Below are 272,394 nucleotides of genomic sequence, written 5' to 3' on the forward strand. Positions count from 1 at the left end.
AGCATTCTGTTCCTTATGTATTCTAATGTTTGCTATTTTGACTGCAGTTGCACATTGAGCAGTGGTCTTCTTTTGACCATTGAGCAGTGGTCTTCTACAATGACGCCAAGGTCCCTTTCCTCAGTTAACAGTGTTAATCTAGGATCCTATAAATTCGTAAGTAGTTCAATTTTTTTCCCTTCCAATGTGCATTACTTCGTATTTATCAACAGTGAATTTCACCCACCACTCTTTGGCCTACTCGACTAACATGAGTAAGCTCATTTACATTCCTTAGTCTTCTCTGCACTTGACTAATGTAAATACTCTTGTTACCTGCAAATTTTGCCACCTCTCTGCTCTTTTCTAGATCATTATTGAATACATTAGCCAGCACCAGTTCTAATGCAGAACCTTGAGGTATTCTACTATTAAACATTTGTCATGATGCAAACTGGCCATTTATTTCTATTTTTTGTCTCCTACCAGTGTTTGCTCCATGTCAATGTTTTGCCTCTCACTTCATGGTTACTTGGTTTCTTTAGTAGTCCCTTGTGAAGGACCTCATCAAAAGCCTTTTGAAAGTCTAAATAAATTATGTCAATCCACTACTTTGTTGACACACTTAAAAAATTCTATTAGGAAGACTTGATTTTTCCTTTGCTGAATCCCTACTGGCTAGACTCTATCAGACCATATATAGCATTGTGCAGGTATTTATTTGTAATTATCATTTCAAGCAATTAATCAGGTACACTTGTATGACTCACTGTTCTGTAAATCCTGAATCATCCCAGAGCCTTTTTAAAATATTGGTACAATTACTACCCTTGAATTTACCATTACAGAAGCTTTTTTTAAATGAGAGATTGCATACTTCAGCTAGCACTTCATACTTAAAACTCCTTCAAAACTCTTGGATTGTATATCAGCTGGGCTTGGTACCCTGCTACTTTTAATTATCAATTTGCTCCAGCACCTCAAACTCTGATAGCAAAGGTGTGGCATAAGTATCTCCCCCAACATCCTCTGTGGTGAAGACTGAGGCAAAGAAATCATCTAGCATCTCAGCAATATGCTTATCTTCTAAATTCCTTCTGTTAATGTTTGCTTGATCCTGCAAGCCCCTCAGCCAATCTCTCCAGGGCTTCCTCCTTTTGATGTCCTTAAAAGATTTCTTGCAGTTTGCTTTTCTACTTTTTCACTATTTCCTCTTCAAACCCCATCACAGCCCAGCCAGCTCCTACCCTGCTGCTTTAGGAGGCCCAGCGTTGCCAACTATAGTTGCTAGCGGGAGTCTGGTGTGCGGGTCGAGGGGCAGGTCCCTAAAAGCCCCAGCACCGGGAGTCCCGTGATTAGGTGGGACCCTCACATTTCCCTTACTCTCGTCCTGGCGGGGAAGAGCCAGGCCTGGGGCCGAGCCACGCCCAGCCATCTCCTGCCCCAGGTCGGGCTCGAGCCCCCGTCATTTGAGCCACACCCGTGACGTGGGGCTCCCCCGTCCCTGCCCTTCACACGCTGGCTCCCGGCTGAGCCGCGGGGCGGGGAGTCCAGGACCCGCGCGCTCTGGGGAACGTGGGCGGGTGGGGAGAAGAAAGAGGGAGGAGGAGGATATGGCGGCGCATGCGCGGGAGGCAGCCGCGCCTCCCCAACGCTCTGGGCGGTGGGCGGGTCCGAGCGTTTCCGGCGCGGAACTGTGACGCGCTCACTCGGCGCCCGAGGTGGGGTGGGGGGGGTGTACTGTGTCCGTCCGGCGGTCGGTCGGTGGGAGATGGCGGAGTATCTGGCCTCCATCTTCGGCACAGAGAAGGACAAGTGAGTGCCCCGTGCCGCGCCACCGGCTCAGCGCTCCGGGTACCCTGCAGGGGAGGATGGCGGGGGCGGGCTCGGGCTCATGCGGCCCGTTCATATAATGGGTTTAAATGCGGAGTCTCCCCTCCCCCTCTCCCTCCAGGCCCGCCGGGTTCTCGCGCCATTAGGCGCGCGTGCGTGCGCGCGCGCCCAGCCCTCTCGCCGCCGCGGCAGTTACTGCTTCCCGTTCTCTGGCCTGGGGCGGCCGGAGCGGCCTTGGCGATTGGAACGTGGCGGCGCGCGCTCCCGTCTGTGGGTAGGGGAGGAAACAGGGCGGCGCGCGCGCGCTGCCACCCAGAGACCAGGCCCGCGCGCGGCGGTTAGACTCCGCCGGCGATTTAATCACCTTGGTCTCTGGTGGGGGCGCGCGCGGAGGGTAATCGCCCTGTGGGGGAGGGGAGACACCGTTCCCGCTCCGGGCGCGCTGCAGGCGGCAGAGTTTTTCCACGCGCCTATCTCCGCCCGCCCGCCGGGTGCTTGAGGCCGCGGCGGGGCTTATTCGCTCATCCCCGCGGGGAGCCGGCCTGCACGCCCCTGTGTTCGGGGGAGGGGACGGCAGACACTTTGTGCGCGCGGGACGCCGCCGCCGCCGCACGTGCTCTCTGGCGCTGGCGGGGCCTCGGGCCCGGCTCTCACCCGTCGCGCTCCTCCTGGCGGTGGGAGTCTGCCATGCTACGGGCACGCGCCTCCCTGGCGTCCCGGGTTAGAGCCGTGAAGAATCAGGGAAGGGGCCCGGCGCCCCGCCGAGGGCTGTTTTCAGCGCCGCCCCGCCCCCTCGATAGAGCCTCCGCTCTGCGACCTCCTCTGCACCCGGTAGCTGAGTAGATCCAGGTCCTGCTGCTGCTGCTGCGGGTCTCTCTCATCAGATCGGTGCTGCCTGTAGAGCTCTGGGTTGCAATAGCAAAAGCGACACCGCTCTGCTGCTGTTTGCTGCTCGGGGAAGCGCTGACCAGCAAAGGCCCTGGCGCTGTTGGTGTGCGGCGCATTCAGGAGCAATGGTGTGTGGCCTCTTCACCTTTTGTTTTATGTCTGGAAGATTCATTTTTGCAAATACGAAGGCCAGTAGGTTTTTTTTGGTTTTTTTTTTTTTAAGCATAAGTTCTGTAGAAATTGAATATGGCATTGATTCTTTCATTGCCCGAGTAGATTTTTGGTGGCTCATGATCATCCTTCTGCCCAAAAAGGAGGGTTATGTGGCTTTTTAATTTTGTTAATGTTGCTGTCTATTTGACAGAATTCGGGCAAACATTTTTGAACCCTTTAGGGACTGAGGGTGAACTTCCCTCCGACCCCATTCCCCGCATCAGTCCCATTCATTCTCAATGAGGAGATTTGAAAATGAAATTTTGAAATTGTCTTTGAAACTGTCACTGAGCTGAAATTGTTGGGGTTATTAGAGATTTTGTAGTTAGGTTTTATCTTTGGGTTTAGAGTGAACTCAATACTCTGGTTTTTGGAGACAAGCATCTGAAGGTATATCTACACTACAAGAGCTGCTATAGTGTAGATACATACTACAGCAATGGAAGGGGGTTTTCCATCGCTGTAGTACATGCATCTCTGAGGGCTTGTCTGCAGTTAAAATGCTGCAGTGGCACAGCTGCACAAATGCCTTTGTAGCACTTCAATGAAAACTCACAAGGGGGAGGACCTCTCCTGTTGGTGTAGGTAATCCAATTCCCTGAGAGGCGATAGCTATGTCAGTGGGAAATGCCCTCCCATCAACATAGTGCATAGGGAGTTAGGTTAATATAACTGCATTGCTCAAGCATGTTGCTTTTCTACACCCCCGAGTCACGTAGTTATACCAACATAAATTGCTAGTGTAGACCAAGCCTGAGAGGCAGCAGCAACTAGGTCAATGAAAGAACTCTTCAGTCGACCTAAGGCGACTGCAGGGGGGTTAGGTCAACCTAACTACATCACACAGAGTTTAAAACTTCACAACCCTGAGTGAGGTACCTAGGTCAACCTAAATTCTAGGTGTAGGCCAAGTCTGAATTAGAATATAATCTCTTATGTGTGTGGAATGTTTTATGCTGTGATCTGGTGATAAAAATTGCTTCCTAGAAGCCCAAATATACACTTCAGTTGCCCTTCAGATTACTTCCATGTCTGTGATGGTGACTGTTAAGTGGAATTTATTAAAATCATTGGTGTCAACTTACAACATGTGTTATGCACAGCCCATTAGAATTAAGTGCTCCTTCCTCCATTCCTCTGTTTGCTCTTTGCAATTGAAGCTACAAAGTTAAATTTACTAATTATTTAAAGTAAGTTCTGCTTTTTAGTCACTGTAGTGAATATACCACAGTTAAGGTGGAGGGATAGGAGGGACATAGCTAGTAAATAAGTTTCCTTTTCATCTAGATAAAAGGAAATGTGGAAGGAATTGTTGTAAATTGTGAGTGTAGAGATAAGGAAAAGTAATCTTGCTTTTGTCTGAATTTATATATGTTATGTGTATGCAAATAACCCATACTGGCAGTTTTCATCTTCCCGGTTCCACACTATCTAGTGTCTGTGCTTACTTTTCATAACCAAGGTAGATAAGTCCTTTAAATAGAAGAATGAAGGCCTATCATCATTAGTTTGTGGGCAGATTATGCTAATGTGGTACAAATTATCTGTTGATTCTAAAGGGAAATAGTCAAGTTTAGCAGTTGTTTGCACTTGTGAAAGTACCAATACTACCTGTTCACGTTGTATGTTTCATTAGGAGCTAGCAGGGCATTGAACTGTGTGTTGGGGGGAGCAGGAGAGAGGGGAGCTGAGCTGAGCTGATGGCATCTGTCTTCCTATGCTGGAAATCACATCTCCCAGCTGCAGAGTAGACATATCCTTAAGTGTCAACTATTTAACTGTTGACTGTTTTAGCTGGTGGGATGGGAAGACATATGGAGTGAAGCTGGCTGAGAGGAGGAGGGACATGGGGCTTGCCTGGGTGAAGAGAGAGAGAGACAGGAAAGAAGGAGAAAAATGAAAAGATGGGGAAGGAGGAGAAACAAATGGGAAATATAGTGATTATCCTACAGGTGAGAATATTTTCACACTGACTGATGCTGAATGTAACAACGAGGTATTGAACAAGTACACTTTAGTACTTTAGGTTGCAGTTGATCGGTATGCTCTTGACTGCTGTGGAGTTCGGCTGATCTCTCAGGTCATGTATGAGGGAGAATCAGTATAAACTAACCAGTCCTATACTGTCCTGGACTTTATTAACTTATGTAATTGTGCATTAATGTTGTTGATAGATAAATACTAATTGCATATTAATATCCTGTTTCCATAACTAATTATTTCTTGTTTTTTACTTGCAGAGTCAACTGTTCATTTTATTTCAAAATTGGAGCTTGCCGTCATGGGGACAGATGTTCTCGATTGCACAATAAACCAACATTTAGCCAGGTTTGTTTCTTCTTGAAGAATTTATGTACATATATTATAAATGTAGATTCTAAGAACTTCAAATTAATAATTACCATATTCCAAAATTAACTGGTGCCAAAACACTAACTTTTTTAATGGGTTTTTTGTTTCTGGGGAGGGAGTGTTCCCATTTTCTTTTCCCAGCATTTCTAATTTTCTACTGTCACCGTAATGGCTGCAGGGAGTGATGCTATCCTAAGTTTTTGTCTATAGTAGAGAACAAACAGTGCTAACTTTAAGGCATGTGCCTTCTCAGTGATGTTTAGGCACTTAAGCTATCCCAGTTGGATTATATCACAGACAGGTGGCAGCATGTTTTACCCATCCCAAATGGGAGAACTTCCAAACCTTTTTTAACAAATTTGCTTCCTTATCTGACATGGTCAAAAGAGAGTGTTAGAGGTCACTTGCTTAGCCCATTGGGTGTGGAAGGATTGCTTCTTAACCTGTCTTGTTGCTTAAGAATCTACGATTGGCTCTACATATTATTCAGTCTGTGGCTGGATAAATGTTACCTATGAAATGAGGAGTGGATTGAGTGGATATATGCTAAAAAGAGAGGGGTGTGTATTTTTTATTTATTAGCACTACAGTTCTCTCAAAGAACCTCTTCCACACTCCTGGAAAATTTCCACATTTAAACTCCAACTTACGTTTACTTTGTTTTCTATCATTGCTGATTGTCAAGAAATGCAGGTAAAGAGATGATTTTTCATTTATTAAATGATTTTTAGTGGTTATGAAAGTTGTTGCATTTACAGCTATTTTGCCCCAGAAATACAATATATGCAACAGTGGAAGTGCCTTGCTAATATGCCTCAATCATGACCTGGAGAGACCACTTCTAGTATCTCATCTACAATAGAGTTCTCCCATTTTAGGCAGCTGCTTTAGAATTTCTCTTGCAAACATAGCTATGCTAATGACAGTGATCAGAGAATAACCATGTATTTTTAAAAGCTGTTTTAATATGACAGTGTAGAATCCTAGAAATGTAGGGCTGGAAGAAGTCAAGTCCAGCTCCTCGTGTTGAGCGAGGACCACATAAACCTTAGACCAGCGGTTCTCAACCAGTGGTACTTCGCAGAAGGCTGGGTGGTACGCGAGCCGTACCATGCCGCCGGAAGTGCCCACCCACCCACCCCTTGGAAACCCTGCCGCCGAAAAGGGGCAAACGGCAGAAGGGTTTCGGTGGAGGGCATTGTTCCCCGCATGTAACCCGCCGCCACGAAACCCCCCGCTGCCGAAAGTCCCCCCCCCCCCCTTTTTTTCCCCGAGTGGTACTCAGGGGAAAAAAGGTTGAGAACCGCTGCCTTAGACCATCCCTGACGTGTTTGTCCAGGCTGTTCGTAAAAACATTCAATGAGGGGGATTCCACAACCTCTTGGAAGCTTATTCCAGAGTTTAATTACCCTTATAGTTAGAAAGTATTTCCTAATACCTAAACTAAATCTCCCTTGCTGCAGATTAAACCTATTACTTCTTGTCCTACCGGGTGCATGGAGAAAAATTGATCATATTCCACTTTATAACAGCCCTTAACATATTTGAAGACTATTTTCAGGTCCTCCTTTGATCTTCTTTTCTCAAGACTAAACATACCCATTGTTTCTTGACCCCTTTCCTCATATCAGCTTCCTAGAACTTTTATCACTTTTGTTGCTTACCTCTGGACTCTCTCCAGTTTGTACGTTTCCTATAGTGTGGTGCCCAGAGCTGGCCACAGTGTCCCAGTTGAGGCCTCAACAATGCCAAGTAGAATGGGATAGTTACCGCCCATGTCTTACATATGACACTCATATTTATACACCCCAGCATGATATTAGTCTTTTTTGCAACTCCATCACAAGGTTCAGTTTGTGATCCACTATAGCCCCTAACTTTCTCAGCAACACTACCGCCTACCCAGTTATTCCCCATGTTGTAGTTGAGCATTTGATTTTTCCTTCCAAAGTGAAGTACTTTGCACTTGTCTTTGAATTTCCTCTGAATTCAGACCAGTTCTCCAATTTGTCCAGGTTTTTTAATTCTAATCCTGTCCACCAAAATGCTTGCAACTCCCCCAACCTTAATGTCATCTGCAAACTTTAAAGCATATGCTCCACTCCATTATCCAAGCCATTAATGAAAAATATTAAATAGTACTGGACCCAGGACTAACCCCTGCGGGATCCCACTGAATACACCCTCCCAGTTGACAGCAAACCGCTGATAACTACTCTTTGAGTATGGTCTTTCAACGAATATTATCTTATAGTAATTTCATCCAAGCCACATTTCCCATTTTTGCTTATGAGACTGTCATGTGGAACTGTATCAAAAACTTTAGTAAAATCAAGATATATCACAGCTATTGTTTCCACTCATCCACAAGTCCAGTAAGCCTGTCAAAGAAGAAAATTAGGTCGGTTTGGCATGGTTTTTGACAAATCCATGCTGGCTATTCCATATAACCCTATTATCCTTTAGGTGATTTCAAATTGATTGTTTAGTATATGTGGGTTATCACAAGCCTAGTTGTATGGAGAACTGGGTTCCTAATTTTATCACTGGCTTCCTGTTACAACACATCTAATGGATATTTAATTGTTTCTTAATGTGGCCCAGCAATTTTCTCTCTGGCAATTTAGTCCTTGGTTTTGCCGCTGAGATTGGCAGTGTAACGAATGCCAGTTGAAGTGAACTGCTGGGCTTGTCAGGGTCATGTTGTGAAGTCATAGTCTACTGTTTGTGGCATTGGATTTGACACACAGGCTGGATTGTGATGTCACTAATGAATCTGACAGGTGTAATAGGTTGATTATGGAAGTCTGTTTTTATGCAAATATTGGTAATCAGCTCTGATGGAAAATCAAGAAACGGATCTTATTATAAGGGAGTTGTTGCTATGGTTATGTTTTATTGTGTTGCCACCAATATTTGCTTTGGTTTCTGTGTTAGTCAAATCAGTATGTGATTTAAATGTGACTGAACAAATTCTAATCTCTTGGTGGTATTAAAAATAATGTTACAGGTGAGCAGCAACATTAGACCTGTCACCTGGAAGGCATATAGTAGTCATTCAGTAAACATTCTTATATATGCTTGCCTTCAACTTAACTAGGTATTACAATGCTGGTTCTGTTTAATTTTTTTTAAGCTGTAAACTTAATGTGATTTTTTTTTTAAATATAAAAGTTAAATTAAATTGGGGATGAAAGTTCATGCAAACTAACATTAAATTTGTATATTAAGTAATTAAATCTAAATCTCTTTGAGATGATTACAGTGATATGGACGTTGGAATTTTATGTAATGTTAGTTTACTAACTTAAACATGGTTTGTTTTTTCAGACAACTTGATTTTAAGAAGAACGGTACAAATGTAAGGTTTCAAGTCTGCCTGGTCTAACTCTTCAAGTAAAAAGCAGAAGGGCTAGAAGGATATTGTTCTTAATTGAAGGATCGGAAAACGTGAACAGTTAAAACTATTATATTATTTAAACAGAAATTCCACCAAGAAAATGCTTACTGAGACCGTATGAGGTATCTAGTTGGTTTGAAAAACTTGATATCTGAGGCAACATTTTGAAGACTTTACAGCATCGCATGCTATGTGCTGCGCACTGACAGAGAATGTAGCTTTTCTAGGCTCACAATAACGAAGTTGGTTTAAATTATGATAAATTTGGAAATATGCATAACATTGAGAAGCTTGAAGTGCAGGGTGATACTGTACTTCTAACACAAGATGTCATCACTTATCCACACATAAACAGTTTCAGTAAATATACTTGGGACAGTTCACTAGGGAAACCAAACACAGCTCTTTCTTGGTGGTTAATTTAAAACTGTTTTCATAATATGATGGTTTGGATGCAGTTTCAGAAGATACTCTGCAAATACAAAAGGAAATATCTTATGAATAGTTGTCTCTTTGCAATTGTCTATTATATGCACAGCAGCCAGTAGAATTCCCCTTTTTATTTTTTTTCCCCGCAGACCATCTTGATTCAAAACATCTATCGTAATCCCCAAAACAGTGCACAGACGGCTGACGGCTCACACTGTAAGTCCCAGAGTTGGAGAAATTTTTTTAAAGAATGGTGTTAAAGAGCCCACTCCTAATTATGAGAAAATAATGTTGGCTTCTGAGCTGCTGACATAAAGCTGTTGCAAACAGGACAAGTGATGGAACTCATCTTGCGCATATATCAAGAACTTGGTAAATGTACACGTTTATAAAGTGCAGAAAGTGACTTTTCAAAAAGGATAAACTAATCGGGCTTCCTTGATTCAAAATCATTTACACAGTTTACATCCTGTAACTGTTAAAACCTGTCACTTATTGTTGCATTCATTTTTTTAAATGATTAAATTGCAGGCATTTATCAAATTCTTGATATAATATGAAAACTTAGGTTTATTTATGATATACGGTAAGTTGACCAAAACTGTGCATTTTATTTCACCTTTTCTTTTTTTAGGAAATGGGGATTTCATGTTATACCATGATTACTGTGTTATACATAACAGCCTATGCTGTTTTTTATACGTTTTGAGGGGTTGTTTTATTAACTAATTGTTCAGTAAGGCCATATTCAAACATCTGAGTATGTTGATACCCTTACATGTTACAACTATTACTATGACACTTGGATACCATTCATTGTATTGGAAACTTTTTTTTTTTTTGACTGACCCCATGTAAACTCCTCTGTTGTAATGGAGGTGAGCAAAGTAACTATTAAAATAAAAATACAGTAATCGAGTATCATGAGATCTCTATTGATTTACAGTGTTAAATTGGTTCAGAAAGGTCACCAGCTAAGTGAAAACTTCCCCTCTTGGGAAAAAAAAATAACTACCTCTCTTTCAGCACTGAGACTCGGCTAAAGCGATCACCAAAAGGAAACCAGTTTCGTGTTAAATTTCTTTTCCATAATATAAAGTTGTTGCGTTTTGTATTTCAGACCATTGCCCTCTTGAACATTTACCGTAACCCTCAAAACTCTTCCCAGTCTGCTGACGGTTTGCGCTGTAAGTTCATACAAGTTCCTTCACTGGTTCCCTGGGCTTCATTGTCAGAGCTCAGTGTCGACTTAAGCTGGTCTACCATTTTAGCTTAAAGGATCAAACTGACCACACTTTCATAAAATGTCAACAATTTTTTGTCCTTCTCACCTCCTCTCTCCCCATAAGAATTTGTTTCTTAGGAGAATTTGGGTACTTGTCCATTAAATCAAAAAGTGGTTGAACTGGTACCCCCTGTAAAGCAGTTTTGATCCACTGCTATCTCCTTTTCCCCTTCTTTCTCCCTGCCACTTGCCTGCATCCTAGAAATATATTTTTGCTGTATATTTTAAAGGTATGCATTAGACTTCACTGCTCAAAAAGCAGGACAGCTACACATTAACTTAATCCATAACATGTTTCCCACCATTATGTTAATGTTAAGAGCACTCAGATTTGGAACTTTCAGACTGCTTGCAAAAATATTTGTCCTAGGCTAATGATGCAGCTCCCATTTAGTGACTATTTTGGAAGATTAATATACACTGACTAATGCTACTCTCATGCACCTGTCCTTTTGCATAAGTGCATGTTTAAAATTCTTCCTTGCTTTGAAAATTCAAATTCCAGAACTAAGTTACATATTTTCGTAGTAGGAAATAATTTTAAAAGTACACTCGGGGAAACAAAGTAGTTTGGATATTGTTATGAACTAATTTCTTAACTCTTCTATAGTTAGGAAGTGGGCAAAAAGTCTCGTACTGTGCATCATGACAGAAGTCAAATGACGGAAATTGTCAGTCTGTGACTACTGATCTGTCATTACGATTGAACTAATGACACTAGTAGAATAAGATGTAAGGGGTTAGAACTAAAAAGATGGGTTTATTTTTCTAATATCTTGTAACAAATTGAACATTGAGCATGGTAGTAAAGTTTTGTGCAGCTGTTCCTTTTTTAACCACTGGGTCATAGACTAGTTCAGATTAGTTACCAGCATTTAATTAGACATTATATTTTATTAAATCAAAGATGAATTTCAGAGTGAAGTGAAACAATGTAGGATAACATAAACAGCATATTTTTCTTTTAACAAAACTAATGCCCCTGATTAAATCAACTTGACACTTTTTTAATATAAATTATCAAGCTGGGGTTTTTTTTTAGAAATAGAATGTTGCTTATGAAGTTTGTCTAGGTTTCTGAAGTTCCATTGACCTGTAGGCTTTTTGTAATAGATGTTTACAGTGCTACTGCTATCTGTGTATTGCAAAAAATATGCAGTTGGCTATTGGTACTTCCTACATATCAACTAAATTCTCATGAGCTGGTAACTAATTTGTACAGAATTAAAGTTGCTTGGTTTGCTGTGCAGCTGTTTAGATTTTAATTTTCCAGAGCCTCCTGGAGTTGTACAGTTGCAAGAGCCTTTACATAGGTAGACAGATTCTCCAAGCTAGTATTTAAATATTAACATCAAACGTTAGTGTATTTATGTCGATATGTGGGTAATTGTATAACAGAGCCTAACTGTACTGATATGGTGTAGTTACAGCTCTATTTTATCAATGGGTTTGCTGAAACCCTCCCTGTATCTTTTCAGCTTTGTCCCTATTTAAATACTGCATGTATTCTTAATGGGTAGCTATTTAATGCTATTGTTGCTATACTGTTTTCCTCTCCATTGTTGTCATAGAGGATTAACATTAGTTTTGACCAGTAAAAGTCTTGATTTTATCTAGTTGTTGGGCTTCTCAAGGTTCAGAGACTGATAGCCCTTGAACTTGAATGTTTGTGAAGTCTCTTTATGATGCCCATCCTTTCCAATTTAGAGGGACACTCTCAAGTACTTCTAATTTCTTTACTTTTTATGATCTTAGTTTGACAATGAAATGTCCTTAACAGTTTTCAACACTTTCCCATTTGGTAAACTTTTATCATGCCCCTTTCTTCCTATGGAGCCCAAACTGATGTTTTTTTAAAAATCACTTAGATGTTAGTGTGCTGTCATAGTTGATGTGGCACAACCCTGGGAATATGGTTCGTTATTAAACTGTCTCTCTCTAGTGCATGTTGACTCAATGTTTGGGGCGTTCTTTAAAATTGCTATATAGCCAAGGGTCTCTTGAAAAGCAAATGTGTTGAATCTAAAAAGTCAAGTATCTTGGCCTAGTCTATTTGACCAGTGACCCTTTAATCTTATAGAGGAAAATTGTCCATAGTCCCATGAAGATTAGGTAGCTTGATTGGTTAATATTAATCATCTCAGTAAAGATGAAAAGCTGTTCTAAATGGCATGATTTGCAGTGTAATCCAGAAATGACTGGGTTCAGAGCACCTGTTTTTGCACAGCGACTGAGTCAAATAAACATATTTATTGGCCCATCTTCCTGCCATATTGCAGGGTTTGCTCAGTAAAGCAATGGTGTTGCATTTTAAAGGTTAAAACATTGTTCTTCCATGAAGTGCCAGATCTTTTTTAAAGCTACGCTACTTGATCGTAATAAAGCCACTTATCTGATGACTTAATCAATCTGGCTTTACTGTATATGACTTATTAAATAAAATGTATGGTTAAATGGTGTAAAACTGGAAATATCTACTGTAATTTCTTTTGCTATACTTAATACTTTGAAAAATGAGCAAAATTTTAATTGCATTAGTTTTTTAGCAGCAGGCAAGCAGCACTCACCTGCAAAGGCCAGCTAGGAGAATGAAAATGATCTAACATGAATATATATGGCCAGTCTCTCGCATTAAAAAAAACATTCTGCAGTATTACAGAAAGATACATTGGCATTAAAAATGAAATGGAGAAATGCTTTCTACTGCAAAGCCCCATAGTTTCCCTCTTTACTGAGGGAACAAGAAAAGCGTATCTCGTATTCTGAACTAATTCAATGTATCATGATGAGTTGTGGTTTTAATGACACCAGTGATTTCTCAAACTAGTGTATCTGTACTGGAGGAATGAACATCTTAAAATGAAGCTTTGCCTTTAGGAAGAGAAATCTTAATTAAAATCATGCTTTAAAATAATTAATGTGACAAAATACTTGCCTTCTGTTCAGGTAAACCATTGGCAGACAGAAGGTGGGGTTCTACATTTAATCAGTCACATTTCAAAGTAAATCCTGTCCCCTTAAATTCAGAGTGTACCATTTGGATGCTGATTAAAACTTGTCTTGATTTGACCATATTAGTATCACTTACTGAGATATTCCTTTCTTTTGGGACTCAGATCTGCTCACAATTATTTTTAATACTCATAATGGTTAGCTATGTGGCATCTCTTATGCTTCAGTAGACTTCTGTTGTTTTCTAAAATATGTTTTGTAGTATGTTCAGAGTCTTGTCATTGTTCAAATATTGATTCTAATCAGTATGACTCTTGGAATTTGCAGGTGCTGTGAGTGATGTTGAGATGCAAGAACATTATGATGAATTCTTTGAGGTATGTTGAAATTCACTGTTTAAAATACATTATACTCTTCAAACATTTTTAGTTTTGCATAGGCAAACAAAAAGTTTAGTTGGTGGCAATGAAAAATTACACAAATAAACTCTCCAGCTAATCCCTGATGGGACCAAAAAGGGAAGACTATCATTCTTTCATATATACCACTTCTAATTCTGCTATTGCTTAAAATAATATTTATAAATAGTACCTTAAGTGCAGGTGACACTTCACATAACAAGAAATGTTTCCTGCCTCAAAGATAAATGATGATGAGATCAGCTGCTGGAAGAGATCAGAGGTGGAGAGGGGAAAACCCCCCCCACAAATTAGACATTTGGTTGCTTGAGTGACATTTATCCTATTAGTGTCTAAATATTTCTGTATAACCTCTGTTCTACATATTAAACATATAATTCCTGCTATAGTCTAATTTGCCTATAACTCTATTATTTATACTAAACCTTGGATTAAGTTTCAAAACAAAATACTATATGGTCTGTTGCACACAATTCCCATCCCACTTCCTCACACAGTGGAGCTAAAAAGTATACTTCCACATTAGCAAATAATTAATAAATTTGGAAGTGTAGTGGACCAAAAGATTGGCTTTTATTTCCAAAAGGGGTGACTTTAGTGTCTTGTATATCTCGTTTTCTAAATACAGAAAAATTACCTTTTTGTTTTGTAGTTAATTATTTTATCCTTGTTTTACGCACAATGTGTTAGATATTGTCCATGTACATAGGCTGACACAGTATCTGCCCATAAATTTACAGACTAGGACCAGAAATGTATGAAGGAAGAACTGTGTTCATGCTTAGTACGGGTTGATTGTCTTGTAGGTATTTTTAATCTATCTGATTTACACAATGTGTTTTTAATACATTTCTCCATTTAGGAGGTCTTCACGGAAATGGAAGAAAAATATGGTGAAGTTGAGGAGATGAATGTTTGTGATAACCTTGGAGATCATCTAGTTGGAAATGTATACGTAAAGGTAAGATACAAAAGCATTTGTGCAACAAAGAAAAATTGTATTTATGATGTAATATACACAATTAACATTCACAGAATCTTTATGAAAGTAAATACCGGTACAGTGGAATAGTTATACATATGTTAGAATTAAAATCCAAACCAGGGAGAGTGGAAATACATCCCCTTACTGTTGAATCTATCATGTTTTCATAAAGTTTAATCTCACCTTTTTAATTGTGAAGATATTTACCATAGATGAGCTGTTGTCGGGTTTACATTTGGACATTTATAGTTTACAGCTCTGAATTTCAAACTGTTAACTTTAAAGTGTGATTGTGACATGCTTGATTAAATGTTAAGTACTTCATTGTTGGACAAAGGCCCAGTTGTGTTCAGCAAATACAATTGAGAGGAGTTTCCATTGACATTGAATGTCTTGCATGCCTCTGAAGCTTCTCAGGACAGAAACACCAGGTGGTTTTAAGGAGAAGATGAGAATAGTTGGGTTCAGTTATGACTTTAGTGGACTGAGCTGATCCTGGTCACAATTAGAGTAAAAAAATACTGAACTGTCTTTACTGTGTATTGATTTCTCTGTCAACTGATTAACCTACAATACAAATAGATTTTTAAATAAAATTCCAATCAGTTTTTTTCAGATGTTGCAAGACTATTAGATTGTTTTAATACTTTCCCTAGTGAAACCTAATAAATAGAGTATTTAATATTGTAATGCACAGCACAGTGTAAAATTTAAAATTAGAAGTACAGTACACTTAAAGGGTCAATCAGATGAAAATCATACTTTAACAATTCTTGCCCATCTTGCTAGCTGTTGAATTTATTAGCACTTTAATAACTTGCCTACCCTTTGTGCCTTGCTCAGCTTGAACATTGAGGCTAGACCTTTTTTTCTAATGGTGATGAGATCACTACTCAAACTGGAATAGGTATACAAAAAGATTAAATTAAATAGTGGTATAAGCCTAGTCATAAAAAAAAACAAAAAAATCCCCAAAAGAATAAGCATTTGCAATAACTGTTAAGATGTGTACAGCCACCTTAAATGTTACCAGATTTAACCTGCCACCCCTCTTAACCCTAATACTAGCTTGTTGCATGCCTCCTTTCATTGCCCACTCAGACTTCTGACCATCCTCCCAGAATGTTGATGAATTTGAAAAGTTTTTATCATATGCTTATTTTCCAGTCAGTTTTCCTTTTTGGTTCTTATGTACTTAGCACTCTGTATTGTTTTGGATTGTAAACACTGAGAGGTGGGAATGTCTGTTTAAATCTCCCAAAACCTTTTTATTGCTTACAATTGTGTTTATCAGACCTTCTTAGAGTACATAAATTTATGGTCTAAAATACTTAGCAGCCTCTTTAAATCTAATTGCCCAATAAATAGTAAGTTTGATAGAGATTTTGTATTCATCAATCTGAAATACTTGCAAGTAATGTTATCTAATTCATATTTCTCACAAATGCCTGCAAGACCAGTTAGTCTTTTAAACAGGGAATGTTAATGTTCAACATAATTCTGTAGTGTGGAGAAAAACCATTGCGTCCTCTCCACATTGCCTGTTCGTGTTTAAAATGTTACTGTTTAATAATAAACCAATTGTGTCCACATGTCTTTTATAAGACACCACTTAAAAGTAAGGACAAATAGAACATAAAATGGAGAAATATCAAGACTTTCCAGACTCAATCTTTGAACCATAATTGACTGGTAAAAAGCCACATTGTGCTTATTGCTAGCCTGTTGAAGCAAGTGTATCCTTAAAATTAAAAAATAAATTTCTAGTTTTATTGCTGGCCCTGAGCACCTGTTAAATATCCAGTAGTGAATTAAATGGTAATGTTTGACCTATATTATGTAACATTTTGAGAATGTTAATTTTACTTTCTTCTCAGTTTCGTCGTGAAGAAGATGCAGAAAAGGCTGTGATTGATCTGAACAATCGTTGGTTTAATGGTCAGCCAATTCATGCTGAGCTTTCACCTGTGACTGACTTCAGAGAAGCTTGTTGCCGTCAATATGAAATGGGGTAATGAAATTATTTTTGCTACTGCTCACTTATAATAGTTTAGAGATACACTTATGAAAAGCTTAACTTGGAGTTAAGGTTTTTCAAGGGCATTTCCAAATGATGCATTCAGTAAAAGTACAAGCAAATACACTTAGTGTAGCTTTAACTTCTAGATTCTAGAGCAACTTCAATTCAAATGCCTTAGCACCCACTTGCACTCCATCTCTTCATCTGCACAAAAAATTTCTTTTCATTTTCGGACATTTGTGGACCAGGCACATAGATAATTCCAGTAAATCATCCTCAGGCGTAACTCTAATTCCAGGGCAATTAAGATATTTTACCACGAGTCATATGTCTCAATTTTAAATGCTACATTAAAATATCAGAGATCAGTAACTTAACCACTCAGGTTTATATAGAACAAAAGGTAACAATATAAAGTGGAAATGCTTTCTTTGTAGTAATTTTCTTCTACTCCACAGAGAGTGTACGCGAGGAGGTTTCTGTAACTTTATGCATTTGAAGCCCATTTCTCGAGAATTGCGACGTGAATTGTATGGACGTCGTCGTAAGAAGTGAGCATTTGTATTTTTAATTTAAACCCAATTTATGCAAATACTTTAGGGATTTTTTTTCTAAACTTTTTGAAGATGTAAAGAATTTGATCTGACTTTGGGGAAAGTTGTTTAAATCATTTTTTCCTCTCCCAATCCAGTGCTATCATGGAATCACAGTCTGACAATTGTTGAGATTCAAGACTTAATCTAGCTCTTTACTACTTTATGGCAAATTTTAAAAATAATCAAAAATGGAGGGTGGCAGACATAGTCAGTAATGTGAAATGGAGTGTTTACCCTCTAGGTTATCAGTTGTATCCATTCCATGTTGAGAAAGTGAAAGGAATGTCTGGTTGTTGCATGTGTCAGATGAGTTGGTGATCTTGGTTCCTTTCTTAGTGGACAGTTGCCAACATCACAAAACTCTTATAACAGTTGATGCTGGTGGGCAATAGACAGAGTTGTACTCAGTGGCATGAAGGTTTCTGTTAATCTTAGTTCAGGAACATTGATGAATATGGCATTGCTGCTATTGGTATGAAACATGTTTTGTTGATAGGACTTCACTTTCCAGTATTATCAGTTTTAGACACTTCCACATATACAAAAAGTCATGTAAAAATGCTGTTAAATTGTCTTGCAATCTTTTTGGGAACTGGAGAGGTAAACTTCATTTTGAAAAGATCATATTGCATTGTTTACTGCTTTCCCAAGAAATTAAATATTAATTAATTTTTAAATTGAAAGTGTCAGGGACACATTTGTTTGCATTATTTATGCTAAGATCATCACAGTATTGTCAAAAACATGCTGCTGATTTAAGAGCAATATGGTCACTTTTCTAGCTCCTGACCTCTTTTCCCTTAATCAGAAACACTTGAGCTTGGCATCTCCTCCTGAAAATCCTTCCTCATTCTTTCTTGTGAGATTGTGAATATTGATTTTCAAGAATGGATAATGTATATGTAAAAGTGACCCGCAGGTAGTGTAACCAAAATGAGACTTGTGCCAAATGTCCCAAATTACAAGGGGCAAAGTAGGCGTTCAGCACAAATGATCTTACTTTTTCATATTTTCCCTTCCACACACACTTTTACCCTATCTCAAAATGAAGCAGCACCCAGTTCTGCTGTGACACACCTGAATGTATCATTCTTTCGTGTCCTAAGATCACCAAGCTCCCCTGAAATACGAAGTTGGCGTATTCACAAGTTGGGGCAAACACAGATGCTCGGTTCCACTTGGAGCTCCATAGCAATGCCTATAAATATAAAAACCGTATAGTTCATATTTAATAGCATAACTTTGAAAAGATTTAAATGTGTAATTTTCCATTTGGTAATAAAACTGACTTTCTAAAGCTTTTCAAAATCCTTCTTAAATATTTTTGTGACCTGGACATCCTCCCCAAGAGGCTGGCTCTGGAGCTCTGTAGTAGCTGTGACATCCGAGATGCGGGGGCTCTTACTCCTCACTAACCGGACTTTGAGTGGATGAAAAAGAAGGGGGAGACTAAAGAAGAGAAAAATGCTTTGATCTCGTGCTACTTGGGAAATTCAGTACAGAAAATCCTGATTTGTTTGGGAGTTTTTTATAAAGCAGTCCCTATGGGTTGTAGACTTGCAGTGTACCGTTAAATGTGTAAATGGCTGCAAAAGACTTCTTCTGGTGGTTGTATAATAGTGCAGTAGAGGGCTACTTACAGGGAACTGACCCTGCAGTTAACAGGTCACTATACTATACATGCTGACCCTACACTGTCTAAAACAGCAGAATTCTATAATTATGGCCTTGCAGGTTTGAAAGTGCTGGGCTCTTGGTTGTGGAAGTACCTAATCACTACTACTACTTTATTTCCAACTCTGCTCCCTTTTTTGTGGTGTTTTCATTTGAACAATTTATATCTGGGTATTCTAAAATATTGCTGTATTGCTTCTCCCATATTTAAGAACTACAATCTTAACTTTTTTGCAGGCATAGATCCAGGTCAAGGTCCCGTGAACGTCGTTCTAGATCCAGAGATCGTGGTCGTGGAGGTGGAGGAGGTGGCGGTGGTGGTGGTGGTGGAGGAGGAGGAGGAGGAGGAGGAGGAGGACGGGAACGTGATAGGAGGCGGTCAAGAGATCGTGAAAGATCTGGTCGATTCTGAGCCATGCCATTTTTACTATGTTTCTGGTAGAAAGTGTTGTAGTCAATTGACCAAACAAGTTCCTAATGAGATTTTTTTTTAAAAAAAAAAAGATGGGCTTCTGAATAAAAATTTGTAGTGATACAGTATTCTTTGTGTAACTTGTTTCTTGTGGGGGAAGTTTTTTTTAACTGTCATTCCTCTGTTTTAACAAATAGCTGGATTAACTATGCTTGCGGTAAAGGTGGCAAATGTAATGGAGGTGTGGAAGTTTTTACATTCAGATATGAATTAAACTGTTAAGGAAAATGTGCATGCCTGTGTATATAATATAAAATAATATATTATATACATGGATAAAATGCTATACTGCTTCAGAGACAGTTACAACTTAAGTTTCCCTTTTCTGTTATGCTGTCTGCTTATTTAGGTTAGTTTAGGCACATTTAAAGGAAGACTGTGCAAAGTGCATTTATTTACTCGGTAGAAATGCTAAGTTACAAAAATATGTATGTTAACAGAAGTCTGTGCACTGTCTATCACTGTGACTGTGGCATTTACAATAAACCCAATTCATTGGTGTAAAATCTAAAGCCTATTCTCTAAGCCGTCTAGAGTAGTTCAGTTGCTACTCCTGGCTGTGCCAGAATTCATAGTTAAGTTTTTTTGATTCTTCTCTCTCACTCACACACACACACACACACACACACACACACACACACACACACAAACACACACACAGCTACCTGCCTCAGGTGATTTCTTAGAAGGACAGTGTATCTAGTGCAGTATTAAGGCTAATGTTATGAATGCAATGTCTTACAGCAGGCCATCAACTTGTTGAGTAAAAGTTCATGCTCAGTGCAGCAGGGTAAGTTCTATGTAAAAATATCTAAGTATCAGATCCACCTTCATGGAAGATATTTTTTACTTGATGTTCCATTGGCTGTCCTTTAACTGAAAGCATCATATCAGTATTCAGGATAAGCAGTAAGTTGGGTGCTAGTGAAAAGTACACTGTACCTTCTCTAGCTGTCATCTGCTCACTTCCAAGATAAGATCTGAACTGTGGTTAAAAGGATCTTTTCCTACATAAGGCACTCGCATAGCAGAGCTGATGGACAGGAGCCTTTTTATTACATGTTTAAAGTTGATATTTTTAGGCTTACTCTATCTACATTCTTCATTTTAGTTGTGAATCATAGCTGTACTTCATAAAGCATGCAAAATACGTTATATGGGATTCAGTGCCTCTTATAGCTCCAAAGCCTCTAACTGAAGTGTTGCTGGAACATCTTAAGTGCTATTTAACTTATACAGTAGTTGACTTTACAAGATGTCTAGTCAGACTTAGATCCCTGTGTGCTTATCAGTTCACGAAGTAGCATAAAGGTTTGTAGAAAGTGTGTATCAGTTACAACTTCCTGTACATCAGGAAATAACCAATTTAATTTAGCTTTCAGAAAGGGAGGAAACTTACTAATGCTACTAGTGTTTTCAAAAGCTTGTAATAATGAGAACTTGACAAAAACAGCTGTTTAAAATGGTTGAAGAATAGCTCTGTCTAAATGCAATGGTTATCCACATTTTGTGGCCAGTTTTTATCCTTTTATCCCCAAAATATAAACATAAGAAAAGACAGCACTCACTGGCATTTGAAATTGGCAAAAAGCGATTAATAATAAATATTGAAGGATGGAAGCAGAAAACCTTACACATCTTACCTCTTTAAGGTAAACTTTTGGGTCAAAATAAAAACCAAGTTAACCCCAAATGTATGCAGAATACTTTCACTAATCAGACTGTGGGGAAATCCACACATACAGGAACTTGTTTTTAAAGGATAATGGCAAAGCAAAAAAAAGCTTCTCTTACTGTACCTTTATGATGTGTAAAAATGGGTTTGATATTCTAAGATTCAATACACTAGAAGTCAGGTCCTGGCTTTTTCTCACCTGAAGGACTTCAGCAATGTTTGGAGGACCTTGGGTGGCAATATCATAATAAACTGAAACCTGGGGTGCCCCTGCCACCAATTGAGAGATTGAGATTAACTCTTAGCCCTGCAATTCACCTCAGTGTATTAATATTTACTCATTTTCTCTTCAGTGACATTCCATGTTACTTAATACTTTTTCTAGTTAGATTGTAAGATAGGGACAATATTCATGTGCATTTAGACAATGCCTAGCATAGTGTGGGCACTACTGAAATACAAATACATCAGGGATTATTTTCTTACGTTTCCTTGGCAGACATCATGTGTAAGACCTTGTCTACACCACAAAGTCCTGATGCTAACTAGCTAAACTGCTATAAGCCTGGTTTGTACAAGTTTATTTAAATTATTTTAGTCTGGTAAGCTTTTGTTTGTAAACAAGGCCTAAATTTGTACACATCACAAATGAATCGCAAAGAGCACAATTTCTCTTGCTTTGCTTTATTTTACTTCAAAATTTTTCTTCCTCATTGAAATCCACTAAATGCATCATTTTGTGGCCTTGTAGATTAATAATTTAACTGAAACATGCATTCAGGGGCACTGATAGCAAACAAGGGGATGTCACTGAATTTTACAAGGAAGAAAAGCTTTTAGAGTATGTACATTTCCACAGTCTGACTAGTGAGAGCAGAGAGCACAAATTTAGCACAAACTCAATCTTTGTAGCCTTGCCCTTCACCTGTAAAACTGCATACTACATCAGTGAAATTGTTGAGTGCGAAATTTTAAAAGGATTTGGCACAAATTTTGTCATTTCCACAAAGCCATCTAAAACTGCTAATTCAGTTTATTAATGAAAATAGAGAAACTTCACTTTATTATCCTAATGTCTCCTCCCCCCTGCCCTTTCCACATACATAACATGTAGAACAAGAACTTTTTTTGAAAGGTACCTACTCTTGACTATATCCAAATGTCAAGATTTCTTCTGCTGAACATCACTTTTAACTCATGGAATTTCTTGATCTCAAGTAAATGACAGCATATGGCACCTTCTGATGTCTGGATACACTTAATTTTAAATAAACTCATAATTCCAAGTGATTTTCTCTTTATTTGTATTAATCTCAAATCTGATTCTTCTGTAAAATACTGCTTGTCCATGAATATGATGTATGTTAAGACTGTAAAAACAAATGGAAAATTTGTTCAAAATAAAGCTTTTTTTGATACATAATCCTGCACGTGATAGATACATAACCCATCTTCTTTTAAACCAGACACTTTTTTTTTAAAACTGCCAGCAAGTTTGTGAGGTACTACAAAAATTTTAAATACCCCACCAGTCAACTAAACTATTATTTTCATTAAGAGACAAACCTCTTTTAAAAAAAAAAAAAAGATTCTAAGCAACCTTTAATCAGGCCTGGTCTACACTGATAAGGTAGGTCAACGGAATGTGACTTCCGTCAACCACATAATGTATGCGTCTCCGCTGGCAGGTCAGTTCCACCAACCTAAATCGTGGGAAAATTTGACTTAATAAAACCACCTCCACAAGAGGTGTAGTGCTGAAGTTGAACTGTATGGGTTGAATAAGCGGCAGTGTAGGCAGAGCGCAATGTAAATCAACATCGTTGGCCTTCAGGAAGTATCCCATAATGCTCTGCTCTGACTGTCTGGGCATTTGTACTTTGTTGCACTGTGGCCATGTAGGCAGGAAACAGCCCCTCCCCTCAAGCCCTGGGAAACTTAGAATTCCCATTTCCTCTTTGCTCAGTGTGGAGAGAGCTTGCCAGCAGAACTGATCATGCCCCAAACGCGCTCCAACCTGGAGTCAACCTGAGGTCTTGGATCTCATTCATCTGTGGGGCAAAGAGTCTGTTCTGGCTCACCTCCAAGCCAGCAAAAGAAATTTGGATATCTATGAGATGAGATCACATGGCATGTTGGAGAAGGGCACAATGGACGTGCAGCAGTGCTGCATTAAAATCAAAGAGCTGAGGCAGGTGTATCAGAAAACTAGGGAGGCTTACAATCACTCTGGCTCATCACCAAAGACATGCTGCTTTTATAAGGAGCTGCACGCAATTCTCAGCAGTGATCCCACCACTATACCACCATGCAGCGTACACACCTGAGGGGAATCTGAGGCCAGGATAAATGAGGACGACTCTGGATGAGGAGGAGGATGAGAATGGGACAGGCGAGTGGGGTGTCCCTTCTCCCTGAAATCCAGGAGTAGTTTGCTATACAGGAACAGCCCAGCAGGATGCAGGAAAGTGTGACTGACTGAGACGTTGGGGAAGGCACATTTGATGAGAATCTACTGCAAATCTCACTTCTGTGCTTATATCCCCAGTCCAGCTTCTTGTAACTGAAAAAAAAATAGCATGTGGTGGTGGGGATGGACTGCCACGTAGTTGATGTGCTTAAGCATAGGATTCACCCGGAAAAGTTTATTTATGTGCACAGAGATGCTCTGAGAATCCTTCATGGATATCTCCAGGAAACTTTCGTGTAGGTACTCTGCAATCCTTTGCAGAAGGTTTCTTGGGAGGGCAGCCTTATTTCTTCCCCTGTGATAGGACACTTTCCCCTAGCACTCTGTTGTTAATTGTGCAGGCATCATAGTGGAACACAGCATAGCAGCACATCCTCCCTTTCCACCTGTGTGACCCTCAGCAGACTGATATCACTCATGGTCACCTGGTGCACATTTACAGTATCTGCCCAATACATTTTTTTAAGTGTTTGGTATTCCGCAGCCATTGATGGTTTCATGGTTGAAACGCATGGTTTCAAGTTCCTAGACAGGAACTTGTTGCTATGGGTCTCAGGGATCCGCAAACAGGTACCCATATTTTTTCCCCAGGGACACTACCCTTACCCACCCCACGCCCTTTGGACTGCCAACTCAAAAACGCTTTTTGGGAGGACTATCCCCACAATCCTTCTGCGCAGGGGGGCATGCACTTGTGCTGCATGTGCAATGGAATTTTCCCCACAAAAGATGCACCAGCCCCTTACTTACCATGGCTGGAACGGCACTCCAACCCGTGCAATAGTTAGAGACTGGTATGCAGGTCTACCATTCCCTTGGGAATATGGAGGGGAGTTCTTTCTACATTGTAACATTGCTTTTCATCCATGGGATCAGCTAACAATGCATACCTTGTGCTTTGCTTGCCTTTCAGTGGACAGCATGGCCTTCAGCGCAGTCTCTACTACTCCTGCCTGTTGCAAATAAGAAGGCAAAAAAACCCAAAACCCTCAGATGACATGTTCAATGAGATAATGAACGCCTCTGCAGTTGCTGACACAGAGCTAAGAGAATGGAGGATTTCAATATCAGACAAACTCATCATGGAGATGGACAATAGGAAGACAGCCCAGGCATATGAGCATACAACACAGGAGGAGATGATGCATATAATGAGGGATCAGTCAGACATGTTGAGGCATCTGGTTGAGCTTCAGGAAGCTCAGCAGCAGAAGAGACCCCCCTCTGCTGCCTCTACAAAACTCTGAACTAGCACTCTCTTTCCTAGCCCCCAACCCCCAAGCAGTGTAGGAAGAGGTTGAGCACAGTGCAGTACGTGCTCCACTCGTTGCTGGTTGAGGGGAGCAGGGACTGGTAATGTGTGTGTGTTGCTGTTTGCACAGTCAGGCTTGGTTCTGTATACCCCCTGACAATGCATGTGAAATGTTAAATTACCTTCCTTCCCCTCCACTGTATGGACAATACAAATGTTCTGCTTTACAATTCATCACTCTTTATTTCTTGAGAGCAGCAGGGGGGAATGGGAAGGGAAAGCACAGCACAGGTAAGTGGTGCACATTACTGTCTCATTGCAAAAATGGGTTTCAATGCTTTCCTGAGGCATGGCGCTCCACAACTTTCATAACATCCATAAGCCAGTCGGAGAGCACTTCAATCTCCCAGGACACATCTGTAGCTGACTTGAAAGTTGCCATACTTCTCCAAAAAAACTTCAAAAACAGACTTCAGCGAGAAGCTGCAGAGCTGGAACTCCTATGCGCAAACTTGACACAATCAAACTGGGTCTGAATAGGGACTTGGAAAGAAATAATTGTCACTGTTCACACATTCTCACCCTCTAATCAACCATTGTGAATAGGCCTCATCTACTCTAACTGAATTAACTTTGTTAGCACTTGCCTCCCCATTGTTGTTTCTTACCCTTGGATGTATATATATACACCTCCTATCTGTGATTTCCACTTCATGCATCTGACGAAGTGGGCTGCAGCCCACGGAAGCTTATGCCCACAGAAACTTGTTAATCTTTAAGGTGCTACGGGACTCTCGTTGTTTTTGCTGTATACAGACTAATACCGCTACCCCTCAGGATCTGTTTTGTATTTGATTGTAGAAATCAATCTTGGATAATATCACATCACTTTTATTTAAGAACATCACAGAATGAGTTGCACAATTTAGGAAATAAGTAACTAGTGCCTTAAAAGCCCAATAAACTCTTTCTCCTTGTCATTGTACAACACACAACTTGGTAAATCAGTGTCAGTCAAGAGTTAGTGATTGTTGCTGGTTCCTCTGCTGATATAGTCACTACATTTCAAGCTATTTGCACAAACAGTTTAAATCTGAATTTCCTGTCCTTTTTTCCTACATTTGTATAATCTCAGCCTACAGAGTAGAAACTACTTTAAATGCCTGCAGTGCCTAAGAGCTGCATCTTTGAATGTTTTAAAGGGAGCTAAATGTAGGGCTGTGATACGAGGCAATAAACCTCTGTTCTAGATAGTAGTGATTTTTGCAAGTAGAATTCCTAAATTGGTTCTATTTAAACATACTCATCGTAACTGTAGAAATACTAAATGTCTATTTCTCTTTTCTGACTGAATTGATATACCACAAACTTAGAACTGTTTATTACATATATACATAAATATCTTTGACCACTAGTCAGCAAGGCTTTTTTTTGTTCAGTGGAGTCTCTGCTTTTCCACAGTTGCTGTTTATTTTAACAATTGCTTACAATGGTGTGATCCGTCCAGACCTAGGGTAGCCCACCTGAAAATACCAAGGTCAGGACAGGCTGCAAAAGGAGAGCAGATTCTCCCAAACTGGTGGCTAATACTGCATTTAGATTCACCAACCAGTCACAAACAATGCTTCTGATTCTCACACTGGTTAATAGGAAGCTAAAACAAGAAGTTACACAGCCCCCAATATTACATGTCAGTGTCTGGCTCCCAATTAGCAACTAGGTCCAATAAAGAGATAAGTTATTTAAAACTCCATTCCCTTGACCAAAATGTTCCGATCCCCAAAGGGTCAGCCACATTATCAGAGCAATATAAGTTTGGATCTTACCCAAAATACCACACTGCCAGCCAATCCTTTAGTAACTAAAACTAAAGGTTATTATAAAAGGAAAGAAACAAATAAGACGAGAGATGTTAAATGATTAAAGCAATCAGATACATACACGCAACTTTAAAGTCCATATATATCAAATTCCCTGCAGAATTGTGGAGTTTGCAGGCTCATACAGTTCTGGAGTACATCCAATACCTGGATGGGTCTCAGTCCTTTGTTTCACAGCTTCAGTTGTAGATGAGTTGATCCAGAGATAGGAAACAGGAATGAAGACAAGATGGAGATGGTGCAGCTTTTTACAGTTTCTGCCATGAAGCTTGTGCTGTATGGCTGTGTTTGGGACAAGAGAAGTACATGGCATGGAAAAGCCTCAGAGTTCCGTGTCCATGGGCATGTTCCTACATGTCCTGGTGACTCATAAGGTATAGAGCCTGGATTCATGACTCTTTCATTGGATTCATTGTACGTTTGAGTTCCCTTGATGGACCATTAAGCAGGCTTAGTGCTGCCACCATCTCATATGGGGGTGTCACGCAGAAACACAGCACAAGTTTGAAATACAACTATACCAGACATATTTAGGACTCATAATACAAAATTAATACATGCATAGAAACCATATTATTATACTTAGCAAACTACAACCTTTCCAATGGCACCCGACACAGCACACCCTGCAAGATTAATTGTAATTTTGCAATATTGGTATCAATATTATAAATGATGACTTATATTTTAGACAGCATCACATATAGTAACAGTCATGTATATGGAAATCAGTAAAACCCATGTCTCCTGATTCCCTACCTGTATGTGTGAATCACAGGTCCAATGTTTGTCCTCGATGTTAGTAGTGTACCCCCTGTAATACATGATCTACCACACTTATTGTCTTTAACCGTTTATCTGTAATCTGTATACTTTGCCCTTTTTGTCCTGGATAATTTTAAAATCTGTGTTAAAATATTTTGATATGTCAAATACATTCACTGCAGTTTGCACTAATTAGCACCCAGATCCAAGGGCAGCAGAGAGGCTTAAGCTTTGTCTGCACATACGCTGGTTTAACTTAAATCAGTGTACAACCCTGTATAGCTGCTCTTTTAGTGGCTTATATCATAGAATCATAGAGTTGGAAGGGACCTCAGGAGGTCATCTAGTCCAACCCCCTGTTCAAAGCAGGACTAACCAGGACTAACCTCAGCTAAATAATCCCAGCCAGGGCTCTGTCAAGCTGCAGCTTAAAAACCTCTTAAGATGGAGATTCCACCACCTCTCTAGGTAACCCATTCCAGTGCTTCACCACCCTCCTAGTGAAAAACTTTTTCCTAATGTCCAACCTAGACCTCCCGCCCTGCAACTTGAGACCGTTGCTCCTTGTTCTGTCATCTGCCACCACTGAGAACAGCCTATCTCCATCCTTCCTGGCACCCCCTTTCAGGTAGTTAAAGGCTGCTATCAAATCCCCTCTCATTCTTCTCTTCTGCAGAATTAACAAGCCTAGTTCCCTCAGCCTCTCCTCATAAGTCTTGTGCTCCAGTCCTCTAATCATTATTGTTGCCCTCCGCTGGACTCTCTCCAACTTCTCCACATCCTTTTTGTAGTGGGGGGCCCAAAACTGGACAATACTCCAAATGTGGCCTCACCAATGCTGAATAGAGGGGAAAAATCACTTCCCGCAATCTGCTGGCAATGCTCCTACTAATGCAGCCCAATATGTTATTAGCCTTCTTGGCAACCAGGGCACACTGCTGACTCATATCCAGCTTCTTATCCACTGTTACCCCCAGGTCCTTTTCTGCAGAACTGCTGCCTAGTTCATCGGTCCCCAGTCTGTAGCTGTGCATGGGATTCTTCCGTCCTAAGTGCAGGACTCTGCACTTGTCCTTGTTGAACCTCATCAGATTTCTTTTGGCCCAATCCTCCAGTTTGTTTAGGTCCTTCTGTATCCTATCCCTACCTTCCAGGGTATCTACTACACCTCCTAGCTTAGTGTCATCTGCAAACTTGATGAGGGTGCAATCTACCCCATCCTCCAGATCATTAATGAAGATGTTGAACAAAACCGGCCCCAGGACTGACCTCTGGGGCACTCCGCTTGTGACTGGCTGCCAGGCTAGACATGGAGCCATTGATCACTACTCGTTGAGCCCTATGCTCTTGCCATTTCTCCATCCATTTTATAGTCCATTCATCCAACCCATACTTCTTTAACTTGCTGATAAGAATACTGTGAGAGACCGTATCAAAAGCTTTGCTAAAGTCAAGGTATATCACGTCCACTGCTTTCCCCACATCCACAGAGCCAGTCACCTCTTCATAGAAAGCAATTAGGTTGGTCAGGCATGACTTTCCCTTGGTGAATCCATGTTGACTGTTCCTGATCACCTTCCTCTCTTCTAAGTGCCTTAAAATGGATTCCTTGAGGACTTGCTCCATGATTTTTTCAGGGATTGAGGTGAGGCTGACCAGTCTGTAGTTCCCTGGATCCTCTTTCCTCCCTTTCTTGAAGATGGGCGCTATATTTGCTTTTTTCCAGTCATCAGGGACCTCCCACAATTGCCACGAGCTTTCAAAGATAATAGCTAATGGCTCTGAAATCACAACAGCCAACTCCCTCAGCACCCTTGGGTGCATTGCATCTGGCCCCATGGACTTGTGTATGTCCAATATTTCTAAATAGTCTTGGACCTGTTCCTTCAGCACTGTGGGATGTTCACCTCCTTCCCATTCTGTGCCGCCCAGTGCAGTAGTCTGGGAGCTGACCTTGTCTGTGAAGACAGAGGCAAAAAAGGCATTGAGTACCTCAGCTTTCTCCACATCCTCTGTCATTAGGTTGCCTCCCCCATTCTGTAAGGGGCCCACACTTTCCCTAATCTTCCTCTTGTTGGTAACATACCTGTAGAAACCCTTCTTGTTCCCCTTCACACCCCTTGCTAGTTGCAACTCCAATTGTGCTTTGGCCTTCCTGATTTCATTCCTGCATGTTCGAGCAGTATTTTTATGCTCCTCCCTAGTCATCTGACCAAGCTTCCACGTCTTGTAAGCTTCTTTTTTGTGTTTAAGTTCACCAAAGACTTCTTTGTTAAGCCAAACTGGACGCCTACCATATTTGCTATTCTTTCTGCACATCGGGATGGTTTGTTCCTGTGCACTCAATAAGGTTTCTTTAAAATACAGCCAGCTCTCTTGGATTCCTTTCCCTCTCATATTAGCCTCCCAGGAGATCCTGCCCATCTGCTCCCTGAGGGAGTCAAAGTCTGCTTTTTTGAAGTCCATGGTCCATATCCTGCTGTTCTCCTTTCTTCCTTTTGTCAGGATCCTGAACTCGACCATCTCATGGTCACTGCTGCCTAGGTTGCCACCCACTTCTACTTCCCCTACCAAATCTTCCCTGTTTGTGAGCAGCAGGTCAAGAGAAGCACGGGTCCTAGTTGGTTGCTCCAGCACTCGCACCAGGAAGTTGTCTGCGACACTATCCAAAAACTTCCTGGATTGTTTGTGCTCTGCTGTATTGCTCTTCCAGCAGATGTCAGGGTGATTGAAGTCTCCCATGAGAATCAGGTCCTGTGAACTGGAAACTTTCCCTAGTTGACTGAAGAAAGCCTCATCTATCTTGTCCTCCTGGTCTAGTGGTCTATAACAGACACCCACCATGACATCACCCTTATTGTTCTTGCTTCTAAGCTTAACCCAGAGACTCTCAACTGGCTTATCTCCAGTTTCATACTTGAGCTCAGAGCAATCATAGAGCTCTCTTACATACAGTACAACTCCTCCACCCTTTCGCCCCTGCCTGTCCTTCCTGAACAGTTTATACCCATCCATGACAGCGCTCCAATCGTGCGAGTTACTCCACCAAGTCTCAGTTATTCCAATCATGTCATAGTTTCTTGACTGTGCTAGGACTTCCAATTCCTCCTGCTTGTTTCCCAGGCTTCTTGCATTTGTGTACAGGCACTTGAGATAAGTAGCCGACTGGCCTACTTTCTCAGTATGAATCAGGAGGCCTCCTCTGCTGCATCCTCCTCCTTCTGCTTCCTTGTGGTGTCCCACTTCCCCACTTGCCTTCGGGCTTAGGTCTCCGTCCCCCATCGAACCTAGTTTAAAGCCCTCCTCACTAGGTTAGCCAGCCTGTCTGCGAAGATACTCTTCCCTGTCTTCGTTAGGTGAATCCCATCGCTTCCTAGTAATCCTTCTTCCTGGAACAACATCCCATGATCAAAGAATCCAAAGCCCTCTCTCCGACACCACCTGCATAACCACCCATTTACTTCTGCAATGCGACGGTCCCTACCTGGGCCTTTTCCTTCAACAGGGAGGATGGATGAGAACACCACTTGCGCTTCAAACTCCTTTATCTTTCTTCCCAGAGCCACATAGTCCACAGTGATCCGCTCAAGATCATTCTTGGCAGTGTCGTTGGTGCCCATGTGGAGAAGTAGGAAGGGGTAGCGGTCTGAGGACTTGATGAGTCTTGGCAGTCTCTCCATCACATCCTGAATCCTAGCTCCAGGCAAGCAGCACACTTCTCTAGTTTCCCGGTCCAGACAGCAGATAGATGACTCCGTCCCCCTTAGGAGGGAGTCCCCGACTACCATCACCCTTCTCTTCCTCTTGGGAGTGGTGGTTGTGGAACCCCCATCCCTAGGACAATGCATCCCTTGCCTTCCGATCAACAGTTTCTCCTTCTGATCCATTCCCTCAGATGAGTCTTTCAAATCGTTCTCTGCCGTAGTACCTGTGCAGAGAGCCTGAAAACAATTCCTTACCTCTATCTGCATGGTGGGCATGTAGGTTCTCTTTCTTCGGGAGGTCTCATGCTGCCAATTTTCTTCCCCTTTCTTCAGTTTCCCCTGCACTGCCCTCTCTGAATCTTCCTCACACTGCGTGCCTGCAGTAGCAAATCATGTCTTCGATCAAGGAAGACTTCATTTTCTTTAATGCAACGCAGGGTTGATATTTGGGTCTCTAGTCCTTTAACCTTCTCTTCCAATATGGAAACCAGCCTGCACTTTGTACAGATGAAGTCGGCTCTATCCTGTGAGAAAAAGACAAACATAGCACATCCAGTGCAGGTGACAACAGCAGATCGCTCACTTTCCATATCTTTCTTCTGAGAGCCTCTTCAGATGCTGTATTTACTGCTCAGCAAAGTCTGAAAGGCAAAAACCCTCTGTGGGCTCTCCCCCCAGGCGAACTCCAGGCAAACTCCTTTTGCTTGCCTCTCCTCTGTTCGCAGCTCACATATGAGTTTAACTACAACCTGTTTCTAATCAATATAAATTAAACTGCTATAAGACAGGTTTATATTTATTTAAGAGTGCTCAAACAGCCTTTTTGTACCAATATAGCTATTTGAAATTGCACTTCTAATTAAACCAGTACAGCTTTGTGTGAAGATAAGCCCTAATACCATTCACAGAAATAAAGTGAGCAGGATCTGGCCACTCACCGAACAGTCAAAATTGGGGAATTCTCCTGTACTGCACCTCCGATGTGTGTCTTGCCTGTTCTTGCAGACCACTCTGTATGGGAGAGGCCATGCTTTTTTTTTCTTTTTTTTTTTTTTGGGGGGGGGGGGGGAGAGGGGGGAAGGAAAGAGAGGCTTTTAGTTCTTGGTGGTTCTGCCCACTGGTAAGTTTCTAGCCCTCATGTTGCAGAGAAAGAATTGAATCAATGATATTTCCTAACAATCGCTAGTTTATGCTTCTCATCCACCTCCCTCCTCCCAAGCCATCCAGAACTAGTTTTTGGGGCCTATGAAACGTAAGGCCATTGGGGGCCCTTAAAATTCTACAGATGAAGAAAATGTATGGCTATGAGGTCCTAGGGCTGCTCATCATCTGAGAAGCTGAGTTGGTGCCTCTGCTGAGCAGCTAATAGTCACCTTTGGCAATGAGGAGTTAATAATGAAGAAGCATCACCTGAACTAAGTGCAGGATGGCTTCTAGTTGGGGCTCAAATTGACTCCCTCTCTGGCCTTAACCATTTTTAGCTTCAGTATTTGCAAAATGGGGATGATACTTAATCACCTTATAGTGTTTTGTAATGATTAATTAGTCACTGATTATAAAACCCTATATAAATGCTAAATATGATTGCCCCTTCCCCCCTTTGGCCTGAGCAGTTAACCACTATTTAGGGCTTTGCAGGATTGTTTCTGTTAGGAGGCAAACTGGATGAGTCAGGTATATACTTTGATGCAATCCTGTATATTGCCTTAATCTGTGCTGTTCTATGAAAGTTTTAAATTGCTCGTTTCCCTCCAAAGTAATTGGTGCATCATGTGGCACAACATCTTATTAAACCTCTAGACAAAAACTGCTGGCAATGTTATGAAGAGCTATGCCTGCCTTGAAATTCCTTGTTTGATTATCCTTGGCTGAGAGGGTAAGCAGGATGCTCCCTTTGGAGTATTCAAACTCCTTTTCAACTTGAAGTAGCTACCACCACTGGAGTGGGATGCCTACCTCAATGTGAGTGGAAGGGGTGAGATCAAACTTAGATTGGATGAAAATGCTACCCCTGCAATAATAGGGTCCTGCCAGCCTAGTATCTCCATATTACATTTAAAACATCAGTTACAAATTCACTGCTTAAGAGAATTGCTTACCTCACGAGGCTACTGTGGCAGCATGCTTGTAGGTTGGAGACTGAGGCACAGATCCTCAGAGATACTTAGGTGCCTAACTCCCATTGAAATCAATGGAAGTTAGGTGTCTAAATAGCTTTGAGGATCTGGACCTGCATCCTTAAAGAGCTGCAACTGGAAGACTTCCTTCAGCTAAGCACTGAATGTTTTAGCTCCAGATGCAGTTTCACTGGTTCCCAACCTTTTCAAATGAAAGCCCCACTAGTTAGCACTAGTTAAAATTGAAAGAGTTAAAAGTCTAAAAGAAATAAAATAGTTGTAGGTATAGAAAAGTAGTATTTTTGCTATATGCATGTATTAACTTAGAAGTTACGTAATCAGCTTTAAGCTTGAGAAAGAAAGGAGAAAAGGGGGAGGGGGGGGGGCTAATAGATGAAGAAGAAGTTGAAGGCCAAGCAGACGTCAAGTGCCTGGATACAGATAAAGGGTAAACCATAAGATGAAGAAACTAAGGTCTACCCCCTTCCTGCTTTTGCTAAGGTTATGTGCCAACTTAGCTAATTAACGGGCCCAGTAGTTGGGAGTTGCCTTCCTTGAAAGAAAAACCCCTGATTAAACAATCCCGTTAGAAGAAGGTCAAAAAGGCACCTTAAAAGACGCATGCGTAATGAGGTGTTAGAATATTATCGCACACCCTGCATAGAAAATTGGTTCATTAGCATGAACATGGAATGACGTTTGTATGAAAAAGACAATGTATGTAGTAGGCGGTCGTGAAAGGTGTAAACCTTTTAGTACCCAGCCAATGGGGAACGAAGGGAGGGATTCTTTCGGCCGGGATAGGAAATATATACTGCTGAATAAGAAAGGAGGGGCGCGCTCCTTTCAGATTTTTATTCTGGAGTTGTGCCCAGCTTTGCAAACCTGTTAAAGAAATAAAAAGTAGTTTTCTTTTTACTCTTTACCTGTATCCGATGTTCTTTATTAAAACCTTTTTAGTCAAAGGTATTTCTTACAAAATGCACACATACCCTGTCCCCCCACCATAAACACATATAACCCCTATAAACACATATAATGATAATAATAACACTAAATTGTATAAATAATAAATTACTCTTACCTGAGTAAAAAGCTACGCCTTCCCTGGCATAGCTGTCACCACGTGCCGCGTGTGGCCCCTCCTCTTCCCGTCCCTCATGGATGGAGGATAATGGAGGCAGCAGGCACTTGCAAGCAGGCCAGGGCTGCTCTGCTCCAGCTGGGCACCGGGCTGGCAGGGGAGCTTTGCCTCCACTCCTGCTGGCATGCAGCTTGCGGCTGCTGTTTCCTCGGGGGAGCTACTTCTTAGTTCCAACCTGGCATCCTGCCTGTGTGGAGCTTGGGGCAGCTGCACCCAGCCAGCACAGGGCAATGACATCTGTGTGGACACAGAGGTCTGCCTCAACAGGTCAAGTTGCAGGATTGAGGCATATATTGCTAGTTAGGTCCCTGGATTGGTAGAAAAAATACATTGCAATACTTCTATCTTTGTTATTTTTAATCCTGATTTCTTCAAGTTATCACATGAACTTCTATTGATGACAGAGAACCTACAGCAAATTCTGAAATCCTGCCATTTTCAAGTTACTGTGAGAAGCATTCAATGATCTTTCTGTCTTGGTTGTATTGCACATAACAACAAAATCTACCATGGGTTTACAACAAGAATAAATGTTTTAAATCAAAAGCATTTTTCCCTGAAAAATTAAACACCTGAAAATTGAGACTGAGATTGAAAGTGCATTCTAGCTCTCTAGTCTCATCTGTGGCCTTGATTCTACAAAGATTTACACAGGTGCTTAAGTACTGTGAATAGTTCTATTGAAGTCAATGGGCTTATTCACAATGACTGAAATGAAGCATGGATGTAAAACTTGAATGGGTGGAGGGGTCTCTGTTCCTAATGGCCAATCAGAATAGCTCTAACACATACACGATTTTTCCATAAAGGAACTTGAATACAAATCACCCATCTTGAATACAAATACCCATCTGTATTTTAGCCCTTTCCTTCTAAATTCTTCCTCCGTTCTTGATGATGGCACTTATACAAAATGCACACTGTGCATGGGATGGGCTAGAGGGAGATGCATCTGTGATTTGCCCTGTCACTATCATTATTGTCATTTTATAGATGGGGAAACTGAAGCAGAGAGCAGGGAAGTGACTTGGTGACAAGGTCAGGCTAATGGCAGAGGCTATAAAGAACCCAGATCTCCAGAGTCCCGCTCACCGCACTATCCACTAGACCACCTGGTGATTTGCCCTGTCGCCCTGGGAATGCCGAACGGGGCTGGCCGAATGGCCGGGTCCGACCCAAGGGTCCGGCGGCCACTCCCCCCCCCCCGCGCTAAACACACACACCAGCCAGGAGAGAAGAGAACGTGCGCAGCAGGAGCGATTCTCCGCCTGGCTATTGGTGGGGCGTGTCCCCCTCCGCCCTCGGCCCAGCCAATCAGCGCGCGTTCCGTCTCCCAAAGCCAGAGAGGGGCAGGGGGGCGATTTCCTTCGCCCAGGCGCGCGCGCATGAGAAATCGCTGGCCCGCGCCTGGGGACGGTGCGTCACGCGCGGTGGGACTTCGACTGCTGCTGCTGCTGCTGCTGCTGCTGCTGGTCTCGTTCTCCCCATCAGTAAGTGCAAGTGGCAAAGCTGCCGCTGAATGCGGACGTGAGAGCTCGGCCGGGGGTAGCGGGCTGAGGGAGACGGAGACGGGGACTGGGCAGGCGCCAGAGCTGCACCTCGCTACCGGGCTGTCGCTGGTGTTGCCTCTTTCCGGTTGCATCAGCTTAGGTGCTTGTGCAGCTGCAGCCTGGCGCAGCCGGTGGATGCTAGGGTGACCCGCCTTCTTGCAATCCCGAGTGGTCGTGCCCGTGGCTGCGTTCACCTCCCTCCTGATTGGGAGGTTTCTCGCATGGGGGTGAAGGCATTCATTGTGTGTGTCCTGGCCCCTCTGCCCTGCCACGCCCCTGCCATCGTTACTTGCATCATTAGATTTCCCTCCCTCCCCAAAAGGCAGCCAGGCACTGGTGGAGATGGGCTTCAGCAGCCTCTTCTGCGGGATGATGCAGACACTAGTGAGCCTTGGGAAGCAAACTAAGCCTTCCACGACTTTTTACTTTGGCCTCCGGTCTTTGGGAAATCAACTGCATGGCAGTAAATCGCTTGTGCTGGTTGAAATCTGGAGAATCTGTTATTCTGGCGAAGGAGAGTCTGACAAATTCTCTTGAGTGATATGCGTATGACTGTACTAGACGAACACTTTAACACATACAGATACCACGGTGCCAAGCTCCAGGCATCTCCCTTTGTTCCAAGTCTTGCCGAAATCCTTGTGGCTCGTAATCTGCTGCACTAGAAATAGGATCCACTTTAGGCACCTAGTGAAAACTCCAGTTATAAGTGGCTTTTGCAGCCAGGCTGAGTGGATGGTTTTCTTCAGTTGCATTTCAGAGAGTAATAGTGTTGGATCTGATTCTGTTCTGGCAAAATTCCAGTATATTAGACTCTAGTGTTTTAAGATTGCATTATATTTCATTTAGCTTTACTAATCTGTGGGACAATATGGGGGAAAAAATTCTGGGTGGAAAATCTTATGATGATGATCTGTAGTGAACCAATTTATCAAAAATCTTATTTGTTGTAAAAACCACGAGAGTCCTGTAGCACTTTAAAGACTAACAAATTGTATCTTAATAATACCTGTCCTGGTAAAACAAGGATAGGGGATGGAAAGACAATATTTACTAAGAACCGGGCCTGTGTCTGTGTATCTTTTTAAAATGTATTTGGAAGTTTTTATTTCTTGGGGTGAGCAGAAGGAGAAGGCTGGGTGAGGGCTGAGCCTGAATAACTACAACTATGCAATATTGAATTTTTAAAAATAATCTCTAAAGATGAATGGTTTGCAAGTAATATCAATTAATGGAAGGTTTATGATGCCCAGGGGTTAGCATTTCTGTGGGGAGCCACTGGAAATGTAAAGAAACTAAGAAAGCACAAATTTGGAGGGGAAAGGCTGCAAGTTTACTACTGGGATGCCTACATGTGCTGTTGAGGGAGTCTCTTTTGCCAGTTTGATAGCATAGGCCATATATGGTTGCTTTGTCCTGTTGGTGTTCCAGTTTCTCTCCCTGCCCCTTTACAGGCTTAGTACTGGTTCCTTGTCTGACCCTCCTGGGCATCCCTATGCCAAAAACCTGAGAACTCTGGCATGTCTTTCTTACATTTTTGGCAATGCTTGTGTAGCTTGTTAAAGCTGGGGAATATGTTGTGGGTTTTATATAGCCACAGTGTGGCGCTCAATATGATTGGGGCCCCTGAGTGCTACCACAGTAAAAATGATGTAGTAATGCCAATAAAATATTATTGAATTGGCCAGTAATATATCTGATTTTTTTTTTTGTCTTTAAATACAGTACCTAATTTCTCTGTATATCCTATATGTTTCTCAGGGCTTGGGGCTGCAAGGTCCTGAGCACACTGGCCTTAATTCAGATAAATAACTAAGTATGTGGTCAGCTTCAGTGCTTAATTTGCAATGAAAAAGGTGCTGGGACTTGAGCAATTTTTGTTACATTCATAACTGATGCCGCAGGCTCGGAGGTGCTGGGGCTATGAATTGCCAACCCTAGAATTGCCGGGACTCAGCCCTGGCAAACCCTGGCACTGATTAAGCACTGGTTAGCTTTTAAATAAGTAATTGTTTTATTTAAGTTAGTGGAACTCTGATGTATTGGGGTCAGAGTGCTATGCACCATGTAGGACTGAGCACTAAGGGGAAGGAAATTCCTGAGTAGTAAGGGGAGCAAATCAAGAGGCTGGAGACTTCATATATCATAGGAATAATGGCAGAGGGTGAGATGGAGAGAAATTGGGATGTGGCAACAAACATGTGCTGCCAGGTGAAAGTGTTTCTTCTAAAACTCAGATTTGCTTAGTCTAGTAATTCTGGGAGTAAGAAACCACCCCAAGGACAAAGTTTAATGAGATCATTGCATGCTGTTGCTTGAACAAGTTTATATGCTTTAATCCGAATGCTTGGCGGATTCAGTTATGATTCTAACTTCTTGAGTGTGACTCAGCAACTCTTAAATCTGTAATTTACCACATACTGTTATGTGTGGGTTTGGAAAAGGAGGTGTGGAACTCAAAGATCTTGGTGATGGAACAGCACTGCTCTAAAAATAAAATGAGACCATCCTGGGTTTTTTTGTTTTAATATATAGGTATGAAGTTATTACAGTGGATTTATGATGTATTTTTGTTTTTTGGTGAGCTAGCTTCAGTATTGTCTCTCTGTCAAGGAGACAAACGATTATTTCCTTAATGTGCTAAGCGTAACACAGACCAAGCTGTGTTTAAAATTGTAACTTGAGGGTGTTACAGTGTTAAGTAGCGCCTGATAATTTTAATCTCTTGACGTGTTAGATTACAAGAAATGTCTCCATGCCATATGACTTGGTAAGGGGAGCCTCTAGAGATGGTTTGCTCTGATTATTTTTTTTTTAAATATAAAAACAGTGCTGCTGAGTTAAATTAATTTTCTGGCTAGTCCACTCATTACCTCTAATCTAAACTGTTTCATTAGAAGCACAATAACCTGTTTCTCAGCGTTTACATCAGGCTTACTGTAGCTGAGGCTTTCTCTATGCAAACTTAAAACAGGTTTAACTAAAAGTGTCATTGTTTTGTTTTTGACTCACTTAGTTAAACTGGTATGAGTTTGTGGATGCACTTAATTTGATTTTTAAACCTTGAGAGACAGGTATAAACAGAGATGTATATCCAACTAGAAGTTTCCACTGGTTTAACTAAATCACACCTTTAGTTAAACCAGCTCAAGTTTGTGTGCAGTGCAGGCCTGAGAGTGCCTTACTTTTAGTCTCTTCTAGAAGAAACTAGCAGCTCTGGATGACCAACTTCACCTCTACTCAGTGGGGACAGGTGCCCCTTTCCACCAGCATTCATCACAAATATTGCCCAAGTAAGAGATGTAGCATATGAAAGACCTTGGAACAGCAGCTGTTGTTTAGAACTGTGGACCTAGGAATTGAAATCAGAATTCAATTTCCTGTTCTCTGTAACATTGGGTGAGTCACTTTATTTCCTCTGTGCCTCAGTTTCTCCACTTGTACAATGGAAGGAATAATGCTTCCCTCCCTGTCCTTTGTAAAGTACTCTGAGATCTATAAATTAAGAGCATGGTAGTAGTGCAGAATATCTCTACATATTTATGCTCTAGGGAGGAAAGGTCAGATCTGCTTTCAGCATAAATAAAAGTAGTCCACTCAAATACAGAATTGGATAATGAAAGTTATCTTCTCCAACCACTAGAGATTAGGGACAAGAACTTTCCAGTCTCCTTTCTCTAATGCTCTCTTGCTTTATTTGTGCTTGTATTTGCTTTATTATCATGCAGAATAGCTGTCGGACTGTTTTTTTTTTTTTTTTTTTTTAAAAAAAAAAAAAAAAGATAGGTCAGTAAGGTGATCTGACTCCCTAAAATTTCATGAGACGTCTACTACTCAGTACACTTGTCTTTCCAGCTCCAGATCCATATGCAGGCAGTCGTCTTCTCTGTGCGCAGTGTTAACATGGGACATCTTGTTGTGGCACTTGCTCTGGCTAGTGTTGCGTCTGACGTTCTCCGTTAGTTTGCCATTAATCATAGTTTTAACCTCATAGTCACATTAAAGGGGAAGGGAAAACAATAGATTTTATTTCAAGCCACAGAGGAGAACTTGGATGTATCAGTTCGGCACTGAGGAAGAATTATACTTATGCAGGGAAACACCTGTGCGTTGTCTTCATCTATAGAATCTCACTTGAGAAAGAATTGAACTGAACAGGTTTGAACTAGGGATTGTCCAAAAGCACATCTATACCCCTCTTGAGATGTACCTCTTCCACCAAGCCATAGTGTAATATTAGTGAGGTCCCACTCCAGCAAAGCACATGAGTAGGCCCATTGGCTTCAACCGGGCTACTTGCTTAAGGTTAAGCATGTGCTTAAGTATTTTGCTGAATCATGGCTCTAGAGTCCTTCCTGAATCTGTCTCTTGTGGCTATTTATAAGTCACCAGTTGCTAAGATATCAGAGTTCCAGAATCTTTAGAATCTTTTCTACAGTTCTTGTTTTTATTCTTGGAAAGCCAACGTTCTATGATAGCTTAATAAGACCATAGATTCTTCTTTTCTGCTTCACTACCCACAGTACAATCAGGCCATCTCTTGTGTCATGAGGCATTGATTGGCTGTGGTCTGGGATATAACAGGACATTCTCTTCCAGTCTCTGGGAGAAGGGTGAGTACAAGATCAAATGAATTAACTGAATTCTCAGTGCTTTGTTTCTAGAATGTGACTTTCAGAAGTACTGCGTTGGCCTAACTCTGCGCCCACTGAAATCAATTAAAGTTTTCTCATTGATTTCAGTGAGAGCAGTTAGGCCAGCTCTCAGTGCGTTTGAGAATCCCACCTCGAACACTCCCTTAACAAAGGGATTAAGAATTGCGGTGTGTATCAGCAGTATGTGTGACTACTTCTAAAGGCCGTGCTAACTGATCTGACTTAAGTGTTTGGAGTCATTCGATACGGACATCAAATTTCTCTTTCCATCTCATACCTCTTTCTGTAGCAAACTCTATTCGAGAACTAGGATAAGAGGTAGAGAAATGTAGTCCTGTTCTCCAGATGAGGCATAATGGAGTCCTGCACCCCCAACTTCTATTTGACATTCAGCCCTTAGTGCTGCAGACTGATCCATCAGATGTTGATGTAAGCCTTTTTTTTTTTTTTTTGGACAACTTCAGTTTCAGGTGTGACTGGAATCAATTAGGTCCCATGTATGTATTTTAATTTTGTGAATGTTTAAAGCGCACTCGTGTCAGATAAATAGTCTCGGAAACTGACTTCTTGTACAACAGGGAAAAAATACAGTACAGGCAGTGTCAGGAACAACTTTCTATGCCGGTCTTGAACCTTGCTTTGCAGGGACATTCTTTAGGGACAGGAAGGCAGTGGAGTTTTTCATTCAATTCGAACTACCTGTGGAGGTGCTAGTTGGGATGTGGATGGCTGTCACACTGGTGAGCTCAGTCTAGATCCCAGTGATCACACAGTGACAACTACTTTTAGCCACTGCTAGCCTGGCTTGGATTCCAGCTGGTGTTCTAGAGATCTCCCCAGCAATCTCATGAGCCACCCAATGGTCTGGTTGGCATTGATATATGGAAAACAAAGCTCAGAGCAGGCTGCTAGCTGAAGAAAATTCCAAGTAAAGGAGTGAGCAGAAGATCTATTTTTAGAAATGTTCTCCCTCTCCCCAAGTTTAGAGGTCTGGATACAATGAATGAATAGAATGCACTTGCTCTAGGAAGCAGTGATTTCAAATATGGACAAAATGCTTTTCTACAGTTCTTGTTTTTATACGTTTCTATAAAACACACCAAACAAAAAACTGGAAAGCTATTTGGGTGTATAGTGGAAGAGCTTGCATGGGCTTTTTAGTTACCTTTGACTCAGCCAAACTGGTAAGGGGGTGTAACTTTTTTACATGCACTCTGTGCCAGCCTAAGGCCTGGTCTACACATACCTGGAAATTCGCTGGCAGTCAACGCGAATTATGCAAGCTACGCAGAGTAGCTTGCGTAACTCCCATCGACTGCTGTGCTTCCCTTCTGTGCGCTGTCCTTACTGCACTGCCCCGACGCAGTGCTACACCACTTGAGGGGGTGGATTAACAGTGTCGGCTTCTGCATTGATTGAATGGGTCTTCTCTGACCACTCAGTCGATCCAAATCGGTCGATCTGATGGCGGCGACTTTGCTGCTGTCAGTATAGACATACCCTAAATGTCTGTGTCTTTGGGGATTTGCCCCAAAAGAAGGAAGTGCTGCTGCTGCTGTTCTCCATGTTGCTTCTCCCTCTGCTTTCTGCTGAAGTTGCACTCAGATTTCCTTAGCAGAGGCTGCTTAGGGGGTGCACTAAATTAGTGCATCACTTGCTGATCTGTCCATGCCTCTCCTTTGCCAGTCCTGCCAACTGTTCAAGGGTACCCTGGTGGAACTGCAGCTTTCCACTCCTGTAACTTTGCCTCAAAATACTTCCCACTAACCAGGGCCTCTGGCTAAAAGCTGATACAGGCTGGGCAAGAGGCCCTAAACCTGTCCTACCCTATGTTTCGCTGAATTTGCATGTCACAATTAGCCCTGAGCTCGTCTGAGTGTAAATTCAGTGTCTTGTCGGTATTTAGCGTTTAGGCTCATTAATGTAATTGATGGGCTTACGAGGAACTGGTCCTAGTTTTTTGGCTTTGCTGGGTAAAGAGTACAAGCCAAGCTGGCCTCTTACTCCCCATAGGATGTTTATACATCCACAGCAAGTCTAGCTACGGCTGGTTAATGTTCTCCCGTATCCATTGATGACTCTATGAAGAAGTTGTTCCCCTTTTAGTATAAGGGGCTCTTGCACAATCTCCTCAAGAGTGTCTCACCCTGGAGAAGTTTATTCTCGGAGCATTAAATGGCTGGGCTGTGCAGTAGCAGAAATTGATCTTCTGTTCTGGTGATCAAGACTTCTGTGTCCATGTGGACTGTGCAGTAATACACAGAGTGGGTGCATTTTTTTAAAAAAAGAAACATGCATTAACTTTTTAGAACCATGCCCTGTAAATATTAAATCCTTAGGGGGTTTTTGGTGTCTTTACTGAGGACCAGCACTGCTTCCTTTTTTGTGAAGGGTTTTTTAGAGACAATATTATGTTCCAGGATAAACATTTTGGCAGCTAGGATAGTTAACTCTACTTTCTACCTCTGCATTCTTCCCTTTAAAAAAGTCCCACTTTTAAAATGGCCTCCTTTATCGCCGGGGTGTGGGGGAGAAGCTCAAAATTTGGCTGTTCCCCAACAAATATAGCTCTTCCTATTGAAATTTTGTTGCATCTGGTTAAAAAGAGTCTCAGCCCTACTGACCAGGGCTGCTGGTGGTAGATGTGTGGGGTCTACTGGTCAGTAGACTAGTGAGGAAATGAAGCAGAACTTTCTGATTCTTCAGCAAAGAAGATGATGGGCATTCATAGGGGTATCTGATGGGTCTGGAGAGGAAGTGTACGTTTGGTAGGTAGTTTGGTAGGTGTCATGGGGGGGAGGAATGTAGAGGGGGAGATCCTTTTGAGGGAGAGGGTAATGGATATCTCAGTGAGCAGGGCATGTCTCTGAGAGAGCAGGTTTCCTCACAACCCTGTTTCAATGAGGGCCGCAGGCTGCTATATACTTTTTCTCCAGCACATAGATCCATACAAACTCTTCTGTGGCAAATACTCAAGCATATCTCTTTTTATGCACCTGGAAGGCATGTTGCTACAAGGCTTAAGCTTTATGTGCAGACTGAATAATCTGAAGAGGTCCAGAGTTCCTGCTAAGACTAGTCTACTGCCTTGCCCTTGCACAGCTGTTGCTCAAGAGGCCTTTGCAAAAGCAAAGCCTAATGATGGAAGCCATCTCTTTGCTGCTTATTGCTACAATGTACCTACCACCTTTCTGTTCTTTGCCTCCTGCAGCCAGCCAAATGGTATTACTTTTTTCAATCTTGTGCACACAGAGAAAGTTATTGTGTGTCTTTAGGAGAGTCTGTCAAAACACTTTTTCTTTTTGTTTCAGGAGAACAAACTTGTATTGGAGACTCATGAAGCAAGAAGTTTAAGGCGGCAGTGGTAAGTATCAGGTTCATAATCGACCCTTTTACAGAAGCATGTGATATTATCACTAATAAAATAACCAAATCCCTTCCCTTTGGCAAAACTCTGCCTGCCTTCTTCCTTGTTTGAGTATATCAAAGGTACTGGCTGTGCCAGAGCTCAGAGTTTTCACAGGGTGTGCTTCGTAAACACACACAGGATACCAACTTTAATTCTGTGAACATACAATCTTTGTGTGTACATAGGCACCATCAGTTTTATCGATCATATAGAATCATAGAGTTGGAAGGGACCTCAGGAGGTCATCTAGTCCAACCCCCTGCTCAGAGCAGGACTAACCTCAGCTAAATAATCCCAGCGAGGGTTTTGTCAAGCTGCAGCTTAAAAACCTCTTAAGATGGAGATTCTACCACCTCCCTAGGTAACCCATTCCGGTGCTTCACCACCCTCCTAGTGAAAAACTTTTTCCTAATGTCCAACCTAGACCTCCCCCCTGCAACTTGAGACCATTGCTCCTTGTTCTGTCATCTGCCACTACTGAACAGCCTATCTCCATCCTCCCTGGAACCCCCTTTCAGATAGTTAAAGGCTGCTATCAAATCCCTCCCTCATTCTTCTCTTCTGTAGACTGAACAAGCCTAATTCCTTCAGCCTCTCCTCATAAGTCTTGTGCTCCAGCCCCCTAATCATTTTTGTTGCCCTCTGCTGGACTCTCTCTAACTTCTCCACATCCTTGTTGTAGTGGGGGGCCCAAAACTGGACCCAGTACTCCAAATGCGGCCTCACCAATGCCGAATAGAGGGGAATGATCACTTCCCGTGATCTGTTGGCAATGCTCCTACTAATGCAGCCCAATATGCTATTAGCCTTCTTGGCAACCAGGGCACACTGCTGACTCATATCCAGCTTCTTATCCACTGTTACCCCCAGGTCCTTTTCTGCAGAACTGCTGCCTGTATACCTGTATGTGCTGCTGAGGAAGTCATAAAAACATAAAGTTTTACTATACCAACAATGTCATTATTTTATGACTTGGTATCGTAGGGCTTTCTAGGAATAGAACTGAGTGCTAAATCCCACTGGGTAGCTAGAAAAGGTCCCACTTCCCAGTAATATAAAATTCCTGCCTCTAACCCTGTATGGTTATCAAATATTAGACTTCATACTGGTACATATCACTGGTCTGGAACGGAACATGGCCTGTCTTGGGTTTAGATATGTGTGATCTTTTCAATTTTTGTTTTGTGGGGGGCAGGCAGGGGGTATTTCACATTCAGGAGAAATAAAAAAACACTTTGGAGTGTGGGTAGAGAACTTAATGGGTAACTGCTTAAAACGTCTTAAAGGTTTTGACTGTTAGAATTAGCTCCAGGGTGAAGTGATTTAAATCACTAAGAATTATTGATTTAAATCAAGTTTCCCACTGATACTATTTCACACATTTCTTACACAATGGTGCAAATCTGTTCGCTAAAACATGTTAACTTACAACTCAGTACAGCATTTTACAACATCTAGGAGGGTATACTTCGTGTAATTTTTTTAGATAACTTGATTTGTATTAATTCAGGGAAGAATACATAATACTTTACCTGTGTCAAGTTGCAGATGCAGCAGCAGTGCATTAAGAATGGTAGGAACTAAATCACACACGCACAAACACAATAGCACTTGTATTTTATTAAACTAAATCTTAAATGTTACATAAATGTTTCACATTTGCAGTTGCAGCAGTCTCCTGAGTTGTCAGCTGATGGCTGTTCTTAAACTTTTTTCAGTTTTCAAATTTTAACTCTAACAGACAAGTCAAGTCATTACAACACTAAACATACGCTGTCCTTTAAACTTCTACAGCTAGCTCTCCTCTTCTCCACTCCCTTTGTCATTTTTATTCATAGACTGAAACAGAAATACGAGTTTTCCTGCTTTTTCAACTCCCATTCGATTTCTTAGCTTTGAGTGAATAATACCAAACAATGAAAATATTCTCTGTGCCTGCAGAGGAAGCTACTGCTGTGAAAAGTTGGCTTAGCAGCTGAAGGAACTCTGTTTTAAGGTGCCTGGCTAATGATTTCCACCAATTCAGGGGAGTGACTTGTTCAAAACTTCATCAGTAAACATGTACTGTTTTAATGGTTCTGCTCCAACCCTGAAATTTATTATGACTGGCATAACTGAGGAGTGATTTTGAGATGCCTGTGCCATGGCAGCAGCATCTTCTGCAGAAGTTAAGACATCTACCTTTATATCTGGGGTCGGGAATGTTTGCAAGAAAATGAGGTGGAGTTAGTGCTTGATCCATTTGCTTCTTTATTGCCTGCAGTTTAACTTTCTGGTGAGGTATTTCTTTCTTCAGTGTCTCTTGAAGTGCCTTCCAAATTTTGACAGCATCAGCAATGCAGCAACAATTTCTCTGAAATCTAAGGCTATGGATATAGGCTTCAGTATACTGAACATATCCTCTACATTCCTCTTTAATCCAGTGTTAGATACTTTGGATGAGATACTTTCATCTATTTTATCATGGTTTTCTTCACAAAGTTTCATGAGAATAGGCCAGTTCTTCATAAATCGTTCAAAATGATCAACCACAGAATTCCATTGAACATCTTGAGGGAGAATTAGTTTGGATCCTCCCGCTCTCTTCAGTGAAGCTGAAGCAAAATGGTTGTTACAGAAGTATTTTGTGACTTCAACAACATTTTTTTAATTCGTGGAGAAGACGTACTTAAGTCTTTCGCTTAAAGATGCATTAAATGGGCAGTGTAGCCATATGTTATTAAGGAGCATCCTTCTATTTCTTCTAAGTATCTTCTCATCTTTGCTGCGTTTGCAGCATTGTCTGACAAAACCGTGCATGTGACAGTTGAATTTTTGTTCATAATTTATTACAGCTTTCACTGCTACTTTTAAATATTCTTGTGTGAGCATTTCCCAATGTATCTATTGTCTGAAAGATATGCAACCCCATCTTCTGTTGTCACACAGGCACATGTTACTGGATCATTGTGTACATTTCTCCACCCATCAAGGTTTAAACTGGCAAATTTCCCATCAGTATTTCTTGCACACTGTTCAAGTTCCTTCTCATACACTGTATCTAACAACCTTCCCCCAATGTCTGCTCTAGCAGAGGGAGAGTAGCCTCATCGTAAGGATGCAACCATGTCAATGAAGTATTTATTAACAATTTGAAAAGGGGAATTTGTGGCATAAATGAACCGAGCAATCTTTTCATCTATGGCGTCTTATTGGTGTTTGCTGGTCCTTACTACAAACCCATCCCTGGTGGTGGTTTTACTGGATGATTGAAATCTTTTGCTTGCTGTGGATACTTTGTTGACTGAAATATGTTTAGTTGCAGCACTGCTGCTTAAAGTACCAACAGATGACTCTGAAGTTGTTGCAGATAGTCAGTCTCCTATGCTTAAATGGGATCCTGAAACAAAATTCAAAAGATTTTGAATAGTTGTTCTTCTCACTCTATTTTTCAGCTAATCGCTTACATTTTTTTCAGCAAGGATGCAGATCTGATTCCAAATTACCAAAAAAGCTAAGACTTACTGCACTTAATTTTGGAGTAAGCCCCATAGGAACTCACTGGTAGGTCTGTTTTTTGAGAAAACAAGTATAGGATGGGGTTCCCTTGGGAAAGCTGAGTTATGCTGAAGTAAAATACAGAATAGATTTATGGTATCACCATTATGGTCTGTGGCCATGATGTTCCAAAATATGGAGCATGTGTTATGTAATATAAAATAAGTAAATGACACCCAGTGGCAACTGGCAACTCCAGATTTCTTGTACTGCAGCTTTCTGTACCGTATATTTGGGTCATAGATTCTAAACCTAGTTAGCTAATCGTTATGGCTTGTTTAATTAGTTAAGCTAAACATTTTTTCTAGCAACATCCAACATAGCAAACAGCTTGGGAATTTACTTGTTAAATCACACTTACACTAAAAGGCATAGAGAGCACCTTGCAGAATGATGTATTGCAAGGTGAATTATTTAAGTGACTAACCAGTTGATCCACATTGTTCTTCAGACATATCCACATCATTTTCTCCCAATAAGCAATTTTCATTATGTTGTTTCATTCTTGCATCTAGGCCCTGCATCTCCTTCTTGCACTGCTTACACTTGACATGTTTTCCTTTTTTTAACTAGGGAAGAAATTTCTTCAAAATATTCCCAAATAGGGACTCTTACGCCCAGAAGCCATGACAGTTTTTCTGTGACAAAAGTGTGGGGGGAATATAGGAAGCTGTGTGTGTACTGAATAATGTCTTCCCGTTTTCTTCCCAGTCCACTCCACTGTTCCTTTCTATTCTCCCTCCATCCTTTGTGTCTGTCTTTAAGACAGTGTCTTAACTAACCCCTCTGCCTTGCTTGGCCCAGCTCCACCACCACATAAGCACAGGAACAACAATCCTATGCAGCCTGTGTCTTTCTTTGCATATCTGACTTTAGTCTGCTGAGAGACAGAAACTGAAAGCCCAGAACTTTCAAGAAGCAAGAGCTGGTAGTTAGGCTGAAGAGACTAGAGCCATTAATTCATTTTTATGGGACTAAGTGTAGGTTTAGCATGTTTGTGATGAGATTTAATTGTAACTTCTTTTGAACGTGAGAAATCTAGTATTTTATTGATTTTTTAAAAAAAAATTAAAAAAAAAAAATCATTGACTTTTATCCACCCCGATTAGCTCTAAGGAGAGGGATTAGAGGGCTGAAGGCAGGGTTTCATCAGTGGTGCATGGTAAATAAAATTTAGCATACAATTTTAGAATAATCACATGGTTGCACTCTGTTTCATGGCTCTCCAATTTATCCATGAATATCCCCTCCAGATACATAGCAGGTGTCTGTTTGACATAATTATATTATAGTGGCAGCCAGAGACCTTGATCAGGCTTGGGGCCCCATTGTGCTTAGATGCTGCACAAACACGGAAGTAGTTGTAAAAATAGTCAGATCAGAAAAAGCATGGACACTTTCAAAGACTTGAGCCAGATACTTTTTCTAGCTGCCAAATGTACAGTTATAAAGGCATGGAAAAATCCCATCATGGCCTCAAACAGTTGGTTGGCCTTTGAGACGTTAACTTATTACTTCATATAAATGCTTAGACTAGTTTTTAAAGCATGGAGTCCCTTTTCAGACTTTGCCTTCTAACACCTGAGACATTCATTTTGTATACATGCAGGCAGCACTAACTTACAACTGAGAAGAACTCTCAACAGATCTCTTCCATAACATAGTTAGGCTTGATTGCTCCTTCCCCAAGGGAGGGGCCAAAAAGGGAACATTTCTGCTAGCTTTTGCTTTCCCTTGGGGAGTCTTCTCCTAAATTGCTCCACTGGAGGAGAAGTTTGTAGGGCTGCTCAGTGCTGTGCTTCTTGGAACACCTACATTTGGTAGACCTGTCAGTATCTCTAGCGGGACTGCAGCATCTCCTTGAGGCTACTGGGGTAAGGAACTAAAGATAGTAAGTCTGTCTGTCTTCCTCTGCTCGCATTACTGGGGCCTGGCTCTGTGCTACAAAGTTTTGCAGGCATAAGCTGCGTCATCCTAGTTGTGCATATATTTACACCAACATTTGTCTCCTACCAATGTAAGCACGTTGTTACAGCGACACAATAACTGTGTGTGACCACTTTTGTTGGATGGAAATAGGGGGAAAACCACATGAAAAATAAGGGACATCACTTTATTTTATAGCATGTTTTAGGGAAATATCATTTCCTTTAGCTCATTGTGTATTTTCTCCCTGAAGTGTTCATTTCTGTTGCCCTCAAGTATACAATATCATTATCACAAGCTGCAATTTAAAGTTTAAAACAGTACTTATTAGTTTTAATACATTTCAACACATCTGTTTTCAAATCAGGTCATAAAACCGTTTCAGTTGCACATGTACAAACTTTAATTTGAAGCTCAACATTGCAGAAACCTCCTAAATATCGATTCTGTTAATCTGTCCAGATCTGTTTACACATGGAAAAGAATCTTTCCACTGCTGCATTTGAGATAGGAATGGGTGGAATTTATTACATCCAATTCCTAAGTTTTAAGAAACCGCGATGAGGAGGAGTTGATTTACCATGTTTTAAAGCCCACCTCTTCCCCTGCACATGCTAATCTCTGAACCTTCTTTGCAGTAAAACATCTTTGTGCCCATATGTGGCGAGCTTTTGCTCTTTATTTAGCCATTAATGACCCTTTTCCCTTCCAGAAGCTTTCTCAGTTCTCTCTGGCATCTCCTTACCTGTGTTACAAGTGCAAAAACAGGCCTGCGGGGGGGGGGAGATGGGGGAGCTTCTGAATATTGACCATGTTTTAATGGGCAAAGTCTCAAACAAGAAGCTATAGCCATGATTTTTATTACAGATGTGCAATTCATTGCAGTCTTAGGACAACACAAAAGGAGAAACTTTTTTAGCTTGTAGTTAGCTTGTTGAAGAGCTAGGCTTCTTCAGCCCAAATTCTACACCGAAAACTAGGTTTAATCAACAATTATGTTGCTTGGTGCTGCTCTTCAGAGGTTTGATTTGGCCTTCCCTTACTCATGCAACAAATCAATGAAATTAAAGGAGTCAAGGGATGGGATGGTCACCCTAACAACACCAACTCCCTGACTGACACAGCCATGGTCAACCTATTTAGGCTGATTCAGTGTGAGTGTAGACACTGTGTATTTCCTTTGTTGACCCAGTCCTCCAGCAGCTGTCACACTAGCCCTGTTCCTGCAACAGTGGTTGTTCTGGTCTGTTTTTAACTCCATTGGCCCAGGGGTCACAGAGACTGAAAACCTGCCCTTCCCCTCCCCCAAGCCCCTTTTGGTTTTTGAAATGCCTTTTCCTGATTGCCCATCTTGGCAAGCACAGCTACCAGCGCACCCTTGTGTGCATCCAGCCATGCAGAGCTACTTCGCTGCTGGAGCTGGCAAAACATCATGGATCTCCTTGGACTGTGGGAAGAAGAGGCTGTGTAATCACAGCTATGAAACCACCACAGAAATATTGATTGCTACATGCAGATTGTGCAGGGGATGCTGAAACAAGGATGAACAGCAGGGCCGCATGAAAGCAAAGGACTTAATCCTGAATACCAGAAGGCGAGAGAGGGCATCAAGAAATCTGGTGCTGTCCTGCACTCCAGCTGCATCTCCAAAGAACTGCTATAGTAAAGTGCTATACATGGCAGTGACCCCACCAGCACCTTGAAGACCACTGGGGTCACTTTGCAGGAGCCCAAGCTGAAGGCTCCTGTCATGAAGAGGAAGTGGATGGGTGCAGGCATAAAGACGTAACAGTGGTGGACACAAACCATGCTGCAAGCCAGGAACTGTGTGAAACTCATCCGGGGTCAAGCCAGCCCCTCCAGGCGAGTGTAGATGAGCCACTGACTGAAGGGGAAGGGAGTTTGGTAAGTGTGTACATGTGCTTTTTCCTTTCATTTTCATTGTTTGCTTTTCATTGCCTGAAACCATATCTCCATCCCTCTCATGCCATTCGTCTCCATTTCAAAATTGCTCCCATCTGCAAGCTTAGAACAAAGGCACTGACTTTTGATGGCTTATTTTACTAATCGAGTAGGAACAGGGAATAAATTAAAGATGATTATGGCAGTCTGATAACCAGTCCCCATCGGGTCAGCGTCCTGTGCTTGGAGAGGTAGAACAAACAGAGGTAGATGGCATCTGCTTTTTAATTTTTTTGCTTGTTGAGCTAGGCAGGGGGCCCAGGCAGAGTACTTTGTTTATCTAAATAGGGTTGTCCATTTTAGTCTCTTGAGAGATCCTTTACAAACCTTTCCCAAAGATGTCTAGGAATGGCAGCCTCGTTTCTTCTGTTGTGATAGGAGACACGCTCATGCCACTCTGTAACGAGTACTGCGGTGGTCCCAGATGAGAACAGGCTTGGAGTCCATGAGTGTAGGTGGCTTTGGGATGCTGCTTGCAAGCTGGGTTCTCTGCCTTCATGCCTCATGAGGCAATATCAGCCAAAATTGCCTCTGCCTGTGAACATACTGCCCATATTCACAGCATTTTCCTATACCCTTACCCAGGTAGGGGAGCCCAATGTGTATTGCTTCCACGCAACAGAACATGCACCCTCCCGCCTGCTAGGCCATACTGACTGTGGTTGGAGCTGCAGAACGGTGCTGTAGCAATCAGCTCTGAAGCAGAAGTGACGATTAGCGTTTCTTATTAAAGGTATTTATGGGAGTAAGGAAAAGGAGTTCTGAAACCTCTTTCCCTTTCCGTTGTGGCTGCACATTGAATGGTGCATTTGTCTGTTTTAATCAGCAGCTTGAGGCGTGGGGACCTTGAGGGGTGCCCCTCCACACCTGCTGGATGTCTGACCCTGAACAGGTGTTGTAAGAAAAGGACTGGGAGGATATGTTCTGTGGGATCCTCCAATTCTCTATGGCCTCAGACAGTGAATGCAGGAGAGGCCCCATGGACATGTGACCATGGAGAAGGTCTGGGAATGGAGAGAGTGATTACTACAGGAGAAGTAAAAGGACCAAGAGTCTCATGCATTGGGAAATGCACTAGGATACAGTGGGTTTGCTCAGGCAACATCCTCCGATGTTGCAGCAGATTCTTCACTTTCATGCCCTCAGCAGCCTTTCCAGTCCCCTGAGAACTCCATGGTCACTGCTTCTTACACTTTCAACATACCAGGTGGCAGCATGGTGTACCTCCTTACCCCTACCACTCCACACCGGACAATAGAGAGCAATAGCTACAAATATATCGAGCTGTGAAAACAACAGATCGGAGCACATGTTGCCATAACTTACTACACTGTACTAGCTTTTGCATGCATGGACATCAGTGTTTACTTTTTAATTCCATTTTTACTTTTGATTTTAAAGTACAATTCACTCTAGTTAGTGTTGGTAAAAGGTTTTTAATCTTGTGTGTATTTGTACTTTTGGTTTTGTTGCCTGTTTGTTTGCACACAATAAAGCTGTATTTTTGGAAACTCTGTATCTTTCTTGCTTTACCCCAAGCATTACAGAATACATAACAGGAGGTGAAAACCCACCCATAGTCAGTACAAGCAAATAAGTACACCCAAAATACGCAATAAGCATCAGATAACACTATTGTGGCTGACTTAAAATGGCCTTTTAAGCCCTCCCTCAGCTGTATAGCTCCATGGTTGGCTCTTCTAATAGCGCTTGTGTCTCTCTTCAAATTCAGCAGATTTCCTGCCGGAGTGGAAGTGGACAGCCACTTTCCTAGCTTCACCTCACAGCTATTATGCTGTACATAACATGGAGCTACAACCATTGGGATGTACTCTCACTAGATTGGAGCTCTGGTGGTAAACAGCAGCCCTTCAATCTACCAAAAGCACATTAAACAGTCATTCGGCACCTGCTGTGCCGATAGTTGAATCTTTCTTTGGTGCTGTCCAGGTGGTCAGTGTGTGGCTTCAGGAGCCAGGGAAGCAAAGGGTAGACTGGGTCCCTCACAATCACTATGGGCCTTTCCACATCACCAGGGGTAATGCACCAGTTAGGGAAGAATGTCCATGCTTGCTGTTTTTTGGAAAAATGCGGTTTGATGGGAGCATCATGCCCCTTCCCTGACTAGCCCACATTGATATCAGTGAGGTGCATCTTGTGGAGCGTAACCATGGGAAAAGTATCCCTTTCTGTTTGTGTATTCCAGGGCAAGATGGGGTGGTGCCAAAACAGGGATATGGGTACTATTTCTTGTCCCACTGCAGTTCAAGAACCCCATTGTTGCAAATCCGTCCGCTATTTCCTGTATGTTATGGACAGTCCTGTGTGGCAGCTGCTGCTTAATGACCTTACTCACTCAGTTGACAACGTCCCCCCACTCTGGATTTTTCCAGCTCCAAACTGATTGCCCACTGACCCGAAAGCAGTTCAGTATTGTGGGCTTCCACAGTCTGATCCTCCCCTTGCTTCTCCACTGTCAATGCAACATTCATTTTGGGATCCCTGCGTTGGAGATCTGGGGTGAGCTCAGCAGGCAGAGCCATTAATGTGGCCTCTTGGATCTGGAAGTTCTTCAGCCACTGCTTGTTGTCCCAAACCTACATTATAATGCAGTCCCACCAGTCAGTGCTTGCTTGTTGGGCCCAGATGTGGAGCTCCACCATTTGGAGCAGTACTGTGAAGGCCAGCAGCATCTAGCATTTTTTTTACGATGTCCATCAGCATCTGGTTATTGTGTTCGACTGTCTCCCATCTTCCTCTTAGCAATCCTGTTGTTGTAGCACTTGTCCATGTTCTGCGAATTGTACCTCCTGTATTAGCAATGCTCGTGAGACTTGTACTGAGTTGCCCAGGGTCCATGCTTCTGCCAGAGATGTGGTAAAGGGTGAAAAGCTGTTGGGGAGGCCCTGGAGTTTTTAAAAAGGTGCAAAAAAATATGGGATGTGGAAAGCAGTATGGGATGGAGACAGTAGCCTGGTGGGAACTTGATCCCTAGCTCTCAGAGATCCTTGAGTGATTGCTGGTATCTCACAGAGCATTGAGCTGGAAAGTAGGATGGGGCTCTCTAAGAAACCAACACGTGGTGCAACACATTCTACATCAACACAAGCACTTATGGTGAGAATGTGTAACTCTGACACAAGCACCTGCTCGTGCATGTGCCTGAGCGGTATAAAGTCAGGCTGTATGATGATGTAACTTGAGTCAACCAAACTTTGTAGTGTAGACTTGGCCTGGATCCAAGCGAGCTTTAAGCAGTTGGTGGAGAAGGGAAGAGGCCGGGGTAGCCAGCTTCCCCAATACCCTATCAGCAAGGACAGTGTGGCAGTGTTCTAGCAAGCAATAATACAAGAAGGTGCCATTTGTTCTTCCATGTTAGGGAATCTTTCAACCTCTGACAATTGCCAGATTTTTGTGATAGCCCTAGCATACAATTGTTACTAATCATATTTACCAGTCGTCTCCACTTTGTTTTGGAGTATCTTATCCCCAGTACAGAAGGTACCATGAGGGGATATTAACCCCTGTGCCCTGGAGCCCAACAGAAAAAAATTCCACTCTGATCAAATAAGAGATTCCTGGAGGGAATCAAATTTCTCTTGGATCAAATCTATGCTTGGAAACATGGCAAACTGGGAGGCTTCCATTTTAAGCTATAGTCCCATAAAGATACAATGAGCTTCTGAGAAATGAAGCGGGAGAGCTTTTAATCTTAGGCATAATAGCAGCAGAAGATTTAGCAACCTTGGTAAAGTCTAAAATCCCATTGAAGTTGTAAACAAAATAAAATAAACAGCAGAAAATGAATAAAGGTGTCTGAACAGCAGTTTGTGTGTACATCGCACCTCGTAGATGCTGCTATTTAGTATAATTTTTGAAAGGGCCAGATTCTGCCCTGCCTTGAAATTAGTGGGGCTTCCTGGTTTGGCAGGACCTAATTTGGCCTAAATGCATAATTAGAATGTCTTCCTCATGACTGAGAATGTGTTCATGAGCACAGATTTTATTTTCAGGATGCATATCCTGTTTGCCTGCACTTCAGACAGATGAATGGATCTGAGGGGTAGAATGAGGGTGTGTCTGGAAGTCAGGTGCTAGAGCCAGGCATATTATGGCCAGCTGTTGTCCAGTCTTTCCTTCATTGCTCTACCACTGAAGTCAGTCAAAGTGCATCACCTTGGCTCCCAAGTGCAGGGCCCCTCCAGAGCAGAGCCTTCAGTGGTTTTATGACATCACCAAACACACTGGCCAAAATTCTCTAAGGGATTAATGGATTTTGGGTGGCCAATTTGAGATAACTTAAAGGGACTGTTTTAGAAGGCTGGGTGCTCAGTACTTCCTGACAATCTCACCTTTTTAAGGTGTCTCAAAATGGGCACCCAAAAATGTCACTTTTCAGAATCTTGGCCACTTACTGGGGTGTGAGTGATTTTTATTTGGGGTTTGAGCCTGTCTCAGTAGAAGTGAAAAATGTGTGTGTCAGAATGCCCCATGAAGCTTTTCCAACAATTTTGTTTGCTGCCAGTATTCTGCCACTGCAGATGCAGAATGCATTATGGTAAAGGTGGTAAGCAGTGAATGAAGTTAAGACAACAATTCTTGAAGAGCATACTGATTGACTCTTCTGAGTCATTTACCTTCCATGCTGAATGACACCCTAATACAGATGAATGCCCTGTCAGATGTTGTCTTTATAGGTTTAGCCTGGGCAGAGAGATTTGGGTGTGGGTCTAGAGGGAAATAATGAAGATAAATGAGGAAATGCTTGGATCCAGTTTAGGTTTAGGATGGTGTTCAAATTCAAGGCTGAATCAGGGCCAGATTTTAGATTTCCAAAGTATCACAAGATTGGCTGCTGTTGTGAGAGTCCTGCCATCATGAGCTGCAGTATCTCCAGAATGGTTTTCTCAAGAGTTTATCTGCATCCTAATCAGTGCTGGAAAATAATCACCATCTGGTTGAAAATCTGGACCTGGCAATTGGGATTTCAGATTCTCTTCATTCTCCAGAAATTTAAAAAGGGTTGAGTGTCTGTCTTCAGCATGTCTCCAGAGAATAATGTCCAGAGCAAAAGGCAAATCTGTCATATCTGTTAAATGTAGTGGGTTTATAATCCTTTTAAAATCTATATATTCAAGGGGTTCTTTATGTCCCCTCCCATGAGAATGCATTTGGAAAAGACACAAGTTAAGCTTTCCCTCTTCCCTACTCCACCCCCCCCCCCCCCAAGCCAGGTCATGGTGGGGGTTTTTTTTTGTAGACACACGACCTAAAATAAGATCTGTTTGTTTTAACTAGCTGCATGGAATCGGCTCCCTATTCCTCATTGGTGAGAGTGAATCTCACAGGAAATCTAGTCAGTTATAAACAGTCATAAAACTGTCCGTGACAGCCTACCACGGTTTCCTGTGCAGCTCAGGGTGTTGGAAGCAGTTCAGCTCTAGGCTTTGTTTTTCTTTGTGGATTTTGTTAACTTTTCTCCCCATGTCCAGATTAGTTTCCCTTATTGCCTTACTACGGATAGGGCATGTGCCTAGTCCACTGCCACCACCAGAGGCAGAGTTTTCAGGGGTGTTTCTGGGTTTTTGCCAGACCACTTTTACTATGACAACTCCCTCACTTTCTCCCAACCTTTGAGGATCTCTTCTGCCTACTGGTGGAAAAAACTACCTCTCTGACATGACCGTTCCCCGCCCCCTTCACCTCTGCCCGCAGCACAGCCACTTACGTGGTTGGGAGGATAAATGCAACTTCTAGAGTCAGTCAGCACTGCTGTCTGATCATGGGGGTGTATACCTGCCACCCATCTGTTTGGGATGTGGAGATCTTAGCTCTGGGGAGGGGGGAGGAGGGGTAGAAGGCGTGGAAGGTCATTTGTCTTGTATTGTGGGGGAGGCAGCTGGGGGAAGGCTGCTGCTTCATCAGTCTCGTCTTTTGATCTTTGGAGGCTGCCTACGGTAAACTGTGGCCATCTTATAATTTATACCAGCCTGTCTTCATGGTAACACTTGCCATCTTCACAGCTCTGCACAAACCCTGGCCAACCTTTAAAACACCCGTGCATGCTTTTTTTTTCCTACATAGGGAAACTAAGGCTCTTTTGCTAAGTGATTTGTGGCACCGACACACACACACACCCCCTGGGTACCATAGAGAGCAGCAGAGCCATTATTAGATCTCTGCAGTTCCTGGCTCCAGCTGCATGTTTAGTTTGCTAGGCTGTACTGTTTCAGTGGAACTTGATACCAGCACAGCAGGAGGCTGAACCCCTCCTCTGATGGACTGAACAGATGGGGGAAGCAGGAGCTTCCAGGAGACTTCAGCTTTGTGTCTCACAATGCAGTCAAGACGGTAGCAGTACATGGTGTAAGCCTCCATCGTAATCTCTAACATCGTGACACATTGGGGTTTAAGTAATCTACTACACATGTGAAGTGGCTTTGATTTAGTCCTTTTTGCTTCTCAGAGGATGCTCAAAGTGAGTCTAAATGGCAGGTTCTTCTCTCCTTTTCAAAGGACACGATGCCTTCAGTTCCTCCTGATGCAGAGATGGACGCCAGCGCCTGCCCTCACTTCTCTGCCAATTGCCTGTTGAATGGAGGGCTGGAGAAGGAGCCCTGTAACATCAGTGAGGAGAGAAAGTGGATCCGACCTGACGCTCCTAGCAAATGTACCTGGGAGCTGGGGAAACCACCCTCTGAATCACCTCATTTTCACACCCCTTTGTAAGTGAAACCTTTCTTTCTTTGTGGCCTTTCAGTGTGAGCCAAGACCTCGTCCCCTCAAAGCATTGCACGGGTTTAAGTAAAGGTGTGGAATTTTTTTAGCTGTATAAGTTAAATTGGCATGATTTTGCATACAGACACTTTTGTATCTGATACCTGTAATTTACAGACGCGAGCTGCTCAATGGATATGTTTAAACCTAGCTTACGTTATACAAGAGGCAAACTCCCACTGACTTTAATGGGGTCAAGATGTCACCCTGTGTGTTCACCTTAAAAGAGACAGTTCTTTTTGCTTTTTCATATTTACACATTTGCTTTCATCTTTCCTAAATGGTGTTTTTTAACCCACCCCTACCCCCAAAAATGCAGGCAAGAAATGAATACATTCACCAGAAATTTGGGCACACCTAGCTGTAATTGTGGCATTAATCTGTGCTCAACATGTCTTATAGCCAGAAAGGACCATTAGATCATCTAGTCCAGAGGTTTTCAAACGTTTTTCATTTGCAGACCCCTAAAAAATTTCAAATGGATGTGTGATCCCCTTCGGAAATCCTAGACAGTCTGCAGACCCCCAGGAGTCTGCAGACCATGGGTTGAAAAACAATTGTTCTCTGGTAATGACAATCTTTTGTGGACCTCTTAGACGTAGTCAGTGAACTGCGAGGGGTCCATTGACCACAGGCTGAAAATCACTGATCTAGTTTGACCATTTCCAGTCTGGTTTTGTTGGTTTGGAGCTGTCATGATATTGATAGAGATTACATATGCACACACAGCAGAGATGACTGAAGCATTCATTTTCCCTGGTAGGGCTGAAATTTAGGCTAACCTGTTTCAGATGGTGAGAACATAGCAGGCTGTGATCACAGCTTTGTAGCTCATGCCTTTGACCTGGGAGTCATGTTTATCTCCCTCCCCCCATGTATCTGTCCCTTTAAAAGGCTTTTGATTGTAGCCCCTGTCTGCTAGAAAGAGAAAATGTCTGAAATCTTACAAATTCCCTCCCTATCCCCACCCAATTACTAATTTGAGATGCAGAGAACTCCTTTTCACTTCTTTCCTTAAAATTAACAATACCCCTTCCGAGTTAGAACAGCCTTTTCTTGATTTTTAATAAATAAGATTTCCAACAACTCTTCTAAACAAAGTTTTTTTTATGCATAAAAATTCCTAACAATGTACAAACATTCCCTTTCCATTAGCCTTTTGCTCAGAGAAGCTGATGTGAAGCTGCATGAGCCAGTTAACTCATATTAAGTAACCTATTAAGCAGTTGCCCTGATCAGGTGAATGATTAAATTAAGTGGTTGGTAATGATGATAAACTACATGATGCCTGATGTAAATGCATGTACCTTATGCCAGCCACACCATTTCACTGATGTCTGATTACTCCAAAAGTTTTGGTTCAGTGTTTTGCCATCTTATAAAGTCCTTCCTGTTGTGAACTTGTATATGTTTGAAAAGAACATCCAGAATAAACATGTGACTTGCCAATGTCACCACCAAGAACTGATTGATGTGTCTGTGCATGTGTGCATTAGGTCAAAGTCTCCAAACATCCTGCCAAACATTCTGAAGAAAATTGGTGATACTCCTATGGTGCGAATCAACAGGATTGGAAAGTTATTTGGACTTAAGTGTGAACTCTGTGAGTACCCGCTGTAGACAGAACTGTTAAGTTAGAGACATATATCTTCAGAAATCTGGATCACGCTATTTAAAAGCGTTCATGAGAGCTGATGGGGAAATGCTTGTTGTTCCTGCGGAAAAGTTAACAAAAATGAAAGTTTTTCAGTTTTGGTTGCCAAAAAAATGAAAATTCTTCATTTTTTTGGGTGTCCATGTTTTGACTATTTCTACTTCCCCTTTACCCCACCACCTGTGCTCGTGCATGTAAAAAACAAAACAAAAAACTACACACCCCACGCATCATAAATGGACATCTTCTGATGAAGTTTCCCTTTTGATTAAAAAGCCATTTTGGGTCAAGAAAGTTTCAAATTAAATTTTCAACCAGCTCTCGGTGTTGCCCCTTGTGCCCTTCAGAATGAGGCTGCAGAATGTTTACCAGAGAGCCTTGCAAATGATGAAAGGGTTGAAGCGACTGACTTTTTAGGAAAGAACCAACTACTCTGTGTAGCTTGGCTAAACAATGACTGCTGCGTGGTAAGTGTAAAAGTACGTGGAGGGCATCATCACTGAAGATGGCGAAGAGCCGCTGTTTACTGTTTTCCAAGGGGCTGAAACTCAGTGAAATAAGATGAAAATGAAGGGCGGGCTTCTTAACTATTAGATCAAACCCCCGAGAGGTGGAAAATGCAGTGTAGGGAACAATCCTTCATTGGCAAGAAAATGGCTTTTTTTTTTTTCTTTTCTTTTAAATGTCCATCTGGTGCGGGTAGAACACCCTAACCTGTCCTCTCTCCCCCGCTCCTGATTTGAGCTATGCCTGGGTTTTTGATCCTCTGCCTTAATGTAACAAGCAGAGAAAAGGACAAAAGGAGAGATCCACTGGTTAAGATGAAACTGACATACTGTGGGGCTTCTTGTTCCTGTGGCCAACTGTGAAATGTGCCAAAACTTTATCTATCAAATTGGCCAAAGACACTGGAAGTGTTGGCTTCTCCATTGTACTGTGAGCTGCCTCTCCTTCTATTTTGTGAGGAATGGGAGGTGTTTAACTGGACAGAAAGGATCTTAGCTGGAGTGCTTTTGGATCTTAGTAAGGAGTCAGAATTCCTCTGGTGAACGCTGTAGTGCCTCTTTTTAAAACAAAACAAAACCCAACACATTTGTTTGACTGTTCTGTTTCCAGTGGCAAAGTGTGAGTACTTCAATGCTGGGGGGAGCGTGAAGGATCGAATCAGCCTGAGGATGGTGGAGGATGCAGAAAGAGCTGGAATTTTGAAATCTGGGGACACTATCATTGAGCCAACGTCAGGAAACACAGGTAGGAATTTGTAGCTGACAGTCAGATTGCTAAGCAAGTGTGGGGAAATGCCCTGAAGGCTTCCATGGAACAGGTAGGAGAGCAATGGGAGCACAGAATGATTAGAGCTCCAGTCATTCAAAAGAGAAAATGCATCTTTGCCTGACAGGAGGAGGAAACCTCACAGACCTTCTGTTCCCAGCTCAGGGTCCGAGGAAGGAAAACACCATGCTTGCTGCTGCTTAGAGTGGGTGGAAAGTAATGTTAAAGTTACAGGAGCAACTACTTGATTTTATGTTTATAGGAGTTAGTGCCTGAGCACCTCACAGTTATTAGTGGATTTCTTTGTCAGGTAAGGAAGTATTCTCTCCATTGTGCAGCGTAGGTTGTAAGTGACTTTCCCAAAGTCACATGAGTCTGAGGCTCAGCTGGGAATCAAACTCAGGCCTACTAAATATCAGTCCAGCGTCCTAACCACTAGACCTTCTTTCTTACCCCTTACTCTGCAGAGTCCAGCAGCCTGTCTCAGATAGTGGCTGGTGTTTGATGCTTCAGAGGAAGGTGTACTCTCCATGCTATTCAGTAACTGAGAGGGGAGCAGAATAGTTGATGAGAACAGTCTGGAATTCATTTTCCACTCCTGCTCTGAAGCACAAGGGTTGCTAGCTCATGTACGTTTATTCTACGGTCTTGCATCCAGCTGAAGTTGTGAGCAGATGCAGGGGGCGGGATGAATGGGCTCCTAGCCCAGGAGTGGGGCTTTGTTGACACTACTGTAACACGTAATGGAGGACTCAGAGCTGGGATTTGCCTAGGACATCATGGTTGCACTTGTGGAAAGAGCCATGTGAGTCCAAGTGCTGAAGAGCTTAGCTGTGAAATTAGCCTGCAGGACAGTGCTTCGGGTAGTACAGGGCATTATTCTGAGGCACCAGTACTGCACTGAGCTGCTTGAATAGCCAACACCACGTCTCGAAACACATAGCTCTTCTTCAGAAGTGTCCCATCCAAGTGCTGCTGACACAGCTGGATCCTGCTTAGCTTGCAAGATCTTTTGTTGGCTCAGCACAAGGTAATTTCGTACAGCTCTGCAGTGCAAGCAGGAGTGAGATTTGGAAAGGAGGAAGAAAAGTAGCCTCAAGTTAGATCATTTGGTACATACACGACCTCCTAGCAGGAAACCCTGGGTGACTATCTATCTATAGCTCTGCTTTCAGCACTCACCCTTTGAAAGCTGGAACTGCAATCTGAATCCCACTTTTGAGACTTAGGAATTTGGGTCTGTATTTTGCATCCCTCCGACTCCTTACGTGTGGTGACACTGCTGGCTGTAGCTGATGTGTTCTGTGACACTAATAGGCCTGTGTTTCATAAATCAGATTGTCCCTCTTGCCATAGGATCTGTGGGGTAGAATGGCAGAGACAGTGAGGAAAGTGCAAGGTAAAGGACTTCTCCCTGTGAAGACTGTTTTGTTTCACTACAGGTAATGATGAAAAAATGCAAGGCCCAGGGTAGGCGGCTGTGATGCTCCTCAGGGATACCCAGGGTTGTGAGGCACATCACCACCACCTGCCCTTAGAGTGAGGGAGCCTTGTCAGGGCCTGCTGAGGATCAGCTCCCTGAAACCAGCAACCTGTGGCAGCACAAGCACTGCCTTCCAGGCCTTGCTCTGTCTGTACAGGTAAGCAGTAGGCACACACCAACTCCCAAGCCCTCTGCGAGCACTCTGTATAGTGTCCAGCCCCTTGTCAACTGAACAGTTACAGAAATACCAGATCTGCTGTCCCCAAAAGAACAGCACACGCCAGCTTGTAAGATTCAGCTCAGGACCAGCGCTTTGCTTAACACCACAGTACTGAGACATATTTGTAGTGAAAACAAGAATAAGTTTATCACCAAAGTCTAGAGATTGGAAATAAATGGTTTCTTATAAATCAAAATCATAATACACTTTCGAGAGACTAAACTTACCTAACAGGTTAACTTCCGGTCTAAAGAAGTTTTTCACCTAAAGTTCTGTGCTGTGTTTTTAATTAAGCCTGGTTGAGACCCCTTTTTCATGCAAAAGCACTGTTCTCTTAGTTCCTCAGTGAAGGGTGTCTGGGTGTCTCAATGTCCTCCCCAGATATAGCCAATAAATCTTTGGTATCCACCTCCAGGTAAGGTTCTTTGCCCATGCTGTTTTTCTCTTATTAGTTCTTTTTTTACAATCCTTCTTTTGCATCCAGTTCTGTCTGGTGATAGGGGAACCATTGTGGATGAGACAATACGCAGTTTGTGTGACTAGACAGATAAGCTGCCTTTCAACTTTGCTGGGGACTAATACCATGATGCAAAGTTTCAGAACATATTTACAGTATACATAGATAGTATCTGTACATGCATTTCAGTGATACTGGTGATCAGCGTGACACCGACTTTCATTTGAGACCGACCTCACGTGACATTCTTTGGTGAACCAGAATGTGCATCCCAGAATCAGGAGATTCCTGTAGCTTCTTTGCACCCCATTGGCAGTTGGCATCAAGAGGGTTCTTTGGTCAGAGCAGCACAGGGAATTGTCATTCACTCTTGGCCTCTGCCCAGAGCTACTAAGCTAATTTTTCTAAGAAGGGGATAGGATTTCTCCTCTTCCCTGCATCTCGCTTCCCCTGCAGCTGGCTCCCTTGTTTGACATTTGCAGCACTTTCATGTTAATAAAGTGTAGCCTAATAGAGTTTGGGTTTTAGAATATCTTCCTGGATGTCAGTGTTGGTCAGGCAGTTTTACCTCAGTATTAAAATATTGAGTCCATGGCTGAAATACAGTGTCCTGTTCTAGTGTCATCACTTCAAAAATGGATGTTGACTCTGGAGCTGGTTGGGAATTTTTCAGTGAAATATCTTTTAATCAGAAAACTTGATTGCTCAAAACCAAACTTTTTTGAAGTGTGTGTCTCCACGAAACCCTCCTCAGGATACATAATGGCTCAAAGGCTATGGATTCAGAGAAGGGACATGAACCTGGGTCTCCCACATCCCAGGTGAGTGTTCTAACCACCAGGCTCTTGCTGACACAAATAATATTCAATTATTTATACAAAATGGAGCAAGAAGACTTCCAAGTTGAGTGCTCTAACCCCTGGGCAATTGGCTGTTGCGATGTGGCTCTTTTTAATGGAGGGCGAGGGGGTGGGAAATTCAAAAAGTCTTGGGTTTGTTCTGGTATGGAATGAAAACAAATTCCAAAACCTTGATTTTCTTCATGAAATGGAGTTCTAATTTTCTGGCCAGCCCTAGCTAATATGTTTGAAAGGGTTCAGAAGAGAGCTACAGGAAAATGATTCAAGGACTGGAAAACATGCCTTAAAATGAAAGAGAGAAGCTAATAGGTTGAGCATCTTTTATCTAACAGAAGGTTGAGAGGTGACTTGATCCCAGTCTCCAAATACCTACATGGGGAAGAGATTTGTGAACAGCTTGAGCAGAAAAGGGCATAATAAATAAGGTCCAATGGTTGGAAGTTGAAGGTAGACAAATTCAGCCTAGAAATAAAGTGAAAATTGTTAAGTGAGAGTAATACAAAGAGAAGTTATGGGCTTGATGCAGAAATTATTGGGTGAGGTTTTACGGCCTGTGTGATGCAGGAGGTAGGACTAGATTATTTTAATGGTCCCTTCTGGGATTAATCTATGAATTTCTATTCACTCCCAAACTACACCTGTAACGCTTGGGTGGAGGCGGGGCAGAGGAAAAACTAGGCTGGGAAACCCAGCAACATGAACTTGCAAATTTCCTGCTCTTTGCTCACTTTGTTGTTGGCTCTGGTCAAGGGTTGAGCCAACAGGTGCTTTTAAAGCAGACAGTCTTGCTCTGCAGCTATCTTGGAGAGTAGCAACCTTTACCTTTTTAGTCTCTGCGCTGATCCCTATTCAGACCTGGTGAGAATGTCTCTTAAAACTGGGAGATGCAGCAGCTAGCATTGTGATTTTGGTTCTGTTGCAACATACTCTGTCTGTATTTTCCCGCTTCCAGGAATCGGGCTGGCCCTGGCTGCTGCAGTGAAAGGCTATCGATGCATCATTGTGATGCCAGAGAAAATGAGCATGGAGAAGGTCAGAACTACTTGTATTTCAAATCATTAAAAATAAATTTGTCTGAATATGTTTAGATCCTGATGAGAGGAGGATTCCATCTTTTGGCTGTGAAATTAGATACTGATGCACTGCCAACCAGTTTACCATATGTCAGATATTTTTAAATAATTGGTCAGAGTATATGTTTAAACTTCTTGAGGCCGGGTTGGGGGCAAAGGAGGTTGCTATCAATGTTGAAGGAGAATATTGGTAGGCCAGTTGCAATGCAAAAAGGTGTTATAAGGTTAATCTGAATCTTTACTTAAGGACCCCATTTTTCCCCTCAGGCCCTCCACCCTATTTCTAATCACCACCTGTTTCTAATCACGGGGGAGGAATTACTAATCACACAGGGTAAAAAGGTGCAAAGAGATATAACAATTTATTTATCAAAGGTAGACTGCAAACAAAATAGCTCATAGGTTAACTCAGAGAAAGGCTTAAAGCCAAGGCCCTTACCATTAACACAAACCCATGGGTACATTAAAACAATAGTATAAATCGGTACATTACCCATCCGTCACAGAAAAGGACCAGGTAGGTAAGTGACCAGGGAACAGTGGACCAGCGGTCTGGAACACCTGGGAATGGAACTAGAGAGCAGGAATGACTGAAGAGAAGTAGCATCATGAACAGATCTTCTTTCTTGATCTGGAGATCTTCGGACATGTTCAGTTGCATGGCTGCCACACAGAAGGACAGCCCCTTGTTACTGCGGCCCAAAATCTTAAATACTGTCATTCTGTCCAGTAGGCGGCTCCATTTTCCCACCTTAGTGAACACAGCACCTCAGTCTCTGCCCCTGGCACTACAAATCTAGGGCACACATGCCCAAAGTTTTGCACTTGGTACACAGGTTTTTTGCACACGACACTATGCCATTGTTTTTTACCTTTTGGGGCGGAGGAGGGGGAATTCCAATTTTGATTTTTTACCATTAACCAAGAGTAGGCCCAGTTCAGAGGGACCATAAAAAGATATCTCCAACGAAGGTAGAAATTATAGAGGTGAAGGTGCCAGTAGCTGTAGCACCACTGAATGTAGGGATTTTTAAAGTATTCCTGACAAGAAACGCTTTAGATGTGAGCAGAAAATTGAAGTGATACTTACTCTAAGGAAGGACTACCACTGAATGGAGAGTCTGAAGGAAGCCAGTGGAGACAGCTGAAGAACTGGGTGTTCTAACATCACGTGCTATGTAGAGTGGTGAGAGAGGGTGCTACATTTAAATATATTGCTTTGGGTCGGAAATGTTGGCAAGTGGCTAAAAACCAGAAATGTTCTTTCCTTAGCGTCAGGAAACGCCGATCCATGTGTGCTGAGGCTGCTTTAATGACAAAGGGAAAGGGAAATAAATTGATTTATTTCCATCAGTAGTAGAAATAAAGAAGTTTCTAGCCTTCATATCTTCACTTCATATCTGCGCTTGAGTCCAATCTTGCACCGCTTGCTTGGGTAGAACTCCTCCTGAAGTCAGAAGGAGGGTGACCTAAGTGAGGATGGCAGGACCGAGCCTCTGTTTCTTTGATTTCAGTTGTTGGGTATCCAGTGAGTGCGACATGCATCGTTAAGTTGGAAGAGAAAATTCAGAGCAGCACGTTACCTCACCTTTGAAATAAGACTATCTTGGTCCAGATATTTGCCTTACACCAATGCTAGGCTGAATGGCAAAGAAAACAACATTGAGTATTCATGGTTATGCAACAGGCACTGAGTACGTGCTTCTTAATGGGGTTTTTTATTTTTGTTTTTACAGTCTGTTTTTCACTTTTTGAACCAAGGAGCATTTTGGCCCTCCTGCCTGGAGGCAGTAGGTTAAGCGTTGGCACAGCTGTTTTAAGAATCTTCCAGTCCCAAGTCTTGGGTGTGTGAAATCCTTGCAGCTGTTGAGTCCATGCAGGCCTAGTGGTACAAAACCATCACATAATCAGAAGAGGTATCTGAAAATGTGACAACTGATGTATTTAAATAGTGCCTTTAACACAGAGATCCCTAGACAAACTGGAGGATTGGGCCAAAAGAAATCCGATGAGGTTCAACAAGAACAGCTGCGGAGTCCTGCACTTAGGACGAAAGAATCCCATGCACTGCTACAGACTGGGAACCGACTGGCAGCAGTTCTGCAGAAAAGGACCTGGGGGTTTCAGTGGGCAAGAAGCTGGATATGAATCAACTTTGTGCCCTTGTTGCTAAGAAAGGCATTGGCTAACTGTGACCATTGGTCTTCCACATCAGCATAGCTGCTTACACAGGATCTGGACAAACATTTGTGACACATATTGATGCCAAATGCAAATTTGGTCTTTTCTGTGATTTTCCACAGTCTAGTGATATGAGGCCTTGCTCTCAGATTCTAGCATTCAGGCTCACCAAACTTGTCCATTGTGATACTGTATAGTGATTCAGCATCGTCCCAGCAGGAAGGATGTGGACAAATTGGAGGGAGTCCAGCAGAGGGCAACGAAAATGATTAGGAAGCTGGAGCACATGACTTAGGAGGAGAGGTTGAAGGAACTGGTCTTATTTAGTCTGCAGAAGAGAAGAGTGAGGGATAATTTGATAGCGGCCTTCAACTACCTGAAGGAGGGTTCCAGGGCAGATGGAGCCAGGCTGTTCTCAGTGGTGGCAGATGACAGAACTAGGAGCAATGGTCTCAAATTGCAGTGGGGGAGGTCTAAGTTGGATATTAGGAAAAACTTTTTCACTAGGAGGGTGGTGAAGCACTGGAATGGGTTATCTAGGGAGGTGGTGGAATCTCCATCCTTAGAGGCTTTTAAGGCCTGACTTGACAAAGCCCTGGCTGGGATGATTTAGTTGGGGTTGCTCCTGCTTTGAGCAGGGGTTGGACTAGATGACCTCCTGAGGTCCCTTCCAACCCTAATCTTCTGTGATTCTATGAAGCGCCCAACCAACTTTACAGATACAACAATGGGGAAAACAGTTCTTAATTCAGCCACCTCAGGGGTTGGGGATTTTGTAAGTTGCTTAAAATCTGCCTATATTTTACAACAGTTGAGAAACAAGTGAAGGAAAAAATTGGTTCACCTGAAACTACAATAACTCTCAGAAGGCAAAATCAAAATGGAACTAAGCCAGCACATTGGAACTAACATCACTGCTCTTGATGAAAATGACATGAGACTTCTAATGACCACAAATGATTAGGACTTCTGTTTTAAATGTCATCTGAAAAGACAGCAACTCTAGCAGTAGTGCCCTCTGGTACTCTGCTGGCACACTGGCAAAGTTCTGACAAGAAAAGACGAGGGCTGCATACAGAATTGTCCACAAAATCCTGCAGCACCACGTCTGCTCTAGAGGCCTGTTGCTCCAACACTGACTACACCCAACCCATCTTAGCTGATGACTTATTCACATGGTATGACTGCAAGCATAAGGAGATGTTTATGTTAAAGGATCTACCACCTTGCTATATAAGACATCGTCTACACTACACAGTGAAGTTAACTATGTTAGGGCAACGTAGAGCCACCGTATATCCACACTTCTGCCAGTGGTGTGCATCCTCACCAGGAGTGCTTGCACCAACTCACGTGGGGCAGTGTGGGGCACTGACAGCCCGGGCTGTCAGCTCCATGTAGAGTCCTCAGCTAGGAGCCCAAGCTGTCAGCACCCAGCACCAGGGCTCACAGCTGTGAGTTCTGCCCAGAGCTGACAGGTGATGTAAGTAATGCGGAGCCTACACGGACACTGTTGCCCTAATTAGATCGACTGAAGTGCTACGCCTCTCGTGGAAAGACAGATATAAAGGCAAAGGTGGTGGAGTAGCATTGTATATCAACAATGAGGTATACTGTAAAGAAATTAGAAGTGATGGAATTGATAAGACAGTATGTCTGGGTAAAAATCACATTGGGGAAGAAAACTACTAGTGTTTGGGGTGTGCTACAGACCACCAGGATCTGATTTGGACATGGATAGAGACTTCTTTAATGAAGTAAATACTGCTGGGAACTGTGTGATTATGGGAGACTTTAACTTCCGAGATATAGACTGGAGGACAAGTACTAGTAGTAGTAATAGGGCCCAGATTTTCCTGGATGTGATAGCTGACAGGTTCCTGCACCAAATAGTTACTGAATCAATAAGAGGAGATGCTATTTTAGGTTTGGTATTAGTGAGTAGTGAGGACCTCATAGAAGAACTGGTTGTAGGGGGTAACCTTGGTTCAAGCGTCCATGAGTTAATTCAGTTCAAACCAAATGGAAGGATACACAACAATAGAGCTGTGACTAGGGTCTTCAACTTCAAAAGGACTAACTTAAAAAAATTAAGGGGATTAGTTGGGGAAGTGGACTGGACTGAAGGATCTAAAGGTGGAGGAGGCTTGGAATTACTTCAAGTCAAAGTTGCAGGAACTATCTGAAGCCTGCATCCCAAGGAAGGGGAAAAAATTCATAGACATGAGTTGAGTTGTAGATCAAGCTGGATCAATAAGCATTTCAGACAGGTGATTAAGAGAAAGCAGAAAGCCTACAAGGAGTGGAAGATGGGAGGGATCAACAAGGAAAGCTACCTCTTGGAGGTCAGAATATGTAGAGATAAAGTGAGAAAGGCCAAAAGCCAAGTAGAGTTGGACCTTGCAAAGCGAATTAAAACCAATAGTAAAAAGTTCTGTAACCATATAAATGGGAAGAAAACCAAGAAAAGTGGGACCGCTAGGCACTGAGGATGGGGTGGAGGGTAAGGATAATCCAGGCATAGCTGAATATCTAAATAGATACTTTTCCTCTGTTTTTAATGAGGCTGATGATGATCTTGGGGATAGTGGTAGAGAGGCTAATGGGAATGAGGATATGGAGGTAGAAATTACCACATCCAAGGTAGAAGTCAAACTTGAACAGCTTAATGGGACTAAATTGGGGGGGCTGGATAATTTTCATCCAAGAATATTAAAGGAACTAGCACCTGAAATTGCAAGCCCATTAGCAAGGATTTTTAATGAATCTGTAAACGTGGGGGCTGTACCGTATGACTGGAGAATTGCTAACATAGTTCCTATTTTTAAGAAAGGGAAAAAAGGTGGTCCGGGTAACTACAGGCCTATTAGTTTGACCTCAATAGTATGCAAGATCTTGGAAAATTTTTTGAAACAGAAAGTAGTTAAGGACATTGAGGTTAATGGTAATTGGGATTAAATACAACATGGCTTTACAAAAGGTAGATTGTTACAGACTGACTTCTTCTCCTTTTTTGAGAAGATAACAGATTTTTTAGACAAAGGGAATGCAGTGGATCTAATTTACCTAGATTTCAGTAAGACATTTGATATGGTTCCATATGGGGAATTATTAGTTTACATTGGAAAAGATGGGGATTAATATGAAAATTGAAAGGTGGATAAAGAACTGGTTAAAGGGGAGACTACAATGAGTCATACTGAAAGGTGAACTGTCAGGCTGGAGAGAGGTTACTAGTGGAGTTCCTCAGGGACCAGTCTTGGGACCAGTCTTATTTAACCTTTTTATTACTGACCTTGGCACAAAAAGTGGGAATGTGATAATAAAGTTTGCAGATGACACAAAGTTGGGAGGTACTGCCAATACAGACAAGGATCGGGATATCATACAGGAACACCTGGATGACGTAAACTGGAGTAATAGAAATAGGATGAAATTTAATAGTGTAAAGTGCAAGGTCATGCATTTAGGGACTAAGAATTTCTGCTATAAGCTGGGGAAGTGACGGAGGAGAAGGACCTGGGCATATTGGTTGATCACAGGATGACTATGTGCTGCCAATGTGATGTGGCCGTGAAAAAGCTAATGTGGTCCTTGGATGTATCAGACGAGGTATTTCCAGTAGAGATAGGAAGGTGTTAGTACCGTTATACAGGGCGCTGATGAGACCTCATCTGCAATACTGTGTGCAGTTCTGGTCCCCCATGTTTAAGAAAGATGAATTCAAAGTGGAACAGGTGCAGAGAAGGGCTACTAAGATGATCTGCTGAATGGAAAACCTGCCTCATGAGAGGAGATTCCAAGTGCTTGGCTTGTTTAGTCTAACCAAAAGAAGGTTGAGGGGAGATAAAATTGCTCTCTAAATAAGTCAGAGGGATAAATACAGGGAGGGAGAGGAATTATTTAAGTTCAGTGCCAATGTAGACACAAGAACTAATGGATATAAACTAGCCATCCAGCAGTTGAGCATTCCAAGGGGAGCAGTGGGGGCAAAAACCTAGCTGGTTTCAAAACTGAGCTTGATAAATTTATAAAGGGGATGGTAGGATGGGACAGCCTAGTTTGGCAATTGACTGATCTTTGACTACTAGGTGGTGAATATGCCAGTGGCCTGTGATGGGATGTTTGATGTGGTGGGTTCTGAGGTATCACAGAGAATTCTTTCTTGGGTGTCTGGCTGGTGAGTCTCGCCCATATGCTCAGGGTTTACCTGATTGCCATATTTGGGGTGGGAAGGAATTTTTCCCCAGGGCAGATTGGCAAAGGCTCTGGGGTTTTTTCGCTTTCCTCTGTAGCATGGGGGACAGCTCACTGGCTGGTGGATTCTCTGTACCTTAAAGTCTTTAAACCATGATTTGAGGACTTTAATAACTCAGTCATAGGTTAGAGGTTTATTACGGGGGTGGGTGGGTGAGGTTCTGTGGCCTGCATTGTGCAGGAGGTCAGACTAGAAACTAGATGATCATATTGGTCCCTTCTCACCTTAGAGTCTGAGGTGAAGTCATTAGGTGGTAGTGTACGGAAGAGTTTGCAAAAGGCACACTTTTTTGTTATATAAAGTTTATAGTTGACCTTTCTCCATCCTCTTGCATACCAGTAGGATCTCTGTACCTATGGAGATTTTTGACTTGACTGTTTGATTCAGGTGGATGTTCTGAGAGCTCTTGGTGCTGAGATTGTGAGGACTCCAACTACTGCCAGGTTTGACTCGCCTGAATCTCATGTGGGAGTAGCCTGGCGACTGAAAAATGAAATCCCCAATTCCCATATACTAGACCAGGTAAGGTCCTGAACAATAGAGATGCATGTTTGGGGGAGAAAGAAACATTGGTAACGTCCTATTCCTGCTCTCCACACATAAGTCTAACAGCCCTGGATAGGGGTATGTGGAGTTTGAACCTGGCATCTCTGGATCTCAGGTTCCTTAGCTCAGCAAAAGTAGCAGATGACAAATATCTATGTGTGGTTTAGCCACTAGAGTGGGACAAAAAGCCCAGGGTGTACTGACTTTTCAAGTTGAAGTGATTTAAATCACCAATTTTAATCATGATATAAATCAGCAAGCAGTAAATACTGATTTAAATAATTAGTTTGAATCTTGTTTTGTAGTTGCACTTGAGTTATTTTCTTAAAGAAAAATGGATACTCACTGATTGGTAGCCATTAAAATATGTTGACTTACAATTTAAATATAGTACACTAAACATGAGACTAAACTTTTTGCTTATCAGGACAATATACTGTAATTGTTTAAATAATTAACATACTTTCATTCAGATGCTTCATTTTTATGTTTTGTTTATTATGTTACAAAGTGATGAATGATGCATTTCTTATTTACTAGATTAACTCTTGTGATTTGTGTCAAGTTTTGTTTGGATGGAAATTGGAATTAAATTAAAAATTTGTAAAAATTTATTACTTTAATAGAACTTTCTTAAATGTTCTGGATAGATAAGAAAAAAAGTCAAAACATGGTTTGCATTTACAATGAAATGATTTATTAAACAAGGGGGAAGCGTCTGTAGTTAGTGAATTTAACTGATTGTTTCTGTTCACCATGTCCTTCGTTGTTTTAGAAGTAGTAGATCTCATCTTCTCACACCTAGCTTTTATTCATGAATTAGAAGAGGGAAAAAAAACTGTTCTGCTTTTTCAGCTCCCAGTCAGTTTCTTAACTTTAAATGAATTAGTTATTTAACTGAACTAGTTGAATAAACCGAAATGAAGGAAATACTTTTTGCACCTGCAGAAGAGGCTATTGCTGTCAAAAGCTGATTTAGCACTTCAAACTCTGCATCCTGGTGCTTGGCAAGTGACTTCACTAGTTCAATGGTTTGACTTTCTTTAAAACTTTGATTGCAAGCACGTCCTGCTTAATATTCTATTTAATTTAAGTGATATTGATATATTATAGTAAATTTAGGCCTTAACATAGGTTGCTGTAATTTCAAATGTTTGGGTTTTTTAAAAAAGATATAATTTAAATCAGATTTGAAATAAAAATATACATATATATATTTAAATTATCTATTTTTATCCATCTTGAAAGAACTGCCCTATGTTAGCACAGGTTACAGAAAGACCAAGATAATGTTCTCTGCTAGATTGGCGATTCTGCATATCAGAGCTGTGGGAAGTTCAAACTTCTACAGAAAATCATCCCACAAGCAGATTGCCCTTGGCTTTAAGGGATGTTGGGACCTTAGAAGTGCTTTGGCACAAAAATACTACTTGCTTAAATTGGGGCAGTTGCAGGAATCTCTTCCAGGCCAAGATAGAAAGTATTGGTAAATGGCTGGTCAATTTAGAAACTGATGAGAGCCTGTAGTGTCATTGTGGGGCTTGAACAACATGGGTCATTTTTCGACCTGCTCTTCAGGCTGTGATTTTTATGAGCTGTTTCATGGTTCCTTATGTTTTCCATTGTATTTCAATGTAGTATCGCAACGCTAGTAACCCCTTGGCACACTATGACACTACAGCGGAGGAGATCCTGCAGCAGTGTGAAGGTATGCTAATTCTTCTGCTAGCACTCTTCTGAATTAGCCTCTAGAGTGCTCTTGTTTAATCACATCCACCTGTGGCTGTCTGGGGTATAGAATTGCATCGGCTCTGAGACAGTCTATGTAAAGTTCACATAATTGAAATGAGACACTCTTCTGATTAGAAGTGTGGGATTTTTCAAAATTATTTTTTTAAACGAGCCTTTTGTTTTACCTTTCTGTGACTGTGACCAGCCAGGCAAAGGGGTGACCCCTAGGTAAAGAAGTCTGCATGACTTATTGGAGTTGAAGAGCTAGGGAGTTTGAGTGTTCATGAATAGGAAGTGGTTTTTAAAATGTCTTGGCTCTGAGCTCTTAGTCTAAACTGTGCATGTGGGTTTTTATTTATCTTCTTTTATTTATTTTTAATTTAAATGGCTATCTAGTGCAGAGTTTTAATTCCACTCCATCAGATGTTGTGTAAGGTCCACTTATCCCATACAGGACTTCCCTCAATTCATGCTGTCCTCAGGAATACACGTGGTTTAGGAACCAAGCTTATTAGTAAGGATATGATTATGTCACAATGGTCACCACTGTCATGGAACCATGAATGTTGTCATTTATATGGACCCTGTTGCTGTGCATTAACAATTCATTAGTTCTCTTTGATCTGGTCCCATTTCAAAGAGGACTAAATCAAAACAAACTGACACACTGTTAATGCGCAGCAGCGGGGTCCACAAGGTTGCCATGACCATAGCGTGAAATTATCTTTTTATTTTTACTGTGACACTGCCATGAATTATGCATAATTTTACCATGGCACAATCGTATCCATACTTACTAGTAAGTTACTTTTGAAGCCAGCAGGGGGAGCTTGCACATCAAGTTTCTTGGTCTGTCCCATAAAACCTCATGTTCAGCTTCTCAGTGGGATTTCTGGATTTAAGGTAACAGAGCTGTATGTTAAATGTTGATAGTGACAATGACCTGCACGTAAAGTGCAGCTATTTTCTGAAAAGTAACAGTAAAAATAGCATAATGAATTTTGTCTGTCAGACTTCCTCAGTTTACATGTGTAAAGGTGGTTTTACTTAACTACCATCACAGCTCACTCATTCCTATCTCAGAATGCCTCTGGACTCTCAAAGTCTGTCTTGTGTAGGCTCTGGGCCTTATTCTAATCTCACTTTCAGAGGGGTAAATCTGGGGTCATTGCATCAGTCAATGAAATTACACCTGTGTGAGATCAGACCTATTTCTTGGGATGTTTTCAATTTATGAGCTTGACTTTTTGTATAGTGTCTGGGAGTTAGCGAAGTGCTTTTAAAATAAATTATTACCAGAAACAAAAGATAATGAGAGAACAAAATAATTGTTCCCCAAGCCCTGATTGTTCTGTTAATGCGCAAAAAGAGCTAGAATAAATTACAGAGCAACTTTCCGTTCCATAGCTGCATTGTCTCTGCCATGCTATGAAGAGCAAAATGCAGCAAGAACTTATATTTGTCATGAAAATATTAACTTCAATTTATAAAAGCCTCAGTGTGTGCCCACCCCATGCTCTGGGCACCCACTGAATAAATTAACATATATAATATAATGGATTGTTTATCCCCTTTCGAAGGGCGGATTAACATCCACCACCAAACATAATAAAACAAATTCACAGATGACAAATATACACCCCTTAGCCTGTCCCCAAAGCTTCCAAATCATGGGTGATGCAGCATGCCAAAAGGCTGTCAGAAAGCTGGGCCTTGTTGGACTAGGTGAGGGGTGGGGAGGAGGAAACAGTGTCTGAAGTTAGGTCTCTGAATACATCTACTATGAGGTAAAGGGCTACTTTGCATTGTCACCTTTCTGACATTAACTGTGCTTCCATTGGAGAGAGTAATGCATCTTGTCCATTCCTGGTCTGCAGTAGGATTTTTATCTATAATGCCAATGGATGTTTTTAAGGTGGTATTTGATTTCTTGCACTTAAAATAGGAAAAATAGACATGGTGGTGGTGGGAGCTGGCACAGGAGGCACCATCACTGGCATTGCCAGAAAGCTGAAAGAGAAGTGCCCGGATTGCAAAGTAAGTGAAACTAATGCATCTTGGTAAATCGCTTGCAAAGTTCCTTGTGGAAATAAATCCCATTTCTCATCTCTGCCTGTGCACCTTAATCCTCGCCTGTGACAAGTCTGTTTGTACTGAGCTGGGTGGCAGTTTTGAGATGTTCACAAGAAGCGTATGAAGCCACCTCATTCTCTTTTTACTTGTGACCCAAATCAGGATTTGATCCTGAAAATTAATCCCCACATTCCACATGTTTGAAAAATGTTGCTCTCCCTACTGTGTATGTTCTGGACACCTGTTTGTATCCAAACGATGTTTCTGCTTTCCCATCACTGACTTTACAGGAGGTAATTCTCTTCTGAATTTCTGGCCAAATGAAACTTGCCGCGTGACATGGACATCTGGATGTGCCTCAATAGGCACATGTTGTTCCTGTCTCTGTTACCTTCTGATTCTTGGTGGTTGCTTTCCATTTCCCAGTAGAAACAGAATACCAGCTTTTAACACTAGTGCCTTGTTACACGACGCTCTGCTTGCTCCTGGTACAGAATAGTAGACATCTTACTTCTGAGTGGGATCAGGGCAAACACCCTCCATTGAGCTAAACAAAATCGCACAGAATGAGCTGTGCCTTTCCCATACAATGTCCCACAGCCTGATGAAGTAGGCTGAGTTGCTCCGGGGCAGGAGCAGCAAGAGAATTTGCAGACGGGAACTTGCCAAAGGACAGTTTGGGAGGGACGGATGTATTTCCGTGACCACAGCCTGTATCTGTATGGCCAGCGTGACAGTTTTGTGAGGTAACTGTCCTAACATAACACTTCGATTTAATGGCGGTGTGTTGAAAAAACAGCGTGATGATAGCCAAATCTGCATCTCTTCTCCAGATTGTTGGCGTTGATCCTGAAGGCTCCATTCTTGCTGAGCCTGAAGAACTGAATAAGACTGACAAGACGACATACGAGGTGGAGGGGATTGGATATGATTTTGTCCCTACCGTGCTGGACCGATCGGTAAGTCAAGCTCCTCAGTTAACCCCTCTTTGCCATCTGCTCTGAGGTGGGAGGAAAAGGAATTTGGAAATAGCCTGGCAACTACAGTGAGACACACAGAGCGTCCTTTGAGATTAAAGGGGTTAGGGAGATGCAACAAAATCTTCCCACTCTAGCCCAGCAGATAAAGCAGCCCCGGGTGAGCTTCTGAGCTAGACACATTTGTCTCCCTCTTTCATAATACTGTGTGAAAACACGCTGTGCAGATAGCTTTCCCCCCAGAACTACCCTTTAAAAAAACAAAAAAATACCACAACCCACAACGTGATCCTGCTCAGGGACATCGGGTGCCCAATAGGACTCACTTTCCTGGCAAGTCAGTTGGAAAGGGAGGAGAGTAACCATTTCTCCTTGTAACTTTTCCCACTCTCACCTTATTTAAAAGGCAGGGTACTTGCTGCTAGTGTAGGGAAAACTACTTGTACCACAGTAATGTTAATTAGGCGCACACACAAAGCAATTACGGGATGCGAACCCGTATAAGTATATAATTTGAAGCAGCTGAACAGCATCTCCTTAGAGAGGGAAAAGATCAGCTATGTTTTTTTGTCTCCTTTCCCCTGCCATTCTTTTAGGTGGTGGACAAGTGGTACAAGTGCCATGATGAGGAGTCTTTTGCTTTGGCGCGCATGTTAATCAGAGAGGAAGGATTACTGTGCGGTAAGAGCTGATACTTATCCTCTAAAGTTTCCTGTGAATTAGATGTGGAGATTGTGGCCATGTGTAAAAATCACTTTACACACTCAAAGGGAAAACCTTGTCAAAGTAGGGATTAGAGCTCCGGAGTTTTTTCTCCAGCCTTGAGCTGACACTTACCCACTTATCTCGGATCTTATCCTCCTGTTTCGCAAGTGGCTTCCATGTGTGGTGGTCTTGACTGTGTGATCTGGGTTTTGACAGGTGGCAGCTCCGGCAGTGCAATGTCCATTGCTGTGAAGGCTGCCAAGGATCTGACAGAGGGTCAGCGCTGTGTTGTTATCTTACCCGATTCTGTCAGGAACTACATGTAAGAAACTGTTCCATTCTCTTTCTGCTTTATGCCTGCTGCCTTCTCTGAGTGGGGCATTCAGACATAGTTTAACCAAGCTTTTCCACCATGTCTAGTGATTTTTTTGGGTGCCCAACTTGAGGCCTCTGACAGGAGCATGGTTTACAGAAGGTGGGAATTCAGCACTTTCTGAAAATATGGTATCTCAAATTGGATATCCAAAAGTCACTTGTCACTTCAGAAAAGTTAGAATCCTCAGTTTCTTTAATCATTTTAATTGGGATCTCTGCTGGGACTTTTCAAGGAATGAAATAATACTTAATGGTGTCCTCTACTCCATAGTTTCTCAACCTGTGGTACACGTACCCCTGGGGGCACGCGAGACATAGGCAGGGGGTATGCAGCAAAAAACCCAGTGAAGGGAGGCGGGCGGCAGCCGCCGACTTCCATGGAAGCCAGATGACAGCCTCCCACTTCCCTCGCAGTCCCAACTCCCAGCTGGGAGGCAGGCAGCAGCTGCCGGCTTCCCACCCAGTCCCACCTCCTAGCTGGGAGGTAGACAGTAGGCGCTCCAGTTGCGGGAAACTGGGTGTCAGCTGCCCTTGTCCCACCCAGTCTCAGCTCCCAAGTGGGAGCCCGGCAGCAGCCCCCTGTACCCTGCAAGTTGAGTGGCTGCCACTCGTCCCCCAGCTCTGAGCCAAGAGACAGCCTCTCACGCCCTGGCTTGAAGATGGGCAGCAGCTGCCTGCCACCTGCCCACATCCCCGGGTCCCAGCCTGCACGGAAGCCTCCTCTGCCTCAGCTTGGAGCAGGTGGCAGTCGCACACCTCCCGGCCTGGCAGCCAGGCGGCAGCAACCTGCAACTTGCCCAGGTGGTAGCTCCCCTCCCCAGCTCAAAGCCCAGTGCCCGGAAAGCCAGGCAGAGAGCCCAGCGGCTTGCCCAGTCCTGGAGCCCGGCTTTACCCGCAGACTTACTTGTCAATTTCACTGTTCTAGCTGAGCAGTGAGATTGACAACTATGACAGCCCCCGATTTTACCAGTATAAAAATCTTAAGGGGGGCCCACACAGTATGATTTGCCCCAGGCCCGCACCCCCCTAGGGATGGCAGTGGGGAGCTCTGCTATCCACTCTGGGCTGCTAGTGCCTGCTCATACCTCACAAGTTCCCACCTGTGTGAGGAGAACACCACGTGACCCCGCCATCCAGCCATAGTGATTAGCTGGCCTTGACCTTTGCTCCTATAGGGAGGAAGGGGAGGAGGAAGAAGGGGAGAAACAACAGGGGGTTTTGTGATCTGCCACAACCACACAGCACTGCAGAACTCAGAACTCTCCTGCTTTACGAGAGATACAGTTGTCCAGTGGTAAAGGGAAAAATATTGTATTTCTCAGATTGGAAAATTGAGTGTTGGGTACGTATTAAAATGTTCAGAAGTTAGGGGGTACTTGCTACTTAAAAGGTTGAGAAACACTGCTCTACTCTCTCTGCCTTGTGCTGTGAATTGAAGAGAATACTACTGTAGTAACAGCTAATGCCGGAGGGGTGGGGAGCACAGTGACACACTTTCTCGAAGTCTTGTGGCTAAATTCTCCTGATGCCACACTTAAGATACAGCTTTATGTTCTCTCTTCAATAGTGCTCATTGCCACTTTTCAGTTCTCCATTTTGCTGTCTGGGATCACAAAACTGTTAATATATTTAATACCTTCTGGCATTTCTCCATTACAAGCTGTCTCATTGCTCAATTTGCTTGCTGCTTTTTACAAATATTCTACCCACATATACCTTTGCCATAGAGACTAGCTGGCTGAATGCTACTATATGTTTGTAATACACCTTTATCTGTGCTGGCCATGCAATAGGAGATGTAACTATGCTGTATTGTGTGTATTATCCACCTAATTGTAACCTGCCACAGAGCTCATGACTTCTTTGCTTTCTTGATGGTTTCCAGGTCCAAGTTTTTGAATGACAAATGGATGACCCAGAAAGGGTTCATGAAAGAAGAAGATGACATCAATAACAAACCTTGGTAAAGCTGTCATCTTCATCTGAGCTTTGTGAGCCTTTTGCAGTGTGGTGGTCCTCTTTAAATTTCACTATAGCTTGCAGTGTTTCCTTGTCTATTTTAATTGATCCCCTGTAAAGTTGGGGATATAGTGAAGCCTATTTAAATCAGTAAACATCTTTTTAGTTATTCTCTTTGATAAAGATTTGATACTTTTGACTTGGTGACCACTACAAATCTTAAATGAATGAAAACTTTTTAAACTCCTCCCCCAGCCCATTTATTCCCAGTTAATGCCTCATTGATGTTTATGGTGTCATCTATTCTTAATTAGGTAGGTTGAGCCACATATTAGCTCTTTGGGGGCAGGGACTGTCTTTCTTGTGTTTGTGCAGCACCTTGCACTGTCAGGCCCTGGTCTATGACTGGCGCTCTTTGTCACTACAGTGACATAAATAATAATTTTTTGTCAAGTACTGTGAAATGGGCATTGTCAACTTGACATCTAGTCAGTATCAAAAGGAGTTAAAAGAAGTTTGGGGTACTTCACTGTCCCCATGTCCCTGCTAGACTTCATGATTTTATGATCCCTCTTTCCTATCTTTAAACAAATCCCTACCTGTGTCTCTCCTGTGTTACTGCTGGGAGACCCACACACAAACACCAGAGCAAAAGTTTGCTGTCTGTACTGAGAACACTGACTGGACACAGGGTGGAGCAAACTGGAAAAATACCTTCTGATGTCTTTATTTGTATTGTGGTAATGTCCAGAGACTCCAGGTAGGACTGGCACTCTCTGTATTACATGCTGTACCAACAGAGTAAGAGATAGTCCCTGCCCAAATTGCTAACCATCTAAATAACTAAAAACCAAGCTCTTTGGAGCAGGGACTCTCTCTTATGATGTATATGCGAAGTGCCTGGTACAGTAGGGCTCTGACTTTGACTGGGGCCTCTAGGCATTACAAATAATTGATGCTTAGTTTTGAGCCAAGATGCAAAACATGGTTGTACCAAACAATTGGATGAAATGGAGGCTGAGGGTAATGCTGATGGGAGCACATGGCTCCACAAACTATCTAGGTGTCTAGCTAAATGGCTTCAAGTAAATTAAAATGTTCTTTTCCTTTTTGTAAATCTAGATCTCAATAACCAAACCTGAGGTGTCTGTAATCTCTGCTGGCCAGCTGCCATGCAAGAATGGGAATGAAATAAGGTGGAAAAGGGACAGTTTTAATCATTTTCCTTCCTGAGTCCTGAGAACCCAAGTGAGGTGGGCGAGGGGGAAATCCTGAAAGGTATTTTAGGCCATGGCATTTTCAGCATAATCTGACTAGTTGCCTGTTTTGTCCACAGGTGGTGGCACCTCAAAGTTCAGGAATTAAGTCTTTCTGCTCCCCTGACAGTGCTTCCAAGTGTCACCTGTGAAAAGACCATTGAAATCCTCCGAGAGAAGGGATTTGACCAGGCACCAGTTGTTGATGAATCTGGGTATGTTCAGATATCAATATATTCCTTCCTTCCTTCTGTCCCCCTCCAAAACAAACCTATAGTTCAAGTTTCTTTGGGACTTCTGTTTACACGCAGCAAATAAGCAGTGTGCCTTCTGTCACTTAATTCTCCAGCATCTCCTGCAGATTCAGCAAGGCTTCGGAAATGTCATGTTACATACCACACAGCTTTCAGATTTAAAATGCTGTCATGTCAGGACTATCCTGCTCTTGATTTAATAGGTCTCTAGTTACTATGACCTTAGGTTTTAAATGTCTGTCTATAATGATGAAGTCCCTCCACTTTGTCTGGGGGACTGCTGTGGACTGCTGGTGAGGAATAGATCAAAGTGAAACTCTCATTTAGTAAACAAAACTGGAGGTTTTGTTCTGGGTTTTCTCCACAGATTCTTCAAAACATTTTGCTGCAGTGGAAACTGGAAAGCGGTCAATGACCTGCACCTAAAGAAATTTTTAAAATCTCAAATCTTGGGGCTACGTCTTTTTTTTTCCCTCTGCCTCCATCAGTGAGCCTGCTGAATGGTAGAAATGGTCTGTAGTGGGCTAATGGTGACCTTGGCCTTATCTCAGGGTTCTTATTGAGGCCGGCAGTGACTATTTAGAGCTGCAGATTCATTTAAATTGTACACCAGTCATGGTCAGGGTCAGGCAACTGAGTGACTGGATAGATGGAACAGAAAACCACTAGTTCACATAAATCTCCCCTTACTAGGTAGGAGCTTCTGAGTCATTGCCACAGTGTCCACCAGCCTTGTAATTTGGAAACCCCATGAATTTAGCATGTGCCAGCACATGCAACAATTCAGTTGGGAGGACCCATAACATTTAGCCCCACTTTTGTTTTTGCTCTAGGAGTTGTGCACAACCAGGTCGGAGGGAGGTCAGTAAAATGACTATTTATATCAAAATTCAGGAGAATTCCCATTTTAAATGTACTCCAGCCAGGATATTCACACCCAAACTCAAGACTTTGCCAGCAAACTGGCATGTCTGATTACCCAAGTTTTGAGTCTCCTTGCAGAGCAGTTAATTAACAGACAGCCCAAGGCAGCGAGCCTCCCAGCCTGGGTGGACAGACTCGGGTCGGGCTTGTGCTTCTGCACTAAAAATAGCTATGGAGATGCTGGAGCTTGGGCTATGAAGCCCACACCCTTTCCTAAGCTTCAGAGCTCGAGCTGCAGCATCTACACAGTATTTTTAGTGCAGAAGCGCAGGCCTGAGGCTGTCGACCTGGGCTCGGAGGCTTGCTGCTGCAGGCTGACACTCACTCTGTAGACCCTGGGGTCCCCAAACTTTTAATGGGGTCTGCGCCGACCCGGGGCTGGGAGTGGGCTCATGGCTGGGGGTGGGTCTGAGGCCTGGAGTAGGGCCAAAAGTGGAACCGGATGTGGAGCCGGGGCCGAGGGCTGCAGCTGTGGCCGGGTGCAGAACCGGGGCCCGAGGGTGGGGCTGGAGCCAAGCCTGGGGGCAGGGCCAAGGCTGCAGCCAGGAGTGGAACTATGGGTGGGAGTGAGGCCAAAGCAGAGCGGGGTGGGTGACACGCCCTCCTTGCCCCCTGTGGGGGCTGGCCCCAGCTTGCCGTGGCCCCTCGAATGTTCCTCCAAGCCCCCGCTAGGGGGGGCGCACGTGCCACAGTTCGGCAACCTCTGGTGTAGGCACACCCTTGGTGGCTCTGTCTGCAGTGACCAAGACAAGGGAGAGCGGCACCGTCTGTTCCCCCACAGTGTTTCAGTCAAAACTTGCTAACTGGAAAAGATTTAAGAACAATGGCCAGAGAGCAAAATTGTGTCCTTGGGCGTTCAGCAAGGCAGAGCGGGGCTTATACAAGGCCTGCGATTTAAAAAGCATTCGCTGATTGTGAGTGACCTGCCTGAGAGGCAAGGGAACCTGATTTCAGTTTGAGCTGCGGGTTCCCAACACATGTGAAAACCAGATTCAAGATGTCTCCAGTTGGACACTACCAGTATGTCCACACTTCAGCAAAAGGCCCCCGGTGCCGAGTTTCACAGCTCAGGTCAATTGGCTCAGGCTGCTAGGCTAAAAATAGCAGTGTAGATGTTCCCGCTCAGGCTGGAGCCCGGCCTCTGAAACCCGGCAAGGAGGATAAGGTTTCAGAGCCCAGGCTGTAGCCCCAGCCGGAATAATTGCACTGCTGTTTTTAGCCCCATAAGCCTAATTCACTTGAGCCAGACTCTGAGACTCAGGGCTGACGGTTTTTCTTTGCGGTATAGACCTACCCCCGGAATCTGAGAACACCTCTGAAAACGTTGATCTACAGTACACCACTAAGCCAGTTCAGCTGATTTTTGGGCATCCCATTGAGGAAAGCCTGCTGCAAATGCAGTTCACTTGTCTCTAGGAAACCCTGAGTGTCTGACATTGTTTGACCATGCCTCCTCTTTTCAGTGTGATTTTGGGAATGGTTACCCTTGGGAACATGCTTTCTTCGCTACTTGCTGGGAAAGTTCAGCCATCGGATCATGTCAGCAAAGTAATCTACAAGCAATTCAGACAGGTAAACATGCTCTGTGTCTACTTTACTTTTACAGTATTAGTGTAGGTAACCCAGCTTTACAGTGGCATCGGCGAAGGTAAAATTTGAATTGGGGCCGCAAAGAATCTTCTCTCAGAGAATGTGCAACCATGCAAACCTGGGGTTGGATCTCACTTCAGACTCTAAACCGCTGCTCTAAACTCAGCCAAGGATCATTGAAAGGCTCCCAGACTTGAGTTGGTTTATGGTGCTGCATCAGACCATTGATCCCTGATAAGGTTTGGTGTGGATTTTTTTCTTGTCATTGGGGTTTCTTTTAGTGTGGTTTTTTTTTCCCTTTCCCCCAAACGTGAATGTAAAACTGAGTGGTGTGAGCCACCCTGGGAAAAAATAATGGAACTTCAAACAGTTCTTTTGTGCAAGTGCTCGCTTTGCAACAAATACTGCATTGTCACAGGCTAAGGGCTGATTAATTCTGACTGCCATCACAGTGCATGAAGCACTATGGCAGGCAAGTCTACTTGGCGGTTCAGATGTGCCATATTTACCATACAGTAAATGGGAGTAATGATACTGACCTCCTTTGTAAAGCAGTTGGCAATCTACTGGTGAAAAGCACTATGAGAGCTAGGTGGTATTATTATTAATGGGGACGCTTATGACACACTTAAAATAAATAGTGGAAGAGTTGTGACATAGCTTTCTTCAGGCTTTAGATTCAGTATTACATTTACTAGTAAATAATTAAGTCCATAATGGATCTTAATTATTAATATTTAAAATTCTGGGGAGGGAACTTTATTCAACTATATCTAATTATATTTTTATGTATAATCATTTCACTGGCTGCTTGTTTTATGGCTTGGGAAAAGAAGACGCGCTGGTGCTTTGTAGATTAAAATTAAAGAAAAATATTTTTTCTCCCTAGACATCAAATCAAACATCAGGTGAAACTCTGGTTTGTAACAAAGCTATATAGTTCCTGTCATCCCTTGTTTTGATAGTCTATATCAGGGGTGTCAAACTCGCTTATGGTGACGGGCCAAATTCTCATAAACTGCACTTCACAGGGGCCATGCAATACCCTCCACCGAAAAATTCAGGCCATCATCCCCTTTTTGGCAGCACGACATCAACCCTTTTCGGCGGTGGGATTTCACAGGGCACCATGTTGCCAGACTGAGTGCATTGCCGCTTTAAGGGATTTCTCTGCGTCCGGCATCGACGCTTTAAGACATTTCACGGACTCTTAAACCAGCAATGACATAGGCAGAGAAATCTCTTTAAGTGCCAGTGCCCTCACTTTGGGTGGCAGCATGTCTCAAAAAAACTGGCCAGACGCGGGCCGGATCAAAAAGGTTCGCGGGCTGGATGTGGCTCATGGGCCATATGTTTGACACCCCTGGTCTATATGTTGCTGGTGCTGTACGGTGTATTCATTGTTGTAGCTATAGTAGCCCGTTCTTTGTGCCTCTCCTTCTATTTTGTCCTGAAGTACTCTGATTGAACATCCCTCTTGTCCCCAGCTCCATCTCCTGGTACCTGCCACTGCTAATGTGCTGGCAAAAATATAATTCTCTGTTAAATAATAGCAATTCCGATTTTTTTTTAAATTATTTGTATTAGTGTAATGCCTAGGAGCCCTAGTTGTGGACTAGGACCCCATTGTGCTAGGTGCTGTGCAGATACATACCAAAAATAGTTCCTGCCCCGAGGAGCTTGCAATCTAGGAATATCAAAGAAAAAGAATCATAGGTGCTTGCTTTTTTGCCCTTTTGTTTACCCTTTCCCCCAAACTGATTTGGAACCTCTGCTAATGACATTGGGAAAAAATGAAGAGTCCTCATTGTCCCAAAGATGATATAAAGTATTGTTTGAAGGAAAAGATCTTTGGTAAGGCACACTTCAAATAAAATGGATATGTTTGGTATGACTGGAAGGCAAGCCTTGTGAATTAAGGAAAACTACTTCAAGTATGGCAGCCAGAACAGTTTTCTTACCAGATGGTCACTCTAGATTTGAAGAAGAATAATTACTGTTACGATTTTAAATGACCAAATATGCACTTATTCTCCTAAAGCCACTAAGCATTAGTCACCAAATGACCTATTCAAAAACAGGTACTGCAGATTAACAAATAGAGGGGATGGGCCGTCCTTGTGAGAAAGGCACAAGACTGAGTCAGGGAGTCTCAGTGTTGTGACTGGGGTTAACAGCAGGTCCCAAAGTATGCTGGATGTTACGCAGATTTATCGGAAAAGACAGCTCCCTTGAAGCATCACTGTGTCTGTTTTGGTCCGTTTAACTCAAACAGTGGGGAAAGTGAGAATTGACAATCAGAGCAGTCATTTGTGATTGGCTGCCTGTTTCTAGTTTTTCTTCCATTTTGGAGTAGAAATGGGATGAGGGGGAATGTCAGGATCAGATGTTAGCAGGAACAGTAAAAATGTCATAGGGTGAGTGAAGGTGGCAGCGGAGGGACTCTGATGGAGAGAAGAGGCCAGAGCAATAACCATCTTCCCGAATGACCTTGAGCAGGTTGCTTAGCATCTCCTGAGTCTTGAGTTTCCCCATCTGTAAAATAGGTGAATAATAGTCCTTCCTCACAGTAATAGTGTCCAGCTAAATTCCTGAATGTCTGTAAAGCGTTTGGAGAACTTCACGTTGCTAGTAGCCCGAAGTATTAAATATGTGTAGGAAATAGATAATAAGAGATGTTAAACCTGAACAATTTCCTTTAATATATTTTGAAAATCAGCCTCTAGTTGGGCACCCAAGGTTTTGCATTGGCAATTTTGGGTGCTCAAGAATTTGTATGTTCTCAGGCTCATTTTTGCTTGCACAGATCTGGCTGCTAGACATCTTACCTGATTTGTGTGGTTCATGTTCAACATACACAATCTGTTTTAGCCTGAGAAGCCTATTGGAAAAAGCTTTTATTTTGCTGTAAAATCTTTTCCATAAAGAAAACTTTCCTAACTGATTGAAAGTAACAATGAATCTGTAATTATCATGGCCCGGTAGCTGTATCCTGGGGAATAATTGATGTCCTTATGTATTTCCTTGTGTCACTAATATCAGCTGGTCATTAATCCCTGAAAAATTTCCTACATTGATACAGTAGTTGCTCTGTGAACTGAGAAGGGGAGAAATAAGAATTTTTAGTGGGAGATGCATTTTCTATTTGTAGGGACACAGCATTAGAGCTGGTTGGGAACTGGAATTTCCATTTGGCAGGCAATTCCACAATTTCCAAATTGGTTTTCATTCCAAATCAAAGTGAAAACACCAGTCTTTAAAATTCCCACAAAACAAAAATTTTGAAAAAATGTAGTTTGGGGTCAATCAAAACATTTTGTTTGGATTTTGACTTTTAAGCTTATTATATTTTTAATCTAATTTTTTTATTTTTATCTTATCACTTTCATTTTGTAGTATGATGTCAGAACAAAAAGTCATTTAGAAATGAAGAAAACAATGTTTTGCTTGGATTTTTTTCTAAATGGAACTCTGTCAACTTTCAAGTGCCTCTTCCCCTTCCTTTTTTTTTTTGGTCCAGCTTTTTTCAAAAAGCGCAGCATTAAACAAATTCCATTAATTCAGTGGGATACGGATTCATTAAATAGTAGTTGCACTGTACAGCACTTTGAACATGAACAACATTATACAAATGCTAATTATGATCATTTTAATGGTCTCTAAGATGGCGGGGGGAGAAGGGGTCTGTCGAACTTTTACGTTATTGCAGAACACTTTGCTTTTAAGTTTGGTAACTTTATCTTTTTAGATTCATCTGAAAGACAGCTTGGGGAAACTTTCTCATATCCTGGAAATAGACCACTTTGCGCTAGTCATACATGAACAGATTCAGTGTGAGTATAACGTAACACCCTTTGTAAAAGGTAGTCTATAGGGTATATATAAACGGTACCAAATGACAAGGTGAGCTGTTATGTATGAGGCATTGGATGTTGTGTGGCATGGGTTGGGTAAACCAAAGGCCTCAACCACCTTACTTGTGTAGGTATTCCTGTATAATACCACTGCTAACTCTGGACTAGACTCTGCTATTCTCACTCATCTGAAGTAATACTTTATTCCATGAGTTGCCCCATAAACTTCAATGATACTACTTGTGGAGCAGGGTACTGCAGAAGAAGAGTAGGAGTGGCAGAATCTGTCCAGCATGGTATTGCTTTGCTACGTTAGTCTACTACTTTATTTGTAGCTGTTGACTAATATATAACTTTTTGTATGCCAGTCATTCCTCCTCTTACAGTGCCCATAATATAACATCCAGTACTCTTATGGCAATGAGCTCTACAGTTTAAATATACACTGACTTAAATGAAAAAAACCAAAACGGTCTTGCCTTTTAACTTCATTGGGTGTCCTTTTCTATCATGAGGTAAATAAGAGCGTTCAATTGACCCTCTTTAAAACATGCAATATTTCATATTCTTTTTTGTCTTTTCTCATATGAGGAGTTAGAAAGTCTTTCCACTTCTAAGGGTACGTCTGCACTACAATAAGAGAGCATAGCACAGCCAAGGCTGGCACATGTTAGCTGACTCAGCCTCGTGGGTCTTGGGCTGAGGGGCATGAGCTCCCAATACAATGCTGCAGCCAAAAGGACTGATGCGATCCTTGGAGGAATAAAGAGGGGAATATCGAGTAGGAGTGGGGAAGGCTATGATACTTCTATATCTGGCGCTTGTGCAACCACTGCTGGAATTCTGTGTCCAGCTGTGGTCTCAACAATTCAAGAAGAATGTTGAGAACTTGGTCAGTGTTCAGAGAATAGCCACGAGAATGACTAGAAACATGCTTTATAGTGAGACTTAAGGAGCTCAGACTGCTTAGTTTTACAAAAAGTAAGTTAAGGGGTAACTTGATCACAATCTAGAAGTATCCACATGGGAAATAGAAATTTGATGAGAGGGCTCTTTCATCTAGTAGACAAAGGTATAACAAGTTCCACTAGCTGGAAATTGAAGCTAGACAAATTCAGACTAGGGAAAAAAAGTGCAAATTTATAACAGGGAGGGTAATTAACCATTTGAACAACTTACCAAGAGTTGTGGTGGAACTCATGTCACTGGAAATTCTTAAATCAAGATTGGATGTATTCCTAGAAGATATGTTCTAGTCTAGTTCAAGCAGGAATTAATTCAAGGAAGTCCAATGTCTTTGTTATACAGGCGGTCAGACTACATGATCACAATGAATGGTCCCTTCTGGCTTTATAGTCTAAGGATCTAAGTATTGTGGCAAGACACCACTTCGCATTGAGAAAATGTTTTTCTGATATGCCTACCTTTTTTGTGGGTGCTTAACATTAATTTAAAATATATCATAGCATCAGTAATTCAAATTGTTTTTTCCATTGTGCATTACCATGCATTTTTCTACAGAAGTTTTCATCTGTTAGTGTGTTATCCATTTGTTTGATTTGTTAGGTCCCTCTGAAGTGACTCATGAGCCTCTCTAGACTTCACTAACCTAAATAGTTGTCTTCTGCAAATGTTGTCTCTTCACTGTTCTCTCATTTCCAGATCATTAAAAAAATGCTAAATAATAAGTCCTAGTATGACAGTTTGAGGCACAACACTGCTAACTTCTTCCATGTTGGAAACACAATTTATTCCAAATTTTTAATCTCTCAACTAGTTCCTAATCCATGACAGAAATTTACCTCTTTTCCGATGACTGACTGTTTAGTTTCTTTTGCAACCTTATGAGGAAATTTAGCAAAGGCTTTCATTTCAGTAATTCCTAGAGGGCTTTCAACCAGAATGGCAGCTCATTTGCATCTGAATGTACAATAGGTTGGTTTAACTCAACCTGTGGGCCTCTGGCATTTTGGAGTCATAGTTGGCTTCTAGTTTTAGAAAGCAGTGGTATAAAAATTGAGCATGTGTGTTTGGTTTGGGCCTCACAAAGATAGGAAAAAATCTTGTTTTTTTTCTTTAGATCACAGTGACGGCTCATCCAGTAAGAGACAGATGGTGTTTGGCGTTGTTACAGCCATTGACTTGCTTAACTTTGTGACTGTGCGGGAGCGAGAACGAAGGAACCCCTAATCTCAAGGAGCACTCTCTTTGCAACATCTTCAATAGCATTTTGCAATCTCTAGAAAGAATCAGGTCTCTCTTTTCCTTTAGTAAAATTGTTCTGTCTCATGTTTTGTTTTTACCATTCTAAAAATAAACACAGTTGGCCATCCTGACTGCTTTGATGTAACAGCACATCTAAATGTTGCAAAGCTTTTCAGGATTGTTGGCTCTCAACCTCCTGACATTGGCTGATCTGGCTAGAGTTTATATAAAAAACCCTAAATACATACTTACTGATTGTGTCTAAATTCTAGTTCTCAAAAACACTGTTAAAACTTAATTGAAAGTAATAAAGTGAACAGCCAAGCTATTGTGTTGGACCCTGAGGCCAGGGCAATCTAGGAAGACTGCTTATGAGGCTGTATGTTGCTCATTGACATTAGAATAAGTCAAAGACTGTGGATTTGGTGACAATATGGCATGTCTTCCCTAATAAAACGTGTGTATCTTTTCACAATGAGCTCATTAACCTGAAACGGGGTTGAGGTAAATCCTGGAGTCCAGCTATTGGGTTTACCTCCAGCAGCTGTTTTGAATCAGAACTGTCACTTGCCTAGTCTTGACTGCAATATTGTAATAAGATAGCAAACACAAGAGAGGTCTTACTGTGAAAGACACACCTTTTTATTAGCGAAGACACAGCTTCTATCATTTATTTATATACCTAGATGAATAAGCACAGGCGTAAACAACAAATCAAAATCAGATCAAGCTCTCTAAAGAGCAAATGGTTACCAGTTGTGGCATGTTTCATGCACTACAAGAAGGCAGCATCTTTCCCCTGAAAACTTTTATCTAAGACTGACCTCTTTCGACTTTGAACTGAAGTTCTTGTACCTACACCTAGGTCATATAACAGAATTCTCTCCAGTCAGGACCTGGGCCATGCCCCTGTAAGATCCTTTCAAAGCAGGCCCCTGGCTTCTCAAATGCTTCTGAACTCTAGATATCGCTGCAGGGAAGAGACACTAGCTTCTGTGATGTATAACAAAACATAAACACATCTAGGACAAAATCCTACCCTTGCTTAGACTTCCCCCAACTGTACTCCCCGCTTCTGTGTGACGTCAGAATGGTAGCATCCAGCGGTTTAAATATGGAAAGCTTAACCAGTTTTAGTAGCTGTGCCAGTATATGTGTGTGACACTGCTTTCAAAATCAGAATAAAACAGCATGCTGCCTGGGAGGAAGCAAAGATGGATAGCCATGTCTGACTTCACCGCTGTTCTCTATGGTAGTGAAGTATTTGTCAGACCATTTTTAAGACTATTTGCCTAGAAGGGCTTTAATTACAGAATTAATAGCTTGGACGCAAAACATGAGCCCTGGCATTAAACATGGTTAATGTCCTCATTGTGGTTTATACCTGCGATTGTAGATAGTTGGGGTGCATGGACAGTTAGATGGTCACCATGAGACGTATTCAGCCAGGCGTGTAATCTAAACAAATCTATCTCTTCTCTTTCCACCCGAGTAACTTGTAAATACTGTTCTTTGACCTCACAGACACATTTTCACTCCCGTTGTCAATTCAGAGGGTGGGTGGGTAGATTGCCTGCTTTGATCACTTTCATTTTCACCACTTCTCCTGATTCCCATTCTCAAAAGGGAGCTTGCCCTACTTCACAAGATACCATTGGGTGAGGTTTTGGTTGCCATAGCAGTTTTCCTGTAGGTCATGATAAATCCTGCTATTGAGAATCTGCTTTACTTGCCCTAATCAGAATTCCTTATGTTTTCAAGCAATCCGCTTTCCTTCCTTTTGTCCTGGTAAATCCCACTGATGTCCCAAGCAATAAAATGAAATACTGAATTTGGATCCGTGAAAGACAGATGGGTAACTTCACCAGTTACAAAGGGATGATTAAGAGTTTAACCAGCACTAGGATTGACATATGCTTTGTCCCATTCTTAAATGAGCCACCTTAGTGGTTGTTGCTAAAAGAGTGGGTTGATTAGGAACTGGGAGGGGTGAGCGAAGAAATGAGAATAATGCAATCTGAAAAAATACCCTCAATTTATATACAATGTAGAAATGCAAAGCAATGAACAGTTTTGGTAAATACTGGGGTGATGGGAATATATCAGATTGCACAGGAAAGCAATGATGGTTGCTATCAACTCTTAATCAGAGTAGCAACCCTGATTTTTGCCCAAAGGAATCTGGGGACATCGGGACCTTGTATATGATCAGAGGACTTTCCAGATATCTTAACCCCAGCATGCAACACTTCAGGAACATGATCACCCTCTGGCTATCCAGGAATTTTGATTAACCTGGGTTTGGTTAATAGGTGTAGCCCTGTATTGATTGCCTAAAAATCTCTCTATATATTATGAAGACCAAATAAGGCGGGATGTGTGTGTGTTTAACTCAAGTCTTAAGTCCAAAGCTTGAATAGAAATGTGTTTTACTGAAGTGTGTCTCTTAAAGCTAGATAATAGAGGATTTAGTAAGCAGATGCTGGCCACTTTACTTAAAACTACTTTGCACATGGATATTTGCTGAAATGTTACACTGCATTTGTATGGTGTTTCTTTTTAAATTTCAAACTTTTTAGTTTACTGGTGACTGTAAAACACTTGAATTTTCTTTTACGAAGGCAATTTTTCAACTAAATCTGTGTAACTCATCTTTGCAAGGTTTCCCAGTACTTCACAGTTTTCAGATAAGGATCTAGAGAGAACTTCAAAGTCTTTGACCAATATATATATTTTTTCCAGTCATACCCAATATCTGTGACTGACTTCAGAATTCCATGTATGTAGTGTAGTAGTAGCCATAGATATCAGAGACACACGGTGGGTAAGATAATACCTTTTGTTTGGACCAATGTCTGTTGGTGAGAGAGAGACGTTTTTTGAACACAGACTTCCCTGAGGCTTGAAAGCTTGTCTCTCTCTCTTTCCAGCAGATGTTGGTCCAATAAAAGATATTACCTCACCCACCTGATCTCTCCAGAATTCCATGTAACTGAATTGCTCTTTTTTGACAGACTTAATCTAATTCGCGCACATAGTTCACTACAGAGTGCCGTCTTAAACTATAGATTGCAATACTGAGCTTCATGCAGCAAGTAATGCATGCTGGTGTAACTGGCATTTGTCATTGCTGACTTCATTCAATGCTCTTTCTTACTGTTTAATGTCAACACTTAAGCCACTTTGCAGTGATAAAGGGAAAGCTTTTTATATTTTAATGGGGGAAAAACTCATTGAATACAACGTGCTGTATTACACAAAAGTTCAATGTGTATTATAAAGAGTCCAATAAAAGCTATTTGAGTGACTTAATATGATTGGGTTTATTTTTTCTGTTGACAGTCCAAGTTGAATGTACCTTTGTCCATAGACCTGTTGTGGGAAATTTCCATCAAGAACAAGGCAACTCCCAATTCCAAATGACTGGCTGTACCTTTATCTGCTCTTTTTCATATCTCTGGAAGGAGCTGAGGATATGTTAGGATGCTGGTAGAGAGCCATGTCATGTCTGCCTTCTGTTTCAAAACAAAACACATGCAACAGTTATGATGGAAACTTATGCATAAAAAATGGCCAGAAAACAACTTTTACTTGCTCACATTGCAGACCTGTATTGATTACAAATTAGACTGATATTTGCATACATAAATCATAGAATCATAGAATATTAGAGTTGGAAGGGACCTCAGGAGGTCATCTAGTCCAACCCCCTGCTCAAAGCAGGACTAACCTCAGCTATATCATCCCAACCAGGGCTTTGTCAAGCCTCACCTTAAAAACCTCTAAGGATGGAGATTCCACCACCTCCCTAGGTAACCCATTCCAGTGCTTCACCACCCTCCTAGTGAAAAACTTTTTCCTAATGTCCAACTTAGACCTCCCGCCCTGCAACTTGAGACCGTTGCTCCTTGTTCGGTCATCTGCCACCACCGAGAACAGCCTAGCCCCATCCTCCCTGGAACCCCCTTTCAGGTAGTTAAAGGCCGCTATCAAATCCCCCCTCACTCTTCTCTTTTGCAGACTAAACAAGCCCAGTTCCCTCAGCCTCTCCTCATAAGTCCTGTGCTCCAGCCCCCTAATCATTTTGGTTGCCCTCCGCTGCACTCTCTCCAACTTGTCCACATCCTTTTTGTAGTGGGGGGCCCAAAACTGGACACAATATTCTAAATGCGGCCTCACCAATGCCGAATAGAGGGGAATAATCACTTCCCGTGACCTGCTGGCAATGCCCCTCCTAATGCAGCCCAATATGCCATTAGCCTTCTTGACAACCAGGGCACACTGCTGACTCATATCCAGCTTTTTATCCACCGTTACCCCCAGGTCCTTTTCTGCAGAACTGCTGCCTAGCTCGTCGGTCGCCAGTCTATAGCTGTGCATGGGATTCTTCCTTCCTAAGTGGAGGACTCTGCACTTTTCTTTGTTGAACCTCATTAGATTTCTTTTGGCCCAATCCTCCAGTTTGTTTAGGTCACTCTGTATCCTAGTCCTACCTTCCAGGGTATAAATAAATAGGAGCAGTACGAATCAGCATTGCTATGAGAACTTGGTGTCTGTTTTTGGTTGTACAATAAACTCACAGTATTAATGGTACATTAACTAAACTTTAGTTTTTCGTCTTCTTTCTTTTTTTAAAATAAGCTGCCAGAGGAGAGGAAATATGCTAGCTGCATTGTTATGAAACTTTTTGTTTGTGTTTTGCACAGTTACATGGTGTCTCAATTAATTGCTCATCTTAAACCAGAGTAGAGAGAGTTTATTTGCCATGCACGAAAGTAAAAACTTTTTCTAGGCAATTAAATAAAGTTATAACTTGCATGGCAACTGCTCTTCACTGTGGACTAGTTACATGTGAAGTCTGAAAACTCAACAATTTTAGATCTCTATGTGAAGATCTTCATTTTGTTTTAAAGCAGAAAAACTATATACAGAATGCACCCCCGCTTATAATAGAGATCACAGTGTAACATCTGTTCTAATGTTTTGTGACTTAATGGGGTTTTTTTAAGTCTTATCTTTTGAAGTGTTGATCAGTGATCCAGTCTAAGTCCTGGAGGTCCTGGATTGATCAGTGGATAGGTAATAAAACATGAAGGACTCCTTCATACCTCCTAGATAAGTGGTTTTCAACCAGGGATACACACGGGTACGCAGAGGTCTTCCAGGGGGTATATCAACTCATCCAGATATTTGTCTAGTTTTACAACAGGCTTCATAAAAAGCACTAGCGAAGTCAGTACAGACTAAAATGTCATACAATGACTTGTTTATACTGCTCTTTAGTCTATTCACTGAAATGTAAGTACAACAGTTATATTCCAATTGATTTATTTTATAATATATGGTAAAAATAAGAAAGTCAGCAATTCTTCAATAATAGTGTGCTGTGACACTTAACGTATTTTTGTCTCATTTTGTAAGCAAGTTGTATTTAAGTGAGGTGAAATTTGGGGTATGCAAGACAAATCAGCCTCCTGAAAGGGATACAGTAATCTGGAAAGGTTGAGAGCTAGTGTCCTAGATTACTGGTTGAAATATAGCCCACCTAGGTAGTGCTTGCAAGTCACGTCCATCAAATATTTTGTTAGCCTATAGAAAATGAATTCTGATCATTTCGGTCCAATATCTAGTGGACAGATGTTGCTCCCAAACTCACAATTGCAATGATGCATCTTTAGTGGTGGCCTCAGCAGAGAAAGCAAGGGCTAACTGGGCTTGGAGAACAGGCCAGTCTTAGCCATAGGCTAAAGCGATCTGCCTAGTAAGCCATTTTCAGTGAAGCAGCAAAATGGTGTCTCTGATCACTCCCTTGGGTTCATTCCCAAACTCCTGTTCAGCCTGCAGGGTCAGTTGCTTCCTCTGCCCACTCCAAAAGGGTTTCCTGTCTCTGCTCACTCGTGTGTAGCAGTTCCTAGCCATAGCCCCAAATCCTTTTGTAAGCTGGCTGCGGATGCGCTGCAGCGAGAGTGAAGGACTCGAGGGTTACGCTTCAGTTCTAAAGGCAGCGGCTGTGGATGACTGAGCAGAAACGGGAACCCTTTTGGTAGGAGGAAGTACCAAGGAGATCTACTGGAAGAGGGGAGGGTACCTTGCTTTGCCAAACAGGCAGATACACCTGGGGTTGATAAATGGTTGAACCCTCCTTACCCCTAGAGGTGCTCTTCCTGAATAAGGGTGGGACAGTGCTTGGAAGCTTACATGAGTACAGTCTCTATTGACCCTGTTCTGTAGATAGAGGACTTCTGACCGCAAAACGGCCTTTCCTAAGCAATAAATTTCCTTGAAGAAAAAAGCCCTGTTGCTCCTGGAGGTATCTGCCTCTTTCGCCTCTGGATGGTAAAAGCTGAAAGATTTAATGTTTTGTTTCATGGAAATTCCACAAGCATTTTCTACTAATTAACAGTGGCGAGAAGTGTGATTCTGAACAGGAAAATGGCTCTGAAATGGCATTGGGAGGGATTCCAGGTTTATCATTTCCCAGTGACTTGGATCCCATTCACCACTGACCAGGGAAGAAGTGGATTCTTCACTTCAGCCATGAGCCATACATGTCATACCTCAGGAGTTCAGAGGGAAGCATTTCTACTCCTGCTTCCTTTTCTCCAAAAGAAAAGGGGAATGTATACTATCCTCGTTCTGAGGTGACTAAACAAATGTATATTTCAGCTTTGGTTCAGAAGACAGGATTGCCTGGATAGAACAAAGCCATTTTGAAAATCCCCCTGTTTATTTGTGGCACTGGGAAAAACCATGCAGGGTCAACCCAACTCTTCTCAGAGAGTCGTGAGTGTGGGAGGGTGCTACAGTCTATGCCACCCTTCAGGAAGTACGGCCTACTCAGCTAGAGGTCAGGCAACTTCTTCAACTTGTCTAAGGAATATTTCTTATATTAGAAGTCTGCAAAGCAGTCACATGAAGCTCAGCTCAGCTATTTCTACAAAATGTTACGCCCTGGATATGGCCCATTGGTCATATGCAAGTTTCGGAAGAGCAGTTCTACAATCCTTATTGGTGGAGCTAAGCAAGGCCCAGTTACTCTCAACTTGATGCTACGTCTCCGGTTGGCGGTCTGTAACACGATAACTGCGCCTCAGGAGAGCATGGGGCAGGGCCCCGTCAAGCTCAAGTTATGCACAGCCAGTTGGAACGGGATACAGAATAAAGCTATTTCTTGCAAGTACGCTATGGCCAGCTCGCACTGTGTTTTCAGGAGTGACTGGATTTCAGAGGGTTTTGGAGCTCATCTCATAATGACATGAGAAGCTCCAGCCCCCTCGTGAAGTTCATCCCTGCAGGAAGCCAGCGGAGTCTTACCCTTCCGCTCGCTGGACTCATGGGAAGGAGGGAACAAAGAGCCCAGCATCTCAATGCAGCTCTGCTCCCTCCTCCCACTGTGAGAGAAACAGAGAGGACAGTGCCTCTCATCCTCCCCAGACCCCTGCAGCACCTGGCTGGGGAAGGGGCAGATGGGTGGGAAGAGTCCCTAGAGCTGCCCCTAAAGCCTGGCAGGGAGAGCAAGGGGCCCCAGGAAAAGCAGAGATGAGGCTGGGGACAGGAGGGTGAACGGAGGGGTGGGCTGGGTGGGGACAGAACTGGGGGATGGGATTAATGGCTGAGAAGGGGACATGCAGATGTGCTGGTGAGAGCTCCTGCAGCAGGGGCCAAAATCCCCAGGGACGGTGAGCAACCCTAATTGTCACACAGACACACTGGGGGTGGGCAGGGGGAGCTCAAATCAAGACACTCCCAAAAAATCCACAATATTGTCTTTTTTTTTTTTTTTTTTTTAAACTCATTTTTGGGGTCTGACTCGTGATTTTTGAACATGCGGGTTTGGCAATACTGGTATTCATGAGGAAAGTGAGGCAATAGGCGCTGCTCTGCCCTATGTGCCCTCAATTTGGGGGAACACCAGGACATACAGACTGCAGGCACAGCCCCCTAGGCAAAGATCTTGATCTCACAGGCATGGCGCACAGGTGCGCACAAGCATGCTCCGCCTGGATGAGACATCTCTAAGACTCACACCAGGTAAGGTAAGTCACCATTCTCTCCGCACTCAGGTAAATCAGTGCAAGTGTCTTAGCTGTAAATACAGTTGCATGGGTGCAAGTGAGGGCTTGTTTTAAATGCACTAATTATTTATGGCACTTAATCCTGTTAGTGAATCAACGACATGACACTAAAATCCCTTAGGACACTCGGATAGAATTGTTTAGATTCAGTAATGCAGGGACTGCCAAGGTAATGACTCAAATATGGGAAGCACTAAGGCAGCAGTTCTCAAACTTCATTGCACCATGGCCCCCTTTGGACAACAAAAATCACTACATGATCCCGGGAGGGGGGACTGAAGCCCAATCCCTGCCTCCCACTTCCTCCCCCAGGTGGGGTGTGGGGCAAAGCCACAGCCTGAGGGCTGACTGTAACCTGAACCCCACTGCCCAGGGCTAAAGCCCTCGGGTTTTGGCTTCAGCCTCAGGTCCCAGCTCTGGCGACCCCATTAAAATGGGGTCGCCACCCACAGTTTGAGAACCGCAGCACTGAGAGCTAGATCCCCAAAGGGACTTGGGTGCCAAAGTTCAACATTTAGGCACCACTGTGATCTTCACAACCCCTCCTCGGTTACCATCTAAACTTGTAGGTGCCTAAATTCCCCAGCTGCCTAGATCTCTGCCGGTGAAGTCCCCATAGCTCCCACAGGTATGTGCAAAACCGCTTAAGCCCAGATACTGCCAAGCTGCTAGGTGCCCTTGCTCTCACCTAAGCCCCAATGGGCGTCACAAACTAGATGTCTTTCCACCTATCTCACCTGCGGGGCTGATCTGCTAGGTGTGCTCGGAGCACGCCGACTGATCGGGTCTCACACAAAAGACAGCTGAGGGCAACTTGTGTGTGTGCATGTGCTGCTTAGTCCACTGGTTAGAGCAATCCCCTGGCACGTGGGAGATCTGGTTTCAAATCTTTGCTCTGCCTTATCTCGAGTGGGGACTTTGTAACCTGATTTTGGGTGTTTGTAGTAATTTATAAGCTACAACTTGAACTTGGCTATTTCATATCCCAGGGGAGTGTCTGTATTCACTGGGCCAAAGCAGCACTCACCTGGGAGGCTGCAGATGAGAATCTGGTCCCTGAGCCAAAATGGTTGTACAAAATGGAACAGCTCCCACAGGAGGGCTTGAGAAAAAACCCCGGTATAGCCTAATGGGTAGGGCACTCGGGTGGGCTATGGGAGAGGAGACCCATGTTCAAGTCCTGTTCCAAATCAAGAGGAGCAGGGACATAGAACAGAAAGGACTGGGTTTCCCCTCCTCACCTCCTTTTGGGAAGGAAATCCTCTTCGGAGCGTCTGTTGAAAGTAATGAGTGTGCAGTGCCATGTGCCATGACCAAAGCAAAGTATTGCCTTGTAGTTAAATGGTCTGTGCCCATAGGTGCTGGCACTAGGGGTGCTACTGCATCCATGGCTTGAAGAAGTCCTAACAATCTAAATACATGGTTTCTGCCTTCAGCACTCCCACCATAAAAATTGTTCTAGCACCCCTGTCTCTGCTATTCACCAGTTGCTGGGAGGTTGGGGGAGAAGAAGAATGTATTTTTCCTATGGGTGATGGTTCAAGGAAAATAAAGATATACCCCATGTTTTAGAACTGTGCAGAACTGGATTGTTCTTACAGAAGACATTAACAATTTATTGGGAAAAATATAAAGAAGCACAGTTTATCCCACGGCTTGTATTATCATTTTGCCAGATAACAAGACACCATGGCTCCTTTGACCAAACTGAGACATATTGTTCTTTCCTTCACCAAACTCTGGAGTAACACCAAACTGGACATCTGTGAGGGCACCAGCAACGAAGGAACAGCTGTAATGAGTTGTTATTCTTGAAAATTAATGTGCAGGTCATACAGCCAAATACTAAAATATTTTGAAAAATATGGGACCTATTGGGCCCCATAGTGTGGTAACTATAAGAGAAATCTTGAATTTTCTAAAATACGATTGTTGTATTCAGTTGTACTCATTCAACTGCTGTCTGTAATACCATAAAGTTTAGGACTAGACTTTGATACCCTCATTCATGCTGAGCAGTAGCTTACTTTGTTAGTAATGCTCCTGACTTCACTTAGCTTGCACATGGAACAAGATATACGCAGCATAAGCAGAGTTATTGGAATCTGACCCTTAGGAAGAACATTTTACTGTATTAAAAAAGAACCTTTAAAAGTTTTTTTTCTTTATAAGAAATTTTTTTTGACAGATGATGTTTTTCAAGTTTCAGCCATGGAATGTAGCTTTATGTTCAAATAAGGATTGTATAATAAGCATACAGATCACTGATATAGCCAATGACTGATACATTTTTTACAACCTTAAACACCCATTAATCATAAAATGTGAAAGCGAAAAGATCAAGTCTTCAACTGGCTGGCATAATTCCACTGATTTCAATGGGGTCATGCCAACCAGTAGAATTTGTCTCAAGGTACTTACAGCAAAACTACTTTACCTTAAGGCACCCTTTAAAAACTCAGTAAAAAATGTTCTGTGTTGAATGTTCAGACATGCCATTTTCCAAATGTTGCTAGACTGTTTTTCTTCCCATGTGGGTGGATTTCCCTCCTCCCTGAGGAAGGCTGCACCCACACCAAGATTCACAGTCTAGCTTCAACAACGAAAGTTCTGTAGCACTTAAAAGACTAACAATTTTAATTTCAGCAGGCATAAGCTTTCGTGGGCTTCAGCCCACTTCCTCAGATGCAGTTGGTAGAAATAATACAGCAAATATTGGCATATCTGAAATAAAATTTGTTAGTCTTCAAAGTGTCACAGAACTCTTGTTGTTTTTGCTGTATACAGACTAACATGGCTACCCCTCTGGAACTAGTCTAGCTTCAGTTGCTTTTTAAAAAGCCACAGGAAAAACAAGGTTACTTACCAGTAACTGCTGTTCTTCGAGATGTGTTGCTCATGTCCATTCCACTATAAGTGTGTGCATGCCTCCGTGCATGGTTCCCAGAACTTTTTTCCCCTTAGCTGATCCCGTAGGACTGGCTCAGGTGCCCCCTGGAGCCCTGCGCACATGCCACAGTATATGAGGCGCTGCCGGCCCTGCGCCCCCTCAGTTCCTTCTTTCTGCCAACTCCGGCGGCAGTGACGGGGGGTGCGTTATGGAATGGACATGAGCAACACATCTCAAAGAACAGCAGTTACTGGTAAGTAACCTTGTTTTCTTCTTTGAGTACTTGCTTATGTCCATTCCACTATAGGTGACTAACAAGTAATACCTTTGGAGATGGGTCAGAGTTACCGGTGAGCTGCCCTCAGCACGGCTCTGCCGAATCCAGCGTCCTCTCTCGACTGCTGGATGATGGCGTAGCGGGACGTGAAGTTATACACCAACAACCAGGTGGCAGCTTTGCAAATGTCCTGCACAGGCACTCTCTCCAGGAAGGCTGTAGACGAGACTTGAGCTCTGGTTGTGTGCGCTGTGATGGTTCCCGGGATCGGCACCCTCACCTGCTTGTAGCAGAACTTAATGAATGATGTAATCCACGAGGAGATGCACTGGGTGGACAGGTGAGCCTTTCATCCGGTCCACCACTGCGATGAAGAGCTGTGTCGATTTCTGGAATGGCTTTGTACGCTCGATGTAGAAGACTAGGGCTTGTCTCACATCCAGCGAGTGCCTTGAGGTTTGGGAAAAAACATGGGGAGAAAAATATCCTGATTACAATGAAATTGGGAAACCACCTGGGCAGGAAGGCTGGATGCGGCCTCAGCTGAACCTTGTCCTTATAGAATACTGTATAAGGGGGCTCCGAGGTCCAGGCCCTAGTCTTGGAGACCCTCCTAGCTGAGGTAATGGCCACCTGGAAGGCTACCTTCTATGAAAGCATAAGCAGAGGGCATGAAGCCATGGGTTCGAAGGGGGGCCCCGTGAGTCTTGAGAGGACCAGGTTGAGAACCCAGGGAGGCACTGGGTCATGGACCTGTGGATAAAGCCTCTCCACCCCCTTGAGGAACCTGACCGACATGGGATGGGAGAACAGTGATCTCCATTATAGCAGCTGATGGAAGGCCAAAATGGCTGCCAGGTAAACCTTCAATAAGGCCAGCACCAGACCCTGGAGCTTTAGCTGGAGCAGGTACTCCAGGGTTGCCTGTATAGGCAAGTGGCTGGGCAGGATGCTCCGGGACTCTGCCCAACAGGTAAACTGCCTCCACTTAGACTGATACATGACCTGTGTAGAAGGCTTCCTGCTGCCAAGCAGGACTTGCTGGACCTGCACCGAGCTGGCTTTCTCTCCCTCCATCAGCCACAGAGCCTCCACACTGTGAGGTACAGGGAATCCAGATCCAGGTGCAACAGATGACCATGGTCCTGGGACAGAAGGTTGTGTCGTCTCGGGCGCTCCAGAGGTGGGGCAACCGAAAGGTCCAGCAGCATGCTGAACCAGTGCTGCCTCGGCCAGGCTGAAGCGATTAGTATAACGTCCGCTCTGTCCCTCTTTATTTTCAGTAGGACCTTGAGCAGGAGCGGACTGGGCAGGAACATGGACATGAGGTTCCTCGCTTAGTCCATGAGGAATGTGTCAGAAATCAACTCGGTCTCTTGACCCCGGAGCGAGCAAAACCTCAGACACTTCTTGTTCCAGGCGACGCGAATAGATCCACTTGGGGAACGCCCAACTTCCGGAAGATCATAACCGCCACCTCTGGGTGTAGCGACCAGTCGTTGCGGAGTAGAAACCACCTAATGAGGTGATCCGCCTCATCGTTCTTCACTCCTGGAAGGTGAGAGGCCGTCAAGGGGAAATCGTGCCTCACGGCAAAGTCCCACAGACTGACAGCTTCCTTGAAGAAGGCTGAGGTGCACGCTTCCCCCTGCCTGTTTATGTAAAACCTGGCCATGGTGTTGTCCGTCAGCACCTGCACCACCCTGCCTGTCAGGAATTGGAGGAACACCTTGCACACTAGGCGGACGGCCCTCAGCTCCTTCACATTGATGTGCAGCTACCTCTCCTCCCTTGACCAGACCCCCTGAGTGCCTAGTTTGGCGCTGATGTGGGGCCCCCAATCTACGTCCGAAGCATCGGAAATTAGGATGACCGACAGGACTAGTTTCTTGAATGGAACACCCTTCAGCGCTGCCCGAGGAGTCCGCCACCAGTCTAGGGAGGCTAGGACAGGCAGGGCCACTGTGACCACCTGGTCCAGTGGGTGTCTGCTCGGTACATATACCGAGGCCAATCACACCTGAAGTGGTCTGAGTCTCAGGCGAGCGAGTCTCACTATGTACGTGTAGGCTGTCATGTGGCCTAACAACTGTAGGCAGTGCCTGTCTGTTGTCATAGGGCATCGGTGCAGCTGGGAGATGATAGAGACCATCGCCTCGAAACGTGGCTGAGGCAGGAAGGCTCTGGCCTGGGAAGCATCCAGGGTAGCCCTAATGAACTCTGAGTTGCACTGGGGTTAATGTGGACTTCTGTTTGTTTCTGAGTAGTCCCAGCCTGCAGCACATGGAGCGAGTGAGGGTCATGCTCTCCTGCACTTGGGACCTGGACATGGACCTGCCCCTGATCAGCCAATCATCCAGGTAAGGAAAAATTTCCACACCTTTGCGTCTTAGGTGGGCAACCACTACTGCCATGCACTGGGTGAATACCCTCGGAGCCGAAGATAGGCCAAAGAGCAGGGCTGTAAACTGGTAGTGGGAGCCAGCCACCATGAAACGGAGAAAACGCTTGTGGCTGGGGAGGACAGACACATGAAAGTATGCGTCCTTGAGGTCAAGGGCCGCATACCAGTCTCCTGGATCCAGGGAAGGGATTATGGAAGCTAGGGAGACCATGCAAAACCTGAGTCATTTGACATATTTGTTTAGATGACGCAGGTCTAATATGGGTCTCAGACCCCCCCTCACCTTGGGGATGAGGAAGTACCTCGAATAGAACCCTTTCTGCCTTGAGGGACCATTTCCACCAATCCCAGGCTGAGGAGGGTGTCCACCTCCTGTAAGAGGAGTTGCTTGTGAGAGGGGTCCTTGAAGAGGGATGGAGGGTTGTTGGGGAGGGTAGATGTAAACTGCAGGGCATAGCCCCCCAAAACTATCCCGAGGACCCAATGGTCCTAAGTGATTTTGGCCCATTCTGGATAGAAGGGTCTTAGCCTGTTCAGGAAGGGCTGGGCTGGATCCAGGAGAGCAGTCGGGGCACCACCCTCGGCCGCACCGTCAAAATTGCCTCCTCTAATTGCCCAGCCTCCTAGGGGGTCCTTTCTGGGGAAGCTGAGGAAGAGCTAGGGGGCTGATTGCTTCTTCTAAACCCCCTATTTTTACCCTGTTGCCTATAGGGTTGGAATGGTCTGGGCTGAGACCTTGGCTGCTGCTGCGCCTGAGGGTGTGACTGACGCCTAGAAACCTGGGGCATGTAAAGGCCCAGGGAGCAAAGCGTGGCCCTGGAGTCCTTCAGACCGTGCAACTTCGCATCAGTCTGGTCTGAAAATAAGGCCGACCCATCAAAGGGGAGGTCCTGGATGGACTGTTGCACCTCCTGGGACAGGCCTGAGGACTGCAGCCATGAGCACTTTCATATACAAATGGAGGAGGCTATAGCCCTGCCTGCCAAGTCAGAGCATGCCAGGACGTCTGGAGCGCTGCTCTAGCTATCGCGGTTCCCTCCTCCATGATAGTGCTAAAGTCGGCAGCCTGGTCCTGGGGCAGGGCCTCAGCGAACCGTCTCAGGGAGTCCCACAGGTTGAAATTATACCTGCCCAGGAGAGCCTGATGGTTGGCAATTCTAAACTGAAGGCTTGCCATTGAATAACTCTTTCTCCCAAACAAGTCCAGCTTCTTATTGTCCTTGTTCTTGGGAGTTGACCCTGGTTGACCCTGCCTAGCCCACTGGTTCGCAGCATCTACTACCAGGGTTCCTGCGGCGGAGTGTGTGAACAAATACTCAAACCCCTTGGCTGGGATGCAATATTTCTTCTCAGCTGCCTTTGATGTCGGGGAAGGGGTTTGCCACAGGGCCTGCACAATTTTAAGGACCCCTCCGTGGACTGGGAGGGCCACTCGAGCTGGGGCAGCCACCGCCAGCACATTAAAGGGGCTATCTGTGGCCTCCTTGAGCTCTTCCACCTCCAGCCCCAAGTTAGGGGCAACCCTCTTGAGCAGCTCCTGGTGCACCCTGAAATCATCCAGTGGCAGAGTGGTCCTGGGAGACTGCCTCATCAGGTGAGGAGGAGGAGGATTGCAGTGGTGCAGCCTGCGGGTGTACCACCTCCTGGCGGAAGGTGGTGCTCACTGAGGTTGCCTCCTTGGGGTCCGACTCCTCGTCCGAGGAGTGATGTCAATGGGCCTTCTCCTGTACAGGAGGCAGGGACTGCACCCCCGACGATTTAATGGATTGGGGCCCAGGTCCCACCTGGATGCCCCATGGTGCCCAATAAGGCCATTCTTGCGGCCATTATCCCTGGGGCAGCTTGGGGCTAACTGCGCCATGGGCTCTGGCTCTTTATGGGGGCATCGACTCGCCCAACGACTGTCCCCCCCCAGGAGACCCCGAGGCATCCTCGGAGTCAGAGGCCCTGGACCTGCAGTACTGTGTCCATTCCCAGTCACGGGCACCTTTCCATGCCAGGGTCGGCCCCTCAACACCTCCGACCTGGAGTACAATAAGGACTGCCTCCATTGCTGCGAGCGGTGCTGACAAGCGGGGTCACGCTCCAAAGAGCTAGAGGTACCGGAACGTCGTCTCAGTACTGATGATTTCTGATGTCACTTGCCTTGCGGCTCTGTAGAAGCCTTCGGTGACCGAGGTTGGTGCCGTCCCAAACTCCTCAGTACTGAGCCGGACTCCAGCGACCAGGTTCCGCGCCACCTTGGTGTGGGAGAACTCAGCGGGGCCAGGTCCTCCTCCGACAATGACCGGGTTCTGTGCTGTCTGGGTACGGTCGAAATCCTCAGTGCAAGGGAGCTGGAACTGGAGCTGTCCGAGCGCTGCCTGCCAGACCTCGACCAGTGCCACCTCCTGGCTTACACTGCCTCCGGTGCTGGGGATTGACGTTGGCACCAAGAGGGAGACTCCATGTCCTGTGCAGGTGCAGGTTGGCTTGACGACACTGACCTGGAGCGACTACCAGGGGAGCAGCTCTGCTTTACCCTTGGAGACTGTCCGGCGGGAGATCTTCCTCCCCACACCGGGGATCTCCTCCGCCATTCAGGGGGACCCCACATGGGTTTCCCCCATGACACCAGCCCTTTCTCCCTCAGCAGGGGTGGGGCGGAGGTGGCGTAGGCAAGACCAACAAGGCTCTTGCCGCCTGAAAAGCCTCCAGTGTCAACGGAGTTGGCAGAGGCATTCTCTCACTCCCAGGAGTCAGGGGAAGCTCCCTAACCGGAGATGCAGGCAATGGAGAAAGGATCTCAACAGACCGAGTTCGGTGCGTCTCTGCACTCGACCCCCCCCTCCGTACTGACGGTGCTGGGGAGTGTCCGCTCTCCGTGCGCTGCTTCCTCTTCTTTTTCGGTACCGGCAAAGTTGTATGGTGCCGAGTTGCAGACGGTGCCGACAGCACGCTCTGTACCGATGCCACACTCAGTACCAAGGTGGAGTGGGCCAGCTTGGACCCCGGGCGAAGCGCTGCCTCCATCAGCAGGGCTTTCAACCGGATTTCTCGGTCCTTTTGAGTTCTCAGTCTGAAAGCCTTGCAGATTTTGCACTTGTCCTTTCTGCATGCTTCCCCCAGGCACTTAAGGCAGTGGTCGTGGGGGTCGCTGAGCAGGAAGACCTTCCCGCAGGAGGCACACGGCTTGAAGCCCGGGAACCGGGGCATGGCCCAGCTGCTTGAAGTCCCAGCAGGGACTTGCCTTATCTCTAACTACACTTAACAGCTATTTAACTAGCTAAAAATAAATTCAGAGTACAAAACAAGTCCAAAGAAGGGGAGTAGTACTTGCTGTGAGCAAGGCTAGTTCCAGCAACTGTCATAGGCAGAAAGAAGGAACTGCACAGGGCTCCAGAGGGCACTGGAGCTGGCCCTACGGGATCAGCTAAGGGGAAAAAAGTTCTGGTAACCTTGCACGGAGGCGTGCACACACCTATAGTGGAATGGACATGAGCAAGCACTCGAAGAAGAACATTTGTCACGGGGAAATGTGTGTGGGGTTTTTCTCTTCCACAATGGAATACGTTTATACATAAATACATACATAAATAAAATAAAAGCACTGAATTACTCTGTCTCCAAGTGTCCCCCTGAATTCACCTTTGTGCTGCACCCATCCTTCGTAATGAGATTTATACATTCCTATAAAAGAGAGAATCAAGCTAAGAGGTTGGCTTTATGGTCATGAAATAAATTCCTAAACAGCTGGGCACCCACAGGTACAAACTGTAGTGGAATCAGATCAGCCCTTCATCCTTTCGAAGGCTAGTTAATTGAGCACTATGCAGTTTACAGTTTGTGGAATCTTTCATATGATACTTTAAAAACAGAAGACCTATCTGCTCTTTCTAGACATGAATTATTCTATGATGTCTTTTTGTGAGAGCAAGGAATTTCCCCAAATGTTTCTTCTCTCCCTATTTCTTACGATGTGTTGCAGTCCGGTTGACTGGCTTGCTGCAACTTTCCTGTTTAAACTGGCTTATTTCAATGGGAAGCTTCAGGATAAAAGCTGGTCTGTAAATGTAAAATCTGAATGTACCCCATCTCTGAAGGGAACAGTAATGCAAATTTTAAATGTAATAAACCACTTCCATTTACTTATATGAACTGGTTTTTTCCACTGTTAATAACATTTGCAAATTGAATGTGAACATTGCACAGTCGGAAGATAAGAGTTATATAACCATGTATCCCTTTAGTTTTTATTGTTATTCACTCATGGTGAGGTTAAATGAGAGTTGTTTGCAGGTGTGATAGGGATGTCAGAGGAACTCTGTTCCCCACAAGGTTTGTGGGCTGATCTGCCCCATCATCTGAGCACACACGTTGGCAAGGCAGCATCAAACCAATAAAAAATTCCTGTCTTCAGTACTGAGTGTGCAGGGCAGATCTGGCTGTGTGAGGACTTCACAGTTCCATGCTGCTCAAACACACTGTTGATGTTCAGTACCTAGTCAGTCCCATATCTAGACTAGATTTAAGCATGTATTGGTTCAAGGTGTGTTTGGGGAGGGTGATATCAAGCACAGAATGGACTCCTTGGGTTATTCTTTAACTGGAATGTACATAGAACATCATTCTTACTGGGACTAACATTATTTGGGGCACCTTTATGTGTGACCTGGAAGACTGGGTCACATCAGATAACTCACAGGATTGTTCCACTATGGATTATCCCTGGCAATGTTTTCCAGAGATTTCACATATCATAAAAAGGACAAAGATAATGTCATTCCTCTGCTGGGGCCTCTGTCTATCATGTTTATTGCCTATGAAAGGTTTGGGTCCAAAACAAATAGTCATTGCTGCTTTTTATAACCTGCTTTCATGTACGACAGCAAAGTTTCCCACACACCTGCTTTTTAATAGTTGTTCATTTCAGGCAGCATGCATTAACCTGGGAGTCCTTATGGAGTATTTTAGCTAGGGGTACAAAGGATTCTTAGGTGCTAAACCCTAATTTAGTAATAAAGCTGCTAGCAATAGGAACCTGGAAAAAAAATTCCATAACTAATCTCTTACTGTCCCACTGTATCAATCTGAAAGTGTATCAGACATGCTAGGCAGCTAGTCGCATATTACTGGAAGTGTTCTCCCATAATACTGTGCCTGGTCAACCTTTGCTTTGTACCTAAGGTTCTGATGCTGGCACCCTCGTGGGAGTTAATGCTACTCGATGTGAGTAAGCATTGCAGACTCAGGCCCAGAAAGTGTTTGATTGTAGGGTACCCAGAAGCATGAAGGATATTTATACAGTGGGGTGCACCAAAGCGTTTCTTATGCTTCTGTTATGGTCTTAGCTTCTGATTCTGCAAAGCCCTTAAGCACATGCTGATCTTTAAAGTTAAGCACATGCTTAAGTACTTTGTTGAACTGGGATGGATTTAAGCATGTGCTTAAGAGCTTTGTTGAACTGAGGCCTTAAAGTACGTGCCCGGTGCATTTTTAAAACTAAAGCTAAGTTTAGTTAATAAAAACTGAATCAATAAATAAACGCACATCCTATTTACATCCTGACCATTAAGATTTTGAGAGACATTACATACTAAATGTGAGCAGTTACACTTGCTGTGAGCTCACCCAATCAGTGTCTTTCATGAAGTGTTCTAACTCACCTGATTGGCTTTCTCTATCACAGCTGCAGATAAAAACAGGTGAGCTAAACATTAGGGGAAATCACTCAGCAACTACCTTGAGGCCAGGTAAGTATATCTTATCTAATACTATCAGCACTTTTCTTCTAATAGCATACAATGTTTATGCATCTTCTTTTATTCAAATACCATTTCTTTGATTGTAATGTAGCCTGTGACTTGGGGGCCACATTTCAAAGTTTGATTAGGTTCACTGAATATTTGTGTTAACAAGTTCTGGATAGTCCTATTTTACTGGAAAAACTAATCTTCTACTTGTCTAGCTTGGTGAGATTTTTTTAAGAGAAACATTTTCTGTTCACTCCTTTTTTAAATTACACAAAAAATTTGAATTTTCTTTGGGTGCTGCAAAACGTTGAATGGGCAAATTTATATGAAAATCTTTCTGCTGTGCCAAACCCTCCTTTATCTCTTCATTCAGTCTAATGTATGAAAGTTGCTTCACAGAGCAGGGATAACTCTCTTCAAATGGAAGAAAGTATCCGTGCACTGTGATTAAATAACCATAAACTAAAATCTGCAAAGCACTTCATACATATCAGCCAAGGTGACGTGTTCTGTGCAGCACACTAGACATGAATTATATAGCTGCAGCCCCACAACTACATGTGCTCCAAGCCCTTTCCCCTCCTGTCTCTTGGTCCAATATTTCTTGTGTTATTAATTTAGTTATTAAATTCAGTATGTTCTGTGCTTGCCAAACTCTTACATTTTCAATGTGCTGCAGACTTTTTCTATTGAAAATGAGTGTTTGGGGATAGGGAGGAATTGGATGTTTTGATAGCTGGGCAGAGAACAAGTGAGATTTTGGGAACATGTTGGAGGTGGGTTTGACTTTTGATACCTAGGAAGTTGTTGAGGCTTTTGGCGCCAGGAAAAGTCAGATGTCTCAGCCAGCTCTTTAAATGATTGATTGATTAATGTCAAAGGCCAATATATAATGTGATTATTTGACCAGGTAAAGTAACATTCTGATTTCAGTTTCAGTTTGTTTAAAGTAATGCATAATTCGGTCCCAGCACGTAAGTTTACGTTTAAAACAAAATAAGTTTCTAATCTTTGTGGCTGGGAAGATAGCCTTAAAAAATCTGACTGAAGTGGAACCAATATAATGTCTGCCGACTCAAGCAGACAGTCTGAAACAATCACTAATAGAAATGTGAACTCCCTAGTTAAGAATCCTAATCGTAACAATAGTGTGTTGTAGTGCTACTGTTTCAGCAATAATATCCAGCTAATGTAGTCCTTGCTGGATGTGGTGACCGATATTGGGGAAGGGAGTGGAGGAGCAGTGGAGTCATGAATGGTTAGGGTTAGGAATGAGGAAATCAAACACTCCCAAAATTTCAAGTGACAAAAAAGATATATCCCCTTCCTAGTGCCAAGTTTGTGTCCGGTGACCATAGTTATGAGAGCTGCTTATTGGGCAATGTTAATCTCAATTCATGCTACTTCAGTTTCTCTCTCCTTTATACACAAGTGACTTGTGCTCTTTATCCCTTAATTCACAAGGCAAATAAGGATTTGCTTAGAGAGACACTTTCAAGGCTGTCAAGCCCAAATTGTAAGAACACTAGCATTTAAAATTATTTTAAATCTCCAAACTATAGCTGCAGGTTCAGTGCAAGTCTTAGAAAGGCATTCCGGACATCTTTCTTTCAGCCAGACTGATTCACATGCCCTTAGTCATAACCAGTACTTAGTCACCCGGTTCCTGTCAGTGCTCCCACTCTGCAAAATGCTGACTGCGTTGGTGCCCGCAGCATTCACTCCAGTCTAAAGGATCAATGTACGTTCTCCCACGGAAAGTTTTATAAGAACAAAAGCACAAGTAACATTGCCAACTTTTGTGAGTCTTATTGTTAGTCTCACAATATCCTGTATTTTCTTTAAACTCCCAGCACCTGGAGGCAGTTGGTGACATGAGTGTCAGCTTTCATTTTTTTTTAAAAGATCTGTTTTTATCCCTCAAAGCTGTGGAGAAAAGCTTGAAAATGTGAATCTCAAAGACCAGAAGACAAACTAAACAAACCTCAAGATCACTGGCTTTAAAATAATGAGACTTTACAATTAATCTCCTGATCTTTTTTTTAATAGGATCTGACTAATAATTTTTTTATGCTACAATATGGCTAACTTGGGGCTGAGGGTTGTATTAGACTAATAGATTCTAAAGCCAGAAGGGACCATTGTGATAATGAAGTCTGACCTCCTGTATAATGCAAGCCATAGAATGTCTCCAAAATAATTCCTAGAGCAGATCTTTTAGAAAAAATATCCAGTCTTGATTTTAAAATTGCCAGTGATGGAGAATCCACCACAAACCTTGGTGAATTGTTCCAATGATGAATTACTCTCACTGTGAAAAATTTATGCCTTATTTCCCGTCTGAATTTGTTTAGCTTCAAATTCCAGCCATCGGATCATGTTATACCTTTCTCTTCCAGATTGAAGAGCCCATTACAAATATGTATTCCCCATGTAGGTACCTACAGACTAATCAAGTCACCCCTGAACTTTCTCTTTGTTACACTAAATGGAGAGACTCAAGAAACTCAATTACTATGAGGCATGTTTTCTAATCCCTTAATCATTCTCATGGCTCTTCTCTGACCCCTCTCTAATTTATCAACATCCTTCTTGAATTGTGGACACCAGAACTGGACACAGTATTCCAATAATGATCACACCAGTGCCAAATACAGAGGTTAAATGATCTTTCTACTCCTACTCGAAATTCCTGTTTCTGCATCCTAGGATTACATTAGCTCTTTGGGCCACAACATCACAGTGGGAGCTCATGTTCAGCTGATCATCCACCCCATTCCCAAATATTTTCAGAGTCTGCTTCCCAGAATAGAGACCCCCCTTCTGTCAGTATGGCCTACGTTCTTTGTTCCCAGATATATACCTTTATATGTAGCTGTATTAAAATGCATATTGCTTGCTTGCACACAGCTTACCAAGCAATCTAGATCACTCTGAATCAGTGACTTGACCTCTTCATTATTTACCACTCCCCGAACTTTTGTGTCATCTGCAAACTTTATCAGTGATGATTTTGTTTATCAATGACCTGTATAGGGTCAGCTGTTAAATAACATAGGGCCAATAACAATCCTTGCAGTGCCCCACAGGAAACACACCCACTCAATGACTGTGACAGACTTTACCCTATGTTCATCCCTTTTACAAGACTATGATAAATTTTCTACAAAGCATGCCTTGTGAGGTATCACTTGGAAACTCATAATCTGCTGAACATTATTGTCCTGATAAATGTGTGGTGACATTCTACATAAAGTTATAAGATTCTACAGTCCAGATTGTACCCTGGGGAATGTCACAATGATGATTCATCATTTACAGTTACATTTTGAGACTTATGAGTTAGCCCTTTTTAAATTTAATGTGTGACACGTTAATTTTATATCACTCTAGTTTTTATCAAAATTTTGTGCGGCACCGAGCCAAATGTCTTATAGAAGCTTAAGTACTTTTCATCAACACTATTACCTTTATCTTCCAAACGAGTAATCGCCTAAAAAATTATATATATCAATATCAAGTTAGTTTGACAAGCTCTATTTTCCATAAATTCTGTTGATTTGCATTACTTACACTACTCTCCTTTAATTCTTTGTTAATCGAGTTCCATATCAGCGGCTCCATTATCTTGCCCAGGACTGATGCCAGTTCTGATTGGTCAATTACCTGGTTCATCCCATTTTCCCTTTTTAGAAATTGGCACAACATTAGCTTTCTACCAGTCTTCCAGAACTTCTCTAGTGTTCCAAGGCTTGCTAATAATCAACATTAACAGTCCAGTGAGCACCTCAGGCAACTTGCATCCAAGATTTTTTAAAAATAGCTATGTGGACCTGCTGTTTTTAAAAAAGTCTGACTTTAGTGGCCTCTTTAACATGCTCCAGAGATACTAGTGGCATGGAAAAAGCATTATCACCACCATATGATGAGATTGCATCATCTTTTTTTTCTCCCTCCCCCCAAATACATAACAGAAATTTATTGAACACTTCTGCATTTTCTGCATTATTCTTGATAATTCCAATGTTTTCATCTAGTAAGGGACCAGTACTATTCTTAAGATTCTTTTTATTCCTAATATTTTTAAAAAGCTAATTATTGTCCATAACTCTGACCACAGATTTCTCCTTGTTTCTCTTATCAATTTTCTACAGTTCTTAACTTCTTCTGATTTTTATATTCATTACTATCAACTTTCACTTTCTTCCATTTGTTATATTGCTGCCTTCATTTCCCCTCTAAATCAGTTTTGTTTTTTAACCAGCACAGCCTTCTTTCTCAATTTGTGGGTTTTGGGGCATCTAGTAAAGTGTTCTTAAATGATTCCCAATTATCATTCACATTTTCTTGATTATATTTTTCCTCTCAGCTGATTTGGCTCATAATTGTTTTTAGCTTTGTGAAATTGGCCCTATTAAAACACCACATGTATATATTTTACTAGTCTGGACTTTATTGTGCTTATACATTATAAATGTGATCAAGTCATGATCACTTGTACCTAAGCTCCCATTAACTTTTATTTCTTATGACTAGTTCCTCTCCATCTGCTAGGAGAAGGTCTAACATAGAATTTCCCCCACACTGGCTGCTGTGTTTTCTGAGTTAGGAAATGGTCATCTATAAAGTTCAATGATGTTTTAATAATGGTAGCATGAGACCTCCAGCATATGTCACTCAGACTGAAGTCCTCCATCATCATACATTGTAGATAGCAGTGTAAGGAAGTGGTCATCCTGGTCCCTAGTGTGAGTTGGTGGAGACTCCAACTAGTACCCCATTTGTGCTTTCTCTCTTAGGACATTGATCCATAAACATTCAATATCATTTTCTTCCAAGTTTTCAGTGGCTTGGAAATAGGCAATGCCAATTTTGGCACCGAGTGCCACTCCCCCTCCCCTTTTGCCCACTCAATCTTTCCTAAATAGGTGATAACCATTTAGGAAACACTGGCACCTACAGGCTCCAAATTGATTGGAACCCACTGTACTGCACACACACACCAAAGGACAGTCCCTAACCCAAAGAGACCCACAATCTTAAATTTAAGACCAGACGCAATGAATGGGTGTAACAAGAGGATGGGGCGGGGAGGGTGGAACAGTAACATGTAGATTAGCTATAGGCATGCTACATAGGTATGAGGTCAAGTTTTATTTTTAGATCAATAAAACATGTCATTAGAGTTGTCCCATCTGGCCACTTGCCCAGTCACTATCAGTTGGCAACGTTTTGCAGCCACTGCAGTAAAAGTGGGTGTCTAGGTGGAATTTCAGGGGGGAGTGGTTTCATAAATTAAAGCAAGGATGATGTTCTGCACGTCCGTGACCCTCTAACTCCATGTGTCAAATGCTGGTTTCAGCACGAACTTGCACGGTCCTTGATGGAGGAGAAGCTATGGCAAGGGAGCCAACAGGGCAGCAGGCTGCAGTCCATCCATGCCGCTGGGGGAAGGGAGAATGAAACACTGCCGGTCCCTCAGCATGATTTAACTGAAATTGGGATTTCCCACAGAACTTTGGGCTCCATGGGGTTATCAGGCCACACCTCTATCCTTCCAGGCCAGAGCTAACCCTTCCCACAAAATAGCAGAAAGAAGCCTGTTTTCGCAGGAGGACAAACCCTCAATGTTTTAAATATAATTTCTTCTTCGAGTGCTTGCTCATGTCCATTCCACTATAGGTGTGTGCATGACTACTGGAACTTTTTTCCCCTTAGCAGATCCCGTAGGGCTGGCTCCGGCGCCCCCTGGAGCCCCGTGCCCATGCCGCGGTATATGAGGCTCTGCCGGCCCTATGCCCCCTCAGTTCCTTCTTCCCGCCCGTGACAGTTACTGGAACTGCCTGTGCTTGCACTGCAAGCATGTAATTCCCCGTGTTTTGAATTTTAAGCAAGAATTTTTTGTGTTAGTTAGTTAGCTTAATAACTGTTGTTAATGGTAGTTAGAGACTCTGAGATAGTCTAGCTGAGACTTTACAGGGAGCGGGTATGCTCCGGTCTCGTGGCTTCTAGCCATGTGCTTCCGGTGGGAAGACTTTCTCGCTAAGTGACCCCTACTGCCTGAAGCGCGAGGGGGTGGGAAGGGGAAGCCTTCGTAAGGAGAAGAATAGGTCTGCAAGGCTTTCAGACCAAAATGCACCTGAAAGCCTCACTCACGGAGCCCCCGACCGGCTCCGAACCATCCTGCTCCGCTGCGGTACCCAGCATGCTATCAGTGCAGAGGGCACCGTCGGCACCGGCCCGACTTGGCACCATGAAGAGACGGGATCAGCGCTCAGAGCGTGGATACTCCCCCGCACCAACTGAGCAGGCGGGGTCAGATCACGGGCGCTTGCTGCCTGAGCCAGTGTCTCCAGCCAGGGAACCTCCCCCGACTCTTGGGAGTGGGGGAGCCCTCGGCACCTATTGGCACCATCGACTTTGGAGGCCTTCGGGTGGCAAGAGCCTTGTTGGCCTTGCATACGCCACCACCACCCATACCTCCACAAGAGAGAAGGGGCTGGCGTTATGGGGGAAGCCCGTGCTGGGACCCCCTGAATGGCTCAGGAGATCCCCAGCATGGGGAGGAAGATCTGCAGACTGATTTCCTAGGGGAAAGCAGGAACGCTCCCCTAGAAGTTATCCCAAGTAGCTGTCGCCAGACCAACTTGCATCAAGGCAGAGAGCAAAGTCGCCCACCCATCACCAGTCTCAAATTCCGCTTGTCAACAGGATGAGGTGCTGCTGCCCTCCAATCCCCCCCTTCTCCCCGCCAGATGAAGCACGCCCCCGGCCTCTGGTTGATTCTAGGGCACACTGGGGACTGTTCAAGAGGTGGTCTCCACCTTGGTGCTGGAGGCGAAGGAGCTAAAGGGGCATCAGAAAGTCCCTTTAATGTGCTAGCGTGGGCCCCACAGTGGGGGTAGCCCTCCCAGTCTACAAAGGGGAGCTCAAGATAGCGAGGGCCTCATGGCAACCCCCTCCTCCATAGCCGATACCTAAATGAGCCGAGAAAGGTATTATGCCCCAGTCAAGAGGTTTGAATACTTGTTCACCACCCTGCCCCAGATCCCTGGTGGTGGTTGCCACCAACCACAGGGATAGGCAGGGCAGCTGGGCTCTACTCCAGAGGGTGATTGTAAGCCAGACTTGTTTGGAGAAAAATTTTATTCAACAGCAATACCAGCAAGTAGAAGGTGAGCCCTCGGGGGACTCCGTGAGCTGCTTTGCTGAGGCTCTGCCAGGCAGCAGACACTGAACTTGTATACCATTGCAGAAGAAGGTACCACGGGAGCTAGATCAGTGTTCCAGGCATCCTCAGTTGCTGCTGATTTGGTGGGCAGAGACATATCCCCACCATCTGCATGCTCAGATTTTAGTAGCGGCAATCCCAGGCTGTCCCAAAAGGTACCAGCACCCCTTCCGGGGCCCTCTCTTGGACGAGTCAGCCTTGTCTTTGGTTCACATGGATGCGAAGCTGCGTGGTCTGAAGGACTCCAAGACCAGGCTCTGTTCCCTGGGCTGTTATACACCACAGACCTTTAGGTGTCAGGCAGGTCTCCAGGGATAGCAGCAGCAGAGGTGTCAGCCACAGCCATCTAGCGACCAACGGGCAATAGGACATGGTCAGGGGGTCTAGGAGACACCATCTGCCCTGAGTGGCTCCTTAAGCCCTCAGTAAGGGTCATCTCGGTGATAGGGCAGTCAGAAAAGGCCCTTTCTGATGGTGCACGCAAGGAAAGTGCCCTAGCCTCTACCCTCCTCCTGATTTGCGTGGGCCAGAACGCCTTCGGTTTGGCGGGCTAGGCCCCCTGGTCGTCTCCGCTCCCCCCCCCCCCCCAACCCCCACGACACCTCCCCCTTCCTCCCTCTCAGTGGCAATTCCACATCCAAGAAGTTGAGGCCACCTCAGCCCGGAGCAGTGGGAAAGGTCCCACAGGGCATGGTGGAAGAGGTCTTACTCGAGGTACTTCCTTGTCCCCTGGGAAAAAGGGGATTTAAGGACAGTGTCAGACCTACATCATCTCACAAATACCGCAAAGGACGCAAGTCTTGCATGGTCTCCCCAGCTCCAATATTGGATACAGGAGCCTGGTATGCTGCCCTGGATGTCAGAGACGCATATCTTCAACGCTTCCTTCACCTCATAATGGTTGGCTCCTTCTAACGCTGATGGCTGTACCCTGTGGCCTGTTCTTGGCCCCGAGGGTGTTTACCGAAGGCCTGGCAGTGGTAGCTGCACGCTTGAGGCAAAAGGGGGTGCAGGACTTGCACAAGGCAGGTCCAGATCCCAAGTCCAGAGTAGTGTGAGCCAGTCAGGCACCACTTGTGGTTGGTGTGTCCTGCTGGTAAATAAAGTCCGCGTTAACTCAGATACAGCCTATGGATCGCATCGGCATGACCAGTTGCTTCCCGGACCAGGCCTTCGTGCTGTGAGCCAGCATCCCTCAGGATGGCCCATTTGCACAAATGCCCGATGACAACAGCCAAACGTGGCCAACAGCTGGTAGGTCACAGGGTGACCTGCACAAAGCGTCTGGCCAAGGAAGGAGAGGCATCGGCACACCAATGTAAAGATCCGCGAAACGCCCGCAGGGCTTGCGGAATGTTCCTCCGCTTATCGAGGGCAGGGTAGTACAGGTGGTGACAGACAGCCCAGCATCTATGTACTACATTGACAGGTGGGGAAGCCCACTCTTCAGCCTCATGAAGGGAAGCTATTAGTCCTTAGGACCTGGCGGTGATCACCTCCCGGAGGTGATGAATGACAAGGCAGCCGCGTCAAGGGGCCACCCTCCCTCACCATGATGGGTCGCTGCGCCCACAAAAGGCGTCTACGACCATCTGGAGGGGGATTTCCCCAAAGGGAATCTGCCTGTATCGGACTGGAGCACGAGGTGTCCACAGTGCTGCTCTCTCCGTGGTCAAGGCATCCGTCTGTAGCAGTCATAGAACTTCATATTCACTTTCCCATCTTTCCTCGCCTGCATACAGTCCTTCTAAAGATGAGGAGGGGTTAAACAGATGCCATCTCGATTGCTCCGGCCTGGACACGCCAGCATGGGTTCAGCATACTGCTGGATTTCTCGATCACCAGCCTCAGGAGCCTCCGAGACAGCGCAATCCCAGATCCCAGGATCACGGTCGCCTGTGGTGCCCAGACCTGGTCCTTTGATGCCTCAGGAAGTGGTGGATCGGTGGCCAAGAGACGACGAGCGAGCTGCTCAGAGTAAATCCAGTGAGTCCTGCTGGGTAGCAGGAAGCCGTCAACACAAGTTGTGTACCGGGTCAAGTAGAAGCAGCTGTTACCTGCTGGGGGGAGTCCCGGGGTGTTTTGCCTAGTCTCTCGCCAGTGCAGGCGATCCAGGAAATACTTGCCACAATTAAAGCTCCAGGGATTGGCTGTGGCCTCCCTGAAGGCCCACCTAGCAGCCATATCAGCCTTCCATCAGTTGCTGGAAGGGGGAATGCGATTCTCCCATCGGATGTCGGTTAGGTTCCTGAGGGGGGGCGGGAGGCTCTATCTGCAGGTCCGCGACCCGATGCCTCCCTGGGATCTGGATCTCGTCATTTCATGGCCCACGGCCCCTGCCCCCCCCCCGGGAACCGCCAGGGTCATGCCCTCTACTCCTGTCTTCCGGGAAGGTGGCCTTCCTGGGGGTATTTACCTCGGCAAGGAAGGTCTCCAGGATCAGGGCTCTGACCTTGGAGCCCTCCCATACCGTAGTTTATACAGATAAGGTTCAGTTGAGGCTGCACCAGGCCTTCCGGCCTAAGGTGGTTTCCCAGTTTCATTGCGACCAACATATATTCTCCCTATGTTTTCCCTGAACCACATGGTTCGGAGGAGAAGAGAAGGTGGCACTCGTTAAACGTAAGAGGGGCCCTGACTTCTACATCAGGTGTACAAGGGTGTTCCGGAGAGCAATGCAGCTATTCGTCGCAGCGGCCAACCGGATGAAAGGTTCACTGGTCTCCGCCCGGCGTACTTTCCTTGTGAATAACTTCCTGCATCAAGTTCGGCTACGAGCAGGTGAAGGTGCCACTTCCGGGTGCCACCACAGCTGACTCAGCAGGGCTCAAGCTCCATCTACAGCCTTCCTAGCGGGAGTGCCAGGGCAGGGCATCTGCAGAGCAGCTGGCAGGCTGGCGTTACATACCTTCACATCCCACCACGCCTCTGTCCAATGGGTGTGGGAAGACATGGGCTTCAGCACAGCTGTGCTGCAGGCAGCTCACCGCTAACTCCGGCCCACCTCCAAGATACTGCTTGTTAGTCTCCTATAGTGGAATGGACATGAGCAATCACTTGAAGAACATCAGTTACTGGTAAGTAACCTTGTTTTTCCCCCTGCTGTGTGCTTTGGGTGGCAGGAGATAGCCCTTGGAGCCGGCACCCTCCTCACTTCTCAGCGTGTGCAAAACAAACTGTTAGGCACGTTCAGCAATGTCTGATCGTGAAGATCTCTTCTCTTTATTCTCTCCAGATTTGGTGGCTCAGGGAATCTTCTTCCTGAGCCTCCATAAATCAACAGACCCAGGAAGCGGGCAGATGTGGGAGACCAGGGTTCAATTTCCTGATCTGCCGTAGGCCCCCTGTGAGACCTTGGAGAAGTCTAACATCCATTGAGTACAATGGGAGTTAGGAGTCTGAATACCTCTGTGGATCTGGACCTTAGTGAGCTTGTTCTTCAGTCCCCTATTCATAGCACTTCTCTACCACACAGGGCTATTATGAAGATGAATAAGTTAGATTGTTGTGGTCCGCCGAGGCGGAGGATTCGTGGTTTGATATCCCAGTAGCGAGAAAAGAGCAGCCGGACGAGGAAGTACCTTACACTGTTAGTTTATTTAAGCAGCACTCAAACTGTGAAAATTACAAACCTTAGGCTATCATTACAACACTCAGCTGCTGGGGATATAAATCAGGCGCTTACCACAATAAGGGAGGGGAAGCCCATCACCCCCCTATAAGCGGGCTGCAACCAGGGAGCAAACCTGCCACGCAGCACCCGCTGGATCCTCTACGGATCTGCGGAGAGCTTCGGGGCCGGGCTGCACCCGGGGGTCCCAATATACTTCTTCCCCCCACTTCTAGCAATAAGCTCATTGGTTATGTCTCAATCCACTTGGGGACTGGGTCCTAACATTTGTTATTCTCTCTGCTATTGGCACTTAGCTCAGGACCAAACTGCTATAAGCTGTGGTTACTTGTGTTCGTCTCTAGCTGCTCTATTTCAAGCTCATATCTAGGTCATGGTGCAGTTAACGTATTTCCTGAGTTTATGCCCTGGTCATGAGGCGCCTACCTTTGCTCATGGGGCCTAACTATTATTACTTATGCTAACTCCGGCCTAGCCTTGTCACTATGCTATTATATCCACGTCACAATATTCTTCCACTCCTTACAATTGTGAGGTGCTCAAATACTGTGATAGTGGAGGCCAGATAAGTACCTATGATAGAAGTCAAAATCCATTACCCTACCAAGATGTGTGATGATTTTAACACTGCTTCGTTGTTATTGGGTTAACTGAATTTCAAAGCAGAACTCATGGATTTCAAACCTGCATGAATCCCAATGGATTTGGCGGCTGAGTTTTTGGCACCTCCTTGTTTATAAATGCAAGCTAGTGACCATTACCCTGAAGAGAATGAGAACACTTGGAAATAAAAGCACACAGAATTAGTATATAAAAGTGGGTCGAGTTTTGGGCCATCCACAACTTGTCACAGTGCCCCTTTAAAAGAAGATGGGATCAAGCTGCAAAATTTGGATATGGATCTGTATTGTGAACACGTCCATTTCCGGGGGTGTTTAGATCAGGAGTTTTGGTTAAGCCTATAATACAGACAGAGACCACTTGCAAAGTTCTCATCTGGATCCAGGTTTGAGCATGAGCATCTCTGAAGCTCAGGGATGCTTGGATTAAATGCTTTGATTTGGCCTATTATAAGCAGAGGGACCATTTCTAAAATGTGGGTCTGGATCATAATTTGGTCCCTTTTTTTGACAAAAACTGGGTCCCATTGAATTCAATGACAATTTTTTACTTCCCTGGGACTTTAATTTGGCCCTTTGAGAGATTTCAGAATTGAACCTTTGGAGTCAAACAGAAAGGAAGTTCAAGATATTGTCCTTGGGTTTGCAAACCCTCAAGGACAAGTGATGACATTTCTAGTTGCAGTAATTACAGAATACAGCACCACAATAATGCAAGAGATATGGCTAGAATATGCTGTGCTGTGAGAGGTAACGTCAACCTTCATAAATTATCCAAGATGCATATCTGCTGCAGAGTTGCAGTTTCTGCTTATTTAACACAGACTGAAACAGGATTTGGCTGGATTGGAGAGTCTCCCGGGGTAAGGGTGACCAGATAGCAAGTGTGAAATCAGGACAGGTTGTGGGAAGGGTAATAGGCTCTTATATAAGAAAAAGCCCCAAATATTAGGACTGTCCCTATAAAATTGGGACATCTGGCCACCCAGGCTGGGGTGCACCAGCATAAAACAAGCTTTTAGTTATAAAAGAAAATGTGCATTTGGTGCTTCTTACAATTAGTTTTATTTTATCCCACATAGTAGTATTGAAGTTTTGGCAGTAATTTAAACTTACTTGCATATCTCTGCTACAAATACAATCAAATCGTGGAGTCCAGTTACAATACAGTTGCCCCTTGGTCTGGTTATAAGACAGTTGCAATTATTTGTAGTGTAGACAGAATCTTATTTATGTCCCTGACTTAGCTGTAAGTGTAGACAGGCCATAACTGTTTATCCTTTTACTTTTAAACTGTTCTCAGTTGACCACTGAAACCTAAAATGTCCCTCTGTCACTTTAAGGCCACCAATCAGCTCAATCTGAGATACCCAGAACTTTTGTCAGAATGTGCAGATGTCACAGCAGGAGATGGAATCTGACCCTTTCTTTTGCTTACCTTGCTGCCATCATTTTACAAGTTCTCTAATAATCATATCTTTCAGTCTTGACAAGAGCTAAATTCCTAATGTAAAAACCAAAAATCTGTACACATCAGAGTACTTTCTATAGGCCCCATTTATGTATCATAAAGTAATAAGGAAACTCTAATTTCGTTTTGCCCTTTTGCAGATCACCTTTAAGTGCAGTGTAAGTTTATGGTGCTTTAAGAACAACAAACATTGTAAGATACATTATGGACCTACTCCAACATCCATTCAAGTCAATGACTGAACTCCCACATGAATCCTATATGAGTGCCAGGTTTTTGCAAACAGGTACAAGGGAGGGGGAAACATTTGTTAATTTAGGAGGCATAGAAAACAGGCAATCAAGTTTCTATAGAAATCATCCTTACATGGTTTACTTACTGTAATTCTTGGAATATTGCTTTTCAGACTGAGTCACTGGCCTTTTATTTAGTTATTTTTTTATCCATGTTTTAGTTTTGGGTTTTTTTTTTTACACTTACATTGCTGTTTGTATCATAATTGACTACAATTGAGGTTCCAGTTCCTTAAATGTGATGGTGAAAAAACATTCCCCTAGACTAGATGATAATGAAAAATTGATGCCTATTTTCTAAACTTGGGTGCTCAAATGAAGGCACCCAATTCTGCCTTTAGGTGACTTTGTATCAGCTCAAGTGCCCAATACAAACTGGTCACCCAGCATATACACTCAAGATTGAAAATCAAGCTCCCTGATTATAACAGTTGCTTTTTCCACTCTTTTCCTCTCAGCTCAAGATGGCTTTTGTCTCCACACTGAATAGGAAGATCAAGGGATGTCCTTATCAGAACGGCACTGATGTGGAAAATCAGGAAACCAACACCGACAAGATATGGCTTCCTCCCAACTTGCCCAGCAGGTGCACATGGAAGCCAGAGAAGCCCATCTCCAATTCGCCTCATTCCCATGTGCCCTTGTAAGTAACTCTTTTTTGCTAGTTATGTTCAGGCTGTTTTAGATCCTCTCTCCTGCAGGAAATTCAGGGTCTTCCTCTGTGCCTCAAGGTTCCACTAGAATGTTCATAGTCAGAATTCAGCACTTAAAACAATGATTTTATTTCTTATCTATGCTATTATTTTTCCCACAAGGAGATCCTGTGATCCACTAATATTTACTGCCCACTCATGACTGCCCCCTCTTTTTCACCATGAAGAAGATTGTAGCTGACTGAAGGTCCAGCTCCGCATGCTCAAGTTCTCACACACAGGGCTATGTTTTCAGAAGCATCTAACTTTGGGTGCCTTGATCTTTAGGAAGATCAAAGGTCAAGGTTGACTTAATCTGGAATTGTGGATGCTCAGTAGCACTCCTGCAAACTAGGCTCCTAGGAATCTGAAGTTAGGGACCGGAAAGCAGGGCACCGAAAATTAGTGCGCACTTTTGGAGACTGCAGCCATAATGAATATAGAGCTCTCTAAACTATTGTTCCCACCCTCTCTGTACAGATTTGTTAATGTGCATACAGTACGATTACCTTTACTCACATTGAGTGGTACTTTATTCTGGGAGCAGTCCTGCTGAAATCAGGAAGACTGCTCATGGAATAAGCTACTGGAACTCATCGTGAGTAAGGGTAGCACCATCAGGCCATTCAGTTGCCTCAGATCAGGGTCAAGGCCACAGGGCTTTCACCACTATCCAGGCCCAGTAACTTGACAGGAAGGTAGGTGGAGTCCTGGTCTCTCAACCCCACAGGTTGCATCATGGAGCAGAGCCCATTTCATGGCTGCCACTCCACAGCCCTAGCATTCCTTTGCCAAATAGAAGTGTGTCAGTGTCTTAGCAATCTAGTGTTGGATCCTGCCACTGCCTCATTTCCCCCCTTTTATGGACCTTGCAAAGACAGCATCCAGACTTACCTGTGGAAGAAATAACACCCCTTCTTGTGCCTGGTTTATTAAAGCATCGCAGTTCAAGTATCTCAGATCAAGAGAAGTATTCTCTCCTGCTCCATCGTTTGTTCAGTCCTTTTCTTGGGCTCACAAGTTCTTTCCAAATCCCAAGTCCTGCAGCCTGGTGTTTCCTCAGCTTCCCCTCTCATGATGCTTCTCCTCCAGCCCCTCATGGCAGGTGGCTCCAGCCAGTCCTTTTCATCTGGCTGGGAGCCACATCCTTTCAGATCCTGGATCCCCTCCTGATCCCCTGCAGAAGCCACTCTGAATGGGTTTCACCTTCATTGTTCTTGTGTTTAGGGCTTCAGGCCCCAGGATCTCTCAAAGCTCCTTCTGAGCAGGGGAACTCTGTCAGGCCCACTCAGAGCTTCTCTGGAGAGACCACCCTAACTCTTTCCTAGCCCTTGGTCTCCCACACTCTGCTGGAGCAGGCTCCATCATAGAAGAAGCCCCATCTCCTGGCCTACCATCACGTGATGCCTGATCATCTGGCCCAACCACCACCCCAAGCCCAAACCTAACATTTGGGACCAGATTGCGAAGCACATGAGGAGCTGAACCCAAATCCCTTACAGGGCCAGCCCACCCTGTGACAAGGAGGATCTACAAAGTAAGATTCCAGGATCCCATTCCTTGATTTACCACTTTCTTGCCTCTGACCCCAGACCCATGCTGTGGCAGGCCAAGAACCTCTACAGGCTTAGGCTCTTTATAGTGTGGAGGTTGTGCTCCAAATCAGGCCTCCAAGGCCAGCAAACATGCCCTGATTGCACTGAAAAAAGGGCAAGATTCTCCTCTAAATAAACACCTTTTCCATGTGGGAGAATTTGTTTTGTGCACACCAAGTGGTGGTGATGTGAGGCAACATAAAAAATGACTAATACTTCGCTCTCCTACCTTTTTTGTTCAAGGATCTCAAAGCACTTCACAAATGTTAATTAGGCATTAATCCACCCCACCCTTGTGAGGTATTCCCATCCGTAAAAAGGGAAAATTGATGCATGCAGAAATTAAGTGACTTCCCAAGGCAATAGGGAGGCTATGGCAGAGCTAGGGATTGAATCCACATTTCCTGAGACTTAGGATTTGGGTCATGGAACTGGACTGTCCTCCCTTTCTGTTTCCTCCCATATTGATGCAGCTCTATATTGAAGCACTGCCCAAAACAAATGTGTAGCTCTTCAGTTGTCCTGCAAACCAACCAGACAGACATAGGAAAATAAGGGCTTTCCCAAAATTCCAGGATGACTAATGGTCCCCAAGTCTGACTCTGAACAACTGGTGGACCTAAGACCCAAAGTTCATATCAGTTCAATATCTAATGCATCTTCTGACTGGGGAGCACTTCCTGCCCTTGCAGGAGCTGGAGTCACTGAATTTTTGAAGGTTTTCTAGCAACTGTCATGCAGCCCACTGTTAGTTGGGTCAGAACCTCATGTCTGGGGCCTGTGTCTATAATGGGCCCAATCTGGAACCCCTTATCCAAACACTCCTAAACTTTGGGGACGTCTATATCTGAATTTTGTAGTTTAAGGCCATCTCTAGTCCTAATCTAAAGTACCATGGTGGATCATGTGCCCCTCAAATGGCAATCTGATCTAAAGCTGCTTGCTCCATATGAAAAGTGATTTACCGCTGGCTGTTTGATCCCTGAGGCAATTCCCTATAATACAACTTGAGCAAAGACCCTGTAGATAGTTGTTACTTGGGTCTTTTAAAATTAGTGATGTAAAACAATTTTTTATGTGAGTTTTGTGACTGTGGTATCCATCTATTTTCCAGCCAGCACCTATCTCCTTTTATTGTGTTCACGTGACTTTGAGTCAAGATCAATTTTACAGAGTGCAGGGAGTATCAGAACTGCATGTTAACGAAACCTGTTGCTCAGAGATAGTGAAAGTCTCTCTTTTCTTACCCTGCTTCTGAGACTTTTCTAACATTCCTGCTTTTCTTGCCAGTGACAGTGCAATGTGGTGTTAAACCCCTCCTATCTTTAAACTGAAAACATGGGATACCAGTGAGAAATTCTGAATGATTAATGAAGGAGACAGGGTGGAACAGTCTCGGGGCTGTGGAGTATTTAGCCACCTCATTAAAAAATGCTTTGGAAATATAGTCCCGAAGTTATTTTATTTGCTGAATGTCTGGTGAGCTAAAGGAGCAGCTCTTTCAGTTGAATCCGTTTTCTTTTTAACATGCATGCTGATTGGGAATGACTTATTCTTCAGCAATGTATGCGATCTCTGGGGAAATCTGAGAAAATGAAGCATGTGTGAAAGATCATCTTGCAAAACTATTCTGGATCCCTTCCACCTAAGTGTACTCCCATGTCTCTATCCAGAGTCCAACTTGCCCCAATACCTTCAGAAACACAGAGCTCTTTGACTTTATAAAGGAAAATATGTACTACCCAGACTGCATTAATATACACCATTGTATAGCACAGTCTCCAAGGTTATTGGGTATTTCTTTTAACTTTGCATAAATGTCTATATACTGACTACATCCTGGATTTCTACACCCAAGAAGACAGTGTGCAGTTCTGATCCTTTGGCAGTCTCAAGAACTGCAGCTACAGCCGGTGTGGCAGATCTTCAGACTTGCTGATGAGTCCAGCATGGATTGTGAGGGAGATTAGGTAATTGCCCCCTTCACCTGATCCAACATCTTCTCTTTTTCTAAAGTTTCACAATGGTACAGGTTTGAACTGGTTCTTACATTTTTATGAACCAGTCATGCTGCCTCATATAATCCAGGTAATGGCCAATCAAGTCTTGCATCCTGCTATGGTGAGGTTTTCCTCTGGGCATTTTATACAGTAGCATTCCTCACAAAGTAAAAGTGGGATTTCTGGAGTGGAACCCTCTCATTCCCACTGAAACAGAACTGAAACAAAAGGCAGTGATACTGGAATAAACCCAACAGGCTCTCCAGTGAACCAAAGACATTTTTCAGAGAACCTTTAGCCTCATACATTTCACAGAGAGCTTGGAAGCTTTTATATGTCTGTTAGATTTTGCTACCTGCAGTGAAATATGTTCATGGTAAGGAAAGGAATTTAGCATGAGGTGAGAGAAGTTTAGTGCCTCCCCAGTTTCATGTTAGGTTCTCCATGCTCTATTTACCACAACAAGAAAGATGATTCCTATTAGGGTGATCACCGTGCAAGGTAATGATTCAAGAGAGTGGGCCACAATAAGTGGAAAAATTCTTGGTTTTCGGTCCTTCTCATCCCAGCAAGGAGAATTCCTGATGACTGAGGAACTTCAAGAAGGAGTAGAGGGACCAGATGTCCTGATTTTTATAGACACAGTCCTGATATTCAGGGCTTTGTCTTATAGGTGCCTATTAACCTCTCCATACCACTTTTTCCACACTTGCTATCTGGTCACCCTAGTACAGCGTGTCCACTTCCCTCGTAAACCAATAATTTCTGACCTCTGTAAAAATCTCCTGACCAGACCAGCTCCCCTCTGAAACTTGTCACTGATTTCTGGAGCAGGGTGAAAATGGTATTTTCTCTCTCTTTATATATACTCTTATCCACAAATAGTGGTTTGAATTTAAAAATGGATTCATTTTGCCCTTGCTTGCACCTCTCCTGTATTGGCTTTCTGCAAACATGACCCACTGGTCAGCATGTGTTATGTGTTCCAGTCCATGCTGAGCCAGAGAAGGCATGGGTCAGTTACAGCTCTTATGGGAGGTCCTTGGCTCAGTCGCTGGTATGAAGGCTGCTTATGTGACACAAGCATTTGAGTAGTTGTTTTACTCTTGGAATGTGAATTTTAAGCTTCCATGCTTAAGCATTTGTAGGTACTGGAAGAGCCACTTTGCCAGGACAAAGCCATGTGGGGGTGGAGACTAGGAGTGATTCCTTGTGTCTGGCTAGGGACTGAATATGGGGGGTTTTAGCTAACAAATTTCCCTCCACCTTCTGTTATGGTTGTTTGTTGTCACTGCCTACTGGTCAAGGCAGTCAGTATATTTTTAAAGGATGTTGTTTAATTCTGCAAAACACCTGCCAGGGCACAGAAGCAATTAAATCAGCCAGACAAGGATTTGATCACACTATTCATGCATCACACATAGTTACTTTATGTATATGACAAACAAAATTACATTTTAATTCTGGACCCAGTAAACTTACTGTAACCTTTTTTTTTTTTTTTTTTCTTTCTAAGAATGATTCAGGGGGTAAGGTCTCTAGGGCCCAGAAACGATCTCATAATCCTCTTTATCTGCTTTCTTCTTCTAAATGGTCACCATTCCTTGAGATTCAAAACTCTCAGAGCATCTTCAAGCCCTTCTCCTGTTAAGAGAAGTTATGCACACCCAATCCAGAAACAGAAACAAAGCCATATGGCTTTTGGGACCAATCATGGCTAACGAAGACAACTCAACTATCAAGTACTGAAGGTTCAGCGTTGTGATCAATCCATAGAGGGGGGGGGAAGCAATAAAACTTGTCACTTTTGAATGAGAAGTAAATCTGTACCACTTTTATTACTATCAGGCCGTGTACATCCTCAGTATTTCAAGGATGATGTGGGTTCAGAGTTCAAATTGTGATAGCATTTACCAGGTGTGTTTATATATCTGACACTGAGTGAAAGGTGCATAACTTGAGGTTGTTACCCTTTTCAGAGGAAAAATACTGAGACGACCAACTCAAGGAAATGGCTTAGCTCTGCCTTAAGATATGGGTCCAATAAACACACCCCTCAGTAATCTTTTTTTCTGTAAGAGTAAAAGGTCCAAGGCCGTAAACTCCTCATCTGCTTGGCCAAAGGCCATTTAAATGTGTGTTTCAAACAAAAAGAAAGGGGGGTGTAATTTACCCAGCTGCAGTAACACGAGCTAGTTCCATTGGAACCGAACAGATAAAGCCGGGCCAGAAGGCCATATTGCACCAGTTTAACTGAGAGCAGAATTTAGTCCTTTGTGGAAAAATCAGAGCTCTCTGCTACAGGACAGGAAGAATATTTCATTCTAAACCAGTGACATTCAGGCTAAGCCTCCCAAGTCACAAGTGGTTCTTTAATGTGTTTCCTGCAGCTCTTTGCCACACATGATATTAAAACAGTGATTTAATTAGTAACCAATCAGGCTGCTTTTACTATTTTATTAACCAATTGTAGTTGATAAAATACATTTTTACAATAAAACAATTATGCTTGGTCAGTCATTGTGCTGTGAGAATAACATATATAATAAACTTAACTTTTCCTTTGTCATACGTTTTAAATAAGAATATATTGTGCGCTAGTAAATGACGCAATGAATTCACACTGCTGTGGCTCTTTTGGGTAATGTCGATTGCTAATTTGGCTCCTGAACCAGTGAGGTCTGAGTATCACTGCTCTAAACAAATGGAGGTTGGATCCTCAATTATTGTAAACTGGCAAAATACTATTGGAGCTGATTGACACCACCTAAAACTTTGTCCCTGGTTGGGTTCTAGACATGTGAGCGGACATAAATATTTAAAAATACATTTTACACACACTTTTGTGGGTTTGCCACTTTAGCTCTTCAATACAGGGATGCTATCTCCTTAATCTGAGAGCATAGACTTGTTGGATACATCTACAGTTGGAGCTGGGGATGTCATTCCCATCTTGAGGAGACCTACCTGCACTAGTTCTGATCAAGCCAGTGTGCTAAAAATAGAGTGTAGCCACAGGGGCATAAGCAGCAGGCGGGATTAGCTACACCAAGTATATGCCTATGGTCTCAAATGGGTACATACTCAGGGTGGCTAGCCCCTCCCACCACTTGCACTGCCACAGCTACATTCTGTTAATAACACAATAGCTCAATTAGAGCTGGTGTGAGTATATCTTCTGGAGCTAGCTCAAAGTGCAGATGTACCCAGAGTTTGCAACCCTAGGCCCTTGGCAGAATAAGTGGACAAGATTATTTGCTGGTCCAATGAAAAATATCAAAGGTACAACCAGTCATTTAAAGGGCACAGAACTCCAGATCTGGTTTATCCATAGCTGTGCTCTTATTCCAAGTGTGCCTGATGCTAATAAACACCTGATTCTTTAGGTCATGCTTCGGATTTGTGTGAATGAGAAACTATTCTGGTTTGGAGTATCTACTTAAAATCTTGTTACCTGTGAACAGCAAGCGATTGTTGGGATGTTACTTGCACACCCTCGGAGGGTGAGAATTTTAAAGGATTCTTCTTGGGGGATGTATTTGACGTATCAGAGGTATTCAAATTAACAAAGTGAGACTCTCTTTGATGAGAATCCTTTGATGCAGTCGGAGCCCTCCTGGGGGAATGGATGCTGCCTCTAGAGCAGGCTACAGGTGGCCTCACACCATCTGAACCGGGTTTTTTCCATTTTCCATTTTCTGGCCTCTAACTCTACTCACTTGCAACCCAGTGAATGAGCTGGGGACGGGAAACCCATTGCTATATACCAGGCGTGGCCACACCATGATTCGTGAGCTGCATGCAGCTCTCTTACAGTTAAAGTGCGGCTTGTAGAGCTCCTATGTTCCCCCATTCTCCAGCTACCAGATTGGGATGGGGAGCTTAGAGCTTCTCCCCTGCAGCAGGGTGGTGGGGCTAGAGGATTCTGCACAGCAGGGGAGGGGGGCGGGGGTCACTTAATTTGACCACCTCTGCTATATACAGATGGGTACATCTGCTGTTTCATCAAGGGAAGAAAAAGGGATGCACTATGCAAGTCAGAATGGGCAGGTCAAATTATATCAATGATGCTAGGAACTTTGACCCATCTCTATAGCCACAGTTCACTTACTATCTATGGAAAAGAGCAGCAGAATAGATGCCAGGTGGGCCCCAAAGCTCAGATTCACATACCCCCTGCATACTCTCAGTGATGTGCTGGCAAACTTTTAACAAGGGTTCCCGTAGAATTTTTCAGCCTCCACAAAGGGTGCACGGGCCAAGCCTTGTGTAAAATACATTCCCCTACTAAAAAAAACCCATCCATGTTTCCACCACCGTTCTGGCTAGTACTTCATGACCCACTGTGCTTAGTCCTCATGTGGCAGCACCTCTATTTAACTTCCTTATCTGGAAGCTTTTCCCCAAAGCACCGGCAGTGATTGCTGTCTAGTCTCTAGTTGGTCTGCTGGGGAATGAGTCTCCTTTGGTTCTTGAGATGGGTGGGACTTACCTGTCCGCTTACAACCATCCCTTGCATGTCTGGGAGTGGGGTCCTAGCTAGTCGGTATGGCGGGGTCAGCAACAGCTAAAAATCAAAACTGAGATTTTCCTTCATGAGGTAAAAAGGTCAACTCTGGTAACAGGTGGCTCTTCGAAGCTCCCTCCAGCTTATCAGTGAATGCACAGCCACAGGGCAAGGGATGTAAGGTGGTGGAAGCAGTAGAAGGGGCATGTTTGTTTTTTGAACGGGCAACAGCATATCCCCCTGCAAGTCACATCATAAAAGCAGCTAAAATTAAGTTATTCAGTAGCGGTGTTGCTGATATAAAGGATGCCAGTTTTTCCTACCACCCACCTGTATTCCAGTTGACAGAGATTTTTGCTCTTTACCATCGCTAAGCGGGGAGGAGTGGTAGATAGGATACAGATTGACCTAGACAAATTGGAGGATTGGGCCAAAAAAATCTGATGAGGTTCAACAAAGACAAGTGCAGAGTCTTGCACTTAGGATGTAAGAATCCCATGCACTCCTACAGACTGGGGACCGACGGGCTAGGCAGCAGTTCTGCAGAAAAGGATCTGAGGGTTACAGTGGGCAAGAAGCTGGATATGAGTTAACAGTGCACCCTTATTGCCAAGAAGGCTAATGGCATATTGGGCTGCATTAGTAGGAGCATTGCCAGCAGATCGAGGGAAGTGATTATTCTCCTCTATTCAGCACTGGTGAGGCCTCATTTGGAGTATTGGGTCCAGTTTTGGGCCCCCCACTACAGGAAGGATGCGGACAAATTGGAGCGAGTCCAGCAAAGGACAACAAAAATGAATAGGGTGCTGGAACGTAAGACTTACGTGAAGAGGCTGAGGGAACTAGACTTGTTTAGTCTGCAGAAGAGAAGAATGAGGGGGGAATTTGTAGCAGCCTTTTACTATCTGAAAGGGGGTTCCAGTGAAGATGGAGCTAGGCTGTTCTCAGTGGCAGTAGATGACAAAACGAAGAGAAATGGTCTCAAGTCGCAGTGTGGGAGGTCTAGTTTGGATATTAGGAAAAGCTTTTTCACTAGGAGGGTGGTGAAGCACTGGAATAGATTACCTAGGGAGGTAGTGGAATCTCCATCCTTAGAGGTTTTTAAGGCCTAGCTTGACAAAGCCCTGGATGGGATGATTTTGTTGGGGTTGGTCCTGCTTTGAGCAGGGGGTTGGATTAGATGACCACCTGAGGTCCCTTCCAACTCTATCTTCTGTGATTCTATGAGTCTATGATAACTGATAATTTTTTTTCTTCCCCCACTAACACAGGCAGGAAGAAACAAACATCCTGCCAAATATTTTGAAGAAAGTTGGCCGCACCCCTTTGGTTCGAATCAACAAGATTGGGAAGACCTATGGACTCAAGTGTGAGCTCTGTGAGTAGCTGACTTTCAATGCTCTTCTGTCAGGTTTTCTGAACTGAGTGGCAAGCTCAAGAGCTGGGGGGGGGGGGGGGGAACAAGGCCTCTTTTATGAGAGAGTCAGTAACTAACTAAGGGTTGGGAGAGTGTGAACAGAAGGTGAGGAAATCTGGCATATCTGGGATACTTTTGTACCTGGGGTTACATTAGAATTATTTATCATAGTTAAAATAGTGGCCTGCATTTCAAACTACACTGTAACAAGCACCTGACTGATAGTAATTCAGGCCTTGATACTGCAAGCTGATCTGCCCAGGAAGACTCTTACGACCACTACCCCCACTGACCAGCTGCACTTTTGTTACTGATGGAATTTATGTATTCTGTGATTTTAATCTCCATTTTTAAAAAAATAGGATGTGTGTTGAGGATACTCCGCTGCTCACAGGACTGAGGCCATAATTAGGAGTAGCAGGGTCACAGGGTCAGCAGTTTTGGAAGGAGAAAAATCTCAGAGGAGATATAGCGGCTGCTGCTGTTCTTTCGCAGAGGCTGGGGGACCAGCAAAACAGTGCAAAAGGATTTATTCTCCATGGCCCACATTCCTGTAGTACCTGAGTGCTGCACAATCTCTAATGTATTTATTCCCCAGTCAGATAGGGAAGTGTTATTCCCATTTTACAGATGGAGAACTGAGGAACATAGAGGCTGAGTGATTTGCCCAAAGTCACACAGAAAGCACAGAGACTGGAATGCAGATCTCTGACATCTTAGACTAGTGCTTTAACCACTGGACCATCCTTCTCCTTTAAAGGTAGCAGCATCTCTCTCTTGCCTGCCCATTTTCCTGCATTAGAGAGACAAGGTGGGTGAGGTAATGTCTTTGATTGGACCAACTTCTGTGGGCGAGAGACACAAGCTTTTGAGCCACACAGAGCTCTTCCTTGGATCTGGGAAGGGTACTCAGAGCATCATAGCAAAATGCAAGGTGGAGCAGATTGTTTTACATTAGCTTGTCTCTCTCACCAGAAGAAGTGAGTCCAATAAAAGATATTACCTCACCCACCTTGTCTCTCTAATATCTTGGGACCGACATGGCTACAACAACATCTTCCTGCATGGCTTCTATTACAGAGCTGAACTAGGAGGCTCTCAGATAGTGGCATTGAATATTTTTAAAGACTTTTAAATAGTTTGTTGCAAAATAAAGGAGACTGATTGATTAAATGTAATAGGACTTGTGGCTTTTGTCTCCCTATATATTCATGACTTTTTTTCATTTTTCCCCATGACCAAAATGCAACTTTTTATATAATTTACTGTGACAACGTGCTAGCCTTAATAACAACAACCTCCTCTACTCCCTCCCTGTGATGGAGGGTCCCTCCAGTTACTAACACTTTCGCCAAGATAAACAGAATTGGTGACAGGTCAAGTTATTTACTGTGATGTTTCACTGCATATTTCAAACCTGCCACACCAATCCAGGCGAGTAAAACTAGGAAATGTTAGATGAACTGGAAGGCAAAAGTTTACATTGAATTGAGCCTGGATTTGTGTGCAGAATGTCTGCACTAACGACACAGCTGCCAGGTTTGATCCAGCGCCACATGTGGCATTTCAGTCAGAGATGAGAGAGTGTTGCTGATTTCCCCCATTTATCCTGCCCCAAGCCCTGGCAGGGATTGGAAATGGAGCTGCGCAAAATGTGGCATCTGAGGCAGGAGTTTAGGAGTTCTGGAGGATATCTGGCGGGTGCTTCCATCAGTGGGTTGGGGGAATGCTGATAGGTGGGGGTGAGAGCTGGGTAGGAGGGAGCAATGTGAGGGTGCTGGGGGAGCCAGGGGCCCTCACCTCCTTTCCCCACCAGTTGCTGCACACGCCCTTCTCCTTCTCCTCATTGTTCCCTCCCCGTTCAAATCCAGCAGAGGGAGCAGTGAGGCTGCCTGCAGGCTACAGAGCAGAAGCCACAGCAGCTCTTGGCAGCAAACCGGAGCCTCTGGAGAGGATGCAGGATCCCAGCAGGGTTGTATGAGTGTCACATGAGCTGTTCGAGGCCTAGCAGCCCTGTATCTACACTGGAGGTCGGGGGGTGTGTGCGTATGGATTCAGCATAGAAATCACTTCAGCAATTCTTCTTACCATCCTCTTGAAATCCTCATGATACACTCCCTGGCTCTCTGCAGCTGTGCCAGAACATATCATTCTATTGCACCATGTGAGACAAGGGGTGTGAGGTAATACATTTTATTGGACCAATTTCTGTTGGTGAGAGAGACAAGCTTTCGAGCTTACACAGAGCTCTTCTTCAGGTCTGGGAAAGGTACCCAGGGCAGGACTACACTGAATACTTACCTCGGCATAACTACGTCTCTCAGGGGCATGAAAAAAACCCACACCACTGAGCAATGCCATTAACCCAACCTGGACCGGGTGTGGACAGCGCTAGGTCAATGGAAGAATTCTTCTGTTGATCGAGCTACTGCCTCTTGGGGAGGTGAATTAACTACACCAGCCAGCATACCTGTTGCTGTAGTGTCTACACTGAAGCGCTGCAGTGGTGCTGCAGGAGCTTTTTAAGTGTGCCATAGCCCCAGACAGAGTGCCACAGCTGAACACATTGTTTAGCAGAAGTAGTTAGCACATACTGTAACGGGCTATTCAAAATGAAGTGGCCAGTTAACACCTCTGCAGTCATAGGACAAAAAAATGGGGGGGTGTAGGTTAGAGATTGTTGTAATAAGCCATAAATCCACTGTCTTTATTCAGTCCATGATTTTTAGTGGCTAGCAAAGTTATGAATGTAAGTGCCCAGGCTCGTCTTTTGAAAGGGTTGTGTAGGTTTCCTTTCAGGGCGAGAACTGAGAGGTCAGATATAACGTCATCGCTTAAGGAAAGGTGTTTGTGGTCAGGTGTTTTTGTCTTTTATCAAAGCACAGGTAGTTACTCTCATGCTTCTAATCTTCATGCTAACCATGATAAAATGTTTGTCTTCTCTCAGTTTTGGGATCCCATTCCCATCTGCTCTTCCCACTCTCAGGTTCCTTTTGAGCAAAGACATTTTCCAGTGTACCTTTCCCCCGGTATAGGACCCCTATCTCAAAGGCTGGAGGGGGTATGGTGTTGGGAGCATAGGCAGCAGCGGCAGAGTATCAATTGCATGTGCACCTCTGCAGGCTGCCGTACATTGGAAATTGTTACCATGAGGCATGCCCCCAGGAGACACAGAAGGGGCAAACCAGAAAGATGTGCAGTGCTGCTACTTTCCAGGGTGTTGTCTCCCCAACTGGTGCAGGACTGGAAGGGAAACACTAGGTATATGAGTGGCCTTAAATTCTCTTTTATAACACCTGTCGATCAGCACAAAGTACACTGCAAAATAAACAAACTTTTGCAGTAACTGGTATGAACACGGGGATAACAATGCTGTGGGAATGACTAAAAATAGTCACTTATGCTTTTTGGGATGTCCCTGTAGCCTGATTTTAGCACTTTATCTCATAAAATGTAAACCCTGAAAGTACATTGTCTCTTGATTTGTTTTCAAAGGGCGTTTCCTTGCAGTATAAGGTCCTAACAACTCAGTGTGAGTTAGGGTGACACAAATTGGATCTTAGATTGTAAGTTCCTGGGGCATGGGCCATATCTCCTCCCTGTTCTGGTCAGCACTGAGTTCCACTTTGTTGGCCTTCAACAAACAGGGCCACGATCTGTTACCCTACTCTCACTGAGCAGTAATTTACTTCACAAGAGGTCCCGTTGACTTCAGACTGACCTCTCATGGAGTCAGGTCCCAATCCTGCTCTGATTGCAGCCGATAGCAAAACTCCCTTGGCTTCAAAGGGAGCATGAACCAGCTCTGAGGTACTACTCAACAGGAGAAAGAGTATCAGGGCCTGGCCAAATGATAATTATTTATTTCATTGGGTAGCATACAAACACAGCACAAAAGGATACTTACCAAGATCTGAGTCTTTATAAAGCTACAAGAATGTAGGAACTGCTGTACCAGAAAAGGCCAATGAGCCCTGTACTCAGTTCTCCCATCTCTGACAATGGCACCATTGGATGTCTCAGAGGAAGGGGAAGCACCCACTTTATTTTGGGTGTGACTCAACCTGGCAATCATCTTGTGTCCAGAAATAGGAGGGCTGATAGCTCTTGAAACAGACTTAGAAATTTGACATTTACTAGTAGAACTTCTTGTCATTATTTATTGACTTGAATTTTACCGGATAAAAAGTGCCATTAAAATGTAAAACAAATAATATCTCTTCTTTCCATCTCTTATGTATATAGAATAATGCTGCAGATAATGATGGTGTGTGGCGGTTTCTTAGTGGTTAATTACGATTACATACTTTTTCTGCTCTTGGTGGGTGGTGAATGGTGAGAAGCAGTGAAAAACTGACGTTTCTCTGTGTATAAAGGCCTTTCTGTAGTAAGGGCCCCCACATGGGGGGAGGTGTGGAAAGGGTACACTTTACTGGGGCCCAGAGGCCCTGTGGGGCCCAGCCCAGGCTGCAACCCCCATTATCATGAGGAAAAAAATGTTTCCTGGCTCATGAGATTGTATGTATGGGATGAGGGATTGTGGTATGTGTGTGGGAGGGGGCCTGTGTTACAAGTTTGTACTGGGCCCGAAAAAATTATGCTTGGGCCCTATCTGTAGTGATGGTTTCAATGTATTTGGTAGCATGGATTAAATTGTATACAGGGGAGTTGGATTTGGGCTCATTTGTAATTTTGCCTCCCCTTCAAATTCTAGTGGCAAAGTGCGAGTATTTCAATGCCGGGGGGAGTGTGAAGGATCGAATTGCCCTGAGGATGATAGAGGATGCCGAAAGAGCTGGGATCATAAAACCTGGAGACACACTCATTGAGCCAACATCAGGAAACACAGGTAGGAACCGGATTTATGGCCCTGCATGTGGACAGCGAGGTTATGGAATATATGGCCTGACATTTCTGAGCGGGGCGGGATGGAAGCTTATGGAGCCTTTCAACTCCTACTACAATGAAGCCTTGCTAAACGATTTTTGTTAAATGTAATTTGCCCTTTTCCACTGCCCATTGGCCCCATTTGTTGCTGATACGTTCATGTTTACAGGGAAAGCTTGATTAAAAAAATTTACCCCCTTGCCTGATATGAAGTTGCAAGCGTGTGTGTTACATTGTTATATGTGCCTTAGTCTGGAGGTTATCCTCTGTCCTTATAACTCTGTCTCTGTCCTCAACTCACCCCCCTCCCCAAACTGTGCCTAGGTGTTGTAACACACCAGAGGAAATAAGATCTCAGGGGTGATTTATTGCTGAAATTCCTAGATGGGTTAAAACCGCACCAAGGTGTCAAAGTTACAGAGCCAGTGTGTGGTAATACTGGATTGTTAGCTAACAACAATGCACCTAACAAAAAAATCTAGAGGAGCTGGGGCACGGATAACATATTTCCTGGCTGCAGGGTTATTGAATAGTTAGAGCCAGTTTTGACAGGGGAATTTCCCTGAATTCCCCCAACAAATAAATAGGCTTGAAAGGATTAGATTTTTATTGATCAGTGTTATTAAATATTGATTGCCCTGTACACAAACTGACAGAAAAATATATTTCCATCACTAATAATCAACATTTACAGATAGACAAAGTAAGCAGAAGTCTGCTTGAGACCTTATTATAGTCAAAATCCAGTGATTTGGACTTCTGAATTAGGCTTGTTACAAATGGACGAGCGAATGAATAGTAAAAGCAAGTGGGCTTTAATGATCTAAGGCTCTTTACGTCGTATATTTTGACACGTGATGTTGACAATTTGTGGTTCAACAGCTAGAGAGCTTTAACGTTTGAATCTCAGAGTCTACTGTCACTGAATAATTTTCTGACCCTCCCGCCCGTCCCCCATAACTTTCCACAACTGTGAAAATTTAAATGGCTAAAAATCTTTAAAAATGCTTAAAAATAAATGTCAATATTATCCATCAAAATGATTTACAAAAAAGAAAATTGAATTCTGCTAAGCCTACAAATATATCCTCATTTCTTCCCTGTCTGCTGGCCAGGCACAAGCTAGGGCCAGTTCACGGGAGAGAAGGGGCAGGGGAGGTGCAGGGGCTCTTCCCCATTCTGTAGCCAGCACAAGAGGCAGTCACAACTGGCCAGGGCTCCACCCTACTTTTTTCCTGGTGGTGCGCAGCACCCTCATGCTGCTAGGGCCATGGGTCTGTGTCTCCCCCCTCGCACCAACAGGCCAAACGAGACCAGCATGGTTGGGGGCGGAGGGGTTAAGCCGCACCCTATGCAAGGGTGTATTAGTGGATGCCGCAGGAAGGAATTCTGCACCCCTGAGGCAGCATTCCTCCCTGCCCTTGCCTAAGGGTCATGTGACTCCACACCACCTCCAGTGCTGGGCTGTGCCTGAATGGCGTGATTGAACTCAGCGTCAGGGCCTTAACATGGAATGTCTTTGCTTTTCTCTTCTCTGACCATTTGATCTAGATCTAATACTAAAGCTGTTTCTACCAATCCTGTGACAAGCTACAGCCTGTATTTTAACCTGCCCGAGTATATTGCAGACGTTTTCGACAGAGTGCCCTAGTGCAGAAGCAATGTTTCACATATGCCCTGTGCGCCCTCTCAGACAGATTCAGACTCTAAAGCCTCATTTAACTTTCCCATCCAGTATGGGGACAGCTGGCTCGGTCAGTCATTCAGCATGAAATCAGAGCACAGCTACAGTTTGCCAGCTAGCCATGGAAAGAGGTTAGCACACATGCAGCTTTGTCCCACACGCACACAAGTTAGACTGCTGGGGACAGAGAGGGGTGTTAAGTCGTCCTGTGGAGAACAGAGAGCTGTCTAAATGAAATTATGTCTTTTCGGTGGTATAAAAACGACATATGTGGGAAAACAAGAGATCAGAGTTTTGCTAAGTGTAGAAAAATGCTTCTTAGCCTTTCCAGTCACTTCAGTTTCTATGCTGTGAAAACACATTGCTCTTTCCTGGCTGTCTGGGACACAGAGACTTCTTATAAATCAGCTCTCAAAGTAAAACATCCTCCTACGCTATGTCTGTCAGAGAGCATGCAAGAAGTCTAAGATGGTACATTTCTGTCTAGGCTTTAAGTGAAAATCTATGAGCTGCATTTACCAGTGAGACAAGTTAACATAGGAAGCACAGGAATTGACTTTGCCAAATGCTGTCATTGAATAATTCCCTTTCCTCCCCCATTGCCTAGGCATCGGGCTGGCCCTGGTTGCTGCAGTGAAAGGCTACCGCTGCGTCATTGTGTTGCCAGAGAAAATGAGCATGGAGAAGGTCAGAGTCCTTTATGATATTACACTAGAATCCTAGGAATGGGGAAAGTTCTCTCTCTTGAGAACTAGTGAATCCTTTCCTATATAGGGTAATAAGCCAAATTATGAGTAATGACATATTTTTCTAGTTATTCAGAAGAGTTCTCTTGACAGTGAAGCAGGCAATGATAATCTGACTGATTATCTGGTGTCAGCTATGCAGCTTGTGCAGTATACAATATTAGCCAAATATGGTACATTTCTGCACCGACATGATGCAATTTTGTGTCTACAAGTATGTGTATGAGGGTTACCTCAAAGGAAAAGAATGCAGGGCTCCTCGGTTCTTTTTCCAGTTCCGCTACTAACTTCTTGTGTGACTTTGGGTTAGTCACTTACCCTCTCTGTGCCTCCATTTCCCTCTATGTAAACAGAAGATATTTCTAGTTACCTCATAGAACCGTTGACCAGATTTCTCAAGATGGTGGAAACCCCCTCAAGATAATGGAAATTTCACATGATCTTGTGAGATTTCCTTCATTTGGGGCAAAAATCTCACAAAAAGAGTTTGCAAGACGTGGGAACCACAGAATTGAGACCTGAATCCTAGCCCTGACTTGGCTCAAACGTCAACCCTAGCCTAAACCTAACCTGGATCAAACACCACCCCCTCAGATCAACTGTAATAACCCACACAACCACTGATCAGAAACCCAGGAGCTCTAATACCCGGCTCTCTTGTTTTCACAGCTAGACAATAGTGTCTCTCTGTTGATAAAAATTCATTCTCAGCTACTCCTTTCCTGTGCGTAAGGCCAGTTTGCTCTACCTGTGTGCTGGGGCTGCCCAGCCTGTGGTGTACATGAGAGCAGTCTTGGGAGTGCTCTAACATATGCTTTGCTCCATATGGCCTCTGAAACCCAGAAAATAGTAGTAGTGCAGTGGATCCTGGTCATCCCCCCCAGCTACCACTTCGTTGTAGAGGCTAGGAGCAGGGCCAGGCTAGAATCCGTATGCCAGCTCTACCCAGGCTGGGAAGGCCCTCTGTATATAGGAGTATTTTCAAGTAGCATTTTCAATCAATTTAAAGGCCCATTATGCTGCCAGGATGATGTAAAAGAGCATTAGTGTGACTGAGAATCAGACGTATCTCTAAACCAGTGTTTCTCAATTATATTTCGCCGTGGAACCCTTGCGCGGCCATGCCATACCCTCTGCCGAAAAGTCCAGGAAATCTTCCCCTTTTTGGTGGCGCGGTATAGGCTGGTGCGGCCCCATCAGCTGTTCGGCGGCCACGATTTCTTTTAATTTCAGCAGTGCAGTTCCGCTTTTTCGCGGAACCCTTCAACTCAGCCGGGTTCCGCGGAACACTATTTGAGAAACACTGCTCTAAACCACTCTAAATCTTAAATGTCTCATGAATGCAAAGCCCAGTCTGGCTTTTGACACTAACATGAATACATAGGTTCAGGTTACCGGCAGTACAGGAGATCAGCTTTATTGTATCTGCTTTATGATTTACAGGTCGATATATTGAGGTCTCTTGGTGCTGAGATTGTTAGGACTCCGTGCACCAGGTTTGATTCCCCTGAGTCTAATGTTTCTGTTGCTCGGAGGCTGAGATATGAAATCCCGAACTCCCACATTCTGGACCAGGTAAGTTCAGTTACTCTTTGGGTTCTTCTCTCCTTAAATCTGAATTATGCAGGATTGCCTAGGCCTACTCATCTCTCTCGTTCTGCTACATGTAGATAAGGTGCTCAGTGCTCTCCATTGTGGCCCTTCATGCCACTGCGTTTCTTCTCCCAGACACTGATGCTCATTTTCATGGCACACGTGGCTTGACTTCTCTTCCTTGAAGCACTGGGCTGCAAAAACAAAGAGCTGGAGCAGACTGTGGAACCTGTGCTAAAGTTATGGGGTTTTGAGCACATTTTTATCCTGTTCTATCTGGAGACTGTTTGGCCACCACTTTAAAGTACATGTATAGCCTTGGGAAAATAAGTTCTACACAGAGCTCACAGTGAGGGTCAAACAAGCTGCTGTTTGTAACTCCTGCTACAAAGTGGGCAGTGGTAGTCTGAGCACGTCCCTCTTTTGCTCCACACATTGACACATATGAGGATCATCTGTTCAGGGACTGTACATTCCTGCCACAGGGCTCATCTCAGGCAGGGGGAGGCTAGTTTAGTCTTCTTGCGTAGATGATCATTGACCTCTTTACAGATTGTGCGGTTAAGCATCCTAGAGGCAGCGTGGGCTGGAGGGCTGAGCTTGGGGCTGGGAGTCAGGCACGTCTGAGTTCTGCTCCTGTCTTCCTGATGACTCACTGTGCTGAAAAGTCATGAGATTTTTTTTCTCTCCAAATAATACATGGTGCGGGTTTTCTTTGCCCTGTGGATTTTGAACTTTGTGGGTGCACTCTGGTCACGTTTGCAGGTTTTTCTCCCCAACCATGTGGATTAAAAATGTACTTTTTAAGAAAATGAAAACTGAGATTCTCAAAGAATTGCTGGTCTCCAGGGACTGGGGCTTTAGGAAACGCCCCAAATATGAACTGAACTAGACACGCCCATGCCAGCCCTGCACCAACTGAGCAAGAGGAAGGCCCAGAGTTCAGGGAGCTTCTTCCTCCCCCTCACCCCTAGCCCTGCAGCCTGGGAGGCAGCAATGAGTGCTTGTCATGCCGAAGCACAAGACAGGGGTTGCCAGCAGCATACTCTGTCCCAGAAGGCATATGTGTGAGCCGGGCACAGAGGTTGTGCCCTTTCACCCCCATGAATGCCCAGCAGTGACAAGGGATCAGCACTGGGGGAGGGGGGGCACAAACAACATCTGTTCTATAGTGTCACAGCACTTCTATGAGCATAATTTCCCCCTCGTGCCTGCTCCTGGTCTCCGCCAGTGTGATGCTCCAGAATTCCCTTGCTCAGACGCTGCACCCCTTTCTCCTCCCCTCATACAGCTCCCCCTCTTGCTAGTCTTCATCTGTCTCTGTCTGTTTTATATTCAGTCAGAAAGGGATGTGCGTGCCATCCAGCTGCATTACCAACACTTGGTTTTCCATCAGTCTGTGTCTTTCGGGGGGGGAGGGAGGGGAGGAGAAGGGGAGGGATTGGGTTTAGGGGCACACAGTAAATGCGAGAGTTCAGTGCCACACATAGCTGGGCACAACATTCCTGCCCTTCTCTTCAGCTCCTCACTGGAAAACATAGCACACACTGCAGTACCTCACTGCGGCCCAGGACCCAAAGTTACCCGACTGCTAGGACCCTCTCCCTGGACCTGCTTGGATTGCAGTGCAGTGTTGGGCAGGACAGTTCAGTGTGTTAGTCCAGCATCTGACCCGCCCGGTTAACTGTAACATGCCCTGTTCTCTGTTGAAATACACAGTACCGAAATCCCAGCAACCCGATGGCTCATTACGACACCACTGCTGAGGAGATCCTGGAGCAGTGCGAAGGTAATTGTTTGTTGTATCCCGGCCATGGATTGCACATGCCATGTCCCTCTGAGGGAGGGTTATGTGACTTTATAGTTATTTATTTAAATCCATAGAAAAGCCAAAAAGGGACTTGGTAAGTATAGGCCCCTTGACATAACTTTAAATAAGCGCTAAGCACAGCAGTTTGGGGTGAGCCACCTCCCCCTTGAACAACTCCCCACCTTTGTAATTACAATTCCCCTCAATTTTCAAAATGGGAAAAGAAATGAGCCTTGCAACATGCCCTGAGGTGCAACAAATTTGGGCTAATTTGGATCATGAGAGAAAGCGAATTGCAAAGTGGCGGGTCCCTCCTGGAGAATGGCTAACAAGCCGTCTTCTCTCACTTGTACCCAATGGGTCTTCAGCTCAATTGCCTCTGCTGCTCTCAGCTGTGACAGTATGGCCTGAGGAACACATGGAAATGACAAAGTGGAGGACGACACAGTGGAGGTGGCCATCTATCTGCAGTTATGGCGTCACTGTAATTGGTTAGTTAAGAGGACTAAATGTCTCAAGAGGCCTCCTTGGAAATATCACTTCATAAAAGTAAACAGCTTCCTGTAGCTGATCCAGCAAAGTCCTTAATAAATTAAAATGGATCAACACTTTGTGATAACTGCAGAGACTAATCCAGCTTAATTTGATGGCTGGAATAGGCAATAAAAGAATCTCAGTCCTTGTCTACATGGGCAAAAATGGAACCCATCACCAGTGGTAGAAAGAGTGAGAGGCGTAGTGAAAACAGGATTTTGAGGTTTTTAACAACGTTAGTTGACAATGGTGGCAAGAAAGCCTGAGCCCTGCCTATGCTACACCTTGCACCATTGCTAGCACTGGCAGCAACCACTAGTGAATTATGTCTCATTTTTGCCAGTGTAGTTACAGCCTAAACCTCTCAGCACCTAATTCTACTCTCACTTCCACCACTTTTACCTCTGTGTAAAAACAGTGACTTCAGTGGAGATATTCCTGGCTTATCCTGGTGTCAGAGCAGAATCGGGCTGGATTCTGTTCGCTGGATGCGAAAACCAACTGAACCAATGCATACTATTGTTAATGTGTATGCAGAATCGCAACACAATGCATCTCAACAAGATGGAGTTACCCAACTAAAGATCTATCAAAGCACAATGGGGTAGAAGCTTATTGGCCCATCACAGCACTTACAATCCTTCTGCCCACTGGCATGAATTCTGTCCATTTTTCTACATGCCGAGTTTCTATTTGTACAAGAACATTTATAAAATACCTACTGATGTGACATGATGGGATAGACCAATTGTGGAGAACATTTCCATCATTTCTAAATGCTTCTCGCCTCCTTTAACTGCAGGCAAGGTTCACATGGTGGTGGCTGGAGCTGGCACAGGAGGCACTGTCACTGGCATTGGCAGAAAGCTGAAGGAGAAATGCCCGGAATGCAAAGTAAGTAGAAAGACTGACCTGCACATTGAGAATCCGTGGCTATCTTGTGTTTTTCTGCTGTTTTCTTTGACTAGAGAAATGCCCTTGAAATCATCCCTGGGGCGATTACATTGACTGACTACTGGCTTACCTGCCAGTAGCTCCTGATTGGCCTTATTATTACAGCTTCTGCTTTTCCATTTTTTCAGAACCTGGAAGTGTATGGATGCAGCTCACTTTTGATGGTAACAACTTTCAGTTACTCTCAATATGAGCTGGATTCAAGCTAGCAACTGAGAGGTAAAACGCTCTCCGGCCCCAATACTAATCTTTGAGACCTTCCTTTCCCCGTACTTTAAGATTTAATTGTAATGCTGAGGAGAAGGGCAACTTCCAGGATAAAAAGTACTGTATGTCCATGCCAGTGGACAGGAATGTTCATGCATACCTTGGGAAGAAACATGCGTTGCAGGCAAATATGGTTATATGAACACAGGTAATTTTTTCATTGGAAATGTTTCCGCTTCATTTTTCCTAGGTTCTTAGGGTGGCTAACAAGTGTTTCTTCCCTCTCAGATTGTTGGTGTAGATCCTGAAGGCTCCATTGTTGCTCTGCCCAGTGAGCTGAACACGGCAGAGGATGCAACCATGGAAGTAGAGGGGATTGGACATGACTTTATCCCAACTGTCCTTGACAGATCAGTAAGTAGCATTGTGTCAAGGAATCCAAGGGAAGAGTCCAGACAGGAAGTTTGGCTCTAGGACCAAACTGTCCCCTCCATTCAGAAGAGTTCAGATCCAGGGTCCAGGTCTGGGCCCATCTCTAATTGTTGAAAGTTAGCTGAATTAGTTACCAATGCAAAAGAAGCTATGGGTGTGGCTTACAGCCTGTCAAAGCTAGTGCACCATTCTCCATGTGTCTGACCTAAATGAGCTGCAGGGACAGGCCAAATTTCGGAGAGACCCAGAAACATGCTGCAACACTGCACTCCATGATTCTGTCTTTCTTTACAAACTTCCAAGCCATCCTTATAGCCTTGTTAATGATGATTATACTAATAATGGCTCATAGTGTTTTTCATTATTATAATGATTTACTCTTTGAATTCTAATTGATCCTAAAGGCCCTAACCAGGGATAGGACCCCATTGTGCGAGACACTATATACACGTAGGTTATTGCTAACATACCACAGCCTATCTTTAGTGCACCTAGCTCAGCTGCTGGTAGCAGTGGGCTTCAGAGCTGGCTGTCCGCTTGAGTAATTACCAAGGGTTCTGGGCGGGCGAGGACAGCTGGTGCTGAAGTCCACGTTGCTGCAGTTTCACTACTCCTGGTACCCGAGTAAGCTAGATTAAAGTTATCGGGTATGTCTACACAAGCTGCGTTCACATAGACACACCCATAGAAGAGTCAAAGACCCTGCCTTGAAGAGCTTACAATCGAAAAGACCCAGCAGGCAAACAGAGAGACAGATACAAACAAACAAATTGTCAAAAGTACAGTACAACGTCTTCTCAGTTTCTCCTTCAGACAGCAGCTCCCTCCCCCACCAGTCTGCCCATATCCAGCTGCAAGTCGGAGTTCTTCACAACCCTAACTTAGCCTGACTGTCCCCTCTCCCCACTTCCCACCTTCACAGGAAAACACTCAGCCTTGTTCTTGGAATCACACACGAAACCAGAACCTCAGATGTGAAAGTCTTCCGGTTTTAAATATGGTTGAATTTGAGCCCGTCCCTATAGATTTGGCCTGAAATCGCCACAAAAAAACTTTGCAAGCCATCAGTACCGTTGACTCTCACTCTGAACTTTAGCCCTGATTCAGCAAAACCCTGAACCCAGACCCAGATGCGGATCTGAACACCACTACCTCAGCCTACCACTCTTTGGAACACGTTAGACACTAACGATTTTACTTCTGCAGAGTTTGCAGGCGCATATGAGGAATTAATGTTGTTAAAATTCACTCCAGTGGAAGGTGAGGATGAAACCTACAGGTGCTTTGCCATAAGTGTTCATTTTCAAGTACAGCGGAAAGTCATTGGACGGTGATAGAAACTGCAGGTGCTCAGCACCTCTGAAAACCAGGCCTTCTGTACATAATAGAATACACCAGAGGTGTGGAGCCCAAAATAACATTTCTAGGACCCTAAAATCTTTCTCTCTTTCCTTTCAGGTGGTGGATCTGTGGTGCAAGTCCAATGACACGGACTCCTTTCTCATGGCTCGCAGGCTGATTAGAGAGGAAGGATTATTGTGTGGTACGTTATTGAAGAACGTTATATCTGTTCATCAACATCTGCGGTTTTAATTCCATCCTTTAACCACTTTAGACTAGAAATATCTTCAGGGAAGGCAGTGTCTTTGTTTTGTGACTTATACAGTTCTGAGCACAGTCTCAGTGCTGTACTGATGGGGCCAGATCCTGAATTACTGTGAATTGATTTCAGTGGCACTACAGTGATTTATAACAGCTCAGGATTTGACTCATGCTCAATAGTAGTAAATCTCATCTCATTTTCACACTTTTGCTTAAGGAAGTAGATCTTCTGGGCCTATTTTTTTGGGGGTGCAGTGTCATGTGAGCTGAGTGGAGAGATAATCAGGCTTCAGAACAGGGCAAACAGATTAAAACTGCAGCTCCACTAAATCAGCTACAGGAGGTTATATTTGCTGACTTTGAACTGTTGCCATAACGGAGGTGCAAGGATTGAGGCAGGACATTTTGAGATGTACTGTTAAGATAAGATGTTCTTACAGCTCCCTGGCACAAGGAGAAATACTTTGTAAGTGAAACCGTTTTTGTTTTCCAAATGAACAGCTGTTCTTGTGCAAACACTGTTTAGAAACGAACATCAGTGCCATTCCACAAGGCATCAGTGCAACTCAGCAGGCTGCACTCTCACCCCTGAGTCAGATGTTCAGAGGTTCAAATCCAATACCAGCCAGTACACGGGCTCATGCTGATAGCTAAAGAAGTAGTGAGCAACCACGACTTCCAGTGAAGTCAGTGGGAGCTGCAGGTGCTCAGCACCTTTGAAAAATCAGGCCACTTTTAGTTAGATGCCTACGTATGGATTTATATACCAAATTTTAGGCACCCAAGTCTGAAAATGTTGCCTTGCTACAAATGTAATACAAGTATATAAGAACCAAGTTTTTAAAGGTATTTTGGCTCCTAACTCCTATTGATTTCAGTGGGAGTTAGGCACACAAGTACCTTTGAAAATCTACCTTTAAATGTCTTCTGACACTTATGGGAGTCAAATGTTATCTCAAGAGATACGTTTCCACATTTCAAAGGACAGAATCTGCAAATCTAAAGAAAATTGCCATACACATGATAAAATGACAACCTATGACTAAACTTAACTCCTAATGTCTGAGATTTCAGGTAATATACAATCAAATAAGCACTTTTTCTACATTTGCTAGAACACAGCTAGTTTACAAAACCGAATGACTGCAACTCACTCATTTACAAAATGTCATAGAATAGAATCATAGAATATTAGAGTTGGAAGGGACCTCAGAGGTCATCTAATCCAACCCCCTGCTCAAAGCAGGACTAACCTCAGCTATATCATCCCAGCCAGGGCTTTGTCAAGACTCAGCTTAAAAACCTCTAAAGATTTAGATTCCACCATCTCTCTATTTTACCCATTCCAGTGCTTCACCACCCTCCTAGTGAAAAACTTTTTCCTAATGTCCAACCTAGACCTCCCCAACTGCAACTTGAGACTATTGCTCCTTGTTCTGCCATCTGCCACCACCGAGAACAGCCTAGCCCCATCCTCCCTGGAACCCCCTTTCAGGTAGTTAAAGGCTGCTATCAAATCCCCCCCCCAGTCTTCTCTTTTGCAGACTAAACAAGCCCAGTTTCCTTAGCCTCTCCTCATAAGTCCTGTGCTCCAGCCCCCTAATCATTTTGGTTGCCCTCCGCTGGACTCTCTCCAACTTGTCTACATTCTTTTTGTAGTGGGGGGCCCAAAACTGGACACAATACTCTAAATGCGGCCTCACCAATGCCGAATAGAGGGGAATAATCACTTCCTGTGTCCTGCTGGCAATACCCCTCCTAATGCAGCCCAATATGCCATTAGCCTTCTTGACAACCAGGGCACACTGCTGACTCATATCCAGCTTTTTATCCACTGTCCCTTGTACACGTTACTCAGCAGTGTTGCATTCATACTATAATTCCTTCTGAGGTCAATGGTGTTACACCAAGAACAAATTTGCTTCAGAAATCCAAGTGCACATGGACTGAGGACCATTATGACCTTTAGTCTTTTCTAACCTGAAATATTAGGAGGTAGAATTACCTGTGAGAAGCCAAGGACCTTTTTTCAGTTACATGCAGGGAAACAAAAATATGCCGCGCTTCCCCCCCCCCCCCCAATTAATGGCACCGAACCCCATCACTGGCTGGTATCCCATGTACAATTACAATTTTAATTTTCCTTCCTTTCAGCCATTTCTTGGAAGTGAAGTAAGCATTTGTAAAATGTGTTCGCTCTGGAGAGTGAAATGTTCTCAGTATCTAGAGGACAGGGACAGCATGAGCAGCAGCCAGCCAAGCTTCCCCCAGCCTCTCACCTGAAAGGGCCTCCTCAAAAGTGGGTAGGGAGTTTAGTCTCACTGGCCTAGATCCTCAAAGATATGTAGGCACCTAACGCCCATTGAAATCAACCTTTGAAGATCTGGGGGCCATGCCTTTTCAATCTTTATCCCCCCTGCACACACGGCTCACTGAGTGATGATGGTGACGTTTATGATGCGGTCACAAACTGGACTAGGATCACCACTCACGTGATCCATTCAAAAGCCCTCACCCGCACATACTCCTTTGGTCATTACCTGGTCTCTCTTGGAGCCAGGGACTTACCAGATTATTAGCCCAATTCTCCTCTCACGTACGCCAGTGAAACTACACTGGCTTTAGTGGAGTTACTCCTGATACACGCTGATGCCAGTGAGAGGAGGATCATGCCCTAAAGATTTTGTGTCCCATTACTGAAGCCCGAACCAGCCGTCCCCCATCTATGACGGCAGCTGGGATGTCACTGCAGGGGAATTATCCTAGGCTGTCATGTTACAGTTTCATATACTGTCAGCTTTTGTTTGTGTCTCTTTTCTTGTTTGTACATCAGGTGGCAGCTCTGGCAGTGCAATGTCCGTTGCTGTAAAGGCTGCCAGGAATCTGACGGAGGGTCAGCGCTGTGTTGTCATCCTGCCCGACTCCGTCAGGAACTACATGTAAGGCTCCTCTTCTGTAGTGCTTCCCACTTGCTGCTTTCACAGAGGTGGCAGGATGGCAGAGTTCAGCCATGTCAATGGAAGTGACATTCATGGACCAAACAAGTAACATGGCCATACAAAAGCTTTGCTGTCACATGGCAAATTATTCTCTGGGACAGAGGGAAAATTACCTGTCAGTCAGTCAGTAAAGAGGAAACACTATGGACCCACTTCACTACTCTGTTTCGCCAGTGTAACACCGTTGAAAGCAGGTACAGTAAATCAATGGAGTCACACCAGCATAAAGCTGGAGTGGTGAATGAGACCATAAATAAGGAGTCAATTTTCCTTCCTCACAGAGGCCTTTGCAGTCCCCCTATGGACATTAACATAAGAATGCAAAACGTTCTAGTGTAACAGTAAGAGCCAAGGACTGGGAGTCAGAACTCTTGGATTTTATTTCACTTGTCACTGATGTACTTTGTTATGCTCCAGGAAAAATCACCTAGGCTGAAATTTTCAGACTTGGGTGCTTAAACTTAGGCACCTAAATAACTGGTGTAATTTCACCAGCATCTTCCATTCACATCAAAAGGGGCCAACAGCAGCTGACTGCTCAAACCATGGGAGATATGCATTTTTAAAAAAACCCCACAATTTCTTGCTAGATCCATTACAAACTTCTTCTTTGTTCTTTGCTGATTATTTCTAGGTCCAAGTTCTTGAATGATAGGTGGATGAGCAAGAATGGATTTCTGAAAAACGTCCAGAAGCACAAGCCTTGGTAAGGTTCTACTCACTTCTACATTAACTGCACTCATCGGTGGAGAAATAATCGCTCTGCATTTGGAAATGATAAATCTGTTTTTAATTTTCTTTTAATACAGTTCAGTCTCTTTGAAAAGTTAATCTAGTCCAATCCATTCCAACAAGGTTAAAGTGCATCTCTCTTTCAAATGTGGGTTCCCCTGTTCATTGGTCTAGTCCACAAAGGAGGAGTTTATTTTCTGCAGAAATTAACTCTTTCACGCAGATCAAGATGTTGTGTCTATCTACAGCGAAGAACAATTTGGAATGAATTTCTAGGTCAATATCAAATTTCCTCTCCAGCAAGGCTGCTCCAGCGGGTTTGTGGTGACAATATCCCATAGAAATGAAGGACCCTTTTAAATATCTCTGTTTTCTATTCAGGCAGGAAACATAAAGTTCCCACTTTAGATTAATCGATTCTAAGGGCACAAGGGATCATTATGATCATCTAGTCTGACCTCCTGCATAACCGAGGCCATAGAATTTCACCAAGTGATTCTTACAGTAGAGGAATTTAGTCTTCTCTAATACATAAGTGACCACTATTGAGCCCCATGACTCGTGGTTGTATTACAGCATATGTTTTAGAAAAAAATGTAATCTCAGTTTAAAGACTCCAAGTTTGACGATGAATTTACCACATCTTTTGGGATGTTGTTCCAAAGGTTAATTAACCTCATTATTGAAAAAGAGTTGCATCTTATGTCCAATTTGAGTTTTTCTACTTTCAGTTTACAGCTATCAGATCTTGCTTTGCCTTTGTCTGCTAGACTGAAGGGTCCTTTAAAGTCAGATGACTTCCGACTTGCAGATTTCCTTCTATTCGTAGAGTACAGGACTATTCAAACCTTCTTTCAGAAGCCACACTTGCTGCATTGTAGGACTCTCTTTTTGTCTGGAGCTACAAGCTCCGAGCCTTAAGAAACAAGGAAACAAGTGAAATGAAAGAAGTGAAGTCAAGTGAGAATATACACTTTCTTACAGTTAAGCACTTGGTTAAGGGCTTTGCTAGATCAGGGACAGAGTGCTCAGCACTGCAGGTTCAAGCCCTGAGTCAGGAGTGAAACTTGCCCGAGTACACATCTGAGCTCAGGTGGGATGATCTCAGTCTAAATCTATCTATATTTTAGTAGGTATCTGAGAGAGCTCTGTCTAAACAAGACAAAGAGCAGCTCAGACACAGCTCCACAAATACCTCATGCTTGTGAATAAGAATAAATGTCTGTCATTTTTCAATAGGTGGTGGAATGTCAAGGTGCAGAAGCTGAATATCTTAGCCCCTCTGCTTCTTCTCCCAGAGGTCAACTGTCAAAAGGCAATCGAAATCCTCAAGGAGAAGGGCTATGACCAGGCGCCAGTGGTTGCTGAATCAGGGTATCATACCTTTTATCAGTTGTATAGATGATTATGTGAACGAATAACAGCAATGAGGAAACTAATGACAAAAGACGGTGTAGTTGTACAATAAATCTGATTCATTCAGTCCCATCAATACACTTTTTAATGTACTATTTAACAACCTATGTGGTAAAGTGAAAAATATGAACATGGGCCTAATCCTGAGGGATGCTGAGCCCCACTGAGTGGCATGGGAGTTGCATATGCTCAGCACCTCTTAGGATCAGCTTCCTATATTTTTTCAAGTCTTTATTTATGCTATAGTCAGTAATAATAGATGGGACCTATCGAGCAAATGTTCCATAAATTAGCTAAGGGAACACTTGGCCAGATCCAGTGTCCACTGAAGTCAATGGGTTTTGGATCAGACCCCAAACCAATAAAGTGTATAGTAAAGGTGAGGAATAGATCTGAAACACACTGGTAATTAATTGAAAGCAAGCTCCCATTAACTTGACTTTTCTTCAAATGTTAAATCCTGGGCTGCAAATTTCAGACATTAATTGCTGTTAAAAACACTTTATTGGGGAGAGGATCCGCCTCTCAAAGATGCATGTTTTAATGTAACAGCTACAATAGCAGCTGGGAGTATACAATGGAGTCACTCACTGGCTAAACAAGTTGAGCTTTTCCTATAGCACAGTGTGTCTCAGCTAATCGTGATCTGCCTCCAGGCTCTGGCTTGGAGATGGAAAGTTCCCAATCTGAAATTGTATCCCCATCATCTCTCTGTGTTAGCATCTAAATGTTGTACTGTTATTATTTCTTTGCTTGGCTGCTTCCACACCAGATGGGACAGTCAGAAATATGTTCTTCTCTGGTGGAAACTGATTATAGTACAAGAGAAAAGGCTAACCCCATTGCCAAGGAAGGAGGAAAGAAAGAGGTGACACAAAAGTGGGCTGATTTTCTCAACCTTGTTTTTATTGTTGGAAACCAACAAATGACAGTCAGGAAGATATGCACCCACTAAAAGACACTTGGATGAAGTAGAGGCCAGCTCCTGCCATTGAAGGCAATGGAAATTTTGTCCTTAACTTCACAGGGAGCAGGACTGGTTCCTAAAAGTTTAACTATTTAACCCTTTGACCACCTCAAGGCAGACCCTTTCAAAATCTCCCTGTTCTCTTACAGTCACATATTAGGAATGGTGACTCTGAGTAACATCCTCTCCTCAATGCTGGCTGGAAATGCTCAGTTCTCAGACCCAGTCATCAAGGTCATCGATGACCAGTTTTCAAAGGTAATACAGGTGTTGCTGCTTTGTTTCAAATAGAGCCCAAAGGCGAGTTAGGCACCTCCCAAAACAGAAAGAAGGCTTGATTCCCACTCCAAGGAGTGGGAAGGGAGAGGAAGGATGAGATGAGCAAGAGGGAGAGACAGAAGATGAGTGGTGGTGGGAAGGGAGTGAGAAGAAGGGAAAGTGTAAATAAGAGGGGAAAGAGGAGTGGGGACAGGGAATTGAAGTGGGGTAGAGAGAGGATGAGAAAAAGGATCATGCAGAAATTATGGATCAATCATTTGAGGATTTTAGGCAAGGAAAAATGCAAGGGTTGTGTCTAGCTGGAGAAACGTGAATATTCCATGAATGACCCTCGTATTGTGGATTCATGATCAATACATTTTTGGCCAATATAGGGACCTGCTCCCACTCATGCCAGTGGCAAATAGCTGCTGCTGAAACGGTGGAATTCTGCATTTGGCAGAACTGATACTATAGTCTGTGTGTCTGCAGCGTTCCACTGCATGACTCGTCTAATTACAAATTAGATGATGCCGGGCTCTGTGCAGATGTGCTCCTGTGCAAGGTCTGAGGATGACTACCGTCATTGGGCCAGATCCTCAGGTAGTGTAGACGGACATAGCTCCACTGAGGTTAATGGAGCTACTCCAAACTATATCTGGTGAGGACTTGGTCCTTTGTGTTTGTGTAGCCCCTGCACTTCCCAAAGCACCAGGACGTTCTACATCTGCATCAGTGCCTTCTGATATTCCCTTCCTTCACCTCTGCACTGCCCCCAGCACAGGACAATATTTTTAAAGTAAGAATTGAGTCACTAATGCTGGTGCAAAAGTGAAGCGTTTAAATGCCCTTTTTTCCCCTCCTTTCGTTCCCCTCTCTTTAGATTAGCCTGGATGACAACCTTGGAAACCTCTCTCAAATCCTGGAGAATGATCATTTTGCTATAGTTGTACATGACCAGATGCAATGTAAGTATCTTTTAATGAGGAAGAGGAAAGGACCGCTTTAAAAGCCAGATGGGGTGGTGGAGTGAGAGGGTGGAATCCTCACAATGTGGCCATGAAGGTACCAGCAGAGCAGCTGGGCAGTACAGCCGGCAACCCTATGCTCCTCTTGCAGGAGGGATTTTTCCCCATGACTCTGAGTCAAGGATCCACCAGCCAGTCACCCCCTCCAAAGCCCCATGTCTGGTAGCATGAAGAGAGGCAGGGGAAGCCTGAAAGACTTAAGGTTCTTATTCTGATCATTTAACTAGCTCTACCTCAGGACGCAAACAGATTTATTTTATTGACGCCCTTATGGCTATTGTAAAGTGTGTCGTTTCTTGGTCAGAGGATCAAAAGAGGAAGGCTGGTGTGTGGTAAAAAGGCACCAGACTGTGACTCAGAAAGTCAGAGTGCAATTCCCAGTTCTGCCGCAGACTGTGTATGTGATCTTGGGCAAGTCACACAGTCTCTGTGCCTCAGTTTCCCATCTCTAAAACAGGGATAACAGTACCGCATTTTTCTCACCTGTCATCTGTTTGGCTTGTAAGCTGTTCAGGGGAGTGTCTATTCTTTACTATGTTCACGTACAGCACCTAGCACAATAGTGTCCTGACCTGATTGTAGCGACACGGCCATCATAGGAGACCCTCCCACCCGCATCTCTGTGCCATAGCAGACGCAGAAAGGAGTCTACACGCATTAATGCTGTTGAGAGCAATGTTAATACCCCAGTGGATTCCTAACAAGAGACCTGAAGAGGCGCGTACAACTGAGAATGGAGGCGCTCCCACAGAGAGGCAGAGCAGAGGCACATGCTATGGGGACCGCACTCCCCATTTCCCTGACCCTGGGCTTGGATCCAAGAGCTCCTCTGTGCTTGTGGAGATGGAAAGGAGAGTGCTGTCTCTGGTCACTTGCTCTTTAAGTTATCAGGGGTTGGGAGAGGCAGTTTGCCTAGCTGTGAGGAGGAGGGAATTGTTTGTGGTACTTCAGAGTGAGCCTTTTGGCCAACTAAAGAATGACCCTGGTGGGCTCCACAGAGGGTGTGTCTATACCGCAAAGAAAACCCTGTGGCTGGACCATGCCAGCCGACTAGGACTCACAAGGCTCTCACTGCGGGGCTGTTTCACTGCCGGGTAGACTTCCAAGCTCTGGCTGGAACCCAAGCTCTGGGACGTTCCCTGAGCCCAGACATCTGCACAGCAGTGAAACAGCCCCACAGCCCAAGCCCCGCGAGCAGCACTTAATTTGTGCCAGGGCTTGCCAGAGCTGCGGCCCGGCACCTCTTGGCTTGGCAGTTTCTAGCTCCAGCACCTCTGGACTTGTTGCATCAGTTATGAATTTGTTAAAAAAAAACAAACAAAAAAAAAAACTTTTTGTACAGTTTCTAAGCCCGGCACCTAATTGCTCGAGCCGTGGCACCTCTTTCGGGTCAAATTAAGCACTGCCCGTGAGCCCAAGTGGGTTGGCATGGGCCAGCTGCAGGTGTCTAGTTGAAGTGTAGACATACCCAGCGGGTCTCATTCACTTCTCCTCAGCCGAGACCTGGACTCAGAAGGGCCGGGTGAAGTGAGGTGGTTACGGCGGGGAAAAGTTAGCTTTGTTATTCTTTAGGAGTATTGCAGCTGCGGCCAGGGGTGCCAGTCAGTCAAGAGCCCCATCGGGCTGGGTGCTGTACAGATATAGAGGAAATGACATGTCTGCCCTGGAGAGCGTCTGGAAATGACAGAGTCAGATTTCCAGGCTGTGTGCATGCTACAGCTTATGTCGGTATAAATTATATTGCTCAGGGCTGTGAATAAGCCACCCTCCTGAGCGATGTAAGTTACACGCACCTCAGCGCCGGTGTGGACAGAGCCATGTTGGCGGGAGAAGAGGTTGGTTGCCACACAGCTGGCAGCTCGTGGGGGCGGGAGGAATTAAGTCAATGGGAGAGCACTCACCCGTCGGCTTAGAGTGTCTGCACGAGGAGTGCTACAGTGGGGCAGCTGCATCGGTGCCTCAGCAAACAGTTGGTACAAAGGGGCTCATTTCCTAGGCCTTGCTCACACTTACAAGTTTTGCCACTTTACCATACAGCAGCAAAATCTTCCTAGTGTAGACGCAAGTTATACTGGGCTAAAAGTGCTGATACCGGAATAGCTTCTTCTGGTTCAGGGAAATGAAATAAATTATATAGTCCCTTATACTAATATAACTGCATCCACACCAGGACTTTTACAGGCCTAGCTATGCTGACAAAAATAACACCCCTTACCAGATAGTTATGTGGTAAAAAATTTGTAAGTGTAGATGGTGCCTTACCTTAAGGGAGGTGCTTTGTTTAAGATTCCACTGCCACAACAAAGCGGGCAAGATACCCCCACTCTGGGTAACATTAGAACTCCAGGCTGTAATTAGCCGGACTCCGCAGATGACCAATTGTTAAAGGCATAGGCCTCTCATGTCCATGAGCTAGTGAAATAGCACACCCTGTTGGTTTGTTTGCCTGCAAGGAGCTTGCAGTTAGAGGATCAGACTAGCATGCTGAACTCAGACCCTGCAAATCCACATGCACCTCCCAACACCCGTATATCAAGCTACGGCTCTGTGAATCCCTCAGTGATGATACCTTTTCTGCAGGGGACCTTGGCCATCAATCTCAGCTCTCAAGTGGGGTGAAAAATCCAAGTACATTTCTGCAAAATATTAAGAACCAAACAATTTGATTAAAAAATGTCTCTGGAAGATTTTGATTTTTTTTTCATCATCAAAAAAAAACAAAAAAACCCAACAAACCCTAAAATTTGTATTTCAATTTTTTTTTGTCAAGAAATCAAAAATGTCTTTAAAATTGAATTTTTGTATGAAACATTTTGAGTTTGAAAAAATTGTATTTTTTTCACTGAAAAAAATGTTGATATTAAAATTTCAACCAGATATACGCACCTTATTTCACCGCACTTTTTGAATGCCTTTTAGTCCAAAGACGCTGTTTTGGCCTGACCAAAGTTGGCCCCATTTTTATTACTTTCCTTCCATCTCTCCCAACACGTACTTATTCTTTGACTTAGACACCCTCACCTGGTTTGTTTGTTTGTTTTTAAGAGGATGTGTTTTTTAAGAAAGTTACACTTTATTGCACTTTATACTGTTTGCTATCAGTGTAATACAGCACTATAAAAGTTGCAGTGGGGCAGAAGGGTCGTTTATAAATACAATTATCACTGCTGCTGTTAAAGATTATCCTTGATTTGGGGTGAGGTTGGTCAGGAGTCATTGGAACAGAAGTCTTATAAAGTTAAGTGACAAATTAGATTCTTTGTAGTGGTAAAGAATTCACTGTTTGTTGCCCAATATGTCCCTGATGTGACTCGATTGACTATTGTGGGATTGCATCTGGAATCATTTTTAGTAGAATCATATCAGGGATGATGCTGGCCTGTTTCAGGTCGTATCTTCATAAAATCACAGCAGTTTCTGGACTGCTTTTTTCAGATAACTCAGTAACGTAACTTGCTATGTGCTTACAGACATTGGCGATGGCAGTTACTCCAAGAAGCAGATGGTGTTTGGGGTGGTCACAGCCATGGATCTCCTGAACTTTGTTACCCAGCGGGACAAGAACCAGCAAGAAAAAGTTGCTTCACCTGGAGGATCTATTGCCTCAAATGAATCTGAAATAAGCCACTGAAGATTTTTCAAATCAAACTGATCATTTTTCAAAATGACTAGGCTAAGATTTTAATTTACTAACCCTTCGTCCCGTAGCTCTGAACTCATCCAAAATGACATCAAAGGAATCTGTAGGTCAGGATGATCTGACTAAAGAACAAAGTTTAATTAAAATAAGCAGTTATACTGAGATAACATTACAACACAACATCGGGGGCAGATGGTGGGGGGCTAATATATGGGTCTTATTGCAGAGTCTCTTGCTGTTTTCATTAACATTGGTTAATTGACACCTTCCCAGTGTTGCCCACTCTCATGAGATGCACAATTCTGGCTGGGACTGGAGCCACTCTCCATGATGGGAGAAGCTCCAGTCCTCTCCCAAATTTCACCCCTGCCTGGGGGAAACCCCTGCTGATTGGCTGCCTTCCCCACTCACTACCCTTCTGGGGGAGAGCAGCCAATCAGAACTACTGCAGGCACAGCTCTCTCCCCAGTCCCTCAGGGACAGACCCCATTCTTACAGGAGGGGAGGAAGGAGCAGGAAGGGCAGCTCTGCTCTCCTTTACCCCCTCCCCTCCAGGGAACAATGGGAGGGCTCCTCTGCTCCTCCCCCATCTCCCCTGCATCCCTGCCACACCTGGTCTGGGGAGGGGAAGAAGGGACCCTGCTGGAACCCCACCAGGACCAAGGGGAGAGGGGTGAAGACACCCAAGAGCTTCAGGAAGAACAGAGGGTAAGGCTGGTGGGGCAGAATTGATGTGAGGGCTGAAGGGATGAGTAGAATTGCTGTCGGCGATACAGGATTGACTTGGGGATTGAGGGGCAGGATTAATGGCTGGACAGAGGTTGTGCAGATGTTGAGGTGAGAGTTTCTGCAGCAGGAGCCAAAATCCCCTTACCCAATACATGGGGGAGCCAGGGCGATGCTAATCGTCACACAGACACGCTGGAGATGGGCAGGGGGAGCTCAAAGCTCAAGAGATGGCCCCAAAACGACAATTATCATCTTTTCTTTAAAAAAAAAAATCATGACTTTTGGGCCAATTTATTATTTTTGGGGTCTGACGTGATTCTGAAGCTTTGGGGTCCATTCAAAGAGCTGCCAGCAGAGCTCAGAAGGAGCCACTTGTTAGAGCTGCAAACCACAGAGGGAATTAAATGCACAGCAAGAGAAGAGGAAACAAACTAAATCACCTCTTCAGCCCAGTTTGGAGGGGAATAGACACAATTGCTTCTGTACTGTGCTGTGGGCTGTTTTGAGAGAGGAGCAACCACTTTCAGTTTTAGCTTTCCCTAAGTGCCTAGTCTGTGTTTTCAATCTAATCTAGTTTGTGTGAGGGTTTTGATAAATGATAAAGTATTTATGGTGAGGAATAACCTCTGCTGCTTTTTGTTTGCTGAGTTATACACAATGCATCAAATCCTTTGCTAGTATTTGGGGGAGTGTTTGTTCACTTCTGGTTTATGGCCAGAAAAGCAGACTCCCTCCCAAGAAACTGTCCTCGTAATATTTTCCACTAGGGCTAGAACTGGAAATCTCAGGAGAACAGATTCTCCTGAGATTTCCAGCTCACCTGTGCTGACTCAATGCAAACAGTTTGGGAAGGCCTCCACACCAAACCCAAGCTGTTCACTATCATGAAGGAAAAGTCATTTGGGGGGGGGGGGGGGGTGTTGAGAGGAAGAGAGGAGAGGAGAGGAGGGGAGTAACAAAATGTGATAAAGTCTCTATTCAAAATCAGAGAAGGCATCATGAAGAACAATGTTTGTTACATGGGTGGAGACTTAGGCCATGTCTACACTAGCAAGCTTACAGCTATGGCAATGCAGCTGTGCCGCTGTAAGATCACTTGTGTAGCCGCTCTGTGCCGATGGAAGAGATCTCTCCTGGCGACATAATAAATCCACCTCTACAAGGGGCAGTAGTTAGGTCGGTGGGAGAAGCTCTCCTGCCGACATAGCGCTGTGCACATTGCCACTTATGCCAGAAAAACTTATGTTGCTTGGGGGGGGGTGTTTTTTCACACCCCTGTGTGACATAAGTTTTGCTGACATAAGTGGTAGTGTAGACATGGCCTTAGGGCTTGTCTTCACATACAACGCTGCACCAGTGCACCTGCGCTGATGCAGCACTTTACTGAAGACACTCCTATGCCAATGGGAGAGTTCATCCATCTCTCCAAGAGGTGGTAGGTATGTCGACGGGAGAAGCTCTCACATTGACATAGCGCTGTCTACACTGGAGGTTAGGTCGGTATAACTGTCGCTTATAAGTTGGTAGTGTAGACCAAGCCTGAGGGTCAGATCCTAGCCTCTACTGAACTAAAGGAAACTTGCCCTTGATTTCAGAGAAGGCAGAATCAGGCCCTTGCTGATGGATTTTTTTTTTTAAGGAAGCCCTTTCTCAAATTCATCCAGAGAATGGTTTCATAAATTGAGAGAAAAAAGCCTCAAATGAATCACAGTAACAAGAACTTCTCAATAGGAAAGAGTGCGGCTGGCTGTGTGCATGTGTGAGAGAAAGAGGACATTCTTCATATGCTGTTTGTCCAGCGGCACAAAAGATTCTGCAGGCCAGTAATTCTGGCAGCTGCAAGAAATTGTCTTTGTTATATATCAGAAGAAAAATCATTGTACTTTATATGACTGTGTCCTTGAATAAAAACTATTACAATATTTAAAACAAAAAAGATAGTTAATTATTTATTTTAGTGGCTTTGCCCCCCTTTAGGATGAGATCTGAAACAGATGTCAGAGGGCTGAGTCATTTATGGTCATTAAGGAATACATGGAATGTTTTGCAAGAGCAATGGGAGGCTTGTTAACTCTAGAGTGTTGGCCATAGTCCAATGTGTGTAATTAAATGTCTCCCTACAGCGTACAGTCATTCTTCTGTTCTGTCCTAAACAGCTGGAGTAGTGTTGCTGCTTACTATTTGACACATGCCACATTCCACCCTAGAAGAAGCTGCATTTCAGCAGAGTGTGAATGATACCCTGTATATTAACCATGATTCTGCAATGACTTAAGCATGATCTTTAAGCATGGGATCAATCGTTAAAGTTCAGATGATTACTATTATTTGTATTACCATAGTGTGTAGGAGCCCACGTCATGCTGCTTAAATCCATGCAGGAGTGGGTTCATAGTTTTAAAATAATTTGGGATCCTTCTGAGTGAAAGATTCTTTATAAATGTACGTCATTCTCATTAATACATGACTCAAGATCAAGTGTGCACTCCAGCAAACTACCTACAAGCAGTTTCTGAGTAGCTGGTTTCATTTATTTACAAAAGGAATATTCTTCCAATGATTCAGAGCCACCAGATGTTTAACCTGTGAAAGCTGGTGACTTTATTCCTATTACCCTTGTCCTCCATGCCCTCTTCCCTCCTGTCTGTTACAATCACATCTTGTTTGGATTTAGACTGTAAAACCCTAAGGGCAAGTGCCATGACTTTGATTTGAAGCCCACTGATGTCTTTTCATTGACATCACTGGGCTTTGGACCTCATGGTCTTTTACAGTCACCTCACACAATGGAGCACTGATCTTGGTTAGTGCTTTGGAGCATTACCACAATACAACCCTGGATAATCAGAATCGTAATACAGTTTCTATGGCAGACTAGAAATTCTGTGGTAGACACAGGCAAGTTTAAAAGAAAGGATTGTATTCAGTACGAAAAAGAACAAATAAACCCAGAACAAAATTCCTTGTGTTGTTTTTTTTTTTTATTATTACATTTACTTTATTCTGTACATTTTCACTTTGGTGCAGATTTTTGTACTGATGAAGCAAAACTATTTTGTAGAAGTTATTAGAGGGGAGAAAGTGGCTTAAATTAGGCAGCCGGCGGGGATTTCAGTTGCTGGGAAGGAATGTGAGGAATTTGGGGTTGTGTGATAGAACCATAATGACAATACTTAGCTCTTATACAGCATGTCTTATCTGTAGACCTCAAAGGGCTTTACAGAGGAGGTAAAATATTATTGTCCTCGCTTGCAAAAAGACTGCAGGGTCTTTAAACAAACCCAGTAAGTAGAGAAAACACAAAACAGCAATTAGCTATTTCAGCCTTTGCCTCAGCTCGCCTTTCCCATACACTAGGGGCCAATATACTGCAATTATGGAGCTAAACAACAAAACTTGTGCTCCAACAGGTCTTTCCATCTATTTTCTCTCTCCCTCTGACTGGCAGCTTATCTTTATTTTTTTGTATTACAGTAAAGTGGTTATAAACAGTGGGACAGGGGAAGTCAAGTGCTTTATAAAAACCCTTGTTTTCAGTGTCGCTCCCAGGATATTAGAGACACAAGGTGGGCGAGGTAATATCATTTATTGGGCCAACTTCTGTTGGTGAAAGCCATGAGTTCTTTTTCTGCGTAGCCGGACACCACACACTGCGTCTCTTTCACCAACAGAAGTTGGTTCAATAAAAGATGCTACCTCACCCCCCTTGTCTCACGTGTATAACCCTGGTCACTTCGCCACCCTTCGTCTGGGTAGGGTTCTTTTACATTCCAATTTTTTGAGAAAAATGTTGCATGTGGTGGAGCCTGGTGGGGGGGTTGCAGGTGAGCTGGGTATGGGGGTGGATCTGAGTGGTTACTGGATGATTTCAGGAGTGTATGGCAGCTGGGGAATGGGGATGGCGATCATGTCAGGAGAGGCGGAGGAGGGTTCTGAACAAGTTTGACAGCTGAAGGGATTTCTAGCAATGTTGCCGAGCACGCACTTCCTGTGCTAACACAACTGACGTGCCATTTGGAAGCTGTCAACCAGTCAAAGGTGAGTTATCACTGCAATTGCACAAAGACCTCTTATTTCTTTGTGACTTTTGCCGTCCCCCCCCACCCCCCTTTGACCAATGCAGGAATTTTAAGGTTCTTAACCTTTGAACTAGAATTTAGGTAGGAGCATATTTATAAGGCCACAGGGAGGGTGTCAGACACAGAACTATCTGAAATGGAATTTTAAGATTAAGGGACGTGGTGGAAGAGATGAGGTGTATTTTGCTTTTTTATTTTTCCCCGTTAGAAAGGTTACGTGTGGAGAATCTGTCAGGATTGTGGCTAAAAACTAACCAGGACATTTGTTGTCAAAATGATTCTAGGAGCCCAGACTCGCAAACAACCCCATAAGCATTTGTGTAATCTCACTAGTAGGAGTAGTCACAGTAAAGTTATATTAAGAACATGTTTGCAACATCAGGCCCGAAATTTACTCCTTCAATGGACCCAATCCTATACATGCTGGCAAATGCCCTCTGTGGCTTGGATGGAATGGGATGACTCAAATAAAGCCACCCACATTTATGGTACCACAGTAAACTAGAGCACTGATTCCCAACCTTTCCAGACTACTGTACCCCTTTCAGGAGTCTGATTTGTCTTTGTACCTCAACTCCTTGCTTACAAAATCAGACATAAAAATAGAAGTGTCACAACCCACTGAAAAATTGCTGACTGTCTCATTTTTACGATATAATTATAAAATAAATCAATTGGCATATAAATATTGTACTTGCATTTCAGTGTATATTAGATAGAGCTGTATAAACAAGTCATTGTCTGTGTGAAATTTTAGTGTGTACTGACTTGCCTCGTGCTTTTTATGTAGCCTGTTGTAAAAGTAGGCCAATATCTACATGAGCTGATGTACCCCATGAAGACCTCTGCGAACCCCCAGGGCTTCATGTACCCCTGGTTGAGAACCACTGAACTAGAGGATCACATTTAAGGCAAGTGTGTGTTACCTGACTTTTTAAATGCAAAGTGCTTTTCCGGTTAAAGAGGTGCATGTGGGAAGATGGACAAGAGACAGAAGCTTAGCTTGGCTGCCTCCAGAAACTGGGAATGTAGCCGTGCAAGCTGAGGCTGGAAGAGTTGTGGCACTAATGAAGTCCCCATTAGAAAAGAATGGGCAAAGCTTGTCCCAACTAACAGACTCCACTGAAACAACAGACATTTGTCAGGAGCCCACTGGCTGAACAGAAATCAGACAGGGGAGGGGAAAACTCCAAGGAGATTTGGATGGGAATATAATAGATGGAGTTGGGGGACCTTGCTATGGGGATGGGGGTCACACACAGTCCCTGGCAGACAGGAGATTGGGAAGGAATGGGGAGCATGGGAGCAAACCATATCCCCTGCCATGGGGAACAAAAGGGGGGAAATGGGGACATGAAAGGAAAGTGTGATGTTCACAGCCTTTGGAATGGGGGGGAGGAATAATATGGGAGTCTGGCATGGGAGGCACCCAGAGCCCCTGGCATGGGGGGGGGGGGAGTGGCAGGGACTTCCAGTTATAGAGAAAGATGGGAGCTTGGGGTGTGTGTGTGTGTGTGTGTGTGTGTGTGTGTGTGTGTGTGTGTGTGTGTGTGTGTGTGGGGGGGGGGGGGGGGGGAATGAAGGATGCCAGCAGCCCCTGGAATGGGCAATGCACTTGGCCTACAGAACCTATCAGCTGTGTGAATCCCGAGTTCATTACTCCCCAGCGTTGGCCACATTTCAATAGTGCTGTACATTCATAGCTTTTGAACCATTTTTGTGTGCTTGTGGGTAGAAAACACTATATATACACACAGTGTATTTACTGCGCTTAGCAGGCTATCTTTCACTCTAACTGTCTTTTCAGTACTCTGTCAAATTTTAAAGGGGTGGGGGAGAGATTGTACCACAATCTGGAATAGACTTCAGAAACTCACAGGTCACAAGGGAGATATAGGACTAAACTGAAGCCATTAGCAAGATAAAAATCTTTTTTGGCCACTCCCAGCCATGCATTTTGTGTTGCAAAAGCTTTCCCCTGCCCCCCTCCCGCCCCCCACCACTTTGTACTGCATCAAGACACAGAGAGCCTTTACATATAAATAGACGACCTTGCAGCTGGACTGGTATGGTTAAGCTGGGAGGAAAATCAAAAGACTGATCATCATTTCTGGGCCAAGCCATCTGTCACATTTGGCACTATCCAGGTAATTAAACCTGTTTTATCTTTTAGAGCACAGTCCCATGTTTGACAATAAGGGATTCCTTCGACTATTCTGAAATATACATTACAAACAGTTAATTCAATTAGAGGGACAGTTCTCCAGGAATGTGTGACAGCCGGGGGAGCCCATGGGTCTAGAGATCAGGTCAGGAGATAAAAGGTATCTTTAAGTAAACTGGACTCATCTGAGCAGAAAATCCATCCCTATGTAACTATTAACTAACAGATTTCTTTGATGTTGTACCTTTTTGGAAAATTGGTCTTATCAACCAAACCTGATTTTATTTTTTGCTAAGATCACAAGTTTGGTTGACAAAGGGAACCACATTGATGTAATGTACTTAGATTTTTTTGAAAGGCATGGAACTTAGTACTGCACAAAATGCTGATTAAAAAATTAGCACTATTCAATAGTAACAAAGCAGACTTTAGAAAGATTAAGAACAGGGTAAGTGACAGAGCTCAAAAAGCAGTTGTCAATGGAGAATCATCATCAAATGGGGTTTCTAGTGGGATTCTGCAGGGATCAGTTCTAAGTCTGGTGCCATTTTTATCAGTGAGCTGAAAGCAAATGTAAAATGGCTGTGAAGAAAATTTGTGGATGAAATAAAGATTGGCTGAATGGTAAATAATGATGAGGACAAGGCAGCAGTATTACCACCAGTAAGCATTCAAAAATTGGAAGGTTGGCTTAAAAACCATGAGAATTTTTAAAAAGAGAATACTTTTAGAGTTCTTTTTATTTGCCTTTTGGTTTCAGAGCCTTTAAAGGTGCATTTGGGTAATGTTTTCAAGCTTTTCTTTGCAACCATGAAGCCTTGAGAGTTTCATTTAAAAACAAAATAAGCTGTGATTCTTGTGTATTCACGTAACTCCAGGAGCTGGGATTTTAAGAAATACACCAAATATCACAACACTCGTGCTAAATCAGAAGAGTTGGTAGCAACACTGGGGCCATATACACAGTGACTGTAATCACTTGAAAAGTTGGGCCCATTTAAGCAAACAAAATGGCGTTCAATACAGCCAAATGCAAGTTCAAATATCTAGGTAGGAACAAGGAATACAGGCCATCCCTGCAGAATGGGATCTGTATCCTGGACAGCAGAGACTCTGAAAAGGATTTAGTGTCATAACAGACAGACAACTGAACATGAACACCCAGTGCAATGCTGTAGCAAAAAAGAGGTAAAGCAATCTTTGGATGTACAAACACAGGAGTAGTGAGTAATAGCAGAGAGGTGAGACTGATACTGAATACTGTGTATAGTTCTGGTGTCCGTATTTTAAAAAGGATGTTGAAAAATTGGAGAGGAGAAGAGCCACAAAATGATTTGAGAGCTGGAAAACCTGCCTTAGCGCATGAGTCAAAGAGCTGAGTAGATTTAGTTTATCATAAAGAAGATCAGGAGATGACTGGATTACACTGTATCAGTACTTTCATGGAGAGAAAATACCCAGCACTAAAGGGCTCTTTAATGTAGTGGATAAAGGCATAACAAGAACCAAGCTAAAGCCAGACCAAAAAAAAAAAAAGTGCCTTTCTAATCGGAAGAACCAAGAGAGTGATGGACCATTGGAACAAACAGAGCTGGCACTAGGCATAAGCAAACTAAGCAATAGCTTAGGTCCCCGAGCAGCTCAAGAGGGCTCCTCTTTGCTTTTTATTATAAGAATTTGCCTGGTTTAGTACTGGAGGGGAGGGGGAGAGGGGAATATTCCTCGTTAGGGTCCCCAACGGGCACTGGGAACAAACTTCAAATCAAGACTGGATGCTTTTCCAGAAGATCTGTTTTAGCCAAAACACATTATTGGGCTCAACACAGGGGTAACTAGGTGAAATTCTATGGTCTGTGTTGTACAGAAGCTCAGAGGAGGTGATCTACGGTAACACTACATTTTATTGTAGCAGGCAGTGTCACGCTAGTTATAAATAACCAAAACAGCTTTTATAAGTAGATTAAAAGCTTAATATTTAGATGTTCTCATCCTCAAAGTACTGTGTGAACTTTAATGAATTGCATCACGCCTCTGAAGTAGGTAAATGAATATTATTTCTTCTTTATAGACAGGGAAACTGATGCACGGGGCTTAAATAATTTGCCAAAGGTGGGGTTACAGAGCATCAATGACAAAGCCAGCATTGGTTCTCAGGGTCCCTGGCTCCCAGTACAATGATCAGTCCATTACAACATACTGATTCTCTGTTTGAGTCCACTTGAGGAGAAACCCAGAACTGGAACACAGGCCTTGCCAGGTAAGTAAAGGAAGAACTAATTTAAGCTCTCTGGTGCAGCGGCTTTCTTTTTGTTCTGTTTGTACATCATCTAGCACGGTAGGCCTGGGCTCCTATCACTGTACAAATTACAGTTATACTAATACAGATGATCAGTGCAGAATTATTTCATGATAACTTGCCCTTTTAACTTCAGTGCCACAGTTTCATGCTAAATTGCCTGCAGAAAACATACATTTACAACCGTGTAAATGACTTGAGTGTCTGAACCAGCAATTTCTGCTATACCTCTTTGCCCCTCTTTTTTTTTTTTTTAAATAGAAAAAAATGAAGCCTGAACCCTTGCTCTGCCTGCTGCTGAGCTGCTTTCTGCTACTTGAAGCTGCCTGTAAGCCCTTGAAACCAGACTGCGCTCTTGTAAGATGTAGTCCGTGCCCTGATCAACACACAGCGACGGCTTCCGAGAACAAGTGCTGTGACACATGTGCCCCTCCATGTTCCTGCCCGGATTACCACCAATTTGAATGTGCCATGCAAGGCTATGAGGATGGAAACGTCCCTGTGGGAAAATCTTTCTACATTGACTTCGCCACACAACTCTGCACCTGTGTTTCTCCAGAGAATATCTCCTGCACTTCAGTTTGCCCCCCGGTTTCGCCTACATGCAAGGAAACAGGAAGCCCTGCTGATGGCTGTCCCCAGTGTGTCTGTCGCATTGACAATAACAGAATTGTAGTTGCTGGCAGCACCATCCCCAGGGGCAGTGAGATGTGTATATGTCCCCCAGAAGGAGGCAAACTAGACTGCACCCCTACTACATCTTCTCCCACTAACACAGGGGTGGCAAACTCATTTACCTAGGGCGGGCCAGATTTGAATTAAATGTACTTCAAGTGGGCCATACATGCCATAAATCGAAATGCTAGGCACTTTTGGAGCACTGTGTTTCGTGCACATAGCGCTCCACACGCTGCCGCCAGGGTACACAGATCTCGTGGCAGCGCGCACCACCGTGAGATCTCGCGGCATCGTACCCTGTGGCGGCTGCATGTGTTGCCAGATAGAGAGTACAACACCACAAGATGCACCAAGGGCCGGACCAAAAAGGTTGATGGGCTGTATGAGGTCCACGGGCCAGATGTTTGACCCCCCTGCACTAATGCATAACAATGAATAGGCTCTGTTTGCCAAGTAAGCTAAGTATTGGAGGAGGATAAAGTTTTTTGTGATTAGAATATGAGAATTTCCAAAATATCCTTGGGCATCCTTCTGGAAAAGTCCTACAGAATATGATTACCTTGCTATAGGTGTTTCAAACTGTCTTACAAAATGTAATAATGAATTATAGTCTCGCTATAGAATTACATAGGGTTAACAAACCAATACAAAGGGACACCATTCTCTATTAAATCTATAAATCAGCTTCATAGTAAGGTTATGATGGCCTGTTATAACCCATAGGCATTCTCCATGATGGTGTCCAGGAAAGTTAGAGTGACTGCTGTTAACATAAATGTTAAAAAACAAAACAAAACAAGAAAAAAACTATTTATATATTTATAAGATGACTATCCTTTTTATACGTGAGTGTAAATATAGGTGGTGTAGATAGTACCGCTTTTCATTATGAGTGCCAAACGCATTCTATCAGCCAGTCCTGTTTTCAGCTGCTTAACTTTGCCAAACTTTAACTATTTGGGCTGAAATTTTCTAGACCAGCTTTCTGCCTCAGGCCTGATCTTATTTTTAAACCTTAGCATAAATGTTTCAGCCCCTTTTCAGAATGAGCGGACGGGGCAAAACAATGGGGCTTTTCCATGTTAAAAATTGTTTTTTTAATTTTTCTGGCATGTTCTTGCACCTCCATACTCTGGAGCATGAACCTGACATTTGGCAGAAGGATCACCCTGCTGTAAGGGATGTGCCGTTTGCCTTCTCCATGACAATCTGCCCAAACCTGGCCAAGTTATGAGCCTCTGACAATCTCAGTTTGCAACTGCTTAGCGGCGATGTGGTGGCTAAAGTCTTTGAAGATTCTGTCTGCACTGAGCATGCTCCATCTTGGGCAGCAGGTGCTCAGCCAGGCTATATCTGAAATTGCTGCTCCAAAGCTGTGGGGCCAGGAACCAGAACTGAGACCAAGGATTGTCTTTTCGGTATCATAGGGGAGCTGAACTAAGGGTGCATGGGTAACCGTCAGTCTCCCATTTCCTAGTGCTTGATGGTACAACCTTAACATTTTTAATGTGTTTTCTATATGTAATTTCCCCTTGGCTTGCCCTGTGCCCATGTACAGAAATCAAGTATCAATTTCCATTCTTCTCTGTACACGTCATGGCAACGCGGACTGCAGGGTCCGCTGCAGCAAGTTTACTACAAGAAATCTTTTTCCAACTAGTCATCCTCCGGACACCTGTGTCCCTCTTCTAACTGCAAGAGAAAGATCACAGCAGAACTTCATTTTAAATATATATATATATACACATACACACACATAAGCATACACCATGTTAAGCAGGGAATGAGCTACAAAGAATTTTTTAATTAGTTCTTCTCTGCATCCCAATAAAAGCAATTATAATGTTCATCTTCAGACTATTTGTACTTCATTAGTCAGTAGCCATTATTCCTAGGTGACAGACAAATCCCTTTAGATAACGCACAGGACTTGACCTGAACCGCTGCCAAAGCACACCTAAGAGGGTCTAAAATTCAGTGTGGTCCTCTTTCCTCCCTAATCTTTTTCCATGGCTAGCTCCACTGCCACATCTCATCCCAGAGGCACTCTGGAAGGATGAGAGAGGCTGTTGTTCTTACAGTGTTTCTAACCTAACCAGCCTCAAGAGACACCCGGTCAACCCCCATACTAGTAGGAATACCTGCTCACACAAGATTTCCAGGAACATATATTCTAATAGGTGTTTGTTTGCAGTATAGGCCTTTTGAGGTTCATCTATCCATGAAGGGAGGCGAGCAGAGGCATGGGCGGACTGGCCATCTAGCAGTTCTGGCAAATGCCAGAGGGGCTGGTGAACTCAAGGGCTGCAGCCCACCACGGAAGCCCTTCATCAGGCCCTCCAGCTGGGCCTGGCCGAGCATGGCAGCCGCCTCCCAGTCTCGCCTCTCCCCCTCCCCCACCACGTGGGCCCAGTGATGCCCTGGCTGGTGTACTATAAATGCCAGGGCCAACTCTCCGTCCCAGTCCGTCACCGAGCAGAGGAACAGGAAAAAAGAGGAAGTGAAGATTTGGGACCTGTGTTACTGACATAGTTGTTGTAGCTGTGTTGCTCCCAGGAATTGAGACAAGGTGGGTGATGCAATATCTTTTATTGAACCAACTGCTGGTGGTGAAAGAGAGACACTTTCAAGCTACACAGTGTAACTTTGGGAATGTTATCCAGTCTCAGCAGTATCCACTAATTTGAGATGCCCAACACAAGACATGTAGGGCCTAACACCCACATCTCCCATTACTTTCATGGGGAGACATGCGTAGTCAGCACCTCTGTAAATCAGGACCTTTGTGTATCTCAACGTGAGGCATCTACTGTTAAACATGAAGGCCTTTCGCCCTCTGTGCCTCAGGTTTCCCATCTGTAAAAATGAGGCTACTCACTTTTGGTGAAGGTGAGGATACATGCAGTTGTGGGAAAGCCAGAGAGCAAAGGTGAGTTTTATATGAGTTGGGTAAGTATGCACGTGCATTTTTCCTTACAATGTTTAAAGTTAAAGATGGTGCTCAGCCCAGCCCCGAGTTACCAAAGAGAAAGTAATAGACTCGTCAGTGTTTTACCCCCATGAAAAGTAGCAGTGGTGCAACAAACAGAGGTAGAGTTGGCATCTGTGTTTCATTCCTCTCTAAGGTCAAGCAGGGGTGGGCAGCATACAGAGCACTTTATGTGGATAGGGATGTCCTTATTATCTTCCTGCAAGAGTCCACTGAAACTTTCATAGACGTACTCTACAATCCCCTCCTCAAGGTTTCTAGGGAGGGCTGCCTTGTTCTTGGGAGTGGACCATGACTGACCTTGTCTGTTTCGCTGGTTAGCCGCGGCTACTACCAGAGTTCTTGGGGTGGGTGAGTGAACAAATACTCAAACCCCTCGGACAGGACGTAATATTTTTTCTCGGCCACCTTTGACATAAGGGTGACCGAGGAATGGGTTTGCCACAGGGCCTTTACAATCTGAAGGTCCCTTTCGTGGACTGGGAGGGCCACTCTCGCTGGGGCAGCTGCCGCCAGCACATTAAAGAGGCTATCTTCAGCCTCTCTTAACTCCTTCAGCTCCAGCCTCAAGTTGGAGGCCACCTTCTTGAGCAGCTCCTGGTGCACCCTGAAATTCTCCAGTGGTGCCAAGTGGTCCCGGGTGCCTGCCTCATCTGGTGAGGAGGAAGAGGACTGCCGAGGTTCGTTCTGCGGGTGTGCCCCCTCCTGGCGAAGGTTTGCAACCACTGAGGGTCCCGACTCCTCGTCCGAGGAGTGGTGTCTATGGGCCTTCTCCTGTGCTGGACCCCCGATGACGTAATGGATTGGGGCCCCGGCCCCACCTGGATGCCCCAAGGGGCCCAATAAGGCCATTGTTGCAGCCATTGTCCCTGGGGCCACCCCAGGGCTGACTGCGCCACAGGCTGTGACGTTTTGTGGGGGCATCAGCTCGCCCGACGACTGTCCCCCCTGGGAGACCCTGAGTCACCGTCATAGTCAGAGGTCCTGGACCAGTGGTTCCGTGTACATCGTCAGTCCTGGGCACCCTTCCATGCCAGGGACTGCCCTCTTGACACCTCCAACTGGGAGGACGATGAGAACTGCCTCCGTTGCCGCAAGCAGTGCCAATGAATGGAGGTGCGCTCCGAAGAGCTAGAGGTACTGGAGCATCGTCTCGGTACTGATGATTTCTGCTGCCGCTTGCCTTGTGGCCCTGCAGACACCTTCGGTGACCAAGGTGGTGCCGCTCTGAACTCCTCAGTGCCGAGCCGGACAACGGTGATCTGGTTCTGCTTTGTGGACTGCGCAGTGCCAGGTCCTCCGATGGCAACCGGGTTCCGCGCTGTCTCGATGTGGGCAAACTCCTCGGTGCTGGGGAGCGGGAACTGTTTGAGCGCTGCCTGGCAGACCTCGACCGGTGCTGCCTCCTGGCGTGCGCTGCCTCTGGGGCCGGGGAGCGACGTCGGCGCCGAAAGGGAGACTCCACGTCCCGTGTTGGTGCAGGTTGGCTCGACGACACCGACCTGGAACGACTATTAGGGGAGCGACTCAGCTCTACCCTCAGAGACCATCCGGCGGGAGATCTTCCTCCCCGTACTGGGGATCTCCTCCGCCATTCAGGAGGACCCAACGCAGGTTTCCCCTAGGACACCGGCCCCTTCTCCCTCAGCGGAGGGGGTGGCGGTGGTGGCATAGGCAAGGCCAACAAGGCTCTTGCCTCCTGACAAGCCTCTGGTGTCGACAGCATCGGCAGGGGCACTCTCCCACTCCCTGGAGTCGGGGGAGGCTCCCTGACTGGAGATGCAGGCACTGGAGAAGACTCAACAGACCATGGCCGGTGCATCTCTGTACTCGACCATGCCCATACCGATGGCACAGGGGAGTGTCCATGCTCTGCGTGCTGCTTCTTCCTCTTCAGTGCCGGCGATGTTGTGCGGTGCCGAGTCGAGGCCGGTGCCGGCAGTGCACTCTGCACCGAGGTCACGCTCGCTGCCAAGGTGGAACGGGCTGGCTCGGATGCCGGCCGGAGCACTGCCTCCATCAGCAGGGCTTTTCAACTGGATTTCTTGGCCCTTTTGAGTCCTCGGTTTAAAAGCCCTGCAGATATTGCATTTCTCTTTTCTATGGGCTTCCCCCAGGCACTTAAGGCAGCAGTCATGGGGGCTGCTGAGCAGGAAGGCCTTCCCACAGGAGGCACATGGCTTGAATCCCGGTGACCCAAGGCATGGCCCGGCTGCTCAAAGTCCCCACAGGGACTTGCCTTATCTCTAACAACACTTAACAACTACTTAACTAAAACTAACTTAGAATATCAAACAAGTCCAAACAAGGGGAATAAAACGTTTTATTGGAGGAAATGTTTAAGCAAAAAACAATAAAGCAATGGTCAAGGTTTAAAAAGCACAGTAATACAGCATCCGGGGATGATATGCAGTGGGGGGAATGGGGGGGGGGATCGGGGATGGTAACAGCAGGATGAGCTGTGGCCCCGTAGGAGGGGCTGGAGGTGTGGGGCTTGAGGGTTGCAGGGGGGTATGCAGAGGGAGGGTCACTGGGGGGCATTTGTTAGGGAAGGCAAGTGAGTCCATGTGTGGGGGTGGAGGTCTGGGGAGTACAGTGGCGTGCAGAGGGATATGTGGGGAGGGGGAGACGCTATCTGAGGTGGGAAGCATCCCTGGGAGGTCAAGGAGGGAGGGTCCCTGGGAGGCATTTGCCAGGGAAGGCAAGTGAGTCCATGTGTGGGGGTGGAGGTCTGGGGAGTACAGTGGCATGCCCTTGTGAGGGGGGGATCCCTGGGGGGTGTTGCTAGGGGAAGCAGGCAAGTCTATGCATGGGGGTGAGAGTGGAGGTCTGGGGAGGACGATGGTGGGATGGGCGGTAGTATCCCGGACGGGGGGTGGAGGTGTTGGGTTCAAGGCTTGTACTTGCTGAGAGCAAGGCTAGTTTCAGCAAACATCACAGGCGGAAAGAAAGGATTGAGGGGGCGTAGGGCCGGCAGCGTCTCATATACCGCAGCATGTGTGCGGGGCTCCAGGGGGTGTCGGAGCCGGCCCTACGGGATCAGCTAAGGAGAAAAAAGTTCCAGATAACTGTGTACGGAGGCGTGCACATACCTATAGCGACATGGACATGAGCAAGCACTCAAAGCTGCAGGCTCTGGTGGACCTACAGGTCCAAAATTCACCCTTTGCAGTCCTTAAAGAATTCATGGATGACTGCTCCCTCTACCCTCCCCCCCAGCATACCACATGGCATCACAGACCCCATTCTTACCCCAGCCATTCCACACTGGGGGGACAGCACGGAAAACCACCGCTTCACGTACACTCACTGACCTCTGAGACCCACCGTTGGCGTATGTAGTCTGTTATCGTTACACATTTGTGCACTCACATGGACAGAAATGTTTCCTGCCTTTCCAATTTTAAAGTTCCTGCCTCTTTAATTAAGGTTAAAAATTTGTATAATATTGCCTTCTTTCTTGCACATTGTTTTTCTGCCCTGGTTTTCCCCCACTCGATACATTTCTATATTTTGAGAATAAAATTATCTTTGGTAGTTCAGAATACATATTGAAGAATGCATAGCAGACAGATTCAAAGCCAACAGTACTTGTAAATGTACAGCAAGCACCACCTAATGTATCACTTCAGGAAGATACCTGGATATAAATACATCATATTTATAAACGTACTACACGATTTTAGCAGTGCCCAAAGCTCGAGACCCAGAGAACATTACTGTGGCTGACCATTAAAGTGTTCTTTGAAAGCCTCCCTCAGCCTCATAGCTTGTAATAGCCCTTGTGCCTGGCAAAGATCCCAGACAGCGGTTTTAATCTCCACTGTGGCACCAGCTTTTCTCCCTCTGACTCACAGCTATTATGCAGCACACAACAAGCTGCCATAACCCTGGGCATATTTTTCTCACTAAAATCCAATCGCGTGAATAAACACTTCCAACATTCCTTCGGTCAGCTACCAAAAGCACATTCAACTGTCAGTCTGCTCCTGTGGCTCTGGTAACTGAATCTTTCCTTGGTGGTGATCAAGGGGGCCAGCATCGAGTTTCATGAGCCAAGAAAGAGGGGGAGGGGAGAGCGACTGAGTCCCCTGGTGGTGATCTGCCGGTTGGGAATGAATGTTCATGTGTGTAGCTTCCTGAGCAGTCCTGTGCTCTTAACAGGTGAGTGTCATGGACCTTCCCTGACCAGCCCATGCTGATGTCAGTGAAGCATCCACAATGCTTCTCCAACACCTAAATAGCCATAGAAAAGTAGCCCTTTCTTTTGCTGTACTCTGTGGCAAGGAGACTGTTGCCAAATAGGAGTCTGCATGCCATCTACCACCCTACTGCAATCCCGTTGCTGCAAATCCATCCTGCACATTGCAAGAGTCACAGGCCTGCATAGCAGGAGACTAATGGCTCAGCACACTTGCATGACAATGGCCCCTACAGTGGTTTTTACAAGTCTCAAATGATTTCCTGTTGACTGGTAGCAATCTGGGGTTGCAAGCTTCCATAATGCGGTAGTCCACTTGCTTCTCAACTGTGAATGCAGTTCTCATTCGGGTGTCCCTGCACTGGAGGGCTGGGGCGAGTTCAGCACACAGATCCAGGAACGTGGCCTTTCACATCCAGAAGTTCTGCAGCCACTGCTCATCGTCTCAAACCTACGTTACAACGAAATCACACCAGTCAGTGTTCAGTTCTTGGGCCCAGAAGCAGTGCTCCACCATCTGCAGCTGATCTGTGAACACTACAACACCCTTGGATTGTTTTTCACTACGGCCCTTAGCCAACTGTCCTCAACATCATCCTCATGTCTCCTGTTGTTGGGGTACTCCCTGCGGGTCTGCAAATACAGGAGACTCAGGCGTCCTGTATTTGCAACATTCATGAGAATAGTGCACAGCTCTATGACTCCTATGCTGCTGTCAGATCGCAGACAGCAAAGAGTGCCTCAAAGGTTTGCTGGATTTTTTTTTTTTAAAAAGGCATGAAAATTATGGGATGGCATTATGGGATGGAGAAAGTTGCATGCTGGAAACTTGACCCCTAGCTCCCAGAGATCCCTGGGGGAGTCATTTCTATCCCACAACCCATGGTGAAAATTTCCCAAAAGGCTTTGTGCCAGCAAGTGGTACATGGCATACTGGGATACCTACCCATGGTGCATTGCACTTTGCATTGACAACACAAGCTCTCCTGGTGAATAAGCACAAGTTCGATGCAAGCAGGCAAGTGATGTACAAACTTTGGCAGCTGTGTGCCAACATCACTTGTGTTGACTAGTGTAGACATGGCCTAATAATGCTTAAGATAATACCTGACAGAAAACCGATTCACTGAGGCAAAATGAAATTATAGCAAGTGATATCTGCAAGATCGTTTGAAAATGCACATATCTCTTATCCCTGTGGGGATTAAACAACATTAGAGTTAGTGCCAGACTGTGAACTTTGTCTGTACATGGAACACCCCTTAATGCCACTGGGAACAGGGGAGAAAGGGGGTCATATGCGCAAATCCAGCTCGCTTTATGCCCTTAAATTACAGCTTTCTTGAGAAATGTAAATTGTTCAGGCTTTTTGATTTTTTTTTTTCCCAATTGGCTGGCCTGCTCTAGCTTCTCTCTGTAACCATCTGTTCTAGTTTTGGGAGCTAGGGCCTGGTCTACACTGGTGACAGAGGTCGACGTAAAGTCATTTATATCAATTTCTGAACACCTGCGTCTACACTGGCACTACAGTTAAGTTGTGGCCAAAGTCGACTTAATAAAGCCACCGCTGCAAGTGGCGTAGTGCCTAATTCAAAGTTATTACTTCGTGTTAGAGTCAGTTTAAACAGAATTTCACTTAAATTGACGTTGTTGGCCTCCGGGAGGTATCCCACAATGCACCGTTGTGACTGCTCTGGACATTCGTGCTCAGCTGTTACGTGGTCACCCTACCCGGAAATGTTCCCTCCCCTCATGCCCTGGGCAAATTTGAATTTTCAGTTCCTGTGCAGCCAGCATGGAGAGAGCTTTGTCGCTGGACTCCTCATGGCTACTGCAAAGCCCAAACGCACACCAGCATGGAGTCGACCAGAAGTCTTAGATCTCATCGGGCTGTGGGGCGAGGAGTCCGTTCTGGCTCAGATCAGAGCCAGCAAAAGGAATTTGGACATTTACAGGAAGATATCCCAGGGCATGCTGGAGAAGGGACACAAAAGGGATGCTCAGCAGTGCCGCATGAAGATCAAGGAGCTGTGTCAGTTATATCAGAAAACTAGAGAAGCTAACAGCCGTTCTGGCTCCTCGCCCAAAACATGCCGCTTCTATGATGAGGTGCATGTAATTCTCAGTGGCAATTCCACCACGGTGCTGCCCCGCAGCATTGATACCTCCGCTAGGTCACAGTCCATGGACAATGATGAGGACTCCATGGACGAGGAGGAGGAGGAGGCTGAGGAGAGCAGGGTGCAGGAGAGCAGGGTGTCCATTCTCCCTGAAAGTCAGGACATATTCCTGACCCCAGAGCAGTCCAGCAGCACACAGGACAGCAATAATGATCCCGGGGAAGGCACATCTGGTGAGATTTTTTTTCTTCTTAGCAGTTCTGTCCTTTTTCATTGGGGGGGAGGGGCAGGAAGGGGTTTTCAGGCGTTTAGGTGACTGTACTGGGGGGTTACCCAGGGAACAGATTATTTATGTGATGAGATATGCTCTGATAATCATCAGTTGATATCTCACGGAAACTTTCATGTAGGTAATCTGTTATCCTTTGCAAAAGGTTTCTGGGGAGGGCTGCCTTGTTCCTCCCTCCACAGTAGGATACTTTGCCACGCCACGCTGAAATCAAGGGAGCCTGCATCATTGTGGAACACAGCTGGTACCCCGCTGCATGCAGCAAATCTTCCCTTTCCTCCTGTGTGACCCTCAGGAGACTGATATCACTCATGGTCACCTAGGGAAGACGGCGCGTGTTAAAAATACCCGAGCTATACAGCAGATGCCCTGTACCTTTGTATTCCCCATTGCAGTGTCCTACCAAGTCACTTTGATTACTTGTATTTGGTTTAAGCAGAGACTATATAACCCCCCCTCCCGCACTGTCCGGAGATCCTCTTTCTTCCCATCTTTGTAAGGGCACAGCGAGCTGACCCTTCTGGGATGTTAGGAATGGAATGAGGGTCTGTGTTTGCCCTGTGCATCGCAAGGGGAGCATTGTCTACATTGTTGCAGTTGTATCATTTTCTTCAGTCTGCTAACAATGGCTACCTTGTTACTTTCTTTTCATTCTGTAGACACCTCTGCCTTGGCCCCGCCTGCTTGAACTGCTGCAGAAAGACTATCGCAGATTAGAAAGAAGGGGGGAAAAAACAAAACCAAGAGATGAAGGAAGTCTTATCTGAAAAATATTTTTGCCTCCAACCACCAGAAAGCAGTAAACGTTTAAAGTAATACAAGAGAATCCAACAGTGCACATTTTCACACTAGCGCTCTTTGAGTCTGGACTTGAGAATGAAAGCAAGCTGTAGCTGGAAATTGTTGGAGCCTGCCATTTGATTTCATTCTAAATCCAAGGGAACTTTTTGGATCCCTTCGGATTGTTGTAAATGGAGTTTCATAGTCCAGGCTGAATTACAACATTTGTATCTGGAATCTGATCTGAATCCAAACTTTCCTGGACCTGGCCCTGCTTTCAAAATGAGATCTGGGACAATGGGTCACAGGGTAGATCTTCTGGATGAAAATGAGCAGCAGGGAATCCTTGTAAACCCAGACACATCCAACATTTTCATTTTTTGAGTTTTGCCATCACCAGCTCGGATTCACACAAACCTGCAATAAAACTAAATGTGTGGAAATCACATGAAGCAGAAATACAAAAGCAAGTCAAACTGGGGCACACAAAGTCAGCAATTTTTACGCTGTTTAATCTAGACCTTTTTTTTAAAAAAATGGTAAATACTGAGCAGTTCAAAGGTAAGAAAGAAACAAGCAAGTAACAATTAACAAGGTTTGGAACCACCGCCTTTTTCAGCTTTCCAGTGGATTTTCTGATGTTGATGGTGCACACAGCTGATCCAGGAACTGTATTTGTAAGGTTTCCTCTGTGACTAAGGCACAGAGCCTCTGCTTCTCATCAGTGTGGGCTTGAGGAGTGAAGCTCCTGCATGCCTATTGGTATTCTGAGGAATGGGCTTCTCTCATGTAGAGCCGGCAATGGGAAGGCACATCCATCTCTATGAACATGAAGGGCATTGTTCAAAATCCATACCTTCTCATCCAGGTGTTTGAATAAGCTTGGCCACTACTCAAGAGTTCTAAGGACTCTGGTTCAGGTAAAACCTAAGCGTGCAACAGTGCAAGCTACTAACATTTACAGATTATACTGAAATTTAACAATTGTAGGGGAGTTGTGAATTAAAAATACATCTTAGTTTCCAATTATGGAGAGAAGGTCCTTAAACCTACAGCTACCCACACAAAGGAACTGAGGGGCTTGCAATTGCATTCCTCTCATACAACCTGCACTCCAAATTTTCAAGGCTGCAAGAGTATCCTCATGCAGCCCCCTGGTTCATCCCAGTAGTGGGAATATGCAGAGGAAACCTCAGAGAAGAATGTAAATATATCACTCATGCTAAAGGGTACTTTTCTTCGCTCTTGAAGAGAGCTTGTGCTCTTTTTTGTAAACCACTGAGATACAGAGGCCCATTGCTGGTTTACTACAGTGTGTCAGCAACTCTTGCGAGGCCTGACATACCACTCCTAATTTACTATTGTCATAATCTGTATCTAAAAGGTGTCATGTAAAAGGTATCATATACAAACTGGTAACGTGCTGGTCCTGAAAATCATTGTGTGGTGCATGTTTGGTAAAGCCAGAAAGGATTGTGTAGCTCTCTGCTGCACATGTGTTCTTACAATGTTTTTGGCAAGCAATGCCTAAGGGCTGGTCTACACTGAAGAGTTTTGTTGACAAAAGTCAGTTTTTGCCGCCAAAACAGTGCTGGTGTACACACTGCAATCACCCTCCCGCCGACAAAATTGCCCTTTTTTTTTGGGATAAAATAAAACCACCTCAACGAGAGGTTAGGGCTTTTGTCAGCTTAGTTAAGGCGACACAATGTCAATGTCAGCCCCACCACCGATGTCATTCTTGTCAATGGAGCGGTGAAAATTGACAAGAACACCCTAGCCTGGGCAGCTGGTTCCCGCTCCCAGCTGAGAGCAGGGCGAAAAGCCTGGGCGGTTGGATCTTGGTTCCTGGCTGTGAGAGGAGAGGGTAGAAGCCACGGGTGACTTCTCCGCCTGGTAAAATTGACAAGGCTGCCTGGCTCCCTGTAGGAAGCAGGTAGCTGGAGCCCGGCTCCTAACAAGGAGGGGAGAAGCCCTGGGCAGCTGGACTCCACTCCCCAGGGGCGAGAAGCACCAGGCTGCTTCCCCCTGGGAACAGGGAGGGGAAACCCCTGGCAGCTTCCCCCGGCTCTTGGTGGGGCACAGGGATGGGAGAAGCCCAAGGTTGGCTCCTGGTGGGGAATGGGAAGGGAGAGGACAGCCCACTGGGAGTCAGCCTGTGGGGCTCTCGGCAGGGAACTGAGAGACCTGTCTGTCAGCTCCCCACACTGCCCCTTTCAGGTAAGTGGAAGAGCTCCTGGTGAGGACACACTCCACCGACCTAAGGAGAGTAGTGTGGACATGAGCCACCAAAAATAATTACTGCGTGGCTGTAAGTTGACATATAGTATGTTGACTTAAATTTTTTGTGTAGACAAGGACATGTGGTTCCACCTGCATGAATGTATCTCCAATGTAAGTTAGGCAGGGTGTGACAAAAGACAAAGAAAAGCTCATTCACCTGCAAGGCAGATAAAGTCATCTGGAGAGCAAGTGGAGAAAGGTGAATACTTATCAGTCGCAACAGGGGATGGAGACTGCACTCTCAGGGAAGCCTCCTACCTCTTGAAGCAGAGTCAATGAACTTTGGGAAGACAGCATGGTGTCTACACCCCACAGGAGAGAGAAGCTTGGTCTGCACTTAATTTTCAAAGAATACATTTCAAAGGTTCAGTGGACTATAAAGACAGGGGGTCTGAACCTCAAGTGATAAGAAATTGAATCAACTGATTATACACAATATTACTGTATTATAAAAGTGTATTGAGTAAGGCCTTTTATGACTCACCCACTGTGTCACAGGTTTTAATAGCACTGTGAAATGTATGTATTTACACTATATGCGGAATTATGGGTACTCACTGATATTATGTTTTAAAGTCTGTGACTAAACACAGGGAAAAACGGGTTCTCTCTCAGACAGCAAGGAAAGTAGCTATCTCCAGTGTAAATTAAGCATTATGGAATCAAAACAATGGAAGCCACATTTACATATGACTCAGCAGAGGGATGGGAAGTCAACAGGACTGGAAGAACAGCAAGAAGCCTGCCTGCCTCTTGTAACTGGGTCAATGAACTTTTGGAGATATAAACAGAAACGGAGCCATTTTGATATCCATTAATTGGGGGATTAAAAGGGTCTGATCTCTTGAAATCACAGAATGTTGGATCCTACAACCAAGGAGGTCAAAGTCTCTGGGAACTGAGTTTTGGTGTGAAAACTGATTAGGCAAGAATTGTAATTTGCTGAAATTAAGTTGTAAATCATAGAAGCGTATTTTTACTTTTGCTTGTAACCCTTTCTGTCTTTATTCCTTTTACTTGGTATCACCTAACCCTATGAAATTTTGTTTAATTAACTTGTTTTACTTTTACTATAAAACAATTCAGTGCGCTGATTGAAAAGCAGAGTGTGTTAACCCCAGTTACGCTAACAGGCTGCAGTGTACTGTCTCTTTCGAGGAGCAACAAATATAACTTCTGTGAGTGTTCAGCAAGGAAGCTGTATGGCGATGCCTATGGGGAATTTGAGAGTTGGGCTTCCCTGTTTTACCACCTGCAAGGCAAGATTTGGACTGGTAGAGTCCTGAAGAATTGCCTGTCAAGAAAGACAAGCTGTTGTGTCAGGGCGTTGTCACACAGCTTAGAAATATCAAGACTCTCGCTTGCTGAGGCTGAGAAGGCTAACACATTAATTTACAATTCTGGGAACCTCAGCAGCTGGTCACAACCAGTCACTGGACTAGAGCACAAAAACACAAACGCTTCATAGGGGCTGATTCCATTCAACAGAGGATAATGGTGCATATAGAGGATACAGAAAACAATATATTATATATACACACTGACCCAGCTATCTAGAGGTCCATTCAAGAGTTCAGCCAGGAGCCAATCAATAAGAATCTGTGGCTGCATAAAGATACTACAGGTGTTTGCAGAGTGCATAACTCTGGCCCAGGGAATAGAATTTGTAATTTCAGCTCAAGCACCCCCACCACTAGTGCTTTTCATTTGAGCTGAAGGTGAAAGCCCCTTAGCTCCAGTAGCACTAAGGCTTTTATCCTTTAGACCAGACAGTCAAGGAGGAAGCCACCCCTTAAAAGCAGGTCTGATCCATTCCAGAGAGAGAACTGTGATACACATACAATCCACGACAACATCCAAACTTTTTAAGACCTCGTGTGTTAGTGCTCAGTGCCTGAAGCAGTAGAACCATAACCACATTACAGGTTTTAATTACCTGCTATGCAGGTATTTAAAATTATACAAATGGAACTAACATCCTGTGCATTATTTCAAGTTTGAATATATTAGCCAATGAATGTAGCTGCCTTTCATTTGCAGATCATTTGAGGAAATCAGGATCAGTTTGCAAATACATTCATTATCTACACGTGTACATCAGGTACTTTGTGCAAAGAAATTTCAGTCAATGGGGTATCTGAGAACTGTTCATTTTTTACTATGCACTATTTGTTGTTAGACTGTCATGTATGTCACATGGTATTGTTTCTGCCCTTTGATTGGGTGATAAACTTTTTAAATAGAAAGAACTGACAAATAGCAAATAAATAATCTTGTTCTGTATAAATACCGATATTTGTATGAGCGTAAGAAACAGCCAGCCATTCTCCTTAGATCTGTGTATATATTTCACTATATTAGCACAAACTAGTCAGTTCATGTTGCTCCTTCTTAAAGCAACTGCCTTAACATATTTAAGGGGAAAACTCTGTATAAGGAAAATACAGTCTTCATGATAAAGCTTCATTTTTAATTGTTGCCAGAATGTATTCACTTAATTAAAGGAGCGAAAAAGACATATATCCTAAATATGTCTGATTCACTTTATGTGGGAAGGAATGTATTTTAGTTCTAGTGGTGATGTCCTGTATAATTTATTGTTGTCAGCTGTGTACTTGTCTGTATTTAGAAGAGAGCATTGCTTGTATTTGTGTATATATTTATTTTGAGGCCCAGATTTTCAATAGTAATTGCACAATGCTGTGCAAACACTTCTGTAGGTACTCAACTTGCAAACATACTAATTTGCAGCATATATAAGTATGTGTGTATGCAAGTCAGGAGTTACATGTGGTGATTAGTTTGCACCTATGCAAAACTGCACATGAATGAACACACACACATACCCCTGCCTTGAACATCTAGTTAAAATGTTGAAAAATCTTCAATAAAAACATGAAAACAGGTTTTCTGTTACTTTTTTAAAAAATTGATTTTTTTTTATAAATCAAATTTTGGCTTTTGCCTGAGCTGTGAGTGATAATTCTGCAAAGCATTCTCAGTTACTATTTTCTGCAGCTATATATAAAATTGACGGAGTTTTCTTCACCAGATTGCAACAATTTTAAGTTATGTCAAGTTTTCAACCTAAATTACTTGTCACTTTCCTTTTAACATGAACCCTCTAAATTCCTGTTACATAAAAGTATGAAACATTAAGGGGAAATGCTAAGGAGTGGAAACGGTTACTTACCTGTACAGGAAATGTTGTTCTTTGAAATATGTTGTGCACATATACATTCTACTGCAGGTGTGTGTGCTCCCAATGCATTCCAGTCAGACTTTTGCCAACAGTACCACAAGGTGGTGCATGTGCCCCATCTCTCCTCATGTTCTCATGCAAAGGCGTGCTGCCTCCCTCTCTGTTCCTTTGCACTGCTGTATGTAATGTCTGAAGGTAGGAGGGTCATGGAATGTGTACATGCACAACACATCTAAAAAAAACCACAAAACAGTTGTTGTACAGGTAAGTAATCACTTTTTCTCCTTTGAGTAATTGTGCATATATACGTTCCACTATGGGTGACTCATCAGCAGTTCCCTTACAGGTGGAAGGATTTCAGATCATCTGAACAAAGACTGTAACACTGACTTGCCAAAGCGGACATTGTCACGAGAGGTTTGAGTGATGGCATAATGAGCAGAAAAGGTATGCACAGCTGAGCACATCACCGCCTTGCAGATATCAGCTGTTGGAACATTAAATCAGTAAGGCTGATGTAGTGGACTGAGCCCTGGTAGAGTGGGCCATTATTTTCGATGGAGAGACTTTAGCAAGATTGTTACAGAGCTTAATGCAGTCAAAATCCAATGAGAGATTCACTGAGCTTACCCTGGTTGACCCCGAGCCCATGGGTGGCAGGTTCGTATAATTTTTGGTGGTGTCCAGAACGGGTCCAAGACTTGCCCCCCACACCTGCCTTATAAGCCCCCGGGGAAGAGGGGTGCTGGTCGGGCCCACGTGGGAAAGGGGTGGAGTTGGGAGGTGGGGGCAGCCACGTGGGAGAGGGGTGGGTGGAAGGGGCGGGGCTGGGAGGGGGGGAGCAGCCTTTGCACTGCTTGGGGGCAGGGCTGGCACTGGAGCAGCTCTTGTCCAGCCGCTGTGTTTCCCTGGAGGAGAAGGGGAGCAGAATGGCTGGGCCGCCCTGAGTGCTGGGGGCCGCTGTGCTTTGCCCCTGTATGGCGGAGCACCACTGGAGGCTCCGCAAGTGGCCCCCCAGCAGCACAGAGATATTGGTGGAGCTGGGCCCACATTCCTGAATATTGGTGGAGCACGGGCACCATGGGCCCATATAACTCACTGCTTATGCCCTAGCCCTCTTGGCATAAGCTACGAAAAGCCCCAGAGAAGCCCTGAAGGATCTAGTGTGATGCAGGTAGAACACAAAAGTCCTACGAAAATCCAAGATATGAAGTGTTTCTTCAGTTTTAGAAGAATGGGGTTTCAGGAAAAGTATAAATAGGGCATTTGTCTGTCACATGGCACTCACCAAGAAAAAAGGAAGCCGCTCCTGTTCCCATCCATGACAGGGAAAGCAACCCTGCATGTGGTACACTGCCTAAAACCTGGTTCATACTACAATTCTCCTGCAAACAACTAAACTACTACTAAATACTGACTATATGCACTAAACCTATAAGATGCTGGCCATCCAAAGCAAATCCTACAGGGAGCTCCAACTGTTACCTCGGGCAGTGAGAAGGAACTGAGAGGTGGCAGAGAACAGGGGTGCATGCGCTGCCTAGTGGTACTGTTGAAAAAAATCCCTGACTCCAGGGCACTGGGTGTATACACACCTGCAGCAGAATGTATATGTGCACAATCACTCAGAGTAAAAGTAGTTGTCAATATATTCCATTTTCCCACTTAGTTACATTTTAGAAAGTAAGGTTGCCTGGCAACTTATCTAGATCAGTCTATCCAAAGGTCTAGCATCTCTATGCCATATTTTTCCATCTGAACATCTATTAAACCTTTATATGAATATGTTTATAGCTGTGGCTGCTGTTAGTCTTTTCCAGATATTATATTCTCTGATGAAAGGACCTGACCCTGAGATGTGCTCTGCATCCACAACTTCTATTCAAGTGAACATATCTGAAGATCAGAACTATAGCATTATAGCCTTTTGATTAAGATTTTCAAAGCTAACTAAGCAATTTAGCTATACCATACACAGTGAAATTAATAGAACTGATGCGGATAAATCCCTTTGTCATCTTTGAGAATCATTTTTCTTTAAAATTTGGAAGAAAACATGTAAAATGTTATCTAAAAAATGCTTATCACAGGATAACATAAGTGTAAAAGGTCTTCATGACACCCTACCTGCTCCAGATCAATGGCTAAATTAGTTGATATGGCAGAGATGTATTAAGTCCACAAGAGTACATGGAACAATGATAAGTAACCTGTTGGTTTGGGATAATGTAGGAAGAGAAATATTGTGAGCATAAAATTGATCTGCACCAGAACATCAATTTGAAGTAGATTTTTTTAATGGGATCTTGTTACTATTCTGATACCAGTTAATTAAATAGTAGTCAGAATAAAATTATTTAAATTATTTTAGAATATTGTAAAGCAAAAAAAATTAAAATTCTTGTGCTAAAAAGAAGAAAAATCCCAATTACGAAACATGCATTATATTAGAAATGGCAAATGAATAAGTTTATTTAAAATATTGAGGAAAAATAAGTCCAACTTTAGACTTGGTATTTAAAATCAATTTTATAGCCCTCTAGTTATAATAGTTAAATTCATGTTTGGATTATATTAGTCAAGATTATAGGAGTGGAGTACTGAGAAGAAAGCCCTGAAATTCGTGACAAATGAATTTAACACACATCATAAAAATATACTTGGTTAATTACATATTTTTCACCCTTTTCTGAAAGTTCAAAATTGCAATGGATCCAATAATTTATTATGTGTATAAATTTAATAAAATTCTCCAGATTAGGTTTTGCATGATTTAATAAATTTAATTTTTGCATAATCTTTCCCTAAACACTGCATATTTTGTTATGCAAAAGAAGTATTAAAATATGCATACTTCTCTGTCTAATACCTGATAATAGCACAAACACAACCTAAAACATTATAAAACAGCATATACATTACAAAAAATGTCATACATTCATTTTGGGAAACTATATACAATTTTTTCTAGTTTTAAAGTGAGCTAGTTGTGAAGTTGTGCATCATCAGCTAACGAGAGCTTCACTGCTTATTATTCTTTCCAATATTGCATTAAAAATAGTCCACAACTAATTTTCTTTAAAATTGTTGGTTATAAGTCACTTAGACTTGAATTTTTAAAATAATACATGTTTTGAATTCTACAGAGATATGTGCAGCATATTCAAAACTCTGAATTTCAAACAAATAGTCTAAGAAGCCAGGTATACGAAAAGGCTACTTTTAAGCAAAGTTGAAATCCTTAGAATTTTACCAATTCTGCCTTATATTAACGTTTACTATGTTTAAAAATGTCATCAGTAGCCTTTTCAACACTATTTGAAAAAGAGAAAACAGCAATTGCATTTATTATTTAACAAGATCAACCCATTTCCTTAGTCTTATTTGAGGAGGCTATTTTGAAAATGTCTGTGGATTTTTAGGTCTCAGATTTAGCAGAGATTTTACCTTGACTACAGTTTTAGACTGGGAAAGTTAGTAAAAAAATTCAATTGTGCAAAACATTTTTCTAAACCTTTCATGTATCAGGAAACCGCTGTATCAAATACATATTCAAATGTACAGTGCATAAAATGAATAAATCAGATAAAGAAAAGCAATAGTGAAGGTTTTCATGGGCTCCATTTGGATTCAGCCATGTGACTGCATACCCCTGTATCTTATACAATTAGATACTCTACATATGCAGTGGCTGATTTTACAAAATATGTGATCATATATATAATTAGGGATCTATCCTGTCACTTTGAAACATGTTTACACACACACAAAATAATAGAGGTTAAGGACTGAAAGCCCAGACAGGTTTGTAATAGAATTGTATTCCGCATTAGAAGTATATATATTTTAAAAACATCAAAACAAAATGCAGCAGCTGGTTGCTTTTTTTCATATGATTAAATGCTATTTGTTTTCTTTTGTAGATTAAGTACTATATGTAAGAAATCCCCAATTTCTACAGTGACAGTAAATATAATCTACAGTGACTGTAAATATAATCTGCACACCCCATAAAGTGGAAAGATATTTAGATTCAGACAAAAATCTCCTCATCTCCATTTTGATGTTTATATTTTAATATTAATGTCACACAAAACGTACTTCAAGCAACATTAAGGGTCTGCCAGAAACTAACCCAAACCAATATAGTGTCTGGAAATCATTCCATGGGCCTAATCTCCTCTGTTTTGTCTGAATAGCCCAGATTAAATCAAGGGAACAATAGGTCTGATCCAAAATCCATTTAATTCAATGGGAGTTTTTTCAGTAACTTCAGTAGGCTTTGGATCATGCCTTATTAGCATTAGTAATCTTTTAAGAAGTAAAGTTGGGATCTGGCCCATTATCCCATGGGCTGTAGATTTTGCAGGGGTTTCCCAACAGTAGGTAATTTAATGGACCAGAGGTCTGATCCTGCATTCCTTGCACACTTAAAACACCCACTGAGGTCAGTAGGATTTTGAGTATGCCAGGAATGCAGTACTGGGCACTTGTATTGTCCTGTAATACTCTCAGCACTATTAAATGGGGGATGGACCAAGCATTTGGCAGAACTCTGATTTTATGGCTTGTGTCAGTTTAAGTCAAGCTATTTTAATATTTTTGTGTGTATGCATTTCCTTTTTTTAATATCAGTTTTTAAAATTTTCTCACTTTATATAAAAAGGTGCATTTCTAAGCTGTTTTATAAAAGGGTTAATAAAGGTTTACTAGATATTGTATTAAGTGCTTAATCAACTGTTTTAGTATCAAGAAAAGAAATAGGTTGCTTATAATCATGGCTAAGAGCCATCTCCAACACCTTCTAGTAAAGCTGTTTGTAAGTTTTTTGGGGGTAGGATAAGGATGAAGGTCCATGATCTGAGGTTGAAAGGTTTTTCTAGAGGTTTTTTAAAAAAAGATTGTAGATGTAGATTGTTACCTCCCTTTGATTAGGGAAGGCTGGTGGAGTTAATTGAGTTAATTATACTGTATGCTAGGTGGTTATTGTAAGTTTAATTATTACCAGGACAGCTTTGAATCTGTGTTTTTAATGTCACCTTAGAGACATTATAAAATGCTGATGTGCCTAAGACCAACTATAACATACTATTCATGTCTATAACATCTATTATAATTAACCTTTTATTACACTATTTATAAATGTATTCCTAGTATGACATGTGACCAACAAAATCTCTCTCTCTCGTGGACACATACCGGAGTTCCACAATAATAATAAAATCTTCATTTTTCTTGAAAATATTTTTATGAATTTATAATTACATATCCAGCAGAGTAATGATTCTAGTAATGAAATGCAACAGTAATCACATAAGAAGCCTATCTGCTTTTTAAAGAGAGGATTTCTGATCTAATAGAGCATGATAGTTCTGAAAAACCATTACAGTTTATCTCCCTTTTTTTTTTTTTTTTTAAATAAAGTTGGCACATAGGAGTTGTACTGCATTGCATAGGAAAAATCCTTCTGAAAGTGTTTTGAAAAAGTCTGGAAACCACTTTTTGGAAGTTCAATGTCCATGCCATTTTAATTAACAATTTCAGAGCAACAAAAACAAAGAACACACATCATGGACTTGCTAAGTCTTTCATTCCTCAAAACTGCTTCTGCATTCCAAAACTACAGTCCCACCTTCCACATCCCAAACCATTAAGAACTAGTAAACCATTTTTTCTGCATTTGTGTAAACAAAACAACAAAAAAGGCCAAAAAATCTAGCCAAAAATCTTCGGTAGTATGACATGATATTTTCCAGCTATGTTGCAGATTCCTGAAAATATGGCTGATGCTGAACTAAATAATGCTGCTACTACTAATTAAAGCAATGTGAATGCTTTACTTTTAAAGACAAGATGTGCTTTTTTCATTCAGAGAAACTGTTCATGTAAAAATCCATCATCCATGAAGCATGTTCTGATTTTTAATTTTTTTTCTTGCTTTGATAGATCAGTTGCTTCACAATATCCCTTAAAAGACAACTATCCAAGAAAAGCTAAGGTTACAGTGTTCACATTTTAAAGATTGTCAGTTTTATAGACGAGACGTTTCTAAAACAATGGAAAATTGATGGCTCATTTCTGTCACTATCTATTAACATTAGGTAAATATTTGACAGTAGACTACAAGGTTAGTAAGTTTGTAAAAAGGCGCTCCATTGCTTTCTCACACAGTCAAAAAAAAAGAATAGTGATCATTCAGTAGATCCTACAGAACTAAGTCATAAAACAGAATAACATTAATATTTCCATGTTGCACAGGTAACCAAAGGACATGGTCAGGGTGAACTTTTAACAGCGTACTTGTGCTATCTTTCATTCTACGTCAGGCTGGATGATTAAGTAAAATTATTTTATAATGTGAAAAATAAAATACTTGAAAGAGTTTAGCAGGCCTAGAAAATCAGATTTGGGTTTGGCAAAGCCAATCTAGCTTATTCAATCCACAATGAAACAACAACAAAGTTCAGGCAAGACCAAAATGTTTCCAGAAGTACTCTTCAGAAATACATTTTAAAATTCAGATGTTATACCTGTTTATTTGTTCCTTTGAATACTATGGTTAAACTTGTCTCATTGATTTTTCTTGGTTATCTTTGCTTTTTGGGAGAGGTTATTAAAGTCAGAATGCATTCTATTTACTATGGCAGAGGGGAGAATTTAAAAATAGAAATGTTTCACTATGTAGAATGTCAAATGTTTAACATCTTAGATTTTCATAAGGGAATGAAGGTCATTTATATTTCTAACATGCTTTTGAAATTATATTTTGCCTAATCAGCTTTAAATCTAGCTGAATTTTTGGTGAATGTTTTGTTTGAATAATTAACAAAAATAAAAGACAACCAAAATACAACAGAGTACCTATAAATCACACATTTATGGGGATTAGGGGAGGGGTTACTTTAATGTTGCATAGACTGAATACTTATTCATTAATTGTTCCCAACCAGATATGGTACCAAAAACTGAATCATTAGTAACTTAAATTAACTTAATTACAATCAAGTGTATCCATTTTAATTTTGCAGTTTCCATGATTTTTTTTTTAAACGTTGCACTTTTACAAAGTTATTAGATGTCAGTCCTTTAAAGGATTTGGGCTCCATAGTTTGTTAAATAGGACCTTTGATTATTAAAACTGAAGTAATTTTACAAATATAATTTACTTTTCACTATGCTGTTTACTTTGCAGTTTTTTGAGATTGACATGAAAAATGGATTACTCCATTTTCTTTTGTCACTAGTCACTTTCCAGACAATTTCACTTGCCAGGTACTTATGCACTAACTAAAGGCTGCAAACACCACCGGAGAATTCTTACTTATTCTATTGAATATAAATATATATATTTCTACTGGAATTAAGGAAAAAATCCAAGGAAACACTTAATTGGTGTAATGATTTGTACAAGCTTGCTTTCGTAAAATCGAAAGGGACATTGTCAACTTGAAATCTAGTTATTTTCAACTGAGTTAAAAGTTTCATGTACTACACCTACCTGAGTCCCCCTGCCAATACATATATTTTTTAAACAATCACATTTTCCCTTTTTTTTTTTTTTTTTTTTTTTTTTAAGGACTTGTTGCTGCCCGCCTTACTCATCTTGAGCAGTACATTATTCTACTCACATATGTTAAGTATTTGCAGCACTGTCACTTCAACTGCTACTAAACATGAGCAAAGTTAGCTGAATCTAGCCCTAAAAATAGTTTTCCTCTCACCTTCTGTTGTGCGAAAAACATAGACAACACTACAGGAAAACTGACTCTACCGTGGAAACAGTGAAAACAACAAACAAAGTGCCGGCAGAAGCAAACAATAAACAAATTGAAAAGATAGAGAAAAATATTTTTGCTTTCAGTCTCCATCAGTTAGGTGTCGCTTGTAACAATAGTAGGTAAAATGTTTTCAGACAGGAGGTTTGATTTTTAAAGTTGACTGTGCCCTTTTAATTTTTGGGTCAAATTGGATTCTCAGTAGGCCTTAAATTATTTACATTATACCAGTTTTCATAATTAAATCTTTCATTATACACTCTTAGTATTTTCTTCAAACTGCTCAGTACATATGGAAAGGGTATTAGTGGCAAAAACAGAGAAGTTGGATTAAAACAAATACTTTATAAACTTTACTTCAATAATTCTAACCATAATAATACCTCATTACTGCCGCTGAGTCAATGGGCCCATTCATCACTGGCATAAGTGGGTGCTACTGTAGCGAAGTCAGCTGCTTGTGCTGGTGGTGAGTGTAGCCCAGTGCCAGTAAAACAAAGTTTTTTAGTGGTAACCTCTGAAAAATAAATTTGCCTTCTATGTACATTTAACGATTTTTTAGCATCTCCTGTCAAGGTCTCTGTTCATGCTGCCTATAAATTGCCCAGTACGGAAGTCTTTAAAGTCCAATTCAGCAAAGCACCCAAACATGTGCTTAATTTCAAGTATATGGTTGAATCTCACTGAAGTCAATGGGACCTAAGCACATGCTTGGGTATATTGTGGAACAAGAATGGGTTTAAGTAAGTGCTTATAGTTAAGCACATAACTAAGTGCTTTGCTCAGTCAGTGCCTAAGATTTGAAGGTAGCACCCTCTTTCTTTTCACACTGTCTTGCTACAAGATTTCTGGAATCTGCTGTTATTTGCACTTAACAATGGGGAAATACCAACTTTTTCAACATCAAGTGTCAGTAACTGGAGTTCAGAAATAACAATACACAAACTCAAGATCTGGGGATAAATTGAAATTAATCATTATCACAGACAAATCTGTTTTCATCATTAGTTCTGAATTAGTTAAATGACACACAAAGATTTTATACAAGCCTGTTGTATATTCTGGTAGTGATGTTTGCTTATTTGAAGAAATTCTTTATATAATCATCCATAAATTATATTTTTTTATATTTGGGAAAAAAAAAGTTTCAAATTCAATGACATAACTGAGGTGGGAAAACTAGCCAGTCAGTTTTTCATTTTTCAAAAAATCAGACTGAAAAAACATGAACTGTTAAGTTTCTCTGTTGATTACTAGAAATATTGTGGATAATTGTACTTACTTACCTGAATACTTATTTAGCAAATATATTCAGATACAAGTTTAGATACAGAGTTAAATGTAATTTGAGCATTAGTTTACACATATATAAATCAAAGTTTGACAATATCAAAATCCCATCAAACTGTGGGCCCTTCTTATGCTATTATCAAATATACTATGCCACTATGGGATAGCAGAGAACCATGGAACACTAGCATTAGCCATGTTTATTAAATTTGGTCAGTTTTCAGAACCTTCCAAAAAGGAATACTAAACATTTATTTCCCCCCTCTGGAAATTTTTTTCTCATGCTCAATACAGTTGTCATCACAATTCCTATTGAATTTATAAAAATATTTTTTTTATCCAATAATCCCGTTATGGTAAAAATAGGAGTTTTTATAGCAAATGATAAACAAGCTCACAGACTATGAGAGAAATTAAACTTATTTAAACTGTCACACATTCGCTACTGAATCACACACCTCCATTTTCTTTGTGTGCGCGTGTGTGTTGTTGCTCACCTCAGACTGGCAGTTTTTAAGGTGCAGAAGCATCTTCCAAATGTGTGTCTAATTTAATGATCACATTCCACACACTGGTGCCACATGCTTTGAATTTACATCATTAGCCAACCAAGAGCTGTGTTAAACAACAGGTTTAATTGAAACTGCATAATTCTTTAGAAATTGCAGCACTTTCAATCTAATAAGAGAACAAAAAAGGGATATGTATGTGGTTCATTACATTACTAGATTTGATTTTTTTAAATAACTCCCCCCCAAAAATCCAAAAACACATTTGAAAGAAGTTGCTGCACCTGCAAAGACACTCTTTAAGCTTACTATGAAATACAAAAAAGTGCACTCTTCTATATCTACATATAAAACATATTAGAAATAAAACTTGTGTAAAATGTTTGCTGTGCAAACTATAAAAACAGTCAGTCAGTCCATTCTTTTCCTAAATATTTTGTCACATTCTCTTGCTTCCTACTGCAGAGAATCACTGTTATCCAAAACAAGCTCACTGATGTTTGTTGTTGAGAGGTCTGCTCCATCGTCTTCACCACTATCCACAGATTCATCCTCACTTTGTCCTGCCATCATAACTTGCTGAACAGCCAAAGTAGCACCATCAGATGACAGAGACTGGAGACTGTCTACATTCATGTTGACTGGAGCTGTAATTGTTACAACAGCTCCTGGAGAGGTGAAAACATGGATACAATTAGTAAACTGAAAACAATGCTCGAATCAGAATTTAGATTCAAGAGTTACACAAGAGAATTTGTTTGTTTTTTAATAGGATACCTAGGAAATTACATATAACTAATTATGTTATTTAGGTAGCAAAGTCAAAGCACTCAAAAGCTAGGAAACGTCAGAACTAAGGTTGCTCTAGACTCTTAATTTGGTCCCTCTGTATCATAATGCATGCACACAGTCTTTAATTACTTGATCACATACTAATTTTTCCCATGGTATCTCTACCTCATTCAGTGCCCAGGCTGGGAGGTGCTCAGGGAGTGTATCAGGGTTACTTACACGGATGAGACTGCTGCCTTATTCAGCTCGCATTGATGTCACAATTAATTGCAGTGTTGCTGTAGCTAAGCTGGTCTCAGCATATTAGAGTCCAATAAAAGATATTACCTCACCCACCCTGCTGACAGTCAATGGCAGCTTTCCTCTTGAATTCAATGGGAGTCAGATCAGGCCCTTGTTGCAGAAGCTGCAAAGTGAGCAGGGACTTAAGGAAGAGAACTACAGGAAGGGAAAGGCTGGTCCTGTGGTTAAGGCAGTTGGAGGGTCAACCCAGGAGGGACAACTGGGTCTATTCCTCCCTCTGCCACATAGTTTCTACATGACACTAGCCAAGTCATTTAAACCAAAAATGTAACAGATACCTACTAATAATATATTCCTCATTTTTTCAGTGCCAATGTGAGACTCTTGGGCCTGATTTGCTGAGCACACGACGCTACAAGTAAATTAAATGGGAGCTGTAGACGCTCAGTACCTTGGGCAATAAGGCAGCGTGGTCTGCAGGAATAAGCACAGCATGAAGAGTCAGGAGGCCCCATGTCAGAAGCTTGGCTCTCCCACTCTGGAAAAATAGTACACGATCATGTAGCTAGAAACTGTATCATAATACATATGCACAAGGGTGAAGAAGTAAGGTTGCACGGGCAACTTTAATTCCAGCATTTCCTAACTTTTGAGTATTTGACTTTGAGAAACTTAAGCAACATTCTTGTAATAATTTTTTCTATGTATATTACGTAACAAAAATCCAAGTATTTAGCTAAAATTTTAAGAGAGAAATTTCTGTCAATTTTTTCCAGACTATCAACACAGTTGTTTAGTTACATCAGGAAATGCCCCAAAACATAACAAAAGTGGCTTTATTTAAGACATTTTAATAAGGAATTCATTTTACTATACATACTCCAGCCAATTTTCCTTACCATCTGACATTGTAAGTTCATTAGTTTGCTGCTGAGCAACTCCTGATGCAATGGAATCAGGCCAGAACCTCTGAACTGGTCTGTTTTGAGCTGTTTTTTTCTTTGTTTTAGGAGTTTCAGAACAGCTGGAATCCAGCATTGGCTGAAGAATTCGTCTTCTAGCATTGATAAACCTAAACATGACCAACAAAAAACCCACACAGCTTATGACCACAAAATTGTGAATGCATGCACACGCATGCATACAGAGAGTCTCAACCAATGTGTTATGCAAAAAATAAAAATTAAATAGAAATTAATATTAAAAATGCAAAATGTTATTTCCTAACACCTTTGTTTCACACTCCATTTTAGAGGTGCCCCAGAACCACTTCACCACAAAATCTGCTCCTGGAACACTGAAGTCCTTTGATACTACCAACCTAACTAAAGAAACAGCTTGCTACTTCTGTGTGGCTGACAGGCCCTCCTTCCTCCCTCACCTCCTGTCAGCTGGTACACTGCTTCTTCTAGCCAGGTGCAATCCAAGTCTCCCCGCCCAATATAAGCTGTGAATCATTGCAGCATGCCCCAGATAATGGATGCTCCTCTAATTAGGGTGCCTCCAGACGTGGCTTTTATTTAGATCATTTGCTCAGGTTCGCTACTATCTGGCTCCACCTTCTTCCCAATTCCCTGTAACTCCCTGCTCTCCTCCAATTTACTTCAGTCCCCTGCAATTGCTGCACAGGAATCCTCCCTCCCTGCTCCTGAACATAAATTCAAAAGTTAAGTCTGACAAGCTATCAGTAATTAATTCACTGGAGCTGGGTATGGAAGTAAGGAAGGATTTTCTTGTAGCAAAGTGCAGGACTTTGAATAAGGAGACCAGAGCTCTATATCTGATATGACAAAAACTTCTGGTCTGTTGGATGGATCATTATACCTCTGTAAGCCTCAATTCCTTTATTAGCAAAATAGGCGTAATACTATTTCCATATCTCTCAGAGTGTTATGAGGTGAAAGTCCTTACTGCCTGTAGAGAGTTATGATGTCCTTAGGTGCTTTACGTTTGCAGAATACTATTATATGTAAAACTATCCATTGTTTAAAGACAAGTTTAGTATAGAACTGTAGATTTTACTCTAGATGTTCATGAATTTTTCAGTTTAAGTTAGACTACTAATTTTATTTCTATGAGCTATATGAGTGTGGATGTCACTCAGACACAGAATGTACCTCCATACCTACACTCCAATTATGGACATTAAGTCAAAGTTTTGGATCTTACCAATTGTTAACCTGCAGTAGTGTCAGATTTGTCTGTGCTGCAATCTGCTTTTTCTCATCTTCTGTTGGATATGGATGCTAAGGACAAAAAAAGTATGTAAACTTTTGCTTTTTTCTTTCCTTAAAAGAAAATGAAGACATTTTCATTTACTATTCATTAAAAATAGCTAAAATTAAAAAAACCCCATCTGTTTCTTTAACAAAATAAATTTTAAAACAAACTTTTACTGATACGGTCACTTAACAAGTAAAACTTTAGTAAACAAAAACTGATTTTATCCTTATAAAGTGTATATGCCACCATTTAATTGACCATGTCAAATTCAGAAAAAAATGCTTCTCACAGCTGCCAGAGTCCTTGTTAGACAGTGTGATCCTTTGCTAGCACAGCATGTGATAGTGTAACTAATCAAATCTTGTCAGAAGGCTGTGTCATATGAGAGTGCTGATAAGCCTTTTGTGGTTAAATAAACCCCTCCTGAATTAAACAGAGCAAGGAAAGTGTATGTAATGTAAGAAATGCATGTGTGATTTTCATGTATAATTTATCTGTTGTAACTATTAGCTAACACAGATGACACTCTATTAATATATAGCCCTCCATCATTTATTATTTACAGAGACCTAACTTCCTTTCCAGCACAAGTATATGCACAAAGGGAAGACACAGTGTAGAATAACATGGAGCCAATGACACAGACTGGTTATTGGAAGATTTAGTGAAATTCAATTCCCCTCCACATAGAATTTATACATTATTGCTCCTGAGTGAGCCAGGCACTGGGAGAGTATCTGCCACTAAATCCTTGGCACACTGAAATAAAGAATAACAACATCTAAAAAATTTAATAAGTTCTTGCGGTTCAAATGTTAAATATATACAAAATTAGGGCCTTATCCAACTCATGTTAGAGTTAATGGAACAACTTTAACAGACTTCAGTGGAAGTTGAATTGGTCCCTTCATGCATACACGGTAAGGCCAAAAAGGTTTATCTTCCTCAGGATGCAAATCAAAATAGACTACACAGAAAACCGTCTCTGAATACTTATGACTGCTGATCATATTTAGTCCTTACCCCTATGTGCTGAAAGAGCCAAGATCTCATCACATTAGTAGCGTGCTTTGGAAGAACCCCTCTCTTATTTTTTGATGAGCCATCATCTTGATGCAAGATACTTAGATCTTGGTTTAACTGCAACTGAAGCTGCACAAATAATTTTAGAAAAATGTAGAAAGATATGAAGTTACTCGATGAATAGAGACATTTCACAAAAATTGTTTTTATTATGTGAAAAAATGCATACATATACAGAAGCAATGAAAAAAGTTAGCTCTATATAATTGGTGTCAAAAAGGGTACTTTATTTACCTGCAGTGGTAGCGGTGGAAGGTCTCTTGCAGTATTATCCTAAAGAGATCCATACTCTGGGTTACGTGTTATCAAGTTTCTGATGTTTTAGCATTTTCTAGAACCCCTTTAAAGAATTGCTGTAGTTATCAGGAGGCTATATTCACTGCATCACAGCTACCAAGTGCCAATTTATTTTCACTTACAATAAAAGTCATTCTAGTGCAGGGGGCTAGGAATAAGATCCTCCTTAGCCTGTAAACTTCATATTGAGAATCTGATTCTCCACTGACTTGCATCTTGCGTAGCCATTTACATTTAGTGAGTGTAACATGCTATGCTGATTTGGTAGAGTTTCACGCTCACTTTACACTGACTGTGCACAGGACTAAGTGACTACACAAGGTGCAAGGCTGTGGAGAATCAGGCCCTGAGGGCTTAACAAGTGAAAGCTACTTTGTGTGGGTCTTCTGCTCTGAGGTCAATTTAACTCTAAGGCCCTTATTTCCCCAGTCTGAACAAATATACCAAAATGCTCAAAGCACAATAGGAATATGTATGTGTCTCTGTCCACATCATCATCATCTAAGAAGACAATAACAACAGGTATAAAAAGCAGCTCTCCCTACTTAGCTGTGGAAACTACAAAGCTGAATTGATGAGAGGTACACACAGCAGCTCTTTAAAAAAAAACCCATATATATATAACAGATACAAAGAATATATCTATGACAACTATCTTCGTAAAATGAATAACTATCACCAGCTCCACTTTTAAGAGAAAAAAAAATGGACTAAACTCTGCCCTGGGAACTGCATGCATGCACTTTCAAGTATTGAGTTTGGCCTGATAAATTTAGATTATTGCAAAGTAAATCATCAAAAAGAGCATGAGAGCAGGGTAAAATAAATGACAAAGTTTAACTGATTGTAGTGGAAATTCAGCAGCTCCTTTGGAAAGGATGTAACTGTATGCAAAGCCACTGTACAGGGAGAATCTATTACTTACATTTACATGCCTAAAATAGCAATTAATGAGGCTTTCCTCAGATATCTCTATTTATCTATCTATAGATATATGCGCACATAAATTTTTAAAAACTACATTAAAGACAAATTAAGTTTTAAAGTTTAAATGCACAAAAAACAGGAGATTCTGAATTAAAATTTCCACATAAATTCTAACTTTACCCAATGAGTAACTAATGCTGCATGCACTTGATTTACATTTATGCTGTACCTTTTCTACAACTTCAGAGGCACATATTTAGTATTTTGTTTTACCAGCTCTGAATTGTATCTCCTGAGGCTATATTATATTCTTCATTTATGCTTCAGGCCCTCTCAGTTACAGAGCATAACCAAATGGCACCAGCTGTTTTAGAAAGGGCTGACTGCCTTCACACATAATGTTCTTGGTCCCCCAAACTGGCTGATCATTCTATGAGTAAAAGGAGCACAGTATACAAACTTGAAATGAGACAGTCCTCAGTCAGCTGGAATGCTCTAAAATTGAAGTCAGCAGACTATGAAAATTCTGTACTTTGGATAGAGAACATGAAACAGATTTCAAAGGGTGGTGGCCAGGTCTCCTCACAACCCCCAAGACATCTAAAAAAAAAAAGTGTACGGTCTTGTATCTATGCTATATGATCATTTAACAGAAGACCCTAATGTAATGTCTACAAGGGGAAGAGATCAGGCTACCATAGGATCCATAACATGTAGTAGCTTAATATTTGTATTATCAAAAGCTAGACCTTAATGATTTTTAACATAGATGTATGAAATCTTCATAAGGTACCAATATTTCCCTCTTTTGCCTCCTTTTTCACTCCATTTATGTATCTAGATGTTCCCACACTGAAAAAATCTGCTTCTTTGAACATTAGGATAGATACCCTTCAGTGTTTATCCAAACTTAGTAGGAATAGTGTAGAGCTCACATATGATGTATCATTTCAAACAGCTGTGTTACAACTTTATTGTTTCTTTAAACAAGACAGAACACTGGTTCATCATCAAGCACTATGTTTATGCCTGTGCGAATCTATTTTAAAAGGCCATTTCTGAGCTAAGTGTAAAGTATCATATGAAAAAAAATTTCCCCTACCCGCCCCCAAACACATTCAGAAATAACACACATATACATTTTTAAAATTCAAAGCAATTTGCTTCTCTGCAGAGGCTCACTATTGCATTTTTCAACTCCCACAAGGTAATTTCCCCCTCGCCCCCAGAAAGTTGTGAAACAATGGAAATAGGAATTTAGAAAGTTCTATTTCACTCCCATGGGTGGCAGTGGAACAGGGTCACAGTCAACCTACAGATGGACTTGGGAGTTCCAACTGAAGTCAAAGGAAGCTACAGACATATCTGTGCATAAGTTGAGGTTATTATTTCCCATATAATTCCACACTTTTCCGAGACAAAGGGGTAATAGTTTTCCCTCCAAACATTCCACTCTAGGAGACCAATTTTACAGGTCAGAGGCATGCATGCAACTCCTATTAACTCAGAGCTGTATGTATCTGAGGGCAGAATTTGGTCATGTATGTGCTAATATAAGTGTATTTTAAATATACTCTTTATGAAAGAAAATCAGTAATTGTTAATGGACTTTATATTATGCAGATGAATCTTCCTGTTCAAACGTTTCACAAATTAATCCATTCTAGGGTCTCCTTATTCCTGGATGATCTGATTTACCACTTTCTAATCCATGGACCAGTATCCTGATGTTCTGATTTGATACTGTCAATCTATTATCATATACTTTCCTTTCCTGTAACGAAGCTTTCATTGGACTGTTCTATTCTAAAACTGTAAAAGGCTTCCCAGCAAAAGAAAGCTGACTCTTCTGTTTCTTGAGTAGTGTACACTATTTGGTTGTCACCCATTTAGTTCAAAACAGTATTCTGAAAGTCTGTGTAGTGAGAAATGCCTCTTAACAAGTGTAAACTCTGAAATATATAAAAATAAAGTTTCAAATTACTGGTGGTGGCAGCCTTCTTGATGCAAAGTGACACTTCTGACACCAGCAGTATGGCATTGTAATATACTAGTGTAAATCCATCCTGCCATAATCCTAGTTCAGTTTGAAAGAGAGTTTAAAAATGCTTAATGTTTACTCAGTAAAATATTTTTCTTCTATACAAATACTTCTCTGCCACCACCAAGAAGAAAGAAACTGACAGTTGGGGCCATCATGCTTTGTCATGTCAAGAGAGATTTTTGCGAATCTTTGAGATTCTAATGCCATATAACAAATGTGGGGATCTTTGTAGCAGTACATAACATTTTTTTCCCTGGAATTCAGGTAATTAATTCTACACTAATTAATGTTTATTTGTGCAATGCTCAGCAGTTTATCATACTGAATATATTACAATAACTTAAAAAATAGTTGTTGGTTTTTTTAATTCCAAAGAACTATTCTATGAAGACTATGAAACAAACCTGTGAATTCTGGATCCTAATTGTCCCAGGTGACAGTGCTTGTGTCACTACTTGACCTTGAGGAGTGACCACAGTGACAGGCTGATACACAGTGCCCCCTTTAAAAACATACAAAATTATGATTATACCTCTGATTATAAAGTAGACAAAAGTGAATTTAAAAAAATGCATTTCAACATTAAAATCACTATTAAGTGATCATCTTGGTAGTTATATATACTGACAAAAATCATTCTTGTACCATATCTAATTTAAAGAGGAATAAATAATCATTCTATTTAATTACTTTAATAGCATTATTGCTGACAAGAGAAATGCATTTTCTAGATGATGTTAACTATATTATTTTATTACAACTTCTCTTGCAACTTATTACAACACTAAGATGCACTCTTTAGTACAAAAGTTTCATTCACAGAAAACCATAACAAGTTTGACTCAATTTCTGTCCATTTTAGATATGCCAGATCAGATGCTCTAAGTGATGTTAATGACAAGACATTTCAAGTTTATTTCATCTTGACTGCCAGCCCAACATAATGGTGCAGTTTGGAGTTGTCAGGATTTCATCGACTTCCAGATTCTGTTACCAACCTACATAATGCGATGAAAGACGCTAACGTACAGCATTATTTTAATAATGCAAGTCTTTTGTCTAATAAAATATTTTTGAAAAACCGGTAGAAGACATATGTTCTTTTCAATAATAGATCAAATAATTTTTCCATTAAAAAAAGACATTGCACAGAAATATATCTGAAGTTTCTATCTCACCGTCCCCTGCCCCCTTAAGATATATTTCTGTGCAACGTCCTTTATAAAATAACAACTAACATATAAAACCAGTATTCAAAAGTTACTGGGATACTTGGTTGTATAATATAACATTTGGAAAGTTACCATGAAAGGAGTTATTAGTAAAAAATATTCCCATCTTTGTACATTTCTTAACAACTGTGAAAGAAAGCAAAATAAAGAGCAATATGTCAATTTTTTTTCCTGTGTCATACCTGCTACTGTTGCCATAGTTACATTTCCCTGCTGCAATGCTGATGCAGGCACCATAATCCCTTGGGGACTGAGTGTGCCTGCAATGGCACTTTGAATTTGCTAGAAAAATAAAATAGTTTTAAAAATTAAATGTGCTCATGTAATTTTTAGTTGCAACAAATCTGAGGCTTTAAAAAGAGGATCATCTCAAAGAGAAAGACTGTATCACTCAAAAGTCATTACTACAAACTGTTCAGTTTGAAAACATGAGTCATAAAATAATAAACTCATAAAGCAGACATGAAATACCTGGAGATACTTGGGGAGAAAAAATATTTTGGATACATAACTAAACCAGAAGTGAACCAACAATTTTTAAAGACACAGAAGATAAAGAGTAGATACAATGGGTCTCAGGAAGTAAAATTACAAGTGTCTACAGTTTGGAGGTTTAATAAATAACTTAATTCCTTCTGTAGCTTTCTGACTTAAAGAATGCAAAATATCCACAAGGTAACTAGATTAAAATAACATTAAGGTAATTTAAATTATATAACTGTAGTACAAAGTTTATGTTGGTAGCCCCTGATCCTGCAAATTGTTGTACATATCCTTAACTTTGCCCATTAATAGTCCCATTGGCTTCAAAGGTGTAAAGTTAAGACAATGGGTATCTGCAGGATTGAGACGTAGTAGCCATACCAGCAACTGTTTTAAGTAATCTCTATCTAATTTCAAATTTTCCTCTCCACCCTTTGAGGTACCAAAAGCAAAAACTGTGTTTTATAAAAACTGAAATTTAAATCACTAGGACTACTCACAGTGCATAAAGTTAAATATGCATGTATGTCATTGCAGGATTGGCACCCAAGACTAAAGTACTATAACAGGTACTATGACATAATTGTTCCTGCTCACGGAAAGAGCAGTAGGAGTACCAAAAAGAGTAATAAAGCAATCATTACCCCTCAGATTACTTTATAAAATAGATTATGTATTGTAATCAGATATTTCAACAAACAAGCAAATACAGTGCATACATATAAGAATATGTGCTGTTGTTGATATTAGAAGGTAGATAGAGCAGACACTAGACTGAAACATTATGACTAAAAAGCAACAGGTAACCTTTGTCCACTCTAAAATGATCAGTTTATATACACATACACTGCCAAACCATCTCAACACCTTTAGTGAGGCAGACAAACTTGACAGCTGGGTCAAAGCCAAAGCGATATAATGCATATTAGGACAACTTTTTCTTGTGTTCATGCTCTTTCCTAACACCTGTTCCCACCAAGGCAGCAACTCCAGCAAATCCAAGCTTTTTTATTTTATTTTATTTTGGAGTTGCTGGACTGAGGTAAGAAGTAAAAGGAAAGAAGGCAAACAGTAATTATGGCATGTCTCTAAAGTGCTGACACATTTAATTAACCTTGTCCACTGTTCAGCTGCTCAAAAGAAGGCTGCTAACCTTGATATAAACACAATTACAAAGAACAGGGTAAACAGTAGGTAAGTGGAATTCTTACAAAGTGCAGCAAAAATATACTTAGAAATTTTGCAGGATTTCTAAGCAAAAGCCCATTTAAACCAGCTTGAAATGTACCTGCGATTGTACAGGTGAATAAGGACTTCCAGGTTCTCCACTTAGTAGAGTTTCACTGTTCATTTTTGTTTTCAGACAGGCAATGTAACGACTACAGAAATCCTTGCAGAGTTCATTAACCTTTTCTAGCTCAAGCAGATGAATACGTAGAACCTGGATTGCCTTAACCATCTAGAGAGAAAGATGGAAAAAAGACTTAGAAGCAAGGCAAGAAAACACTATTACTTGCATGAATAAGTAATTTAGGGAAAACTTTAAATATACGTAAGAATACTAACTACCAGAAGACTGTTCACAATACTCCTGTCCAGGCTGTATTTTACTGGAGTGTGAAAGGTATTTGTTTAGAACAAAATCCTGTATTGCTCTGCTGTTTAGGTAAACCGTCAAACAAGAGAGAACAAACATAAATGCAGCAAAGGATTTTTCTTGTCTTGGTCACAGTCTATATCACTGTACAATTAAAAAAATTGGTTGGGGCAGGTGTGGTGAACAGTAGTGCTCTGAGCTATACACAGAAGACTGGGTTCAATTCTTCAGTCCCATTCCTTCACTCCCTGGCCCAGGAGAAACAATAAGTGCTATGGAAGCCCCTGCTGAGGAGGAATGCCACTCATTACTTGGCAGCAACCCCTCTGGCCAATTAATGCCAACCTAATCCCTAAAAGGACATTGGCTGCAACATAAGGCCTCAAGGACACAGGTGTGAAAGTAAAAAACTGCGAGATGAATCTTCAGTTTTTAGACAATAATAGAGCACATTAGCAAATAAATATAAGCATTCATGCCAGCCTCTGAATACAAACATATTTGTAATCATATGCTTTGAAAAGTTATTCTATTCTGAAGAGAAATCACATAAAACTGATATCTTACTCAACAGATCTGCTCATGTGTGTATTCAGTCACTGATGACTTTAGTAACAAAAATTCATTATTTTTCTGTTTTTTATGCCAGTTTGAGAGTTAACATACCTAAGAGAGAATCCACAGCTCACCCTATTTCATCTGGCGCATCAACAGGATTGCTTACAAAGCTCCAATCTGTTATCCCAGTACAAACTCACTGAAGGTAAGAGAATTGCACTGGTGTCATTCAGGACATAATTTGAAGACAATGGGAATGCCCATGTAATCTTATTTGGCCTACAGAACTTTATTACTTATAATGTAGAAGATACCAAGAATTAAGTGGCAGCCAGGAGAAAAAAAAAACTATCACTCAGAAATCTTAGACAAGTTGAAGTGCTATCTGGGCAAATAAAAGCCTCAGACTTCCTTCTCACCAAACAAGGACATTAGGGGAGGCAGAATGACATCAGACACAGCAGCACAGACCATAGTTAGGGGATACGGTGGCTGGAGGAGGCTGGTGAAAGGGGAGGAGAAACCATTAAGCTGCCTCAAGAAAGAGCAGGGATAGAGAGAAACAACAATATTGAGCTACCAGAGGGGTAGCCGTGTTAGTCTGTATACAGCAAAAACAACGAGAGTCCTGTAGCACCTTAAAGACTAACAAATTTCTGCAGGCATAAGCTTTCGTGGGCTGCAACCCACTTCGTCAGATGCATGAAGTGGAAATCACAGATAAGAGGTATACCCTTGGATGTATATATATATATACCTCTTATCTGTGATTTCCACTTCATGCATCTGACGAAGTGGGTTGCAGCCCACGAAAGCTTATGCCTGCAGAAATTTGTTAGTCTTTAAGGTGCTACAGGACTCTCATTGATTGAGCTACCAGTGAGAGTAGAGGGGAGGAGATACTGAGCGGAGGGGAGGGGAGAGGGATGGGCCTAGCTGCTATCAGCCAGATGTGTAATGTGGGTGAAGGGGCTGATACAAGGGGAAAAGCACACTACTGAGCATGCCTGAGGACAATGTGTTGGATATAAATGCTCTGATCAGAGGTCTGTGCTGCAGTCAAGTAATTCAAAGGCAGTCAGCTATCTTTGTCAAAAAGGGAAGCAACAGTTTAATTTTTCAGCCAAGCCAAAGCAGGCTATGTATTATTATTTGTTTTGTAGGAGCGCTAGAGGTCTCAATGGGAGATGAAGACACCATTGTGCTAAGCGCTATATGTACATAATAAAGTCTTTATTATGTACAAAGAGTTTACAGTTGACTAACTAAAAATGCCATTACTTGCTGCTGCTAAACACAATTTGATTTTATTTAGAATGGAGATGGTCTCTCTTTAACACTTTGTTGCAGCCTCAAATTGCAAAATTTGCTGCTTCTAAGGACAGATAGTTTGATTTTTCTCAGCAATCCTTGACTTACACACTAACTACTTAAGAAACATTTATGTAAAAACTATCTACACACCTAATTTTAAACAAATCTGAAAAGCATCTGGGAGACATTGAACCACACTGCTAGGCTTTGGGGTAAAAAACTATCATCAGTTTGAATTGGCAGAGTGTAATATTGGAGGCCCTGAGTCAAGCAAGAATAAAGCATGACACATAAGGAAAATGAGATACTTAAGAGGTAAATGCACTTTCCAGAATTAATTAAAAGCTCTATTGATGCATTTCATGTAAGAAAGACGTCACCTTGTTTAACACTGCTTACAATCACTAAACAAAATTTCAGTTTTAGGGATTTTGAGATTGGGATTTTCCAATTTGAAGGCCAAAAGTGGCCTTAATCCTAGATCAAATCATACTAATAACTGCGGAGCGGAAGACTTTACAGAAACAAATGCAAAGTCTCTTCAGAAATAGCCTGAGAAATATATACAGATAGCTAGCTTTCTTCCTATAATTGTTGATGAATCAACTGCCAGATCAGTAATTGAGAAAGAAATGGTGTATGTCTGATTTGTGCATGATGACAAACCTTGTACTTTTTGCTGGTACAGAAGACTTGCAATCTGTGATAGCTAGTGGTACAATTCAGGGAATAAAAATAGCTACAGGGATTGTAAATATCATGGCAGAACAGCTACAATGAAAACCAGATAGCCCCAAAACTGATGGTACAGTAGTGACTACAGGATATTCAAGTAGCTTGCAGGCCATATTTAAGCAAGATACTCCTTGTGTGGCTGTTGTACATCATCCACACTGATTTACTATTCTGGACCTCAAAAAAGATTATCCTTATTTTATAAAGTAATTTATTTTGTAAGACATAAGTCTCAAAAGATGACAGCAGCTTCAAGCTGTGCACTATTTTGGAAGTATTCACCAGGTACCTGGATTTGCTTGCCTGGCCAGAACACTGAAGCCAGTGATCAAAAATAATCATTTAACAATCACCCATTTGTTACATATTGCAGAAACTAAGTTAAGGGACTGAAGTAACCTTAGTCAAGGGCATCTTAAGGAGATCAAGACAGGCAAATTTGTGGGCATATTGTTTTCCATGATGGACACAGCCTACAGTGTGACTGATGTTTCTCTTACTCTTCTAGGAGAGGATCACTTGAATGAAGTTTTAGCAAATGTAGAAAGCAGTATGCTGGAACTCAAAGCAATGAAAGGCAATCCTAGCTCTTTGATCCAAAACCTTATCTGTAGGAATGGCAAATGCTTCTGAGTCTTTAAAGGAAGAGCTGCAGAAAAATCAGATCCATGTGCTCAAGAAATGTTATTTAAAATATGAATGCACATTCACCAGGTTTCAATATTTTGACTACACAGAGTCCTAGTGATTTAAAAAAAAAAAAAAAAGCACTGAGCCATTATGAAAGTATACAAATAGACAGTTTTCTAGACCAATGCCCTCCCTCCAGTGGTTGCCTTTAAAATTGTGTTTAAATACCACCAAATCCCAAACAAATGACCATGAACATACATGTTTAACAAAGTGTTTAACCAGCAGGTCACATGCCTTTAAGGATATATTGTTCTTGGTGGAAGTATTGTTAAATAATTGTCCTGTAATGCTGCAATGGTAGAACACGAGTTTTGCTCAAAAACTTAAAAAAAAAATAAAAAATACCCAACAACAACCAAACTGTACACGTGGGAAAGCAAGACTTGATGTAGATACAAGTAAATAGCCTAAATATAAACTTTTTTTAGCCTCAACAGATTATTCTCCACTGTCTTGAAGGAGGACCAGAAACAAAACACATTCATAGACAAAATCATAATGAGCATACAACAGCAGGTAGAATTACTGGAGCTTGACTAGGACTAGTCTATAGGATCAAATGGACAGTATCCATAGTTATTGTTTACTTTTTACTTGTTTGAAATAAGTTACCTTACCTCAGTTCTGACTTTCAGTCTCATTAGTGGTGATATTGTAATTAAGAATAAAGCAAGGACAAAACTAACGTAAGATAAAGTGAGAGCTAGACACACTAAAAACAAGAGAATAAAAATAAGAAATCCTAACACAATAGTCCAAAACAGAACAGATCACAGAGAAACGCTTCCAGACAATCACAGCAAAAATAATATTTCATTTTAATTTGCTTGAGAGAAAGACCGCAGCCTGAAAATTGAGATGACCATGTTTTCATGTGTAACAAGTAAATCTGCAGTCTTAGCTTCCTGTGCACAAAGCATTAGAATTCTTTTCCCCCAGCATGCCACATAACTATGGGTGTCGATAGCCATCTGATTTTGTCTTTCCAGTTGAAGAAACAAACCTGAAACATCCGCTAATGCAGTAAGTGGAATAATTTGTCCATAGGGTACCAGATAGTAATAAAGTACATTGATGTCGTTTTAAGCAAAGCCAGGCATATACCACAAAACAGGTAATAGGACTAGAGGAATGGCTTTACCAAATCAGATCATTTGTCCATTTACTTCAGTGGTCCCCATACAACAGAGGCACCCCACCAGAGGGGCACGGAAGAAAGTTCGGGGGTGGGAGGGATGACAGGGTCTGGGCCAGCCCCCACGTGGGACGGGGGGGGGGGAGGGAAGCACCACCCAGCCCCGCTCTGCCCCCAGCTTGGCCCCAGCCTCCTGGCCCCCAGCTTGCAGCCCTACTCCCACTCCCAGCCATGCTCCCGGCTCCTGCGGCCCTGGCCGACAGCTCTGGCCCCTGGGGAGGGAAGGTGGGCGTGGACTGGGTAAGAGGGGGTGCAGACCCAAAAAGTTTGGGGACCACTACTTTAGAGAAAGCTGAAAGAAACCTTATAAAATAAACTTCCCATGGAGAAAGTTTCCTTCTAACTCTCCACCTTCTCATCAATTATCCTATCAGAATGACTTATGCACTAAAACAGGAGGGTTTATATTTTTTATAATTTTTTTATCCGATCTGTTGCAATTGTACTGAATCTAAACCAAAATCCATTAAAATCAATGGAAAGACTCCCATTGACTTCACTGAACACCGTATCAGGCATATCATCAGTACAAAACATCTAATTCTTTCACGCATGTGTGAAAATTACATTTTAAAATCAGCCTTAAATGCGTTGCCTTTAAATTACATTGGAAGTTCCTTGCTCTTGTATTATGGGAAATGGTAAACAGGAGTGCTCATTTTTATCTTCTATATATTATTCATTATTTTCTCCACCTTTACCATAACCCTCTTATTTGTCCCAAGATCTCTTTTCCTATGGATATTCTCTCCTTGCCTCTAATCAATACCATAAATCTTATGAAGGAAACATGAACTGTTCTGAGTTTCCATGCTACTGCTCATACGATAAATAACTGAACTGGTTAGCAACACTACCTCCACATGTCCCCCCAAAAGGGATATATTGGGAAACACAGTCAGTCAAAACACACTACTCGCAGGAGGCCATCTCAATACCTTGGGGTCAGCAGATACATCAAAAATTATGTTAGTACTACAAAAGGACGCACATACCCAAGTGTTGCCTGGATATTATAACAATAACAAATTGTTATTGTGCAGTTCTGAGGAATGTAACCAACTGATGATTCTAACTAATCCTTAATTCAGTGGATCAATTCAAATTGTTATAAAAATAAATTGATAATGTTAAATTGCTAATTTGTTAAGCCTTCTTTTTAAATGTTACCAGAGAGCCTGTTGCAAGGCAGCTAGTACTAGCCTTTTCACTACTCTGTGTGATCTGAGCTACTCTAAATACTCTGCTTGGTAATATCTGTAACAATATAACAGGTACTCACAAAACATACTGCTAACAAGTCTCATCATAAGCCCCTGTGGCATTCTTAGTTCTGACTCAAAGGAATCTCACTACAGGTGCACGAAGCTGGTCCTTAAAGAGATGTTTCAAAGTAAATTCTGCTGGAGTTTCCCATGCTGAAATCTTTTGCACAGCATTAATGCAGGAACCAATCAACTCACTTAAGAAGTGAGTAGCCCTCATAAAGTAATAGGAAGTCATCAAAATGAGAATCCACCCTCTTTAACTAAAAACTGCTGAAGGTAATCGATGTGCTTTAAGATTCTGCAACCTAATACAGTTCACAATCCACTCCCATTTTAGCCAAAAGATTCCCAAAAGATCTGTGCCATGTTGGCAAAGCACTCTTTAGAGGCCATGCACACTTGATCAACCCTTTCCTTGGGAATATCTCAGCCAGTTTAGATGTATGAGCCATGTGAATCAGTTGCAGGGTACTGTTACTGATTCATGTGAGACTCCCAGATTATCCTTTATGATTGCTCAGAATGTCCTGCAATTAGTGGACTAGCCTCTGTGCAGTCCTTGAACCATATGGATTTGCTGAGGACCGTGGACACAGTATTCCAATTATTGTGGAGCTGACCTCAGAGCAGTCCTTGAAGCAACACGGATTTACTCAAAATTCTGAAAGCTGTTTCCAAAAACCAGTAAAAAGAGAACGTTCTTTCATTCTGACCAAGCTCATAGTTCTTTGGTTGGCACTGAAATTTGTGGCTTCTTTTCAATTAATAGTGAAATGCATGGCTCTTCCTAATTCAGCTCTTGTTCTAAGATGACAGTGTACTATTGAGCTGGCATTTACCCCCAACATGCTTATGAGTCCACAGGAAATGCAAAGGGGCATGGACTGGAGGGAAGGGAGCCTTGCAGTTGTCTGGCCCACTCTGTCTTTCTGGGCTCTCCTGATAACAGTCCTTATTGGTGTCTGCCTTCTTCGCCTGGATGAGCTGGAGCCAAAGACAGAAGAAGTGGGGTAGAGGAAAAATCAATCATGTAATTAGGATTCCTGCCCACTCCATCTGGAAATATAAATATACGTTTTTAAAAGTTACAAAGGAGGAAAAGCTGCCATTGCAACCAGCTGCAAGCCTCCCTTGTGAGAGCACTAATAATTCAAGGAGGGTTGACATAAGAACTCCATGTCTAGTTGGCTCCTGGGGACTAACTGTTCTGCTCATTTCTTTGGTGCCCTCACTGACTGGACTGCATGTTAATGTGTGAACAGTCCAGAATGCCCAATAATCTCAACAGGTGGGGGAGGAGATGACACTTGTCAGAGATATCATTTCTTGATTATCTCACAGCGGAAAGCTCCCAAATAGGGGAGAAGTATGGCTAACAGATATACCATAAAGAACCTATCTAAGGTAATTGACGTAAGACACAAACAAATTCACATGATCTATGGGCAAATGTGCTTTAAAGACTTTGATTATTCCTCTTGAAAGAAACAAGGAACGGGGGGCAAAGGAAAACAGTGTCTTTCTGTAATATTAAAAAAAGTTAAAAATACCTTGAGGCAGAGTCATCTGATCTGCTCCATGCAAAACAAAATGACTTTCATTTTTACTTATTTTGATTATAGTATCTAAAACAGATTAATAGAATCTAATCAATCAACATCTAAGGCAGATTAACATAAATCTGGGGGGGGGGGGAGGGAGAACCCACAGGAAATGTTAAGATGCCAGTCTAAAGCTATGGCTGATAGGGGAGCAGCAAGGGTGCCATTGCTGTCAGTCATGAAAGAACTGGCAGGCTAATCAACTGGCAGAGGTGAGGGAAGAAAAAAGCTGTCCTTCAATTCTAAGACTATGAGAATTGCAGCCAGTCAATATACTAGACTCATGGACTTAAGGATGAGACTTTAATACCACCAGTCTGTTTTGGAAATTTTGCATACAGTGCTGTAACTTTAGCAAGTGACAGACCCACAAGATCATGTACCCTGTGACTCATGACATCCAAGATGATTGAATCCGAAACAATGGCTGCAATCTTTCTCAGAAAGAAATCTTTATGGCTATTTAAACCATTAAATGTGTTTATCCCCTTTGACAATTACCTCCTATTCAAACAAGATATTTTAATTGAAAACAATTTGAAGGTGTGAAATGTCTGCAGGGACTCTTTCCTTTTCAAGAGGAACCTAAGATGGTGTCAGCAATGTGGTGGGTCTTGCAGAATACTACAAAAACTGCAGTGTTTTCCAATGGGTCTGCTACACTTTTCAAATGATGGGAGATAATAGATCATTATAGCTATTAACAAAGCAGTTATTATTATTACCAACACTTACAAGAAATAGTGGTATGAGCACTTCACAAGGCTTTACTGGGTCATTAACATTCCAATTAAAATGAACAAACACCATGTGCCCCTGGTGCTTGCAGCTTTCAAAAAGCCTGTGGAAGAACCTGGTTTATTTTCTCATTTTGCATCGATTTTCTCTTCCACATTCTGTCTATGGTGGCCACCGCTCTGATACAGAATTTATCCACAGAATCATTATAGGATACAAACACATTTCTTCTTCTTTCTGTTTGGGCAAATTATTTCACAATGTCAATGACCTTTTCTTATGTAAATCACACCAAATTTTGCCTCTCTGTTAGAGAGATATAAAGGTCTCATGCTTGAAACACTAGACTGGGACTCAGGAGTTTTGAATTTTCTTCCTAGTTGTCACCTTGGATAAACCATTGATTCTCTGTGCTTCAGTTCCCTATCTGCAAAATGAGGATAGTAAGACTTCTCCATCTCACACAGATATTGAGGGGAAAAATGCATTAAAGCTTGAGAGGTGCTCAGACTACACTGAGGAGTACCATTGAAAGTCTATAAATAAATATAATGTAAATATTTCACTAACTCCTTAACTGCTTCTCCAGCTTTCTTGAACACAAACTGGGTCCTCCACCTTAACTCTGTTCAATAAGTCACCAAAATTAACTTTGTATTTGATAATGGAAATATCCTCAGCTGTCTATCTCCCTTTCATTCAAGTCTAGTCTTGGAGTCATTCTCCAACAGCTCTTCTTTGCCCCTCCAATTTATACAATCTGCAAGTAAGCCAATTGTCACCTTTTCAGTACAGCATGTTGTCTTCCCCCCCCTCCAAGTAGCCTAACTTAAATATGTATTAAACTCTTTCAATGTTTCTTCATACATCACTCCCTCCAGCTCCCCTGATAGTTTCTGATGATCCTTCCTGAATTCCTTCCAGTTTGTCAATATCTTTCTGGTCTTCTTGTGCCCAGAAAGAAACCAAGTATTTCAACCACAGTCACACAAGTGCCATATAGAGATGTACTATTACCTCTCTGCTCCATGACATCATGCCTTTGTTTATGCAGACAAAACTGTCTTTGGGTTTTTGGCAGACATGTACACTCATGTCTAAGTTGCTGTCATCTCTCTGTCACTCTATCGCCTCAATATCACCTCTCTGTCACTTCCAAACAACTTCTCAGATTTCTCCCTTCTGTTTAATCCAAAAACAAGAATTTAAGTTTTCCCCAGATATATTGGCTTGTGTCTCCCACCTTCCCCTTCCTTCTGTGTGTTTCTAATCTTTCTAAGTCCCTTTGTATTACAACATTCTTCTGTTCTGATTTAGCTAAATTCATAAATGAATTCTCCCAATTTAGCTAAATTCATAAATGAAACATGTTTACTGTCTCTTCTAGATCACTAAAAATGTTAACATCCTTGGGTTAACACCTGTGGGCATCCCAATGGACACCTTCTCCAATTCAATATATTGCCATTTATCATAATCTTTGTTTACAGTCTTTTAATCTTATGCACACACTTTTAGAAAACTATCTTTTCTCCAAAGATATATAATAGATGCTCTGAGTCTCTAAAGCTCCAAGGCTGTGTTTGTAAAAATAGAGAACTTGCAACAATGTAGAAAGAATATAAATATACTTCAACAGAGTGCAAAAACCAAAACCAAAGTAAAATATACCCTGATCCTAAAGTAATACAATAGCCTTTTTTGCCTGCTCTCAACAATCAAATCTAGTTCCTTACATGAAGCTGACTTCAAGTAATAATACCTTGCAAAAATACATCTGGAACTGTGTGTGGATGCCCTAAATCCCAAGCCAATATCTTTTTGACCCCACATAACTTTATAAAAGACTGAAATCATAGTTCTACCAAGAAGTAGCAATGCAAGATGTACTAAGATAGGCTTCTGAGGTTGAATTTATGGAGAAAGGCCTTCATTCGGCTAGATATGTGCGCATAAGAAGCTAGGAGGACTCCAGGTAGAATACATAGAAAGGTACCTAACTCTAACATAAAAATAAGGTAGTCAAACATTTTTTGTGTGATGTATGCCAAAAGGTTCACTTGTGCCTTTTTGGCCCAGACAGTGAGCTCTTTCTGCCTAAGTTTGAATGCTGTTCTGGCAGGCTTCTTCTGAGGAACTGGGACTTCAGAAATACTGAATATCTGATCCTCTACCTGCAACTACTCATCAGCAACCTAATTTGAAGTTCCTTCTCTCTGTCTTGTCTGAAATGGCAGAATTCCATTTATTGCTACAAAAGAGACGCAACCCTTACAGCACTCTACCTCTGAACACTTTTTACTTAGGTCCAAAATACCAATCCAGGTATCAGTTAGAAATGCTGTTTCAAACTGATTGTGTTGAATGGTAAAACTGTTTTATTTGAAATTTAAAAAAAAATTGCTTATATTCCTATTGGATACCATGCCTCAGACTTAAGTTTATGTATAAAAGTTTGTGGGCAAGTGTTCTAACCTTTCTTCTCCCACACAATGCGGATGCATTAGAGCAAAGAACAGACAACAGGAAAATCTGACTAGATAATTATTGCTTCATTGTTCTATATACCTTATCTGATTGCCTCCTAAAAAATTACTCTGTATAGTCAACTGGACTGGAGTGGGTATATGTCTTAACTCATCTCTTAATATAATGTCAGCCTCAGCTGCTTCAGGAACACATATTGGAAACAGCTGTTAAAAAAATGTGAGGCAAGTGGTCAAAATGGAGGATGCAATAGAAGTTGTAGATAAGAAAAAAAGGCTAAAAAAGACTTTTAAAAAACTAACTTTACAGATCATTTCTGAGCTTTAGTTTCAGAATTCAGTACTTGCAATATTAACAATATACCACTGTAGGTCAGAAAGATTTGGTAATCTACCAAGAGCAACGTTTGAGAGAAGAAGTGTTATTTACTTCAGAAAAATGCTTTATACTTACTAAATTATCCGTTTCTGGATCTTCACAAAAAAAGGGTTTTCCTTCCTTCTCCTGCTTCCTTACAAAATTTTCAATATCTACATCAAAACTAGCAGAGGTAGTGCCTTCTGAGCCCTGTGTAGATTGTTCACATTTTTCAAACAATAGTGCTAACAATGGAAACAGTGGGTGCCTAGAAATAAAAATCATCATCATATTAATAAAATAATAAAATAATAATAATAATAGTAATAAAAAAAATCAGGTCTGAATAAATTTTTTTTTTTACTTTGTATTTTCTACTTTATAATGTTAACTATCCAAAAAGCAAAAACTTAGCCACCATTCATCCAGAAAAGCAATTCTGTAAGTTTTATGAACAGATTATATACAACGCAACTGACAATATTAGTCAAAATACACGTGTTATTAAAAATAATAAAACAAATGAGTAAAACTGTATAAGATTTAGACCTAACTAAAACTGTATGATAAAGCTCAACTATTTATTGGACATTGGTAGGAAGCAATCATTATCACAAAGTTATGAAGCTATGAAATGCCATTTTATTAATTGTAATTTAGTAGAAGGTGGTGTATTAGTACAATGTTTAATCGATTAGCACTGACACATAGGATGAAACTAGATTTAAATTTTGTAAAAACAAACCTGATAGCATCTATCTGGTTTCTAATATGTGCCCATTGAAAAATCACAAAATCACTTTATAGTTTGGTACAATAGAGAATGGCCTGTATTATGAGAGATTCACTGTGACATTAGCTAGCTTCACTCAGGTTAGGGCTAAGAGGATTCTGCCATTAACTCACTTTGTGATCTTGGCCAAGTCACTTACCTTCCTTGTGTGTCAATTTTCCCCATCTGTAAACTGACAATAACAATGCCTTTGTAAAGCACTTTTGGTACGTCTACACTGCAAAGTGAAGATGTGATTGTAGTCTAGGTAGGCATATCTGTGTTAGCTTTAATTTAGCGAGCATAGGTCACAATAGCAAAGTACATATAGCAGCACAGGCTTCAGTGTGGACTAGCAACCAGAATACATACCCAGGTTCCTTGAGGATTTGTACTCTGGTTGTTAGCCCATTCTAAAGCTCGTGTCACTATGTGTACTGCTATTGTTACCCACACTACCTAGATTAAAGCTAACCCAGGTGTGCCTACCCATGCTACAATTACACCCTCACTTTGCAGTTTAGACATACTGATTAATAATCTTCAAATGAAAAGTGCTAAGATAAGTATTATTGTATTACTGAGTTGTGTGAAGAGGCAGATTTCTATTATTTATTTATTTATTTATAACCTAAAGAAAAGGAGGTACAGGTCTGGCTGATCACAATAAATAAATAAATAAATAAGAAAAGGCCTCAGATACTACTGAAGCCAATTTTAACATATAAAAGATAACATGACAGTATTTCTCAATAGCCTAAACAAAATACTATTGTTAACTTAAAAGCTTGCTGCTTGCTACTATAACAATATCTCTTTTTAAGAATAGACATGTGTACTTCATAATAGTCTTAGACTTAAGTAAACAATCTGAAAATGAAATTTACTCATCGTTTCCTTGCAAACTACAGAAACAAGGCTCTTACAGCTCATCTGGTTTTAACCTGCCTAATTAAAAGAAAAAAAACCCCTATACTTTTTATCCTTCAAAGACACAACCAAAGTCCATAATACTACCTGTAAATGGCCTGCTTGTCTGCATCCATTGGCGTCTGAGATTCTACAGGGGAAGGATTCACTCCTTCTGCATCAGTTTCAGAGCAGTTTGGGTCTTGTTCAGTTTTTAACTCTGTTACTACTTGCATCTGTATAAAAAGGAGGATAAGTTACTTTACGTCACCAAGCACAAAGATTTATTAGTAAGTACATTGTTTTCTAAGTAAATAGCAATGCAAAAAGCTAGTAAATTGCCAGAAGGTTGGTATGATTTGGCAATTATACAAAAAGCATAAGCAGTAACAAGAAACTCATTTAATCCTTGACACTTTTTTTTGGATAGCATAAAGGTCATTTCAAGTTTCAGCACTCAGTTTTAAAATTGGAATAACTAATATTAGTAAACTGCTAAAGCATTTTGAGTCTCACAAGCAGCTATTTTTGGAATAGATTAGACATATATTACTCCAAAAGTAAATTAATGGGAAGGCCTGGATTAGCAGCCTTTGTGGTGAAACCACAGTGAAAATTTTACCCTCCTATTGATTTCCTTCTCCCTTTCCACTGAGACACTGATGCAAATAGGGACTCAGGATCTACTTTCCTCATCCATTAAGATTTACACTTTGTTATACAGAATTGAAATATAGCACATGTTGCAGTCTTTCACTAATCAAGAATGTAATTTCTTCTTACAATTTACCTCTAAACCTTTATGTTTGCAGATGATACTAAACAATATAGGAATAACTACTCAATGTAAAAATCAATAGAAAGTAACAATAGCTGTATTTAAAGAGCAACATTTACTAGATTTACAGCAGAATGGAGCATCAAAGTAACTATCACTGAAAATATTTTAAGAAAGCATTTGCCATTTCAACTAAATGAGCTCGTCTTCATATCTATACAGGACAGTCATCTTAAATTAGAAAAACAACAACAAAAAATTAAAATTAAGTGAAAGATACCAGCCTAAAGAGGCATTCAATAGTATGCGTTAGGCCTGGTCTACACTACAGAGTTTTGCTGCCAAAAGTCTGCTTTCGCTGACAAAACATTGGAGGTATACACGCTACAATGCTCCTCCTGCCGACGAAACTCTCCTGCTTCACCAACAAAATAAAACCACCTTGATGAGAGATGTACAGCTTATTGCGGCAAAGTTAGATAAAGTGTCAGTATAGACACTGCACTTGGTTAAGTGACTGTAAATGGCCTCCAGGAGGTGTCTCACAATGCCCATTCTGACCACTCTGGTCAGCAATTTGAACTCCGCTGCCCTGCAGCCAGGTACACAGGTATCTGCGTCCCTGTCCGCCCCCAAAGGCCCAAGGATTTTTAAAAATCAACTTCTTGTTTGCTCAGCGTGGAGAGCTCACATCGCATCTTCTCAACTGACCACAGCGGCATCACACACCAAATACTCTCCTGCTTGGAGCACTATTGGATCTGCTGGATCTGTGGGGAAAGGAGTTGTGCAGTTCCAGCTCCACTCCAGCTGTAGGAACGTCAATACCTACAGTCAGATTATTCGAGGCCTTTTGGAGAAGGGCTACGAATGGGACATGCATCAGTACCATGTGAAAATCAAGGAGCTGAGGCAGGCATACCAGAAGGCGAGGGAGTCAAACCGTCACTCTGGTGCTGTGCTGGGGACCTGCCGCTTCTATAAGGAACTGGACACCATCCTTGGCCATGACCCAACCTCTACCACCAAGAGCCCCATGAATATTTTGGTGGGGATGGAGACAGCAGACACCAGACTCAACCAGGAAGACAAGGTTGTGGACAAGAAGGTTGAGTTGGAGGATGAGGAGGAACAGGCGACAGGATCATCCCATGCTGTGTGGGGCCCGGACCTCTTCTCGACCCTGGAGGGTTCGAGCCAGTCCCAGCACTCTGTCTCAAGCCTGCAGGATGCAGGAGAGGGAAGCTCTGGTAAGTGATCTTTTGAAGTGATGCTGCTCAGTTATATGAGGTAGAGCTGTCCTTTGCTTTGTTATCTTCTACAAGTGGGTGAAAGAATACAAATGCACAAGACTAGTTATATTTGCATGTGCTTCACATTCATCTGTACAGCTAAGCAGTGCTGCGGAAAAGCATGTTAATTCACACCGAGATTTCACGGGAATCCTCAGAGAGATCTCAAAGAAACTTTCCTGGAGGTACTCGCCAATCCTCTGTCGAAGAATCCTTGGCAAAGTGTCTTTGCTCCTTCCACTGTTGTAGGAAACTATCCTACGCCGATTGGCGAATCACTTATGCAAGGACCAAAGTGGCACACAGGCGAGCCACATAGGACCCGATTTGAAGCCACTCCCATGAAGGAGATGAACTCTAGCACCCATGTTTATTCTCAGGAGCAAGATATCGGCTTCTATGACCCCCGGGCCTGTGGAAAATAGTTGCAAAGTTTACAGTTTTGTCCCTAGCTGCCTGCAGAGATCCCCTTACACAACCACCAAGACCCTTTTCCCCATCTTGAGCACTCCACGCCCCCGAGCCAAACTCACCATATTTAGGGTGTTCAGCGAGCTATGTGCTAGCCAGGGGACACTGAGAAAGAGGGGTATTTTACTATAATAATTAAATGCTGTGAGTGTTGCAGGTGTTTGTGGCTCACCACAGGCGTTTCACTGACATCAACACTGGGTGGTCAGGTAAGGTGCATGACGCACACATCTTCCAGAATACTGGCCTGTACATAAAGCTGCAAGCAGGGATTTTCTTTCCAGACCAGAAGATTCCAATGGTGGATGCTGAAATGCCCACAATGATCCACAAGCACCTGCAACACCATCGAGAAGTACCCCTTTCTACGGATGTACTCCATCACAAGATGGTCCAGGGCCAAAATTGGGATGTGTGCGCCATCTATCACACTGCCACAGTTAGGGAATCACAACACCGCGAAGCCATCCACTATTTCATGCACATTCAAGAGTCACAGTCCTTCATATCAGAATCCAATTAATGGCCCTGCACACTTGCAATAATGCTGCCCCAACGGTGGACTTCCCGACTCCACACCGACTCACAACCAACTGGTAGCAGTTTGGAGTTGCCAGCTTCCACATGGCAATCGCCACACACTTCTCCACCGAGAGGGCAGCTCTGATTTTGGTGTCCTTGCACCACAATGCTGGAATGAGTTCCGCACACAGTCCAGGAGGTGGCTTTCCACATCCAAAAATTCTGCAACCACTGCTTGTCATCCCAAACCTCTATAACAATGTGATCCCACCACTCAGTGCTTGTTTCCCATGCCCAAAAGCGATGGTCCACCGGGTGCAGCTGCACCATAAATGCCAAAAGTAATTTGGCATTGTTTCTTTCCATGGCACACAACAGATCAGGCACCTTGGATTCCTGTTCAGATTGGAAGCTCATGACCATCTACGATGTGTTCATAACAGTGACCACAACAGTGAAGTGCAGTGCAGGATCCATCCTTTCAGACAGAGATGGCAGGTGCACAGTAAACAGAGGCCACTGAAAAATGCTGTGAAATGCTGTTGGAAACTCATGGAATGATAGGATGGAAAAAAGTGCATCATGGGATGTTGAGCCCATACCCATGAAGCCCTGCAATCCCCTCCACTTTCCCACAACTCCTAACTGGAGAAGGTGGCGAGTTGCACAGTGGGATAGCTACCTACAGTACACTACTCTCACTGTTGATGCTAGAGCACCAACTGCAGACACGCTCCGCCAACAGAAGGAGCGCTGTGTGAACAGGCGCAAGCGATGTAATTATAGCACTTTTTATTCATTGGCATAACTTGCATCGACAAAACTCGGTAGTGTAGACAAGAACTGATAGTCTCCGTGAACTGATACTCTGCAGTGTGTGTGTGGGGGGGAAGGAGGCACAAGTAAGAGCTGAAATATTAAGAGGTGGAAAAAGATGCAAAAAACAGGAAAGCGACAATGCACCTTAAAAGATAAACCTAAAAAGTCATGAATTAAACATTACTAACAAGATATAGAGTCCTGTAATCTTTGGGTAGTTTTATGTTATTCCATGATCATACTGGCTATATTATATCTTCACAAGAACATTGTTAAAGTTACGATAGGGGAACTCAATCTGTCTAGCACATCGTGAATGGCACCAGTGGACTGAGATGCCTTTGAGACTTTTTTATGGCTTTCTTTTACACTAAGAACCTGCTTAAGGAGGACAGAAAGATGATCCCACTTGTAGAATTTATCCACCATGGAATCCAATTTTCCCTTCAAAAAGAATTGCATTTTATTTCCTGCTTGAGCATTAGTCACATCCCCATGCGGGCATTGAACCAGTGACATAGGAAGATTCTTTTTCTCATTGAACCATGTAAGGTTTTGTCTTGAGCAGAAAAGATTGCATTAAGCACCACCACCAGACTAGGAGCAAGGCCTCAGAAAGAAAATCAAAAAGCACAGAAGGACCCACCCTCATAACAGTTGTCACCATCTTGTTCTCAGGAGCAATCCTTTGAAGGAAGAGTCAGCCCCTTAGTAACTATTAGAGTATCCAACTCAGACGTCATCTAGAGACAAAGTTGCACCTAATTCCACACACAATGAACAAAAGGAATTTAAGACGCTATCCTGGAGTGAGTCTTGAGCAGGCTGAAGTGTTTGTACTTTGTTGTCTGGCATGGCTGAGCCCTCTTCTAGCTCAATATGAAATTTTGAGAAAATGGCAGAATTTCCTGACTCTCAAGAAGTTCTCTCGGAAGGCTTAGCTGATTTGGAAGCCACTATGCCTGCAGAAAGACATAACTGATGAATCCATTTTTTGGCTAACAAAAAGAAGAAGGGGTAATGGGAAAACAGACTCATACATATATTCATAAAGGTTATAATCATATTTCTGCAGAGTCTATAGGTGGAGGGGTCCTCACCCTGAGCCATGGAAAGATAAAGAAGTTACTTAAAATTGGGGGGTGCATTTTTTCAGTTGTTTCCTGTGGACTACAGGAGCCAAGACACATCAAATCTAGAAGACTACCTTGTTGCATAGTGCGCCTGAGGAGCAAAACAAAAAAGAACCACCACTCCGACCAGCTCTTTACCAAAGCACAGAAGTACTCTACACAAACTACACCTGTCAAAGAAAGGGGTTTGTGGAAAAATAGTTCTCCAAAATAAAAGCAGGGGGGTACTCCAAACAGAGGACAGCAATCCAGAGAACTGCCTCTTCATAGGAAAAAAAAGAACTGACTGTTCAGCTAGCCAGGCCTCTTTATAGGGGAAGCAACAACTCAGTTTTTCTTCTGATAGTTCAATACTGTCCCCATCTGCTGGCAGGAAGACTTGTACCTACTGCTCAATTTGGCATACAGCAATAGTGGAGAACAGGTCTTCAGAGAGCAGATCAATGGCATGACTTGCCCCCAAACTAATAATAATTTGAATGTAGCTTTAGGAACCACTGCTCAAAGATGCAACATCACATCAGAACCCATATATTGTATTCAGCCTACTCAAAGAAACAAAAAGTAATTTTGCTACTTGCTAATAGTAATGCAGTACATAGGGGAGAAAAAAATGCTCTCACTTGTTGTCCATCTTGATAGTTGTCTATACTTAATGTCTGTGTTGCCATCATGGTTAATGAAGGGTTTATAATATCAAACCATCATAAGTGAGAACAAATATTCTAGAAAAGAGTAAAAGACGTCAGTTACAAAAATAACCTTTTTAAAATGGGTTCTACACAGCGCGAAAAAGTTACCAAGATTTCTCTGTGCAATAGCAAAGTGAATCAGTTATTTTATTGATAATGCAATTATATTCATTTTCTAAGGCAGCCATCACACTAGGAAACAAAACATTTAAGTTAATTGAGCTATGGCAATTTACACCATTTAAGTCTCTGAACCCTAAACCTTTTTCTCCTAGAATATGCCTCATCACCAGGAGTGCTTTGATTGCTGCCAAATCTTTCTCACACCCCTGCATATCATTGTAATATATGACTATTAAGATGACTAACTATTCATTTATTTTTCACATGTATTCTATTTTCTAGATATTAAAAAACAGTCGCAAGTGGAATCTTTCATTCAGAAAACATTTGAGATTGTTTGCAGAATATCCTCCATTTTCATTTTGTTGAAAGGTTTTCACAGCATGAACAGAGGAAGGCCATACCTAATGGGACTCCTATCCTGATTGGGGCCTCTGGGTACTATTGTACATGTTCACATATTTTAAAGCCAGAAATGTCCATTATGATCATCTAGTCTGACTTTCTCCATAATGCAGGCCATACAATTGCACCCAGTAGTTCCTAAATCAACTCTTTTTCTTTTGTTTGAGCTAGAGAATAATTTTTAGAAAGACATCCAATTTTGTGGAGAAAGAGGACTGGATTCACATTCCTAGATCCTTTAAACCTTTGTTTACAGTTTTAATGAAAAACTAGGAGACTATTTTCTGGTTCTGGTCTGGGGATACCAAAGATCTCATGAGAGCAGCCATTCTTACAATATTTCAGTCCAAGATGGCAAAAGCCTCATAAGAATAGCTGATCTTGGCAGAATAAACACCATTCCAAGTCAAAAACCTCACAAGAGCAGATCATGGGATTCTGGATTGAAAACCTAGGCCGGATTTGCTAATCCCAGTCTCTACACTGTGTATTCTTGGCCCATCTCTAATTAAAATGCAACTCTCCTTATACTCACCCCACACAACCCCAAAGCAAGCACTGAAGATACAAGAACTGTTAATACTGCATTGCATTCTCATTAATCTACAGGGATATGGGTGGGGCAGATAGTAATATCATCTCCTTCACAAAACTTTTCCATTATAACAATTTTCTTAGATAAAATTTCTCACTATAAAGGCACATTGCTATATTACCATAAACAAACCTTACACACATTAATATTGCAATAAAAATCTAAATAAAGATATTTTGTACATAGATATTACAACTCTAGACTTCTATAACACCTTCCATCTAAGGATAATTAGGTTACTTAGCTGTAACTGGAGATTCTTTGAGATGTGTGGCTCCTATCTGTATTCCGCTGATGGTTAATGCAGATGCGCCATGTGCCCAGAGCCGAAGCTTTAGAAAGTAGTACTGTTCGGCAGTTCAGCATGCATCCCTGCATCATCTTGTGGTTTTGCCCAAGGCGATAAAGGGCAGGGTGGGCCACCAGTGTCTCCAGTTACTTCTCTGCAGTAACTGAGGTTCTTCAAGATGGTTGTCCCTGCGGGTGTTCCAATTTTAGGTGTTCGAGCACCCTGCGCGTGAGATTGGTTGTCCTTGTGGATGTTCCACTTTAGGTGACTGTTGATCAGTGCCCCTCAGTGGAAGGAAGAGTCTTCGGAGTTGTGTTATGTACAGTTGATAAGACCATAAACCCGAATAGGGCATCTGAGGCTGATTGTTGTTCTATTGCATAGTGTTTTGAAAAAGTATGTGTTGACGCCCAAGTAGTTGCTTTGCAAATGTCTATAATAGATACATTATTAAGGAAGGTAACCGATGTTGAGAGTGTTCTTGTAGAATGCGTGCGAGTCCCAATTGGAGCCTATTGGTGCATTTGTGTTCTGGTAACAGAGGTGAATATACCCCAATATCCACTTGGACAGTCTTTGTTTGGCGATAGTCCCCTTTTGATCGCTCTGTTATAAAAATGAATAGTCTCAGAGATTTTCTAAAAGCTTTTTGCTCTATCTAGGTAGAAGGTCAGCGCTCTTCTGATGTCAAGAGTGTGGAATGCTGCCTCCCTTTTATCCGCGTGTGGTTTTGGAAAGAATGCAGGTAAGTAGATAAAGTCGTTTCCTCTTTTCATTTAAACGAACCTAGGTAAAAATTTTGGATGTGGTCTCAAGGTGACCTTGTCTTTAAGGAAGACTGTATATGGAGGAAAGTTCCAGAGGGGTAGCCATGTTAGTCTGTATACAGCAAAAACAACAAGAGTCCTGTAGCACTTTAAAGACTAACAAATTTAATTTCTGCAGCCATAAGCTTTCGTGGGCCGTAACCCATCAGTCTACAGGACTCTCGTTGTTTTTGCTATATATGGAGGATCGGCCATTAATGCACCTAGCTTGCCTACTCACCTAGCAGACGTGATGACAATAAGAAAGGCGACCTTTATGGAGAGGTGTAATAGGGAGCAAGTGGCTCAAAAGGCATTTCCATAAAACTGTGTAGTACCAGGTTGAGGTCCCAGGTAGGAACTGGGGTTCTAGTCTCTGAGTAAGTATTTTTAATGCCCTTGAGAAATAATTTAGTTATTGGATGGGCGAATATCGTAGCACCGTCTACTTTGTCGTGAAACATTGTGATGTCCGTGAGATGTATTTTAATGGAGCTTATGGCAAGGCCATTTTTCTTCAATTCCAGTATGTACTCGTGGTAACCGAGAGGAAGCCAGGTTGAGGCATTTGTTTTTGCAACATGCACAGAATCGTCTCCATTTCTGGACATATATCTTCCTTGTATTTAGTCTTCTGCTGTTTAGTAGAATGTCTTTTACTTTATCTGAACAGGTTAATTCACCTTCTGTGAACCATGGAATAGCCATGCTTTTAGGTGTAGGATTGTCAGGTTGGGAAAATGGATGTGTCCCAACTCCTGGGAGAGGAGATGAGGCATTTGTGGGAAGTGCTGTGGTGGACACACTGCCATCTGGAGAAGGTAGGGAAATCAGGTTTGTCTGGGCCACGTAGGTGCAATGAGGATGATCCTGGCATTGGCCTTCTTTATTTTTTGGATGACCCTGACTAGTAGTGGTATGAGTGGGAATGCGTACAGTAGGGTCACATTCCACTTGAGAAGGAGAGCATCACCTAGTGAGCTTGGACCTAGTCCTGCTCTGCAGCAGAACTGTGGGCATTTGACATTTTGTGGTATGGCTAACAAGTCTATTGAAGGGAAATCCCATTGACTGAATATCGTGTTGAGAACTCCAGGGTCCATTTCCCATTCATGGTTCTGTATAAAGTCTCTGCTCAGTGCATCTGCTGTGGTGTTCAGGGAGCCTGGAAGGTATTATGCCGTTATGTCAGTGTTGTGGCTGATGCACCAATTGCAGAGATGAACTGCCTCCGTGCATAGGGGTGTGATCTTGCACCACCCTGGTGGCTTATATAAAACATGCATGTCATAGTGTCTGTTAGAATCCTGATTGATTTGTTTTTGATTAGTGGGAGGAAGTATTTGCATGTATTTTGTACCGCTGTTAGCTCCAGCAGATTTATATGGAGGTTGGGCTCTGATTTGGACCATGGGCCTTGGATCTTGTAGTCGAGTTGATGTGCTCCACAACCTATTAGGAAGGCATCTATGGTGACTGTTAGTGTCAGAGTCTTTTGGGAGAAAGGGATTCCTCCACAGACATTTTTAGGAAGAGTCCACCATTTTAGAGATTCCTTTATTTTGGATGGTGTTGTAAGGACTATGTTGAGACTGTGCTCCTGAGAAATGTAAACCATTCGAAGCCATGCTTGTAGGGTTCTCATATGAAGTCTGGCACGTTTGACCACAAAAGTTGTTGCAGACATGTGGCCTAACTGTTGTAGGCACATTCTGGTGGATATCTACGGGCTGTCTATCACTGTTGTTATGAAATTGGTTAGGGTGGTAAATTGTTGTTGAGGAAGTATGGCTCTGTCCTCCAGGGTATTGAGGTAAATTCTAGTTTTTGAACAGGTACCATTGTTGACTTCTGTTCGCTTATTTGTAACCCTCATTTCATGAACAGGGTTATCATGCTTTGAGTAGCCTCTATTGCTTCTTTTAGTGTTGTTGCCTTTATCAGACTGTCTACTAAATATGGAAATATCATGATTCAGTGTTTTCGTACTGTGCTGCCACCACCGATAGGACCAGTCAATAGTCCAAATGGGAGTACCTCGTACTGAAAATGTTGGAACCCTAAAGCGAATCTCAGGAATCTCCTGTGAGATGGATGTATCGTAATATGGAAATATGCATCCTGGAGGTCAAGAGCAGAGAACAGAGAGCCAATCACCCTTTTCTAGCGCTGGGATTATTGTTGCTAGTGTCACCATCTTGAATGTTGGGTTCTAATGAATTTGATGAGTTTTCTTAGATCTAAAATAGGTCTCCATCCACCTGTCTTCTTCTGTGTCAGAAAGTAGTGTGAATAAAAGCCCTTGGTACAGGTTCTACTGCACCCAGTTGTATAAGGTGTTGTACTTCCTATTGTAACAGGTTCTCGTGAGAGGAGTCCCTGAAGAGGGACGGGAAGGGGTGGGTGGCTGGATGGAATAGACGTAAAGGGGCTGGAGTAACCATTCTCTATAATTTCTAGAACCCATCTGTCTGATGTGATGTTTCTCCAGATGTTCTGAAATGGTGACAGTCAATTTCCGAATGGTGTGGAGATGGTAAGTGCTTCCTGCGTTAGTATTTTTTTTTTTGTGGGGGATCTCATGCTCTTGACCGAACCTTCAAAAAAGTGTTGTCTGGATGTGGGTTCTTGATTTGTTGAAGGTTGATCTGATGTTGTTTATGTCTCTGATCGTATTGCCTATGAGGTTGGGCAAATGGTGGTTGGAATCTTTGAGTGTAAAACCTGTCCTGTTTCTTTTTGTTTGCAGGTGTGTAGATTCCCAAGGATTTGAGAGTTGCACATGAGTCTGAGAGAGAGTGAAGAGACTCATCCGTTTGCTCCGCAAATAACTTTGGACCTTCGAATGGCAGATCCTCCACTGTGGACTGTATTTCTTTCGGGAAACCCAAAAGATGAAGACCTGATGCCCAGCACATGACTACTGATGTGGTCATGGTGCGAGCCGCTTTGTCAGCTGAGTCAAGTGAGGCCTTTAAACGCTGTGTGTGCAATGAGATGGCACTTAGTGACGTTGGCTCTGAACTGTTCTTTCTTGTCCTCTGGTAAACTATCAATAAGTCACCAGTTTGGGAAAAATTGTATGGGTGTATTTTGACAATTAACGCCTCATAATTGACTATTTGGAATTGGAATATAGTGGAAGAGTATGCCTTGAGTCTGAAGAGTCTCTTCCAATCCTTATTGTAAGGCGTTGCTCTGCTGTGGTGTTGTTTCCCTCTATGGATCACAGCCTGTACTACCAAAGAGTTTGGTAGAGGGTGGGAAAACAAAAACTCATCCTTGGAAGAAACATAATATTTTTTTATCTGAATGTTTACATGAGGGTGGTGCTGTTGTGGGTATTTGTCATACAATTTTTGCAGGTTTCATGATTGTGTCATTGATGGATAAAGCAATCTTAGCGAATGCAGCAGTTTCTAATATGTCACACAATTTGTGACGTGCTTCCGGTGACTCTTCCAGGGATATTTTGAGCGCCTCTGACACCCTTTTGAAGAGATCCTGGAACTGATTGAAATCATCCCCAGTAGTGGGTGGTGGAGGCATTATAGTTTCATCTGGAGAAGATATTGATAATTCTGGAGAAGTGTCCTCATGGTCAGATGCTTCATCAGAGTCATCAGCTACTTTCTCGTGTAGTTCAGAGGGAGATGGAGTCGTTGTAGGACAGTGTGGTACTCTGGACCTCAGTGGACTTAGGGTCCTTGAGTGTTGGGTCCTGTACATAGCCAAGGGTCCCAATATTGCCGCTGAGGTGGAAATGGCATAAGAGGTGGTACCCACGGGTGTCCGTACCAACTGGGTGCTTGAGATGTTGGGTAGTGAGACGGTTCCACTTTGGGAGAATGCATGGGGAAGGAGTGGCGAGGTGAATGTATTTTACCTTTTTCCTCCTTGTCATCACTGGATAGTAGAGGGTGGCCTAAGTATTGTAAAAATGTGACTCAGTACTGAACGTGCTAACATTGGTACTGAAAAGAGGGGATTCTGGTGTGGCTGAGACTACCAGATCTGCCTGCCTGAGAAACTGCTGTGGTGCGGGAAAGTCGGTACTGGCATTGGTGCAGCTGGTGGAGGTATTGTTGCCTTTGGTTTCACTGGTACCATAGGCGGTAGCATAGACAGCTGAAGTTGTCTGTGCCAGCTGTCTTTTCGGCTCCATAGGTATCGGTGCTGTGCGCTTTTCCTTGCCCTTAGTACCTTTCTCCAAGCTTTCCTCTTAGGGTATGGGTCTATGGGTACTTTTGCGGTACCTGACGGTACCAAAGTCTCGGAATCTGAAGCGCTTGGTGCCGTTGGTACCAAAGTCATTTCCGTGGCCAAGGGATGCTTTTTCTTTGTTGGTTTCCTCTCAGGCGAGCTTTCGGAGTGCTTTTTGGTGGTCTTTTTTGGACCAGACTCCTTGCTAGGTGTTTTTACGGCTAGCCCTGTGTTAAAGGTTGCCGAGGGTGACCGTTAGCTCGGCGAAGACTCTGGGTTCAGGCTCCAATGCGGGTGGCAGTGATTTTTCCATTAGAAGAAGTTTCAACTGAAAGACTCTAGCCTTCCTTGCTCTCACATTCAAATAGTGGCAGTGAGAGCACTTCTGAGTGATGTGCGATTCTCCCAGGCAATGGACACACTGAGAATGACTGTCTGAAAGTGGAATGGAAAGCCTGCAAGTTAGGCACCGTTTGAACCCTGGGGAACCAGGCATGCCCAGGTTTTTGTTCTTTGTGTAGGATTCCTAGTAATCTATTTCCTAACTATAACTTATAGGAAGAAAAGGGGGAAAAACTCTGGGAAAGATAGAATGAAATAAGAATAATAATTTTTTTTAAATGAGTATAGGATATGGGAGAAACAAGGGAAAAAGTAAGAATTTACTAGATTCCTAATGAGAACAACTAACTATTAACTATCTAAGAAGAAGGGCACTGCTGTGGGCTCCGACTCAGGCCAAAGGCAGTAGAGAAGGAACTGAGGGACGGTTGGTCGCACAGCGCTATGTAACCGCCGAAAACAGCATGAGATGACGACAGTGCATGTGTGACCCAACCGGGCACTACTACCATAAATCTCTGATCTCACACACAGGGCGCTCAGACACCTAAAGTGGAGTATCCACAAAGACACTCCTTGAAGAAGTTGTTGTTCCTCATTAGAGAGGTGTGAGGCTTGGGAAAGAAGATAGGTAGCTGTATGGGTTGACTGAGGTCAAATGGGGGAACAACTTTTAGTAGGAACTTGGGTTGCAGCCATAATGAGACCTAGTCTTTATGAAAGGTAGTTAAAAAGGGGGTTAAGCCATCATGGCTTCCAGTTCACCAATTCTCCTGGCTGATGTAATGGCAATGAGGAAAGTGACTTTCATGGGGAGTAGGGACAGAGAGCAGGAGGTTCGAAGGGAGCATTCATCAATAAGGTGAGGACGAGGCTGAGGTCCGACTGGTGAGTGATAGGTTGAATGGGTGGGTATTTCTGTAGAAGGCCCTTCCAGAACTGTCGGTGAACTCAGCCATCCATCCATAGCTGAAATAGTCATTCTTGGCCATCCAGGCTAAGCAGTTGGAGATACGGAATTGGAGTCCAGCTGAGAAGACCTTTCTGCCCATGAGGTCCAGTCTCTTACCCTCCCTGTCTGTCAGGATGGAGCACAGATGTTATTTCTGGAACCACTTTGATACGACCTGGATGACTAGTGAGTTGGGTGGAGGATAAGAGAACAGAAACTCTCACCCCTGGGGGAGGGGCATAGTACCTCTTCTCAGTCCCTTTTGGGGTGGGTGAGCATGTGGCCAGGGCATGCCATACGGTGGATGCTGGTTAAAGGGTGGCATTGTTGATTGATAGGACCATCCTCACTAATACCAATGTATGTAAGATGTCAAGTAGCTGGTGTTGAGTATTCTGTATTTCTTGTAATGGGATCTGGACAGTTTTGGCTATTCTCTGCAACAGTTCCTGGAACTGGTGATAGTCATCTGGCGGAGAAGAAGGGGTTGAGGAGATGGCCACAACTGGGGAACATGAGGGAAGCCTCTCTGGATCCATTGGTACTGTCGGAGCCAGGCTGATCAGTGCATTGTTGAATGCTATTTCTGAGCATCTACCTGATGAGGATTGTGGTGGCGATGCGGAGGAGTCCTCCTGAACTGAGCAGGACCATTCAGAAGATGAATACTGAGCTGCAGTATGGTCAACCTGGTTGATCCTGCTGTTGTGAGTATGTGACCAGAGGGCCAAATACCAACTCTGCAGGTAAGGCAAGATGGGAAACTGCCACGGTGCTGTTGGAACCTTTCAGTAGTTATGCTTCCAGAATGGGAGCAATGGGCCATGTTGGACACCCATATTGTCCAAATTAGAGGAGTCAAAGATCTTCACGAATGGTGGTGCCACCGGAGCTGCCAGAATAGGGGGTGGCAGAAATATAGTGGGAGAAGGAGCCCTCTGAGTCCTTCCATGCAAACAGCTCGTGGAAACCCAGAGCACTTTCAAGTCTCCCTGGGGTCAGTAGTATCCAGTCCGCTGGCAGGATCAATACTGGAAGAGGCAACTGTCTGGGAACCAACAGTTCACAGGATGTCAGTGGAACCAAAGCAGGCAGTATACCAGGATCCTTGATTGGTACCAACAGCTCGAGCGATTGGTGCGGCCTTTTCTGGCTCTCACAGGCCTTGGAATGTATTGTTCCTCCAATAACTTGTAGATGATGCCAAGTCCTTCTTGGACTTGGAAGACTTGCTGTCATGTTTATGCGCATGCTTCCTTGGCTCATGGCTTGGCCAATGTATGGGGGGTGGGGGTTCCACAGCAGAGATCTGATGCTGGTCCTATGACAGTCTCCATGGGGTGCTTCTTGAAATGGACAGTCCAGTTGTTTTGTGTACAGGCAAGAAAGGAGAGGCAGATACTGCACCTGGATGCAATGTGGGATTTCCCCATTGAGTAAAAACAGTGCTGGTGCTTGTTGCTGATGAAAAACAAGCAAGGGCAGGAAGTACAGGTTTTAAACCCCGACATCTTCGGCATAATCCAATACCCAGACCTGGGTACTGGTGGTATGGGGGAATGTTTGGCAGAAAAACTGCTGAAACAGTGTCCCAAGTCCTGAATCCTATGAAAACAACTTGAAACTAGAAAATGTAGAACAAAAACAATAAAATCTGAACTATAAACAGGCATAAAAACAGTTTTTCTAAAAGTTTTGGAAAAATGCATTACAAGCACAAGAGGATAGTAGAAGCGCTGACTTGGACCATGTGACAGTGAGAAGGAACTGGAGATACTGGCAGCTTACTCTGCCCTTTATTACCTTGGGTAAAACCATGAGGTGATTCAGGGATGCATGTACAGACCACCAAACAATACTAGTTTCAAAAGCTCCAGCTCTGGGCACATGCACATAATCCTCAGTGGAATACAATAGGGACCCATCACTCAAAGAATTTAAAGTATTTTACAAAAATTAGCAAATTAAGCTGTAGAATAATTCTATGAGGAAAGTATTATCTCAATTTTACAAATGGAAAACCTGAGCCATAGGCTGATTTAGTGACCCTCCACTTCAGTCCAGCCTCATATTGCTAGCTAACACATGGAAATCTATTCTTACATGTTTAACTACCACCTCAAATTTAAGACATATTAAAACAGGTTTAAGATTTTCTTCTAAAATCTCTCCCATCTCTGATTTCACTGACAACTTTACATTACTTCCAAAATCTATATTCTCTCTCCTCCTCTTCATGTATCCAATCTCTGTAATTCCAGTTGTTTCTTCCTCTTTAGCATTTCCAAATCTGTCCTTTCCACATTGTGACCACTGCTCAAAATATATGTCCACATCTGATAATCTCTTACATAGATTTTTATAACATTCAATTATCTTGTATCATTCTAATATGCTACTAATGTCACTTTCTCACACACCATGTGACTACCACATCTCATTCTTAAGAATTTAAGAACGGCCATGTTGGGTCAGATCAATGGTTCATCTAGCTCAATATCCTGTCTTCCAACAGTGGTCAATGCCAGATGCTTTAGAGGGAATGACCAAAATAGGGCAATTATTGAGTGATCCATCCCGTCACCCACTCCCAACTTCTGGCCATTAAAGACTTAGGACACTCAGAGAATGCAGTTACATCCCTGATCATCTTGGCTAATAACCACTGACGGACTTATCCTCCATGAACTTATCTAATTCTCTTTTGAACCCAGTTATAATTTTGGCCTTCAAAATATCCCCTAGCAATGAGTTCCAGAGGATGACTGTGTATTGTTGAAGTAGTACTTCCTTTTGTTTGTTTTAAACCTGCTGCCTATTAATTCCTCCATCCTTTCTATCTCTAGCTGCATAAAAATTAAAGCTCCTTCTCACCTACAAGGGGCTACATAATCTTCCACTTACATTTTTACTCTAATTTCTTCTCCCCACACTTTCCTGCACTTTTCCAACCACTTGCCTTACCCTTCGTCTCCTTCTCCCATGCTCAGATCTCTGCCAACTACCCCTGTAACATCCTCCTTGGCTTCCTCTGATTAGTTCCCTCTCTGCCCTCCTTCAAATAAATCCAGCTCATTATGAAACCCCTCCTCATTGTAACACCCTAACCAACTACTATCCTATGTCTTGTGCTTATCTGATTTTATTTAGACCAAGCTCTGGTAAGAGTATTTATGTTCTGTAAAACTTTTACAGCACTAAGAAGCAACTTTATTTTAATATAGATGTTTGTGATTTAATATCTTAAATGTGGTGCTAAATATTATCAATGACACTATCCACTAATGTAATAAGAACCAATGAAAGGTTCACATTTTATACTATTTTAGAAATAACATCTTTGGAAAGGCCAATTAAAAAAAAAAAAGATAATGAAATTGTAAAGTTTTGAATTAAGATTTCATAAGCTATATTTTCATTTGTTTTCTTAGGAATTAGATCAACATGTTTTTTCAAATCCTTAGATACTTGGAGGTTTCTAACTTCTAACCCAAATGTATTAAGTAATGACTACTAGGTTAGTGTCATTCCACTCTTTTATTATGGAATGGAAAGAAAGAGGAAAATGAAAGTTCTTGCTACATCTTCAGTTTTTTATTTAAATTCCACTGTCCCATATATTTACCAGAGGAGCATATTTAGATTTAAGGGTCTTCGTGGTATCAGTTAAAGTACACTCCATCTCCATAAAACTATAGATTCAGTATCTGTTTTTTGGAATTCCAAAATATTATAGATTTTTCTACTACAGAAGTTATGAAAACAGGGGAAGGTGGGAAGAGAAGAGAATAATGCACTTACTAATCAAAATATTTGTAGTATTATTTTGTTACTGTATTGAGACACGTGATTATAAGGACTAAGCAGTCTTGTGATGGCCAGTGTTCATCTTAACAGTTAAAGTGGAGGTCTTCAGTAAAATGTGTATGATTCTCAAAGGCCACATTCTAAAATAGCAGCTTTCTCACAGCTTCATCATATTTTCAGGATCTCTTGTTTTGTTTCATTGGATAATTTATTTGTGGAGAAGCCATATAGGTGTTTTCACTTGTAAATAGAATGAAGAGAAGAACTAACTGTACATTTTCCCTACTGTTATAGGCTGTTCATATTTCATGTCTTAGGGTGATATCAGAGGGACAAATCAGCATAGCTCTGTACATTTACATTGTGCCTCTCTGATCTAGTATCATTTGAATAAGTCAAATTAATGGATAAGGAAAACCAGAGGATATAATTTGGTAAAATTTTGAAAGCTCATATTAAGTCCCACACAGAACACTAATAAGGAAACTATGTAGTCACAGAATGAGAGGCGATATTCTGTTCTTAGTAAGAAACTAGTCAAGAGATAGAAAACAGAAAGAAGGAATAAATGGTCAATTTTCAACATGTAAAGAGGTTAATAATAAAGTGTCCATCCAAAGGAACCTTTTTCAGACCGAAGTATTTTCAGACTATTATTAAATGACCTCAGAAAAGAGTATGAACAGTATGGTAACAAAGTCTGCAGGTGATAAGCTATGTAAACTAGTAAAGTCTATAGAAAATCATGAGGAACTTAACAGCAGCCTATAATAGTCTGAATGACCCACTCATGCTGGATCCTGACACAGAGCAAACTCTTCATGTTTGGCTCTCTCCCACCTGATGTGGAAAGGGAAGAGAAAGAGATACTGGGTATTTGGGAGCAGATCTGTAGCCCAATCCACTGAGAAGGGCTCCAGCACTATCTCCTCCCCAATGGAACATTTGATGGAGGGACTCTAAAAGGAATTATTTCAGAGCTGTCCTCCTCTACAGCCTCCTTCTGTGGGTTTTACTACAGGAGGGGATGATGAGGCTACTGGGCAAGACAATGACAGATAAAAATTCAGTGTACACAACTCCAGGGTAACGCAAACTGAAAAGAACAATTGGAGCTAGTCATGCAATTGATTGGTTCTAAATTAATTGAAGCCACTCAGGAAAGACTGAGTCTTCATTTTGGGTAACTAAAGAAATATATCTTCTCATTATGCAGTGGTGGTAAAAAAAAAAAACCAAAAACCAAACCAACCACAAATTATGTTAGGTTTTATTATGAAAGGAGTACTGTAAGAACATAATATAATGTATTTATATAAACTGACTGTACATCCTCATCTGTAATACTGTGCTCAATTCTGGTCAGTAAATATAATTCAATTCAAAAAGGACAGAACAGAAAAAGAGAAGGTTCACAAAAGACCAACAATGATGATTAAAGGCATGGAAAGACTTCCTTGTGTGAATAAAGTCTATGTTGTTTAGACAGGAGATTAATAAATGAGCTGAATCAGGTATGCAAAATGCTTAATGGTATACAGGTCAATCATGTGCTCCTACTTACTCTCTAATAATAAACTAACAAAGTGGACAACTAGAGATATTAATTCAAGGCATAACTACTTTCGGATTCATTGGCACAAGATATGGCTGACATAGAGCTTTGTAGGATTCAAGAAAGAAACAGCTATTTACAGTATATAAACAATATCATCTGCAGTAAGACTAACTATGGCAGACAGTTACAAGAGTTATAAACCCTCATTTCTTCAGGATATAAATCAACCACTAATTGCTTGGGGTTATGAAGAAACTACTCCTATGGACTTATTAGTGCATAATTGTTCCTTATAGGATTTTTTTTTAAACTATACCTTCCTCTGAAGCATTTAGTAGTGGCCACAGTGAGAGACAGACAGAGATGGGTCGCTGACTTGATCCAGTATGACTAGGAGTAATAACAATACTGATACTTTCTATACAAGCCATCTATTTTTTTGTGTTCATACACAGCAAAGTAAAAAATGGAAACAAAAAATAGCTAGCCTGCTTTGGACAAACTGCACTATCAATTAAAAATATAATGGAATTTGCCTCCATCTGTACTGCCTGCTAAAGGAGGAGTCAACATGGTACCAGCTGCAAGGAAGCTGCTCACCCCTCTATTTCAATTGGATGTAGAGGCCATTGTCTTATTCCAGCAGATTGAATTCCAGGCTCATTGCTGCACAAGATAGCAGATACACACCTAGGAATCAACAAGGAAAAGTTCAGAAGGAAACAATAATTTGGCAAATAGCTTATCAGTTGAAAATGAAAAAAAATCTTCCAGAGAACAGAGTAATAAAAACATGGTTTATAAAAAATATTTTAATGGTAAATTTTTTTCCTACCATGTCTATTTGAATAAAAAAAGGTATATTTATTGAAAAAGAATAAATTGCCCCCATTTTTATTGTTGACTTGCACTCATCTTACAACCTCCAACGCTTCATTTTCATGTTGCTTTTGCTAGTGCTTGCAAAAGTAAGTAAATATTGTGACTGTTGACCTTCCTTCCATTATATGTGGAACCTTTGTATTTTACTCTCTGGATCAACAGCCATCTGCTTGGGCAACACAAGGCAAATTCCAAAATAAATCTAATGATGGCAAATAGGAACACCTATGGGCTGTCTTAAAGGAAGCTCTTCCATATCAAATCAAACACAGAGCCAGGAAATATTAATCATCTTTTTTTATATCTTTCTTAATTGTTCTTTCTCAAAATAAGTTCAACAATGGTTAGTGAAAAAAATAAGTGCTCTATTACATGAAAAAATATGCAGAATGTAATGTTAGGAATTATTCAATCCATATGCACAGAACTGGTAGGTTATATTGTAGATTTACAAAGCAGTTTAAAGACTTTTTTAAATTAGCATTTAAAATTGAATTATGTTTGACATATTAAATACTACTTTTAAAGAGTAGTGATGCAGAAATTATGAAAATGTACTCAGAAAATATGGTTCCTGAAAAACACTATTGAAAAATGGCAGTTAACCCAGGAGTAGAGTTTATCTTCAATAAAATTATTTTAGGGGAATGATTAAGAGGCTAACACCATACAGAGGTCATGCAGTGAAACTACAGTTAAAAGAGTGGTGATGCTTTAACACACAGGTGTGATTTAAAATAAAACTATTTATTTATTCATTCATTCATTCATTCAAGACTCCATATTTATAGCATAAGGCAATTTTTCTAAAATTTAGATAAAATGAAAAAAGACAAAACACCAAATCCAAATTTTGGAAACTGAATAGGAAATGGTGGTTGGATTTGAGATCCACAACTTTAATTTAATTTACTTGTATCTACCTTCCCCATTGTTGTTCCTTACTCTTGGATATGTATATATACACAACTCCTATCTGATTTCTATTCCTTATATCTGACGAAGTGGGTTACAGCCCACGAAAGCTTATGCCTGCAGAAATTAAATTTGTTAGTCTTTACAGTGCCACAGGACTCTCGTTGATTTTTTTTAGAACTTTAATTGTGTCCAGTGTAGAACCAAAACCTCATAGGGCCAATTTTTGATTCCTGAAACTATCATGAGGATATGGCGGCTTATAGTACTTTCTCCCTTTATTCGCCAAAGCCCCACCTTGACAAAGAGGTGGACACTCCTTGTTTTCTGCAACTCCCTTCTGTCATCTTTTCTGGAGGGAGATGCTGTGGCCTCAGCACTGCAATCACATATAGTATAACTGGGGATTACTGTATTAACTTTATGAATATTATCTGTACATGTTATATGTATTGTGGGCTAGGGATTGTATTCGTCTCCATGGGGGAAGGTTATCACTGCTCCCCTAGGAATTAAAAACAGTCCTTTGACTATCCCCCATGTAAGACACTTAATGTGACCCAGGAAAACTGTCTAAGGAGGGCAAGACCCAGTGGAAGGGTGCTACTGAAGCATGGAGACTGGATGAGAAAGGATGCTGTGGGAGGAAATGGTGATGGTTTGGGTAGGAGGGAATCACAGGGGGTTGTGGTTGTGCAGTCCTCCCCATGACGATATTAGAGGCATTTAGCAGACCACTATGTCTTCCTCCACAAGACATCAGATGGGGGTTTGCATGTGATTTCCTCTTAAGGGGCTTCTTGGAGATAAAGCGAGTGGGGTGGAGGGGAACAGAACTGGAGTACCATAGGAAATCATGGGGGCCTCCATAGACTGGGACAGTGTTAAGCCTGGGCTTGAGTCTAATATTGCCAATTTAAAAAAAAAATGTATTCCTCATATAGTCCTAGAAATAGAGCAAGATTTAAAGAAGGTAAAAAGAGGGACAATATGAGCACAGACTCAAGATGCTGAGAATAAAATTAAAGGAACCAAAGGACATAAAGAGAAGAAATTCTTTAATTGCCTATTCACCAATGCTAGGACCCTGGGTAACAAACAAGAAGAATTGCTCATTTTTTTAGCATACATACAATCTAGTTGGTATTATTGAAACCTGATGGGATGATTCATTTGATGATTCATATACTTCCCTGTTTAGGAAGTATAAAGTGGGCAAAAGGGGAAGTACTCTATGTCAAAAATGGCATTACCTATTTCTGAGTCATTGATAACTTGGAAGAAAATGATCTTGAATGTTTATGGATCAATGTCCTAACTGATAAAGCACAAGATGGAGTATTAGTTGGTGTCTGCTACATACCATCGAAACACACTAGGGAACAGATGACTGGCTCCTTATACACCCGTCTATAATATGTATGGAAAAAAAATGTTACATCATCACAGAGGACTTCAGTTTGAGTGACATGTTCTGGATGTCTCATGCTGCCAGTTCTAAAATACCCTTGGAATTTCTAAATATTACAGATGACAATTTCCTAACTCAACAAGTGTTGCGCCCAACATGGGGAGAATTTTAACTTTGTCTTAACATATAAACAGGAACTGATCACAGAACTAAAAATTAATGGTAGTTAAGATACAAGTGATCATAACTTGATTATTCTGTTTGCACACTATAAATGTAAAGTCCAGACCAGTAATACTTATACTTGGTACTTTAAATTCTTCCTTCCACGTACTTGGCTCATAAGTGTTTTAAGTTTTGTGAAATTTTCTATTTTAATCAGAAAAATGTGAATGATAATTGGGAATCATTTAAGAACACCTTACTAAATACCCAAAAAGCCACAAGCCCCCAAGAGAGGAAGAATGTCGTATTCGTTTAAAAAAAAACATTTGATTTAGAGGGGAAGTGAAGGCAGTTATAAAAAATAAAAAAAATAATATATAACAAATGGAAGAAAGGAGAAGCTGATAGTAGTTAATATAAATCAGAAGCTAGGAATGGTAGAATATTGATAAGGAAAGCAAAGGGATACAAGGAAATATTTATGGCCAGCAGAGTTAACGATAGTAAGGAGTTTTTAAAAATATATTAGCAACAAAAAGAATCCTAACAATGGCATTGGTCCATTACTAGATGGAAACGGTAGATTTATCAGTAGTAATGAAGAAAAGGCAGATGTGTTCAATAAATTTAATTCCATATGTGGAAAAAACAGATGATATAGTCATATCATACCATAACATTATTTTCACTCCACTGGTATCTCAGGAGGATGTTAAACAGCAGCTACTTAAATCAGCAGGTCCAGATAACTTGTAACTAAGAGTTTTATTAAAAGAGCTTGCTAAGAAGCTTGCTGGACCATTAAAGTTGATTTTCAGTAAGTACTGGAACACTGGGGAAGTTCCAGAAGACTGGAAGAAAGCTAACCTTGTGCCAATATTTAAAAAGGGTAAACAGGATTACCCAGGTAATTATGGGCTTGTTGATATCAATCCCGAGCAAGATAATGGATCAGCAGATACGGGCCTTGATTAATAAAGAATTAAAGGAGGGTAAAGTATCAATACAAATCAACATGGGTTTATGGAAAATAGTCTGTCAAACTAAATTGGTATATTCTGATGAGATTATAAATTTGGTTGATAAAGGTGTGTTGAAGTCATATACTTAGAATTCTGTAAGGCATTTGACTTGGTACATTTTGATTAAGACACTAGAATGATATAAAATTAACATGGCACACATTAAATGGATTAAAAGCTAGCTAACAGATAGGTCACAAAAATGCAACTGTAAATGGGATATCATCATCAAGCAGGTGTGTTTCTCAGGGGTCCCACAGGGATTGGTTCTTGGCCCTATGCTATTTAATACTTTTATCAGTGACCTGGAAGAAAACAAAATCACCACCAATAAATTTTGCAGATAACACAAAAATTAGAGGCATGATAAATAACGAAGAGGAAAGGTCACTGATACTGAGTGATCTGGGTCACTCGGTAAACAGAACGCAAGCAAACAATGTGCATTTTAATATGGTTAAATAATTGTATACAATCAGGAACAAAGATTATTGGCCATTCTTACTGGATGGGGGATTCTATCCTGGGAAGCAGTGACCCTGAAAAAGAACTGGGGGTCATAACAGATAATCATCATAACATGAGCTTTCAGTGAGACAATGTGGCCAAAAGAGTTAATGCAGTCCTCGGCTGCATGAACAGGGGAATCTTGAGCAGAAGTAGAGGTTATTTTACCTCATATGTGGCACTGGTAAGATTGCTGCTTGAATACAGTGTCCGGTTCTGGTGTCCACAATTCAAAAAAGATGTTGATAAACTGGAGAGAATTCAGAAAGCCACAAGAATGATCAAAGGGTTGAAAAATATGCCTTACTGTAATAGATTCCAGGAGCTCAATACACTTAGACTGTAATCAAGTCACTTCTTAACCTTTTCTTTATGCTAAATACTTATATGGGGGACAAATATTTGATAATGGGTTCTTCAATCTAGCAGCGAAAGGTATAACACAATCTAATGGCTGGAAGCTGAAGCTAGACAAATTCAGACTTGGAAATAAAGCATAAAATTTTTTAACAGTGACAGTAATTAACCATTGGAACAATTTACAAGGGTCATGGTGGATTCTCTATCACTGGTAATTTTTAAAACAAGATTTGATTTTTTTTTTTAAGGATATGCTCTAGGACAGGGGTGGCCAACCCGCGGCTCGGGAGCCACATGCAGCTCTTTGCTCAGACAAATGGGGCTCTCTGGAGAAGAGGGGCAGTGAAATTGATGAGCTGCTGGGGAAATTGACAGATCAGTGTGAACTGTGAAGGGTAGAGAGACCAGGGGGAGTGAAAGTGACACGCTGCCTGAGGGCAAGGTAACTGCTGCTCTTTGTCTCTCACTGGTTGGCCACCCCTGCTCTAGGACATATTTTGGAGAAGTTATAAGGCCCATGCCATACAGGAGGTCAGACTAGATGATAACAATGGCCGTGAAACCTATAAAAGGCAAAACAGAGACTATTTTAGCTTGATACTGTCACAGAGTACAATAACTGGGCAAATGTAAAATACTCCATATCCCTATAGCTTATGAAGTCAAAATCAAATGCAGTTTGCTTTTGTCACTTGAAAAAGGTGAAGCACAACTGAGGTTTTGCTAAAAAGAAAAACAAGGTAACCTGAGTCCAGCTGCACATTTTTACAAAAGAAACCACACAAAAGAATACCCTACCATCTTAACTGAAAAATTTACATTGTACACTCATTCTCTCAATGCCTACTTCATCTACTAAAAACTAAGACCTCTGCATATCTTAACAGATACATACATTAAAGATGTTGTTTAAAATCAATGAATGTACTAATACAATAATACAGCAACATAGAGTATAAGTGTGCAATGTGTCACAGGGATTTATTCATTCCTCTTGTCTCTAAGTTACCTTACTACTGAATATATACTGCATTTGTTCTGTTTGTTGTCTACAGGATAGCTAATAATATTGCAATCTTTGTTTGAAGGATTATATTCATGTGTGCCTTTAAGATTCCAAGACCATAAGCTTGCAAAAAGAGCCTGTTTACACAAGGAAATTGACCAGCATACCTACAGTGGAATAATGATTCTGCTATAGCTATGCTTGTGCGACTTCCCAGCATGGACATTCTATTCCAGAATAGTAACTTTTATTCCAGAATAGTATGTCCACACAGGGGAGTTATAACAGCATAACTAGAGTGGAGTAATTATTCTGCTATAGTGGAAAAGTTATTCAAACCAGTATCTCCCCAGACACAAAAAAGAGTGTAAAGTGAAGTTAAGGTTTGAATGCATCTTATCTTTCAAGATTGTTAAATTGGAAATCCAAGAAATATAGAGTTAAGGTTGGATTTCTCAAACAAGGCACCCAAACTCCGCCCATGAGGAGACAAAAGCCTATCTTCATCATTTCTTTGCACCTGGAGTATTAAAGATATGCATTACATAACACTGGATTTATGTTTCATAGAGACACATTTCTGATATTGTGTAGCTTTGTTACTACATTAATCTTTGCTCTTTTCATGTAAGTAATCTAATTTAATAATCTGGGCATGCTACAGCTGTATATGGATCATTTTGTGTCTAGTGACACTAGGAAAATTGGATGCCACATGCCATCATAGAGATTGAGCCTAAAGTCTTATGCATTTCACATGAAGCATTATGTGCCCTCAGCATTGACATGATTAGGCTCTTACTGATGAGTGAGTAAAGACTGCCTTCAATATACAGTTTGTCAAACCTGGCATTTATATTTTATATGTGCTGCTTATGACTAAAAATATTGTGAAATGGCACAAACGTATAATTAAGTGAATCTTGTTTTTATTATCACTGTTAAAATTAAACTTTAGTACTGACGGGATAAGGAAGCATAAGGTTGGAATTTCTTAAATGCATCATTGTGAAGGCAGAATTAAACAAGTTAGGATGTCTCATTTAAGAAGTGCAACCTGCATTTCCTTTTTTTGTTTTTACATTAGCATTCTTGAGGTAACATTCACTTAACCCCAATATATATGCTGCAATCTCCATTTCACATTAAAGTTCCCCTCCTCTCAGCTTCCTACTGTACATAGGTACATGGTCTGTCCTTCTAAATTCTGCAGGAATGGTGGTGAGGAGTAAAGTGGACTGGAAAGAGACCTGAAGTTCAGAAGGAGTGTGTGTGTGTGTGGAGGGGGAATCTCCTTACTCCTCCTTTTGCTCTCAAGATCCCATGAAGTGGATCTCGACCTGTAGGTGCCTTTCCTAACTGGTCCTCAGGACCCATTTAGGGATTCCTGGTGAACGAAGATTCCCTAACCTGCTCTTGCTGGGTTGTTTACATCATGAACCTTAAGAAGCTTGTGGCCTCCTGCCAATGAATCTTGGGATGCTTATCACAGTTCCCTATTCCCACTGGCTTGACCTCCAATTAGCCAAATTAGGTTCATCTGGGACTAACATAGACTGTGTTTTCTGAATGGGTAGCTATTCAATATTTCAACTTTAGCCTCATAATTCAGTGTGTGGCCCATACATTATTTACTGCACGTCATCCAAAGTCAGCATATAATGTAGAATTATTAATTATCTTAAGGCTTTTCTGTGGTGCTCTCACTGTAACACCTTAGTTCTTTACTAACATTAATGAATTTATCTTCACATCCCTGTGAGATTAGATTAGATTATCCTCATTTTATACATGATGAACTAAGGGACAGAGACTAAGGCCAAAAATGTCTACTAATTTTGGGTGCTCAACTTGAGAAGCCTAAAGGCCTGATTTTTCAAAGTACTTAGTATTTTATAGCAACGTATGTTCGGACTAGATCTCCCACTGGCATCACTTTTAATCATGAGCTCTCCACACTTCTGAAAATTTGGCCCAATATGTCTCTTGTTGGGCACCCAGAAAATGAGGAACACCCAATAAGCAGCCAACTGTGAAAATGTTGTTTAGTGAATTGCCCAGAATCACACAGGAACTTTGTGACAGAAGCAGGGATAGAATCCAATTCTCTAGTGATGCATTCAACTGCCTTAACCACAATACCACCCTTTGCTCTTCCTGCAGTCCCGTCTTATTCACAATACACCGTCCAACTTCTGCAACAAATGAAGCCAGCGTCCTAAAGACCACAGCCTCATTCACTAGAGAACCCAGATTCATCTCTAGAGCACAGTCCATTGCGGGCACTGAATAAATCAGGAGTCCAATAGGTCTGAGATCTTTAGATCCACAGCACAGTCTCTGCCACATGAGATAATGGAATAATTAGTAGCAGTAAGTTATGTTCTATGTGAATCTGCTACTAAAGGGAGATGAGACAAATTTTCCCAGTGGCTTTCACAATTAAGACAGTAAAGGTATGTTGACTCAAGAATAATGGTTTCAATTACAGTGTGCTGTACTAGTTAGAGAGAGACTCTTCTGTTCTTGTTCCCGCCCAGTCTCTCCCTGTCCCCTTTTGCTCCCATCCACTGTGCCTAGTTCTTGGCCAATCCTCTCTTCTGCTGCCCCCACACCCAACTCTTGTCCCTCTCCCTTATTCCCTCTGCACTTTCCCTTGCACCCCCATTAGTTCATATCCCCCCCATTCCCTTCCCCCTCATCTTTTGTCCTCTTGACAAAAGGAGGGCCTGTTGCCCTCTCCTGGCTCCTATTCCTATTTTCCTCCGCACCAAGCTCTTATCCTCATCCCCAAACCCTCTGCTCTTTATCCTTCTGCATTTCACTCAAGCTGCTTCCTCCTTGATCTCCTTGCAGACTGAGCATCAGTAGGTGGTCACTGACAGGAGAGACACAACAGTTCCTGTGCCTGGCATCAAAGGAGCTAATCTGTAACTGGGAGGAGCAATTGCAGGGAAAGTCCTGCTTAACCCCTACAGATCTGGGATGCTGCATGCTCAGTGCAGGAGGATTCTTCATGGTATTCAGCAACCAAATTATAACAAACTGCTGATCACATGTAAACTTTTTTCAGAGGCTTAATTGCTCAAATTAATTTGGGCAAGTTTTCACAGGGGCAGCAAAAATATAAGCCTGGCACAAATGCAATCATCCTGTCAAATCTCAAGTCCCTGCACCAGAGCATGGGGGTGCTAGAACATCTCAAAACACAGGGTGTAGGGTTTTTTTTAAATTGGCAAAATGTACTTTCCCCTAACCTCATTCTCAGAAATGGTCACACTGTTTTAGCTGAAACTTTCCAAAATAATTCAGTTTAAGATACCCCAAACGATTTACGTTTTCCAAAGTTAGAAGCAACTGAAAACAGGATCTTATAATGGGGAGTGTCAGACAACCTTATTATAGGCATTGCTACCTTCACCACCTAGAATATGTATGAATTTAGTGGTTATGAACTGACTGACCTGGAAACATAAGTTCTTTAGCTAAACAGGTACAGTCTGAGAAGTGCATGCACACATGCATCCACACACCCCTCACTTCTGTATATTCAATATACACACAATGTACTTAAGCTCCAACTCCTGTTTTAGAATCCCCCATGTTGCTTATATTTGAGAGAACATGTATTTGAGAGAAAAACTAAGCCTGTATTACTATTTTCCTTACTCTTCAGTCCATTGTTTTAAACTCTAAAATAAGTGGGGATGGCAAAAGCCGACAGTGAGTACCCCCAAAAATTCACTCTATGCTCAAGAGGCAAAGAAACAATCCTGAGATCCCACAAACATGTTTAATCTGTGGCAGTGTAATTTATTTTTATTTTATTCCACTAAAAATAAATCACCACATCCCTTTTATTATGAACACTTGGAACTGCACAAAATGGCAGTTCCACCAGACAGAGCCAGAATACGACGCTTTAAAAGGCAGTATCTGACTATTACCTAAACTGGCAATTTTATCACCAGTTGTCAAGATAAAGCTTGGAACGCAGAGCCAACTATTACATATTTTTTGAGAACCAAATATTTTGCTGAGTTGTCATTTGAATATTTACTAAAAGCTTCACTGGTAAGAGACAAATGAGGAATAGCGAGGAGTATTTTGTTTTTTAATACAGCAGCACAAAATACTATATTAATTTAAACATGGCTTATTACTGCTGATGCACACTGTTGAATTTTAAGAGTTTTAAAAATATTGTTTAGAAAATCCACCCTTAAAATTATGTATTAACACTAAGTTGTTGACACACTCTTTCTATTACAGCAGAAATAACACACAGGTTATAACAGAACAAGAAAGACTCTCACCAGAAACAATGATCTGAGACCTAGCTAAACTCTCAACTTGAAAACCCTTCCCTCCCTCCCATACTGCACCCATCACAGTCCAGCATTATTCATATTAGAATTTTGGTTGTACTTTGCCATTTGGAACTGAACATTTTGAATAACCAATGACTGGTCTGTCCTACCCAACATATTTATTATATTAAACCAAACAGTGGTCCACAATCTTGTTCTGTACATACAAGGAGGAAGAACACACTTATGGAACCAGAAGATTTAGGTTTTATTTACAGTTCTAAAACAGGGTGAGGTTGGACAAGTCATTTTGCTCAGTATCCCATTCTACAGAAGGAGAATCTGATTACTACTATTTACTTACCTCACAGGAGGTGTTTTGAGGATTATTTAGCTAAAATTTGACACTGTTGCCTTGTATTTTTACCCCCACTTCCACTTTCATTCTGTGGTACCAATGTTCCATACTTATGACATCACAATCACTTTCATGAAATGTGAGATCACAAATAACGAGACACGTGAATGAGCTGAACAAAAGGAAAAAAGTTGCTTACACATGCAAATATTTTAGTATTCAGTAATCATGGGAACGGATACAATGGCTTTTGATAAAGTATTTTGTAATACGTGGCTGCCTGAAACCAAAGCAAAGAGTTAAATATGCAGCTCTTCCCTTAACTTACTGTTCTGAGAATCCTAAAACACTTAGAAAACCAGTGAGTTGTTGTACATTTCATGCAACATGGGCTATGGTAAAAAGATAAAATGAAGTAAAATAATCCCTTGACAAGAGTTATTCTTTTTAACCATACACATGCCATAAACACGTGAGTTAAAAGGCACCCAGCTACTGCAAGAGATTAGTAATATATCTGGAATTTTAAAACTACACTAAAATAGCTCTAATTGTTTCACTTACACCAACAAGGTAAAAACATTAATGTGTTTTATTGTAGCAAAACAATTTTGTAAACTCAGGTGCACGTGACAATTTTGCAGAAGTTCCTCTTCACCCCCAGGCCACTAGATACAATTTCCAAAGACATTTTTGATCCACATCTCTTTGGCACTCAACATTAACAGAACCATTACAGGAGACAATTCCACTAATGCAGTGGTACTGTGGGTCATTTATACTTAGTTCTTAATATATGTGATTTGATATAAATGAAATAGTTATGAATGGTAATGCCTCTTAAATCATTTCCAGTTTAATTATATTAGTTACCATTAAAATCTTTATGATTTTATTATAGCATTTCATTTGTAGTGTGGATAAAACAATACATAAAAATTGGTTGTTGCACTGTAGTTTGTTTTTCTTCCAGAGAGAAAAAACAGCAACTAAAACTAGCAAAAGATGTCTGTTTTGTAAGAATCTGAAAAATTGGAATTGCGCGTATTTCTAGTATACCCTAAACTCTCATCAATTTCAGTGGGAGTACAGAGAATGCAAGTGATGCAAGATCAGGACCCTGTTTTTAAAATATGGTATTTTTAAACAAAGAACACATCAAAGGAATACTGGGCATGTTAAGCTACATTTCACATGGAAAATAATACAACAACAAAAATCTAAAAGTTAAGTCTTTTACTATAAAGAATATGCATATAAGCGAAAAACTTGTATGCCAAATTGGGACTTTCCAAATGTGGATTACAATTTCCATTGTAACACACCATGCAGAATTCTTAAATTTCCATAAAGCATACAGCAAATGGTAACTAGATACTGTTCTAGCTAAGCCTGGCACTTAAGGCAAGTGAGTAATAAATAAATAATATCAATCTCTCAGATGAAAGGAGGCAGGTATAATTAACCTCACTTTACAAATGGAGAAACAGGCGAAGTGGCTTGCCCAAGGTCACTCAATAGGTCAGTGACAGAACTAGGAATAGAACTGCAGGTCTCCTGAGTCTTTCCAGTGCTATACCCTTGATACCACACTTGCCAGTGAAGTCAATGAAACTATTCACATGCTTAAAGTGTGTCCTTAAGTGATTTACTGAATTAAGGCTTAAATTAGGAACTTGCCATAAAATTTACATTCTGAAGATGACATTTGTACCTTTTATTATAAAACAGGAGCAGGAGAATATCTAAAACTGAAGGTATTCATGGTGAGACTGAACTGAAGATATGTTTGGAACACAAACTGAGCATTGAAATTATTCCTATTTGTAACAACAAATAATCACAAATTTTAGTTATAGTAAAAAAAAAAAAAAGAGGATAAACTCAAAAGATGTACTATACTATTTTATCAAATAAGTGATGTTATTTTTCCCATTTCTCAGATGTTTTCAGTAACTTAAGACAGTTCATGATTAAGTACAAAAAAGTTATTGTTCATAAATTTACAATTTTTCTGCAATTTTTAGCAGAGATATTAAAAAAAAATGTGTCCAAAATATATTTTTATTATCTGCTACCCTGGAGATTGTGGGTTTGGAGCAAGAAATTTCTGATGCTTCAGCAGTCATTATTTTCTGGCCTGCAATATAATCTGAGAGATAAGTATCCTATTAACATTCTTGAAATACAATTTAGGGCTTGTTTACACACACAAGTTGTATCACTTTGATTATACACATATAGTTAAAAAGGTACAACACCCTCATGTGGACCCACTTATACCAGTATAAAGCTATTTTATATCACTACAGCTTTTCCCAGATAGGTATTGTTTATTTCCAGTTTTGTATAACTAGTGGTGTACTGGTATAACTCCTTCAGTTAAAAAACTGAAACAAAATCCTAGCCAAATTAGGTATACCAGTATAAAAAGTGTGTGTAAACCAAACCTTAGAAATGAAAGCAAGATCATGGACTTTAGAATAAGCAAGCAGCAATAACTAGTGTTCATTATACAAAAAAGGTTGTATACCTTGTATATGTTGGTTGGTTTTTTTAAAACCCTAAGTTTTAAATAGGATATTTTAAAATAGATGAAACTTTTAAAATAAAGTGAAATTGACCTTCAAAAAACCAAACCAAACCATGTTCTCCAAAGGAACATGAGTCTACAAACTAAGCCAAAATATATGTTTCATGCTCTCTACTCCAGTAATATATTTAAAGGAACAGACATCAGAGTCCAAACAGAGTCAAGGTAAAAAAATTTAAAAATAAGTCTTGCCTGGATGGCTCTAAATGGGAAAAATAGTTTATAATGTGGCCCAACACTCCTAATTAATAAGGATATCAAAATAAACCTGGAACCTCACTTTCTCTTCTGAAATCATAGCTCAGTTACATTTTTGTAGATGACTGGGACAAAAAGAGGACATTGAATGAAAGATGCACGTGAAACCAAAAACAGCAACTCTATCTCCAAGTGTTGGAAAGGTTAGCCACTGGAAAAATCGTTTTCAAAAAAAAAAAAAAAAAAACCAAGACATGCAGAAAAACACCTAATATGAAGTTTTAATTGGTAAGCTCTGGGTGATATGTACTGGTACAAGGGACATACACGTCCACACTTCCATAGACAGATTCAGGATGTGTGGATAATTGAGGGAATATTTCAGGATAGATTAAAATGGGTACCTATATCCTTACTGTGTATGTGTAGTACAATAATGGCCAAAGGCCTCAGTCAAGTTTTGGGGCCAAATTGTTCTAGGTGGTGTGCAAACACGTAGGAAGTCATGCTTCATGTCTCCAATGCTTATAATGTAAACTGAAACAAGCTGCAACAAGTATAATTTAACAGGACAGAAGGGGAAGGGAGAGGTGTAGGGATAATAAGACCAACCACCGCCTAGCCTAGTTATGAACACAACATATAATTTCTGATTCATTTCATAGATGTAATGCCTGACCACTAATCAACATAGCCATCATTAGCTGGCCAATTTCTTGTGGGTGTTGAGGCAAAAGTGGAATTCAAGATGGGATTTGAGGAGGGCTGTGAACTATACAGAACATCTTTGTTGTCTCTTTGGTGGCCTAATAACCCACTCCTGCATGTCAAGGTCTATTGGTGTGTGGCTCAAGTCTTTAGACTGTAAGCTCCTTGGGGCAGGAACCACACCAGCCATTGCATCTAGTCCTGCGAGGAGCAAGCTTGGTGGCTTGTGCTACAGAGGTCAGCTGTCACTAGACGATCTGGTGGCCTCTTCTGGCCTCAAACTCTAACTTTCTGGCCGAAGCTCTGAGCATCCAACAAGAACCTGAGCAATGGGCAAGCGATGACCCACAGCCAGGGCGGGCAGCCTTACAGCGGATGGCACGGGCGGGCGGCTCACACGCCGGCCATGGTGGGGCTGTCAGGACTCAACAGGGACGCGGCGGGCCGCGGGGAGTTTTACACCGCACGGCGGTGCGTGCCCACGGTCTGGGTGGCGGCGACAGCCCCTGAGGCGCGCTGGCCCTGGGCCGCTGTAGGCGGCTCTCAGAGACGCAGGCAGCTGCTCTTTTATCTCTGCCAGAGACTGGCGCGGCCCCGGCTGCGGTTCCGAGCGCCAGGGACCGCAGCGGGGGTGGGGGGCACGACCCCGCCGCCGCCTCCCATCCAGCCCGGCGGCACCGCCGCCAGCCCTGCTCCCGCTCCATCGGAATCTTCGCAAAGGCCCTTTAAATATTCCCCCGCCCCCCGCGCGGCACAAACAGCTGTTGCCCGTCTCCCTCGGCGCGCGCGCTCCCCTCCCCCTCGGCGCGCGCCGCCTCCTTCGCGCTCCCACAAAGGCAACGGTTAGTCGGCGGCTGTTCCAGAAATTTCCTCGCTCCCCCCTCCCCTCCCCGCGCCTGCCCGCCGCCGACGCCCCTATCCCCCCCCATTAGTTATAGCGCGGTGCCCCCCTCCCCGCTGCTCCGTGTGACGGGCTCTCGCTCTCCCCCGCCATTCCCGGTCCGCCTGTGTGGCTGGGCCCGGCCGGCCGGCGGCGGCGGCGGGCGCGCCGTGATGGATGGCTGGCTGGGAGCGGGTTTGAGTGACAGCGCTTACCTGGGTGCCAATCTTCGTCACACTGACAAGCGGCTGCAGCAATCGGGACCCGCACCGCCGCGACACGCGTCACCGCGCACACACGCACTCAGCCAATCGCCGCCCGCGCCACACTATACGACAGCACGCTGCGCATCACGCCTCATCAATATTCACCACTGGGGCGGGGCACGCGTCGGCGCCGGACACGCCCACCACGACGTTCGGCAAAGCGACTGGGCGGAGCGGGCCGCACGGCTCCTCCCCACGCCGGCGCGCCGCGACACGTCCCTGATGAATACGCATGAGGGGGCGGGGCTAGCGCGGATTCTGTCACGCCCCTTCCCCGCCTCCTTCTCATTCTGTGTGGGTGGGGTGAGAGGGAGGTGAAACGAGCTTCCAGGAGCGGAGCGGGGTGGGAGGAGATACCAAGTGAAGCCAGGAGAGGGGGAGAGGCTCCTTCCCCCTGGCTGGTGCTCGGGGGGGCGAGGCTGAGGAGGAGGGGAGGATGTCATTTCACTCCGCCGCGGGGGCGGGAGGGGAGCCTCCTTCTCCCCAGCACTGGCCTCTGCCCCACTGCACTGCCTGTGCACTGCAGCTCACCCTTGTGGTTCTGCCCTGGGCTGGATGGGGGCCGCATTTGCCCTCCCCTCCCCCCCCCACACACACACTTTGCTGCCTCCAGGCTCTCAAATGCCCTCACTGCCAGGGCACCCCTCCCTCCAGCTCTGGCGGATGTGGTGCCCCCAGCTGTGGGGGCTCCAGCCACCCCCTGTCCCATGCCAGGAGAGGGGCAAGCCCTACCCAGCCCCCAACCACCAGGCAAGGCCCTGGCGCTCACCCCCCACCTAGCCAGGCCACGGGCCTGTGTGTTGGAACCAGCCATCCCCAGGGCCTTGCTGCCCACCATCAGGGGTGAGAGTAAAAGGGGGAGGGGGGGAAGGTAGCAGCCTGGGAATGGCAGGGCTGGCCCCAGCAGCCCTGGTGGCATTATGCAAATGGACATGGTGCTCTGTTGGTGATAACCTTCTCCAGAGCCAGGTCAGGGGGAAGAGCCTTGGCCAGCTGAGCTTGTGAAATTAACAGCAGGCTAGCTGTGTCTCTGTGCGACAGGCTTGTCCCATACCCCCTAAGCATGACCCCACTTCTCACCTGTCAAAGCCCTCAAGCTCTGTCACCACCTGCTATAGTTGTCCCAGTTTTTCTCTTTGGGAATCTGGTTACCCTATGCCTACCATCACCACCTATCCAGTCACATATTGTCTTCTTGACCTTCCTCTTGCATGAGGTGACCGACAAGGCTCAGGGCTGTGCAATGTGGTTAGGTCAACCTAACCCCCACTGCAGATGCAGCTAGATTGACAGAAGACTGCTTCCGTCAACCTGCCTACCACCTCTTGGAGATGGATTAACTACATCAAGGAAAGACCCCTTTTGTTGATGTAAGAAGCATCTGCATTACAGCACCACAGCTGTAGCACCTTTGCTGTGCTACTGGTGTTGACCTATGTCAAGTGAGCTTCTTCTCTTGTCATTTCTGCATACATTCAGATCCATGTGGAGTTAAGAGACTGTGAATGTAACAAAAAATAGTAAGTCTGGCAGAAACAGTAAGGGGGAAATCAGTACTTTCAACTCCAAGTGTTCAAAAATCATGAGTTGGTTGGGAAAACTCATAATGTGTTAAAAATCATGAGACTTCAAATAATTATACATTTTTGTGTTATTTGCCTTCTGGCTTTTCAGCCTTTAGGTTTCATGTTGTCAAGTTTTATTCTGCAATCACTGGGACTAGAAACTTTCTCTTTTTAAAATGAAAGCTAAGATGATTCCACAAGATAAATCTTTAAGAAAACCATCAAAATATCAAGAGACTTGCATTAAAATTGCAAGGGTTGGCAACAGTGGCAGAGGGAGGAGAGAGAGAGAAAAGGAGGAACATGCAGAGGCAAAAACAAGGACAAAGAAAAATGTAGAAAATTAATTAGAGGAAAGAATACACACACTTTTCTCTCTCCACCCCAAGCTGCTAAAACCTTCGTGCTCCCCCTTCCTAGCACCACAAAAGGGTCCAGGAGAGGGGGAATGATACCACAAAGGACAGAGGAAAACCACACTGAAGGTGTGGACTGCTTTTGCACTTCTGTAAAGTTCCATTTCTGTGGGAGTACACAATATAAACCAACAGTGAGATTGATGTGCATATCTACTTTTTTTCCTTAGAAAACATGCATAGTAAATAAAAACCTTTTTTAAATAAAATGGTTGTCAGTGTTCAGGGCAACTGCAGCTGTATTCCCTCTCCTTGGTCCAGCAAGGGAACCCACTCTAGTCTTTCAGCTCCAGCCGCTGCAGTTGTCAATTTTCTTGGGTGAAGATCCATGTCTCTCTCCCTTCTGACTGGGGTATTTCCAGGCTGAACAGTTGCCTGACTATACTGTGTTATTCCCCAAAAGACAGACTGCCTAAGCAAGCATGCTTTGCTGCTCTACTCAGAGGTAGTAAACAGTGTAATTGCTCACAGTTATAAGTTACCACACAACTCTTTATAAGCAAGCACTTTTATTCTTAGGCTAAAAGCATTATAGACAGAACATATTAAAAACAATAAAAGAACCAACATTCATGCTAATAAGTTACCAGAGATCACCCAACTCCAACAAGGGCTCTGAGAGATTAGTCCTTCAAACCCCACACAGGCGGTCACCAGTTCATGACAGCTTTCTTTCAGATCTAGCTCCGATGTATTATAGGGCCTCAGAGGGCCAAAGACTTTCCAACCCTGCCCTAATGATTGGGGTCCCACTTGGACCAGATGTTCTGTCTGTTTGCTGGATCAGAAAGAGGCACCTGAGTCACTTTAGCTCAGGCTACTTAACCAAAAATCCTTTCTTTGTCTGTTGGACAATCTCCTGGAGAATTCAGTTTAAACCAGTAGATACGAACTTCTCTCCAGGTGTGGTAGCTTTTTGGAGGTGTCACAAGCTGTTCATTTCCCCAACTGCTTCCCCTCCCAATCCCCACTGTTCTTAGTTCCTGGAGGACTGTGGTCCCCTTCCCCCATGGAAATACATACAATCCCTTAACAGTACATAAACATTTGCATTTTTAATCCAATGAACTGCTAAAATACTCAACAACTTAATTCAATAAGATTTGTTCAAGATATTGCAAGATATTGTCATAGTGTTTAATACTTGCAATTACAATTTGCAAAAAGCTTTAAATGACAAGCAATACTAAAGTCTTAAAATTAGTATGAGAACCTTGGTATTTAATCACTTGTAACTGTAACTTGTTCACATTGAACATATTGAGTACAAGTTGTATGTATGCGGCTGAGAACAGAATTGGCCTTATTATAAGGCTATCTTTAATAACTTCGCCCCGATCCTGCTAACACTTAGGCAGATGCTTAACTTTACTACCATGAGTAACCCCAAGGATTTTAATGATACTGCTCATGGTTGTAAAGTTAGGCATCTGCCTAAGTGTTTGCAGGATCAGGTCCTAAGTTATTAAAGGTAGGCTTAATATATAACAAACCCAATTCTGTTCTCAGAGATACACATACAACTACAATTTTCTGAAATAAGAGTTGTACAGCTGTACCCGAGGGCAAAACTGGATCCTTAAGGTATATATCCACAGTATATCACTTAAGGTTACTGTGACATTCCTAACTTTTGCAGTTCCTAAGTTTTGATTGTTAAAACTGTATGCATAGTATCACATTGATGTAAGTTTTGTACTTAACATATTCAGACAAAAAAAAGGAAACCTTTCATTCAGGATATTTGGCAAGAATAGTTAGTCTTTATTACGTACTTTGAAGCTTTTTTTATTTACACATTAAAAGTGTACGCATTTACGCATTAAACACATTAAAAATGGTGTTGGGATGGGTTACCGTGTATGTGGCAGCAAGTAATGTGTATAACATTATATTAAATAAAAACTTTTGTTCCAATGATAAGGTTAGAAAAACATTGTCACAATAAGGTTTTGCATAGGTTTCCATTACAACGAGGTCAGTTTCTTAAGTGCTGAGCTTTAACAATGGAAGGGGTCAACTACTGCTCTCTTTTGTTAATAATGAAAAAAAAAAACAAATAAAAAGAGATATATGTTAAACATTTTGATGTTCTGTGGCTATTCAGAAAAAAAGCAAAAAAGAAGCACTTGTATGTCCTGTTCATATATGCTGAATATTCATATAGTTCACTGGAGTTTTACATGGCATAAATAGCAGCTGTGAAAAAAGTTGTGACTCTCATTGTACAATAAAGGTGGTTAATATTAATGATTTAACTGAGCCTAGTAGATGTTAAGTTTGTGAATGTCAGTGTAACTGAGTTGATAACATTCCCTCTAGGCAAAAAATGTTGAGAGATCATGTTCCACAGCAAGATTTGAGCTCATACCAAATGCTGGCAACTGCAGTGCAGTACAGCTCCAAGGGAATTCTGCACACTGATCAAGCAATCCTTTGGATGAGATATCACATAGTGGTTTCTTTTATCCATCTCTGTTCAGGAGGAAAAGTAAAGACCTCAAGGCATTTCCCAAAAAGAGAAAGGAATAATTCCTATGTCCTGTTTGACATTCCCTCTCTGATATTAAAACAAGTTCTAATTTCCAGGACTGTATGTTCGCTGAATCACTAGCTGCATAATAGTTATTCCATCTGTTCATACAGTTGAGTCATTACGTTACCAGTATCTAATGCATTATTTGGAAAGAATGTTAGGCTATCTTGAGCAGAAAAGTCAATATATAGATGTTCCATTCTATATGTTTTCCAGTACCTTGGCACATTTCACCCCTTTGAAAGCCTCCAAGGTGCTAATTTTAACGAACAGCTGAAAAGTTAGCTGATAGTGAAAGTACCAGCGCAACAAATACAGCAGTGTGACTAGTATTGCAAAGTTCTAGAGGGGTAGCCATGTTAGTCTGTATACAGCAAAAACAACCAGAGTCCTGTAGCACTTCAAAATGTTCGTTTTTGCTAGTATTGCTATTTTTGCTAGTATTGCAAAAATACCCTCAAAACAATGCTACATTGCCTTCCTACTTGCAACACTCTTTGCTGCAGGAATTTAATGAAACTAAATTGTTTCATAACTCAGAAAATCTATTTTCCATTTGAGATGCTATAAACAAATTATACAGACAGAGTTTGAGGGAAATTATCTGCTTTTTATCGGTGCCAAGGAATTGTAGATATCTGGTCACTTGATTGCAAACTTTCTTCCAAAATGTAAAATGTCTGAAAAGAAACAGTACATTTTAAACCTAAATTTTACCTTTTTTTTGGAAGGAGAGGGCAGGAAGGGAGGGGTCCCTTATATGTATCAAAACACTTTCTTGATTTAAAAATAAAAATTAAATGATAACATTTCATTTAACTATTACCCTATAATGCAAGCAACATTGTTCTAGTCAGTGCATGAGAACCTGAGAATGATGCAAACTAGGAATAAAAGTAAAATCAATTAATCTACTTTCACTTTCCAATATATGGGCCAGATCCATCTCCCAAGTCTGAAGTCAGTGGAAAGACTCATGCTGGCTTCAACAGATGGATTGGGTCCCAAGTGAAATGCAATGAAATGCAAAAAGTAAACGAACAGCATTAATCAGAAGTTTTAAAATTATGGTCCACAGAGCACTTGCTTGTGGTCCACAGAGACCTCCAGCTACTTTTAGAGGCCTCTAGGGCTTTTATAGCATAGAAGAACTGGGAGGCTTTCCAAAAGCTGTCAGGAATGAGGTGAAGGAACCAGCCAGCCACCCTGCCTCTGCTAGGGGTCACTGCTATATAAATGGAACAGGAAAGGAATCAAGAGCTACCCTTAGCAACTGGAATAAAAAATAGGAGCGGAATGTCCAGAGGAGCAGAAGAAAAGAAAACAAGGCAGCTGTGTGGTATGTCCAGGGTAGAAAAAGACCAGGGGGCTGCTGGAGATAATGTCCAGGAGAGAAGAGAATCAAGTAGCAGGAAAATGTATGCAGAGGGATGGAAGGACTGCATAACAAGGAAGCATTTGCAGTGAAAGAAACATAAAAGACAGCAAGATGATAGAGAAGCATGAACTGAGAGAAACAGAACAAATGGGAGGGGAAAATGAAAGGAAAAGGAAAACAAGAGTATAGATCAACTTTTTTAATAAGACACAATACCTTGCATTTAAGGCAGTTAAAATATGTACATATTTTCCTGATAATACTGCTCAATACAAGTAACTTCTGTAGTTCTCAGAGTGATATTATGTGACTAAAAATGCATGGGGAGTGTTATTATGAGGAATCTCTATTAAGAGATGATGGTCTATTATGGTCTGTACTATCAAATATTTTGAGAAGCCCAGGAATAAATATTAAAAAGTAAACAATATTTTAAAATTTCTCTTTTAATAATGTTAAGTGTTGTTAGTAGCAGTGATGAGGATATTTTAATACAGCACACATTTATGCTGATTGTGTGCCTTTTATAAATTTCAATATATTTAGGTAACTATACATTATAAATATCACATTGAACTGTGTTCAGAATTAAATGTTGGAGTCATCACCTGAAGTACTTTCAAGGAGTGTCAGGAATACTATTATATGTGACTTTGCAACCTTTAAATAGACTGCAAGAGCCCTCTGAGCTACTGTAAATGAACATTTCATAAGTGTAACCAGCACACCCTGTAAAACATTCTGAAATATCAGGTGTTACAGCAATGTGCTTTCTGATGTTATCCACATTAAAGATTTCAGATGTCCAACTCAGCTTTTTGTCTCACAGGACTGTTTCACATATTCCTGCTTTGTGAGCAATACCACTGAACACTGTCAGACTCATTCACTTTTTGAAGCATTTCCCTCTGCAAAAAAAAATTTTGATCACAAAAATGAGCATGCATCGGATGTATTTTTGATATCAGAAGATTGAAACAAACTCAGTGTCTATTTCAGTGTGGTATAATTCATATAAATGTACTCTGTATGCATATTTGAATGTTCAATCAATTATCAACATTTTCTTTCTTTAATTAAAAAAACTAGGAAATTAAATGCAAAAAGTCACATTAATTCCATATTATGGTAGATAATTTTAAACCCATAAGAGTCAGGAAGTTCAAGGTAAGAGTTACTGCAGCAACTGTAATTTGACCACATTGTTTATTTTATATGTTAATCCTTAGAACAATGGCATGGTTCACACTGCCAAATAAATAAATATATTGTGATTGTTACATACATTCTCCAGATGCATAAAGTAACACAACTTTATAACATAAAAGTGTACACGAGAAACCACAGATGCACAATGGTGCCTGAATATAGCTGCTGCAGGAACCATAAGAACAGCACATTTTTGTTTAAAATGTTCCCCAATAACATTTTACACTGCTATAGTTTTTTACTGTTAGTATATTTAATCTGGTTAGAAGATATTTAGAAACTGAAAATATTGTGTGGGGGAAAACATGTAGTTCCAGATGCTCCCATAAAGGGTGGTATTGTGGTGGGACATTAAAAGAGAGAAAGGTTTCAAAATCCATGCCTCTGTCAAGCTTTGGTCTAGTCTTGACCCCGGCTGGTCCAGTCTCTCTTCATCATTCCTGTTGCTGACAATGGTTTCCTCAGTGGGAGTATCACAACTATAATCACTGCCAAAATCCATTGGCTCAAAATTACTCTCTGAGTCAGAGCTTAATGCTATTATAAGGTCTGTAACAGCTGCAGCAATAATACATCTGCAAGTCATTTGAAAACTTCATGATAAATAAGTTATCCATCACACAGATGTATACATTATATATTAACTCTACTGCCTATTCAGTTACACTTATAATAACCCTGTCCCCTCTGTATACTATAAACCTCTGTAGCTGCAGTAGGACATCTACAAATTGCTACATGGTGTAGCAATCCCTGCATAATATTACCTAATCCATTCTACCTATTTTAAACAAAAGATAGAGATAGGATGTTGAAAAAAGAGAAGGGGAATAAAAAGCTATAAATATTCATAATGCAAAAGGGAACCATTAAAAGCTTGATACTGAGTGGACAATATAGTGAAAAAATAAGGTGAATATTGAAGAAGAACTAAAAATATGGACTTTCAAAATACAGTTTTGAGGTTTTGTTAAAATCTCCAGAGATCTCTAATACATCCCAGTGCCCCCAGCCTGCAATCTGATACTTGATAACACAGCCAAGATTTGAAAAATAAAAACTCAGTATAAATAATGAAATGGGTGGAGCAAGTTAGGGTAGAGAAAGGGGAGCTATACGTAACTATAGAAATGTTTAGAAACTAATAAAAAGAGATCAAAAAGTGTAAACACAATCCATGGAAGGAAATATATTCATGTCCACAAATTATGAGCCCAGTCCTGCAAGATGTTAAATTCCTCATGCAGGATACTAACACCTTTAACTTAGGAGTTAAAGTCTCTCAACAAAATCACCAAAAATTATTCTATATTTATCTAAACAGTAAAAATGAATTAGACAAGAAACACTTGCACCATAAGAGCTTTGTAGTGATGATGCAAAATCCTGGCACCACTGAAGTCAATGAGAATTTTGCCATTAACTTTGACGGGGTCAGAATTTCACCCATAGTCTCAAACATCTTTAAATAGTATTTCATTTTATTTAATCTTTCATTATCTGTTGCTTGAAAACTCATTTTACAAGCTTGAAAATAAGTTTTGTCTTTTCCCATTTGTTTTTCTCTGTATCGGTACAGCATCTTTCATAATATCACCACAGCTTGGGAAACAGGATTTGTTAATCAGCTTGCACTTCCACAGTGAGGTGGCTCTCTGTGCAACAACAGATCACAACATATTTTAGTTTCTATATAAACAAATAGCTATTAAAATGTTATAGTTAGAAAAGTGACTATATGAAAATGCTTTCTTCCTCAACAGATCTGCTTCTTACATGCATTCAGAGCTCGAACTGCTTACTTTAAGTTTGTATTGGTTGCATATAAAAACTACAACATATATCTGTTTTATGATCTATGCTGAGAAAATATATACCGTAAAAATGAAAACTCTGTTAACACTATGAATGGCTCATCTGGAACAGGATCCCAGTGGATTCTTAGACTGATATATTTGTTTTTAAGTCTTATAATGTGCTGTATTTCAAGGCTGAAAAATCCTTTTGCCACTGGCATGGCCCAAGCATCTCTGTATGCCAAATGACAGAGGGCACAGGGATACATGAGAGTGCAAGGATCCGCTGGGATCACAAACAGACTGTCATGTAAGGCTATGTCACACTCATCATCCTAATCACTGTGAGACGCATGCACAGGAAAATGTGAGGATTTATGTACATATGCTCCAGGCCAGTGGTTCTCAAACTTTTTAAATGGAGCCCCCCTGTGGACTTTTGTATAACAATTGCGCCCGTCCCCCACCTCCGAGCCTCCTCCCACTTTTTGGGGAAAAAAACTAGGGCAGCAGGCAGGGGAGTGGGAAGCAGGGGCGGCAGCTGTTGCAGCAGCAGGGAGCAAGAGCGGCAGCAGAGGCAGGAGAGTAGCGGCAGGAGAGCGGGGAGCGTGCCCGGCAGTGGCGGGAGGGGGGAAGGGCTGCTGGTGCAGGAGGTGGGTGGTGGCTGCGCAAAGTGCGGGGCTGGACTGGCTCTGTGCCCCGCTCCGCCAGCACGGCCCGGTGTGGGGGGTGGGGGATGCTTAGGAGGGGAGCGGAGGCGGAGGGCGAGCCCGGCACTGCTGGTAGGAGCAAGGACGGCAGCAGCTGGCGGAGCTGGGGGCAGAGCCGGTCCAGCTCCTCACCCAGCATGCCCCCCCAAACTCTGCCCATGGTGCCCCCCCATTCATCTCATGCCCCCCACTTTGAGAACCGCAGCTCTAGGCCTTATAGTTAAATGCCAGTCACTCAAATTGAGAAAAACTTCTCCAGAGAGGAAGTGGGAGACGCTAATCTTCCTGGTGGACCATAGGGCATTGTATGTTTTACAATTAATTCTCTTAGCATCCTGAGTGAAATGTTAAGGTAGAGCCTGTGGAGACTTTAGAAAGACATGAATAGGAAAGAGGTAAGCCACATGGGGAGAGAAAACCCTTTTCAAGGGAAGATCAAAAGTCTAAACTAGTTAATCTGGGCTGCAGAGACACATCCTGGCATCTTTCAGTCTGTGAAGACACATTGCCTGCAGGCATGAACTTATGAAAGAGGGATCTCAGTCATCCTGGTTGTAAAGGCTAGGAAAAGGATTTAGGGTAAGCCATCCAGCAGGAAACAGGAGAATGTCTTGTGAGTTTAGCTGGGGCTCTAAAAAGCATGTTATGATTTTGTTTTTTATGTAACCATTTGTTTCCAGTATTCTTATTTGAATTGCTGTTCTTTGATAATAAACTTATTCTTGTTTTCACTGTAAGTATATCTGAGTGCTGTTTGTTAAGCAGAGTGGTGCTCCTGAGTTAAAACTAATAAACTATCCTATTCCTTTGGAAGTAATGAATCAGAGAGTTCTGCAAGCGGATCAGGGGCTGGGCGCTCCAGAGGAACGCTTGGAGCACTAATCTGTACAGGGAGAGCAAGGCTAGTGGAGGCCCAGAAGACAGTGCTTATGTTGCCAGAGCTGGCAGGGTGAGGGAGCTGATCCACAGCAGGCATAGACAAGACTTCCTCAGCTAAGGAGTGGTAGCGAGGTGCTTCACAACCCTGGGTACCCCTGGGAAACATCACTAGCAGTGCTGTCATTGCAGACAACACCACTGCCTCTGCTGCTGCTCAGAAATTTCCTAAGATACAGCAGAGTAAAATAGCTCAGATTGGTCCAGTTCACTACTGCAATACTGAATAAACATGAAACTGACAATAAGATTGTTTTCACTTTGTTGCTTGCAGTGTTACCAACTCTCTGAATTTTATCCTAAGTCTCTTAATATTTGATTTTTTTACTTAAGGCTCCAGCTGCTGAAATCATGTTATTAAATAAGAAACAACTTCCATTAAAAAAAAAAAACAAAAAAAATCCCAAAGAGTTTCTCCATCCCTCATGGCTGCAAGGAAAAGCTTGAAAATATGAACCCTTAATGCTCCAATAGCAGAAGGCAAATAAAAAGAGCACAACATTTATTATTGTTTAAATCCCATGATCTTTAAACCCATATAATGATTTTTTGGGACCACCTCATGATTTTCAAACACTCTGAGTTGGCAATACCAGGCTTGTGAAATAGCAGAGGCAAATACTGAAGCTATTCATGGAGGAGGGATACCTAAGGATAAGGAACCTAGGACACAGTAGCTAAGACCCTTACAGCAGCAAACAGGAGACTGGGGGAAGTGTAGTTCAGCAGATCTGTCTCTGCCCTTTGGTGTCCACCTGGAGGCTGGGGAAGTTTAGCGTAGTGGAGATGTTGCTTTCCCCTTCTCTACCCACAGAGCGAGGCAGGAGACTCTGTGATGAAGAGTTAGGAGAAAAAACTCCTCTCTTCCAGCAGCTAAGGGGAAAGGAGAGGTTGGAAATAAGACTTCAATTTTATTAGACAACTGCTAAAAAGAGGCTGATATAAAACCTACAAAGTAGGATCCAACAACCTATTAGGAATCCCCATTTTTCCTATCTGTCTCTGCTAATAGTCCTCTGGCAAGTAAGTATCTGGAACATTTGTAAAGCCCTTTTGTATCTGAATGTCTTTAGCAGTGCTTGATTGTAATTTCAGAATTGCTGGCATTTATAAACAAAGCAGTTGTATTTTTTTCTGATGGTGTTAATGTGTATAATATGTTTCCTGGGGAGAACAGGAACTAGCTCAAAAGATTTTGGATTATATGATCACTTATAGCAAATATATTTAAAAAATGCTTTTCTTACCTTTTACTCCAGTTGGCACTGAAAACAAACAAGATGTACAAAGGATAGGAGAAAGTAAATACTATTATCCCGATTTTTACTGATGGGGAGCTAAGGCGCAGAGAAATTAAGGCCCAGATCCACAAAGGTATTTAGGCTCCTACTCCCCATTGAAATCACTGGCAGTTAGAAGCCTAAATACCTTTGTGGATCTGGGCCTAAGTCATTTGCCCAATGTCTCACAGGGAGTTTGTGGCACCTTAGGCAATTAATCCAGTCCCACTCCAGTGCCTTAGCCACAAGATCATTCTTCCTCTCACATGATACGTGTTTTCCACATAGTACTTCCCCCTCCAAAGAATGGAGACTATGACCCATAGTTTCATATGGGCCCCAAAGAGAATTTGGGAAAGTTAAACAGAGCTTGAATTGCTGTTATTAAACTGTTAAGTGTGGAGGGTACTTTCAGGGGAGGGAATATATGAGAATGGGAAATGAAAGTGTGCTGGGGCTAACCTCCTTTAGCCCCGTTCTGGGGCTTTAAGGAAAAGCCATCAAAATCATGGTCCATTGATTTAAATGGGGTATTAGCATCTGCCTAATATGGCACATGCTGTGGTTCAACAGCCCTTACTGAGCTTCACATGTTCTCCTCCTCCAATTCTAGCAAGTGGAATACTGCATAGATTTTAAGGCACAGTTCATTTCCATTGTGGAACTAGCATACAGAACTGAAATACCTGAAATTCTCCAAAAGTGTGGAAAAGATAGGGATTAAAAAGGTAGCAGGTAATCAGAAAATAATTTGAAAAAAAAAAACAAAACCCCCAAATAATGTTACAATTAAGCAGCTTTTATGTGACAGGATTTCAAGTGCTTTAAAAACCATCCATCCAGAGCCACTGAAAAAAAATCACATTTGGGAGGGAGGGTTGGCACCAGCTGGTGTTCAGCAAACTGCACAGTGGTTTGTGGGAGACAGAAAAATATTGTGTGCTAAAAACCTAAGTACCAATCTTACTTCACCTATATGATACAGGTATAGTATATATTGCATTAAATATAGTGTATAATCTGATGCTGTAGCCTAACACATGCATCAGACTAGGCTGTCGTGCCATCTTTTTTCCCCACCGCCACATAATGTGGCTTTCCTCACTATTACATAGTGTAATATTCACATAGTGTAAAAGTGCTTCACGGTACCGGGTAAAGATTTTATTTACAAAAATAACAATGTTCACACTCTATTATGGAGTAACAAGAATAGATCTGAAAAAGAACACTGAGAAAACAAGGTTACCTACCAGTATCTGTTGTTCTTCGAGATGTGTTGCTCATATCCATTCCAATATAGGTGCGTGCGCGCCCTGTGCACAGATTCCCGGAACTTTTTTCCTTAGCAAGTCCCGCAGGGCCAGCTCAGGCGCCCCCTGGAGTGCCGCGCTCATGTCACGGTATAAAGGGCGCTGCTGGCCCCGCGGGTCCCCAGTCCCTTCTTTCTGCCGACTCCGACAGTGGGGACAGGGGGTGGGTTTGGAATGGATACGAGCAACACATCTCGAAGAACAACAGTTACTGGTAAGTAACCTTGTTTTCTATCTTCGAGTGATTGCTCATATGCATTCCAATATAGGTGATTAATTAGCCAGACCTTGGAGGTGGGTAGGAGTTATCGGTGACCTGCTCTTGACAGCACGGCTTTGCCGAACCCCGCATCTTCCCTTGCCTGCTCCACGACGGCGTAGTGCGACGTGAACGTATGGACCGACAACCAGGTCGCTGCTCTGCAGATGTTCTGCAGGGGCACCCGCTCCAGGAAAGCCGCGGAGGAGGCCTGGGCTCTATTTGAGTGTGCCCTGACCGCACCTGGAAGGGGCACCCCTGCCTGCTCGTAACATGTTTTGATGCAGGCGGTAATCCAGTTGGAGATTCGCTGGGTGGAGACAGGTGAGCCTTTCATCCTGTCCGTCACAGCCACGAACAGCTGTGTTGACTTCCGGAAGGGCTTGGTCCGCTCAATATAGTAGGCCAAGGCTCGCCTGACATCTAGCGAATGTCCTCTCCTTTCCTCCTCCGAACCGTGGGGTTTTGGAAAGAACACAGGAAGGAAAATGTCCTGATTACAGTGGAACTGGGACACCACCTTAGGCATAAATGCCGGGTGGGGCCTCAGCCGGACCTTATCCTTGTAAAAAACCATGTAGGGGGGCTCCGAGGTCAATGCCCTTAGTTCGGAGACCCTCCCCGAGGTAATGGCCACCAGGAAGGCTACCTTCCAAGACAGGAGGAGAAGGGAGCATGTGGCCATGGGCTCGAAGGGGTGTCTCATCAACATGTTAAGGACCAAGTTGAGGTCCCAGGGCGGCACCGGGTCCCGGACCTGAGGGAAGGTCCTCTCCACCCCCTTAAGGAACCTAACTGACATGGGGTGGGAAAATAGGGACCGCCCATCCATCGGCTGCTGGAAAGCCGAAATGGCTGCCAGGTGTAGCTTGAGGGAAGCCAGGGCCAGGCCCTGCAGCTTAAGGTGCAGTAGGTATTCTAAGATAGCCTGGATGGGTGAGAAACTCGGTTGAAAACGTCTAGATTATGCCCACCCTGAAAACCTCCTCCACTTAGCCCTGTACATAACTTGCGTGGATGGTTTCCTGCTACCCAGGAGAACCTGCTGGACTTGTAGGGAACAGGCCCTCTCTCCCTCCATCAGCCAGAGTCTCCAGGCAGTAAGGTGGAGGGAGTCCAGGTCCGGGTGCAACAAGCGCCCCTGGTCCTGGGAGATCAAGTCGCATCGTCTGGGTAGCGGAATCGGCTCGGTGATGGAGAGGTCGAGCAGCATGCTGTACCAATGCTGTCTCGGCCACACTGGGGCGTTAAGAATGATGTTCACCCTGTCTCTCTTGATCTTGAGAAGGACTTGGGGCAGGAGCAGAATGGGGGGAATGCGTACATTAGGTCCCCTGTCCAGTCTATAAGGAATGCATCGGACAGCGAGCCCGGCTCGCGACCCCTGAGCGAGCAAAACCTCGGGCATTTCCTGTTCCAGGCTGATGCGAACAGGTTTAGATGGGGAACACCTCACCTTTGGAAGATTAAAGTCACTATGTCCTGGTGTAAAGACCAGTCGTGGCGGGGTGAGAATGACCTGCTGAGGCGGTCTGCCTCGTCGTTCCTGACCCTGGGGAGGTGAGAGGCAGATAAGTAAAAATTGTGCCTCACTGCGAAATCCCACAGGCGGATAGCTTCCTGGCAGAGAGCCGAGGAACGTGCCCCCCCTTGTCTGTTCACGTAGATCATAGCCACCGTATTGTCCGTGAGTACCTGTATCACCCTGCCCTTCAGGAATTGAAGGAAAACCTTGCAGGCCAACCGGACCACTCTGAGCTCACGCACATTGATGTGCAGAGCCCTTTCCTCAGGTGACCAAAGCCCCTGGGTGCTCCGGTTGCGACGGATGTGGGCTCCCCATCCCACATCGGATGCATCTGTGATGAGCATCACGGACGGGGCTAGGTCTCTGAACGGGATTCCCTTCATCACTTCCCATGGGTCCCTCCACCAATTGAGGGAGGACAGCACCTGTGGGGGAACCATGACCACTCTAGTTAGAGAATGTCTGTTTGGCACATACACCGAGGCTAACCATGCCTGTAGAGGCATGCTAACCATGCCTACATACGTGGAGGCTGCCATATGTCCCAACAGCTGCAGACAATGTCTGGCCGTCATCGTGGGGGACCTGTGGAGATCAGAGATAATGGCCGCCATTGCCTCGAACCGAGTCTGCGGGAGGAAGGCTCTGGCCTGTACCGCATCCAATGTAGCTCCAATAAAATCTATACGCTGTACTGGAGTGAGTGTGGATTTCTGTTCATTAATAAGCAACCCAAGTCTGGTGCATGTCTCGCAGGTGAGACGTAGACTACTTCTCACGTGGGCCCTCGACTTCCCCCAGATCAACCAATCATCTAGGTAGGGGAAGACCTGTACCCCACTGCGATGCAGGTGGGCCACCACCACTGCCATGCATTTAGTAAAGACTCTGGGTGCTGAGGAGAGCCCAAAGGGTAGGGACCGAAACTGGTAGTGTCGCCCAGCTACCAGGAACTGTAAGAACCTCCTATGGGCAGGTAATATAGAGATGTGGAAGTACGCGTCCTTCAAATCCAGGGCAGCGTACCAGTCCCTGGAGTCTAAAACCGGAATGATCGTGGCGAGGGAAACCATGTGGAATTTAATGCGTCTGATATACTTATTCAGACGACGTGGGTCTAAGATGGGTTTAAGCCCCCCCTTTGCCTTGGGGATCAAAAAATATCTACAATAAAATCCCCGACCTTCCTCGGTCACTGGGACTTCCTCTACTGCCCCAAGCTCCAGGAGTGAATCAATCTCCTGCACCAAGAGCTGAACGTGGGCAGGGTCCCCGAGGGGGGACATCCTAGGGAGGGAGTCGGGGGGTAAGGCTGTGAGTTGGAGGGTATAACCCTTGGCGATCACCTCTAGAACCCACAGTCCGTAGTAATGGCTTCCCATTCTGTAAAGAAGGGACAGAGCCTATCTGCAAACGGTCGGTTAAGATCCCGGGGAGAAGGAAGAGTACTACCCTCCTGCACAGGGTCAAAAACGTTTATTAACATTACCCCCTTTAGAAGGCTCTTGCTGGCCCCCAGCAGAGGACCCCTGCCGGCCTCCTCTGTTGGGCCCACGATAGCGCTCACGACCTCTCCTCTGTTGGGCGGGTCAGGGAGCCTGCCTTGGTGGGGGTGGCGGTTGCCTCTGGGCTTGAGGCCGGGACTGCCTTCTTGAGGCCCGGGGGGTATACAGCATGAGGGACTTCAGGGTAGCCCGAGAGTCCTTGAGGGCATGCAGTTTTTCATCCGTTTTCTCCGAAAAGAGCCCTGAGCCATCGAAGGGAAGGTCTTGTATGGCCTGTTGAACCTCCTGGGACAGGCTAGACGCCTGAAGACAAGAACAGCGGCGCATGATAACAGCGGATACCATCGCCCTGCTAGCAGAGTCCGCCGCATTGCTGGCGGACTGCAGGGCCGCAGTTGCCACCGCCTCCCCCTCCTGCAACACCGTGGCAAAATCCGCCGCTTGGTCAGGCGGTAATGTGGCTGCAAATCTTTGCATCGAGGCCCAGAGGTTTAGGTTATATTTGCCTAACAAGGCCTGATGGTTTGCTACTCTAAACTGCAAGGCTGCAGTAGAGTAGATTTTCCTCCCAAATTAATCCAGTTTCCGGCCCTCCTTGTCTTTGGGAGTATTCCCCTGGTTCCCTTGGCGGTCTCTTTGATTGGCCGCATCAACCACCAAACAGCCTGGTGCAGGGTGGTTGTATAGAAACTCAAAGGGTTCCTTGGGGACATAGTATTTTCTCTCTACCCCCTTGGATGTGGAAGGTAGGGAGGAAGGGGTATGCCAGCGGTTCCTGGCGATCTTCATGACCCTGTCATGGACTGGTAGGGTTGCCCTTGATGGCCCCACAGACCTTGAGGGCCCAAAGAGGGGGTCCTCCTCCTCAGACATGAGCTTAAACTCCATGCCCAAATTCTCAGCTGCCCTTTTCAGGAGGTCCTGATGGGCGCAGAAATCAAACAGGGGAGCCCTGTGATCCCTGACTGCCGCATCATCCAGGGATGAGGAGGAGGATGGAGATATGGGACCAGTGGAGGGTCCCTCCCCTGGCTCAGAATCCTCCTCTGAGAACTGCCCTTGTGTTTTAGGGAGTGGGGGTACTGGAGGGGCCACCGCAGATTGCAGGGACACTGACCCCTGGGCCATGGGAGCATTCCATGATCCCCAATATGGCCATTGCCATGGCCCTTGGCCCCAGCCCGGTGCCTGCAAAGGTAGTGGCTGCTGCACCGTAGCCCGTTTGCCTCCAGAACCTCCCATGCGTCGCTTGCCACTTCAAAGTTGAGAGTGGCTGGACGATGATGTCGACCGGTGCAGACGTCTGCGGTGCCGGCAGGAGGACAAGACCGGGGAAGATGAGGACGTCGAGGACCTGCCCCTACGTCGAGATGACTTGCGGTGCCGCTTACCCCCTCTAGAGTGGGAGCGGTGCCGGTGATGGTGATGTGGAGGAGACTCTGTCCTCCAAGTCATCGGTGCTGGGCCCATCGGTGCCAACACAATGTCCGGGGCCGGCATGGAAGGAGGCTCCCGGATTTCCGGTGCCAATGGTCGTGGGCTGCTGTCCCTTGATATGCAGGACAGGGATCGGGACCGGTGCCGGGACGGGCTCCGCACCGGAGTTTGCGAGCCCGAACTAGGGCCTTTGCCAGGGTCGGAGCTGGATCATTGGCGACCCCGGCGATGGACTCGGGACCGCCCACGGTGCTGCGGTGCTGAGTCGCTCGACGACCTAGAGTCGGAGCTCGGAGGGGAGCCGACACTCTCCACCCTCTGTGACCGTCTGGATGGAGACTTAGATTGTGAATGTCTCCACCCACCGGGGCCACCCAGCGCGGGTTTGCCCCGAGACGCAGGTCCCTTGCCCCTCGGCCGAGGGGGGGACAGAGGCGTAGGCATGGCCATGAGGGCATGTGCCGCAGTAAACGCCTCCGGCGTCGACGGCCCTTGCAGGTGCACTCCCCCACCCCCAGGAGTCGGGGGAGGCAGCCCACATGGAGACACCGGGGCCGGAGTGATCTCCACGGCCCGTGGCTGGGGTGTCTCCTTACTCGCTCCTTGCTGCGGTAGCAGGGAGGAGTCCTTAGGTGCGGTCAGGGACTGTGCAGTCTTCTTTGGCACCTTTGGTGCCAGTGTCAGTGCCGAGGACGGTGCCGGTGGAGGGGCGCTCCGCACCGACGACACACTTGGTGCCGACGGTGATCAAGATGGCTCGGACGCTGGTCAGAGCGCTGACTCCATCAAAATAGCCTTCAGCCTAGCGTCTCTTTCTTTTTGAGTCCGAGGCTTGAAGGACTTACAGATCCGGCACTTGTCTCGTCTATGTTGCTCCCCGAGACACCGGAGGCAGCGGTCGTGTGGGTCACTGACTGGGAAGGCTTTAGCACAGAGATCACAGTTCTTAAAGCCTGAAGAGCCCGACATGGCTGTAAGAAAAGGAACCCCGTTAGGGGTACTTATCTCTAACACTTAACTATTAACAACTATCAACAACTATTTAACACTAAATCTTAAAAGAACAGTCAATAAACAAGCTAGGGTATGAATGCTACTTGCAGACAGCAAGAGGCAATAGTTCCAGCAACCGTCACTGGCGGAAAGAAGGAACTGGGGACCCGCAGGGCCAGCAGCGCCCTTTATACCGCGACATGAGCGCGGCACTCCAGGGGGCGCCTGAGCTGGCCCTGCAGGGCTTGCTAGGGAAAAAAGTTCCGGGAATCTGTGCACGGGGCGCGCACACACCTATATTGGAATGCATATGAGCAATCACTCGAAGATAGAACTATATCTTCCTGAAACAAAAATTTAGGATACATCTCCAAAACTATGAAATGTATGTGTTTAACAAAAAAAAAACCTTCTTAAGCAGAGTAGAATCATAAATGTGAAAATCTGGAAAGGATGTTGACAGGATATTTTATTGAAAATCCTAATCCCCATGGAAGATTTTCATCTAAAAGAGGAGAAAGGAAATTATATATAAACGCTACAACCTCTCCCCCTGCCAAAACCAAAACATTAAAAGAACATTAAGGTTGCAAAGTCAAGCATTCAGAAGTTAGGAAATCAAACCAAGGTAGCCTCTGCAACCTTAATTTGTCCCCTTTGTGCACATGGTTACGATACAGTCTTTAATTACATGATTGTATGCTATACAAATGTAGGATAGGGACCTTACACTGTAAACTCTTTGGGTCAGAGACTGTCTTTACTCTGCGTTTGCAGAGCATCTAGCACAATGGGACCCTAATCTTGGTTGGGGCCTGTTGGTCTTCTGTTAATACAAACAACTCAGCTTCAACTCCCTGAGTTTACTTCTAGCCCATTGGGAAGAATTCTAGAACAAAGAACAGGTCCCTTTCAAGCAGCACACTTGGGACAGTGTGAAGATACAGTCCCTCTACATAACTGCTTGAGCCAGCTAGACTCCTTCAAGGGTATTCTCCCTCAGTGACTACACAGTAGCACCCATGAAGGGGATCCAACAGGAGTTAATGTTTGGAACAGCATTAACCCTTGCTTCAATAGCCATGGGATTTAGACATAAACAGGTCATGGCAAAGGACTGCTCTTACAGGCTTCGCTTGCTCCTGCTCCCAAATCCCATGCAGCACTAGCTGAAATGCTTTTGTGAAGTTCCAAATGGAGCAAACATCCCCCAGAACTGGCATTCCCACTCTTCCACACCTCTTCAGCAGGCTCAGACAATTTTGGCTCTCATCTCCCAGTATTAAGGGAAGAGAGAACATGAACTATTTGAAGAGTTATCAATCTTCCTCACACCTTCCTAAATGGAAGTCCCAGTATTTTCATTATATTTTTACTAATGATAAGAAAGAATCACCTTAATACACATTTAATAGAAGCTTGGTTAATGGCATATTTGGCGATAGAAGACAAAGTTCAAGACATATGTGCTAGGGCTAATGCAACTATTTAGAAAACCATTTACTTTGAACAGCAGTGATTGTTTTTCTGCTCAGCTGTTCAAAACATGGAACGCACTTTGGAAGAAATTATCTTAAACACCATCAAGTTAAAAAACAACTTGTTTCACTTGTTTAAAACAGGCCTGAATATGACTATTAACTTCACTACTGATACACCTGTTTATTCAGTCTGAGCTGGAC

General features: G+C 42.8%; 4 protein-coding genes and 1 long non-coding RNA gene across 13 annotated transcripts; 3 read left to right on the forward strand and 2 right to left on the reverse strand.

Annotated features, from left to right (window-relative positions):
* The first annotated feature begins 1,656 nt into the window (after positions 1 to 1,656).
* On the forward strand, positions 1,657 to 22,595 carry U2AF1 (U2 small nuclear RNA auxiliary factor 1). 4 transcript variants are annotated; one of them, XM_067545181.1, is made up of 8 exons: positions 1,657 to 1,794; positions 5,154 to 5,241; positions 9,244 to 9,310; positions 13,659 to 13,708; positions 14,613 to 14,711; positions 16,613 to 16,746; positions 17,214 to 17,306; positions 19,263 to 22,595. In XM_067545181.1, exons 1-8 carry the CDS (start codon positions 1,751 to 1,753, stop codon positions 19,435 to 19,437), a joined length of 750 nt encoding a protein of 249 aa, XP_067401282.1. In that variant the 5' UTR covers positions 1,657 to 1,750; the 3' UTR covers positions 19,438 to 22,595. The 4 variants fall into 4 exon arrangements, with proteins under 4 accessions (XP_067401282.1, XP_067401281.1, XP_067401283.1 ...); XM_067545180.1 differs by lacking the exon at positions 9,244 to 9,310 and adding an exon at positions 10,215 to 10,281; XM_067545182.1 differs by lacking the exons at positions 1,657 to 1,794; positions 9,244 to 9,310 and adding exons at positions 2,473 to 2,828; positions 10,215 to 10,281.
* A 13,343-nt stretch (positions 22,596 to 35,938) lies between these two features.
* On the forward strand, positions 35,939 to 90,358 carry LOC137151013 (cystathionine beta-synthase-like). Of its 3 annotated transcripts, none has more exons than XM_067545184.1 (18): positions 35,939 to 35,994; positions 44,021 to 44,073; positions 58,060 to 58,268; positions 59,817 to 59,923; positions 61,091 to 61,225; positions 65,219 to 65,298; positions 72,166 to 72,300; positions 73,963 to 74,032; positions 76,001 to 76,092; positions 76,962 to 77,087; positions 77,702 to 77,786; positions 78,027 to 78,132; positions 80,071 to 80,148; positions 81,481 to 81,615; positions 84,042 to 84,150; positions 85,058 to 85,087; positions 87,917 to 88,001; positions 90,103 to 90,358. In XM_067545184.1, exons 3-18 carry the CDS (start codon positions 58,066 to 58,068, stop codon positions 90,210 to 90,212), a joined length of 1,686 nt encoding a protein of 561 aa, XP_067401285.1. In that variant the 5' UTR covers positions 35,939 to 35,994; positions 44,021 to 44,073; positions 58,060 to 58,065; the 3' UTR covers positions 90,213 to 90,358. The 3 variants fall into 3 exon arrangements, with proteins under 3 accessions (XP_067401285.1, XP_067401287.1, XP_067401286.1); XM_067545185.1 differs by lacking the exon at positions 35,939 to 35,994 and adding an exon at positions 39,388 to 39,453; XM_067545186.1 differs by lacking the exon at positions 85,058 to 85,087 and having other exon boundaries at positions 35,949 to 35,994.
* A 32,477-nt stretch (positions 90,359 to 122,835) lies between these two features.
* On the forward strand, positions 122,836 to 158,696 carry LOC137151014 (cystathionine beta-synthase-like). The gene is made up of 16 exons (XM_067545187.1): positions 122,836 to 122,844; positions 123,310 to 123,494; positions 132,917 to 133,023; positions 137,777 to 137,911; positions 140,241 to 140,320; positions 141,823 to 141,954; positions 143,692 to 143,761; positions 145,119 to 145,210; positions 145,766 to 145,891; positions 147,368 to 147,452; positions 150,345 to 150,450; positions 151,145 to 151,216; positions 152,482 to 152,616; positions 153,775 to 153,883; positions 154,767 to 154,851; positions 158,382 to 158,696. Exons 2-16 carry the CDS (start codon positions 123,316 to 123,318, stop codon positions 158,540 to 158,542), a joined length of 1,674 nt encoding a protein of 557 aa, XP_067401288.1. The 5' UTR covers positions 122,836 to 122,844; positions 123,310 to 123,315; the 3' UTR covers positions 158,543 to 158,696.
* Positions 152,050 to 236,962, reverse strand: PKNOX1 (PBX/knotted 1 homeobox 1). 4 transcript variants are annotated; one of them, XM_067545190.1, is made up of 14 exons: positions 236,871 to 236,962; positions 223,122 to 223,223; positions 217,592 to 217,719; positions 215,899 to 216,070; positions 204,548 to 204,718; positions 202,959 to 203,058; positions 201,949 to 202,046; positions 198,511 to 198,549; positions 198,217 to 198,345; positions 197,140 to 197,216; positions 195,870 to 196,042; positions 194,430 to 194,603; positions 157,481 to 157,547; positions 152,050 to 152,158 (listed from the first exon to the last, which is right to left on the reverse strand). In XM_067545190.1, exons 2-14 carry the CDS (start codon positions 223,170 to 223,172, stop codon positions 152,062 to 152,064), a joined length of 1,476 nt encoding a protein of 491 aa, XP_067401291.1. In that variant the 5' UTR covers positions 223,173 to 223,223; positions 236,871 to 236,962; the 3' UTR covers positions 152,050 to 152,061. The 4 variants fall into 4 exon arrangements, with proteins under 4 accessions (XP_067401291.1, XP_067401290.1, XP_067401292.1 ...); XM_067545189.1 differs by lacking the exon at positions 236,871 to 236,962 and having other exon boundaries at positions 223,122 to 223,347; XM_067545191.1 differs by lacking the exons at positions 198,511 to 198,549; positions 236,871 to 236,962 and having other exon boundaries at positions 223,122 to 223,347.
* On the reverse strand, positions 179,387 to 186,539 carry LOC137151099 (uncharacterized). Its single transcript, XR_010919175.1, has 3 exons — positions 186,489 to 186,539; positions 184,353 to 184,593; positions 179,387 to 179,697 (listed from the first exon to the last, which is right to left on the reverse strand). It is a non-coding gene; the product is annotated as an uncharacterized lncRNA (long non-coding RNA).
* Positions 236,963 to 272,394: the final 35,432 nt, after the last annotated feature.

The sequence above is a fragment of the Emydura macquarii genome, unplaced genomic scaffold (genome assembly GCF_026122565.2).
Source record: "Emydura macquarii macquarii isolate MOO-44397 ecotype Brisbane River unplaced genomic scaffold, CSIRO-AGI_Emac_v2 contig_1043, whole genome shotgun sequence".
NCBI classification, from domain to species: Eukaryota; Metazoa; Chordata; order Testudines; family Chelidae; genus Emydura; species Emydura macquarii.

Bases quoted from the DNA above. Each gene is read 5' to 3' on its own strand.
- PKNOX1 (XM_067545190.1), bottom strand. From the start codon at position 223,172: ATGATGGCAACACAGACATTAAGTATAGACAACTATCAAGATGGACAA. The intron at 196,043-197,139 runs GTAAGATCCAAA...GGTCATGTTTAG, and splicing joins CTACTGCAGGTTAACAATTG to GTTTATCAATGCTAGAAGAC. The intron at 157,548-194,429 runs GTGAGCTTGTTT...AATATTTTGCAG, and splicing joins CCTCTCAACAACAAACATCA to AAATGTACTTGGATTTTTCA.
- LOC137151013 (XM_067545184.1), top strand. From the start codon at position 58,066: ATGCCTTCAGTTCCTCCTGATGCAGAGATGGACGCCAGCGCCTGCCCT. The intron at 65,299-72,165 runs GTCAGAACTACT...TGTTTGATTCAG, and splicing joins AGAAAATGAGCATGGAGAAG to GTGGATGTTCTGAGAGCTCT. The intron at 80,149-81,480 runs GTAAAGCTGTCA...TTTTGTCCACAG, and splicing joins GACATCAATAACAAACCTTG to GTGGTGGCACCTCAAAGTTC.
- U2AF1 (XM_067545181.1), top strand. From the start codon at position 1,751: ATGGCGGAGTATCTGGCCTCCATCTTCGGCACAGAGAAGGACAA. The intron at 16,747-17,213 runs GTAATGAAATTA...TCTACTCCACAG, and splicing joins TGCCGTCAATATGAAATGGG to AGAGTGTACGCGAGGAGGTT. The intron at 17,307-19,262 runs GTGAGCATTTGT...ACTTTTTTGCAG, and splicing joins TATGGACGTCGTCGTAAGAA to GCATAGATCCAGGTCAAGGT.
- LOC137151014 (XM_067545187.1), top strand. From the start codon at position 123,316: ATGGCTTTTGTCTCCACACTGAATAGGAAGATCAAGGGATGTCCTTAT. The intron at 140,321-141,822 runs GTCAGAGTCCTT...TATGATTTACAG, and splicing joins AGAAAATGAGCATGGAGAAG to GTCGATATATTGAGGTCTCT. The intron at 147,453-150,344 runs GTACGTTATTGA...TTTGTACATCAG, and splicing joins AGAGGAAGGATTATTGTGTG to GTGGCAGCTCTGGCAGTGCA.